The sequence below is a fragment of the Mytilus californianus genome, unplaced genomic scaffold, assembly GCF_021869535.1.
Source record: "Mytilus californianus isolate M0D057914Y unplaced genomic scaffold, xbMytCali1.0.p SCAF_3, whole genome shotgun sequence".
Classification (NCBI taxonomy): domain Eukaryota; kingdom Metazoa; phylum Mollusca; class Bivalvia; order Mytilida; family Mytilidae; genus Mytilus; species Mytilus californianus.
This window is the reverse complement of record NW_026262679.1, coordinates 92829814-93118171: the sequence shown is the minus strand read 5'-3', so window position 1 is coordinate 93118171 and position 288358 is coordinate 92829814. Positions and strand designations below refer to the sequence as shown.

Genomic DNA, 288358 nt, shown 5'->3' with positions numbered 1-288358 from the left:
GGTACTTGTACCCTAGCGATTTCAGATAAAATTGGCGGGAAATTTCCCCAGTATGAAATTTTAAAAATTGTTGAACGGTAAACTGAATTTTCCTCTTTGTCTGTGCGCTTTACAAGAACTTGGTTGTCGCTGCTGCGAATTTTAATATAAGAAGTCGCCTGAACTTGCAGTATAATCTCAACGAAGGTGTAGATGGCTGCATGGGTAGAATAAAACTGTGCATTGTAATGGATATGAAAAGACTCTGGCCCATTGTTGGTTCGTTTTGATTTAGGAACAGCAGTCCACATTGCTGGGGGACATTTGGACTCGCTGGTTACGTAATTTTTTACTAAGTAGTAGGCAAATTTGTTGCAGTTTTCATTTACAGGAGCATCTGACTTTATATAGTCTTCAAAAATGTCCTCACCTTCCTCCGCCGGAAGAAATTACAATAAAAAAACCTGGGTTAACCATTTCCCTATTTCAGTTGACTTATCTTTTTATTCTTAAGCTAAGCTTAATTTTTTGTATTTTTCAAAACCAGGCCTGTCCAAGATGAAAACGACAACCATTGACTGTTGTATTTCGATACATTCTACGAACCTAATTATGCATTGACAATTCAAAATCAACATTTACAGATGTAGAGTTGAATACTAGATTTCTCTCAGTGCAAAGCTGGTTAACTGCTGTCCAGAAATTAGTGTAAGTGATCTCATGTTTTGACGGTAATTGGACATATTCCGTTACAGTTAAGAGAAGAATTCCGAATAAAGAAAAAAACAAAGGATCGGACATATATTTTAACAGTTAAGTTGACATTCCTATTTGTGTAATATTTCTTGTAAAATTGTATAAAAAATCTTAATTAATTTCATTATAGATTTGTGTCTTTTGTTGGCTACAATTTAAAGGTGATTTATGGCCTAACAAAAGCAAAAAGTAAAGGAACGTAGTTTCCGTTTTTGCATCCATGGATCGAATACAATTGGTAACAGAATTTTGGAATGTGCCATCAATAAAGACTTCATCAGTCGAATCACATAAAAATGTGAGATTTGAATCACATGTGAAAACTACGATCCCATCATTAGAATTATTGTACAGAAGGAAGGTTTCATCTGAAATAATATGAAATAGTATCACTTTTTAAATGATATTCATTTTTTTTTATATATATTAAAAACTTTAAATTTTTAAAAGATAATCGTAAACATAAAATGTATTTCATAGATGATTTTTCCTTAAATTGTCTTTGACTTTGATTTTATGTATCTTACTTGTATTCGTTCACTTATACATGCTTTTTTATCGGTCGAGAAAAGGGGATGGTCATTTGCAGAATGTGCATAGATTTTTCTTGGCGAATAATGTTCGACGGACGTGTGGAAATGTCAGAAGCATTCTTCTTTATTTTGTTACGAATTTGCTGTCTTTCTAATTTGCGCTCATCAATATCATGGTTATGTTCATTTGTTCCCGTTAATAACACTTTGCTTCTTGGTCAGTCCTTATTCTACATTTCCACATTTTTTTTGTGCATCTCCAGGAAATGTCTCCACTTTTCAACTTAATATATATACGGAAAGTAAATCCATCTAAAATCAAGGATTTTTTTCCTTTATTTGTCTCTGAGATAATAAAGTCCATCTGGGTGGACAATTGGTGAGTACAGCTCAATCATTAACATGTGTTAATGTCAAATATCTCCTTGGTATGGAGTGAAATTTTGTCCCGTAGATATTGGCACTTGGCAGATAATCAGGTGGCTATAAATTCGACACATAAAAGGCTTTTCGTAAAATCTTCAAAGTTGAAATAACTCACGGCTTTGTAATTTGCCATCCTAATAGAAAGAGATTTGAACAGACATGGGGTGGTGCACTTTACACACGTGCAATGTTGGTAATGGTGTTTTCTTGAACAATGTGCAAGGAGCTTTAAAATTCTGGCCATCGAGTATTTTCTTATTTTTAAAATTAGCTTTATTTTATTTCAGTTCCGTGAAGTAAACTCTTTTCGTTGGGGATCAGGGTAAATAGACGTACTCATTTGGCGGGATCTGGCAAGATGAAAAGGAGACATGACCCTATAATGCTCCGTTAGACTATATGCTTCATCATTTTCCTGTGGTACCACAGATATTTTTTTATAAATGGTTTTCTCTTGTTTACCAGAGCGGCCGGTTAATTACTGGTACCAGTTTTGAATTATTTTATCATCAGAATACCGATGTAGCTCTATTCGGGTTATTGTCTAGCGTCAGTGTGGGGTCATACTCCTTGTTCACTCTTTCCTCAGAGGAACTTTTGTTACTTCTGTTTCCAGAAAACATCTTCTTGCCGATATTACAAATGCCGGCGGTTTGTATCGTCTTGCCAGACTTCGTTTACTGTTTTTTTTCCATGCGGCTGATTTCATTCCATACACTATTTCTTGATATATTCAAATCTCAAAGTTTAATTAAAAATAGGAAAACCAAAATGAAATTAAACTCAACTACTCCAGAACTGTATAAATAAGTCCTGACTCTTATATAAAACAGTATCCGGGACAAGTTTGCAATTCCGCTGAGTGCAAAAGTTGTCACCTTAATTTTTTGATGAGGTTGATAACTTGGTTGGTATTGGTTTCCTGATATTTGTCCTAAAAAACTTTGGCTCTAGCACCACTGTTGAAAAGGTTATGCCCCTTTTTTTACAAATTTCCTCAGAGGACAAGTTGTTTTCCTCAAGGGAAATCAAATTTCTCTAATGGAAAAAGATTTTTCCTCAAGGGAAATGTTTTCTTCCTCAAAGGAAAAAGATTTCCCTTAGAAAATTTGCTGCATAAATTTTTCATCAATCCAATTAGTGCACAATGTAGAAATATATCAACTTTAAGTTTTCTCTTCAGTATTGACCTGTTGATGATCATGAAAACCAAGATGTCTGACCTATAAATACACAAAATAAACAAATAAAATGTTATAAATGGATAGAGAAACAGCAATAAAAAGCTTTATTTTGTCATGTTTATGACATTTTATAAACTTTCATTTCTTACTTGTGAGTTCTCCGTACATTTTGTCTATGGTTTTTATTTTTTCAGTTGTTTTTGTGCATTTTAGTGATCTTTTGAGTTGAGGCAATTGCAACAGATTTTTACGGTTTGTTTTTATGTTGTGCTGTTAAACCACTGTCACAAGTAAGGGTAGGGTTGAGGGCTCACAAACTTGGTTTTTTTTTTTATTATTATAAGTTGTTAATGGTTTTGAACTAGCTGTCAGTAACTATGAGTACTAACAGATCTGTAGTTTGTGTCATTTCTTTTATGGCGGGTGTATAAATTTCCTGCCAAGTCCGGTCTGTGTTTTTTATTTTGCAGGAAATTGGCACCAGCAAACATGTTCAACCGCGTACCCTGACTTTTCAAAATATAATTTATTTAATTCAACAAAATCATAATTTAAAGTTAACATTGCGTTTGTAACACGCAAATCATCACAATGCAAAGAAGGACATACCACACAATGACAAAAAGAAGAAGACCAACAACCAAGCATTAGTTCACAAACCAGTGCACATAAAATGCAGAAAAAGTCAACCAAGTGCAAACTTTGACAGTAGCACATTTAAAAATATGATACTAGTAATATGTTCTTTTTATCAAACTTAAACATAATCAACTTAAGTAGAAATCAGAAGATGTGGTTTGAATGCCTTCAACACGCAGCCTTGGCTCACACCGAACATCAAGCTATAAAGGGCCCCAAAATGAATGAGTTGTGAAAACAATTCAAACAGGAAAACCAACGGTCTAATCCATATAAAAAACAAGAAAAGAGAAACACTTATGAACCACATCAACAAACGACAACCACTCGGAAAAACAAGTTCCTGACTAAGTGTCTACTGACTAAAGAAAATCCTAGGACTGTCTCATGATCTGTCTTACTGTGAAACCTATCCTATTTCATGCCGTAATATAATAAAAGGCAAATGATGTCGTCATTTAGAAAAATATATCGTAGAATACGTACGCAATATGAATACATATTTTTATTAAGCCAATCATGGTGCCCTGCACAGAGCAGTACAATTATTCATAATTAAATAAACAAATAAACAAATTTATAAAACAACAAAACAAGATTTTCATAATTGAATATTAACGTAATGGAGCAGAAACAAATACAAATACAGTAAAATATAATTAAAATCATCTCTACCTGGAAAGGGGAGACAACTCATAGTCCAAAGTAGCACTATGAATGAATGTGTAAATTAGTTATGCACTACGCTAATTTGTTACAATTTCTTTTCTCTTAGATTGTATCAAATTAAGTTTCCAACATGCAACTTAAATTCAATATTATATACTCAATAACCAAATCAATTTATTATCAGTATTTAAAATTTTTGCTTAAAAAATTTTACATAATCAACTCGTAAATTATCGAATCATTATTTAGTTCTGTCTGTATGGACTTAGCATTCAAAGAATAATATATTCAATTCAGCACACAATGATTGATTATTTTAAGATTTCGTTAAATAAATCTGACTCATACATGTATTAAACAAAATAAGAGTAAGGTTATAACATCCTACCCATGATTCTTCGTTTTTCTTAAACATATTCCATGATTCATCAAAAGTTGCTTTAATAATGGTACTATCATTTTCACATTTTTGTAGATTTTGTAGCACATAATACAGAATTGGTAGTCTACCTAACTCTGATATAACTCTGATCTAACACCAATATTACTGCTATACTTATTGCATAACTTGTACACATTTGCTAAATCATATCCAATGATAACGTCACTACAATTTACCCGAGTGTGATAAAATCGTATCTATCTCATCTGTTAAATATTTTGCAGGGTCTTTCATAATATTTTACTTTTAAAACCTCCACGTATATCCGAGCCATATAATATTACTGTATGATTAAATATATGAAGTAATCAGGTAATGAAGTAAAACTTGAATTTTACAGTGTAGATATTAAAATAAATTCTTAAAGAATGTTAATCTTTTGTAATAACGTTAATTTTTGGCACACGAAACTGTGCCTGATACAGCAAAGCATAAGTTTAAATATGTATATTTATGCACACAGTTTACTGAAGCATTATGATATTTAAATTCAGTTTTTTTATACGACCAGATTTATAAAAATTAGAACCTTTGTTTTATCAGTTTTAAAATGTAATCGCCATTTTTTCATTTAAATTATCCAATTTATTTATGTTGTTTTGAAGACCACTTTTACTCTGTGATAGTTTTACTAAATCATCTGCATAAGGGAAAAAAATTAAAAGAGGTGTCAATCAATGATACTGGGGCCATGCAATCAAAGTACTCTAGGATAAGTCCTAAGATATGTCTTCGGACATTATTAAGATAGGTCTTAGGACGAGTCTGAGCCATCTTTAAGGATGTAAAACAATTAAAAGCTATCTAAGGACAATCCTAACTATGAGTGTCCTACGACCATCCTACGACCATCCTAAAGTATTCTTATTAGTGTATTCACAAACTTTATTCACTGCATTTTTTTCCCGTTTACCCTTTACAAATGAGTTATATATGTATGAAAGATAAGTCTGCTACATAAATGAAATGCACGTTCATTGTTTAGAATCCTCTGTAATGATTTTCTCAATTGTTTGATACTGATAACCTTTTTTTTTTTAACTCCCTGTTAATAATTATGAGCAATAAATTGCGTGTATACAAATGAATCATAAATATAAAACAAAAACATAGTTTAAAGACTACACGTAGTGTCTACAACTCCACAGGCAACATGCCACTGTCTGTAAAAAGACAATGGAAAATAGTGTTTGTCTCTTCAAAAGTGAATAGCATGGAATTTCCTTCTGACAAGTCTTCTATTGTGTCTTTATTGGATACTAACAGTGCTTTGTAAGGCATCCTGTATCGCCCCTTCAACAGTCTTGGTCTCGAACATAATAATATAAGTTCCACTTTGTAATGAATTATCTCAAACTGAATACTCAATATATTTGTGTCGTTTTCCAAAAAGTCATAACAGGAAAGATCGCTTAGTTCAGAATCGACACAAAAATCCCATGTTTCTAAAATCATATCATGGACTTTTGTGCTATTAGAAAATACGAATTTTTCAAAATTCATGATGAGAAAAATATTGAAAACGGAACAATGCTCAAAAAAGTGTTTCTCAATTCTGAAGTCTAGACCAAACACCTGTTTTAAGAGCGGATAATTCTTGCAACATGATAATAACATCCGTTCAGTTTTTTGGTCCAAGTTATAGGAGATTGACAACATTTCATTTGCTTGTAAAGCACCTAGCATTTCTAAAGCTATTTCTGTATCATTTTTATAATGTGTAATAGCATACATCATTGTAATTTCTAATCTGCTCAAAGCAAATTCCATGTTGTCAGGTAATAATTCTAAATATGTGTAATTTGATAAGAAATCTGGGATTTCAGTTTCATCTAATCCCGAGACCATAGGAACAATAACCGGCTGTTTATTCTCGTCCTTCATTCGACCAATCACAGCCAGTTCGAGTTCCGAGATACACCATGGACTCTTCAGGAATTCAGGAGTCAACAGAACACATATTGTCACTGAGCTTTCCAGGCAGTTCTTTATATTTCGAAAAATCGTAAATCCTGGTACAAAGAAGTTTTCGTGACGCGCACAGGCGAATCCTTTTGATTCCATTGAGGCCTGTATTTGTCTGATCGTAGAACAATCACTTTCACAGTTTTTGTAAATAAAAAATATGTGGAAACATTTTCCAAATGGTAAATATTGTCCTTGAACACTTGAGAGTGGTCTTTGGGATACTTGATATCGCGATAAACTCATTGTGTACTTCTGAAAATAATGAAAAAATTATAAATAAATACAATAATGAGTCAATTCATAACACCTTGAACTTAAAAGTACAACCAATGCGTCTGTAATAAACGTTTAAACTGATTAATGCCTTATAGTTTCAACAATTTTGTTAGAATTAATAATTTTTTTTAAATATTTTTCATTCAATATTTCAAATGAAGTATGGTGGAATGATCGATTTTCTTTTGTATGCGTTCTGGTCGATGTATTTACTATTCGTTTCAATCATTTCAAATATCTTAATGAACAAGTGAAAAAAAGCGTCTCTATAAAGAATAGCAAAATCCATCTTAGGTTAACCTTGCCATGGGGAGTGTTTAACTTTTTAAAAGTAAGTCGAATATGAGTCTATACAGAAACGCTTGCCGATTTTTTTATTACTATGTGATGTTTACTATATGTACTGTTGACGTTTATCCGTTATCCCTCTTTGCATAAACAAATCCGGTGGTCAAATGCTTATCTAGAGGAAGGATCAGTTTTGATAAAGAAACATCTCTTCCTTCGGCTACTTACTTAGATCACTCGGCCACCGAGCCGAATTCGTTAAAATTGTCGGTCTACATTTTATGCAAAATGTACTAGATCCTTGGAACAAATTTTAAGCCTATTTTTATGTGAAAATTGGAGATACTGTTACTGTTAAGACCTTTGATATATTGAACAAAGGATATAGTATATGCATGAACATAGATGTGGGGTGTTAGTCAATAAAAAACGTTCTTTCTAAATGTATAGACGCACGTTTGTGCTAATTGGTGTAACATTTAGGCTGAAAATATGTTGCATTTGGGCTAATGACAGGTCAACATTTAAGCTAATCTTCCCATGTAAAGATGAATTACATGTAAAATATCTTTCTTTTAATTATAAGTTAACATTTTCTTTGCAATAAATGACCTTCTATTTATAATATGTTCTTGTTTCATGTACACATTCCGTTTGCCAGACATTGTCTGCTCCCTGCTCACCACGAGGTTTGTGAAAGTGGGCTTTTGAGCAAGATAAGAGATAAAACGCTTAATATTGTTTAAACTATGTACAGCGTAAAGGTATAAAACAGCTATGATAAGTTATTAAATCTCAAATATTTGTTCTGGTCCTAAATTTAAAGCTAACAACCATTATAACTGTAATATTGTGATATTGTGATGCTGCTTGATCTTCACTGAAAACTCGTTTCAATTTAATTGTGTAAATCTTCTCAGTTCTTTTCTTTTCAATTTTCAAACTAGCATCGTTTATTACGGAAGCCGGTTAGAGTCAGGGTGTAGTTTTATTTTTAAGTAGTTAAACGACTTTGCCAACTCGTTATAACGACTTAGCTAATTTGTGATAACTACTTAGCTTATCTAACTCGTTAAAACAACTTATCTAACTCGTTATAACGACTTAGCTAACTCGCTAAAACAACTTAGCTAACTGAAATGGCATTCCTATTAAACTATCATGAGAAACCTATTTTAGCATAATAGAGGTTTCCAGGACTGTTAATTACTGTTCGTCGGCATTGCAAAACAAGGTTCTTACACGCAGTTGGTGGTAAATATTTTAAAAAAGAGGCGAAAGATACCAAAGGAACATTCAAACTCATAAGTCGAAAATAAACTGACAACGCCATGACTTAAAATGAAAAAGACCAATAGACAAACAATAGGACACAATACACAACATAGAAAACTAAAGACTGAGCAACACGAACCCCACCAAAAACTTGGGGTGATCCTAGGTGCACCGGAAGGGTAAGCAGATCCTGCTCCACATGTGGCACCCGTTGTATTGCTCATGTTAGTACAGACCCGGTAATAATTCTAATTCGGTAGGTCACATTCGTTAAAAGTGGACGGGATTGTAGAAACGACATTAGGCGGGATCCTTTCGAAAATTTCCCTTCATCTAAAGTCATCACACTTTATGTCTGTCGTTCGTCTGTCCTTTCGCCAACACTTGCCAACATTTTTGTATCGTACATGTATCGTTAGTCAAACTGGCCTAAAACGATTTTATATTTTTTCATGCATAGTGTTTACATCCCTTAAAAATATTTTCTATAGATTTAATTTTGGAACAACTGATCGACTGGAAAATAGCTTTTCCAATGAAAAAAATGGTTGTCAGTTTTAGATATGAATTACGCATTATATTTTTTTGACGTTGCAAAATTATTTGCGGCAGTACTTTATTATGTCTGCAAAGCTGCAGATAGTACTTCGAAACAATAAGCGAGAATCTGAAAATTCATTTAAAAAATTGCAAAAGAAGACATTTTAAATACATCTTTTTAGTTAACATAGTTGAATTATGTTTACTTACTGGAAATTTTTTTCCACACTTGTGTCAGGCAAACAACTGCATAGGTTTATTTATCACCACTAACTAATCACAAGATATATATATAACATATATAAGCTTATCTGCAAAAATTATTACAATTTTATCGATGAGTACATAGAGCAGTTTATTTATGTAAATTGTGCAATCTTGTTGATATTGTTTAAAAATATGACTTTAAATAACTAAACTTTAATACCTAGAGTTATTTATAAATTCAGATGAAAAACCCGTGCTTATAAATGGAGGTCGTTCAAATTTAAAAATCAGATACGTTGACGTATACGTAACTGGAGATATACCAAGAAATAACATATGTTAACAAGTTTTAAGGCTATGTTGCATGTTACAAATCATTATTTCATGGGAACTTTTTAGTTTTTAAACACATTTTGCGTAAGGGGTTCACACCGATATATTGCTGAGATTTGAAAGCTTCTATGGGCCATTCGGATATCTCCGGAAACAAGATTCCAGGAATCATTTTTCAGGTATGACATGTCTTTGATACGGTCCCTCTATGGATAGGCTTCTACGTGACATTTTATATATTTCAACAATCAAAGTTCATTTTTTGGTTGGATAGTAAAGAAATAAAGACTAGGTTACAGTAAAAAAATCAGGTATATGTTAGAACCTATATGCCTTTTGACAAACCATATGTGTTTTAAATAATGCGAATGTTTATTAAATATTTAGTATAATGATAACGCAATTATATAATTCATTCTTTGAGACAGTCCCTGTACGTGTTGTGTGTTTGTGCTGTTGTGCATTGTTAAAATAAACCTAGGAATAGCTTATTACTATATAATGTCCCAGTTTTAACTGATTATTTCTGAACGTTTATCACGTGATATTTTGTATTTCAATCATAGCCTTGGAAAATGTCGGAAAGCATGACGAAAATTAACAAAACGATATTTCTGTTAAATATATTTATCTAAGGTCGGAAACACAGTGGTCGGAAAGCAGAAAGATAATTAAACAAAAGAATTTTTCTGTCAATAGTATTTAATTTTATTAATAGATACTACCAGACCAATAGAATATTCCTTAAAATTATTAAGTTTAAACTGAGGCTAAATGTATCCTAAATATATATACGTGTATTATGTCCCACAGTTTTGAGCAGTGAATACATTTATAGAAATTATATGCAACATATGAGCACCAATAAACAGGGATGTGTATATATAAATGTGTATATATATCTCTGATTTAAGTTAGTATCTACATTTTAAACGGTAGAGATTCATAAAATACCTGCATGGTTTCAATTCACAAGGATTTTTAATCCTTGCATCTCACGTTAATTATTTTATACTGTTTTAGTATGGATTTATAAGTCTCTGCTTATATTTTGTATAGCAATATATTCATACAGTGGAAAGTTACAGTTTAAAAAGAGATTGATTTGATAAATAAAATGTCCATCAGTAAATACTTGACGTTTGTGTTTATTGATATTATATTCTAAATTTTCGGAAAAGTTTCATTAACAGAAATGTATGCTTACAATTAAATGTCATTCCTTTTTTGTTTTTGTTTTTAATAGTTTAACCTTATAGCATCTAAATCTTTGCAATATGGTACGATTTTGAAAATTGTATTCATTGTAATGACTAGCTATTCTACACGTCGTCTTGGTTCATTTACATTATATATTACCCTGTTCACACGACACGCTATCGGTTTGCGTTCACACAAATTCCGGATTAAATGGCAATGAATCCGGAGTCAAAGCACGTGGGGTAGATAGTTTGACATCCGAATTCAACCATTTAATATTAGATTTGAGCCAACGTTAGTATATGTGAAGATGCAAATGCGTATTCTTATCTAGAGCAGAGCGTATGCTTTCTATTTACTATTTCTTGTGCAAAAAATCCACGTGCATGCATAATTATTAATTTCACTCGCGAATGTGAATTTTCGCTTTTCTTCAGGACACGGCAGTAAGAGCTTGACATGCGACTTTCAAGTATGGTCATCATTACTTAAGGTATTCTGACCTCTAGCTGTTTCTCTTTTCTTTTTCTTTTTTAGTGACTGTCCTATTATAAACTTTTACATTTTCGAAATGCTTAGGATTCCCTACCCCAGGAATAGATTACCTTAGATGTATTCGGCAAAACATTTGTTTCGAAATTTTGGGTCCTCAATTCCTTTCAACTTCGTACTTTATTTGGCCTTTTTAACTTTTTTTATTCGAGAGTCACTGATGAGTCTTTTGTAGACTGAACTTGCATCTGGCGTACACCATTTAATCCTGGTATCTTTTTATATATACATATCTTTTTATATAAATTGGTTCTTTTGAGAGTATGTTCAGGTTTTGTTATAATAAAACACCCATGCAACCATGCATCCAATATTGAATGATAGGACCCGACACTATCTTAGTGTTTCGGCAGTTAGTCTTGGGATGGCCATTTTAAGATGCATTATTTCAATATAATCAATTATGCAAATTATTCATGTATATATTGATATATTTATATTTTAATTCTTCTGCAATAGATCTTGATATTATGACAGATCTGCCATTATAGATGATAGTTAGGCAATGTGTATAAAGACAACTGTTCAGCCATTACATTTTATATACAACTAACGTATTTCCGCCCAAGGCGACGTCACTGACAATACGACGTCGACAATGGACAAGTACAATAGTACGGACGTTATGTTCCCGCGACAATCTCAACATACTGGGGCCGCGAAAAGTAAAAAATATCACAATTTTCTAAATAATCTCAATTATCCATTGATCAATCGTTTCACTGATAAATTACTGTCCATCAATAAATAATAATACTTTGAAATTGTCTCTCGCGTTGTGTTTTTCTTTGAAATACTGAGTACATGAAATCATTTAAAACGGAAATTACATTTAGCAATTAAATTCAATTAATGTCACTCATGAAATAAGAATAAAATTCAACTTTGCACTAAAACGCGTAATTGTCTATCAATTACATCACTAATGGTCGTCTTTCACATCATTGGTGTATGTACTTCCGTATGGTCTCACGGGCTTTAAGACTTGCTTTTCGTCTCGGTCTGTTCTCCATATTTTCCTGCTGATCATCTATTGGAACGTTAGAATTGTTTGTCATCGTTTGTGTAACTTCTAATGGATATAGTTTTGCGATCGGTCTAGTTGTTTCCCCATTGTTGGTCCTTATTCGTGCAGATCTTATAAGTCCGTCGTTACCTCTCGCCAGTTCGGTTACGATCCCAATTTTCCAGTTTATACGCGGAGATTCGTTGTGAATTTGCACGATGTCTCCTGTATTTATTAATTGTTCATTTTTTCCGGTAGTCCTATGAAATTCACGTAACGACGTAAGGTATTCGGATTTCCATCTTTTCCAGAAATGTTGAATCAATTGCGTTTGTCTTTGTACACTTTTATTAAGATCGTAATGTCCCATGTAAGTCGGGTCGGTGATGTTATCGATTTCTGGTTGTGGGTACGGTAATGTTGAAATGCGCCTTCCGTATAGTAGATGAGACGGTGTTAAAGCTTCACAGTCTTTGATATCGGACGATGGATAAGTAAGCGGTCTGTCGTTTAAGATAGTTTCTATTTCCGCAACAATTGTTTGTAATGTTTCCATGTTAACTTGCGATCGTCCAAGCACTTTTTTCAAACTTGTCTTCGTAAGAGCAATCAAGCGCTCCCAGAATCCACCATACCATGGTGCACGTTTCGGTATGAATCTCCACTCTACACCGTGTGTTGATAAAGTATCTTTTACTATATCCGATTCACATAATCTTTTTATTTCCTCAGATCCTGCAATGAATGTAGATGCATTGTCAGATACTAGAATTTTAGGCAGAGATTTACGGCTAACAAAGCGTCGAAATGCCTGAATAAATGAATGTTCGCTCATGTTTGGAACTACTTCGAGATGAACTGCTCTAGTCGATGCGCACGTAAATAAGCATATATACGCTTTCTTTAAAGTTCCTTCTTGATCCCTTACGTATAAAGCGCCTGTATAATCGACCCCTGTGACGGTAAATGGCGAGGCTTCCTGTACTCTTATTTTCGGAAGCGGTGGCGGGTCCGGTTTGCTGTAAGATTTTCCCATAACTTTGCGGCAAGTTACACACTTATTCAATAACTTCTTAATAAATTGTCGAAGTGTCGGTACCCAATACGATTGTCGTACAAAAGTCAGCGTAGCATTAAGTCCAGAATGGAGTGAACGTTCGTGTGCGTCTATCACAATCAGTTTGGTAAGTGGATGATTCGCAGGTATAAGGTACGGAAATTTGGTATTCTCTGAAATCGGTGCATTGTGAATTCTTCCATTGCATCTCACAAGACCATCGTCATCTATGAAGAGTCCTAATTGTCTTATTCTTGGAAATTTCATTGTGTTTTTATTTCGTGTGTCCTTTAAACTTTTTATTTCGGCTGAATATGAAGATTCTTGGCAATCTAATATCCATGAACGCACCGCGGTATTTATATCATATGTCGTCAAAATTCCACCTTTTCTCCGATGTTTGGTATATATAGGCAGTTAGATATGAACCGCTGAACGTAAGCAGTTACTCGAATCAATTTCCTGAAAGTCCCATATTTCGAAATGTCTATAACGTTACTAATACCATTGTGATCAGTATGAACTTCATTGTTTAGAAATTCCTCTTCGTCGTTTTCTCCTGTAATTGTCATTACCATTTTACTTGTGGGAGTTATTTCTGGCCATTTTGTGCGATCCGTTAACCAATTTGGTCCTTTTTTCCAAATGACACTATCGATGTATTGATCGGCGTTAATTCCTCGTGTTAAGAGATCGGCTGGATTGCATTCTGTTGGACAATATCTCCATTCATGTTGATTTGTAGATTCCGTTATTTCTCTCACTCGATTCGCAATAAATCGTTTTAACGGTTTCACTGATTTTAACCAGTGCAATACTATGCAGCTATCCGACCAGAAAACCACGTTTTTACATTCGAAAGTCGATTGTACATGTGACGCTAGTCTAGTTCCAATAACTGCGGCCATAAGTTCTAGTTGCGGTAATGTTAGGTTTTTCACTGGCGCTACTCTGCTTTTTGCCATCAGTAACGCAGTTTCGGTTCCGTTGTTCAGATATGCGGTCGCTCCATACGCCTTTGGACTGGCATCGCAAAATACGTGTAGTTCAAGTTGTTCCGAAGTAGAATTACCGGAGAAATAATATCTCGGAAAGACGATTTGTGTCGCTTTCTCTAAGTCGCTTGCTACATTAATCCAAGTAGCCTTAAAGTTTTCCGGAACTTGTTCATCCCAATCCAGTCTACTTTTCCATAGATCCTGTATTAGTGTCTTTGCTCTTATTGTTACCGGGCTGAGTATTCCAAGTGGATCGTATATTTTCGACGAATGTTTCAAAATCTCCCTTTTTGTTTCAATATCTCGTATTGGAATATCACATTTCTGGTACATCAGATCATCGGATTTGCTATTCCATAACATACCAAGTACTTTTGTGTTTTTGTCCATATCTAGTACATTTTCCGTCTTGGCTAGCTTGCTTATATTCTCACTGTTTGACGTCCACGATCGTAGGTTGAATCCGGCGTCTTTCATCATTGTTCTCGCTTCCTTATAATACGTATCAGCCTCATCCTCGTTCTGTAAACTTGTCAGAATGTTGTCCACGTACAAGTCTCTTTCCACCAATGTAGCTGTTTTACTGTTGTAACGTTGTAAATGTTTCAGCATTGTGGCGTTTAGTATAAACGGTGAACAAGTCGCTCCAAAAAGGACGGATTTGAACCTGTAAGTCTGTAAATAACTTGTTGGGTCGGATGGGTTACTTAGCCACAAGAAACGCGTAGCGTCTCGGTCATCCTCGTTTAATCCTACATGTAAAAAGGCTTTCTCAATATCCGTTGTTATGGCGACAGGGTTGGCTCTAAATCTCATCAGAATTTTTGTCAGGTCGTTTAGCTTCGGCGGTGTATCCAAGAGGCAGTCATTCAAGCTTTGCGAATTAGGCGACTGGCGACAACTGCAGTCGTAAACAATTCTGATAGGCGTAGTGCTTGATTCCTTCTGTACTGGATGATGAGGAATGTAGTGTAGTTTTTCTGAAGTTTCTGCTGTTTCATCCACCTTCTCTATGAATCCCCTACGTTCCTGTTCTTGTATGATGTTCCCGTACTTCTTTAACATATCTGGGTTTTGAGTAAGTCTTTTAATGACGTTTTCTGTCCTTCTCTTCGTGACTGCTAAATTTGTAGGCAATTCATCATGATCCTGTTTCCATGGTAACCTAGCGAAATATTTATTTTCTCGGAACTCAATTGATCTGTCCTGATAGGCTTTAATATATGCATCACCGTCTTCGTCTACCTCCTTACTATTTATGCCTATTGATTCTAAATTCCAAAATCTCTCTAGATTGTATTCTTCAACTTTGTGTGATATTAGAACATTAAACATGCTAGTTTTCGACGTGTTAGTTTTCTTACCGTATGTAGGTCCCGAAAGCAAATATCCGATCTTGGATTTCACGGCGGTCGGACCGTTTCCCCGTACAATATGGTCTTCTACAATGTCCCAATAGTGATCTGCGCCTACTAACAACGATATTTCGAATGAATCTTGCTGTGTCATCGTGTGCGCTAACTTTAAACCACGCAAATAACCATTTTGTGTATCAATATTACGTATGTGATTCTGTAGAGGCATGGCTATCATCGGTACTATCAGTACTTTGATTGGCAATACGTGTCCTGCATCGGTTTTCAGATAGATTGTTGTCTTTTCTAGGTGTCTCGCGTTTTTCTCTTCACCTCCAAATGCCGATAAATGTATTATCTCTGTTCCCTCTATCTGTAAGTTGAGTTTATTCGCTAAGTTCTGCGTTAAAAACGATCTTTGCGCTCCTTCGTCAAAAAGAATGTTTGTCTCGGTGAAGAGCTGATTCGACCCTACTTGTGCTACGGCGGTTTTCAAAAGTACATTTGATCGCGATTCTGTCGATTGTGAATACAAAATGGTAGTATCTTGATCCGTTGTATGACTTTCATTTACGAGGTGAACGTTTGTCGAATTTGAAGATGGTGGGTTTTGCGGGTTGCTGCTCTGATTATCTTTCGCGCGGAAATTCGTATGTGCTGAGTTACTACCCCCGTTTCTATGGCTTACCTCATGGACTGGTTTTATGCTGTTTGTTAGACGAACATTACACAAGCTTGTATGGTGTTTCTTATTACAATGTCTACATGTGTGTTTAGATTTACATTCGTTTAGTCTGTGTTTACCAAGGCAATTAAAGCATAACTTATCACGTTTTACTATGTTCATACGGGATTCTGTGTCGGTTATTTTACTGCAATGGGTAGGTGCGTGTATTTCGTGACAGAAAACGCAAGGTCTAGTCTCAATATTCTTGTAAGATTTGGACTTCGGCAATTTCGCTCCGGCAAAGAAAGACGATGTTGTGGGCAAATTGTGTGTTGACTCTATCTCTTGTCCTGCGTCCATTATATCTATCTCGTCTAATATGCTTTTACGGAGGTCCCGTAATACCCAAGTTTTTGTTCTGTGTTCTCGCGCGAGATGTTTTCTGACTTCCCCGGGTAATTTGTTCATAATAATGGGAACAAGTAACGTGCCGTATGTTTCCTGTGTTTGACCCAAAGCTTCTAATCCCCTGACGTAACCTTCCATTTTATCGTAAAAACTTCGTAAGCTTGTTAACTGATTTCTAGGCGAAGGAATTTCTAATAATGCCTGCATGTATGCATTTATGATTTTATCTTGTTGACCGAACCTCTCTTTTAACAAATTTACGGCTTCATCGTAGTTTACATTTGTTAGTGCGAAACCTGCTATTGATCCTAGTGCTTCATGTTCTAGCTGTGCTTTCAAGTAATTAAATTTTTGTACATTTGTAAGTGACAGATTAAGATGTACGGCCGACTCATATGAGTCCCAGAAAGTTTGCCATTCTAAAATGTTGCCTGAGAAGGTTGGAAGCGAAAGTTTTGGTAGGCGGTGACTCTGATTACTAGTTGACGAAAATGTACTTTGTTGCGTGTTAAATGTGTGACTGGCTTGTACAGACGGGTTTTCAAACGACTGTGCGTTGTGTGGGTTGGTTATGTTGTGCGTTGGAACAAACGGTATAGTTTCTGGATTTAACGTGTGAGTTGTAGTATGTGATTCAATATGACGGGACTGCGGGGTTTGGACATTTTGTATGAACTTACGTATGTGTCGAATCTTCGTTTCCATAGTCACTGAATATTCATCTGAATCAATAATCTCATTTTCCACATCTTCCGGTTCTGTTAACTTAAGAATTTGTTCATTTAAGTCCTCAAACAATGTTTGTTTTTTGCACAAGTTTTCCGAGCGTTGCAAAGACTTCTTCTTCATCGAAATTCGTATTCTCCTTTGCTTCATCTAACCTGCGGAATAGTCTTTTTCGAGATCCTGGTCACGGCACCATAAATATAGATGATAGTTAGGCAATGTGTATAAAGACAACTGTTCAGCCATTACATTTTATATACAACTAACGTATTTCCGCCCAAGGCGACGTCACTGACAATACGACGTCGACAATGGACAAGTACAATAGTACGGACGTTATGTTCCCGCGACAATCTCAACAGCCATCATCAGGGGTCCAACTGTCAAATTTATGTTAAAGTCTTTAACTTCGATCTATTAAGCATATCTCCAACACTTTTATTTTTGCTATACGCAACTATTGGTGCAGCATTGAATATTTGTACACATTCTTCGTTAAACTGTAATAAATGCCAGTGAGTCATGATCATTTCTTTATTTAAAGTATATATGGGTTATATAATGTTCCGATAGTTTTAATAACTAAATATAACCCATATATACTTTAAATAGAATAAACGTATAATGAAACACTGGCATTTATTGCAGTTAGACGAAAAAAATCTATAATTTCATCTGATGTTCCATCATATATTATGAATCCATCGTCCCTATATCTGCCATGATAGAATATTTTGTCTTTATGTTAAAATTCAGAAATTATTTGATTCATTATTTCGAACATAAGTATGTCACAGATTTCCGGTGAAGGAACTGTACCAATTGCCGTACCTATTATTTGTTTATAAATTTTTCCATCAAATTCAAATACATTGTTTTCTAAAATTGAGTCTCAACAGATGTATTATTGCGAACCCAATGAAAGTTTTCCACAGTGCCATCTCTATCTTGACCAGGTATTTAAACTTTTGCAAGTTCACCTGTCCTATTGAATGAATACAATGGCTATTTTTCTCTGTGTAGTTTATTCACTGGGACCTTTAAATTTCTTCTAAGAGAAATCTATCACTCATTGATTAATTTACCTGAACAAAAAATTTAACTCTCAATGATAAAAATACATGTACCAATACTAAATAAGGACACACAAAACTATATGTGATGTTGATTTATTCAGTATCTAATAATTTAGTAGGCTTCTATAATGTATTAGGGTAAGTTGTCTGCATTGGCTATTTGCAATATTAGCCATAATAAACTGATTTACTTTATTTGCATTATTTACCAATTTTTACTAAATTGTCTACAGCTTTTCATAATTTTGTTCCAATGTTTTGACATTAAATTTTGCTATGTTCCTATGAAAATTTGTGACTTTCAAATTATTTTTTTTGTGTTGGACCAAAAAAACTATGAAAGTGACAATGCTAATATTTACTCTTATTATCCATTGAGACTGTACTTCAATGTACATTTATTCTAATCAAGCTTAAAGGTTTGTGAAAAAATGTCAAAATAAATAATCCTCTCAGACATAGATTTATAGAAATAAATTATAGCATATTTAAAAGTCAGGAAATGCAAATAAAATCCTGTAAAAACAAGGAATTATTTGAAACTGGAATAATTTTGAATTCTAGAAAATATACAAGAAATGCTTGATGAAAACTAACCTAATTAAGGAGGGTTATCCATGCATGCTTGTCTAAGAGAGATTAGTTAGTTCATACTGAAGTATTAGTGAAAGTAAAATGAACCTCAGCCAAGTGTGCATGGCCAACCCTATTTAGTTGGGTTAGTTTGCATAATGAATTTCAAAGTAATTTTCTAGAATTCAAAATTATTCCAGATTCAAATAATTCCTTGGTTAAATTAAAGTAAATTGTTTTTTAATGAAATTAAAGATATAATTCTTAAAATATTTTCCTTTTCTAAATTGATGTAATGTGTAAGTAATGTATCCAATGCAAAATTTGCACTTTGTATGAATCTTGAATGTTTGATTAAAAAGAACTGCATAATAAATAAACACACCCAACAATAACCAGGGGAGATAATTTTAATAAATATATCCACAGTGTTTATAAATGTTCTGAGATTTTTCAAGAGTTATTCCATCTATAACTGCATCACATATTGCAGCTCGTGTATGGTCAAAAGTGAAATCACTGTTTGATCTTAATATTTGCTTTATTATGTGAAAGCAATATTCACAAGTATTTAGTTGAGGGTGGTAAGGGGGTTGATATTTTAAGGTAATTCCAGCTGGTCTAAGTAGATGAGGTAAGTTAGTGTTTACTATACGTGAATGATGAAAAGCACAATTGTCCATAATAATTGTGTCTCCAGGTACAAAAATGGGTTGTTGTCCATTGGCTAGTTTATCATTATTGATATCAATAGCCTCAGCAAAAAAATTAATAAGTTCCAAACTATTAGATGGTCCATCAATAACATTGAAATAGTCCACACCAAATCTTGAATGCAACAGATTAATTGTATAGTTTGCATTTGAAGCATATCTTTGTAATTCAAATGCTCTAGAACCTTTGACTGAAGTTCCATAATTTCTATTCCAAGATGTTTTTATTACACCACTTTCATCAAAAAAATGTAAGGTACTTGGATTTTTATTGCTTATAAATTCAACAAAGTTATCAAATTGCAACTGGATATCATCTTTTTGAGTTTCAACAGGTAAAGTCTCCAATTTTTTATATGAGTATCCAAGTTCATGTACACAAGAATGTGAAAGATATTTGGCAGATGGAACATTCTGCTGATGGCAAACACCATTTACAACTAGTTTTTTTCTTATGTCAGAATAAGTTAAAGATGGTTTTGTATGCTTAAAAAATTCCACACATGTTAACACTTCTTCTGTCATGATGTCCCTTTTAGGCTGCTTTACTTTATTGTCATTTTCAACACCACAAATGTATTTACTAATAGTTTTTAGACATATACCAGTCTGCTTGGAAATAGCAGAAAAAGTTAATCCAGATTGATGCATTCTTTTAATTTTAGATATTTCAAGTTGTGGTATTTTTTTCCCTTTATATGGCCTCTCTTGTTTTTCTTTAAAATCCATTCTTAAAATTCATGCAACTAGCATGGACTTTAACTGATTATGTATATAGTAGATGAAGATGATGGTATTGTCCACCTGTTCTAGTGTTTGTTCCATTTTACAGGTGAAAATAGGTAAAAAGATTTACCTTCATAAGAATCTATACATACACATACAATGAAAACACCCCCATCTTAAATTTGATTCTTCCAGTTAATTTTTAAAATACCCAGTCTAAACACAAAATTGGCATTAGTTAGTTTGTTCCCATGCAAAGTAAGACCCTTGTTTGGCAATAATGAGTTTCGAAATGACATCTGAAGACTTTTTCTTACAACTTGTCCAGATTATAAGAAGTACACTGACACATTTAATGAATATGGATTTACAGATGTTGAAACTATCTGTACAATGGAGACCAAAGAAGACCTGTTAACCATGTTCCCACATGAAAGTATGCCCCTAGGTCATAGGAGAAAAATTGAAGCTGCAGTAAAAAATTTGAAAACTGCCACCAGTACAAAACCCTGTTATAACTACAGTAATAACAAAGAACCATGCAGAGGAGATGAAGAAAAAGGAAGTCTGTCAAAGATTCAAGAGAAACAGGCCGATAAACTGAAGGAATTAAATGACAAGTTGGGGAAAGCTCTTGCAGCTCAGAAAGAAATTGACAAGTTCATCCCCTTACCTGAGCCTGAAGGACCTTATAAAAACCAGACTTGTTCAATTTGTCATGTTCGCGGTAATAGATCAGATGGAAATAAGGACAGATCCCATTGTACCAAAGAACCATGTACCTCATGGGAGTATTGTGGTAGGAGAGACAAACACAAACCAGAGGTGAGCAGAAAGAAAAAGGAGTCAGAGAAGGAAATCAGAGATTTAAACCGTGATATATCAGAAGTCAAAAGTGAAAAAGAACAGATGGATACATTTGCAGAGAGGTCTCAGTCCTCATTTATGCATCTGATGAAACCTAGATTGAAAGCAATTAATCCAATGAAATATTCATTGTGCACCAACCTACTGATGAGAGATTTGATAACCCTTAAGGAATTCTACAACTGCAAGATGCCACAACATGACCCAAAACATGATAATGTGGAACTCCCTAAAGCTCTTGGAATTATCGGCACACTAAAAAGAAAGTCGTCATTCAACATTTTTGATGATAACAATAATGCCACATATGAACATACTGCTAAAACCAGATGTGCAAGTCCAAAGAAAACAACAACTGCTATAAAACTTCCAGTTACAACTTGTACTATAACCCGTCCAGTTTCATCTGATCAAGCAATGTCTGCACAGTCAAGTTATCAACCAAATTATATGTACCCATTTATGCCATATGGATATCCACAAATGTATTACTACAATCCTTATTATTATAATCAATATCCTCAACAGCCTCAACAGCCTCCAATGCCAACTTCACCACCATCAACCAATCCACCACTACCAAAAGGATCACCACCTATGTAACTATTATTTGTTTTATACAAAGTTTGACTTTTTTTCAACAGAAGTTTGATGGTAAAATTTTTAGATAATTTCTAAGTGGAGATAACTCTATGTCATTTTGTTAAACTTGTGCTTCTTAGCTGGCAACAAAAGAAGACATATTCATTAGTTTGTAAGGATTAAATGTGATACAAGTACACATATTCAAACTAATTGCTGATTTTCACTTGGTGGATTTACTAAAACATTTTTTTCATAAATACCTGTGGAGTATAGTAACTTGAAACCCTACATATTTAGCTTCAGTGATTCTGATGAAAATTTCAGTGGAACATAATTAGGATTTAAGTGATAAAGTAAAAAGTTTGATGTATAGTCTTAGTGACATGTGTTCAAAACTCAATGACACAGGAATAGTTATTATAAAGTTAATAAATTTGTTTGATATATTTGTTTTATATTCATATATAGATATGAGATGTGGTATGAGTGCCAATGAGACAACTCTCCATCCAAGTCAAAATTTATAATAGTAAACCATTATAGGTCGAAGTACGGTCTTCAACACGGAGTCATATTTACTTTGATTAGACTATTAATTAGAGGTAAATAACAATGAAAGCATATGGGACAAAAACACATGAGACAATATCCAATTCAACAAAACTATAAAAAAAATCACATTACTCTGCTTAAATATGTGTAACAAATGGCCAAACTACTTCCATAATTCATAACTTCATAAGAAATGCAAAATTCATTATTATGATGGCAAAACTTCCATAAAGTGTTTGAAGATTTGGAAACACTTAAAAGATTTATAACTTTTAATGCCTACAAACCAATCTTTTATCAATCACTGCATTTACCCCTATTTACTTAATGCAATCCAGCTGAAAGAAACACAAATAGAAAAAAAATTATGTAAATATGTAAACCAACTAATTTTTGCAAGCAATTTTGTGGTGTTGTGTCTTTTATTATAAGAGTGAAAATAAATTGTTGTAAAAATGTTAATTTTTGGTCTTCTCTTATATAAAATCAGCAAGAAAATTAGAAGTCTATTAAAATACATAGCCGAGAAGTCAACATAAAAGGGATAAGTTAACATGAATAACTATCTGTGAAAATAAGTTGGTTTACAGTATTTTATTAAATGTATTCTATAACTAGACAAAAAAAAATCAAATTTCAATAGGAACATTGATAAAACTTTTGTTTGAAATCAACTTTTTTTGATTGAATCAATGTTTATATTAAACTGAATGAAAATATATTATTAATATTGAATAAATACATCATCACACGCAGTTAATGAGTATAAAAAAAGTATTTTTGTCTATATATAAGAAATTTTTTTTATTCAGGTAAATTAATCAATGAGTGATAGATTTCTCTTAGAAGAAATTTAAAGGTCCCAGTGAATAAACTACACAGAGAAAAATAGCTATTGTATTCATTCAATAGGACAGGTGAACTTGCAAAAGTTTAAATACCTGGTCAAGATAGAGATGCCACTGTGGAAAACTTTCATTGGGTTCGCAATAATACATTGACCGGCGGCGCATTGACTTTGAAGTTTGATTTGTCAAAACTGTCAAAGGCTCGTTCAACAGAACTTAATAAAGCTTCTTGAGGAAGATTAGTAAACACCTGTATTATATCATACGAAACCAAAAGGCTATTTGCCATAGGTTTTAATTTCTCAATGATATTAATGAACGATGTAGTATCTTTTATATATGTAGACTGATTTTGAACTATAGGAATAAGAAAATAATCAACATAATGACCAATAAGTTCAGTTACGGATCCACATTGTGATATAATTGGTCTACCAGGTGGAATTATATTTAATTCATTTAATCCATCATGTTATATTTGTTTGAACTTCTCCGTTTCAAGACGGTGAATTTTTGGGGAGAAAATAAATTCTCCCTAAACGTGCATCTCTTAATTTTTGACCATTTGTTAAAAATTTAAATGATATGTTGTCGATTATGCCTTGGTCGTATAATGATTTAACATACTCAATGACCTGGGTTTTCAATTCTGCCATGTTAAATGAATCTAATTGGCAGTAATGTTGAGTATTAAGTTGTCTTGTGACTTCTGTTATGTAGTCTAGCCTGTCTAAAATAACACAATTTGAATTTTTATCTGCCTTTTTTATTACTATTGTTTCATCATTTTTTCAAATTGCGTAGTGCTATTCTTTCGCTTAAAGTAAGATTGTTTTTTACATTTTTTTCTATTGGTAGAAATATAATTCAAGCTTTGTTAAATCGATATAATTTTCCCACGTATGGCACGTAGAAGCAGGTTTATATCCTGTATTCCTACGAAATGGATGAAGGTCAGTTTTTTCTTGACTGAACATATGTCGACATCGTAGTTTTCTAGCAAATTGATTGTAGTCTTTTAATATAGAAATTTTTGCATTTTTGCTTGATGGCGTTGGTATTAATTTCAAGCCTTTCGCCAACAGGATATATTCCTGATTTGATAATTTGCGTTTTGATACATTAACTACATGCTTTTTCGCAGAATTGAAACTCCAGGTCATTGAGTATGTTAAATCGTTATACAACCAAGGCATTATCGACAACATATCATTTAAATGTTTAGCAAATGGTCAAAAATTAAGAGATGCACGTCTAGGGAGAACTTATATTTTTCCAAAAATTCACCGTCTTGAAACGGAGACGTTCAAACAAATACAACATGATGGATTAAATGAATTAAATATACTTCCAACTGGCAGACCAATTATATCACAATGTGGATCCGTAACTGAACTTATCGGTCATTATGTTAATTATTTTCTTATACCTATAGTTCAAAATCAGTCTACATATATAAAAGATATTACATCTTTCATCAATATCATTGAGAAATTAAAACCTATGGCAAATAGCCTTTTGGTTTCGTTTGATATAACACAGATGTTTACTAATCTTCCTCAAGCTGCTTTATAAAGTGCTGTTGAACGAGCCTATGACAGTTTTGACAAATCAAACTTCAAAGTCAATGTTCCTCCGGTCAATGTATTAATACATCTGTTGAGACTCATTTTAGAAAACAATGTATTTGAATTTTATGGAAAAATATATAAACAAATAATAGGTACGGCAATTGGTGCAGTCCCTTAACCGGAAATCTGTGACATACTTATGTTCGAAATAATAAATCAAATAATTTCTGCATTTCAACATAAAGACAAAATATTCTATCATGGCAGATATAGGGACGATGGATTCATAATATATGATGGAACATCAGATGAAATTACAGAATTTTTTCGTCTTGCAAATAAGTATAACCCTTTTTTTAAAGTTCACCTATGAAATCTCAAACGATAAAATGTCGTTCTTCGATGTTGATGTAATTAAAGGTCAAAGATTCACAACACATGGCATTCTTGACCTTGAAATACATTTTAAAGAAACAAATGCTTATCTGTATCTGCATAGAAATAGCTGTCACTCACAGCATGTATTCCGAGGATTTATAAAGGGTGAAGCAATACGACAGATTAGAAACACAAGTGACCATAACAAATTAATAAACATTCTAACTTATTTCAAAGTGAAATTATTACATAAGGGTTATGATAACGTCAAAATAGATGATAGTATCACTGATGCTTTATCAATTGACCGTACTGAATTATTACAACAAAATAATTCGAAAGAAATAGAAATGTTCCGTTAGTTTTAATAACTAAATATAACCCATATATACTTTAAATAGAATAAACGTATAATGAAACACTGGCATTTATTGCAGTTTGACGAAGATTGTGTACAAATATTCAATGTTGTACAAAAAGTTGCGTATAGCAAACATAAAAGTGTAGGAAATATGCTTTGCAGATCAAAGTTAAAGACTTTGACATAACATTGACAGTTGGACCCCTGATGATGGCAGACCTGTCATAATATCTAGATCTATTGACGAAGAATTAAAATATCAATATATCAATATATACATGAATAATTTTCATATTTGATTATATTAAAATAATGCATCTTAAGATGACCATCCCAAGCTTTAACTGCCGAAACACTAATGTAGTGTCGGGTCCTATCAGTAAATATGGGATGCGTGGTTGCAAGGGTGTTTTATAATAACAAAAACTCACTCGTTATAACGACTTAGCTAACTCGTTAAAACAACTTAGCTAACTGAAATGGCATTCCTATTAAACTATCATGAGAAACCTATATTAGCAAAATAGAGGTGTCCAGTACTGTTAATTACTGTTCGTCGGAAATATTTGTTCTGGTCCTAAATTTAAAGCTAACAACCATTATAACTGTAATATTGTGATATTGTGATGCTGCTTGATCTCCACTATAAAATTGTTTCAATTTAATGGTGTAAATCTTCTCAGTTCTTTTCTTTTCAATTTTCAAACTAGCATCGTTTATTACGGAAGCCGGTTATAGTCAGGGTGTAGTTTTATTTTTAAGTAGTTAAACGACTTTGCAAACTCGTTATCACGACTTAGCTAATTTGTGATAACTACTTAGCTTATCTAACTCGTTATAACAACTTATCTAACTCGTTATAACGACTTAGCTAACTCGTTAAAACAACTTAGCTAACTGAAATGGCATTCCTATTAAACTATCATGAGAAACCTATATTAGCAAAAAAGAGGTTTCCAGGACTGTTAATTACTGTTCGTCGGCATTGCAAAACAAGGTTCTTACACGAAATGGGTGGTAAATATTTTAAAAAAGAGGCGAAAGATACCAAAGGAACATTCAAACTCATAAGTCGAAAAAAAACTGACAACGCCATGGCTAAAAATGAAAAAGACCAATAGACAAACAATAGGACACAATACACAACATAGAAAACTAAAGACTGAGCAACACGAACCCCACCAAAAACTTGGGGTGATCCTAGGTGCCCCGGAAGGGTAAGCAGATCCTGCTCCACATGTGGCACCCGTTGTATTGCTCATGTTAGTACAGACCCGGTAATAATTCTAATTCGGTAGGTCACATTCGTTAAAAGTGGACGGGATTGTAGAAACGACATTAGGCGGGATCCTTTCGAAAATTTCCCTTCATCTAAAGTCATCACATTTTATGTCTGTCGTTCGTCTGTCCTTTCGCTAACACTTGCCAACATTTTTATATCGTACATCTATCGTTAGTCAAACTGGCCTAAAATTTTGGAACAACTGATCAACTGGAAAATAGCTTTTCCAATGAAAAAAGTGGTTGTCAGTTTTAGATATGAATTAAGCATTATATTTTTTTGACATTGCAAAATTGTTTCCGGCAGTACTTAATTATGTCTGCAAAGCTGCAGATAGTACTTCGAAACAATAAGCGAGAATCTGAAAATTCATTTAAAAAATTGCAAAAGAAGACATTTTAAAAACATCTTTTTAGTTAGCATAGTTGAATTATGTTTACTTACTGGAAATTTTTTTCCACCTTTGTGTCAGGCAAACAACTGCATAGGTTTATTTATCACCACTAACTTATCACAAGATATATATATATAACATATATAAGCTTATCTGCAAAAAATATTACAATTTTATCGATGAGTACATAGAGCAGTTTATTTATGTAAATTGTGCAATCTTGTTGATATTGTATAAAAATATGACTATAAATTACTAGACTTTAATACCTAGAGTTATTTATAAATTAAGATGAAAAATCCGTGCTTATAAATAGAGGTCGTTCAAATTTAAAAATCAGATACGTTGACGTATACGTAACTGGAGATATACCAAGAAATAACATATGTTAACAAGTTTTAAGGCTATGATGCATGTTACAAATCATTATTTCATGGGAACTTTTTAATTTTTAAATACATTTTGCGTAAGGGGTTCACACCTATATATTGGGGAGATTTGAAAGCTTCTATGAGCCATTCGGATATCTCAGGAAACAAGATTCGAGGAACTTCCGAAAATGTTCGATCATTTTTCAGGTATGACATGTCTTTGATACGGTCCCTCTATGGATAGGCTACCACGTGACATTTTATATATTTCAACAATCAAAGATCATTTTTTGGTTGGATAGTAAAGAAATGAAGACTAGGTTACAGTAAACAAATCAGGTATATGTTAGAACCTATATGCCTTTTGACAAACCATATGTGTTTTAAATAATGCGAATGTTTATTAAATATTAAGTATAATGATATCGCAATTATATAATTCATTCTTTGAGACAGTCCCTGTACGTGTAGTCACAGCGTGCTGTTGTGCATTGTTAAAATAAACCTAGAAATATATTATTACTATATAATGTCCCAGTTTAAACTGATTATGTCTGAAAGTTTATCACGTGATATTTTGTATTTCAATCATAGCCTTGGAAACTGTCGGAAAGCATGACGAAAATTAACAAAACGATATTTCTGTTAAATATGTTTATCTAAGGTCGGAAACACAGTGGTCGGAAAGCAGAAAGTTAATTAAACAAAAGGATTTTTCTGTCAATAGTATTTAATTTTATTAATAGATACTACCAGACCAAGAGAATATTCCTTAAAATTATTAAGTTTAAACTGAGGCTAAATGTATCCTAAATATATACGTGTATAATGTCCCACAGTTTTGAGCAGTGAATACATTTATAAAAATTATATGCAACATATGAGCACCAATGAGCAGGGATGCGTATATATAAGTGTGTATATATGTCTCTTATATAAGTTTGTATCTAAATTTTAAACGGTAGAGATTGAAAAAATACTTACATGGTTTCAATTCACAAGGATTTTTAATCCTTGCATCTCACGTTAATTATTTTATACTGTTTAAGTATGGATTTATAAGTCTCTGCTTATATTTTGTATAGCAATATATTCATACAGTGGAAAGTTACAGTTTAAAAAGAGATTGATTTAATAAATAAAATGTCCATCAGTAAATACTTGACGTTTGTGTTTATTGATATTATATTCTAAATTTTCGGAAAAGTTTCATTAACAGAAATGTATGCTTACAATTAAATGTCATTTCTTTTTTGTTTTGTTTTTAATAGTTTAACCTTATAGCATCTTAATCTTTGCAATATGGTACGATTTTGAAAATTGTATTCATTGTAATTACTAGCTATTCTACACGTCGTCTTGGTTCATTTACATTATATATTACCCTGTTCACACGACACGCTATCGGTTTGCGTTCACACAAATTCCGGATTAAATGGCAATTAATCCGGAGTCAAAGCACTTGGATAGTTTGACATCCGAATTCAACCATTAAATATTAGATTTGAGCCAAGGTTAGTATATGTGAAGATTCAAATGCGTATTCTTATCTAGAGCAGAGCGTATGATTTCTATTTACTATTTCTTGCTAAAAAAAATCCACGTGCATGCATAATTATTAATTTCACTCGCGAATGTGAATTTTTGCTTTTTTTTAAATTCAGGACACGGCAGTAAGAGCTTGACATGTGACTTTCAAGTATGGTCATCATTACTTAAGGTATTCTGACCTCTAGCTGTTTCTCTTTTCTTTTTCTTTTTTAGTGACTGTCCTATTATAAATTTTGACATTTTCGAAATGCTTAGAATTTCCTATCCCAGGAATAGATTACCTTAGATGTATTCGGCAAAACATTTGTTTCGAAATTTTGGGTCCTCAATTCCTTTCAACTTCGTACTTTATTTGGCCTTTTTAACTTTTTTTATTCGAGAGTCACTGATGAGTCTTTTGTAGACTGAACTTGCATCTGGCGTACACCAATTTAATCCTGGTATCTTTTTATATCTACATATCTTTTTATATAAATTGGTTTTTTTAGAGTATGTTCAGGTATTCATAAAACTTCTGAAAATAAGATTTTCTTCAAAACCAAGTTTTCCTGTAGAATATTTGGATTGATTTAAGTAAAACCAGGAAATCCTTAAAAATTTGAGATGTTTTATGAGACCAAAATAATTGTCAGTATATAAGAGGTCCTAATGAAGCTTTTGTGTTACTCTCAAGAAAAATATACGAAACCTTCTTATAAGTTGCATGACAAAGGGTTTCACTTCATATGGAAATTGGACTTTAAAATTTATCTATACGACATCAACCATGAGTACAAACAGCTTCAATAACGAGTATAAGAATAATTGAAGGCATCCAGAAAACAAAATATGAAGATATGATCATAGATAAAATAAATGCATCCAAATTATAAAGTAAACAGTGCTTAGATTTATATTGCGATTGGTTTGTGCAATTTGCATTAGACATCCGGTTTGCGGAAACTGGGATTTGCAATAAGATTATGAAAAAATAATGTACTCTCCCATGTATTAAATAAAACAGTCAAGCCTTAAAATGTAAATTCAAATAGTAGCAGTATATATACATTTTTCTATTCACAACTATTCAACATTGCTTTCAATTGACTTGTGTAAGAATCTAAACACAATTACATTTTTTCAATAAATATGTTTTAAAATCATCATTATCACATTCAAGTATTTCAAATCAAAAGAAAACAAAAATTCAACAATATTTTTTGAGGACCACTCTGCAGTCTCGGGTTCACGTGTTGCTTTTCTTTTTTAAAGAAAGCAGCTTGTTTCTACATTGGCGATAATGGTGTTTTGCGACAATGTGGGTTTTATCACTGAACACGAAGAGAGTACAAAGTTTCCGAATGCAACACATTAAAACTTCATTTAAAGCATACATGGTCATGTGTGTATAATAAGCACAAAATGTCAAATGTATTATTCAGGTTTTATGAACAAATGCATAAAAAATAATGTCAATACATAAATTTTCTTGATAAGCAAAACAAATCCAAATCAGAAATGAAAATAATACTTAAGCGTACATCGATACTTATAATGTACATACATGGAAAAAAAATATTTGATTTAATGGTTTGAGTTTTTCCATTATTTCTTATGACCTTTTTACACAAATGATTGGAACCTTTGAATGGGAACGACCTTCAACTTGAACTGTTACAGTGGAATCCAACAATATAGCATTCATATTCACAAGTGTGCTCATTCTAAAGTTCACGGGATTATAATTCGCATATAGTCAGTCCGTCTGCTTGTATCTGTTCCTCTGCTCACGAATATAGTAAACGCCACTCCCAAATTTATAAATAATATGTTCTTTGTCTATAGAGTGTCTATATGCCAATTTGTTTTTCTTTGTTGAAATAGTTATTTGTTTTTGTGGAGATTAGGATATGTTACGGTGTTGACTGCTGTAACCCAATTTTTAACATTTTTTACCTATTTTGTCTGTTTGTTTTGCTCACACATTGTTGTCAGTATGGTGGCATTCTATGCGAATGTCATACAGGTGGGAGGTTTGGCTAGCTATAAAGCCAGGTTTGTGTCCGCTATTTTATACATTGAGAAATGCCTGTGCCAAGTCGGGAATGTGACAGTTATTTTCCATTCTTTTGGTGTATTTGAGCTTTTGATTTTGCCAATTTATAAAGGACTTTCCTTTTTGAATTTCCTTTGGAGTTCGGTATTTTTTTATGCCAGGATGGAGATTTCAGCTTCCAAATAGTAAATTTTCATTTCTATGTAGCAACATTCCAACGGAGCCTGCAAATGGCATATATATCTCCTTGTTGATACGATATTCCAGTGTGCGCGTTTCCTATCACGATTTCCTTGGAAGAGGAGTGCTGCTAACAAGGACGTAATTTAACTAAGGGTACTAAGATGAAAAGTTAAAATAATCACTGAGAAAGTGTTACGTACGTCACCACAGGTCGGTTGACCGTTGTGGAATATCTAGGTTACATATTACCTTGGATATCGTCTCATTGTCGTAATAACAATCTCGATCGCTTTTCCTCAATTGTTGCATCACAAAAACAGATTTATCATCAAATTTGTACGTTCCATGTACAACATAGAGGATGCTACTCATAAAGCCGGATCTGCTTACCCTTTCGGAACACGTGAGATCATTCCCTGTTTTTGGTGGGGTTCGTGTTGTTAATGCAGGCGCTAGTTTCCCATGTAGTATTTTTCGGGCTTGTTTGTATTTTCGTAATATTTCAGGGTTTGTTTTTTTTGCAATGGCGTTTGTCAGTTTCCTTTCGACTTATGGGTTTTGAATGTCCCTTTGGTATGCTTCGCCTCATTTTTAATCAACTAAGTTAAGTAAGATTTATGTCATTCTTTTCCTTCAAATAATTTCGTATACACCAACATAGAACTGGCTGAAATCATAAATTATTTTGTTTCTGTAAAAATCATGAGAAAATAAAAGGATATATAGAAAATGCACATGGGACAAAATCGTACACAATACATAGAAAAAAGAAAAAAATTATCAATGAACAGGGCTTTTATTCCTGTTCTTCATCTTGACAGTTGATGTAGGGTCTTCAACAGGCCCAATCTGTTTAATTCAAATACAATAAGTCTTTGTCTTTGTAAAAACCAGTTAGTTAATAAGATTATCTTCCAGATTAAATATATGTTTTGGTGTCGCATAAGAGGATTAGTGAAAATACGTAAAACATAAAAAAAAAAAGACTATCTTAAGTAACTGTTCTTTCTTTGTTCCATTGAGTTGTATAGCTCTTTCATCTATATTAGAGAAAAAGAAATTATGGTAGAGTTCCTATTACAAGATTCAATTGAAATAGATTATAAACTAATGTTATTGCAACTGGGGTAAATTACATTAAATAACTGCATGTAATGTATTTGATTAATAATAAAAAATGAGTGTTTACATGTATAATATCCTCCTAATATATGTAGTGTCACTTTAGGACAAAAACTGCTAACAATGTACTACATGTACATGCATTAGGAGTTTGTGTTAAAATAGCGCAAACAAAATACATTTTGTATAAACTCATGCGTTCGTAAATTAAAAAGTAGCCGTTAAATAATCCATATGCCGAAATACAAAAAGACTAATGTTACTGTTTTATTCAACGAATCTGTCATTGAAAATTTACGTGATGTTTTCTTTCAGGTTCTACTTGATAAATGTGCAAAAAGCCCATTTAAGAATAAGTAAATTATTAGCCTGGAAATCTGGTAGCTAGTGACATATTTGTTAATAACCTAAATATTTGATATATATTAACCTTAATTATTTATTACAATTTCATTTACGTTTCGAATGTCCGTTACCTCGTTGCATTCATCAGTGTTCATTTCAAAAGGGTTTGGTACATTTAAAAGTTTTTAAGTATCTCAGATACACAAGAGTATCATATGGAGTTTTAGTTATTGTCACGTTTAATAAATTTTATTTATAAATGTTGTAGATACGCTTGCTTTGGTAGCTTTACACATGGATGATGGCGGAGAAAGAAAAAAGGTAAATATAAATACTTTTCATTTCACAATAGAAATAATTGCTAATTCAATATCATTAAAAAGCATAATAATGATAGTAATTAGGTTATATCTATGGATCCGTTACTGTAAAGGTCAAATTTACACGTGTATAACTATCTACTTGTACAATTAAAATCATGTTATAGGTCATTTTCAAATTCATTTAAAAAAATATTTGTGTGTATCGTAACGCTTTGAGGGATTCCAGTAGGGTGCCCAATGTTTAAAAAGTCTTCTGACTATTTAACTAGTTTAAGTAAACGGAATAACACACGTCTAAAATGTTTGGCAAGTTATAGGAAAATCATTATATTTTATAACTATGATTGTTGTCGTAAGTTCCCGTGGTCACGATTTTGTAAAATTTACAGGGTACTCCCAGATATCGGGTTATACGGGGAATCTTTATCACGAAAAATAAAATTATTGCTCTTTTTGTTGGTGATTTAAATAGTTCTTAGAATATAGTTTATATATTGAATACACCATGTAAAGAAAGCGAGAATTAATTTTAGTAGAAGTAAGATTTGAATTTTACCCGAAATTACCACATTTTCATCGAAAACAAAGTTATTAAGTGTATCATCACGATGTTTTTTAGAATGATTACAGCAATTAGACTAAGTTGATGTGTGTGCCATTTCATGTGTGAAATATAAGTAGTTTTGGAGAAATTTGCAATTAAAAACACAAATTAAGTAAACATTTTTGTATTGATTAAATGCGGATTTTTGTGTTATTAATCGTTTTGCTGCTTACACTATAAGAATAAGAATAAGAAAATTTAAAGAACTTTTACCACATTACATAGTTACAAATACATAAGATTAGACATAAATTGAGAAACATAAAAGAAACAACACCGTTTTACAATAACTGTTATGTAAGACCAGGACAGAACCAGACAATACAAATAACGTCTATAAAAATATACCACTCAAAATAATATACGTGTGGCTAATTTGCATTTATTATCTTTGAACTTCTCCTTATCTCCAGATTTTTAGATAAATACTTTCCAAAACTAAAAGGTCATTAACAAGGACAGTTGTCACTCAGTACATTTCTCATTTTTGCTTGGTGTGTTGTTGATTAATTTGTTTTTCAAAAATGGCTTGTTAACTTTGTAGATAGTTATTTTGTTTGGATGAATATGTTTTGTGTGTTTTTTTTTTCAAAACTTTAAACTTTTTTATTAAATAGATTTTTTGTTATAATTGTAGTATAAGAATAAAATAGGTCAGGGTTTTTTTCACATCCAGGATATGGCACATCAAGTCTATGTTATGGCCTTGCATAATGTTTTCAACCTAAATCACCCTCTCTGTGATGACCACAAATCGTGCTATAAATTATACACCAGTAGGCACAACTGTAGTAATTTAAAAGCTGACAATGCATGTTCACTTTATTCACCAAATTTCAAATTGGAATGTTTGGGGGTTTTCTTCCATGAAAATAATACATTTAAAAAAGATAGGTAGTTTTAAAGTATATAATGATCTACAAAATACAAAAGGCTCCAAAAATACCAATGAATAAAAATCCGGACGGTCTCATTTATGACAATAAAAAAACAAATATAGCACAACGAGAACCACTAAATTGCAGTTACCTGATTTTGTACAGACACATACGGAATGTGGAGGGGTTAGATATATTTTGTGAAAGTTCAACCCTCGCCTTACCTTTGACATTGGTGTAATAACACAACATCAGAACATACTGCAAAAATACAGTTGGAAATTGCTTGATTCATCAAATCGGCATGAAGCAAAAACACAACTTACATAAAGACAAAGACACAAAATACCGATTAAAAGTACTCGCATTAATACATTATACTAGTGTTTAAACGCTAAATTGCGGTGACATATATATTTAGGATTACATTTAATCAAGACTACATAACAATAATGTTCAGAATAAACAAAGAATAATTCGAAAGTAAGGACAGAATTTATATTGATGATATAAGAAACAGAAGGGTCATAACAATCAAAAATGCTTTGTGACTATGCCGATTCAAATCTTAGCTTTACAGCAAGTGAACAATTTAATTGATGTATGTAAGTTTTGAATCTACCATTGCCGTGAAACTTCTTGAAATACGGAAGATACCCGGGGAAAAGCATTCTTCTAGCAAATAAAAACTTGTTGTATCCGAAGCGGTATTATGGGTTTACCTTTACACGTTTAAACCAAAAAATTAGAAAAATAGAATATAAAAAGTGGCAATGATTTTGATATAAAAAGGGTTACTGAACATATATTTTACTTTTGTAGTCAATGTGTTTTCCCTTATGTGTCCAGTCGCAGCCCACTTTCATTTCATATAAAAATAAGGAGATGTGGTATGATTGCAAATTAGACAAAAATGTTTAACGAAAATACCGAACTCCAAGGAAAATTCAAAAAGAGGAAGTCCATACAAATTCAAACGTTATCAATCAACGGAGCGAGTGGATTAAAAACTGTCATATCCATGACTTTGAACAGACATTCTCCGAAGAAAGTGTTAGCTTATACCGGGTTTTATAGCTGGTTAAATCTTCTACTGGTAATGAAGTTGTTTATGTTCCGTTATATTGACAAAATAGAGCGAGTAACCAAAACAGACATAATAGGTTAATGTGACAATAATTGGGATCCAGCAGCCAAATTTTGTAAACATACATCACAGACAATACAACACAACAGTCTAAAAAATTCAAGCAAACATACAAATGAACCTAACAAAGACACCAACAAAGACGCTAACAAACAAGTTGTAGCTGATAGTAAATTTGATGACGTCAACAAGAAAGGCTTCGAAGTTTTCCGCTAAAACATTAAAAACAGGAATATAAGCAGCAAAAGATCATTCATTAAACGCCATCACTTAAAACATGTTTTAAGCGCCCAATTCTTACCGTAATATAGGACGATGGTAAGTTTATATCATACATTTAACGTTCAATTCCGAGATGTAGATCGTTTTATTGCTGGGCCATAAAGACCCCACAGTCAAGCGATCTATCATTTTTAAATTTTGATAAATGAACAGTTTTTTTTCCAAGATAATAAACATAATGGCACACTGAAACGTAGCAAAGTTGAACACAAAATGATTTTAGCAAATATCAATTTAATACCAATACATATTAAATCTTGCGTTATCATTATCAATCACCTTTTGTTGTGCAGATATCTTATGTTCCTTAATTGTCAATGTTAATCAATACAACTCACTATATTTATTACACGCGAAACACCTCAAACATTTTCTTAACTCACTTTATTTGGTCACCTTCTGTTGGAACGAAAAACAAGGAATGTTTTCAATTTTCTGAAAAATGTAATACACATAAAATTTATTTATATAGCTCCTGCCATGAATTAAAACTGTTCTATGTGCACAGATTTATCTTTACTACGCCTCCCTCCATAAATATAAATTGACCGCCACGAATTAGCACAAAAGTGCTGAAAGTGGCGTTAAACACCAATCAATCAATCAATCGATCAATCAATTATCGAGGATGTAATAATAATAAACCAGATGTGCACTTCGACAATTTATATCACTTCAGTGATTGTCGAGTTCAAAAACTTGAAAATCAAAAACATAATACTAACGTATTTATAAAAAAAGCGCTAATAAACCGAATAGGAACAAAGATTAAGCCAAGTGCGGACAAGGAATCAGAGCACGTTCTTTAAGTATTGGTTTATATGTTCAATATTATCAAACCGGTTTTAAAAATCGGTAAACACTTCTGCATCTTCTCTTGTAACACCAGTTTGGAGGGATTATTGGAATCAGTCGTACTTTATTTTTTAGTGTTACTAATATATTTATAAAACCAAATTTGTGATATACACGAAGAAAAAGCTGCTCAACGACAAAAATATGAAAGGCCTCCCAAGATAGAAGACACAGCATGATTTGTCGATCTTTGAAAACGTAATAGTTCTATTATTTGAAACCATTATTACACCGTGCATCTCAAAAGATAAGAATAATGTCAAATGTGTTGCTTTGAGTCATTGATGCTCATTACGCGTTGAATTTTTATGATTTAAAAGATACGTAAAGAAGATCAAGATTATACAGAGATTTTTTTATAGAACGTAATTTTAGCAAATCGATTAATGAACTTAATAAACTTTACACACAAAAAACGTGATAACAAACACTTCCCACGCTCTTTATTTGCCCCTGAAACGTTCCAAAACCAGGATGTTCTTATATGATACTTAAAGTGACTATTAAGTAAATACTAACAAACGTAAATGTTAAATAAAACAAATCATTGATTACACAATGGTCAAAGTCTTATTTGCCATAAGCAGTCATCTCAGTACCAGAGTCTATGACAAACGAGACGATTTTAATTTTGAAATTATAAATTTCCCACACCTTAGCAGCATTATACCAGCTTCACCTGCATATGAGATATACATTTCACAACTAATTCGGTATTCAAGAGCTTGCAGCTGCTACTCAGACTTTATAAAACGTCTCCAGTCCTTTTTTCTGAAAAAGTTCATTGGAAGATACCAAGACCTTGTTGATAAATAATCCGTATCAACTTCACAAATAAATATACATGATGGTCTTGAAGTATAAGTTCTATGTACTGACGCCGTTTATCATCTTAATTACGTGTTATATCGGTCTTTTTATTTGTCCTTGTACACTTTTTACCTTTACTGTTTAGTTCATTTTTGATAATATACTTTTGGCGTAGCTCGGTACTTATACATCCCGCCTTTGTGTTATTGTGTTATGGTCAATTTTGTATTCTTGTCTTTCATTTTTGCTTATGTTCTTTGTCTATAGAGTGTCTATATGCCAATTTGTTTTTCTTTGTTGAAATAGTTATTGTGGTGATTAGGATTATGTTACGGTGTTGACTGCTGTACCCCAATTTTGACATTTTTACTTATTGCGTCTGTTTGTTTTGATCACACATTGTTGTCGGTATGGTGGAATTCTACGAGAATGTCATACAGGTGGGGGGTTTGGCTAGCTATAAAGCCAGGTTTGGTCCACCATTTTCTACATGGGGTAATGCATGTACCAAGTCGGGAATGTGACAGTTGTTTTCCATTCGTTTGGTGTTTTGGGTTTTTGGGCTTTTGATTTTGCCATTTCATAAAGGACTTTCTGTTTTGAATTTCACTTGGAGTTCGGTATTTTTGTTATTTTACTTTTTATGACAGAAGATAGATTTCAGCTTCCACTTAGTAAATTTTCATTTCTATGTAGCAACATTCCAACGGAGCCTGCATATGGCATATATATCTCCTAATTGATACGATATTCCAGTGTATGCGTTTCCTATCACGATTTCCTTGGTAGAGAAGTGCAGCTAAAAATTACGTATATGAACTTGGCGTTCTAAGTTGGAAAGTTAAGGTCATCCCTGTGAAAGTGTTACGTACTTCATCACTAGTCGATTGACCGTTATGGAATATCTAGGTTACAGATGATCTTGGATATGGTCAAATTGTCGTTACAACAATCCCGATCGCTTTTCCTCAATTGCTGCATCGCAAAAAAAGATTTATCATCAAATTTGTTTTGACCATTTACAACATAGCGTATTGGAGAAAGAAAATTAAGGTAGAGTACCTATTACAAGATTCAGTTGAAATACATTATAAATTAATGTTATTGCAACTGGTGTAAATTAAATTAAATAACTGTATGTAACATATTTTATTAATAAAATAAATGAGTGTTTATAATATAATCCTAATATATGTATTGTCACTTTGGGACAAAAACTAAAAACAAAATAGCGCAAATAAAATACGTTTTGTATAAACTGTTGCTTTCGTAAATTAAAAAGTCGTCATTAAATAATCCATATGCCGAAATACAAAAAGACTAATGTTACTGTTTTATTCAACGAATCTGTCATTGAAATTTTACATGGTGTTTTCTTCCAGATAATACTTGATAAATGTGCCAAAAGCCCATTTAAGAATAAGTAAATCATTAGCCTGGAAATCTGGTAGCTAGTGACATATTTGTTTATAACCTAAATATTTGAGATATATTAACTGTAATTATTTGTTACAATTTCATTTAACATTTCGAATGTCCGTTCCATCGTTGCATTCTTCAGTGTTCATTTCAAAAGGGTTTGTTACATTTAAAAAGTTTTTAAGTATCTCAGATACACAAGAGTATCATATGAAGTTTTAGTTATTGTCACGTGTAATAAATTTTATTTATCAATGTTATTGATACGCTTGTTTGGTAGATTTAAACTTGGATAATGGCGGAGAAAGAGAAAAGGTAAATATAAATACTTTTATTTCACAATAGGAATTATTGCTAATTCAATATCATTAAAAAGCATAATAATGATAGTAATTAGGTTATATCTATGGATCCGTTACTGTAAAGGTCAAATTTACACATGTAAATGTAGTAACTATCTACTTATTTAAATCATGTTATATGTCATTTTCAAATTCATTTCAAATAATGTTTGTGTGTATCATAACGCTTTGGGTGATTCCAGTAGGGTGCCCAATGTTTAAAAAGTCTTCTGACTATTTAACGAGTTTAAGTAAACGGAATAACACACGTCTAAAATGTTTGGCAAGTTATAGGAAAATCATTTTATTTTATAACTATGATTGTTGTCGTAAGTTCCCGTGGTCACGATTTTGTAAAATTTACAGGGTACTCCCAGATATCGGGTTATAAGGGGAATCTTTATCACGAAAAATAAAATTATTGCTCTCTTTGTTGGTGATTTAAATAGTTCTTAGAATATAGTTTATATATTGAATACAACATGTAAAGAAATCGAAAATTAATTTTAGTAGAAGTAAGACTAAAATTTTACCCGAAGTTACCACATTTTCACCGAAAACAAAGTTATTAAGTGTATCATCACGATGTTTTTTAGATGATTACAGCAATAAGACACAGTTGATGAGTGTGCCAGTTCATGTGTGAAATATAAATAGTTTTGGAGAAATTAGCAATTAAAAACACAAGTTAAGTAAACATTTTTGTATTGATTAAACGCGGATTCTGGTGTTGTTAATCGTTTTGCTGCTTACACTATAAGAATAAGAATAAGAAAATTTAAAGAACTTTTACCACATTACATACAAATTCATAAGATTAGACATAAATTGAGAAACATAAAAGAAAACAACACCGTTTTACAATAACTGCTATAATAAGGCCAGGAAAGAACCAGATAATACAAATAACATCTATAAAATATACCACTTAAAATAAGTATACGTGTGGCTAATTTGCATTTATTAACTTTGAACTTTTCCTTATCTCCAGATTTTCAGATAAATACTTTCCCAAACTAAAAGGTCATTAACAAGGACAGTTGTCACTCAATACATTTCTCATTTTTGCTTGGTGTGTTGTTGATTAATTTGTTTTTTAAAAATTGTTAACTTTGTAGATTGTTATTTTGTTTGGAGGAATATGTTTTGTGGTTTTTTTTTCTTCAAAACTTTAAACTTTTTTATTGTATAGATTTTTTTGTATAAGAATCAAATAAGTCAGGATTTTTTTTCAGAATATGGCACATCAAGTCGATATTATGGCCTTGCATAATGTTTTCAACCTAAATCACCCTCGCTGTGGTGACAACAAAAATGTACCACAAATCGTACTATAAATTATACACCAGTAGGCACAACTGTAGTTATTTAAAAGCTGACAATGCATGTTCACTTTATTTACCAAGTTTCAAATTGGAATGTTTGGGGTTTTTCTTCCATGAAAATAATACATTTAAAAAAGATAGGTAGTTTTAAAGTATATAATGATCTACAAAATACAAAAGGCTCCAAAAATACCAATTAATAAAAATCCGGACGGTCTTATTTATGACAATAAAAATAAATATAACACAACGACAACTACTGAATTGCAGTTACCTGATTTTGTACAGACACATACGGAATGTGGAGGGGTTAGATATATTTTGTGATCGTTCAACCCTCGCCTTACCTTGGACATTTGTGTAATAACACAACATCAGAACATACTGCAAAAATACAGCTGGAAATTGCTTGACTCATCAAATCGGCATGAAGCACAAACACAACTTACATAAAGACAAAGACACAAAATACCGATTAAAAGTACTCGCAGATAGGGTGCAACCATTTAATAATCGGGGGGAGGAGAATTTTTTTTCCGGATTAACCATTTATTTTCATTTAATGCGACGCATGATTATTTATTTCCGTGAATTTCCTGGCGAATGTTTATTTCAACTTTTGTACATTCATTTGTATCCTCAACCGTTCTGCAATTCATGTTGCAGATTATTCATCTTCTTCTGTCTTGCGCAAAGTCATTTATTTTCTGTTCATACCAGGCCAAGTTATTCGTGTTTACCCACCTCCCCCTTTAGTAAGAATCAAATTAATGTCCCCTTACTGGAAGTTAGCGAAAGGACGTCCTCAATAGTTTGAGAAAAGTATGACCATAAACATCATTACCGTGAAAACTAGGATGTGATATAAGTTTTTTTTAAGAATCTACAGGTACAGCATGCTTCACTAGGTCAATGTTCCATGTAAATGAGATAAGGTCAGAAGAACTCTACCACAAAGTCTTGTACACCTTGTGATCATTCCATGCACATATATTTGACCCACTATTTATAGTATCTGAGAAACAGACTTGACCACGATATCTTAACCTTGTTCACTGATCCACGAAATGAGGTCGAGATCAGGTTCACCATGTCTTGCAAGGATACCATATACTATTAAACAAATATAAGTATCCTAGAACTCTTGATAAGAGAAACAATTTATGCTCAATAAGTCATATAAGTGTGTCATATGGAGACTCAGTGATTAACCTGTTTCTATATAAAAAAAAGGGGGGATGTTGTATAATTGCCAATGAGACAACTCTTCACAAGTGACCAAATGACAGAAAAATAAACAACTATAGGTCACCGTACGACCTTCAACAATGAGCAAAGCCCATACCACATAGTCCGTTATAAAAGGCCCCGAAATGACAAATGTAAAACAATTCAAACGAGAAAACTAACGACCTAATTTATGTACAAAATAATGAACGAAAAACAAATATGTTACACAGCAACAAACGACAACCACTGAATTACAGGTTCCTGACTTGGGACAGGCACATACAGAATGTGGCGGGGTTAAACTAGTTTGAAGGCGGCAACCCTCCCCTAACCTGGGACAGTGGTGTAACAATACAGCGTAAAACAAACTATAAAAATCAGTTGTAAAAGGCTTAACGTATCAGATTCATACAAATAGAAATACATCTAACAAAAACACAGAGTGGACGTGGCCGGGTACATGTACATCCCAACAACAAAAAAAACACTAAGTTCAGATCTGAGAGTACTCGTAGTTACTAACAGCTAGTTGAAAGCCAATAACAACCCAAAAAAAATCATGCATCTAAGACAAAATAGACTCTACTTCATTTTGTTTTCATAACTTTGACAGACACCGTTTCCCTTTTCCACTGTTTGCAGTACTTCTCAATTATATAGAACACATATATTCTCAGACCTGTTGAGTTTGGGTAACGCAATCTTTCAATTAATCATTATTTTGATTAAATCAAACTATTGGTATAGAAATTCACAATTTGTTCTATCAAATTAATAATTTGTTAAATCAAATTGATAATTTGTTATATCAAATTGATAATCTGTTATATCAAATTGTTTATCTGTTATATCAAATGAATACTCTGTTATATCAAATTAATGATTTGTTATATCAAATTGATGATCTGTTTTATCAAATTGATACTCTGTTATATCAAATTAATAATTTGTTATATCAAATTAATAATTTGTTATATCAAATTCATAGTTTGTTATATCAAATTGATAATCTGTTATATCAAATTGATAATATATTATATGAAATAATTTTTTTTTATATCAAATTATTAATTTGTTATATCAAATTGGAAAAAGTAAATAAGCATGGCCCTAAAAGGCTTCCGTACAATTGTATGTGCTTCCATACTCACCAAATGAAAATTGGATATTAATCCAGAAAATCATTACGAACACCTTCTATCAATTTATAATTGGTTTTTCAGTCTGAACAACTATCCGTACTTACTCCATGTATGTTTTGTACATTCAAACCAAACGTTGTATGTACAATACCAATGATAGATGTGTAATTTTTAAGCAGTGACAATTTTTTCTCACTCCTCCTACATGCTTCAGGGGGTGTTCGTGGAATCTGGGTCCTGATTCACGTTCGCCTTAGTACCTGTTCGCCCTAATACCTGTTTGCTCAAGGTCCTTTCGCCCTGATTTTAAATTTTTTTTATTGTTGTCTAGTTGCATTATGATAAAAAAATTTGCCGAATATTTGTATTGCTTCAACCAAATAATCATTTTCCTTTGATTTGCATAGTAGAATACTGGAATACAATGTATTTATCTTTATATATATTAATAGCAATTTTAATAATTCTAGTCAGTCAATTTATGCAGTATAATAATAAATGAACCTATAAATTCTTTTCATATTTTACAATTCGTAATTAGGTGTTTCCACTTTTCTGTGGAAAGACCTATTGTATTTGTTCTGATTATTATTATTATTTTCTTCCGCCAAATTTTGTTCTCACGTAAAATTTTTGTTTCGCAATATGTCGCCGAACAATTTTCTTTGTAGGAGTTATCTCCGTATTCACTATTTTATCAAGTGTGTGCATCTCCTTCGAAACAAAAAAATATATCGACAAAATTCTTTTTCTAAATTGTTCGTTACATCCTCAGGAATTTTCGGCTAATTTGGATCGAAGCGATTCGATGAAATTTTATAGGAGTTATCTACCGTTACCAAATAAATATGTCGGTATGTTTTTTTAACTCATAAATCGTTAACCGTATAACCATGAAATCTTTTTATTTGAGGTCCCTAGGTCCTAACTTAAAAAATCAAGGTCAAAGGTCAAAGTCAAGTTCTCAATTTTGACCTTTCCATGTTTTTGCATTTTCTCCAACACTTTTAAAGATATATATGAAAGAACAAGTGCAAAATGTTTGCTTTATTGTAATGAAGATATGTTACATTTGGTTTGAAACAATCTAATGGCATCTTATAGGAATTAGTGCCCCTGAAATGTCTAATAATAAGGTTAGTTGATTATTACTTCAACTTGGTTCATTAGAAAGCCATATGACCTTTTACAAAAGGTTGGGTGACATATGACCTTGAAAAATGACAACCGAAAGTGACCTTCAGAAAACCGGAAGTATCCATTTTTGCACTTTCTTCATGGAAAAGTACTCGGAATCCATATATTTTGTAATTTTAATACATTATTAACTTATCACTAAAGACTAGAAATGACTTTCGATAAACCGGAAATAGCCAATTATCTCCTGGTTTAAAGGCAAAAGTATATAGAAACTATATTTTTGAAATCAGAGTGAAAGAAACTATCATTTGAGACCGGAAGGGACATTTACTTCACAGGAAGTAGCTAATTGTCTCCCTTATTTCACTCAGAATTATATAGAAACCACTTATTTATCGCATCAGTATGAAGATGTGATGCCAATTTTAACTTTGAGTAAACAAGAATTAGCTTCATTTCAATAAATTTGAAAATTGCTGTTGAAAGACCTTCATATGTTCTCTGAACCATTGGTTTTTAATTATCATTGTTTTTACTTATTCCAAGCTGACTAGTTTATCAAAACAAAATGTTTTTTTTTTTTTTTTATTAATCCATCAAAGACAATTATTACAACAATCAGGGAGAATTATTATTATGAACAATTAATACTCCAAAACAATTTTTAGTAATGGTAGACAACCCAAAAATCATAGATTTACATATAATAACTCTGTCATAGATATCGTTCAAGAATTTTACTATCTTGGGATCTATTTTTCCCGAAATGGCACATTTAGATACTATAAAAAAACTCCTAGCAGAAAAAGCTACAAAGGCAATGTATGAGGTAATAAACTAGAGGCTCTCAAGAGCCTGTGTCGATCACCTGATTCTACTTTGGTTTTGGAATTCATGTAAAAATAGATTAAAATCATAACAGATACCCTAATAATGAGTGAGACCAAATTTGGTTTAATATTGGCCCTGTAATTTAATAAAAAATCCTGGTGGCCATCTTGAACAGTAAATCGGCACACAAAGTAGCAACACTTCATCAGCACCTCATAAGAAACATTTATGCCATGTTTGGTTTCATTCCATTCAATGCACCTCTAGAAGAAGCATTTGTATGTATTTTCCATAGGGCCTTATGTTAAAAGAGGTCCCCCGCTGGCGGCCATCGTGAATGAAGAATCAGCTTCAACGTAACAACACTTAGTCAGCACCTCATAAGGAACATTCATGCCATGTTTGGTTTCAATCCATTAAGTGGTTCTCTAAAAGGAGACATGTGTATGTATTGTCGATTAGGGCCTTTGTTAAACATTGTCCCCAGCTGGCGGCCACCTTAGATGATGGATCGGCTTCAAAGTAACAACACTTGGTCAGCACTTCATAAGGAACATTCATGCCATGTTTAGTTTTATTCCATTTAGTGGTTCTCTAAAAGAAGACATTTGTATGTACTTCCCATAGGGTCCTATGTTAAACTAAGTCTCCCGCTGGCGGTCATCTTGGATTATGAATCGGCTTCAAAGTAACAACATTTAGTCAGCACCTCATAAGGAACATTCATGTCATGTTTGGTTTCATTCCATTTAGTGGTTCTCTAAAAGAAGACATTTGTAAATATTTCCCATAGGGTCCTATGTTAAACTAAGTCCCCCGCTAGCGGCCTTCTTGGATTATGGATCGGCTTCAAAGTAACAACACTTGGTCAGCACTTCATAAGGAACATTCATGCCATGTTTGGTGTCATTCCATTTAGTTGTTCTCTAAAAGAAGACATTTGTATGTATTTCCCATAGGGTCCTATGTTAAACTAAGTCCCACGCTGGCGGCCATCTTGGATGATGGATCGGCTTCAAAGTAACAACACTTGGTCAGCACTTCATAAGGAACATTCATGCCATGTTTGGTTTCATTCCATTCAGTGGTTCTCTAAAAGAAGTTCAAAATGTAAAAAGTACCGTGATGAGAAAAGATCACTTGGCCCTTCGGGCCAGGTGAGCTAAAAAGGGGAGAAAACATGGCTTATCTATTAGTTGCCAATTAGATTTATTTGACAAATTAGTTAAACCGGTCTTATTGTACGGTTGTGAAATTTGGAGGTTTTGGAATAACGACATTCTGGAGAGAGTTCAATTAAAATTATGTAAGCTTCTTCTGAACTTAAAGTCTTCTACCCCAAATTGTGTAATATATGGTGAACTTGGACGATATCCCATCAATTTAGATATTAAAATCCGTATGGTATCATTTTGGGTGAAATTAGTATGTGGTAAACCGACTAAATTATCAGCTACCATTTATAAACTATTATAAGCTGTCAAATGAAAATGATGTAAATTTTAGTTGGTTAAATTATGTTGAATCTATTTTAATGAAACGGGATTATCGTTTGTGTGGTTATCTCAAACATGTATTTGTGACATTTTGGTTAAAGAATACAATTAGAAAATCACTTTAAGATCAGTTTCAACAAACATGGTTTTCAAATGTGCCAACATGTTCGAAGACATTAAATTATCGAATTTTTAAGGATACTTTTGGCTTTGATAACTATTTTGATATTTTAGAATTTCGTGATATTTACACTTTATGCAAATTTAGGATCATTAACCATAAATTACCTATCGAGATAGGGAGATGGACAAATATTCAAAGAGATAGACGAACTTGTAAATTGTGTAATTCAAAAGATCTTAAGACCTTGGAGATGAGTTTCATTATATTATGAAGTGTAAAGAAATGTCAGAAAAAAGAAACATATGTATTGATCAAAAGTATGTCTCTCTCCCAAATATATTGATGTTTAAGAAAGTTATGAATTTAAACAAAAAATCTAAATTGAGAAAACTGTGTACTTTTATTAGATACATAAATTCCTATGTGTGCCCTCCTGGCTAAATACTATCAGTACAATTGTAAATAGTGTACATATTTTGATCTGTTTATTCATGTATTTATATCTATTTATTGATGTCATGTAGTGTCTGTATACCATTGTTTGACAGAATAAAGATATATATAAAACACACCATCAATTTTAGAAATATATCCATGTGTTTTCAAAAGGCATTGTACATTTTGAAATCCAAATATAAAAATGTGCATATAAGTCGCGCACCTGAGTTTTTTGACAAATTCCCCTTTGCTCTTAGAATATTTATACTCTTAATAATCATGATTAATGACGTAAAATATTTACCAACAAATATGATGTCTATTCTGCTGGCTTCTGTCTTATCTCTCCATTAACTTTGGTATTCCGATATATACCAAAATTCCTTTATTAAAAATGAGATATTGTATGATTGCTAACGAGACAACTATCCACCAAAGTTAAAATGAAGTGGATGTAAGCAATTATAGACAACCGTACAACCTTCAACAATGAGAAAAAAAACTCATACCTCATAGTCGGCTATAAAAGGCCCTGACATGAAAAATATGATACAATTTAAAGTCATATGAAACGAGTAACTGGTGAAAAATAATGTTAATCCAATTCTTGAACCAATGCATACATATATCATAAACTTAGTCTTCTGTGCACGATTTTATCATTTTTTACGCAAACCATTCGTATAATCGTCAAAAAAAATATTTCACTTGGTCAGTGTTGTTGTGAGAATATGGCAGCTAATTAATGGTCGTGTTTTGAAGCCGAAGTTTACCGTTTGTCACCTTTGTAAACAATCAACAAAAAAGCATGGATATTTAGGTAAGCGCGTGTATAACATGTACAATAAGACGTTAAATCACAAAAATACTGAACTCCGAGGAAAATTCAAAACGGAAAGTCCCTAATCAAATGGCAAAATCAAAAGCACAAACACATCAAACGAATGGACAACAACTGTCATATTCCTGACATAGATATAGTTTATTTCGATGACGGAGCGATGTTTACGTTTGTTGACTCTGCCAATCTGGTTTTCCCCTTCGCACTTGCGTATTGCGATCACCGGATTTTTACGAGAAAGGTCACGCTGAGGTAACTGCATACGGAAAACAAGTCGGCGAATTAAACCAACAATTAAAAAAAAGTAAATTTCTTTTAAATTTGGACAAATTAAAGAATTTTCTTCAGAAAAAAGTATATGTACATAAGTTTTATAATAAAAACTAGCCATTAAGTTATAAAAAAAACATATGCATCATTATTTTTTTTTTAATTTGAAGTTTCATATGACTTTAATTGATAAAACTAACGGCATAATGTATAACAAAACAATTTACGAAAAACAAATATGACAGACATGAACCAACGAAAACCAGACTCAAAATTGTCAAAACATCACTGTCCCAGGTTATGGGGAGGATTGAGGTCTTCAAATATGTTTAACCCCGCCACATTCTTATGTGCCTGTCCCAAGTCAGGAGTCTGAAGATCATGTAACTTGGGACAGGCACATATAGAATGTGGCGGGGTTAAACATGTTTGAAGGCTGCAATCCTCCCCATAACATAGGACAGTGATGTTTTGACAATTTTTTTCATAATTAAAGACAATCATTGATATATTGCATTGCAGTAATTTTGATATTGACTGGCAAGCTGATGTGTGGAAGTGTGAACAAATGATTCAGTTATCTACTTTAAAAAAAAAAATTTTTAGGTGCTTTATAATTTGGTTCATATATAGATAATGATGTAAATATCATATCATAAAATTGTACATTTAATAGACTTTTTCTTCCTTCAGTATCCCGATGGCTATTAATAACGTGTTAGTTAAAGTATGTTTTGTCAAATAGCAATCCCGTACTACAATTTCCTAAAGGGTGACTGGGGTATAGAAATAGTGTCACCATTTGTCTTTCTCTGACTGAGTGTTTAACCATCGCCAAAGAGGATTGTCCGTTTGACTGTTCGGGAAGTAAAAGTTTGCAGCCAGTCCGGTCAGAATGGGGACGTTAAATCCGATGCTTCGTATAAAGATAGTGCCACGCTCCTTACACGTAAAGAACCCTTGTAACAACTCTTTAAATGGTCTGTAGGTGGCCTTTTGTAAGGCTTAATTTCTGTCCCTATCCAATTTCCAGTTATTTTCCAGTGACAGTCCAATTTGAAATTTCTCCGGCCTTCATTTCGGACGGCCTCTATTAGAGAACTAACTTTTGTATTTATTGCTAATTTGTTCTCTTCCTGAACATGCATGAAATATTTGCCACTGGACGTCAAGCAACCAACAATCAACCATACTACCATGTGGTTGTCGTGATATGACTACAGATCACATAAGCATATCTTTTGTTTCGCTATTTCGTTTCATAAGTCATAGCCAAAATGTGTTTCTTGCAAGTAACAATTGAACTCTTATGAACTTTTTCCTATTTAATCATCTCACTCTTTTTCTTATTTAAACATCGAAACTATATATATATAGTTTAATAACACTTTTTCTGAAGTATTTTGTCTATTTGTTTTGCTTTGTTTTAATTAGTTTACGTAACTAAAAATACTACACTTTAAAATATACATGTTTCTACATTCAACAAGCTCTTGACGTTCATTTTTCAATATACATAGTAACAAAATGATATAACGATAAAATATTTTGAAAAAGTGTTACGAATCACAAATATATCATCTTGATGATTTACGTAGTCTTTTCTGTTCGTTTGGCATCCGTCGTCGTTAACTTTTACAAAAATCTCCTCTGAAACAACTAGGACAAAGGACAAGGTACGATAAGCCCTGTTTTGGCTCCCCTATTTTCTCATTTTTCAAATTTTGTTTTGGAGAGCTACTTATTATGTTGAAATATTCCCTTAGGTTTGAAGTTTGTTTGAATGAACTTCAAAACCATAAATTTTAGCAACTAGGTGAGGTGAGGTTGCTGAAAGGGCATCAAAAACGCCAAAAGTAGGAAAAATTACGATTTTTGGCCTGTGTTTCTTAAAATTAAATAACGTGCGCCTACGTGACCCGGAGAAAATTACGGCGATCTAGACAGCAAAAAACAGTGATAATGACATTACAATAATAAAATTCCTGGGTCACGTTGGCGCAGGCACTTAAAAACTAAAAAATCGTTGTACGGAACACCTCCAAAGTGAATAATAATCACAATATCTGAATAATAACGGAAAGTTTACCCCCCTCACCTCACCCAGTTGCTGAAATTAATGGTTTTGAAGTTCATCAAAACAAACTTCAAACATCTGGGAATATTTTACCATGATAAGTAGCTTTCCAAACAAAAATTTGAAAAATAAGAAAATAGGGAGCCAAAACGGGGGCTTATCGTACCTTGTCCTTTAACCAAACTTGGCCACAATCAACATTATGGTATCCAGTTATAATTATAAATGTGACCAATGACGCTGTACTATTTATACAAAGCAACATGACCGACAGTGCTAAAAATAGACCATAGGGATAAAAAGCAAGTTTCTTCTAATATTTTGAAAACCACTCTGAACAGAGAAAATATGACAGCGCGGAAATGATCAAAACAATGAGATCTGCCTAATGTCTATTACATCAGACTCCGTATAGGAGTTATTTCCCTTATTGATTAAAAGTATTTTTCATTTTTGCCTATTATATTGAAAATTATAATACATAGAGATAAACTTTATATAGCAAACATTATCAGCAAGACAATATCTCCAAATAAATTCAATTATCAGGTTGAAATCGTTAGACGACTTCTCATTGGAGTTGTTGCCCTTTAATAACAATATCGTTTGTAATTTTAGATTTTTTGCCTTATATTTGAAAAACTGTAATAGATAGATACAAACTTAAAAGAATCAAAAATTATCAACCAGACACGATCAACTAATAAGTTTACTGGCCGAAATCGTCAGTTGACTCCCTATTTGAGTGATTGATGACGATTTTTTTCCTCATTTTTTCTTTTGTTCTGCCTCTTATTTTGAAAACTATTATTGACAGACTGCCACTTTAAATAGCAAAAATGATCAACAAACTAGATCTACAAACAAATCAGCAAATCCGAAATTGTCTTCTTATTGGAGTTTGCTCTTTAATGACGATTTTTACCAATACTTTACGTTTTTTGTTTATGATCTTGAAAACTATTAATCATAGATAGACACTTTAAGTAACAAAATGATTTATAATTAAGTAAAATTTTGCCGAATCCGTTAGTAGACTATTTAAAAGAGTGATTGCCCTTAAAAGAACATTTATCTACCCCATTTTGTGTTTTGGGCAAAAAATAGAAGATAGAGAGGAACCGTAAAAAGAAAATATGATCAGCAATGTAGGAGAGTGTCCGTTGTTATAGATGCACATAGACCTAAGTGAGCGACACAAGCTATTTAGATCCTCTAGTTGCTACTTAGTTTTTGTGTTTCAGTTTTATCATCACTGTCTTTAATATGATATCTTATTTATTTCCTTGTTTTTGTTTGTCTCATCCGTGCGTTATTTTTAAATTGAAACTTCTTGTACCAGAAATATCAGTTTGGGTTCTAATTCTATGTGAATATAAAAGCAATAATTGTTTCCCTGCAATTCTGGTCTACCTGGAAAGAAAACGTAATGGTTAAGTACTCTCTGACCTGAAAATTTCTTGAAGTTGGTTTTTCAGTCTCTCGAGTAAAAACCCATGAATATCACACCACTGCAGTGTTAAGACATGGTGTCAATCGTTCGATGAAAAAGATGAAATTGACTGTTATCTTATGCGACTTGCTCACTATGTAAACACACAGTCAATCATATGATTATATCATCTGTCATGAATCAACATACAGCTTCGTCATCATCAGGCATTTTAACATTTTTTTCCCTTCAACCCTCACTGTGTCTAAACTACCCCGGCTTAAAATGTTTGGACTCAATAGTATCTAATATCCGGTACGGTAACGGACCATCAACAGACAGAGAAAATGTATGATTTCTGTTTATTTATTTGTTATTTTTATGATATTGAAGAATAGAAATACACATATAACTATTTTCGATTGTGAGATGTAATATTTTCTACAACCGTTCTAGATTAATGGAGAAATAAGTAAACAAGCACGTCAACATGACGATTTGAGTGAACCTTGCCTCGAATTTGTTTAATTTCTCGTTAAATTGTGCACACTGTATGGAAAAAATGGTACGAAAAGAAAGATGTTAATATGGAGATTGCAAGACTAGTGACTTTGAGCATCTCAATATTGTATTAATTTGCATGGAACGAAAGAAATTGGTCATGTCAAAATTTAATGACTCGGTATTGTCTATGTGTACGACCCGGTTTCGTCTTAAAATTTCACAAAGCAGGACTCAGTTTTGTCATAGAAAATAATGCTTAATTGTATTACATAAATTAAAATCCGTCGTTCAATAGTTTGATGGACCGTTAGAAAACGGTTTTTGCAGAGGACAACTTATCATATCAGCAAACGCTTGAATTCCTGCTTTATCCGAAACATTTTTTTTTAAATTTTGCTTTGTATAATAACGAATACTGTAATGAAGAAATACAAAGAAATGAAAGTTGTAATGCAAAATGAGGTTTAAGCTCTCTGTACGTTTTTTTTAATATGAAAAAATATTCTGAACACTATATGTTTATTATAAAGCAAGAGAATAAGACGAATGTAGATGCATGAATTTTCATGCAGCGCAATGGATCACATTAATCATGCGTTCAAAATCTGTTTACCACTTCTTTTAACTATTATACTTAGTATAAATTAGTAAAATAGTATCACGTCATTCAGAAAAATGCAATACTGATTATTTCATTAATAATTTTATAAATAAGCGGTTCTTTATCTCTCCATTATGATTATCTTACTTTGTTTTACATGTAAGAGACGTTGGTCAAGTTTAAAATTGTCAATATTTAGGACGATTTTATGCTAAATCATTTATAAATCATAAAAATATGGTATAAAAATCTGTTTTTGTCAATAATTGGGGTGCACGCACTCTACGCCCCCTTGATCCGCCATTAATAAATAATATAAAGTATAACTATATCGTATACCATCTTAAAATTTTAAAAGGATCAAGAAAACAGAAACATCCGTCAAATTGGATGTATGTAAACACTGTTACCTAAACTACCCCGGCGAAAAATGTTTGGACTCAATAGTATCTAATGTCCGGTACGGTGACGGACAATAAACAGACAGAGAAATGTAGAAATTCTGTTTATTTATTTGTTGTTTTAATGATATTGAAGAATATACATACACATATAACTATTTTCGATAGTGTGATGTATTCTTTCTACAACCGTTCTAGATTTATGGAGAAATAAGTAAAAATGCACATCAAAATGGTGAATTGAGTGAACCCTGCCTCGAATTTGTTTAATTTCTCTTTAAATTGAGCACATTGTACGGAAAGAAAGGTACGGAAAGAAAGATATTAACACGGAGATTTCAAGACTTTTCACTATGATCGCCTCAATATTTGCATGTCTGTGCATGGAATGAAAGAAGGTGGTCATGTCAAAATTGAAGCACCCGGTTTTGTCAATGTGTACGACCCGGTTTTGTCCTTATATTTCACAAAGCAGACCCGGTTTTGTCATAGAAAATAATGCATAATCGCATGACGAAAATTAAAATATGGCGTTCAACAGCAGTTTGAGGGATCGTTGAAAAACATTTTCTTTCAGAGGATAACTTATAACCTTTTTGAATCCGTAAACACTTGAACTCCTGCTATATTAGAACAAAGTAAATTTCAATTTTGTTTTGTATAAAAAAAAACGGAAAAATTAAAAAGAAATGAAGGTTTTGAAACGGAATTAGATTTTTTTTATATCATCTATGTAAATTTAAGTGTTCAAACTTAATTAGGGTACGGCCTTGAAAATTTAAGGACACATTTGATATGTGATTTTTTGGGACAACAAGATGGTTATCTTAGTGTTCCGATTTACTTAAAGGGAAGACAGTATAATCGTTTGAAAATAAATATTCTGAAACTAAACGTTCATTATAATGCAAGAGAATAAGACAAATGTATGTGCATGCAGAATCGCCAAAGAAAAGGAATTTCCATGCGGCGCAAAGGATCACAATAATAGTGCGTTAAAAATCTGTTTACCCCTTGTTATAATAATACTAAGTATAAATTAGTATAAAAGTCTTAGGCCATCCAGAAATTGCAATAATGATTATTTGATTAGTAATTTATATAAATAAACGATGTTTCATCTCTCTTTTTTTTCTTTTTTTCTTTTTTTTAGCATTAACAAATTCTTTAATGCACTAGTATCAAGTTGTTAACAACTGCCCTATGTAATACAACTATTATATATAGGTTTATCTCTTCATTGTATAATGATTATCGTACATTGACAAATTTTCTACAATTTAAGCAATTTGGTTAAGTTTAAAATTGTCAATATGCAAGGGCGGACCGAGGCCATGATTTTTGAAAGGAACGTATTCATAAACGGATTTTATACCGCCGAGCGTAGCAAGGGGAACTTTTTTTAACGATTTAATGCTAAATAAAAAATCATATTTAAATCCTAAAAAACATGATAAAATAATTATTTCTAGCCACCAAAAAGGGGGGGTCGGCGTACTCCCTCTACTCCCCTGGATCCGCCACTGATATAATGTAACTATATCGTATACCATCATAAAATTTTAAAAAAGACGAAAAAAACAGAGACAGCCGCCAATCCCATATTTACTATAGGGGCTCTGTAATCAAATGAGTTAAGCCTTTTTCAACTCACTGAATTTTATAGTTTGTTCATATGTTGTGCTGTTATACCACTTTGTTTTGTTTTTTTTTTTAGGGGGAGCGTGGGGGGGGGGGGCTTACACGTTCAATCTCGCCATTCTGTATGTACCAGTACCGAAGGAGCCTGTAAATCGGTTGTTGTCTTTTGTTGCTATATATCATACATGTATTTGTTTTTCGTTTTTTATTTTGTACATAAATCTAGGTCGTTAGTTTCCACATTAGTTTTTTTTTACAGTTTTCATTTCGGGGCCTTTTTTAGCTTGCTATGCCGTATGGACGTTTCTCATTGTTGGATGCCATACGGTGTTCTATATTTGTTAACTTATACGTCATTTGGTCTCTGATGGAAAGTTGTCTCATTGTCATTTTTCACGGGCTAAATTGCCTATTAGGTTGTTCTACGAAGACGAAGACGAAGATATTGGACGTTATAATGTTGCAAACCAACTTTTATTTATAAAAAGAAATAATTCTTTCATGCCATGCTCAATGCTCATTTTAACATAGGAAGGCATTATATTTGTTAAAATTTTTAAACCAAGCGTTAGCCAGGTATAAAATATTGACAAATATAATGTCTACCTATGTTAAAATGAGCGTAGAGCATGGCATGATAGAATTATTTTGTTTCTAATGGGGAAGTTTAGAACTTGTGTATTTCGAAGCGGACATAAAATACACGTTCGAAAATCAACCATTTTGATTGAGATATCCAAAACGTTCTAATAGATATAAGAAGATGTGGTATGAGTGCAAATGAGACAACTCTCCATCCAAGTCACAATTTGTAAAATTAAACCATTATAGGTCAAAGTACGGCCTTCAAAACGGAGCTTTTTCTCTCACTGTCCGTCAATGGATGAACGAATGAGTAAATATTTTGTAAACATAGCGTATAGTGTAGTAAAGCATACTATCCTTACTCTTTTGATAAATTTATATGGTAACACAATCATTCCACATCTTCTTATTTTTACATCATTACAGTAGTATAGAAAACAAACAAACATTTTTGAGATGTATTTCTATTTGTATCCATCTGATTACTTAAGCCTTTTTCAACTGATTTTATTAGTTCGTTCTTATGTTGTACTGTTACACCAACTTCCTAGGTTAGGGGAGGGTTGGGATCCCGCTAAGATGTTTAACCCCGCCCCATTCTGTATATATTTACCTGTCCCAAGCCAGGAGCCTGTATTTCAGTGGTTGTCGTTTGTTGCTGTGTTACATATTTGTTTTTCGTTCATTTTTTTGTACATAAATTAGGCCGTTAGTTTCCTCGTTTGAATTGTTTTACACTTGTCATTTGGGGGCCTTTATTGCTGACTATGTTGTATGAGCTTTGTTCATTGTTGAAGGCCGTACGGCGACCTATAGTTGTTAATTTCTGTGTCATTTGATCTCTTGTGACGAGCTGTCTCATTGGCAATCACACCACATCTTCTTTTTTCTATCATAAGGAATTAATGTAAGTACATGATATAAAGTATTTATTTCCATTCAAACTAAGTTCGAAGATAAGATCAATAAGGTATACGTATAGCATTCAAAAATGTCTACTCCCTATTACGAAAAGTTCCCGTTTGAAATATATTTTAACACATGTTTGTATTGCAATAACATCTTTATAACATCTTTTTGACTCAAATATTTAATTTCTTCCGATGGGCAATGTCCAGATCCGTGCTAACGTAGCTTTTCATAAATTTGTGGTTTCAAAACAAAACAAAACCGGGTCCTATACTGAGACAAAACAGGGTCCTTGTGTAATAAACAACATTGACGAAACAGGGTCCTTCCATTTTGACATGACCCATTTATTTCGTTCCATGCGTAGAAATGCAAATATTGAGGTGCTCATAGTGACTAGCCATGCAATCTCTGTGTTAATATCTTTCTTTCCGTACTTTTCTTTCCGTGCAATGTGCACAATTTAAAGAGAAATTAAACAAATTTGTAGCAATGTTCACTCAATTCACCATTTTCGTGTGCCTTTTTTACTTATTTCTCCATTAATCTAGAACGGTTGTAGAAAATATTACATCACACAATCGAAAATAGTTATATGTGTATGTTTATTCTTCAATGTCATTAAATAACAAATAAATAAACAGAAATTCTACCTTTTCTTTATCTGTTGATTGTCCGTCACCGTACCGGACATTAGGTACTATCGAGTCCAAACATTTTTTGCCGGGGTAGTTTAGACACAGTGGTAAATTGGATTATCATGTTTATTTTCAAAATTCACATTGGTATATTGGTCTCGTCGGAATGCGAGACCAAGGGATGCAAATTCTTGGCGACTTGGACTATTCTTATAAAACAGCAAATAAAGTCAGACTTATCAATGTGTTGATTAAAACAGTTGAAACAGCAGTAAAAACTTTCTTGAATAAGCTCATGAAATGACTCATCTGCCCCTCAATAGTCTCATTTTCTGTCATATGAAATAATTTAAAAAGATTATTTTGGTGTTACAAATGTTTAACAATATGATAAGTTTATACATTTTTGGGGAATCGTAATATTATAACCAGGTTAACTTTTAGACCCCTCCCCCCAAAAAAAAAAATGTTTGGCCCTTTTCAACTGATTTTTATGTTGTGCTGTAACAGCACTGTGGGTTGGGGTTGGCGCTAACACGTTTAACCCCGCCATTCTGTACATGTATGTGCCAGTCCAACACCCAGGGGCCAGTATATCAGCGGTTGTCTTTTATTGCTTTATGTCATATCTTCTTTTCGTTTTTTGTTTTGTACATAAATCAGGCCGTTAGTTTTCTCGTTTGAATTGCTTTGCATATGTCATTTCTGTGCCTTAAATAGCTTGCTATGCAGTAGGGGTGTTTCTTATTCTTGAAGGCCATTCAGTGACTTATATTTGCCAAATTTTACGTCATTTGGACTCTGATAGAAAGTTGCTTCATTGGCAATTTTCACGGGGTAAATGGCTACTTAGGTTTTTCTAAATAAGACGTAGATCATGTGACGATAATATGCTGCAAATCAACTTTTATTCACTTTGAAAATATATAATTAGGTCTTTCCACTTTTCTGTGGAAAGACCTATTGTATTTGTTCTGATTATTAGGTCTTTCCACTTTTCTGTGGAAAGACCTATTGGTTTTCTTCTGATTATTAGGTCTTTCCACTTTTCTGTGGAAAGACCTATTGTATTTGTTCTGATTATTATTAGGTCTTTCCACTTTTCGGTGGAAAGACCTATTGTATTTGTTCTGATTATTATTATTATTATTAGGTCTTTCCACTTTTCTGTGGAAAGACCTATTGTATTTGTTCTGATTATTAGGTCTTTCCACTTTTCCGTGGAAAGACCTATTGTATTTGATCTGATTATTAGGTCTTTCCACTTTTCTGTGGAAAGACCTATTGGTTTTCTTCTGATTATTTTTTTTTTTTTTTCTTCCGCCTTATTTTGTTCTTGCGATAAATATTTGTTTCGCAATATGTCGCTTAGATATTTGGTATATGATATCAAACAGTTTATGCGCCTTTGAAAATTACCCTGCGAAACCAAATAATTTTCTTTGTAGGAGTTATCTCCCCGAACACTGTTTTCCTTGTGCAAGCATCTCCTCCGTAACTGTAAAAGAAAGCGACAAATTTATTTTACCAAATTGCTCGTTATATCCTCAGGATGTTTTGTCCAATTTTGACCGAAGCGATACGTAAACTCCATATGAGAGTTATTTCCCCTTCTGTATTTGACATAAGGGATATATAAATGTATAGCATGAATGGTAAGTGATAGAGACCTAAGGTATATTGATTTGAGTTCATTGGTTCATTTAAATGAAATTGAGGCCAAGGTCAAAGGTCAAGGTCATATTCTAAATTTTGACTTTTCCTTGTTATTTGATCTCCTCTGTCACTTTTAAAATTACAAATTAAAGTTCTAGTGCAAAATGTTTGCTTAATTGTGATTAAGATATGATACATTTGGTCTGAAATAATCCAATGATATCTTATATGAGTTATTGTCCCTGAAATGATTCAATTTAAGGTTAATTGATTATTACTCCAACTTGGTACATGATAAAGCCATAAGATCTTTTGCAAAATGTTGGGTGACATATGACCTTGAAAAATGTCAACCGGAAGTGACCTTGCGTGAACCGGAAGTAGTCATTTTTGCACTTATTTCATGTAGAAGTACATAGAAACCATAAATTTTTGAATGGTCATACATTAATCTATCATTTGAGACTGGAAGTGATATTTTATAAACCGGAAGTAGCATATTATCTCCCTTATTACAGGCATAAGTATATATAAACCATATATTTTTGGAATCAGTGTAAATAAAGCTATCATATGAGACTGAATGTGAAATTTTCTAAACCGGAAGTAGCCAATTATCTCCCTTTTTACAGGCAAAAGTATATATAAACCATATATTTTTGGAATCAGTGTAAATAAATCTATCATATGAGACCGGAAGTGACATTTTCTAAACCGGAAGTAGCCAATTATCTCCCTTTTTACAGGCAAAAGTATATATAAACCATATATTTTTGGAATCAGTGTAAATAAAGCTATCATATGAGACCGGAAGTGACATTGTCTAATCCGGAAGTTGACAATCATCTCCCTTATTTCAGGCAAAAGTCTATAGAAACCATATGTTTATTGAATCAGTATGAAGAAACCTATGATTGGACGCCAATAGTAGCTTTGAGTAAACCAGAATTAGCTTCTCATCAATAATTTAGAAAATTGATGTGATAATACCTTCAATTGTTCTTTGAACAATTGGTTTTTAATTTTTTTTTTTTTTCTTCTGCCAAATTTTGTTCTTGCGATAAATTTTTGTTTTGCAATATGTCGCTTAGATGTTTCGTATATGATATCGAACAGTTTATACGCCTTTGAAATTGACCCTGCTTAACCGAATACTTTTCTTTGTAGGAGTTATCTCCCCGAACACTGTTTTCCTTGTGTGTGCATCTCCTCCGTAACCATAAAAGAAAGCGACAAATTAATTTTACCAAATTGCTCGTTATATCCTCAGGATGTTTTGTCCAATTTTGACCGAAGCAATACGTAAACTCCATATGAGAGTTATTTCCCCTTCTGTATTTGACATAAGGGATATATAAAAGTATAGCATGGATGGTAAGTGATAGAGACCTAAGGTATATTGACTTGAGTTTCATTGGTTCATTTAAATGAAATTGAGGCCAAGGTCATATGTCAAGGTCATTTTCTAAATTTTGACTTTTCCTTGTTATTTGATCTCCTCTGTCACTTTTAAAATTACAAATTAAAGAACTAGTGCAAAATGTTTGCTTAATTGTGTTTAAGATATGATACATTTGGTCTGAAACAATCCAATGATATCTTATAGGAGTATTGTCCCTGAAATGATTCAATTTAAGGTTAGTTGATTATTACTCCAACTTGGTACATGATAAAGCCATAGGGTCTTTTGCAAACTGTTGGTTGACATATGACCTTGAAAAAAGTAAACCGGAAGTGACCTTAAGTGAACCGGAAGTAGTATTTTTTGCACTTATTTCATGGAAAAGTACCTAGAAACCATATATTTTTTGAATGATCATAGGTTAACCTATCATTTGAGACCGGAAGTGACATTTTATAAACCGGAAGTAGCATATTATCTTCCTTATTATAGGCATAAGTATATACAAACTATATATTTTTGGAATTAGTGTGAATAAAGCTATCATATAAGACCTGAAGTGACATTTTCTAAACCGGAAGTTGGCAATCATCTCACTTATTTCAGGCAAAAGTATATAGAAACCATTTATTTATTGAATCAGTATGAAGAAATCTATACTTTGACGCTATTTATAACTTTGAGTAAACCAGAAGTAGCTTCCTATCAATTATTTAGAAAATTGATGTGGAAAGACCTTCAATTGTTCTTTGAACAATTGGTTTTTAATTATTAGGTCTTTCCACTTTTCTGTGGAAAGACCTATTGTATTTGTTCTGATTATTATTATTATTATTTTTTTTTTTTTTCTTCCGCCTAATTTTGTTCTTGCGATAAATATTTGTTTCGCAATATGTCGCTTAGATATTTCTCATATTGTATCGTATAGTTTATGCACTTTTAAATTTCACCCTGCTAAGCCGAACAATTATCTTTGTAAAAGTTATCTCCCTATTCACTGTTTATCAAGTGTGTGCATCTCCTTCGTAACAAAAAAGATATCGACAAAATTCTTTTTCTAAATTGTTCGTTACATCCTCAGGAATTTTTGGCTAATTTGGATCGAAGCGATTCGATGAAATTTTATAGGAGTTATCTACCTTTATCAAATAATTTTGTCGTTATGTTTTTGTTACTCATAAACTGTAAGCCGTATAAACCTATAGTCTTTTTATTTAAGGTCCTTGGATCCCAACTTCGAAAATGAGGTCAAGGTCAAAGGTCAAGGTCATGTTCTGAATTTTGTCTTTAGCTTGTTTTTGCATTTTCTCCGATATTTTTAATGTTATATATTAAAGAACAAGTGCAAAATGTTTGTTATATTGTGATGAAGATATGATACATTTGGTCTGACACAATCCAGCGACATCTTATTGGAGTTATTGCCCCTGAAATGTTTTATTTTAAGGAAAATTGATTATTACTTCATATTGGTACATGATAATGCCATAAGATCTTTTGCAAAATGTTTGGTGACATATGACCTTGAAAAATGTCAACCGGAAGTGACCTTAAGTGAACCGGAAGTAGTCATTTTTGCACTTATTTCATGTAGAAGTACATAGAAACCATATATTTTTTGAATGGTCATACATTAATCTATCATTTAAGACCGGAAGTGATATTTTATAAACCGGAAGTAGCATATTATCTCCCTTATTACAGGCATAAGTATATATAAACCATATATTTTTGGAATCAGTGTAAATAAATCTATCATATGAGACCGGGAGTGACATTTGCTAAACCGGAAGTAGCCAATTATCTCCATTTTTACAGGCAAAAGTATATATAAACCATATATTTTTGGAATAAGTGTAAATAAATCTATCATATGAGACCGGAAGTGACATTTTCTAAACCGGAAAATGACAATTATCTCCCTTATTTCAGGCAAAATTCTATAGAAACCATATGTTTATTGAATCAGTATGAAGAAACTTATGATTAGACGCCAATAGTAGCTTTGAGTAAACCAGAATTAGCTTCTCTTCAATTATTTAGAAAATTGATGTGGAAAGACCTTCAATTGTTCTTTGAACAATTGGTTTTTAATTATTATTATTTTTTTTTTTTTCCGCCAACTTTTGAAATTTTTGTTTCGCAATATGTCGCTTAGATATTTCTCATATTGTATCGTACAGTTTATGCGCTTTTAAATTTCACCCTGCTAAGCCAAACAATTATCTTTGTAAGAGTTATCTCCCTATTCACTGTTTATCAAGTGTGTGCATCTCCTTCGTAACAAAAAAAGATATCGGCAAAATTCTTTTTCTAAATTGTTCGTTACATCCTCTGGAATTTTTGGCTAATTTGGATCGAAGCGATTCGATGAAATTTTTTAAAAGTTATCTACCTTCATCAAATAAATTTGTCGTTATCTTTTTGTTTCTCATAAACTGTAAGCCGTATAAACCTATAGTCTTTTTATTTAAGGTCCTTGGATCCCAACTTCGAAAATGAGGTCAAGGTCAAAGGTCAAGGTCATGTTCTGAATTTTGTCTTTTGCTTGTTTTTGCATTTTCTCCGATATTGTTAATGTTATATATGAAAGAACAAGTGCAAAATGTTTGTTATATTGTGATGAAGATATGATACATTTGGTCTGAGACAATCCAGCGACATCTTATTGGAGTTATTGCCCCTGAAATGTTTTATTCTAAGGTAAATGGATTATTACTTCATATTGGTACATGATAAAGCCATAAGATCTTTTGCAAAATGTTGGGTGATATATGACCTTGAAAAATGTCAACCGGAAGTGACCTTGAGTGAACCGGAAGTAGTCATTTTTGCACTTATTTCATGTAGAAGTACATAGAAAATATATATTTTTTGAATGTCATACATTAATCTATCATTTGAGACCGGGAGTGATATTTTATAAACCGGAAGTAGCATATTATCTCATTTTTTACAGGCAAACGTATATATAAACCATATATTTTTGGAATCAGTGTAAATAAAGCTATCATATGAGACCGAAAGTGACATTTTCTAAACCGGAAGTAGCCAATTATCTCCCTTATTTCAGGCAAAAGTCTATAGAAACCATATGTTTATTGAATCAGTATGAAGAAACCTATGATTGGACGCCAATAGTAGCTTTGAGTAAACCAGAATTAGCTTCTCATCAATAATTTAGAAAATTGATGTGATAATACCTTCAATTGTTCTTTGAACAATTGGTTTTTAATTTTTTTTTTTCTTCTGCCAAATTTTGTTCTTGCGATAAATTTTTGTTTTGCAATATGTCGCTTAGATGTTTCGTATATGATATCGAACAGTTTATGCGCCTTTGAAATTGACCCTGCTTAACCGAATACTTTTCTTTGTAGGAGTTATCTCCCCGAACACTGTTTTCCTTGTGTGTGCATCTCCTCCGTAACCGTAAAAGAAAGCGACAAATTTATTTTACCAAATTGCTCGTTATATCCTCAGGATGTTTTGTCCAATTTTGACCGAAGCAATACGTAAACTCCATATGAGAGTTATTTCCCCTTCTGTATTTGACATAAGGGATATATAAAAGTATAGCATGGGTGGTAAGTGATGAAGACCTAAGGTATATTGACTTGAGTTTCATTGGTTCATTTAAATGAAATTGAGGCCAAGGTCATATGTCAAGGTCATTTTCTAAATTTTGACTTTTCCTTGTTATTTGATCTCCTCTGTCACTTTTAAAATTACAAATTAAAGAACTAGTGCAAAATGTTTGCTTAATTGTGTTTAAGATATGATACATTTGGTCTGAAACAATCCAATGATATCTTATAGGAGTTATTGTCCCTGAAATGATTCAATTTAAGGTTAGTTGATTATTACTCCAACTTGGTACATGATAAAGCCATAGGGTCTTTTGCAAACTGTTGGTTGACATATGACCTTGAAAAAAATAAAAACCGGAAGTGACCTTAAGTGAACCGGAAGTAGTATTTTTTGCACTTATTTCATGGAAAAGTACCTAGAAACCATATATTTTTTGAATGATCATAGGTTAACCTATCATATAAGACCTGAAGTGACATTTTCTAAACCGGAAGTTGGCAATCATCTCACTTATTTCAGGCAAAAGTATATAGAAACCATTAATTTATTGAATCAGTATGAAGAAATCTATACTTTGACGCTATTTATAACTTTGAGTAAACCAGAAGTAGCTTCCTATCAATTATTTAGAAAATTGATGTGGAAAGACCTTCAATTGTTCTTTGAACAATTGGTTTTTAATTATTAGGTCTTTCCACTTTTCTGTGGAAAGACCTATTGTATTTGTTCTGATTATTATTATTATTATTATTTTTTTTTTTCTTCAGCCTAATTTTGTTCTTGCGATAAATATTTGTTTCGCAATATGTCGCTTAGATATTTCTCATATTGTATCGTATAGTTTATGCGCTTTTAAATTTCACCCTGCTAAGCCGAACAATTATCTTTGTAAAAGTTATCTCCCTATTCACTGTTTATCAAGTGTGTGCATCTCTTTCGTAACAAAAAAAGATATCGACAAAATTCTTTTTCTAAATTGTTCGTTACATCCTCAGGAATTTTTGGCTAATTTGGATCGAAGCGATTCGATGAAATTTTATAGGAGTTATCTACCTTCATCAAATAAATTTGTCGTTATCTTTTTGTTACTCATAAACTGTAAGCCGTATAAACCTATAGTCTTTTTATTTAAGGTCCTTGGATCCCAACTTCGAAAATGAGGTCAAGGTCAAAGGTCAAGGTCATGTTCTGAATTTTGTCTTTTGCTTGTTTTTGCATTTTCTCCGATATTGTTAATGTTATATATGAAAGAACAAGTGCAAAATGTTTGTTATATTGTGATGAAGATATGATACATTTGGTCTGAGACAATCCAGCGACATCTTTTTGGAGTTATTGCCCCTGAAATGTTTTATTCTAAGGTAAATGGATTATTACTTCATATTGGTACATGATAAAGCCATAAGATCTTTTGCAAAATGTTGGGTGATATATGACCTTGAAAAATGTCAACCGGAAGTGACCTTGAGTGAACCGGAAGTAGTCATTTTTGCACTTATTTCATGTAGAAGTACATAGAAACCATATATTTTTTGAATGTCATACATTAATCTATCATTTGAGACCGGGAGTGATATTTTATAAACCGGAAGTAGCATATTATCTCATTTTTTACAGGCAAACGTATATATAAACCATATATTTTTGGAATCAGTGTAAATAAAGCTATCATATGAGACCGAAAGTGACATTTTCTAAACCGGAAGTAGCCAATTATCTCCCTTTTTACAGGCAAAAGTATATATAAACCATATATTTTTGGAATCAGTGTAAATAAAGCTATCATATGAGACCAGAAGTGACATTTTCTAAACCGGAAGTAGCCAATTATCTCCCTTATTTCAGGCAAAAGTCTATAGAAACCATATGTTTATTGAATCAGTATGAAGAAACCTATGATTGGACGCCAATAGTAGCTTTGAGTAAACCAGAATTAGCTTCTCATCAATTATTTAGAAAATTGATGTGGAAAGACCTTCAATTGTTCTTTGAACAATTGGTTTTTAATTATAATTATTTTTTTTTTTTTTTTTTTTTCTTCCGCCTTATTTTGTTTTTGCAATAAATGTTTGTTTCGCAATATGTCGCTTAGATATTTCTCATATTGTATCGTATAGTTTATGCGCTTTTAAATTTCACCCTCCTAAGCCGAACCATTTTCTTTGTAAGAGTTATCTCCCTATTCACTGTTTATCATCTGTGTGCATCTCCTTCGTAACAAAAAATGATATCGACAAAATTCTTTTTACAAATTGTTCATTACATTCTCAGGAATTTTTGGCTAATTTGGATTGAAGCGATTTGATGAAATTTTATAGGAGTTATCTACCTTTATCAAATAAATTTGTCGTTATGATTTTGTTACTCATAAACTGTAAGCCGTATAAACCTATAGTCTTTTTATTTAAGGTCCTTGGATCCTAACTTCGAAAATGAGGTCAAGGTCAAAGGTCAAGGTCATGTTCTGAATTTTGTCTTTTGCTTGTTTTTGCATTTTCTCCGATATTTTAAATGTTATATATTAAAGAACAAGTGCAAAATGTTTGTTATATTGTGATGAAGATATGATAAATTTGGTCTGAGACAATCCAGCGACATCTTATTGGAGTTATTGCCCCTGAAATGTTTTATTTTAAGGTAAATTGATTATTACTTCATAATGGTACATGATAAAGCCATAAGATCTTTTGCAAAATGTTGGGTGACACATGACCTTGAAAAATGTCAACCGGAAGTGACCTGGAGTGAACCGGAAGTAGTCATTTTTGCACTTATTTCATGTAGAAGTACACAGAAACCATATATTTTTTGAATGGTCATACATTAATCTATCATTTGAGACCGGAAGTGATATTTTATAAACCGGAAGTAGCCAATTATCTCCCTTTTTACAGGCATAAGTATATATAAACCATATATTTTTGGAATCAGTGTAAATAAATCTATCATATGAGACCGGAAGTGACATTTTCTAAACCGGAAGTAGCCAATTATCTCCCTTTTTACAGGCAAAAGTATATATAAACCATATATTTTTGGAATCAGTGTAAATAAAGCTATCATATGAGACCGGAAGTGACATTTTCTAAACCGGAAGTAGCCAATTATCTCCCTTTTTACAGGCAAAAGTATATATAAACCATATATTTTTGGAATCAGTGTAAATAAAGCTATCATATGAGACCGGAAGTGACATTGTCTAAACCGGATATTGACAGTTATCTCCCTTATTTCAGGCAAAAGTCTATAGAAACCATGTTTATTGAATCAGTATGAAGAAACCTATGATTGGACGCCAATAGTAGCTTTGATTAAACCAGAATTATCTTCTCATCAATTATTTAGAAAATTGATGTGGAAAGACCTTCAATTCTTATAGAACAATTCGTTTTTAATTTTTTTTTTTTTTCTTCTGCCTAATTTTGTTCTTGCGATAAATATTTGTTTCGCAATATATCGCTTAGATATTTGGTATATGATATCGAACAGTTTATGCGCCTTTGAAATTTACCCTGCGAAACCAAATAATTTTCTTTGTAGGAGTTATCTCCCCGAACACTGTTTTCCTTGTGCACGCATCTCCTCTGTAACCGTAAAAGAAAGCGACAAATTTATTTTACCAAATTGCTCGTTATATCCTCAGGATGTTTTGTCCAATTTTGACCGAAGCAATACGAAAACTCCATATGAGAGTTATTTCCCCTTCTGTATTTGACATAAGGGATATATAAATGTATAGCCTGAATGGTAAGTGATAGAAACCTAAGGTATATTGATTTGAGTTCCTTGGTTTATTTAAATGAAATTGAGGCCAAGGTCAAAGGTCAAGGTCATATTCAAAATTTTGACTTTTCCTTGTTATTTGATCTCCTCTGTCACTTTTATAATTACAAATTAAAGAACTAGTGCACAATGTTTGCTTAATTGTGATTAAGATATGATACATTTGGTCTGAAATAATCCAATGATATCTTATATGAGTTATTGTCCCTGAAATGATTCAATTTAAGGTTAATTGATTATTACTCCAACTTGATACATGATAAAGCCATAAGATCTTTTGCAAAATGTTGGGTGACATATGACCTTGAAAAATGTCAACCGGAAGTGACCTTGAGTGAACCGGAAGTAGTCATTTTTGCACTTATTTCATGTAGAAGTACATAGAAACCATATATTTTTTGAATGGTCATACATTAATCTATCATTTGAGATCGGAAGAGATATTTTATAAACCGGAAGTAGCATATTATCTCCCTTATTACAGGCATAAGTATATATAAACCATATATTTTTGGAATCAGTGTAAAAAAATCTATCATATGAGACCGGAAGTGACAGTTCTAAACCGGAAGTAACCAATTATCTCCCTTTTTACAGGCAAAAGTATATATAAACCATATATTTTTGGAATCAGTGTAAATAAAGCTATCATATGAGACCGGAAGAGACATTGTCTAAACCGGAAGTTGACAATCATCTCCCTTATTTCAGGCAAAAGTCTATAGAAACCATATGTTTATTGAATCAGTATGAAGAAACCTATGATTGGACGCCAATAGCAGTTTTGAGTAAACCAGAATTAGCTTCTCATCAATTATTTAGAAAATTGATGTGATAAGACCATCAATTGTTCTTTGAGAGTTATTTCCCCTTCTATATTTGACATAAGGGATATATAAATGTATAGCATGAATGGTAAGTGATAGAGACCTAATGTATATTGATTTGAGTTCCTTGGTTCATTTAAATGAAATTGAGGCCAAGGTCATAGGTCAAGGTCATATTCTAAATTTTGACTTTTCCTTGTTATTTGATCTCCTCTGTCACTTTTAAAATAACAAATTAAAGAACTAGTGCAAAATGTTTGCTTAATTGTGATTAAGATATGATACATTTGGTCTGAAATAATCCAATGATATCTTATATGAGTTATTGTCTCTGAAATGATTCAATTTAAGGTTAATTGATTATTACTCCAACTTGGTACATGATAAAGCCATAAGATCTTTTGCAAAATGTTGGGTGACATATGACCTTGAAAAATGTCAACCGGAAGTGACCTTGAGTAAACCGGAAGTAGCCATTTTTGCACTTATTTCATGTAGAAATACATAGAAACCATATATTTTTTGAATGGTCATACATTAATCTATCATTTGAGACTGGAAGTAATATTTTATAAACCGGAAGTAGCATATTATCTCCCTTATTACAGGCATAAGTATATATAAACCATATACTTTTGGAATCAGTGTAAATAAAGCTATCATATGAGACCGAAAGTGACATTTTCTAAACCGGAAGTAGCATATTATCTTCCTTATTACAGGCATAAGTATATACAAACTATATATTTTTGGAATCATTGGAATTAAGCTATCATATGAGACCGGAAGTGACATTTTCTAAACCGGAAGTTGGCAATTATCTCCCTTATTTCAGGCAAAAGTATATAGAAACCATTTAATTATTGAATCAGTATGAAGAAATCTATACTTTGACTCTATTTATAACTTTGAGTAAACCAGAAGTAGCTTCCTATCAATTATTTAGAAAATTGATGTGGTAATACCTTCAATTGTTCTTTGAACAATTGGTTTTTAATTTTTTTTTTTTTTTTCTTCCGCCAAATTTTGTTCTTGCGATAAATTTTTGTTTCACAAGATGTCGCTTAGATGTTTCGTATATGATATCGAACAGTTTATGCGCCTTTGAAATTGACCCTGCTTAACCGAATACTTTTCTTTGTAGGAGTTATCTCCCCAACACTGTTTTCCTTGTGCATGCATCTCCTCCGTAACCGTAAAAGAAAGCGAGAAATTTATTTTACCAAATTGCTCGTTATATTCTCAGGATGTTTTGTCCAATTTTGACCGAAGCGATAGGTAAACTCCATATCAGAGTTATTTCCCCTTCTGTATTTGACATAAGGTCAATTGATTATTACTCCAACTTGGTACATGATAAAGCCATAGGGTCTTTTGCAAACTGTTGGTTGACATATGACCTTGAAAAAAGTAAAACCGGAAGTGACCTGGAGTGAACCGGAAGTAGTATTTTTTGCACTTATTTCATGGAAAAGTACCTAGAAACCATATATTTTTTGAATGATCATAGGTTTACCTATCATTTTAGACCGGAAGTGACATTTAAAAACCGGAAGTAGCATATTATCTTCCTTATTACAGGCATAAGTATATACAAACTATATATTTTTGAAATCAGTGTGAATAAAGCTATCATATGAGACCGGAAGTGACATTTTCTAAACCGGAAATTGGCATTTATCTCCCTTATTTCAGGCAAAAGTATATAGAAACCATTTATTTATTTAATCAGTATGAAGAAATCTATACTTTGACGCTATTAATAACTTTGAGTAAACCAGAAGTAGCTTCCTATCAATTATTTAGAAAATTGATGTGGAAAGACCTTCAATTGTTCTTTAAACAATTGGTTTTTAATTTTTTTTTTTTTTTTTCTTCCGCCTTATTTTGTTCTTGCGATAAATATTTGTTTCGCAATATGTCACTTAGATATTTGGTATATGATATCGAACAGTTTATGCGCCTTTGAAATTTACCCTGCGTAACCAAATAATTTTCTTTGTAGGAGTTATCTCCCCGAACACTGTTTTCCTTGTGCACGCATCTCCTCCGTAACCGTAAAAGAAAGCGACAAATTTAATTTACCAAATTGCTCGTTATATCCTCAGGATGTTTTGTCCAATTTTGACCGAAGCGATACGTAAACTCCATATCAGAGTTATTTCCCCTTCTGTATTTGACATAAGGGATATATAATTGTATAGCATGAATGGTATGTGATAGAGACCTAAGGTATATTGATTTGAGTTCCTTGTTTCATTTAAATGAAATTGAGGCCAAGGTCAAAGGTCAAGGTCATATTCTAAATTTTGACTTTTCCTTGTTATTTGATCTCCTCTGTCACTTTTAAAATTACAAATTAAAGAACTAGTGCAAAATGTTTGCTTAATTGTGATTAAGATATGATACATTTGGTCTGAAATAATCCAATGATATCTTAAAGGAGTTATTGTCCCTGAAATGATTCAATTTAAGGTTAATTGATTATTACTCCAACTTGGTACATGATAAAGCCATAGGGTCTTTTGCAAACTGTTGGTTACATATGACCTTGAAAAAAGTAAACCGGAAGTGACCTTGAGTGAACCGGAAGTAGTATTTTTTGCACTTATTTCATGGAAAAGTACCTAGAAACCATATATTTTTTGAATGATCATAGGTTAACCTATCATTTCAGACCGGAAGTGACGTTTTATAAACCGAAAGTAGCATATTATCTTCCTTATTACAGGCATAAGTATATACAAACTATATATTTTTGGAATCAGTGTGAATAAAGCTATCATATGAGACCGGAAGTGACATTTTCTAAACCGGAAGTTGGCAATTATCTCCCTTATTTCAGGCAAAAGTATATAGAAACCATTTAATTATTGAATCAGTATGAAGAAATCTATACTTTGACGCTATTAATAACTTTGAGTAAACCAGAAGTAGCTTCCTATCAATTATTTAGAAAATTGATGTGGAAAGACCTTCAATTGTTCTTTGAACAATTGGTTTTTAATTTTCAATTTTTTTTTTTCTTCCGCCAAATTTTGTTCTTGCGATAAATTTTTGTTCGCAAGATGTAGCTTAGATGTTTCGTATATGATATCGAACAGTTTATGCGCCTTTGAAATTGACCCTGCTTAACCAAATACTTTCCTTTGTAGGAGTTATCTCCCCGAACACTGTTTTCCTTGTGCGTGCATCTCCTCCGTAACCGTAAAAGAAAGCGACAAATTTATTTTACTAAATTGCTCGTTATATCCTCAGGATGTTTTGTCCAATTTTGACCGAAGCGATACGTAAACTCCACATGAGAGTTATTTCCCCTTCTGTATTTTACATAAGGGATATATAAATGTATAGCATGAATGGTAAGTGATAGAGACCTAAGGTATATTGATTTGAGTTCCTTGGTTCATTTAAATGAAATTGAGGCCAAGGTCAAAGGTCAAGGTCATATTCTAAATTTTGACTTTTCCTTGTTATTTGATCTCCTCTGTCACTTTTAAAATTACAAATTAAAGAACTAGTGCAAAATGTTTGCTTAATTGTGATTAAGATATGATACATTTGGTCTGAAACAATCCAATGATATCTTATAGGAGTTATTGTCCCTGAAATGATTCAATTTAAGGTTAATTGATTATTACTCCAACTTGGTACATGATAAAGCCATAGGGTCTTTTGCAAACTGTTGGTTGACATATGACCTTGAAAAAAAAACCGGAAGTGACCTTGAGTGAACCGGAAGTAGTCATTTTTGCACTTATTTCTTGTTAGAGTACATAGAAACCATATTTTTTGAATGGTCATACATTAATCGATCATTTGAGACCGGAAGTGATATTTTATAAACCGGAAGTAGCATATTATCTCCCTTATTACAGGCATAAGTATATATAAACCATATATTTTTGGAATCAGTGTAAATAAAGCTATCATATGAGACTGAATGTGAAATTTTCTAAACCGGAAGTAGCCAATTATCTCCCTTTTTACAGGCAAAGGTATATATAAACCATATATTTTTAGAATCAGTGTAAATAAAGCTATCATATGAGATCGGAAGTGACATTTTCTAAACCGGAAGTAGCCAATTATCTCCTTTTTTACAAGCAAAAGTATATATAAACCATATATTTTTGGAATCAGTGTAAATAAAGCTATCATATGAGACCAGAAGTGACATTTTCTAAACCGGAAGTTGACAATTATCTCCCTTATTTCAGGCAAAAGTCTAAAGAAACCATATGTTTATTGAATCAGTATGAAGAAAGCTATGATTGGACGCCAATAGTAGCTTTGAGTAAACCAGAATTAGATTTTCATCAATTATTAAGAAAATTGATGTGGAAAGACCTTCAATTGTTCTTTGAACAATTGGTTTTTAGTTATATATAAGATTGATTCATACAAGCAAAAGCATACCAGGGGAATGTTTTTCGTAGAGCTAAAAAAAATCAAGAATTTATTCATTTAAACTTAAAGATCACTTGAATAAATGTATTCTGAAAGGGGTCCTTCTGAAAGGTGGTCAATTTAACATCGTAGGGAGATTTTATTTTGAATACACTATTCATGTATTGATATATATATTATACTTATTTTCAGGAAGGTTAGACCATTTTACCCCTTCAATGAATATGAAAGTATGAAACTACCACACATGTCACCTACCAAGAAAGATGTAGATAAGTTTATGGACTCAGTGAGAAACTTTAATTCTCGTGAAACAGATGTCATAATCTGTTCGGCAATGAAATCAGGTAATACACACATCTATTGTATTTTTAAGGTCACATTCCAATAGACCGTACCAAAAGGTAGCGTGCACTAATAATAGTGTTACAAGAAGATTGGACACTTACCGTAATTTTTCTAATTAAAAAAAATCAGACGAACATAAATCAGTCATTAAATAAAATCAACACCTGAATATTGGATCAGCTCGCTTGACAGTGTGCATATTAAAGACAAATGCAATTTAAAGTTAAAAGGGTACTATCTGCATAGGTCACTGCAGGTACCTAACACAAACACCAATCTTAAACAATAAAAGCACACGCAAAAACATATTATGAAACAAAATTGAAGATTCATGTCATACAAAAATTGTTAAATTTATGAACCACTATAAACATAAGAAAAATTCATATTGTCGGGTGGGATGGCGGAAACAATCGGTCTTGATCTTTAATGAAATGTGCAGATTTTGAGAATTTACTGTAATATATTTGTAAGACTTTTCATCTAAATAAAAAAAAAATGATTTGTGTCTTATTTTCACGATTAAAAACCAATCTAATTAAAACCGATCTCTCATCGCTCCCGTTTTCTGATATATGTCGCGTGGGAGCATCAGAAATCGGGAGCGATGAGAGATCGGGTTTTAATTAGATTGGTTTTTTACCAATACATCATTTTTTGTTCGATGAAATTGTTTTCAATTTCGCCATATAAGGGGAGGAGACTCAGATAATGTACTTTTTAAAAAGGAATGTGAATTGAATTTTCCTACTTTTTGTAGCATGTAATCGATTCTCGTGACATCAGTTTTTATTTTTGATTTTTGAAAGCACATTATAAATATTACACATTTTATCTTTAAAAAATCTATTGTTTAGTTTTCTTTCTATCACACAAAATCAGGGTTTCCATGTATAAACTTGATGAAAATTGATAACTTTGCATATTCTTAAGTTTGAAAATAAGACTCGTATCCCATCCTTTTATTATGTTTTTGAAAAAAAGCGTGAAAACGCCACATTTTTGTAAATTGAAATTAAGACCAAAACCACCATCATCACCTTCTACCTTAATCAAGAGGTAAAGATACAAACAAAGTTTAACTCTCAAGCATTGGATGCATCTAAAAACTAAAAGACTTTTAAAAAGTGTATTTGAGTTTAATTGTTTAGGCACTTTCAGTATAACTACAATTGTGTTTCTTGGTTCTGCAACCGATTGACATTTAAAAATTTTTTTTTTCTTTAACAAAAATCAAGGATACCATTGTAGTACCTAATTATCTGATTTTTTCATAGCTCTCACTTTTCTAATTCTCTTATTACCTTTTTCAGACACATTTTATGTACATTGTTGTGGGAACAATATATTATGTTGTGGGTACAAGATATTATTTTGTGGGTTGAAGATATAATCTTGTGGGAACAAGAAAACCTTCTTGTGGGTAAAAGATATTATCTTGTGGGAACAAAATACTATGTTGTGGGAACAAGTTTAAAAAATATTTCTTGAATGACCTTATTCTGCCACCGTATATAATGATGTAATGATAACTTTTGGATTAAAATATAAAGTTAAGATAGATTATACCGATATCAGGGTCCATCGGACAAATAATTCTTTGGTTTGTAAAGTGCGCAAACCAACTAAACATCTCTTATTCTTAAACCAAAGCTCTACTAAACCAGTTCAGCCTAACCTAAATAATAGATGAACCAACACATTTTACCGAAAAATCTACTTCACTGATAGATCTAATAATGACAAGTAACGTAAATGAGATTTCGTATTGTTGTGTTGGTCCACCGTTGACTGACCAAATTCGGTATCACTGCCCAGTTATTGGCTTTTTGAATTTCTTAAAAACTCCACTTAAGGCTTTTAAACGTAAAATATGGTTATATGACAAAGGCGATTGTGATATATTTAGAAATACTCTAGGTGAAGCGGACTGGGACACGCTAATGGCATCTGACAGCGTAGACGAAGTAACCGAGAACATAACAAATACGATACTTCAAGCAGCTGATATAAGTATCCCCAATAAAATTATTATTACAGTTCGGAAAAAACAGTCCTGTATGGCTAAAAAATGATATTAAAAAAATTATTAGGAAAAAGAGAATTCATAAAAAGGCAAAACAATTTAATAGACAATCTGACTGGAATAAATTTTAAAAAATAAGAAACAAAGTCACTGGACTTGTTAGGAAATCTAAAGAAGATTACAATAATAACCTTATAAACAAAATTATGAATGGTAATCTGTCTAGCACAAACTGGTGGAAAACAGTTAAACAATTTTCTGGTATTAAGCCTAGCGATAATGAAATACCACCCATTGAAAGAAATGGAACTTTATTTTTTGATGATATTGAAAAGGCAAATGAATTTAACTCTTATTTTGCTTCACAATCTAATTTAGACGACGTAGAGGCCGATAACCTAAGTAACCTTAACGATGATGTTAACAACTTAAACGAAATTGATTTAAATGATTCAGCAACAGAAATTGAGGATGCCTTGAATGTTTTAAATCCTTCTAAAACATCTGGATTTGACATGTTAAATCCAAGGTTATTAAAAGAAGCTTCATCGGTTATAAAATATCCTCTTTGCAAATTATTTAATATGTCGTTAAGGAAAGCTGAATTTCCGAGTCAATGGAAAAAAGCTAATGTCATACCTGTCCTTAAAAATAGTTCACCAAACGAAGTTAAAAATTACCGACCTATCTCTCTTCTTAGTGTCTTATCAAAATGCATGGAACGCTGTATTTATAATCATATTTATAATTACTTCAGACAGAATAATATTCTAACGCAAAACCAGTCCGGCTTCACCAGGGGGGACTCTGCTGTAAATCAGTTATTAGATATTTCGAATGATTTTGGAAAAGCTTTGGATAGTGGCAAAGAAATACGTGTTGTGTTCTGTGACATAAGTAAGGCATTTGATAGAGTTTGGCATAAAGGTCTTCTCATTAAATTACAGAGATATGGTATATCTGGAAACTTACTTAAATGGATAGAAAATTATTTGAAAGTAAGGTCTCAAAGAGCAGTTATAAATGGTTCAAATTCTGACTGGTTGCCCACTAATGCTGGTGTTCCACAAGGTTCTATATTAGGTTCTCTTCTGTTTTTGGTATTTATTAATGACATAGTCACTGATATCAAAGCCCAAATTAAGTTTTTTGCTGACGATACAAGTCTATATTTAACTGTTGATAATCCAGTAGGAGCTGCTGAAATTCTCAATAGCGTTTTGAAAAAAATTACGAATGGTCCCAGAAATGGCTTGTAAAATTCAACCCTTGCAAAACCTTATCACCCACCTTTAAACTGAATAACGAATAATTACACGTAGTCGAAAAGCACAAGCATTTAGGAGTACTATTTTCTAATAATGGTTCATGGAATGTACATGTTGATTATATTGTACAGAAATCTTACAAATGACTTAATATTTTAAGGAAAATAATACACACTTTAGACAGAATGACCTTGGAAAAAATATATATATCGTTTATAAGACCTATCATTGAATATGCTGATATTATCTGGGATTCAGGAAATCAAACTTTAATGAATAAACTCGAAAACATCCAGTTGAACGCCGCTCGTATAGTTACAGGGGGGACCAAACTCACAAGTACTTCGATGTTATATAAAGAAACCCAATAGGAGAAACTTTCAGATCAAAGAAGTAACCACAAATTAATACTGCTTCATAAAATTGTCAATAACAAAACCCCAAAACATTTGCAATAGTTATTGCCTAGCTATGTCAGTGGTCGACACGACCACAGTACAAGACAAAGTAATCATCTATTAGAGGTGAAAACCCGTACAAAACTTTATTCAGATTATTATCTTTCGTCTTCCATCAAATTATGGAATCATCTACCATTAAGTGTAAGAAATTGCGAATCTCTCTCAGTATTTAAGAAACATATTTGTAATCAGAACGATCGAGTCCCTTTATACTTTTATGCTAGATGTCGAAAAGGCCAAATTCTTCATGCGCGACTAAGAATGAATAGTAGTTCCTTGTTTCCTAGAAACTTAGTTTCTTCTCCTCACTGTCGCTGTGGTGACTTGGAAATTTAGTTTCTTCTCCTCACTGTCGCTGTGGTGACTTGAAAATTTAGTTTCTTCTCCTCATTGTCGCTGTGGTGACTTGAAATCTTAGTTTCTTCTCCTCACTGTCGCTGTGGTGACTTGAAAACTTAGTTTCTTTTCTCCTCACTGTCGCTGTGGTGACTTGAAAATTTAGTTTCTTCTCCTCACTGTTGCTGTGGTGACTTGAAAACTTAGTTTCTTTTCTCCTCACTGTCGCTGTGGTGACTTGAAAACTTAGTTTCTTTTCTCCTCACTGTCGCTGTGGTGACTTGAAAACTTAGTTTCTTCTCCTCACTGTCGCTTTGGTGACTTGGAAACTTAGTTTCTTTTCTCCTCACTGTCGCTGTGGTGACTTGGAAACTTAGTTTCTTCTCCTCACTGTCGCTGTGGTGACTTGGAAACTTAGTTTCTTTTCTCCTCACTGTCGCTGTGGTGACTTGGAAACTTAGTTTCTTCTCCTCACTGTCGCTGTGGTGACTTGGAAACTTAGTTTCTTCTCCTCACTGTCGCTGTGGTGACTTGGAAACTTAGTTTCTTCTCCTCACTGTCGCTGTGGTGACTTGGAAACTTAGTTTCTTCTCCTCACTGTCGCTGTGGTGACTTGGAAATTTAGTTTCTTCTCCTCACTGTCACTGTGTTGACTTGAAAACTAACTCGCACTTTTTATTATTTTGCCCATTATATTAGGACATAAGACAAGAATTGATAATATCATTTGGAAGCCAACAATTAACAGTACCAATGGACACCGAATTACTATTAAACGGCTCAAATATGATTTCAAATGAAGAAAACATTATTTTATTTCTCATGGTACAAAGGTTCATTATTAAATCTAAAAGGTTTACAAACTAATAATTCACACAATATACCTGTAAGCATTTCATCTTATTAGTTGCATTTTTCTTTTCTTTTTCAGTTCATTATGTTACGTAACTCAACTGACATTATCAATATTTTTATTATGTAACAGAGCATGTATTTTTGAATTATTTGTGTATATTGTATCTAATTTAACAAGGAGACATATTGACATAAGCACTTGTTGCTTGTTTCTGAATCCTTTTGTGAATGTAAATATATATTATACTTGTATAATTCATAATAAAATATTGTTTACACTAAAGTGCGCAAATGATTCTAAAATCAGTATTCTCTGCGTAAAATGAAGTTTGAAAAAAATGTCTCTCATGATTATTATTCATTAATGTGGTACATAACACTACAGGGAAAATATATTGAACGTTTTAATCACGTTCTATTGTTACGGAAATATTAAGCTTTTCAATGATCAAAATTAGTGTCTGTCAATGAAATTTTTTCGAAAAAGTGTGTGGTTCAAGTTTTTTGAAATTTTTATATTTTTGTCAGAAGGTCAAAATAAATATTTTTTCAAAATTTTATCGAAAATTAAATGAGCCAAATTAATTTTAGTCAAGATGTTTGGTACCACTTTGACTGTAAATAACCTCTTTAATTTAAAACAAGCCATGATAAAATTTGAATTAGATAAGAAGACAAAAGGGGAAATCATGAAACTTTTAAATTTGTATCGAAACTGTCACTATTCGATCACGGGTAGTAGCAAAATCAAACTAGATACTATTTGCTAAACCCTTGAAATAAACGAGATTTGTTTTATCCATATGCCATTAGTTTTTTTACGTCTTACTGTTTTAACATTTTTACACATTTTTACAATAATTTCTTCTTTGCGCTTTACTTCCTAACTTTGAAAGTTTTAAAACAATGAGTCTCGCTTCAAACTATTTACCTGTAACAGTTGTTTAAAACCCTCGGATACATGTATATCCCTATCCTTTGTCTTAAAATTAGTTTACAGTATTTAAGCATGCTATTTCTGAGATTTCTGTAGAAAAATATGTTTTTCAGTAATTTCTTGGTTCCTTTTTGTTGTAACTTTAAAGATTCCTGTACGCTATGCTCACTTTGTTTTCGATGTGGTTTATACATAATTTGAATTTAAAAAGACTTAAAGTCTTCTCAGACCTATATGATTTAGTTTTTTTCATAGATGTGATTTTCTTCAAAGCTTTTACTCATTGATTTTTTGGTACATTCTAAGAGATTTCTTGTACCGACAAAGAATCTTGACTCTCTGTGTTTGTGAGTGACTAATATATTACACCAGCATAAAAAACGTTGAAATCTTTAAAACTAACATGATTTAGGAACGAATGACTTTTATTTCATTGATATTTTAGATCTAATTTACCCCCGTATTTTGGTTTGGTTTATGTTGATCAGTCTTTGTTTTCTTTGTGGTGTTTTGTAGACTGACTTTTGTCTTTCGTCGTTTTATTTGCCATGGTTTTTGTTTTTGGATAATTTTTGTTTTTGGTTTTATTTTTTGTACTTTTCATTTCTTATTGTCCCCCATACTTCAGCCTCTTTTTTAAATCAATTTTATGTATGTAAATTTTTTTATGATTTATCAGGTACACACTGGGTGCATGAAATTGTATCCATGCTGCTACATCAGACCACGGAATATAACAGCCATGGTGAACTGAATGATTGCAACTTTGAATGTCAAACTGATTGGGACCGATTGGAGCAATGGAACAGTCCAAGACTCTTCCAAACACATTTACCCTTAAAGTATCTGCCAAGAAAGCACGTGGAAAACGAATACAAGATTATATATCTGAACAGAAACCCAAAAGATAGAGCTGTGTCAAACTTTTACTTCATGCAAAAAAAAGGAGTACCTGTGGGGTCCTGGAAAGAGTTTTTTGACAATTTCGTTCTCATTGGTAACTATTTTTCATTTATTTACTATGAACGTTGTGTTAAATACTTCTATACAACTAAAGGAAAAGACCGATTTCATTGAGCCGCAACTCCTCTGAAATCATACAAAGTCGGAAATATTTGTGATATGACGTATAAATGTAGTGTTTTGTACTTCCTAAATTTGACTTCGAAACAATCTTTTTTCCACAGAAAACGCCAATTTTTGAGAAAATATCGTAATTCGGAGACCGTGATCGATCCGTGTCTTATATGCTTTCGCGCATGCTCAGTAGAGGTACTGCTCGCGAAATTTAAAAACTCTTTGTTTCAACACTTACCCAATTGTACTGCGATTTAGTGGGCATCTTCTAGTATTAACTAATTGTCCTTACATAAGTAACACGACGGGTGACACATGTGGAGGAGAAACTGTTTTCCATTCTGGAGCATCCATATTAATCCTTTAACTTTGTTATTCATTTTTCGTGCAAATGATCCAATCATGATCTTGTAGATTTTTTATCAGAATTGTCGTTTGCAGAACGGTGCTACAAATTGATCAGTCATTTAAAGTGATGAAGATAAAAAGAATTTGTCCATAGTACACGGATGCCCCACTCGCACTATCATTTTCTATGTTCATAGGACCGTAAAATTGGGGGGTCAAAACTCTTATTTGGCATTAAAATTAGTAAGACCATATCATAGGGAACATGTGTATTACGTTTCAAGTTGATTGGACTTCAACTTCACCAAAAACTACCTTGACCAAAAACTTTAACATGAAGCGTGACAGACGGACGGACGGACGGACGAACGAACGAACGCACAGACCAAAAAACATAATGCTCCTAGGTGGGGCATAAAAATATACCAAAGGCTTAAGAAATAGAAGTACGTTGAGATTTGGAGTTAGATCTGTTATCAACAAAAAAATGTTCCCCGTCACCCAATCCCAAATAACGAAAACATATTTAGATATCACAAAGGACAACTACTTACACTGATTCTGACTTCAAACAGGGAAGTAAACATGTGGTGCATAATAGGATTTTCTTGGAAACTCAAACCTCCTCCTTAAAATTTGAATCGTTTAACTTGCAAGTGTTCCAAGAATGAAGATATATAAAAAAAGCCCCTTAAAAATATATAAAAGAACATAATATTGTTGTAATAAATGCTTGAACTTACAAAGACAAGCTCAACATACTTTACCTTCTGATAAGAAACCATGCCTTTCCGAACTTTATTAGCAATCTACTGTTTAAAACATTCCGTACATTAAAATCATAAGCAGTACAGGAAGACACGACTTTTTTAAAAATGCCTAGAACACACTGAACAGAGATTCAAAGCAGTATAACAGAGGACAAAATCACCCTTGCTTCAAACTCAATATTAGCGATATAATTTTCACCCAAAATATAACTGACGCAACAATTGAAGTACACCAGTATAATTATAACCCATATATCATAAGCGGGGAAAATTAGAATGACAATTTGTAAACTTACGTGTAGCTTTTTTTTTTAAAGCAAAAGTAACTGCAAAAGCTGCACATCACTTGTTATTGAAAACCTTCAGGGGGAATTGTACTTCCACAATTTGTCTCTCTCCTTGTGAACACATTTAGTGAAAGCTTAACCAATTTATTAAATCTACAACCATGCTGCCACAGATTTTGTTAATTATATAACTATATTATTATTGATGCGCAATGATTAGAAACACTGTATTGGCAGTATTTGGCCACAGCTTTATTATAAGATTATTAACACATATAACTAGGTAAACAGTTAAGATATATATATGTATAGTAAATAGGTATTTGAATGGACGTAGTCATCTTTCATATTGGCAAACTACGACACGATAACTAGATAACTAACTAGATAAACAATTAAGATATGTATATAGTAAATAGATAATTAATTGAACGAAGTCACCTTTCATAATGGCAAATTACAAAAAGATAACTAGATAACTAACTAGATAACTAATTATTTACAATAGATGAAGCATCCAATTAAATGAATCCTGGGAAACAGAGATTCGTAAATTTTTGTGTGGTGGTCCTGGGATACAGAGACCCACAATATCAACTGTTTTGGATGCTAAATGAAATATGACGCCAAATGACGCATATTTAAAGGAAACGCAGCGAAATGTGCCAAAATGACCAAGACAGTCATAAATGACTGTCGGGTCAACCACCATTAAAAACGGACAGAGCTGCGTAGAAGCTGTGTACCAAATAAAAAAAAAAACAGATATAAAGGACTCATAAATTTAAACCCTAACGATAACTGAATTCTAATGAATATCATGCAATTTCTTAATACTCATTGTGGAAAGTATGTGGTGTGTAGACAAGAAAGGCATCTACCTCGCCTTGAAATGTGATAAGCAAAATGTATTACTAATATGAGTCAAATGTACACCATCTTGGCATTTAAATATGGAATTGGGAGATACATCGGAGTATCGTATGTATTGATTGGAATATCCCCCTTGATAAAACTAGCCAGCCAGCTGATTATCCTCTTTCATAGTCAAGACTAGGAGAGTTACTAGTTGTTTGCGTGAGATTTGAATGATCTTTACCTATTGCATTACCTGGTCGATTTACTACATCAAAAGAAAATCCTCCTGAAGTTGAGAGATCGTTAGATGCTGGTACTGAACCTGGTTGAAGTTGTGTTTCCTCTTGTATTGATGCAGCTTCGAATATTGCAATGGCTTTCCACTTTTTTGGATGACCTTCTTGTATTCATCATAGTGCCAAACAACTATAAGAATATAATTGAACAACCAAAACAGAATATTGCTTTGTACTATAAATAAAGAATTTGTCACTTATCGACCTTCAAAAGTTCATTGACGCCTATAACCAACCAGATTAAACATTCATCTGTCAGGAATGAAATATGTTTGTCTACGTGAAGTGATACCGTTGCACAAATGTCGGTCAGCATCCGATAACAATAAAATATTCTGAGTTACACGAGCGAGGAGGCTGATTAAACAATCTGTACCGATGACTAGGCGGTGGCAGGATGCTGTTAAAAATAGCGCTTTTAAGGTGATATATTCTGTTTTATATTATAAAATCGGTCAAAGTAATTCAACGGACACAGAATACTAGACGATATCTAAATCACATGTATTATATATAATAAAAAAAAATGATGATAATAACATCTATAGTGATAATAAGAAAGCTAACAAATTGTTGCTTGTGCATATATAATGATTCTTACAATTAAGGTAATGGTGATGCATACATGAAAAGATAAAAAATAATTATGTTGAACATGCGTAACTTTCAATTAGCATTAAGTTGTGACCGCCGGAGTGAAATTTGCAGATCGGTGTCAAGCGTTGAAATGAAATGGAATAAAACGTGTATATCTCTATGTAACAGTACATAAAAACTTTTTGATAGCTCAATTTTATACATAATAAACACCGATCGCTACCTCCGGATAGTAAAAGTATTATAACTTGTAAAAATAAGCAAAATAAGCAATACATTGAAATTAATTTGCTATAAAACACTGATATTCTATTAAATATCCCACAATTATTGCAGGAGACTAATTATACCACCTGAGTTCCAATGTTAGAAAAGTGGTACAAAACCTGCACAATGTGGATCCTATATCTTTTTAATCACCAAAATAATTTTCTTTCAATCACCAAGTAATATTCCGTCTGTTTCTTTCAAATGTCGGAATGAAAAAAAGATCGCGTGCGCAGTCATATTGCGCATTGACAAACATACATCTGATAGCCTACATTTAATAGAGAAACAGCTAATAACACAAGTAATCTATGCTTACGCTAATAACCTAATTCATGCTGAATCATAAATACTATTAATTGAAAGGGAAGTAACTGCAAAGTTCTGAAAGTGTACAATCCATAATACGTACCCATTAAGGAAAACATCAGAAGGATGGTTCACGAAGAAGTGAACCTGACGCTGCTCCCATAAACATTCAGACAATCAAATAATTCACGGCCAAACTAATACAAAAATACTTTAAAAAGTTATTTCCTCACATTTGGAAGGTTTCGGTAGAGAAAGAAATTATCACAAATATGCGAAATAAATTATAATTTATATTTCAATAACAAAGCAAAACGAAATGTCAAAAAGTCAAGCGATTAGGATTATCAAGATATTTGTAAATAACATTACAGAAACTCCTGTGTGCACAGTGCAAATATTTGAAGGGAGAGTAAATCTATTTTCGAAAAAAAAGCTCATATCGTTCGATAACAAAATGTAGAAGTATAAATGTGAGACGACATACAAGGAATATGTTCCCCGTAATGGTAAATATACATATGAGACTAGGAAAACTTTTTACAGTCTTCACAATAACAAAAAACAGAAAAACTATGTGAACACAATTGAAAAGAAAAAACTCAATATTGTAAGATGTAATCTCACACTATTAAGGATTCGAACATATAATGTGCTTGATGTATTGTACAGATATTCTACTACTGTTAAAAACTGGTGTTGTCTTTATATAACTTGCTTTCCTCATTTTTTATCGGAATATTTGCCGTCTCGTTTGAAAATTTCAACATTTATTTTTTTATTTCTATATTTTTTTAAGATTCTTTATACGGTGGATGGTTTAGTTTTACCAAAGAGTTTGAGAAAGCAGCATCTCAAAAAAGAGACAATATATTACCTGTCACTTTCGAAAAACTAACAACTGTAAGTCAAAGTAATGAAAAGGTTAGTCATCACAGAATATCACAAAAAGAATTAAAAACTTGTAATTGCGGAGAGTTAGTTGTTGAGATATATCTTCATTAAAAAAAAGTCACCAAAAGTACCAGGCTTATAATTTTTTACGTTTCGTCTACAAAACACTCATCAGTGACGCTCGAAACAAAACGTTGAAAGGATAAATAAAGTACGAAGTTAGAGAGCATTGAGGGCCCAAAAATCAAAAAAAAGTTTGGCATATACAGCAAAGGTAATATATTCCTTTATTTTTTTTCTTTCTGCTAACCAATTATGGGGTTCTCAAAACGAACTCCGTGTACATATATGTAACAAAAACAACATTTTTTTAATCAATTTTGCATTTTTGTTTACCCTTATTTCCATGAAAAAAATATTGAACTTGATTCCGGCGTCATTTTTTGTTAAGTCCTACGATTTGTTCATCAATCTTTGGTATACTCGTATGAGTTCGAAAGTGGATGGCTATATAATACGAAAAAGATTACAGTAATCGCCAAAATGCTGGGCAGTACAACAGACCACATAAATCACCTAAACCGACTCCTTCGAAAAAAAAATAACAGACACACAAACACCAACGAACAACAAAGGTGTCACCAGCCCAGTAGTCAGCACTTTTGTGTTGACATGAATTATCATTGATATGCTCATAATTATAAATTAACTGTTTAAAAAACTTAGAGTATATCGAACTACTAAATTTTACCCCAGGAATATATTACCTCAGCTGTATCTGGCAAAACCTTTCCAAATTTTTAGGCCTTCAATGCTTTTCACTTCGTACTCCATTTGGCCTTCTAATTGTATTCCTTCGAGAACAGAGTAACGATCATCCTATTGTTTTCGTTAATGACTTTTAATATTTTATTTAAATATGTTTCAAAGAAAGTATAAGGTAAACAAACGTCAACCAATAAGCAGATCTACAACTTAATAAAACATCATCTGAAATTTTGTTTTTGAATTTTCAATTAATCCTTTATTGATTTGAAAGAATTTTGTGCATATTTTAATATTTATCCAAAAATACAAAAAGTCATGATCCCAATCGTTTTAATGGTAGACGTAATCATGCCATTCTATATCCACCGTGCCTACATTGTAAAAATAGAAACACATTATAAGAACTGTTACCGTAACACTCTTGTAATAACAGCAAATTTTAATAGCACAAAATCCGTATTTTCATGACAGTACCGAAGTACTGGATACTGAGCTGGTGATACCTTCGGGGAACTTTCAGTCCACCAGCAGAGGCATCGACCTATGGGTAGTAATAACATAAACGGTACCAATGTTCTGAGCCAGATGCGCATTTCGACAATCAATGTCTCTTCATTGATGCTCGAGGCCAAAATATTTGAAAATCCAAACTTATTTAAAAGAGGAAATACTAGAAACCAAAAGGGACAAGAAGGTATAGCCAAAGACGGGCAAGAAATCAAAGCTGTACATGAGCGAGATATATTCCTTAATTTAGAATAATTTCCAAAATTTTGTAACAGCAAATTTAATAGCACACAAACCGTATTTTCATCCGTATTGTAAATGGATTTACAAGTGGGAGGTGTGTTTACGTGCATTGAAGTGTAGGTTACCGATAAATTAGAAACGGTGCATTGTCGTTTTGGAATGGAAAAAAAAACGAAATTACAACTATGATGATTCAAACACTGTATACATAGTCATACATGTATGTATCCAATGTCTATGCTTTCATCTTTTCATGGCTGCTATTCCAACACTTCGGGAACTTACGACGTTTCTTGGTGTTTCAGCTGACGATATATTTATCCATGACATCGCCGATAAATGTTCTCTTGCAAATATGAAGAACAATAAGACTGATGTAGCATCAACAATAAATTCTGGCAAAACAGTAATTTGGCGAAAGGTAATATATGAATAAATAAGGAGATATGGTTACGAAAAAATTGAAACATTGGAAGAGAAAACGCCAACGATTTATTCTAGAATAAAATAAACGAAAAACAAATACTGTAACTAATACAATAAACAAAGAAAATAACTAAAACCATGGTCCTGACATTGATCAGGCACATTAGTAATGTGACGTGGTTTAACTTTTTTGTTAGCGCTCATCCGTTTTCTTATCTGGAACAGTTGTGTTACAAAACAATAGATGACTCTGAGATCCATAAAGATTAGTTAAGAAGAATTTGACTCATCAGATCAGAATGATGCATCAAAAAGACAAACTACTAAAAAAACAAAAAAAAACTGCATTAAAAAAAGTTTCAATCTAAGATTACTCGCAGTAACTGAAAGCTAGTTCAAAGCCAATTTCAATTAAGAAATTAACCATGTTTGTTTTAATTGTTGTATATTTTTTTTTTTTTTTTTTTGCATGTTTGTTTTTCGGAGTAGTCGGTTGATGGATATTGAGGTCGTCTGTATTGTTTAAATATCTATAAGTTGGTGTTTTGTTCGCTATTTTTGACGCTTTGTCAGAAATTTGGAATAAATGTAAAAAAAAAACATCTGCATTAAGAGGACCAATTTATTTTCATTGAAAAGCCTTTACTTGTCTGTATATGTTATCTCCAAAACGAACATGAGTCCCTTTAGTCTCGGAGAACATGATCTATCTATTAGTTGTTTTGGTTATGAACTAGCTCTCAGTAACTGCGACTACTTTTAGATCGGTTATTTATGTGTGCTTTTTTTTTTAGTTGTTTTAATACTTCATGCCAATCTTATTAGTCAAGTTATTTCCAACGGACTTTTACAATTGGTTGATTTGTTGCGCTCAGTTACACCATTGTTCTAGGTTAGATGAACGGTTGAGCGTTCACAAACATATTTAACCCTGCCACATTCTGTATGTGCCTGTCCCAAGTCAGGAGCCTATTATCCAGTGGTTGTCGTTGTTTGCCGCCTGTTTTATCTATTTTTTCGTTTATTGATCTGTCATAGATCAATCAGACCGGTTTTTTTTCAATAGCTCTGATCAATTCTTTGCATGCACAATTTGTCTTTTTTTGTATGTTTCATTATAAAAAGGAAAGTATAACAACTGAAACAGATATACATTATATAGCTACATCTGGGTTTATCAAAAGACCATTATATTTAATTGAAAAATTTCCTTTAATAAGATTCATTGGTAGTGTAGTTTGAAGGATAGATAAATCATAACTGTGAACAAAGGCAGACTGACGGTCGAAGGATTGTAGCTTATTCAAGACTTTGAAGAGATTTTCACTCTACAGAAATAGTAAATACCGTTATTAAGAGTCTTTCATTTCGAGTAATACCTTAACGGTGTGTATCGCAATGTTGAGTATTTCAATATAGTAAAAAAACGATAACATTGTTGACAGCTTTGTTAGCGGGTGCAAATGCAAAATTGTCTAGAATATTAAAAAAATTGTTAAGTCTGTCCAGATTTGTGCATTCTCTGAGGGAAGAATCTAAGGATTTGTTATTAGCTTTCTCTATTCTTCATAATGTTATTCTATGTATTTTGTACGATAATGAGATTTAAAAAGGTGGCGATGAGTGCTACGAAAAGAACTTAAGCAAACCCGCTCTTAGCTTTACATGGTCATATCGTTGTGTCGTTTTATCCTTTACGTTTTTCTTTTTTGCTGATTGCAGCTCTTCGATGGTACATTAATTAATGCAAAACTTATGAAGACCATTCGTGATAAAGAACTTGACATTAAGAACAGTTTTAATAACGCAATGCTTTTTCCAAATATTACATATAGTAAGACATAATCGTCCTCCTTACTGTTGAAATAAACGTTCTGATTCCTCATACTAAAGATTGGATGATTTATATAATTTGAAGACTCATTTCATTTTAGGAATAATTGGAGACTGGAAAAACTTGTTTACAGTGGCACAGAATGAAAAATTTGACCAAATTTATGAGCAGGAAATGAAGGGATGCGATGTCAAATTCACATATAATTCTTAATCTCGTTTTTTATATAGATTAGATTTTCGATTGTGAGATGTAAAATTTTCCACAACCGATTTAGATCAACGAAGTAATAAGTAAAAAGGCACCTTGCCTAGAATTTGTTTAATTTCTCGATTAATTGTCCACATTGTACGGAAAGAAAGGTACGGAATGAAAGATATTAACACGGAGATTGCAAGACTTGTCACTTTAAGCACATCAATATTTATATTAATGTGCATGAAACGAAAGAAATGGGTCATGCCAAAATTGAAGGACCCGGTTTTGTCAATGTGAACGACCCGGTTTCGTCCTATAATTTCACAAAGCAAGACCCGCTTTTGTCATAGAAAATTATTGCATAATCGTATAAAATAAATTAAAATCCGTCGTTCAACAAGAGTTTGATTGCCGGTTGGAAAACAGTTTCTTTCAGAGGACAACTTATTATTTATTTGAATCCGTAAACACTTTAATTCCTGCTTTATTGGAACAAAAAAAGTTTTAATTTTGCTTTGTATAAAAACGAATATTTTTACGGTGAAATACAAAGAAATGAGGGTTGTTTCGCAAATTGAAGTTTAAGCTCTCTATACGTTTTTTAATATGAATTACGTAAATTTAAGTGTTCAAACTTAGATAGTGTATATTTGTATGGCCTTGAAAATTGAAGGACGAACATTTGATATGTGATATTCTTGGACACAGAATGGTTATTTTAATAAATATTCCACTCTATCTAGGAGGTGTAATCTTTCTACGATCGTCTGGAAAAAAAATTCTAAACACAAATGTTCATTATAAAGCAAGAGAATAAGACAAATGTGTATTCATGAATTTTCATGCGGCGCAAAGGATCTAAATAATCTTGCGATAAAAATCTGTTTACCCCTCCTTGTAACTATTATACTATATATATGTCTTAATAAGTAAATGTCTCAGGCCATCCATAAAATGCAATAACGATTATTTTATCAATGATTTTATAAATAAACGGGTTTTTTTTATCTCTCCATTGTGAAATGATTATCGTACATTGACAGTTATTTTACATTTTAGTGACGTTGGTCAAGTTTATGATTGTCAATATGCAAGGGCAGTCCAGGAGCCAAGCGTATCGATGGAAAAAAAATTGGACGATTTTATGCTAAAGAAATCATTTATAAATCGTGAAAAACATGACATAATAATCTATTTTGGCCAAAAAGGGGGCGTCCGCCACTGATATAATATAACTATATTGTAGGGATGGCAACGAGTACTCGAGTACTCGAGTATAATTTTAGTACTCGGATAGTCGTTTGTCTTCTATAAATCTTACCATTTCCCATCACTTTAGTTCGCTTTGAAATATCCTTCGTAATACTAATAATAAACCTTACGCAAACGATTATAGACATTTGTAACGGTGTTTGTACACGGATTAACACTTTCATGAATTAATAACTCACAAGCCGTATACTTACTTGTGTTTGTTAATCTAAACATATTTGTAAACGTGATTGGTATGAGATCTACATTTAATGTAAAAAAATGTTTATTTAAAACTTTATTATTGTTTAATTTATTATATCGTTTAAAATATCGTTTCGTATAAGTAATTTGAAGTCCAATATTTTGTTGACAAATTATGAGACAAGTCGTAATATAAAAAATACTAACTCCACAGGAACAAATGATACAGATTGTCTATCAAGTCGGACTTTATTAACATATTAATGATTGTATTGGCATGTTTCTGATTTGGTTAATGAACACACAAACAATAATTCCTATTATGATAGGTTAATTTTTTAAAAACGGTGGTCCGTTATTCATTGTTCTATTGACACAAAAAGGACTAGCGATACACATAACCAAGGATCAAGTTATATTTTGTAGTCATACAGTTTGAGTTCTGCAACAATACGTATGTCTTTCGTTAAGATGTCAAGTGATGACATCATATTATAATTAGGTTTATGAAAGGTAATAACCAAAATACCACATACAAACAAAAAGCAAAGCTTTTCACTAGGCGTTAAAGATTCACTTTGATACAAAGATACAAATTCGTGGAGACTTCATCTATTTGTATAAAACAGCAAATAAGTCCAGACTAATCATTGGTGTTGCTTAAAGCAGCTGTAACAGCAAATGAGTTTTCACGAATAAGCTCACGTTTTCCAACATCTGAAGTAATTAAAACGATTATTTTGATGTTAGCAATGTTTATCAAAATGATAAGTTTATACATTTCGGGGGAATCGTAATATTATATGCAAGTTGATTTTTAGACCCCCCCCCCCCCTTTCCTCCCCCCCAAAAATCATCGAAATCCAAACTTTCTTACCTTACATTATAAAAATATATAAAAAATACGGCCTTCAACAACAAGAATTGCCTATACTGTATAGTCGGCTATAAAAGGCCCCGACATTAAAAAATATGAAACAATTCAATTGAGAAAACTAACGGCCTAATTATGTATTATAGTAAGAGGTATGATCATAACAAAGATATAACTTTAAGCGCCAATCGTGCATTTACTGTAATCGGACAAATTAGGCCCTTTACAACTGATTTTTGTAGTTTGTTCTTATGTTACATGCTGTTACGCCACCGTGAAAGGTGGGAGATGAGGTGTTGGCGCCGACGCGTTTAAGCCCGCTAGCGCTATTCTTTAAATGTGCCAGAGTCGAATCCAGTAGCATGTAATTCAATGGTTGTTTTTTTGGTGCTTTATATCATATTTGCTTGTCGTTTTTTGTTTCGTACATATATCAGGCCATTAGTTTCTCATTTGATTTTTTTTTTACGTTTGTTATTTAGGGGCCTCTTATACATTTGTAGCTTGCTAAGTGATATGGGTGTTTCTCTTTGTTGAAGGCCATACGGTGACCTATATTTGCTAACTTTTACTTCATTTGGACTCTGATGCGAAGTTGTCTTATTAACAAATTTCTTGGGGTAAATGGACTACTTTTGTTGTCCTAAATAAGACGTAGATATTGTGACAATAATATGCTGCAAACCAACTTTTATTCACCTTGAGAATACATTATTGTAATATACATTCATTTCAAATGTTAACTTGGGATTTGAAGTGTGAAATGTGCCTGCTAAAGTGTGAAAACTCACATTAGTACGAATAACACAGTATATATAGTACCAACAAATTTGGCGGGGTTGCATAGTATAGACTAAAGTCTTTTTCTGATTGTCCGTCAATGAATTAATTAATGAGCGAATGAGTAAATAGTGTAAGCATAGCGTATAGTATAGTAAAGCATATTAAGTAAGTTTTACTTTTATGATAAATTGATATGGTGACATACTCATACCACATCTTCTTATTTTTATATCATTACATGATGAAGCATAGTAAACGAACAAACAGCATAATGTTATAAAAATATAATGTAAGTGCGTGCTATAAATAAGATAAGTGCAGTAAGGTATACGTATTGCATTAAAAATGGGTACTCCCTATTTCGAAAAGTTCCCGTTTAAAATAAACTTTAAAACGACAGGTTTGTTTAACAATAACATATATATTGAATTCCTTTCAACGAACAATATTCAGATCTTTCATAAATTTGTGGTTTCAAAACGAAACAAAATCGGGTCATATACAAAGACAAAACCGGGTCCTTATGTAGAAAACAACATTGACAAAACCGAGTCCTCTTATTTTGACATGACCCATTTCTTTCGTTCCATGCACATCAACACTAACATTGAGATGCTCAAAATGGCTAGTCTTGCAATCTCCGTGTTAATATCTTTCTTTCGGCACCTTTATTTCCGTATAATGTGCACAATTTAACGAGCAATCAAACAAATTCGAGGCTTTTTGCTTATTTCTTCGTTAATTAATCTAGAACGGTTGAGGAAAATCTTACATCTCACAACCGAAAATAGTTATATGTGTACTTATATTCTTCAATATCATGAAAATAACAAATAAATAAACAGAAATCCTACCTTTTCTCTATCTATTGGTTGTTCGTCACCGTACCGGATATTAGATACTATTGAGTCCAAACATTTTTTGCCGGGGTAGTTTAGACACAGTGTTAAATGCGTGTTTAGAAACCTTGAGTGTAGATTCTGGCATTCTTCATACGATATATGGTTGCAACTCAACATTCAACTTTTTTTTATCGATTCGATTGTCTTTTTAATGGTCAACAATTTCCGAATCATGCAGTATAGCAAATATTTAACGAAGAAGTTTGGATATGAATAATGTTACATACGCTGTTTTCTTCTTTCGTCAAGGAAATTGTTCTTCAGTGGTTTATATTTAAAAATAATTCATGGAAGCCATAGATTTGTTGGAAATTTACACATGGCCTGGGCCGTGATATTAGAATTTTAGCGAGGGATAAAATTAACGAATATCACGGCCCAGGCCATGTGTAAATTTCCAACACATCTATGGCTTCCGTGAACTATTTCGATTCTTATATATAGGACAAATACGGTAATTTAAAAACTGAAGCGAGGGTGGGTATGCCGTGTGTGTGGCTGTTCTTTTTTACCAACTGTTAGATAAAGCTAAAAATGTCAATTAAAACTATAGCTTGCGTGAACTAGTTTTTAAGGTTCTGTATATTTTTTTCAATTGCAATTTTGAACACAGCAAAATCGGCAAAACGTTTGCACATAGCTTATGATACACTGGATTTACGTGGGAGGTATATTGTAACAGTCACATCTCTGAGTCTGCGCGAAGTATAGATATACCGAGAATTTTATCACTGTGTTGTTTACAAAGCGAAAGAAGCACGTCATATTATAATTATATTTGATAACTCCAGTCGGTAGAACAGGAGGCTTCTCATTGAAATACATAGAATAAATAAACCAAAAAATTTGAATTAATTACACTGTACATACAAACCAGATTATGTCTAGTAAGACTGCAACTTGGTCCATGACACAATGGCTAATCTACTTCTGAACTCCCTGCGTGTGTGTGCAGCTACATCTGTATCTGATCAAAGGTTTCGGTCTCTTACAGATCTTGGGAAAAATTGTCGCTGCATATTACTTATACTACTTCTGTTGTTCTGATCAATCTCATAGTATAGCCTTCCCATGTTTACTGACATCTTGTGTGTAAAAGGTACCATGTTGGATCTCCACTCGATGATTCTGGATTATGTAGATAAGAACAAGTCTAATTTATTCGCTGGTGCATTCGCCTTTGCTGCAAAATATCCCACTTGAGTTGGTCTAGTAGTCCGATGTCGCAGTCTGGACCGGAAGATCCGGGGTACTGGTTGTGAACTAGTAGCTCTGCGCTGGAGTTGGTTTGGTGGTGGTCCCATACTATCGAAACGTACACGGATTTACGGGTGAAGCCTAGCTATAGTTGGTGTCCCGGTGATGTTGTGTTTATTCACCCCTATACCTCGACTAATGAGGGTTTGAATAGGAATAAGGGAACTTTGAAATGAGGGTACGGAAGCTGGTGGCGGAATACGAGAGAATAGTGGGAGGGAGAAAAGTATGAAAATGCTGGAAAAGTTTCTTTGACCAATTTTCGTCTTGTAGCAGCTGGAAGGGAATTGGGATTTGGGGAAGAGAATTAGGCATCATGGAACCCCTGTCCACATTTCGTTAATAGTTAGGGAGCAACCACTTAACTTCAAGGGGGGAGGGGGGAGGGTTTTTTTTTAGTCTGAAAAATATTTCCGCGCAAATTCGACACTATCAATCAAATTATTTTTTTCAAAATTTAACATTATAAGGTATGGGAGGAATCTGCATTCAGAATATTTTTTTTGTCATCTGCTTGAACAGAATATTTTTTTTCATCAAATTGGGGATCAGAATATTTTTTCAAGAAAAAACCATAAATCCCCCCCCCCTCCTTTGAAGTTAAATTGTCGTTCCCTTACACCAAGGTACTTCACCCCTCTCAACAACTTCCAGCTGAAATGATTTGCAATTGCCGTTACGTTTGTTGGACTTCTTTTCAAAAGATAAGTCGGCATTCCTATGTGAACCAAATAAGATCCTCTTCTTGCTGACATGTTCCGTTACTCAAATTTGATTATTAACTTCATATGCATATGGCAAAACTCCTGAACGAAGAAAGTTACAAAACATAGCTGATCTTCACCTTAGGTATCATCGAATCTGTACAAACTCATTTTTAGAGGTGATCATAATTCCCTCAGTTACTTGTTTCGATCAGTAGCTTTTGAATCTTAATTTGATTGGTTAAATGATTGTTGATTGATTATCTTCCAGAAGCATAACTTTGATGCATATTAAGGTCGAGAACAAATTAACAATTAATACAACAAATATACGTAGATCCTGCCAGGTTGGAAGATCATGATGAAGGGCGAGACATTTTACTGTCAATGGAATATGTGAGGCAGACAGTTTTGTCCACCTGAGAACCCATTTCTTGCAACGGTTCCTTAGTATCACATAGGATGAAACCCAACATACACAATGTATCTGATGTAAAGTTCCAAATCTGACCGGACGTGGCTTTGTATTTTTTCACCAACACATTCAAACGGATGCCTCTATTTGGCACTGGTTTCTGGAAGGTAGAAGTCTACACAAGTCTATTACTAATACACTCAGACACATATTGTGTGCAACAAGAGCAAGTCAAGGTATGATCATATTTCTATTCGCCGCCAGTCAATCCATAGGTGTGTCTTAATTTGATATCGAGTATAAAAATGACAACAGTATAGTTACGTTGAAATTTAATTGTGTAAAGCGCATTTGAAAATAACATCATAATAAATCACTAATACGGATTTGAAATTATGAGCCCTCCTACTCTTTCAATTCAAAACAACAAAAACACTTATAAAATAATCAAAGACTAAAATAGCCGGGTTGCACAGAATATTTCTTAAGCTATGGACATTGTCCTGCTAAATTTTTACGGTGATGTTGTTTACCGAACCCGGAAATGTAAATACGATCCAGCTAAACTGATCGATTTTTTATAATATAAACTTATTTAAAAAAGTTACCAATTTAACACTGTAATTAAATCTTTGAATATGTTTTTTTATTGGTATACATATTTCTTTTGTTATCAATGTATTAAAACTCAACTAAATATCATTGTTGTACACATATGCACATTTACGGACCTACAATCTGTCGATACCTATATTTTAGCTTGCACAGGGTCATTATTTTTATTTTTACTGTCAATGACGTCTTTACACTAAATCCATTGCATGTTGTATATGTACTGATTGATATTTTAGCCTTAGATACATTATTTTTTACGACTTTCAACTAGCTTTCAGTAACTGCGAGTACTATCAGATCTGTACCCTGTGTCGTTTGTGTTTTAGTTCAGTTTTGATTGTTCTTTGCTACGATCTAATGAGTTCATAGATATAGGAAGATGTGGTATGAGTGCCAATGAGACAACTCTCCATCAAAGTTACAATTTATAAAAGTAAACCATTATAGGTCAAGGTACGGCCTTCAACACGGAGCATTAGCTCACACCGAACAGCAAGCTATAAAGGACCCCAAAAAATTACTAGTGTAAAACCATTCAAACGGAAAAACCAACGGTCTAAATTTATATAAAAACGAGAAACGAGAAACACGTAAGAACTACATAAACAGACGACAACTACTGTAATCAGATTCCTGATTTAGGACAGGTGCAAACATTTGCAGCGGGATTAAACGTTTTAATGGTACCAAACCTTCTCCCTTTTCTGAAACAATAGTATAACATCACAACATAGAAAAACACACTATAAAATATCAATTGGAAGGCTTAACTCGGTCCTTTTTAATTAAATTTGATAGTTCATTCTTATGTTGTACACTGTAACACCACCGTCCCACATTTAGGGGGGGGGGGGGGGGGGGGGTGCGCCACCAAACATGTTTAACCCTGCCACATTCTGTTTGAATTTCGGAAATCAGTAATTCGCCGTTTTTTCGGTTTTTGCTCTGTATCATATGTTTACGTATATGTTTTTCGTTTATTGTTTTGCATATAAACCAGGCCGTTAGTTTTCTTGTTTGCATTGTTTAACATTTTTCATTTCAGAGCCTTTAAAAGCTAACTGTATGGTATGGGGTTTGCTCATTGTTATGTCATGAACATATATATTGCGTGTTTCAACGCTCCATTCTTTTTTATTTGGTAGTTCTATAAAATATTTTAGAAGCTTGAGGTTACATGGTTACTAAAGCTTGTAAACAGGAAAAAAAAGGATGAAAATTTGATTGGTTAACTTCCAGTGATGGTTATTATCTTATATGAAATGAAATGTTATGTGAAATTTGTCTGTAGTACTGGACAGGATAAAACTTTACTCATGCCCAGTATGTCTTTATTTAAAACAAAGATAAATTCTGCACAATTTTTGAAAAGTGTCAATTTAACAAAAACTAATAGGGAAAACAATGGTAGTATTACTCCAAAATCATGACCGTCATTGGCATATTTAACTGAAAAAGAGGTATATGAAAACATGATGATTTGGTATTGTTGCCAATAAGACAACTTTCCGCCAAAGAACTTATGACGTAGAAATAAGCAACATTATGACTTCATAAAACCCATACCGCATAGTAAGGTCTCAAACATAGAAAAATGTGAAAACATCGTATACCCATTCTTTGTAGCAGATTCACAACTTCATTACGTGTGTATTCTTCCTAATATGTTGCAGGGATCTTGATTGAACACTGACACTGTACGAGTAGGCGATTCAACTAATTAAAAACCTTCCCATTTCCCCCTCTTTCTCCACCAGAGACCATATGACATATAAGTTAACAACTATAATTCACCGTACGGCCTTCAACAACGAGCAAAACCCAATTTGTCAATTCATTATTTCAAACGACTGCAAAATGTAATCTTTCATTATGATGAATATTATTTACTACTTTACTAAATCACTAACTGCAACGGTGAACAAGGTTAGAGAAATATGATAACTCAACTTCTCGGCTATAAAACCCTAAGCGAGAGAGGAGTTGTTCCTACGGTTATGTTGGATATGAGTATTGTACACCCAGACGCATCCGATCAGAACAGGGAAGTTATTTATCCGACGCGTTGTGTTCGGACAGTGACACGCTCTACGCTTTAGAAGCTTAGAAATAACTCTCCTAGGGGTTCGTTTGTGGAAACAAGAAATTATTTCTGTCCGTCTACCCTTTTTCTCCAATTGGCAATCCAAAATTTTCGACATTCATTCCGGAAGTCCTTTTTGGCAGAAGTACTCAATTGATTATTTGTTGATTTTTTTCTGGTATTGAATTAGCCTCAATGGTTTCACGGGGATGTAGAATAATGGTCATTAACGGACTGCTCCCGTCCATTAAAAATAAACTTATTAAAATGAACCGTTAAAATATTCCTTCATTGCACGAAATCTTTACAAGGTTTGTACTCGGGCTTTCTCAAACACCTCTCTCAAAATCTTTTTCTTCGAAGGAGCTTAATCTTAAGTAACATGGCTCAAAAGGTCTAAAAAAATCCTGTCCAACTCATTTCTCTCTCCTAGCATGGTAACTCTGAAAGAAGTGATCTAATCATACGAAACTAAAGAAAACTAGTAAAATTAGCCAGTAAATTCCTAATAAATACCAAAATACCGAACTCCAAGGACAATTCAAAACGGTAAGACCCTTTTTTGGAACCTATAGGATCAAAATGTCCTCGCTGAGCAATGTTTTCCATGACTATTTTCAGATTTCCATGGCCTCTCACAGAGTTCAGACATTTTGAATGGAATAACCGAAAATGGATTTGCCAGAACGATTTTTTTCTTTCGCTATAACGCATAGCTTAATTTCCAATACCAATGGATAACATATAAATATAACAGTAGTACTATGATCTGCATCTAAATCTTACTTTAAGTGTCATATGTATAAAGTTTAACTTATCTTTAACCAAATCATATTAAATGGCTTTTTACATCATCATTCGATGACCGAATTGGACCTTAAACTTATTTTTTAAATTTTAGTTTAAAGGGGCATAAGGTACGATTGAGAGAAAAAATAAATTACGATTCTTTTTGTTTCAAGTATTAATTAAAGTGAAATTTTGAAATAATAATTTGTTATCAGAAGTAAGTTTGGCTTCAATTTGTCAAATTAAGCTCAAAGCATAGCTTATGTGTTATTGAAATTCAACTTCATGTGAATCCATGTTCATATGACCTTCAATTTAAGGTAGATGGGGTGTCTAAATTATAATCCATAGAATTTTTTAATAATTTGCCAAAATGAAGTTTATATCATGCTTTTTTGGAAAAAATAATAAAAAGAATGGGTCACGGGGCTTATTTTCACGCTACAGGTTGTGCAAAATTGACAGATTTTGTATAGATTATGCATGGAAAACGCAATTTTCTGCCATTAAACGAAAACTGCACCATAGAATTTTGAGATAAAACATGAGAAGATAGCTCTAATATTATACTTTCAGATAAGAAAAAGAAAAAATGGGGTCACCGGGCCCGTTTTCTTGCTACATAATAAAATAGATAAATTCCTAACACATTCTATTGTAAAAGTAACAATATTTGAATTATCTGCCCTTACATTTGAGTTGCCTCCCCTTATGTGGCAAAGTTAGAAAAAATCGAATCAAACAAAAGTATTCTGTTTTCTGTAAAATACAACCATAAATATAATAAAACATGTCATTTCCTATATTAAAATGTAAATTCTTACACATGAATTACCCACTACTCTCAAAATTTGCACATTTTATTAAAGGTCTAGACCGATTATTTTCTGGTATTTCAAAATCCAAGATGGAGGAAGACACCCTATCTACCTTAACCACTTAGCTGGAGATGGGTTACACATGTACTACAATGTAGCTGTGTCTTACTATTAAAAGGAAAAACATATCCACATTGAAAGTCAAACAAGGTTGAAAAATTTCGTTGACCGATTCGATCCACAAAAACATTAGATGGCTACATCAAATGTTAATGAATCATGTCATCAAAAACAAACAAGGTAAATATAAATATTTCTTCATTTTCATTTAATTGGAGCATAAAGTGTGTAAAATATTTCGAAAAGGTATTTTAAAGTGATTGAAAATTGAAAGTACGTAGTAAATTTCTTCGACATATGGTGTTTGATCGCCACTTTGTTGCGCATAGACATATGTTAATGTACATTCTGCAGTTTTTTTATGCTGCAATGATTTATGTCATAACAAAATATGAATAAATGTACATTCGTAAATTGTTTGTTATAAACAAGGCCATCAATTGTATCATATTTTTCATATCATGGCCTTTTATAGCCTACTAAACGGTATGGGTTTTCACATTGTTGAAGGCCGTACGGTTGCCTTTACTGGCTTGAATTCCACTTCATTGAACTTTGGTGGATAGTTGACTCATTGGCAATCATACCACATCTCCTTATTTATACATACATATGTATTTACATGTACCAGATTATGAACATGTCATTGACGGTGGGCGACGGACTGTGTAATATATAATATTTATATTCTAATTCGACCAGCTATAACGGATATAAATTATTTAATAAATGAAACACACATGACTAGGATAGGTGTGTCTAAATGTGTAGCAGCCTTTCGGAAAAGTGTGAATATAGGTGTTTTTGGAAAAGTTTTCATGCATAGCATGCCCTTGATTACTAAAATTCAAATGCAATGTATGTTTAAAAAAATTTGAAAACTTAACTGGATCTTGCAGTGCACTTTTTTTCGTCCCTGCAGAAGATGATAGAATAAACGAACAGTTGAGTTTCACTTGATATGGTCCACTCTGGTACAGGTGCAGGTACACAGTTTAAATCACCAATTATTGTCAGGCATCTATTGTCCATCTAGTGTCCATGTCAATCACTTCAACTATTACCTGATGGGAAGTTCTAAAACCTCTTTCCCAACTTAGTTTATTTTGGTATATCGGTATATCGAGAGAAATGATCGTGAAAGCTCTGGTATCGGATCGGGAATGTAATTAATTGGAATTCTACTTCAAAATCTGTGAAAAATCTGTTGTATTCTCAAAACGCGGAACAAATCCGAAAAAAATTTATGTCTGTCAAAATGATTCAACTTTCTCAATTATACCGTGTAATAAGATAAATAAAATATGCAGTACTTTATGAGAAAACACAAAAGCGGCAACACAAGTCTATGGGATTCATTAAAAAAGAACACGTTTTGTACCTATAATGACAACATTCCAATATATAATGATATATTTGAAACTGAATCTTTGGTGTGATAGATAAGACAGTAAAAAACCGTTCATTTCGTTTTTAAAAACACTGAATTTTGTTGATTTTTCATTAAAATTTATCGTGAAAGATCGGGCAACGCATTATCTTGATCGTGAAAGACAATGCGTGACCAGACGGACGCAGGGTTTTTTTTACCTGTAACACTAAAGGACATTTACGCTTTTAACTTTGTTACACCTGAACAAAATTGGCAAGACTTTTGCGCTTTTTATCTATAATAGTTGTATATATGGCACGCCTGTCCCACTTTTATTAATTAATCTTAGATTATCTCAGATAAACTAGGATTATCTCAGATAATCCCGGTTTATCTCAGATAAACTAAGATTATCTCAGCTTAATTCAAATTCGAGAAAATCCTAGTTTATCTCAGAAAATACAGAAAATTCATTTTCTGGAGAAAATCTCGATTTATCTCAAAATATTAAGAAAATCTAGGTTTTTCTGATCGATTTTCAGATAATCCTAATTTTTCTCCAGATAATTAATTTTCTCAATTTCAGATAATGAATTATCTCATTTCTCGAGAAAATCTAGGTTTATCTCGGATTCTAAATATACAAAAGAACAATGTAACGAGTGTTTTAATTGGACGACACTGAATCCGGCGTTTAACGTTTTACTTTCTCTTTGAAACCATGATGGTAACTAATTCACTTCCTATTATTGGGTGAACGGGGATGTGTCAAAATATGGGTCATAATTTTGCGAGATTTTATATAAAAATTAGCGTCCTTTTCAGAGGAGGGGCGACATTCAGCATACGGCACGCAATTTTTACTGATCGATCGCTGTTATTGTGTCATTTATCACTACTCGTGGTGTGAACATCACCGTTATTGACACCTGGACAAGCGAAATTTGTTGAATCAATTATAAAAACAAGTAATATACAGAAGGGCTGATTATATACAATATACATATACTTTGTACATACGTAATAAACAAATTTGGTAGCTATTTCTTTTACACAAACTGACTGTTTATTACCGACGGCTAATTTCGACATCGATAATCATTGAATTCTCATATTTTAATTCATTCAGTCGGTTTTAATTTTTTAATCGTGACAAAGTTTTGTAAAATATTTAATTTTAACTATTGCGTTATTTCGTCATTTGTCAGTAAACAAAATAAATAGCACTAGAAAGAAGGCAACTAAGTAATCCAATACACAAATGCACGATTCAATTATGGAAAAAACAATTATTTCATCATGGTTATTCATTAGACATAATTTTCATTTTGTTTTCAAAATAATTAAATACATAAGAGTTTATATGCCACGAACCTTAAAGCGCCAGTTATTAATTGTAGGATATGAACAATAAATGTACATTGTCTGAATACAAAATGTGTGTGTACTCGCTAACACGGGTGTCATTCGGTTTATCGAGAGAAATGATCGTGAAAGAATATCTAACGGAGGTCAAGTATTGCGAGACGATCGTGAAAGCTCTGGTACCGGATCGTGAAAGAAATTTAATCGAGAAGACATATGAAAAGTCATTAAATCATCTAATTTAATTAATTACACGGACAAATTTACAACAAGATAAAATTGTCTGTCAAAATGGTCGAACATTATGATCAGTATGTGAGAAAATCCAGTTCTAAAAGTACATAGTTTTTACAAAACAACAAAAGGCATATTGCTCCTCGACATTTCAGTGACATCAAAAATGTAAACAAACATGATTTTTTCACAAATTCCAATAAAATAAACTATTTTTCTTCAAAAAAAGGGCATTCTATTTGAATGCATCAAATGGTTCTCATAGTTATTTTGTATAAACATAATCTGAAACTTGGTAAAAAAAGAAATATTTACACAAAATTGATATTTCGGATCGTGAAAGATCACGTACTGGTTTATGAAGATCGTGAAAAGGATCGTAAAAGATCTAATGCTACGAAGACGTTCATATTATTCTTCAATTATATGATAATAAATATTTGTTATTGGTATTAAAAAAAAAATAGATTGGCATGACTGACCCGGGTCTCTTTTGCTGGTGAATAGGGCTATAATCGTGCAATGCCATTGGATCTAATATCTTATAATACCACACAGACTTGGTAAATTGTATCAATACCAGTCCATTTGTCCGTCCTTCATAAGTATTGTTTTTTTATACATTAAGATGTTTTATTTTGTATTTATAACTTTGAATTCTCATCTTTATGCCCATTATATTTATAAAGCTTGCATACCTGTATGCTATAGGGCCACGGTATTTGGTGTATGGTGTACATGTCTGTCTGCATGTTTCATATATGACGTCAATTGTATTTGATATATTGAATGAAAGTAAGATGTCTGTGTCTGACTGTCGGTCAGGGTTCATATACTTTCGACCTCATGTTCCGAATTAATTGGCCAAACATAACTTTTACATTTGTCAGTTTCTAAGGTACTGTAAGCATCGGAACACCTATATTTGGTGTACGGGATTTTTGTAGATATCTGTATGTCATGGTTCATCTGACCTTGACCTCTTTTTATGAATCATTGACAATTTTAAGAGTATGTGACACTTCTAGTAAAACCCTTAATATTACAGAAGTTCAACAAATATACTATCATAAGTAAAGCAGACGAGACATTTCAGCATTTGCGCTCTGGTATTCTTTATTCTGTAATATATAGTTGTCTCATTGGAAATCAATCCACATCTGCTACGTTGTATACAAAGATACATATAACAAAATGTTGGTTATCGTTCAATCTCAAATTTTTCATGAAAGATGCTGTTTTTGCTATAAGTTTTTGGTTGATGATTAACTTTTTGGTTTGAACGTTGCATACCCATATTATTGGCTAAATAATGGAGGTCTGCCTGATTTGTACTAGTCCGATTCTCAGAGCTGAATTTTTCACACTGATTTAGACACGTTTTAAGTTAAATTTTTTTAACTTTAGAGGTAAAGTGTTGAATTTAAAAAACAAATGATAGCTTTCATGTTCGTTCTTATCAAAAAAGTTACTGGCTTCAACCAGTTGCAGGTATATCAAATGGTAAAAGACATATTGATTTCTGATTATTAAGTCTGGTCACGCATTATCTTTCACGATCAAAATAATGCGTTGCCTGATCTATCACGATCAAGTTTGATGAAAAATCAACAAAATTCAAGGTTTTCATTAACAAATGAATGATTTTAAGGGAAGAGCATACTTTTATTTTACTGTACTTTCGGACACAACAAAGATTAAATTTCAAAAATATCATGATATATTGAAATATGACCATTATAGGTACAAAAAACGTGTTTTTTTAATTAATCCCAAAGACATGCATTGTGCCTTTTGTGTTTTTTCATAAAGTACTGCATATTTTCTTTATCTTATTGCACAGTAATGTTGAGGAAGTTGAATCATTTTGACAGACATATTTTTTTGTTCGGATTTGTTCCGCATTTTGAAATTCAGCGATTTTTTCACACATTCTGAAATAGAATTTACATTTAATTACATTCACGATCCGGTACCATAGATTCCACGATCGTCTCGCAATACTTGACCACCGTAAAATATTCTTTCACTATCATTTCTCTCGATAAACCGAATGACACCCGTGGCTAAGAAACAGGAGAAAACCTCTTCGTTCTGTTTCTAAATCTTGAACCAAAACGTTTTATTCTTACAGGTGAATCTAATTACAGGTGACAAGATTGTCAAAGCTTTACCTGTTATAGTGCTAATATATAACAACTGCCCCCAATAAATGTTCACATAACAGGAAAAAAGTAATAAAAGTTTGTTTAAGACTGTTCAAAACAATATTTTAATTCATGCACGAAAAAGAAATTTTGAAAGATTTATATTCTTATGGTTTCTGTTCAATCTTTTTCTCAAATATTTTATTCTAATAATATCTTTTGACTCGAAAACTAGCATATATTTAAGGAAGGACTTATCTTTTTAGACAACCAGTTGGATTTTTGTCGAGCCTGCGACTTTTGTCGCTGAAAGCTCGACATAGGGGGCCGTTAGCTAACTTCTTAAAAGCTTTATATTTTAGAAGGTGGAAGACTTGGATGCTTCAAACTTTGTATATAGATGCCTCATGTTACGAAGTTTCCGTCTGTCACATGTCCATTGTCCTTTACCTCATTTTCATGGTTCAGTGACTACTTGAAAAAAAAGTTAATATTTTTTTGTAATGACAATGTCTCTCTTATTATGAGTAACATGATAACTATGTTTTGTATTTGCGTACCTTGCAAGGTCCTCATGTCCGTCAGACAGTTTTCACTTGACCTCGACCTCATTTCATGGATCAGTGAAAAAGGTTAAGTTTTGGTGGTCAATTCTATATCTCAGATACTATAAGCAATAGGTCAAGTATATTCGGTATATGGAAGGACTGTAAGGTGTACATGTCCAACTGGTAGGTGTCATGTGACCTTGACCTCATTTTCATGGTTCAGTGGTTATAGATATGTTTTTGTGTTTTGGTCTGTTTTTCTTATACTGTATGCAAGATGTCTACTATATTTGGTGTATGGAATGATTGTAAGGTGTACATGTCTAGATTGCAGGTGTCATCTAACCTTGGCCTCATTTTCATGGTTCAGTTGTCAAAATTAAGTTTCTGAGTTTTGGTCTTTTTTTCTCATACTTTTTCTTTTTTCTCAATTGGCTAAAATATACATGTACATAGGTATAGAGAAGACATTTATGTACAATATTTACAATAAGACAGAACAAACAGAACTATTGCTCAGACAATATATGAAGTACATTTTAGCCAGGAGCACATATACCTGTGTTGATAATCTTTATAAATTTACAAAGTTTAAATCAGTTCTGATTTGTGTTTTGAAGACATAATCTTCTTGTATTTAACAGTATTTGCATTTTTAAAATAATAATGTGACATACAATGTTTCCTGTTTTCTTCAAAGTATTTGCATTCTAATATGTAATGAAATTCATCACCAATGTTATTTTTATTACATAGAAGACACAATCTATTACTTCTAACTATATTATTCCATCTACCCTGTTCAATAGGGAGCTTATGATTTGTGGTCCTAAATCTACAAAAATCAATAGACAGTTTGTTCCCAAGAATTTCAAAATAATCTTCTTTTCCAAAAAAATCTTTAAAAAGTTTATAATTAAGTGCTTTTGGTGAGTTTTCAAGCAAAGAATGCCAGACTTGTACAAACTGATCTTTAAGTCTGACCTTGATGAATGAAACTAACCATTTACAATTCATAAAAGATTGCGTTTCCCACACATTGGGGATACCACATTCATTTAAAATAGTCTTTACTCTGTTTAACCATGAAAAATGCACATTGTCATTAATAGACATGTGATAACACAATTCATATAGGGTATATGATAGTTTTGTCTCTTTACCAGAATTTAATTCCCCCCAAAATGAGATCAATCTAGTTTTTATGTCCAATTCTATAGGATATCTTCCAAGCTCCCCATAAATCATGTAAGAGGGTGTTGATGTTTTCAGACCTAATAATAATTTACAAAATTTTAGTTGTACCTTTTCAATTATCTCATTATTTCCAATACCCCATAATTCACTACCGTACAGTAATATTGATTTCACCATTTTATCAAATAAGTCCAACTGACTACATATAAAAAGATTATGTAGACGACCTAGTCTTAACACTTCGTAAAAAGCCTTAGTAGCCTTTTCTACATTGATTGCTTCGTTTTATTAAAATTACCTGTTCTTGTTAGAATTATGCCCAAATAGTTAAATTCATCAACGATATCCAGTTTTTTTCATTAAAGAAACATTGAAAATTACATGATGGTCGTCTCCTTGAAAAAACCACGACTTTTGTTTTATCAACATTTACTTTTAGCCTCCATACATCTGTGTATTAGTAATCTAGAAAACAATCTAATAGTTTTTGGAGTTCAGTTGCGGATTCGGCCATCAACACAGTATCATCAGCTGAAGAATAATAAAAAGTTTTAAAAATATGTCAAGTTTTTCTTCAAGCTCTGTTGAGACTGATTTTAGGCCCTCTATATTACAGGTTTGGAAAAATGAATCAAGATCATTCAAAAATAGAGAAAAAAGAAAAGGCGATAAATTTTCCCCTTGTCTAACCCCGTTATTACATGGGAAAAAATCAGACACGGAATTGTTATATGAAATACATACATGACATAGTACCTTGATACATATTTACAATAACATTATACATACATCCATTCATATTATTCAAAAGCATTGCGTCTCGCCAAATCGTGTCAAACGCTTTTTCAAAGTCGACGAATGCACAAAATAATGTTTTCTTTTTTAATTTTACTAATACTATATGCAATAAGTCTGTTTTTTTAGAATTTATCAGCAATAGGTCAACTATATTTAGTGTATTGAATGATAGTATTTAAAACATGACATTTTCAAAATTTCGGTGTTAAAAAATATAGTCTTTAAAAACATATAAACTTTATCAAATACAATAATATTTATTTAATAAACATTTACACAAGCGACGACCAAAGACATTGTTCATCGTTTGTTGATGTAAAAAAGGGAGAAATAGAAACCATTTTGTCAAATTTTTTATTAGAAGGTATAAAGTTCAGAGAGTTTTTCATAAATATATTCTTCACGGCCATATATTTGACGGAATGATGATAAACTTTTATTACAATTACATATCGAGGTTATCTAGACAGGTATATTATCTGTTTCATCAAACAGCCCAACGAAACATATACCCAAAAGACAGCTGTGCAATCCTTTTTTTATTGCACCTTTTTTTTTATTGCACCATGTGCACTTTTTGTTCCTCACAGCAAATTAAGATTCACAAAGTAAGAACATTTCTGTAGATTCTTTGTTTTTGTCCAAAATAAAATTTGATAAAGCAAAGCATATATTGACATTTCTGAAATACAGATTTAAAAAAATACTATTTCCTTACAAAACAGTGATTATAAGGTCCTTTGTGCTCTTATAAACTCCTTTGTGGTCCTTTCTGCTACATTGTGTTCAAAGTAGGTCCTTTCTGCTACATTGTGCTCAAAGTAGGTCCTTTGTGGTGTTTACGAGACCAAAAAAAAACATGCTGTCATAGTGTATTGGAATGTCGAAAAATAAGTCTCAGAAAAAAATCACTGTGTGGGATTCTTTCATGAATTTGGTTTATAATTTTTAAATGTATAAATGATTTGGTCCATTTTAGAGGTCAATGCCTAACTCTATCTCTACCTCTATTATCATGGCCGACAGCCGGTTATAGTAATAGTGGTCGTTGTGACAAACCAGACACCTTCTACCTTAATGCTTCAAAACGTTTACTGGTCTAGTGCTAAGGGTAATTTTAGTTACCATGCATACCTCTACTTCTGGTAACCATAACCCACACGGGAAATCAATAGGACATTCATCGAGTACCATCTATGACTATAGGACATTCAACAAGTACCTGCTATAGCTTTGGGACATTCACCAAGGAACTGCTATAAGTATAGGACATTCAACAAGTTCCTAGTATAACAATAGGAATTCAACACGTACCTGTTATATACTACTATATAGAACATTCAACAAGTACCTACTATACCAATAGGATATTCAACAAGTACCTGCTTTAGATATAGGACATTCAACATGTATTTGCCATCACTATAAGACATTCAACAAGTTCCTACTATAACTATTACTACTCTGTATATCTATCACCACTCTGTATATCTATCACTACTCTGTATATCTATCACCACTCTGTATATCTATTTCCACTATATCTATCTCTCGTTTGTACATCTATCAATACTCTGTATATATATTGCAACTCTGTTAATCTACCACCACTCTGTATATCTATCACCACTCTGTATACCTATCACCACTTTGTATATCTATCCTCACTTTGTATATATATATACCACCACTCTTTATATCTGTCCCAAACCTGTATATCTACCAACATATTGTATATCTATCACCACTCTGTATATCTATCACCACTTTGTATATCTATCACCACTCTGTATATCTATCACCACTCTGTATATCTATCACCACTCTGCATATCTATCTTCACTCTGTATATCTATCACCACTTTGTATATCTATCACCACTCTGTATATCTACCACCACTCTGTATATCTATCAACACTCTGTATATCTACTACCACTCTGTATATCTATCACCATTCTGTATGTCTATCACCACTTCGTTTATATATCACCGTTCTGTATATCAATCACCAGTTTGTATATCTATCACCACTCTATATATCTATCACCACTCTGTATATCTACCACCACTCTGCATATCTATCTCCACTCTGTATATATATCACCACTTTGTATATCTATCACCACTATGTATATCTACCATCCCTCTTTATATCTACAACTACTCTGCATATCTACCACCACTCTGCATATCTCTCACCACGTTATATATCTCCACTCTGTATATCTATCACCACTCTGTATATCTATCACTACTCTGTATATCTATCACCCTTCTGTATATCTACCACCACTCTGCATATCTACCACCACTCTTTATATCTATCACAACTTTATATATCTGACTATCACCACTTTGTTTATCTATCACCACTCTGGTTATTTACCACCACTCTGTATATCTACCACCACTCTGTATATCTACCACTACTCTGCATATCTATCACCACTCTGTATATCTATCACTACTCTGTATATATATCACCACTCTGTATATCTTTCAACACTCTGTATATCTGCCACCACTCTGCATATCTATCACCAATTTATATATCTATCACCATTTTGTATATCTATCACCACTCTGTATATCTACCACCACTCTGTATATCTACCCCACACTGTATATCTATCACCACTCTGTATATCTATCACCACTGTGTATATATATCACAACTCTGTATATCTATCCCCATCCTGTATATCTACCACTACCCTGTATATATATCATCACTCTGTATATCTATCACCATTCTGTATATATCCCCACGCTGTATATCTAACACCACTCTGTATATCTATTCCCACTCTGCATATCTACCACCACTCTGCATATCTATCTCTACTCTGTATATCTATCACCACTTTGTATATCTACCACCACTCTGCATATCTATCACAACTTTATATATCTATTACCATTTTGTATATCTATCACCACTCTGTATATCTACCACCACTCTTCATATCTATCACCACTTTATATATATGTATCACCACTTTGTATATTTATCACCACTCTGTATATCTATCACCAATCTGTATATCTATCACCACTCTGTATATCTATCACCACTCTGCATTACACACATATCTATCTCCACTCATTCATCGAGTACCATCTATGACTTTAAGACATTCAACAAGTACCTGCTATAGCTTTGGGACATTCACCAAGGAACTGCTATAACTATAGGACATTCAACAAGTTCCTAGTATAACAATAGGAATTCAACACGTACCTGTTATATACTACTATATAGAACATTCAACGAGTACCTACTATACCAATAGGATATTCAACAAGTACCTGCTTTAGATAAAGGACATTCAACATGTATTTGCCATTACTATAAGACATTCAGCAAGTTCCTACTATAACTATATCTACTCTGTATATCTATCACCACTCAGTATATCTATCACTACTCTGTATATATATCACCACTCTGTATATCTATCACCACTCTGCATATCTATCACCAATCTGTATATATCTTCCATCACTCTGTATATCTACCACCACTCTGTATATCTATTTCCATAATATATCTCTCGCGTTTGTATATCTATCAATACTCTGTATATATATCGCCACTATGTTAATCTACCACCACTCTGTATATCTATCAGCACTTTGTATATCTATCCTCACTTTGTATATCTACCACCACTCTGTATATCTGTCTCCACCCTGTATATCTACCAACATTCTGTATATCTATCACCACTTTGTATATCTATCACCACTTTGTATATCTATCACCACTTTGTATATCTATCACCACTTTGTATATCTATCACCACTCTGTATATCTATTACCACTCTGTATATCTATCACCACTCTGCATATCTATCTTCACTCTGTATATCTATCACCACTTTGTATATTTATCACTACTCTGTATATCTACCACCACTCTGTATATCTATCAACACTCTGTATATCTACTACCACTCTGTATATCTATCACCATTCTGTATATCTATCACCACTTTGTTTATATATCACCATTCTGTATATCTATCACCACTTTGTATATCTATCACCACACTGTATATCTATCACCACTCTGTATATCTACCACCACTTTGTATATCTATCACCACTCTGTATATCTACCATCCCTCTTTATTTCTACCACCACTCTGTATATCTACAACCACTCTGCATATCTCTCACCACGTTATATATCTATCACCACTCTGTATATCTATCACTACTCTGTATATCTATCACCCCTCTGTATATCTTCCACCACTCTGTATATCTACAACCACTCTGCATATCTATCACAACTTTATATATCTATCACAACTTTGTTTATCTATCACCACTCTGTATATCTACCACCACTCTGTATATCTATCACCACTCTATATATCTACCACTACTCTGCATATCTATCACCACTCTGTATATCTATCACTACTCTGTATATATATCTTCACTCTGTATATCTTTCAACACTCTGTATATCTACCACCACTCTGCATATCTATCACCAATTTATATATCTATCACCATTTTGTATATCTATCACCACTCTGTATATCTACCACCACTCTGTATATCTACCCCCACTCTGTATATCTATCACCACTTTGTATATTTATCATAACTCTGTATATCTATCACCACTCTGCATATCTATCTCTACTCTGTATATCTATCACCACTGTGTATATATATCACAACTCTGTATATCTATCCCCATCCTGTATATCTACCACCACCCTGTATATATATCACCACTCTGTATATCTATCACCTTTCTGTATATCTATCACCACTTCGTTTATATATCACCATTCTGTATATCTATCACCACTTTGTATAGATATCACCACTCTGTATATCTATCACCACTCTGTATATCTACCACCTTTCCGCATATCTATCTCCACTATGTATATCTATCACCAGTCTGTATATCTTTCACCACTCTCTATATGTACCACAACTCTTTATATCTACCACCACTCTGCATATCTTTCACCAATTTATATATCTATCACCATTTTGTATATCTATCACCACTCTGTATATCTATTACCACTCTGTATATCTATCACCACTCCGCATATCTATCACCAATCTGTATATATCTTCCATCACTCTGTATATCTACCACCACTCTGTATATCTATTTCCACAATATCTATCTCTCGTTTGTATATCTACCACTACTCTGTATATCTATCACCACTCTGTATATCTATCACCACTTTCTATATCTATCACCACTCTGTATATCTACCATCCCTCTTTATATCTACTACCACTCTGTATATCTATCACCATTCTGTATATCTATCACCACTTCGTTTATATATCACCATTCTGTATATCTATCACCACTTTGTATATCTATCACCACACTGTATATCTATTATCACTCTGTATATCTACCACCACTTTGTATATCTATCACCTCTCTGTATATCTACTATCCCTCTTTATTTCTACCACCACTCTGTATATCTACAACCACTCTGCACATCTCTCACCACGTTATATATGTCCACTCTGTATATTTATCACCACTCTGTATATCTATCACTACTCTGTATATTTATCACCCCTCTGTATATCTTCCACCACTCTGTATATCTACCACCACTCTGCATATCTATCACAACTTTATATATCTATCAGAACTTTGTTTATCTATCACCACTCTGTATATCTACCACCACTCTGTATATCTATCACCACTCTGTATATCTATCACCACTCTATATATCTACCTCTACTCTGCATATCTATCACCACTCTGTATATCTATCACTACTCTCTATATATATCACCACTCTGTATATCTTTCAACACTCTGTATATCTACCAACACTCTGTATATCTACCCCCACTCTGTATATCTATCATCATTTTGTATATCTATCACCACTCTGTATATTTATCACCACTCTGTATATCTATCACCACTCTGCATATCGATTTCCACTCTGTATATCTATCACCACTGTGTATATATATCACAACTCTGTATATATATCCCCATCCTGTATATCTACCACTACCCTGTATATATATCACCACTCTGTATATTTATCACCTTTCTGTATATCTATCACCACTCTGTATATCTACCACCTTTCCGCATATCTATCTCCACTATGTATATCTATCACCAGTCTGTATATCTATCACCACTCTCTATATGTACCACCACTCTTTATATCTACCACCACTCTGCATATCTATCACCAATTTATATATCTATCACCATTTTGTATATCTATCACCACTCTGTATATCTATTACCACTCTGTATATCTATCACCACTCCGCATATCTATCACCAATCTGTATATATCTTCCATCACTCTGTATATCTACCACCACTCTGTATATCTATTTCCACAATATCTATCTCTCGTTTGTATATCTACCACTACTCTGTATATCTATCACCACTCTGTATATCTATCACCACTTTCTATATCTATCACCACTCTGTATATCTACCATCCCTCTTTATATCTACTACCACTCTGTATATCTATCACCATTCTGTATATCTATCACCATATTGTATATCTATCACCACTTCGATTATATATCACCATTCTGTATATCTATCACCACTTTGTATATCTATCACCACACTGTATATCTTTTATCACTCTGTATATCTACCACCACTTTGTATATCTATCACCACTCTGTATATCTACTATCCCTCTTTATTTCTACCACCACTCTGTATATCTACAACCACTCTGCACATCTCTCACCACGTTATATATGTCCACTGTGTATATCTATCACCACTCTGTATATCTATCACTACTCTGTATATTTATCACCCCTCTGTATATCTTCCACCACTCTGTATATCTACCACCACTCTGCATATCTATCACAACTTTATATATCTATCACAACTTTGTTTATCTATCACCACTCTGTATATCTTTCAACACTCTGTATATCTACCACCACTCTGCATATCTATCACCAATTTATATATCTATCACCATTTTGTATATCTATCACCACTCTGTATATCTACCACCACTCTGTATATCTACCCCACACTGTATATCTATCACCACTCTGTATATCTATCACCACTATGCATATCTATCTCCACTCTGTATATCTATCACCACTGTGTATATATATCACAACTCTGTATATCTATCCCCATCCTGTATATCTACCACTACCCTGTATATATATCATCACTCTGTATATCTATCACCATTCTGTATATATATCCCCACGCTGTATATCTAACACCACTCTGTATATCTATTCCCACTCTGCATATCTACCACCACTCTGCATATCTATCTCTACTCTGTATATCTATCACCACTTTGTATATCTACCACCACTCTGCATATCTATCACAACTTTATATATCTATTACCACTTTGTATATCTATCACCACTCTGTATATCTACCACCACTCTTCATATCTATCACCACTTTATATATATGTATCACCACTTTGTATATTTATCACCACTCTGTATATCTATCACCAATCTGTATATCTATCACCACTCTGTATATCTATCACCACTCTGCATTACACACATATCTATCTCCACTCATTCATCGAGTACCATCTATGACTTTAAGACATTCAACAAGTACCTGCTATAGCTTTGGGACATTCACCAAGGAACTGCTATAACTATAGGACATTCAACAAGTTCCTAGTATAACAATAGGAATTCAACACGTACCTGTTATATACTACTATATAGAACATTCAACGAGTACCTACTATACCAATAGGATATTCAACAAGTACCTGCTTTAGATAAAGGACATTCAACATGTATTTGCCATTACTATAAGACATTCAGCAAGTTCCTACTATAACTATATCTACTCTGTATATCTATCACCACTCAGTATATCTATCACTACTCTGTATATATATCACCACTCTGTATATCTATCACCACTCTGCATATCTATCACCAATCTGTATATATCTTCCATCACTCTGTATATCTACCACCACTCTGTATATCTATTTCCATAATATATCTCTCGCGTTTGTATATCTATAAATACTCTGTATATATATCGCCACTATGTTAATCTACCACCACTCTGTATATCTATCAGCACTTTGTATATCTATCCTCACTTTGTATCTCTACCACCACTCTGTATATCTGTCTCCACCCTGTTTATCTACCAACATTCTGTATATCTATCACCACTTTGTATATCTATCACCACTTTGTAAATCTATCACCACTTTGTATATCTATCACCACTTTGTATATCTATCACCACTCTGTATATCTATTACCACTCTGTATATCTATCACCACTCTGCATATCTATCTTCACTCTGTATATCTATCACCACTTTGTATATTTATCACTACTCTGTATATCTACCACCACTCTGTATATCTATCAACACTCTGTATATCTACTACCACTCTGTATATCTATCACCATTCTGTATATCTATCACCACTTTGTTTATATATCACCATTCTGTATATCTATCACCACTTTGTATATCTATCACCACACTGTATATCTATCACCACTCTGTATATCTACCACCACTTTGTATATCTATCACCACTCTGTATATCTACCATCCCTCTTTATTTCTACCACCACTCTGAATATCTACAACCACTCTGCATATCTCTCACCACGTTATATATCTATCACCACTCTGTATATCTATCACTACTCTGTATATCTATCACCCCTCTGTATATCTTCCACCACTCTGTATATCTACAACCACTCTGCATATCTATCACAACTTTATATATCTATCACAACTTTGTTTATCTATCACCACTCTGTATATCTACCACCACTCTGTATATCTATCACCACTCTATATATCTACCACTACTCTGCATATCTATCACCACTCTGTATATCTATCACTACTCTGTATATATATCTTCACTCTGTATATCTTTCAACACTCTGTATATCTACCACCACTCTGCATATCTATCACCAATTTATATATCTATCACCATTTTGTATATCTATCACCACTCTGTATATCTACCACCACTCTGTATATCTACCCCCACTCTGTATATCTATCACCACTTTGTATATTTATCATAACTCTGTATATCTATCACCACTCTGCATATCTATCTCTACTCTGTATATCTATCACCACTGTGTATATATATCACAACTCTGTATATCTATCCCCATCCTGTATATCTACCACCACCCTGTATATATATCACCACTCTGTATATCTATCACCTTTCTGTATATCTATCACCACTTCGTTTATATATCACCATTCTGTATATCTATCACCACTTTGTATAGATATCACCACTCTGTATATCTATCACCACTCTGTATATCTACCACCTTTCCGCATATCTATCTCCACTATGTATATCTATCACCAGTCTGTATATCTATCACCACTCTCTATATGTACCACAACTCTTTATATCTACCACCACTCTGCATATCTATCACCAATTTATATATCTATCACCATTTTGTATATCTATCACCACTCTGTATATCTATTACCACTCTGTATATCTATCACCACTCCGCATATCTATCACCAATCTGTATATATCTTCCATCACTCTGTATATCTACCACCACTCTGTATATCTACTTCCACAATATCTATCTCTCGTTTGTATATCTACCACTACTCTGTATATCTATCACCACTCTGTATATCTATCACCACTTTCTATATCTATCACCACTCTCTATATCTACCATCCCTCTTTATATCTACTACCACTCTGTATATATATCACCATTCTGTATATCTATCACCACTTCGTTTATATATCACCATTCTGTATATCTATCACCACTTTGTATATCTATCACCACACTGTATATCTATTATCACTCTGTATATCTACCACCACTTTGTATATCTATCACCTCTCTGTATATCTACTATCCCTCTTTATTTCTACCACCACTCTGTATATCTACAACCACTCTGCACATCTCTCACCACGTTATATATGTCCACTCTGTATATTTATCACCACTCTGTATATCTATCACTACTCTGTATATTTATCACCCCTCTGTATATCTTCCACCACTCTGTATATCTACACCACTCTGCATATCTATCACAACTTTATATATCTATCAGAACTTTGTTTATCTATCACCACTCTAAATATCTACCACCACTCTGTATATCTATCACCACTCTGTATATCTATAACCACTCTATATATCTACCTCTACTCTGCATATCTATCACCACTCTGTATATCTATCACTACTCTCTATATATATCACCACTCTGTATATCTTTCAACACTCTGTATATCTACCAACACTCTGTATATCTACCCCCACTCTGTATATCTATCACCATTTTGTATATCTATCACCACTCTGTATATTTATCACCACTCTGTATATCTATCACCACTCTGCATATCGATTTCCACTCTGTATATCTATCACCACTGTGTATATATATCACAACTATGTATATATATCCCCATCCTGTATATCTACCACTACCCTGTATATATATCACCACTCTGTATATTTATCACCTTTCTGTATATCTATCACCACTCTGTATATCTACCACCTTTCCGCATATCTATCTCCACTATGTATATCTATCACCAGTCTGTATATCTATCACCACTCTCTATATGTACCACCACTCTTTATATCTACCACCACTCTGCATATCTATCACCAATTTATATATCTATCACCATTTTGTATATCTATCACCACTCTGTATATCTATTACCACTCTGTATATCTATCACCACTCCGCATATCTATCACCAATCTGTATATATCTTCCATCACTCTGTATATCTACCACCACTCTGTATATCTATTTCCACAATATCTATCTCTCGTTTGTATATCTACCACTACTCTGTATATCTATCACCACTCTGTATATCTATCACCACTTTCTATATCTATCACCACTCTGTATATCTACCATCCCTCTTTATATCAAGTACCACTCTGTATATCTATCACCATTCTGTATATCTATCACCATTCTGTATATCTATCACCACTTCGACTATATATCACCATTCTGTATATCTATCACCACTTCGATTATATATCACCATTCTGTATATCTATCACCACTTTGTATATCTATCACCACACTGTATATCTATTATCACGCTGTATATCTACCACCACTTTGTATATCTATCACCACTCTGTATATCTACTATCCCTCTTTATTTCTACCACCACTCTGTATATCTACAACCACTCTGCACATCTCTCACCACGTTATATATGTCCACTGTGTATATCTATCACCACTCTGTATATCTATCACTACTCTGTATATTTATCACCCCTCTGTATATCTTCCACCACTCTGTATATCTACCACCACTCTGCATATCTATCACAACTTTATTTATCTATCACAACTTTGTTTATCTATCACCACTCTGTATATCTTTCAACACTCTGTATATCTACCACCACTCTGCATATCTATCACCAATCTATATATCTATCACCATTTTGTATATCTATCACCACTCTGTATATCTACCACCACTCTGTATATCTACCCCACACTGTATATCTATCACCACTCTGTATATCTATCACCACTATGCATATCTATCTCCACTCTGTATATCTATCACCACTGTGTATATATATCACAACTCTGTATATCTATCCCCATCCTGTATATCTACCACTACCCTGTATATATATCATCACTCTGTATATCTATCACCATTCTGTATATATATCCCCACGCTGTATATCTAACACCACTCTGTATATCTATTCCCACTCTGCATATCTACCACCACTCTGCATATCTATCTCTACTCTGTATATCTATCACCACTTTGTATATCTACCACCACTCTGCATATCTATCACAACTTTATATATCTATTACCATTTTGTATATCTATCACCACTCTGTATATCTACCACCACTCTTCATATCTATCACCACTTTATATATATGTATCACCACTTTGTATATTTATCACCACTCTGTATATCTATCACCAATCTGTATATCTATCACCACTCTGTATATCTATCACCACTCTGCATTACACACATATCTATCTCCACTCATTCATCGAGTACCATCTATGACTTTAAGACATTCAACAAGTACCTGCTATAGCTTTGGGACATTCACCAAGGAACTGCTATAACTATAGGACATTCAACAAGTTCCTAGTATAACAATAGGAATTCAACACGTACCTGTTATATACTACTATATAGAACATTCAACGAGTACCTACTATACCAATAGGATATTCAACAAGTACCTGCTTTAGATAAAGGACATTCAACATGTATTTGCCATTACTATAAGACATTCAGCAAGTTCCTACTATAACTATATCTACTCTGTATATCTATCACCACTCAGTATATCTATCACTACTCTGTATATATATCACCACTCTGTATATCTATCACCACTCTGCATATCTATCACCAATCTGTATATATCTTCCATCACTCTGTATATCTACCACCACTCTGTATATCTATTTCCATAATATATCTCTCGCGTTTGTATATATATCAATACTCTGTATATATATCGCCACTATGTTAATCTACCACCACTCTGTATATCTATCAGCACTTTGTATATCTATCCTCACTTTGTATATCTACCACCACTCTGTATATCTGTCTCCACCCTGTATATCTACCAACATTCTGTATATCTATCACCACTTTGTATATCTATCACCACTTTGTATATCTATCACCACTTTGTATATCTATCACCACTTTGTATATCTATCACCACTCTGTATATCTATTACCACTCTGTATATCTATCACCACTCTGCATATCTATCTTCACTCTGTATATCTATCACCACTTTGTATATTTATCACTACTCTGTATATCTACCACCACTCTGTATATCTATCAACACTCTGTATATCTACTACCATTCTGTATATCTATCACCATTCTGTATATCTATCACCACTTTGTTTATATATCACCATTCTGTATATCTATCACCACTTTGTATATCTATCACCACACTGTATATCTATCACCACTCTGTATATCTACCACCACTTTGTATATCTATCACCACTCTGTATATCTACCATCCCTCTTTATTTCTACCACCACTCTGTATATCTACAACCACTCTGCATATCTCTCACCACGTTATATATCTATCACCACTCTGTATATCTATCACTACTCTGTATATCTATCACCCCTCTGTATATCTTCCACCACTCTGTATATCTACAACCACTCTGCATATCTATCACCACTTTGTATATCTATCACCACACTGTATATTTATTATCACTCTGTATATCTACCACCACTTTGTATATCTATCACCACTCTGTATATCTACTATCCCTCTTTATTTCTACCACCACTCTGTATATCTACAACCACTCTGCACATCTCTCACCACGTTATATATGTCCACTGTGTATATCTATCACCACTCTGTATATCTATCACTACTCTGTATATTTATCACCCCTCTGTATATCTTCCACCACTCTGTATATCTACCACCACTCTGCATATCTATCACAACTTTATATATCTATCACAACTTTGTTTATCTATCACCACTCTGTATATCTACCACCACTCTGTATATCTATCACCACTCTGTATATCTATCACCACTCTATATATCTACCACTACTTTGCATATCTATCACCACTCTGTATATCTATCACTACTCTCTATATATATCACCACTCTGTATATCTTTCAACACTCTGTATATCTACCAACACTGTGTATATCTACCCCCACTCTGTATATCTATCACCATTTTGTATATCTATCACCACTCTGTATATTTATCACCACTCTGTATATCTATCACCACTCTGCATATCGATTTCCACTCTGTATATCTATCACCACTGTGTATATATATCACAACTCTGTATATATATCCCCATCCTGTATATCTACCACTACCCTGTATATATATCACCACTCTGTATATTTATCACCTTTCTGTATATCTATCACCACTTCGTTTATATATCACCATTCTGTATATCTATCACCACTTTGTATAGATATCACCACTCTGTATATCTATCACCACTCTGTATATCTACCACCTTTCTGCATATCTATCTCCACTATGTATATCTATCACCACTCTGTATATCTATCACCACTCTCTATATCTACCACCACTCTTTATATCTACCACCACTCTGCATATCTATCACCAATTTATATATCTATCACCATTTTGTATATCTACCACCACTCTGTATATCTATCACCACTCTGTATATCTATCACCACTCTGTATATCTATCACCACTCAGTATATCTATCACCACTCTGTATATCTACCACCACTCTGTATATCTATTACTACTCTGTATATCTATTACCTCTCTGTATATCTATCACCACTCTGCATATCTATCACCAATCTGTATATATCTTCCATCACTCTGTATATCTACCACCACTCTGTATATCTATTTCCACAATATCTATCTCTCGTTTGTATATCTATCAATACTCTGTATATATTTCGCCACTCTGTTAATCTACCACTACTCTGTATATCTATCACCACTCTGTATATCTATCACCACTTTGTTTATATATCACCATTCTGTATATCTATCACCACTTTGGATATCTATCACCACACTGTATATCTATCACCACTCTGTATATCTACCACCACTTTGTATATCTATCACCACTCTGTATATCTACCATCCCTCTTTATTTCTACCACCACTCTGTATATCTACAACCACTCTGCATATCTCTCACCACGTTATATATTTATCACCACTCTGTATATCTATCACTACTCTGTACATCTATCACCCCTCTGTATATCTTCCACCACTCTGTATATCTACAACCACTCTGCATATCTATCACAATTTTATATATCTATCACAACTTTGTTTATCTATCACCACTCTGTATATCTACCACCACTCTGTATATCTATCACCACTCTATATATCTACCACTACTCTGCATATCTATCACCACTCTGTATATCTATCACTACTCTGTATATATATCTTCACTCTGTATATCTTTCAACACTCTGTATATCTGCCACCACTCTGCATATCTATCACCAATTTATATATCTATCACCATTTTGTATATCTATCACCACTCTGTATATCTACCACCACTCTGTATATCTACTTCCACTCTGTATATCTATCACCACTGTGTATATATATCCCCATCCTGTATATCTACCACCACCTTGTATATATATCACCACTCTGTATATCTATCACCTTTCTGTATATCTATCACCACTTCGTTTATATATCACCATTCTGTATATCTATCACCACTTTGTATAGATATCACCACTCTGTATATCTATCACCACTCTGTATATCTACCACCTTTCTGCATATCTATCTCCACTATGTATATCTATCACCAGTCTGTATACTGTGGATTCATTTTTATTCGTGGTATACCAATTTTCGTGGGTTTCGTGGGTCACAGCGAACCACGAATTTAAGAATTCAACGAAGAATAATCCAGAGAAATGTGTATGGAGTTGGATGTTTATTTCCGGTTACTAGTATGTTATGCTGTTCTAGTATAGTGTTGACTAGCGATAAACATTGTAACATAACACGTGTTTTTATTGAAAGATGATACAAGTATTTTGATTAAATCAATAATAAATATATCGAATATCAATGATAATTTACTTTTTTAAAATTGATTAAAACTCTTCTTGGAAAATAACTGCAAGTTGTTAATTACCGTGTCATAGGTTGGTTATTTGGTGATTAAAAATCAATAGGATTAAATACGGGGATATTGCCCGTAGGTAATATTGTTTATAACAGGAACATTCATTTTCACACCGTTTACTTATATGACTGTTTACTATATCGTGATTAGGGAAATGAGCTTTAAATCATAGAGTTTTGAATGCCTTATGAAATTCCGACAAGAATTTATAAATTGTAAAATAATACTAATAATTGGTTGTCTCTGTCCATTATTGTAATAGAAGTTTTCAATGAACACTTTAACCTAGAATGACCAAGCAAAGATTTTGACAATTCAAAACTTTTTCAATAAATTCTTTCTTTTTTGTTTGTTTTATTATTGATCAAACCTAGGAGGTTATATGATCTCTTAAATCAAAAAGAAATCCACGAATTACGTATCTGAATTTTTTTCTTTCTTTTGTTTTTGTAATCAGCGATCCACGAATTTACGTATACCACGAAACGTCTTTTTTTCTCTATCCACGAAAATTGATACCCACGAAAATAAATGAATCCACAGTATCTATCACCACTCTCTATATGTACCACCACTCTTTATATCTACCACCACTCTGCATATCTATCACCAATTTATATATATATCACCATTTTGTATATCTATCACCACTCTGTATATCTATTACCACTCTGTATATCTATCACCACTCCGCATATCTATCACCAATCTGTATATATCTTCCATCACTCTGTATATCTACCACCACTCTGTATATCTATTTCCACAATATCTATCTCTCGTTTGTATATCTACCACTACTCTGTATATCTATCACCACTCTGTATATCTATCACCACTTTCTATATCTATCACCACTCTGTATATCTACCATCCCTCTTTATATCTTCTACCACACTGTATATCTATCACCATTCTGTATATCTATCACCACTTCGTTTATATATCACCATTCTGTATATCTATCACCACTTTGTATATCTATCACCACACTGTATATCTATTATCACTCTGTATATCTACCACCACTCTGCATATCTATCACCAATTTATATATCTATCACCATTTTGTATATCTATCACCACTCTGTATATTTATCACCACTCTGTATATCTATCACCACTCTGCATATCTATCTCCACTCTGTATATCTATCACCACTGTGTATATATATCACAACTCTGTATATATATCCCCATCCTGTATATCTACCACCACTCTGTATATATATCACCACTCTGTATATTTATCACCTTTCTGTATATCTATCACCACTTCGTTTATATATCACCATTCTGTATATCTATCACCACTTTGTATAGATATTACCACTCTGTATATCTATCACCACTCTGTATATCTACCACCTTTCTGCATATCTATCTCCACTATGTATATCTATCACCACTCTGTATATCTATCACCACTCTGTATATCTACCACCACTCTTTATATCTACCACCACTCTGCATATCTATCACCAATTTATATATCTATCACCATTTTGTATATCTACCACCACTCTGTATATCTACCCCACTCTGTATATCTATCACCACTCTGTATATCTATCACCACTCAGTATGTCTATCACTACTCTGTATATCTATCACCACTCTGTATATCTATTACCACTCTGTATATCTATCACCACTCCGCATATCTATCACCAATCTGTATATATCTTCCATCACTCTGTATATCTACCACCACTCTGTATATCTATTTCCACAATATCTATCTCTCGTTTGTATATCTATCAATACTCTGTATATATTTCGCCACTCTGTTAATCTACCACTACTCTGTATATCAATCACCACTCTGTATATCTATCACCACTCTGTATATCTATCACCACTCTGTATATCTACCATCCCTCTTTATATCTACCACCACTCTGTATATCTTTCACCACTCTGCATATCTATCTCCACTCTGTATATCTATCACCACTGTGTATATATATCACAAATCTGTGTATCTATCCCCATCCTGTATATCTACCACCACCCTGTATATATATATATATCACCACTCTGTATATCTATCACCTTTCTGTATATCTATCACCACTTTGTATAGATATTACCACTCTGTATATCTACCACCTTTCTGCATATCTATCTCCAATATGTATATCTATCACCACTCTGTATATCTATCACCACTCTGTATGTATACCGCCACTCTTTATATCTATCAACACTCTGTATATCTACTACCACTCTGTATATCTATCACCGTTCTGTATATCTATCACCACTTCGTTTATATATCACCATTCTGTACATCTACCACCACTCTGCATATCTATCACCACTCTGTATGATCTATCAAAGTTTACCGACTTTGAACATGTTGAACTAGGTTATGAAATGCTAGTACTATCAGATCGTTCTTTTGTGTCCTATTTATTGGTATACTTTTTTTTGTCTGTATTGTGTTGATCTGGCCACCGTTTCACAAAGCCTTCTTAACATACGATCACCGTATCATTTTACGATCCGTTTACGTGTGATTCTACGTTCCCGTTACGTGTGTTTCACAAAGGCATCGTAAAGGACTACTAAGTTGATCGCAAGTTACGCACTGTGTATCATCGTAATTGTATCGTAAAACGGAACTCTAGCTGTAAACAGGAGGTGTGAATCGTAGTTTATTTACATCGGAATATGGCACGCTCTTCTTTCACAGATCGATGAATCGAGCATGCCGATGAGAGCGGACGTGAAAATGTTTGCAGGGAGAATCCTTCAACATCATTGAAATTGTTTTGCCAAATTGGTTTCATGGATAAATATTGTTATCCTTACATCTTATATTTTATGTTTTGGATTATATTTTTTTGTTGAGGAAAGTTTCTGCAGATATTTTCAGGTTTGTTTGAGACATGTGGTCAGATGGAATCCATAAGAAGTTTCCATGTGGGAAACTATCAGACCAATCTATTTGATGTCTGAGGGTTTTAGCTGTTGTTCCCCTAATGGATCGGTAGTTTCTTTCCGAGATGCTTTATTGTAGGATTTTCGGCTTTCCTCTACCAGGAATACAGCTGGGCATTTAGCGGTATCGGTTTGGAATCCAAGTATGTCCTTTCCGGTTTCTCGTTCGTTGCCTTGACATTTGTGCGGCATCCGGGGTGACCTTATCCTTTATTTTGTATATAATTGTTTCTTTATTTTGATTTTTTTATATTTGTGAGGACGAGCGAATCAGGTGAGTGGGTGTGTTCGTATGTTTTTCATTTGTAGACGAAACACAAGCCTTGTATCTTTGATGGGTTACTTCCTTTGATATTCAATAATACTTTTTTTCTTTGTATCGGAAATTTGAAATAATATATAGGAGAGTGACGAGACGTGTTTATATCTGATCAAAGAATTAAACGAATTTTTTAACAATTATTTGATAATGTCTAAAGTTATTATAGTACTGAAATTTTAGAGGAGATATGATTGATTGATTGCTGTTTTCTGAACGTACAGTGGCAAATATTTCATGCAGATTTATGAGCAAGAGAAGAATTTTCAAACAAGAAATAAGAAGTTGCATGCGTTGTCGTTGAAAAGAATTAAAAGAAAGTCCAATAAAAATAAACAAAACCAGTGTATATAATGTGCGAATCCTGAAATACCATTTTCACTGTATCCGTTATGAATTTCTAATGTAGAATGATAAATAAACAGACGACAAATTCATGATTTTTGAATAGAATAAGAAATAAGATATAATGTGTACTGTTTTTATAAATTCATGATATAGGTATGAGATGCGGATGGGTTTTCATCGCGCCTACAGCCATCCAGGTGTAAAATTGATACACAAATAGATAAATATTAAGAATAGTTCACGAACAGAGCGTGCAAGAGATTTAAAAGCAGCAGTTAAGTTTCATTTGCAGAAAAATGTACCTTTTAACATAATTATTAATGTTGTATAACTTAAAACAGGTTTTGTTATTCAGCTTGTTGATATTGAATTAAATTCCACTAGTATGCTGTTTTCATTATGCGATTCATGTTTACTGTCGAATAATGATACTAGACTTTAATTTTCACTGTAGGGGCGATTCATTTCTATTGTACATGCGATGCATTTTCACGGAAGGAAATTAATTAATTTTCATCATATAACGTCTTAATTCAGCCGACTCTCTAACAAAATTTATGAAGTCAGAAGGATTGATTATATGTGACCCGCCACGACATTTCCAGGCTTATGGAGGTAGAACATCATTGTGAGAAAAACGCTGTTAACTATATGTGACTAGCCACTTCCAGGCTTATGAGGGTACATTGTCTAAACTTTGCTTTTTGTATATTTATCTAGAACATTCTGAAGCAAAAAAAACTCTGTCATGTTATTATGAACTATTTTTTGTAATAACAATGAAACGAGTCATTTCGAATACCGACATGATAATGAGACTGTTCGATGAAGAATTTTTCATTATCGAAGACACTAATTTATAAAATACAAAATTATTGTATTCTATTAGCGCTAAGTAATCTTCAACAGCGTATTTGAATAAAAATTTCAAACGAATTAAATTTACAACATTACAAACAGTTCTTGGCTCTATTTTAGAAAATGTAATTTAAACTTGTTAAAATGAAGTTAGTATAAAATTTGTCAAAGAAAGCTTTTAAAATTCCTTTTTTCAATTTGTCTTTTAACTTAGATTTATGATGCATGTCTCTATACATAGTATGCGACGCGTAGCAGTTTATAAGTAGTTGTTCTCATATATGCATTTGATACAGTGCATTTATTATGGATATATTTTAGACTCCATTTATGAAAATCTATAGATCAGAAAATTTTGATTTTTTGTATCAATTTAAAATGTAGATTCAAATATTTATATGTCGTTGATACAGACAAAAAGATCTTATCATGTCAAAATCATGATACAACAGGAAATTTTCATATGCACGGTCTGAACACAAGAATTTACAGAATAAGCATATTTCTTACTGAATAGAGAAAAATGGCCAAAAGAATTACAGAATACAGAAATGTAAAACCCACCCACCACCCTTCCCCCCCCCCCCCTAATCCAGACCCTCATATATCATTGTGACGGATAGTTTTGTTTGTTCTATTTAACTGTTTTTATTTTCGAAAAGAATATTTGTACAAGGTGTTGTTAATAAATGTAACGGACAATATATACCATGCCCTCTCAGCCGACGTCGTAATTTCATTTTTAATGAAAGAAAGTATTTAAAAGCTTCTCTCCCTGTGCAATATGATTTATTAAACTCATTAGGCTGAGCATTTTTTATGACTACTTGCATAATTGTTTAATCGTATTAAATTCTGTATCAAATTTATATTAATAATAAAAGTTTCAGATCTTTAATATTGAAAACGGGTTAAAATTATTTACTTGCATTAATATTGATATAAAAACATCCAGTGCGTTTTTTTTTTGTGTTTTTTTTGTAGATCTAAGAAAAAAGCAACTCTGTTACACTAAAACAATTGACTAATTAAAATTGTCACATGGTGTCTTCTTATGTCGTGATCTGTAATTTATATATTCGCCATCCGTAATTATTGTCTAAAATGTTTATTTGGCATGCCATACTCGATAGAAGTGCGGACGTGAAAGAAAGCACTCTTCACAAAAACATGAACGGAGATTATATTTCGATGATTTCGTCATTTATAGCCCCCCCCCCCCCCCATTTATAAAATATAATACGCGAATCTGAAGATCTGTATTAAAATTGTATGTTGACACCGATGTCGATCTGTTGGATGTAGAATTTATTTTCAAAAAAGGTGTTTGTTAGGATATACCATTCCACGGAGATTACATGCTTGACAAATTTCTGCAGTTTTCAACTTTATTTAGTTTTCAAGATTGATATGATTTGGAATAAATGACGATTTAACAAAATTATTTATGGTAATTTTATAAACAAAATTATTTATGGTAACTTTATAATCAAATTTAACTCATATCACACTCTATGTTGTGCTAAATATTTATTCTTGCTTGGTCTTCTATCCGTTAACGGGAATTACAGGTTTACGAAGAAAACATTATGACGGCCGGTACGATCACTATCGTTGTGCAATATGTAGATAATAAAGAAATATAAAAATCTCAGATATAGGTATAACAAGCTACGGGTATATAACTCGAAGTCGTTAGTTTTGCTTTGTTACGGTGGGACAAATCAGCGTCATAAAATGGGAGCTTTACCGGAGAACCAGTGAGTAGCGCAAAGTTAACAAAACCTGCGTTTCAGGAGTAAGTGCATGGGACCTATTTGTATCATGTTTTATATCTGGTTCTATTGCCAATGTTATTTAATTGATACTGTGTCTATCCAGTCTGTATCTGGATATAATATCCATTTCATTTTCAAAATGATCAAACGAAGAAAGTGTGGTTCTAATATTGAAGATTCTTCTTCGTCTTCTAACATTTGCGGCATCTTGATCGAGAATAAAGCCATCTTAGATATGGTTTAATTCATATTCGCGGACAAACTACGATCGAGATACGACTGGGTATAGCTGTAGTAAGTTACGCCAGGATTTACGTATTATTTACTCTCATCTTAACTTACGACGGCTTTGTGAAACGGCTGTAAAACCTACGATTTATTTACGATGAACGTACGATGACACGTAGACTTACGAAGGCTTTGTGAAACGGTACCCTGGACCTTTTTCGACAAACGGTGTTGTCCATGTACCATTTTGTAGATCGTACTTCTCGGGCATATGTTTTATAGCGACACGCAACTAGAACTTTGGCTATTTTTCAGTTTAAGTTGTCGTCAGCTAGCAATTTATCTATTCTTTTTTCGGGCTGATTACAGATGTTGTTCAATAGTCCAAGTACTCGGATATGTAGTTGGGCTTCTACTGGTAGTATTCCGTTTAGGATGTTGATAGTAACATCTGCTACATAAGTTGGTAATGAGAGTATAAGCTTATTAGTAGCTTTTTCTGGAAGTTTTCGATTAATTCTGGTGAACTTGTTTTTGGTAGTTTTAGCTCTTATCCATAGAGAAGTACTGGAGATACGTAACACGAATGACCGAATGACACTTGGAATGACCGTATGACACATGAAATTTTAATCTTAGTTTAAACAGTATTTATTAATGAAAAATTTTACAAGAATAAAGTATTAAAATATTACATGAAGTTTTAATCTAAGCACATATATGTGAATTTTAAACATTGATTTATAAATAATAGTACATTAAAAGTGTATGTTATAACTAAAACATGATTTATTTAAGCAGGCAAGTTCATAAAATAATAATATAATTTCGTGGATACATCTGTTCCTGATTGCATATATACGATCGCTCAATGTGTTCAAGTTGGACTACCAAAGTGGGGCCCTCATTTGTAAAATATATTATAACTCACTGACACTCCATGAATTGAAATGTATTTCATTTAACAGTCAACAAAAATTATTTTAAGTAATAATTTTGCGGTACGTTTTAAAACCACTCAGGGCCTCCTGAGTGCACTCAGGACATGTAATAGATATTTTAGTGGGCGTTGAGGGTATGCGTCCGATAAATTATTTATTTTTTTATCTTAATATTTTTGTTTGAATAAAATTAATTGAATATTTCAGAAGTTATTGAAGTGTTTATTAACACGCGCCGTTATTTGGAATATGTCATGCATGACCGATGATCATATTCGATACCAATTATCATGTTGATTAGGTCTATACAAATACTTAATTAGGTCGTCTGACCTTTAGTAATTAGTGACGGTAATCAACACATACTAGTTAACCAAGCAAGAAAGGTTTTCTTAGAACAAAAATAAAGATAAAAGTTGCAAAAAATGTTAAATAAACGTTTCGTTTTGTTTGTAATAATATTAAAGCCATTTGAGAATTTTAAGAAATCCATTCAGTTTATTTAATTTGAAAACGTTAACAAATATAGATCTAATTCATTGCAAAGTGTGGCGTCCTTCAGGGATCAAAACCCCGTTTTAACAGCGTTTGTTTAAAGGTTAATTATGCATTGGCCACGTGTCGTTAAAAAACAAACTGATTAACAATATAATAGAGTTGTAAGGTAATAAATATTTCAGGTATTGGGCATTTGTCATTATCATGATTAGATTATCTAATTGACAACAAACACTTTATACAACTTACCAAGTAAGTACTAAAATGTAACACTTTGCAATAAATGGATGATAAATTCCTGCACCATATTTTACTCTTTTAATAGGGAAAATTAAGGAAAGAAAAACGGCGCGTGATATTTTTTTTTTTTAAAGATTATAACTTTCTAAAAGAAAACTCATTAGAACTTCGAAATGGTGTATTTCAACATTTTAGTTATTTGTCCTAGTTAATTGTGCGGATGCCAGATTTATGTAACATATTTCACTATCTTCATAAAGACAAATACGGATATAACATTCAAAGTCTCTTAAAAAAAAACTCTCAAGACAAACTTCTAAATTCTAGATCCCTCTGATCTTCATTATTATCGATACACTTGTCATACATGTACATCCTGAATAAATCAATTGTTATTTTTATCAAATTTGGAAATTTAAAACTTCTAAAACGTTTCCCGTAAGAGCGTAATCTTTCATTCTTCTCTATCTGTATAGATGCACCATTGTATCTATATATCTTATCCCTTTTGACCATGAAATTTTCCTCCAATGTGTCGTGGCTTTCTATTGTCTACTTTTTTTTCAGTTAATCGATTTCTCAAAATTCTCAGATAATCCCGGATTATCTCAGAATTTTCAGATAATCCCGGATTTTCTCCAGTTAATTATTTATCTAATTTTGTGAGGAATATAATGAATTATCTCAAATATGCATTAAGCTGAGAAAATCCCGGTTTATCTTAAAATTCTGAGATAAATCGGGATTATCTGAAAAAAATCGAGATAATCCCGGTTTATCTGAGCTTAATGTAAGATAGTGAGATAATGCTAGTTTATCTGAGATAATCCTAGTTTATCTGAGATAATCTAGGATTATCTATAAAAGTGGTTCAGGCGTGCCATATGTATACCTGTAATCTTTAAAAAAATTTACCAAAATCATCGAAAGATGTTCACATATTCTTTGAAAGTTCATCCGAATAAACTTTTCAGGTAAACCAGACATATTATAAAGAATATAGTATACGTTTCTGGGGGCGTATTAGATTTGTGCGCATTTGGGTATTCATTTCTGTTTACGTTTGCGCGCAGCCTTTGCTTACATTTGCGAATTTTCGGAGTAAATAGCATTCTGTTTCATTATTTCACCAAATGGCAATTTAATGAATAATTTAATTCAGTTTGTAAAATTGCACCAAGACACACACATGGAGTTTCGTTTGTAAGTAACAAATCGGGGTGAGGGGGGGTTGGTGGCTAATGGATGATTTGTGTACGATGATTTACGTTTGCGCGCAGCCTTTGCTCACTTTTATGAATTTTCGGAGTAAATAGCATACTGTTTCATTATTTCACCAAATGGCAATTTAATGAATAATTTAATTCAGTTTGTAAAATTGCACCAAGACACACACATGGAGTTTCGTTTGTAAGTAACAAATCGGGGTGAGGGGGGTTTGTTGGCTATTGGATGATTTGTGTACGATGGATTTACTTTCCGTATAGACAGAACACTTAAGTCAGGGGATATTTCATAGAGTTTCATCGTAAATAATTGCAAATGTATTTCAGCGGTTTCCCATCCCCCCCCCAAGTCTTTGGGCATCCAGCAGAATCCAAGCGTACTACGTATATTTATGAACATGTTACGACGTGTGAAATTAGTACTTTTAATCTTTAGATTTACTATTTTTGTGCATTTTTATCTGTATATTGTTCCAGGACTAAGCGCGTGTGCGTAATAAAACGGACTTATCCTGCTCGAAAATAATAGTTAAATAAGTATAATCTACCTTATTTACCGGAGTTTACCTCTAAAAGAATGCGAGCAAATGTAATCAAAAGCTGTGCGCAAACGTAATGATTTTTGCGCGCAAATGTAGTGGTAATGCGCGAAAGTGTGATGCACCGGTTTCTCGGTAAACGATAGAAAAAACGAATCTTTTATGAATGGAACAATTAAAATTTGACCGAAATTCTTCGATTAGCTTCTTTATTAGTGGATAAAGATTGTAAACTTTATTCCTCTTGTGATTATTTTTTTGCATGGATAGACCGAGAAACTATACCATCATAGTTTATCTAAGATTGTTTCAATTTGTGAAGACCGAAATTTTTTTTTAAACCACCTGCTGTACCTGTTGAATTTTAGAGTCGTGGTTGTTATAAGGAATTTACTCCCATCAACACTCTTGGAGTGTTGTCGTTTTCATCTGACACAAGCATGATGGGGAAAAGTTGATGCTTTTAGCTGTATATAAATGTATTCATAATGTTTTGTGTTTGGTTTTTTTTTAATATTAAATGATTTTTTATGTTATGTTGAGAAAGTGCAAATCTCCTATTGAAAAAGCGCAAATGACCTTTTTCAAAAAGTGCAAATGTCCTAAACATTTAAGCGAAAATGTCCATTAAAAAAGTGTAAATGTCCTGTCAAAAAGCGCAAACGTCCTGCGCCGGACCAGATTTAATAATCAGAAAACAATAGTTCTTTTACCAATTGATATACCTGCAACTAGTTCAAGCGTGTAATTATTTTAATAAGAATGGACATTAATGCTTTCATTTTTTTCTCCTTCAAAGTTATTAAAATAATTAAAAACGTGTCTAGGTAAGTAGATCTCCAAGATAAAAGGACCTTCAGGAGCGTAAATTTTTGAAAAGTAAAAGTTTATATGTATCTGTAGTGCTAAATGCATCCGCCCTGGAAATATATGCATGATTGTGTACGTTTTGTTTTTGTTTTTTGTTTTTTTGTGTAAGGAATGTTACCTTCAGTTATAAGGAGTATCGTTCATGCGTTCATCGTATAACACTATTGGCTATTTTATTGTTTATTTCGTGGCTGCGCTGACATAAACTAAAAAGGTACCAAGATAACGTTATTTATACTCGATTGTTTGATCAGTCTGTTCACAATAGCTACACGTCATTGTACCAACTTAGTGGGGAAATTACCAATCAACGTACCTCGCGATCGATTGTGCATGATGCCCAGCTTGAACTTTAATTAAGCCGATTAGGTTTTATTCTCAATCTTAAATTTGTATAAGAAATCAAAACTTATGAAGGACGGAAAATATGACTGATATTGCTATAAGGCACCTAGTCGGTGTGGTATTATAAGATAACAGATCCAACGGCATTGAACGATTATAGCCCTATTCACCAACAAAAGAGAACCGGAATGAGTCATGCAAATCCAATATTTGCTATACCAATTAAAATTATAAATTACCATATAATTGAATAATGAGTTGAAAGTTTTCGTAACATCATATCTTTCACGATCCTTTTCACGATCTTCATCAAGCGATACACGATCTTTCATGATCCAAAAAATCATTTTGTTTGTGAATATTTCCATTTTTTGCAAAATTTCTGATTATGCTAACACAAAATAACTGTAAGAACCATTTGAATCATTAAAATGGATTGACATTTTTCAAAGAAAAGTTGTTTAGTCATTCGAATTATGATAAATCTTGTTTGTTTACATATTTAATGTCATTGAAATGTCGAGGATCAATCTATCTTTTATAGATTTGTAAGAACGGTTTACTTTTAAACCTTGATTTTTCTCAGATACTGATCATTATGTTGAACCATTTTGACAGACAGTTTTAATTTTTGGTAAATTTGTCCGTATAATTCATTATATTGGATTAGTAATTGACCTTACATATGTCTTCTCGATGACATTGAATTCACGAACCAATACCAGAGCTTTCACCATCCAATCGTAATACTTGACAACCATTAGGTATTCTTTCACGACCTTTTTTCTCGATATACCGAATGACAGCCGTGTTCTGGAGGAATGAAAAAACGTGCACTGCAAAATCCTGTTAAGCTTTTTAATTTTCTAAAACATAAAATATACTTGATGTCTTAAAATTTTTCCAGATACACAGGATTGTCAGTACTTAGAGAAAATTTTGTGGTGAAAATGCAGTTATTTTAGCCAAAGGGTCCACATAAACCTTAATATATCTATTTCGAACTAATGTAACTTAATTTACTAAACTCAGGCATGCACAAACAACCGGCATACAAAGTATACATACAATCAAAATATATCTACAAAAGAGGAAAACATACATATTAATATGGTTGTATAGTTATATACCCACATTAACAGGTTGGTAAAAATAATTACGAACTGCTACTACATTAACTGATAGACAAACTTCGAATAACTTCAAATTCTTCAATGAACATTTAAGTAATACTTAATCATGTTTTCACGAATCTCATGTGCTGCATATACCCTTAAAAGCCACATTGCGAGTACATGCCATCCAATCATAACTGAAATAAACTCAAAACATGAGCTTATTATAAACACAAGCATGTGTTAACAATCACTTGTCCGTTACTAAATCATGTAGCCAATAATTTTAGTACTAGTAAATATATTTCGTGTACGTGTATTGTTAAAGGAGCATTAGCTACGAGAAAAAAAAAACAAATTAGAATATGAGTTTGTTTGTTTTAATCATTAATAAAAGTGAAATAATGAAATAATAATTTTGTCAAAATAAGCAAGGGACCATCGATAATGAAATCTACATTTGCAAGTGAATAATTCGAACACGTTGAATCCGTATTCATGAGACCATCAATTTAACCCATAAGATTGGTTGGGCATGCATTAGTCGTGTTAAGCCATTAAAAGGAAAAAAATGTCAACATTGAAAGTGAAACAAATGTGAACCATATCGTTGACTGATTCTATCAACAAAATATCATTCTTATACAGGTAAAAACTTCAATTTAACTCTGTAACTTATTTTTTAATCTATAACATGAATTAAAACAGACATAAAAAAAGAAATCCATTTGCACGAGGTCGCTATCTACTTATATTTATGTTTTTATCGGGTTATGTAACCGTCAGCAGTCTTCGGAGGTCATTTCGATAGTTTATTAGATGGCGTCTAGACTAAAATACACACGAAAATCTGATACATTTTTTCGAGTACATGCATTGTAAACTGTTATTTCATACTTATTGTAATTTGGATATACGGATTTGTATGTGATAAATCAAATATTAGAATTTGAGTCAAATCGGTGAGCATGAATTTGACAGATAATGCCCCTTTAAAGATTTTCAGTTCGCTGTTTCGATTCACAATGTTTCGAAGACAATTGAAAATCAATCAAAAACAAAAAATGAACCAAAGGAACCAAAGGTTTATAATTACGAAGTTGAAATCCTTTGTATACTCAATCACAATTTGGTGAACAGAAGTAGAATGCAAAAACATGTTCAAGTTGTCGTTGTCACGAATCCTTCCTCCTTTCCTTGGTTGTTACATCACCGAATGTATCTTATCACCGAGATTGTGTTTGCAACTGTTTACCCTTCTGCTAGCACCTGACGTCACATCCTGATTTTGATGAAATTCGTGTTGCTTTAGTCTTTAGCTTTTGTAAAATGTTTGATATATCGTTGTTCTTAGTCGTTGTGTTGTCATTATACGATTTGTGTTTTTTGAGTGACAATACAACCTTCTTGATTGTCAATGTGGACAAAATTTAGCTCACGGTTAGGCTAAATGATTTTCTCGTCAACTATTCATTTGGCGTATATACAGAGGAACCAGGGTCAGTTTATTATATAAAACGACGAAAATACTTGAAAAAGGGTCCATTGCGTTTGATAGACATTAACATGAAATTTTCTCAAAAAAGCTTTGATTTGTTGATTTCTTTTTTGAAATGATAGGTATAAACTTCTTTACATGTGCTGCTTAACGCACTAATTGATTCCTTGAGTTAACTATGATTCTAGCTGTTAATTTGTTGACTTCTCTGGATGATGATGATGATGATGATGATGATGATGATGATGATGATGATGATGATGATGATGATCAAAATTTAAATATTCGCATTTCCAATTGAGTCAAGTTTTCATACTATTACATGCTCTGAAGATACTGTACTTTAACCACTTTCTTTGCAGAAAGCCTATTGCAGTTTATCCATTTCACCGATATGGAAAAATAACAATACTATCTACACCTGCAATACAGCAAGACGCTGCAAAAGTAATTCAGTCAACAAAAAACTTAAATTCAAGAGAAACAGATGTAATACTGTGTTCATCCATGAAATCAGGTTTGGGAAATTAATAAGTGTTTAAATAAAGATAACAAACATTTATAAATAACTTAATTTATAAGATAATAATAACTAAATTTGTATTCTTTTCAAACGGGATGTATAAAGACACACCCACGTTCATTTTGATCTATAAAGAGGTTAACTCCTAACTATCCTACTGCCTGTCGGTACATTTATTTTTGGCATTGCACAAGTCATGTCTCCTTTGACTGTCCATGACGTTAAATTCTAAATCCCTGGGATGTGTATTAGTTGATTTTAGTCTCTGATGCATGATTTTTTATTATTAATTGTTTTTTGGCTTTTAACTAGCTGTCAGTAACTGCGAGTACTCTCAAATCGTACTTTCTTGTTAATTTGATCTGTTATACTAATTGTTATACTTTTTTGTTATTTAATGTTTACTTATTCAGGGTTATATCTGGTCTATATACCAGCTTTGATAATTGTTTGGTATTACTATAAATTTTCACTTCTTCGTACTATGAACATCAAAATTATTTATTTTGTATAAATATTTTTTCTTTCTCCATTTGAACTGTACACGTATACCTAACAACTAAATTATTTTCATTTACCTGTGTTTAAAGTAATTGCAAATGGCTGATGTTTTTGTTCAAACATATTGTTTTTCTTAAATTGTTTAACATTTCACAGCGATATAACATGTTACTTTAATTATTCTTCACTTAGTTTATTTATTTTGTAATTACATTGTATCATAGATCAAATTTATTTGTTCATTGTATGTTCACTGGTGTTAATATGTCTTTTGATTGAGTTAAGCCATTTCAATTGATATTTTATAGTGTGTCTTTCTATGTTGTGATATTACACTATTGTTTCAGATAAGGGTGAAGGTTTGGTACCATTAAAACGTTTAAACCCGCTGCAATTGTTTTCACCTGTCCTAAGTCAGGAATCTGATGTTCAGTAGTTGTCGTTTGTTGATGTGGTTCATAAGTGTTTCTCGTTTCTCGTTTTTTATATAGATTAGACCGTTGGTTTTCCCGTTTGAATGGTTTTACACTAGTAATTTTTGGGGCCCTTTATAGCTTGCTGTTCGGTGTGAGCCAAGGCTCCGTGTTGAAGACCGTACTTTGACCTGTAATGGTTTACTTTTATAAATTTTGACTTGGATGGAGAGTTGTCTCATTGGCACTCATACCACATCTTCTTATATCTATGTAAGAATAAGTGTTTAAGTAAAGATAACAAACATGTAAAATTCTTTGAATCATTGACATGATTATGATGAGGAGGAGGAGACTGGGATGGATGGATGGATGGATTGCCAATTAGACAACTATCAACCAGAGTTCAAATGAAACGGATGTTAGCAGTTATAGGCAACCGTACTGCCTTTAATGATGAGAAAAACCCATACCGTACAGTCGCCGATAAATAACCCTTACATGGAAAATGTGAAAAAGTTTAAATGAGAAAGACAACGGCCTAATTTATAACATTTTTTTTTTATAAAAAAAACAAATATGACAGACATGATTCAATGACAAACACTGAAATAATTGCCCCTGACTTGGGACAGGCTGATATTAAATGTTGTGGAGTTAATATAAAAATAAGAAGTGGTATGATTGTCAATGATACAACTCTCTAAAGAGACCAAATAACACAGAAGTTAACAACTACTGGTCACCGTACGGCCTTCAACAAGAGCAAAACCCATACCGCATAGTCAGTTATAAAGTGCCCGAAATGACAATTGTAAAATAATTCAAACGAGAAAGACTAACGTCATAATTTATGTACAAAATGAACGAAACAAATATGTTACACAGCAACAAACGACAAACACTGAATGACAGGCTTCTGACTTGGGATAGGCTCATGCAGAATGTGGCGGGGTTAAATTCATTTGAAGGCACCAACCCACCACTAACCTGGAACAGTGGTGTAACAGTGCAACATTAGAACAAACTATAAAGATCAGCTGAAAAAGGCTTAACAAATCATATGGGTACAAATAGAAATACATCTAAAAAAAACATTGACGTGGCAGAGTACTTTTACACCCCTACATCAAAAATACACTAAGTATATATCTGAGAGTACTCGAAGTTACTGACAGTAAGTTTAAAGCCAATAACAACTAATAAAACATCATGCATCTAAGATTAAAATATCGATAAGTACACATCCAACATCCATCTTCAGTGTAAAGACGTCAAAAACAGTCAGAGAAAATCATGACCTTGTACAATGCCAATATACAGGTATCTACATATTGAAGAGTAATAAATGTTCATATGTATATGTATTTAGTTTGATTTTAATTTACTGATAACAAAATCAATATTATACTCGGGCTCTGTAAACAACATCTCCGTAAAAATGAATGCGCTATCCTGTTTGAAATAAGTTTTCTACAGGTACAACTAAACTTCAAAACCAAACCTTTATATCTATGGAAGAATTAAGAAATTTGTGGAAACGAAATCTTTGACTTAATATTTTACCAGTAATACATAGATTATGTTCTTTGGAATCCAAAACATCACATTAGACACGGGCATATCGAACGAGTTGTGATATATTAGCACCGTAAGATGGTGCCAAAGAAACATCACCGTCCAAAAAACGGAAAACTAACAATAAGAAACGAAAAATCGTCCATTTTATCGTAAATTTTAGTGAAGAGTTTCCCGTGTAAAATTGTAATAGCTCAATCTAGGAAAGGACAGTTATTACTGTTTACATTTGATTTATTTAAAGTAAGTTCCTTTGGGTAAATTTCGGCAGTATGTTTATAAAATTCTTGATTATTTAACGAAAAAATATCATAGAGATAACGGTAAGTGTTGTTGAAATTATCAATTAAATGGAATTTAGACGGTTCTTTACTGAGTTTGGGCATACACTGAGTTCGGTATTTTTGTGATTTTACTTCTTTTGTACAGTAAGAAGGAGTGATGAATTCTTAACATAAATTTTTCCTGGTTTCGCTTTAGGTACACACTGGACTCACGAAATTATTTCAATGCTTTTACACCAAACAACTGAGTATAATACGTTTGGTGTATTGGCCAAGTTTAACTTCGAATCCCAAACGGATTGGGAAGGATTAGAAGAAGAGGATAATCCAAGACTTTTTCATACTCATTTACCGCTTAGTTATCTTCCAAAGAAGCATATTGAAAATAGAAACAAGATCATATATTTGAACAGAAATCCCAAAGATAGGGCTGTGTCACTGTATTTCTTTCTTCAAGGAAAGCAAGGAGTTCCTGTTTGGACATGGAGTGAATTTTTCGAAAATTTTATACTCAAGGGTATGTTTATCATTATATATTATCGTTATGCTCATTTCGGATGTATTAGATAGTTTTCACCTATGTTCAAAAAAGGAAAATCTTTCTTTTTTTCAATTTTTATTTATATATTTTTTATTGTTAGACTGTTATCTCAAAACAACGACCGTTTTTACTAATGATAATGCATACAGTCAATAAAGATGAAAGGTTGTTAGGGTTAAATGGCAATGAGACGGCTACCCAAAAACAAATACTATTATATAAACGTAACCATATAACCTCTTTGATGCGCACATGTCAATAATTTAAGTGACAAATGTTGTTCGGCAAAAAAATATGGTAAGAAGACGGAGATTACCAAGACAGGGTCATTTTTCTTTTTATATTTTATCAAGAAGACTAAACTTTCAAAAAGTCCTTGATTCGCATCTAAATCTTTACACGTTATGAGTGAGCATCTTAAAGATAAATGAACTGACTACCATGAATCAATTTTATCTAAACTTAAACTTTCTTGGACGTAAACCATCCATGTCATTTGATATAAGATGGTTTACAGATACTCAGTCTTATGTTCAAGTATAAAATATACATCTGAAAAAATGATAATATTACTAATACAATTGTTTAGTCACATTCAGTATGAGAGAGGTGAACGATAACAAAGGGATAGTCAAACTCAAGAAACGAAAACAAACTGACAATGACATGGCAAAAAATGAAAAAAAGTTAAAACACAAACCACAACAAAGAAAACTAAAATAAAAAAAACACGAATCCCACCAAAAACCGTGGGAGGTCTCAGGTGTTCCACCATCTCTGGTTACAAAAAAAAAAGGATTTATGTTCGATATGGGCAGAGTTTTATGAGACAAAAATATGTTGCAAGATTTCTTTTCGAAAGTGCAGAGAGCCTGAGAATCTCGATACACGAGGAATTAATGTTGTATTCAACTTCCCGATTTCGACCGCAAGTTACTGCGTATGTATACACCCACACAACCAAATGGATGTCTCATTTCAGGATAAGTCAATGCATATCAATACTTCTATACCCAGTTATAATTTTAATAGTTTCAAGTCGTTAAAAACGAAAAACATGTCGGATTCACATAAGCGAAGATGTGAGACATATTAGGTAATTGCAATAACACAAATAAACCAAATGTAATTTGATAGTCGCCGTAGGCTCATCTTGGGATTATAAGTGCACGCACCTGTACGTATGTCAATACAAAAATAAAGAAAATGGTGGTTGCATAGAAAAGTTAACATTGGCAACGCAATGCGAACTAATATGAAATAAAAATATTAGCTAGATTTAGTAATTTTTCTCTTTAATTTATTACCCTACCAACCTGAGAAGTCATTAAAGTTGTAACTTATTATTTACAAATTACGATTATCATGTGTGTACCCCCTTTTTGTTTTTCTTTTTTTCTTTTGTATGTTTAACCTGTAAAGGGTTGGGTGTGGGGTGTGTGTGTTTGTGTATGTGTGTTTAGGGATGGCAATTGTAGTAACATCGCGTACTTAGAACAAATTCAATATATCTTAGCAAACACCATAGACATTGCCACTCAAGAATTGTAAGTTAAAAATGGACAGATCTGAAAACTTTGCATCTTTAGCAAAATCCTGTTTTCAAATACCTCAGTTGTAAGAAAATTATCTAGATTTGAGGAATATCTTCTTGTCTCTCTTGTAACTTAATTTCAAATTTCATGCAATTCCTTATGAAAAACGTTGTATGTTAGTAAATATATTCAACGCTCAGAAATATGTTCTACTGAATAATATATAGAAATAAGAAGATGTGGTATGAGTCCTAATGAGACAACACTCCATTAAAGTCACAATGTGTAAAAATTTTACAATTATAGTTCAAAGTACGGCCTTCTCCACGGACCTTGGCTCACACCGAACATCAAGCTATAAAGGGCATAAAAGACTAGTGTAAAACGATTCAAACAGGAAAACAAACGGTCTTATCTATATAAAAAAACGGAAAAAGAGAAACACTTATGAACCACATCAACAAACGACAACCAATGAACAAGAGGTTCCTGACTTTTTTACAAAGTAGATAAATTTGTTGTTCATAGTACGAGTACAGAAGTGAATATTTGTTTTATTAATATTGGTACAAAATTTTGAAGGAGAAAAAAACACAAGTTCAGTTGTATAGTGTATGATGTGTTCTCTCCATCATAACAATGTTTCTACGTTTTACCGCTTTTCTACTATTGAATCTGCACGTACAACATTTGCAATGAATTATAGACATTTTAAATATACTTCTGTTTTTATGTGTAATTACTCTAAATATCGATTTGATAAAAATAGGTTTCAAGAATAAACTTCTAGACCGATAGTAAATTATCGCGAGAAAGACTTCAAGATTTGCCCAAAAACAGATTCCATTCATATTTTATATATATACACAAACTACTATATTTTTGGAAAAAATGGTCAACCAATGTTTTTTGGTGAAACTCGTAGATACTGCTCCTTTAAATATAACATATTTTATAATTTGTTGTAGATGATTTGTACGGCGGGTGGTTTAACTTTACACAAGAATTTGAGAAAGCAGTAGAGAACAAGACAGCCAATGTTCTATCCGTCACGTATGAGGACTTAAAATTGGTAAGAGTCTTTTGTGTTTTTGTCAGATGATATTTGGTGAAAATCACTCTTATTCAAACCAAATTTTTAAATATAACATCATCAATATCGCTCATTATCTATATTGTTTGCTTAGCTTGATCACGTGTTCTAAACGTCATTTCTATTGGATCCATTAGCTTTAAAGACGATATCATATTACCTAGTTGTTTGTCTGAGTATCATGATATAGGTTGAAGTAAAGGACACCATGGATATCATATGTCCTTATTCGTACCTTGACCTAATCTACACATCGATATTGATATTGAGGATCGAACGACATTATAATACGACAAATGATACGTTCTAATTTTGCTATATGCTTTTTAACTTTGTATCGTTTTGAAGCAATACTCCAGCAACACATGCATTTTGAGTGTTCCCAGTTGATACAATAACCAAAAACTTGCATTTTCTATTACGACTTTCTTAAAGGAGGTTTGCTGTTTACATGAAGGGAAAAGAATCACGGGTTTCGTAGTGTTATAGTCGAAAATATGTCTTGGAATGTTGACCGTTACAGAATACCTGTGACAAAAATGACCATATATGTTTCATATATAAGATTATTCGTTTTTCCTTAAATGAAAGAAGCTCTCGTAAAATAGAGTCAATGGTTAACATTGTTTATATCAGTATTACATATGAGTGTACTTTTTTAAAAGTCAATTCCTGTTCATTTTATAGCTTTCTATGAGTTTTACTCATTATTGGAGCCTTGTGGTGACCAGCAGTTGTTTGAATTCCCCACCTTTTGTCTCGGTTTTCATAATTGTCTCATTGCCAATCTTACAACATATCCTTACTTTAATATGAATTTTTTCTAGATTCCAATCCAAACAATGAAGAAAATTGCAAGTTTCCTCAACGTTAATATTTCTGAAGAGTTAATCAAAGACATATTCGACAAATGCGCTTTTGATAATTTGAAAGATCATAAATTGGACGGATCCAGAGACATAGATCCTGAGGGAAATTCTACATTGTGGCGTAAAGGCAAGTGTATATATTATTTTTGTATTGATGCATACATTAATAGATGGTTTTAAGTATAGATAGGTTTCGATATGATGTCATTTGAGGTTGAGTTGTTTCCCTTAACTACCATGTTGGAGATGTTAATGGTTGATTTTCTAAATCTTATGGAATAAAACCACTACTTCATAGCCCCATTGCTTTCTATGTTAAATTTTGCAATTTCAAGCATTAATGGCTATTTTGTCTGAAGTTCAAATAAAGTGGCAATCATTTCATGTCAAAACTATAACTAATTCTGACTTGAGTCGAAATATTCAACATACCTTTAATTGCATAGTAGAGCGTACTGGTTCCCGGAAGTTTGGTAGTACAAAAACAGGTACTTCTGGTCTGTACAACAGAGCAAATGTGTCCTTCTATTTTAATTTCATATATTATTTTTATTATTCAAAATAAACTTTTAACAAGGGTTCTACAGTGATTCCAAGTCCTTATGCTTTCATTTGATACGAAAAATTACCCAAATATTTTACTTATTGACAAATTTACAGCTATGCGTAGGAACTATTTTGTTTAACATATGTACTACTTTCTTGTACTATGTTCTTTCTGATCGGGCCCGAACTAGTGATTCTATACGTTATTCGAAATGCCAAATTGAAACATGTGGTACAAAAACGTTTGAATAGATCGTTCTGATGAAATTTTAAAACCAAGTATGAAAAGAATTTAAATTGTTCAGAAAACAACTTTTCATGAAGTCTATAGCAGACAGTTTTGATAAGCTGAATTTGGCTCTTTTTTTTGCCGCTATGTTGGAAGTCAACTTGTACACTTTCCTTTAGAATGTTTGCACGTTGCCCTCCGACATGGCAACAAAAAGGAAATAATTCTTGCTCATATTGCACCAATCGAAAACTATATATTTATAGATTAATATTTGCTAGATGAATGGAATGAATAACGGTTTGATGCAAAAAGAAATAATGGACGAGGAAGCTAACTGAATGCTCAGTCTGTAGAAATACCAATCGCTACAATATGAATGGCATCTATAAAAGGGAACTTTTTACATTTATGCTGAAAAGTTTCTCAACAGATTTGTTATTATTATTGTGAATAACTCAGGTCCCTTTATTCTATGTAGGAAAATATCCATTAGTACTGAGTAGATTTTTTAGATTCATACTAACCAATGATAAATTCGATATTCCTATGGATTATCTTTAATGATAATCAACGCAATGGCAAAAAAAGAAAAAAGACCAAAGACAAACAACAGTATACAAGACACAACATAAAAAACCAAAGACTGAGCAACACGAGCCCCACTAAAAACCAGGGGTGAATCAGGTGCTCCGGAAGGGTATAACCGTTGTTCTTGATAAACAAAAATGATAGCAAGGTAAACTAAGTTTGGTGACCATAATGTTACATTTCATTTTTTTTTAATGTTTAAATAAATATTTTTTAAAAGCCACAATAGAAAATTAATAGAAATACAGGCGACTATACTCTATTGGTTTTGCTCATTGTTGAAGCCTGTGGAGCAGGATCTACTTACCCTGAGACAACTTTTCAACAGAGTCCAAATAACGTGGATGTAAGCAATTATATTCAACCATACGGCCTTTAACCATTTAATCATGAGAAATGCCCATACCGTATGGTCGGCTCTAAAAGGTCCTGACATGATAAAATGTGAAACAATTCAAACGAGAAAACTAACGGCAATATTTAAAACAAAATAATATACGAAAAAAATACGACAACCACTGAACTACAGGCTCCTGACTTTGGACAGGCACATACAGAATGTCTATGAAAAAAAATATTTTCTTTAGTCCAATATCGAATTTAATGATATAAATCAATCATAAATTGATCACTTTTACAGTGTTTTGATGGGCTAGGCTCAAAGAAAATTATTAGATGTTACATTGGTTTGTCTGTCAATTTAAAAGTTTTTATAATATAAGAGTTGAAAAGAATTCTTTACTTTAAAAATGATCTTTTCGTTTATCCATATTATTTGAAGACGTTTTAAAGAAACATGAACTTTAAGATAATATATGATTATGTCTGTTGATTTTCTTAGTCTTAACTTAAATGAAATCACAGGACTGTGTTTGATGAATTCCCATCGTTAATTAAAGGGTTTAACGGTCGCAAGGGCAGGTTTCCTGGCGACGCAAAGCAAATAAGGTCTTTCAATGCTAGAGGTAATTAAATGGCAATACAGCTGTAGGTAAACTTTGCACTGTCACTCCAGTAATCCAAATCAACACATGAATGTTTGTCGTTATCGTACCAAGTTTTTTTCCATTTTCATTATGTATTGTTAAATCATTTAAAGATTGAAATTGCCTCATGATCTTCGTTTAAAACTTCTTTTGTAGTAGAAAAAAAGATACGTGGAAAAAAACACAGCAGTACCATAAAAAACATTGTTAATCAAATGAATAAAACTTTTTTGTTTGATTTGGATCGTAATATTTTTTCTGAGATATTATCATATACAATCATCTTTATCTTTAGGAATTATTGGTGACTGGAAAAATTGGTTTACAGTATCACAGAGCGAACAATTTGATCAACTTTATAATAAAGAAATGAAAGAATGCAATGTAAAGTTTATTTATGACGATTAAATATGCAAACTTCATCTTTTTGTATTGTATTTAAGTGTACTGTTTTGACAACTATATTTTCAAAATACGTAGTTGAAATAATTTTGCATGTTTCTTCATTTTCATTTCTCATAAATTGAGAAATGTAGTGTTATTGTGTTTTTGATGTTTAGTATGCGTCTCTGTGTCTCCTCAAGAGGTTGTTAATTTTTTTAAATGACAGCTGTCATATTAACATTTTGGTTATTTTCCATTTACAGCTGTCTGAAAAATTGTTATGCAGTAAAACATGCATTTATATATTTTCTTGAAAGTCGATTGTGTTTATTCTGTTTTCTAAACATACTTACAAACAGTTTTAATCAATTCTAACCTCTCTTAATATATGTCAGACACTGCCAGGAGAACTTTTCTAGAACAATCTTTACTGACACTTTTATAACAGTTCATGAAAAAATATTTTCTGCTCTAGAAACGTTTTGGACAGTTCTACACTATTGCTCAGAATAGATCCTGACAGTTTTATCTCTAGAACAGTTTTAGACAGCTCTATCTATTTGATAGTTAATTGTCTTATTTATATATTTCATCTGCTTTTATTGTTTTATTCTATCTTTTTATTTATTTTTTTTTATTTTATTTTTTTTAACTTCATCATTTTACCTTTTCTATTCAAACAAAATATTCTAAGAAATCATTGTTTCTTTTCATGTTTGTTTAGTATCGTTATTTTTTGCTTGTTTAGTTAATTATACGTTTTCCTTTTTTGTTTTCTATTTTCTTCTTTGATTAGCTAAAATGAACCCTTACTATTAGTTTTTGCACATTTTGTATAGTTATAATAAACCAAATATGTATCAGTACATGTTTATATAAATGTATAATATGTATAGAAAAATAAATAATCAGATAACCTCGGACTTCAATCGCTCATCGGAAAATTGGTCATTGTGTTGTTGAAATATTTTATCTGTATTAAACACCAAAAAACCTCCTATGAATGTATACTTGTTTTTCAAAGAACATATATTATTGAAGGTAATACATACGGAAGTATTAGAAGCATATACATAAACGGACACCAACAAAAATAAAAAAAGAAAAATATATGTAAAAGGCAACTTCAGGTTTTTAAAATTGTGTATATTATATGTCAATTTCTAAAACCTCCGTATTTATACGAGCGGCGAAAAAATTCAACAGAGATTACCAAAAATATCGGCCATCAATACCAAATTCCTTATGGACAAAAATCAATCAACTACAACTTGCTGAATCCTGACTTTGCGCGGGAGTGTTTACATGTGATCAAGTTTTATCATCACTCAATGCTCCCATTCTTACCGAAATCAGTTGAGTTACAAGAGGTTTTAATTTTGATATATAACAGTTATTCGAAAAGAAAATTATTTCAACCATATCTGATACAACCAATTTTAAGATAGCAATAATTAAAATATAGTTTTGGGGGATTCATGTTTTTCTTGTGTTTTTAGTGTTCTACAGGTTTTTTTTTTTTAATGGTATGTGTCTTTAGATCGTTTTTGATTTTTGCCATGTCGTTTTCAGTTCATCTTCGACTTATGCGTTTGAATATTTCTTTTGTGTATTCCGCATCTCTCTAACCAAAACTCAGTATAAAGAGAAAAATCTAATCAAAAATTTAAGAGCTGATAAAACTAAAAAAAAAGAACACAAAGTAAATACAAAGCCGGGCAAGTCATACTCAAGGCATTTAGTTTGCGTGAAAAGAAAATTTTCCAGAAAAAAATGTTCTTGTTCAAGGCCAAATGTTTATTGCATAAAGGAATCCGTGACTAATCTGAATAAAATAGAACAGTTTAGTTACTGTTGACACTGCCCTAGGTAGATATCGCTGCTGTTAGACTGTGAGTACCCAAAGATATTACCCTCTAAGTAGTTAGTGTTACGATCCTGACATGATTTATAATATACTTTTCTTAAATATTGCGTCAATGAATTTTTTTTTAAATTAGAAAGTAAGGTTCCAAATCCCAAAAAAAAACCTAAAGCGAATCAAGCTTTCTGGTCCCACTTTGCCATAAAGCTTCTCACGTTTTCAGGTATTCAGATATCCTTGGATTTCAAATTTTTGGGTTTGAAAACTACTGGTGAAGGTAAATCCAGACCAGCGCTTCGGACACTCCAATTTTTTAAAGTTTTGTTTTCATTTTCTAGTACTTTGTAGATATCGCTACTGGTGGACCGTTGGTCCTCGATGGTATCATCAGCCAGGTATTCAGTGCTTGGTACAACCATGATTTATAAGATTCTTTTCTTCAATATACCGTTGATAAATTTAAAAATTATTTCGAAACTGAAGTCCTAACTCCCTCACTTTACATGAATTATTTTTTTCTGGTTCATTTTTGTTTTGTCATAACTCCTCGTGTATTCAGGTATTTATATGCTTAGGTTTGCGCGTTACTGATGAAGATATATGGTTAACAACGGTTCGGACGCATTAAATGAAAAAAGTGGCAGTTCTTTAAGGCCCTTCCAAGATAATGCCCTGAAACTTTTTTTTTTTTAATATTCTTGGGTTTTCACACATTTGGTCATGAGCAAACCCTGATTTGATAGGAGTGCGTTCGAACCTCGTTGGGTCGACTCGTTTTTGTTGGAAACTTGGATAAGTCGGTGTATTTTATCAGTAACGGTAATATTCCAGTTTGTTAAATGCGTTTCTACTTCGAATAGGTCGAAATTGCTAAATTGCGGTTTATTTATAAATTCGCGGAAAGAAAAATGAGCATAAATTGACCCCGATGTGTCGAAGTTTTAAGCTCAAGCATTTTTTTTTTTCTGCAATAAAATTAATTAATTTTAATGCTACATGTACAATTGATGACGAAAAAAAATGGCAAAAAGAATGTTAGAAACGGAACAAATGACAATAACAATTTATTCATTTTGTGCGACCGAAGCGCCTTTTTTTTATTTACCTTCATCAGAAACGCTCAGAAACCAAACAATTAAAATCTTTAAATGTTCTGTCAACATAAGGTCATTTCCCGAAGGATTTTGTAGTTAAACTAAATGTGATCGAACAAACAAAATCGTTTAAACTTTCAATAGTTTAAACAAACCCAACGTTTCGTCTGATCTTGCCTTAAAAAGTATGTAAAGAGCTACGTTGTATCCATATTAATGAGACAATACGTGATATATTCATGAATAAAGGTATACACTTAACTTCTCTATAACCATGATAACCTCGTTACTTTTGTGTGTGCATGACATATACATAAACATATTTTAAACATATTTACTATATATATTGTATTGACTTCAAGTTACATTTCCATAAATGTTTCGAAGATTAATTTGCTTCTTCACGTTCAACCGTGTCATTTTAAAAGTAACGGATACTATTTCTATACTGTCCTACCATTAAACTGATAATATCAAAACTGATAAGCATATGGAGTTTACGTAACAATCGTGTGCGTACGTGTTTGTTGCTATATCTAATCTTGTATAACATTTATAATGGCGGAGATTGAGAAAAGGTAAATAAACGCTTTTTATTACATATATTTCAACGTTGATAGCAATTAATGATATTTTAAGATTAGATGATGTAAAGGTCAAATTCAACAGTGACTTACAATCTTCTTGCAATTTAAGAATTTTATACTCCTCGCAAACAAATTCAAGTTTGGGATGTATGCAGAAATCATCATGTCCGTCTTTCCATCATTCCAAACTTACATTTGAATCATCCTGTTCTAAATGTGTTCACTAATTGTTCACATGTTGTTAAAAGCTGTCAATTTTTACTCTGATTTTAAGACGCATACAATGCAAAGTTTTATTTAAATTTTGAGAGTTTTAATTCGTTTAATTTGTAGTTATTCGCAGTTTAAATTATATTCAAATAACGAAATAGTGTATATTTAACTTTTAGTTATTATTTTTATTGTTGACCTCAAATATGGCGCAACTTTCGATAAAGTGTGTCCTTCATCTGATCACTTTCGATGGAGCAGGAAAATTTTGATAATTGGTTGTTACCGGGTTGTGCAATGTGTCAGTAAATGATGACATTAGGTTATATCTGGTCTATATACGTTTAACTCTAGTTGATATTTTGTAGCTTCTATTTGAAAATATGTTTGACTCTAGTCAATATAATTTGAAATATATTCACAAACAAGAGAAACATGATATAGAAAACAGTTTACATTAGACTGTTTGGTGTGTATTCTTTTGTTAAAATATCGATTGTTATCACAATCACATCATTAATCAAAATTGTGATATAACATCGATTTTATTGAAACCTCCTCTTTTCATTTTGTTACACTGAAATGTCTGATCGTAAAGGTTTCACAAATTAAGCCACTTTTTGAGTTGCAAACAAGAAATGGGACAACAAATGTTCGTTAATGCAATCAAAAATCTTTTTGAACTAAGACGACAGAAGTTAACCGATGCCCAAATCTCGTATACCGATAAGAAGAAACAAATCATGATAACAAACGGAAATTGAAGGAATCGTATGAACTCCACATAGAGCGCGACCCGTGCGACGACAGGGTAAGCGTATACTGCTATGCATGCATCATCCGACACATGCGATTTCACACTCATTAAAATGTCATAATCGGGAATAGGGCATATGTAATGTAGCTGGTGAGTTGAGACACCTACACATCGTATCGGTCAACCAATTCGTAATGGTGATCGTAAAACGTATGCAGTTATTTATTAATTCATATGAGTAAAAAATGTCGGCCAGTACTGGTGCTCAATTAGTACCCATTGAAATACCGAAGGTCTGCTGTAATATTATTGCACCAAACTCAACAAATTTTCGTCGATCAAAGTTCCCAGTATTTTGATGATTTTTCTTCGGTTTATTTGTTGTGGAAATCAGTGTGGTTTTTCACAAAGTAAGATTGTTCATGACCTTAAACAATGAATGTGTATCTATGTTTCCCATTTTTAAAGGAAAAGCCTTGTTTAATAAGATGATGAAATCGATCTTTCAAATGAGCATGAGAAATGACAGTGTAAAGGTTTTGATAATTCTGCAAATTGTAAAGTTTGTGATTGAAGGTTTCGGAGTAGATCTGAAAAATTTTCAGGACTTCACATCTAAATGCCACTGAATGGTGAAATATATCTCATGACAATACTTCTGAAAGCCATCTTTAACAGCTGATTGCCACCGCTGGTGAAATATATCTCATGACAATATTTCTGAAAGACATCTTTAACAGCTGATTACCACCGCTGGTGAAATATAGCTCATGACAATATTTCTGAAAGCCATCTTTAACAGCTGATTACCACCGCTGGTGAAATATATCTGATGACAATATTTCTGAAAACCATCTTTAACAGCTGATTGCCACCGCTGGGGAAATATATCTCATGACAATATTTCTGAAAACCATCTTTAACAACTGGTTGCCACCGCTGTGGAAATATATCTCATGACAATATTTCTGAAAGCCATCTTTAACAGCTGATTGCCACCGCTGGTGAAATATATCTCATGACAATATTTCTGAAAGCCATCTTTAACTGTGGAAAAAATTGTGTGAAGAACTTTCGAAAGATGTTTAGTTGAAAATCTTGACGACCCAACATCTTTGAAACGGTAGATTGCTTGAAATTGAATGTTTCGAACCTAACCAATTTCATATCCCTGTTCCATTGAAAAATGAACTCGTCATAGATACCAGGATTAAAATTTGCTATGCTAGACGCGTGTTTCGTCTACAAAAGACTCATTAATGACGCTCGAATCAAAAAAGTTAAAAAGGCCAATTAAAGCACGAAGTTGAAGAGCATTGAGGACCCAAAATTCCGAAAGGTTTTACAAAATACAGCAAAGGTAATCTATTCCTGGGGTAGAAAATCCTTAGTATTTAAAAAAATTCAAAGGTTTATAAACAGTTAATTTATATGTAATCAGATGAAGAAAACACTAGATTTAACAAATCCTTCACAAAACTCGCAAAACTTCTGATATAGCAGGTTATATTTTGTTTTATTTGTTTGTAGGAAGGCAACACCAATTTTTCCATTCCTTAAATATAGAAGTATAACACTACCCCCTATGCCACCTATCCTAAAGGATGTAGATCATTATATGGAATCTCTTCGAAATTTCAATTCACGTGAAACAGATGTTATTCTCTGTTCGTCAATGAAATCAGGTAAATGTAATATAAAGAGAAAATCATATTTATATTATATCACATCCGTATCAACCCTAGACACCAATATAATAATTAATGTATAGTACGGAGATATCGTAGACTCCCATGTCTGTGAAAACTTTGGCGTACGATTATAGACCTTGTTACCAGTAACCATTTACATGGATATTTGAAAGATATCTTGTTATAATAACAGGCATTGAGAAATATTTACATATATAATATAAACATAAGGAAATCGAAATGGCTTTCTAATACGTTTTTTTAAATTTTTGTATTAGCTTTATTTGTAAGTGGCTGCAAGCATATTTCTTTGAATCTTTTGAAAGAGTTGGTTTTTTTTTTGTGTGTAATAAAACAGTTACATTTCATGAATAGTTATGAGGGTAATAGTTAGTTAGTTGTCCCAGAGATATTATCTTTTGCCGGAGGTTTAGTCGCGGTCAATTATTTGTAAATGTGGAAACATTTATAACCAGTCCTTTAGTGTATAGTATTGTATTAATATGGCAATAAAATTATAGACCAAACACAAATGTAAACGGGTATTACGGAAAGGTAATTTTTGCAATCGCAAGGTAGAGGTGAAAAAAACTCCATCCGAATAATATTCACAAATATAAGTGCAGCATAACCTTCGTTACCAGTCAAACTAAACGTCATACATTTATGTACAGAGACATTTTGGATTTAGAAAAGTTATTGGTAATTGATATTGGTAATCAAAGTTTTTTTCCTATCTTAATAACTTAATTGACAATATGCAAGAAATGTATTTCAAACAAACACAAACAAAAACAAAGTGTATTAAGTTTTTGATAATGTCACTGATTTAATTCATTTGATTTTAAAAATAGTGATCAGTCCGGTGTCACGTTTTGGTAGAAACAATCATTTCCTACATTTATTAGACTGAACTATCAGATTATGTCGTTGAAGCACAGTTAAACTTTCGACCAAATTATGTGAAATTATGTTGGGACATTACGTGAGATAAAACTGATAATGTCACTATGCAAGTAAACAGTATCACAATATTTTTTACTGCGAACAAAATTTTGGTTAAAATGATGGACACAATGTCGTGAGACGATAATTCCTGTAAACTATCTGATGTAATGGTATTTCATAATCAATATCAAATTTCTTTCAGTGTCTAGATTGATTCATTAGCTTTAAGAAAAAAATAAAGTTATTTCAGAAATATGATTGATAAAACGTAATTTTTGCACTTCCGCTATTAGAACACAGAGTGAGTCTCAAACGAAAAAAAATCAGGTATACAATACCAAATGGTCATTCAAAATTCATTACTCCAAGGAAAACCGACAACACTCTCAAATATATGTCTTTTTTAGGCTGCAATAAATTGAAAGGCCTTACTTCTGGGTTTTGTTTTCATATATAATTTTTTTCGTCATATTTATTTTCCTGTAGGTTGAAAACATATTACAGATCCCGTAAATAAAACTTTCAAGTTGACAGTCTCCACTTTTTTCGATGAGGCTCATATATTATCTTAATATATTAAACCGTATTAAAACTTTCAAATTTAATATACGGATGTTTTTTTCATGGACATTCAAATAAAAAAAAGTCCTATATAAAAGTTATGCATGTCTTTTATATAATTTATCATAGGTTCACACTGGGTACATGAAATAGTGTCCATGCTTTTACATCAGACCACCGAATATAACAAACATGGTGTACTCAATGCTTGTAACTTTGAATGTCAACCTGACTGGGACAAACTGGAACAATTGAACAATCCAAGATTCTTCCACACACATTTGCCCATGGAGTTTCTGCCAAGAAAGCACGTGGAAAACGAATACAAGATTATATATCTGAACAGAAACCCAAAAGATAGAGCTGTATCGCAGTATTTATTTTTACAAGGAAAGGAAGGAGTACCTGTGATGACATGGAATGAGTTTTTTGAAAATTTCGTTGTCATGGGTAATATCTTAATTTATTTACATGTTTTGAAAAACTGTAATACAGTTTTCTTGCAAATTACTCAATAAACATTGTGTAAAAATTAACATAAAACCTTAAGTTATTGACATATTAAAAAAAAAAATTCCAAAGGCTTAAAAAATGTTTGAGCTTTGATATGTACATAATATGGGTCGTTTTCAAAATCCGTCCACATCTTAGATAAAAATTGAGTAACTATTTTACCAATTTAATTCAATTTTAATTAATCTAATTAACTCTGAATTATTTATTTGAACAAAATCTAAAATATGCAGTCTTAATGAAACTGGGAAAATCATTTTGAAAGCAAAATGAGATTACAGAAATTACGGAATTTGTCAACTACATACGGATAGCAATTCGGTTGATATTTTAATGTTTGGTACTTATAAATGATGACCTTTTGCTTAAATATCATAAGATAAATTTACTTCTTCTAATTACTTCGGTTATTACAGTGTTCAACGACCGATTTTGACTTTTGTTTTTTGTCACCTACATATATAATGATATTGTTAAGTACACAACAAAAATGTCTACTACATATCAAAATTAGGTCAATTGTCATGTAGTTGACCGTTATGTAGTGGATGTATTCACACTTTTGGCATTTTTTAATACCACTGATACTTCGACATCACATACACTATGCTTTTTCTATAAAACACAGAAAATTTATTATAATGACATAGATGTGGACGTGATGTTCCATTGTTATCTTTTAAAAAAATCCCGTTACCAAGTGGACAAGTTAAAAAAATACGGGGCTACCTCTACCTACTGAAATGGCAATAATTGTTGATACCATTTACAGAGTTATCTTTTTATGCTTCTATAATTATAATGATATGTAGAGTTACTGCTGAGGAACTTTCTAGTTAAAAAGGGTGTCAGAAGTTATTTTATAGCAAGCAAAAACGTTTTCGTTATGCAGTTGACAAAATATCAAGGACACAATGAAAAATTAAAATAAATCTGAAACCATAGCCAGCTACTATTTAAAGCATTTACAATATCATTCTACATTGTATTTTCTATCTTAAAACAGAAAATTGTAAGATTTATGTAATTATAAAGATGTCTATATTGGTACGATATTTGGGATTTTTGGAGTGGGGACATGTAGTTTCGGGTAATTTTAGAGCTTTGAGCACGATTTCCAAGAAAATCAACGTACCTATTCCTTATTTTTCTTCTGCAAGTAGTAGAACTTACGTTGCACTATGGAGGACACCAACATTCAAATAATGATAAAGCCGTATTTTCCTCACAGGTCAACCGTACAAGAATATAGACAGTTTTTAAAAATGACCCATATATAACACAAACAGAAAGCTTTATATGTTAGAAAGCAAGGAAAAGAGGGTTATTGAAACTATTGATGTCAATTTTAAAGTTGTTTTTTTTCTTTCAAATCTGTGCATTGCTACCTCACTAAAGAGACATTAATTGTCGAAATGAGTATCTGGTACTATAAAATTGGTACTCTTAATGTAATTAATATAAAAATAAGAAGATGTGACATAATTGCCAATGAGACAACTCTCCACAAGAGACAGAACGACAGAGAAGTTAACAATTATAGATCACCGTACAACCTTCAATAATGGGGAAAACCCATACCGCATAGTCAGCTATAAAAGCCCCGAAAGACAAATGTAATAAATTCAAACGAGTAAACTGACAGCCTAATTTATGTACAAAACAAAGAACAAAAACCAAATATGATATACAGCAACAAACGACAACCACTGAACTACAGGCTCCTGACTTGGAACAGGCACATACAGAATGTGGAGGGGTTAAACTAGTTTGATGGCGCTAAAACCTCCCCCTAACCTGGGCCATGACAGTGGTGTAACAGTACAACATAAGAACAAACTATAAAAATCAGGTGAAAAGGGCTTAACTCATCAGATTGAAACAAAGCAGAAAACATCTAACAAAAAACACAAACCGGACGTGGCAATATATTCTTTCATCCTCACTAAAAAAGACACTAAGTAAGTCTTTTTCTTTGTCATTCTCCGTTTCAGAATCTGATCGACTATGAGCAATTTCTTTTTTCGTACCTCAAAACGAAAATAAGGCATTCGTTAGATTTCAATCATTAAGGACGTTGTTAGCCAATCACGACGCCGTTTGATGTATGCTTTCGGATATATTATCCAGAATGAATTATAGGATGTAACGGCGAATGATATTGTTATAATGTAACGGTTTGTTATGCACCTTCTTAGATTTAACTATGTCTTGTCTTACATGTACTTATCGAACTAAAAAGGAAATTATTAAATTTTGGATGTAACACGTCTTCTGACTGGCAGGGAATAGTTTAAGATATGTAAAAATACTAGGTTAAAATACACTACTAGGAGGCAAAACATCGGACAAAGTAAAAGAAGAATCCGGAGTACCACAAGGATCAGTCTTAAGACCCAGTTTCTTTCCTTTTTTACATTAACGACCTACATGAAGGCCTACCCTGAACAACGAGACTGTTTGCGGACGATACTGTTGTTTATTTGACCATTTCCTCAGACAAGCCTGCAATAAACTCCAAGAGGACCTGGACAAACTTGCTTAATGGAGAAAACTTTGGAAAATGGAGTTCCACTCTGAAAAACATCAAAATAAAAAAAAAAGAAATACTAGCCTCAGCCATGCAAAGGTATACTCTGACCCTAATGTATAGAACATAAAGAGCATAAGAAAGATTAGAGATTAGACAATTCCTAAAGTTGTTAGTACGTGTTTTGTTAACAATAAATATACCAGGAAAGCTGAGCTTAATTGCTTTTTTTCATTTCAGATACTATATACGGTGGATGGTTTACCTTTACTAAAGAATTTGAGAAAGCACTATCTGAAAAAAGAGGAAATATATTACCAGTCACTTTCGAAAAACTAAAGATTGTAAGTAAAAAAAAAATTTAAAACTTGTCATTGCATTCAAGTAGTTGTAAAAACCTATTTTTCAATTAAAGTTGCTTTTGTGGAAATTTCGACTAGGTATTGGTAAAAACAATCATTCTATACAGTAAAATTGACGCTAAACACATTTTTGATTTCATTTGTTCATGATCAGTCCATGTCAATGGGTTTGCTTTTATCAAAATATTTCAGGTCGGAAAACAAACTTTAAAAATTGTGTACGCCAGACACGCGTTTCGTCTACAAAAGACTCACCAGTGACGCTCGAATCAAAAAAAGTTAAAAAGGCCAAATAATGTATGAAATTGAAGAGCATTAAGGAAAGTTCCTAAAATTTTGTTAACAGTAAATTTATAATTCTGACTTTATCAATGCTATTTTATGTCAATACAGAAGTGCTGACTACTGGGCTTGTGTATCCTTTTTTGCCTATTTAAAGAAATGAGCTTTATCCTGTCGTTTTTTCACTATTAGCTGCTTAATCTTTGGTAAATCCTTTTGAATGCAGAAGGATAGATATATATACTTAGTTCTTATCATATATAGAGGATTTGGATTACGTAGAAAACAATACATACATTAAAATCGTACCTTATTGATTTGAACTGTTGTCCTTGGATTCAATTTTAAATGTATGTTTGTAATCGAAGTAGAGATACTTAAAGGGAGATGTTTGTAGTTTTACTTTTGGAGCTACAATGTACCGGCAGTACATATGTGTGTTGTCATTGCTTATTTAATCATTATCTTATTTGATTATAAATGTCAGCTTCTTTAATTGTTTATGTCATCCTTATTCTATAGGATAATCGAATATATTTTTTGAAAAATATACCTTAATTTCCGCATCTACCTGCATTTTCTTTCCAAATACGTTCATCTTCAGCTAAATTCAGACGGCAGTAGATTTTCAGTTTAAGTTATGTTTTTCCCCATATATTTAACAAAACTAAAGGTGAGCCTAAAAACTCGTTTTTTTCTTTTGCAATAAGGAGTCAAGTGATCAATTATAAACGCAAACAAACAGTTATATCTTATTTGCATGAGCATCTCTATACTATGATAGAACCCAAACATCATCTGAAACTGTTATAAATATTAAATGATATCCTAATATTCATCTGAAAGAATTTCATACATAGGTTATAGCAGTAAACAAAAAAGTATAACAAAAATACCAAGCTCCATAATAACTGACAAAGTCAAACGTTATCAGCCAATGGAACGAGTGAAAAACAACTGTCGTATTCCTGACTTTTTTTTAATACAGGCATATGCCGAAGAAAATAGAGGGATAACCCTCCCCTTGGTGTGACGGTTGTTTATAGTTCCGTAATATTGACAAAACCGAGTGAGCAACCCAAAACTTATACTGAATCCTGAATCTATAATTGTACATGAAAACATATCTACCATTTGTCTACCATGCCAACACTGTCAACATGGTAAACAAATCATTTCCAGTACTTTTACTGAAGCATTATAGGTAACGACTTTGAAATATTTGTTTTTATAAAAAAAATGTTGTACATGTTTGATTGCAAATGCGACAACTATCCACCATCTACCACAGTTAAAATTGCGCGGTTTTAAGCAATTAAAGCTGAACGTACGACCTTTAAAAATGCTCAAAATCAATACTGTAATCAGGGGCGTAGCTGCCGTTAGGCAATTTATGCACGTGCCTACACATATTTTTTTTCACAAACAACGTTATCTGTAGACTCACGCCAGTGAAGTCGTCCAAACTATTTAATTATCGAATGTCAGGTATGCACTAGTCTATCATCCTTAGTGAATGGAGTATTGGATATAATTGTATGTCATCATATTCCCTCTTATATAGAAACAATAAACTAGAACTTTGGTTCAGATCATTTCACTTCTATTAACAAATACTTGAATGAACCTCAACTGAGACACATGATTTTTTTAATTAGTTGTTGTTGGCTTTCAACTAGCTTTCCACCTGGTCTTCATCCGACCTACAGTAAAACCCTTGCCAAAGTTGGGCGTCCGTTTGGCTGTGCAGCATGTATATATACGCAGTCACGTCTGGTCAGAATGGGGACGTTAAATCCGATGCCTAGTGTAGAGAGAATGCCACGATCTCTGCACGTTAAGAAACTTGCAACAACTCTTTGAGGGGTTCGTAGGTGGTCTACTGAAAGGCAAAATGTCTGTTCCTATCCAATAAACCCTCATTTTCAAATGCATGGCGTTTCCAAATTTCCAAACCTGTTTTTGTCCTGAACATCCATGAACTATTTGCCCCTGGACGTTTAGCAATCAATCAATCAATCAACTAGCTTTCAGTAACTTCGAGTACTCTCAGATCTAAGTGTAATGATCATAAGTATTCAAATTCCTAAGCAGGTAGGGATTTTACAGTACAGGATATAAGGAAATATGAATTTCTTGAATTTTGTTCAATAGTATAAACAGAACAGAACTGCTGAATGTGTGTATGTGTTTGTGTAGCCAGGGGACGGTGAAGGTTTCTTTTAAATATAGGATCGTCAATATGTACTATCAATTGACGTATATATCAATTATCCTCAATCAGAAAAGAATAGATATGAAAATACTGAACAGGTTGTGCTGCTTAATAAAGGGCTACGCTGATCCACGCTGGGCAATGCATATTGTAAATTTTTTTTTTTAATATATTTCCGATTGTACTGCAGGTTAATTCATCAGTCAGATGTAATTGTAAAATTGTGTATATTATAATTTCTTCGAAATTTTTTTCATGTATATTATCATGATAAAATGACCAGTTTTCATGTCTTTTTTGTAAACAAAATTTTGCAGCTAAAATGTTGAAAACCGTTTTCCGTCGGGGGACTTCGCCCCCCTGAACCCCCTACCAGGGCTCATTTGGATACGTAGCTACGCCCCTGATTATAGTCCGCTTCAAAAGGGTTATTGACAAGAAAAATTAAAACAATTAACATTAAACCCAGCGGGTTATTTATTATGTAAATAGATAATTTTGGTAGAATAATATTCATAATTATGATAATTATACCATTGTATACAGACCAAGAAATTTATCGGTCCAATGTTTATGTTTCATGTTTTCTTTTAGGCAACTATTCCAACTCTTCTGGAAATAGCATCGTTTCTTGGTATTTTAGTTGACGATAATTTTATCAAAGACATCGCCGATAAATGTTCTTTTGAAAATTTGAAAAAGAATAAAATTGACGGAACAACAACTATACATCCAGAGGGCAGATCAACACTGTGGCGTAAAGGTAAACACATTGGTCTTCAAGTTTGTCTTTGGAAGTCTGGTTTTTTTTTCGAAGGATTCGAGTGTTGTTTGTTAATTTTGTCTGTTGTACTGTCCATAACTTATGGTGATTCCTGTTATTCTGGTTATGTATTATTGTCTTGCCTGGTTATCCTACAATAAAAACATAAAAAGATAAAATATCTTTTAGGTATTGCAGCTTGTTGCTGCTATAACTGTGGTAAGTGGTCTTAACTTTGACTTTTTTAATTGTACAATTTCATATTTACCCTTTTGTATCCACTAATTAAATTAAAAGTAGAGTGCAAAGTTTAAAAAGAGACAATTTAAGCAATTCATGATTAGTTTATTTTATATGATCATTTCTTAATATTATTTTATCGTTTATTGAAGTTTTTGTTGATGACAGAGCCTAAGTAGTCTCTCAAATTAATACACACAGTTTTAAACATCCTTGGTCATTTTTAGCTTGAAATTAAGTTATAATAATTTAATGCTTTTATCCAAACCTATATAACATTTTCCTTAAAAACTATTGAACTTAAGTTTTGAATCCCCATAACAGAGATACGTAATGCATTAATACATATCTATGTAATTGGGGTGGTGCGATGTGATTGTTAATGAAAGTACTATTCACTAGAGACCAAGGAACATGCCTTTAAGCAATAGATCACAGTTAGGCCTTTAACAATCAGTAAAATCTATACCATATAATAAGCAATAAAAGAAATTTTACCATTTTATATACTAACTAAGCATTCTCTACAAACCTCATCAGTCTTATATATCTATATATATATATTGACACGAATACACACGCGCTCACACATACGCACACACACACACACGCACGCAGTCATATATATTTATATATAATAGAGGTATAATTTAGTCAAATCCTAAGCATGCAGAGAATCACAATTCACTAAGGACGTATGAGCCGCGGTGTACTTGTATTAATGCAATACTCGCACTTGAGAACATGTCAGGGAAAAAAAAGTCTAAAAAAAGGAATAAAAGAAGAATAGTTTGCATTTTATACTTATGAAAATAAATTTTACTTATTCACTTTCAACTTGAACTTTTTAACATAATTATTTCTTTTTGATTCCTTAATTTTTGGTTATTAAATCCAAATAATAATACTTAAAGTAATAATCCGATATTTTTATTAATCAATCAATAAATAGTATGACTTAAAAGAATTTTAAAGAAAAACAAACTCACAGACAACTAAAGGCATTTTGTTTACACCATAACAGGTATTTGAAAACTGGCGTAGGGTAGTCGTCATTAACCCAAATGAGTAATACCATTCTATGACAGACAGTAATCATATATAATTGTTAAAAATATATTTATAATTTGAAAACTTATTCATTTTAGGGATAATTGGAGACTGGGAAAACTGGTTTACAGTGGCACAAAATGAAAAGTTTGACCAAATGTATCAACGGGAAATGAAGGGATATGATGTAAACTTCGTATATATTTCACCAAAAGTTTAAATGCCATTTATGTTAAGATTCCGCTTTTCATTGTGTGGATAATTTTACTCTTTCTATTGATTGCTTGTCCTACCAATGCTTTGAAATTTTGGAATCATGTAAAATAATGATTTTTTTTTAACAAAGAGTATTGGAACCGATTAGCAAAATATGTAACATACGCCATGTTCCGATACCGCAATTTCAATTTGACGTTATTCAAAAAATGACAAAGACATAAAAATTTTTAAATGTTAATTAGTAGCGGCATAAGAATGTAAAACTCAGGTGCGGGATGAAGTTTTTACTTGATTAAGCAGATACATACAAAGGGAACATGATGTGGGCAGAAAGTGTGTTTTTCTTTGTGATAAAAAAAGTGACACATATATTGAAAAATGGTTATCAAAAAACAAATTAAGAAATCCTAATAAATAGCTATTCAGATGTCACTCTCATAGTGAAATTCTTATATTTAATAGTTATGATTTGTTTTTAAATCACTCTAAGATTTGTATTTTATATTATTACTTTATGGTATCGAATCTACGCGAGTTTCATTCAATACCAGTCTAAAAACACTTGACCAAGATAGCTGTCTTACCAGTAATTAAAACATATATTTTTAAACCATATCTACGATTCGAATCCAAATGGCATTTTTATGTTACTTTTAACTTGTTTCATTTATACGCAGTATATATAGCGCTGTTTTTGTTGGGTTTTATATTTTTTTACTGTTGTCATTTTTTGTGCTGCTTATTATATTTAGGGTATTATTTGTGAAACGTATGAATAATACAATGAATATTTTTGACACAAAACAGAGTGATAGTGATAGGGTATTCTTGTACCCGGCCAAGTAAGGACAACTAAAAGAAGTCAAAACACTTTTTTCGATGATTTTTTCGTGTTTAGAAAACATAAAACAGACATTTTTTCTTACAAATTGCACCGATTGTAGGCATGATTTTACTTCTTTTTATGGCTTTTACTAAATCGAGTACATTTTATGTTTAAAATCCTAAAATAAACCTTTATAGTAGAAAAATTGTTCAACATTCTCTATTTTAAAGCACTTTGATGCGAATAACATACCCATGCCTATGTTAAGAAACTCACAAATAATTTTCTAAGAGCTTTGGCAACTAAAGATGTTTAACATAACGTCACTAGTTGGTCGATTAGGACAATATAAACAATTAAATTGGTATGTATTGCCATCCTAGAAGATTTGTTTTTCCTCAGAACTGGATTAAGAATCTGAAAATCAATAGATTTGGTATATGATTTATCTTTGAAAATGCAAGTCTGTGCTTTCTGAGATGCCATAAGGAAGCCCTCCACAGTTAGCTATTAAACTAAAATTTACCCTCATAATTTTTAATCATCCTCTTTTCCGTGGTTTCTAAAAAAAATAAGCTTACTGTTTGTGTTATTTGTGTGCATGTGTGTATGAATCATCGGTATGTAATAGATATGATTTTACAAAAAAACGAAATATAATTATGTTTGGTGTATTAATGGCAACAATATGTATCTTTTTGCCTTTAAGTATCGTAAAAAAGAACATGAAAATTGTCACTTGTCCCCAAGATTCGGATTAAGTAGAATTTAATTCATCCTAATTATACCTTTTCTGAAACCATCTACATGTATCTATCAAGAGAAAAATTTATTTTTTACTTTAATTTCTTTACCTATGACCGGTATGGATATGAAAATAACGACTGTCACACAGGAATTAGCCAATAAAACATACAAAAATAATCTTGATATTCACTCTGAATTGTTCATAAGCTATGTAAAAAATAATTCTATTGCACAATACATATCATATTTGAAAAATGCATCGGGCCAAAATGCGAAACCACACGTCTCCTAACTTTGGAAGGTCAATCTCATTAACGTGTTTCTGTCTTGTATAGGAATTTCACTAGCCAAATGACGTTAAACATGTTAAACAGTCATTCATAGTCATCATCATCCTATTATTCAACGAAGTCAACTATTATTGTTAATGGAACATATAAGAATTAATTGGTCTGCCAATAATTAACATTTTATGATAGCTTCACACTCTGATTTTATACAATAGCTGAAAATCATTCAATTCATACTACTATACCAACTTCACCTGTATATGGGATATACATTTCCCAATTCATTCGGTATTCAAGAGCTTGCAGCTGCTACTCAGACTTTATAAAACGTCACCAGTGTCTGAGCAGAAAGTTGATGAACCGTTATGTCAAAGAACGTCTCGTACTTTTTATAAAAAAAAGTTCATCGGAAGATATCAAGACCTTGTCGATGAATATTACGGATCAACTTCACAAATGATAAATGATGGTCATGAAGTATAGATTTGAGTTACTGACGTTGTTTATCATCTTGATTACGTGATATAGTGTTCTTTTTATTTGTCTATGTATATCTTTAACCTTTACTGTTCATTCCATTTATGGTAATATCCTATGGCGTGGCTCGTTATTTGTACATCCCGCCATTGTGTTATTGTGCTATGTTCATTCTTAGCTCACCTTGGCCATTAACTTTTACAAAAATCTTCTCCTCTGAAACTACTGGGCCACATTTAACCAATCTTGGCCACAATCATCTTTAGGGGAACTAGTTAAAAAAAAATTGATCAATGACCCAGCCTGCCAACCAACATGGCCGACATGGCTAAAAATAGAACATAGGGGTAAAATGCAGTTTTTGGCTTATATCTCTGAAACTAAAGCATTTAGAGCAAACCTGACTAAAGTAAAATGTTCATCAGGTAAAGATCTATCTGCCCTGAAATTTTCAGACGAATCAGATAACCCGTTGTTGGGTTGCTGCCCCTGAATTGGTAATTTTAAGGAAATTTTTTGCAGTTTTTGGTTATTATCTTGAATATTATTATAGATAGAGATAAACTGTAAACAGCAATTATGTTCAGCAAAGTAAGATCTTCAAATAAGTCACATGACCAAAATTGTCAATTGACTCCTGAAGGAGTTATTGCCCTTTATCGTCAATTTTTAACAATTTTTCGTAAATTTTTGTAATCTTTTACAAAAATCTTTTCCCCTGAAACTACTGAGACAAATTTAACCAAACTTGGCCACACTCATCATTAGGATATTTAGTTTCAAATATGTGTCCGATGACCCCGGCTTACCAACCAACATAGCCGAAATGGCTAAAAATAGAATATAGGGATAAAATGCAGTTTTTGGCTTATATCTCTGAAACTAAAGCAATTAGAGCAAATCTGACATGGGTAAATAATGTTCATCAGGTTAAGACCTATCTGGCCTGAAATTTTCAGACAAATCAGATAACCCGTTGTTGGGTTGCTGCCCATGAATTGGTAATTTTAAGGAAATTTTGCAGTTTTTAGCTCACCTTTTCCAAGGAACTTGGCGTCCGTCGTCGCCTGCTGTCGTCGTCGTCTTCGTCCGTCATCGTCGTTCGTCCGGTGTAAACTATTTCAAACATCTTCTCCTCTGAAACTAAGGAACCAATTCCAACCAAACTTAAGCTGAATGATCCTTAGGGTATCTAAAATAAAGTTTGTGTTTTATTTTTTGTTTCGTCAAAAAAAATGGCCGCCATGGCTAAAAATTAAACATAGGGGTGTAATGTAGTTTTGGGCTTATATCTCTGAAACTAAAGCATTTAGAGCAAATCTGATATAGGGTAAAGTGTTCATTAGGTCAAGTTCTATCAGCCCTGAAATTTTCAGATGAATCTAACAACCCATTGTTGGATTGCTGCCACTAAATTGGTAATTTTAAGGAATTATTATTATAGATAGAGATAAACTGTAAACAGCAAAAATGTTCAGCAAAGTAAGACCTACAAATAAATTTTATGACCAAAATTGTCAATTGGCCCCTTAAGGAGTTATTGCCCTTTAAAGATAATTTTTCACAATTTTTTTTTGTTCATCTAGTTTGCTTACTTTAAAAAAATCTTCTCCTTTGAAACTGCTGAATCAATTTCATCCAAACTTGGATTGAATGAGTTTCAGAGTATCTAGTATGAATTTTGTATTTTATTTCCTTGTAAGTCAAGAAACATAGCCACTACGGCTAAAATGGAACATAGGGGTAAAATGCATTTTTTTGATTTTGAAGAAATATGACAGATTTAAAGAACATTTAAATGGCAATTTTAAGCCACTCGTTAATATATATTGAAAAGCAAAATAATCATTGATGAAAGATTTAAGCAAAAAATTACAGGCTCTTGAGAGCCTCTTGTTCGTATTCTTGTCTTTCATTTTTAGCTCACCTGGCCCTTTTTGGGCCAGGTGAGCTTTATCATCACTTGGCGTCCGTCGTCGTCGTCGTCATCCGTCGGCGTCCTTGAACTTTTACAAAAATCTTCTCTGAAAAAAAGGTAAAATAACAAAAAATACCGAACTCCAAGGAAAATTTAAAACGGAAAGTCCCTTATCAAAAGCTCAAACACATCAAACGAATGGAAAACAACTGTCATATTCCTGACTTGATACAGGCATTTCCTTATGTAAAAAATGGTGGACTAAACCTGGTTTTATAGCTAGCTAAACTTCTCACTTGTATTGAAACTGAAACTACTGGGCAAATTGAAACCAAACATCTAGTGTCCGATGAAGAAATATTTTCGACTTTTGGTTCATATATTTACAAATGAATATTCTCCCTGATTAATTTGTGTTATATAAAAAGGGAAATAAGGTTCCCTCATGTTTAATTTTATCATATATAAATAATTAACAGTAAGTCACAAAAAGTTATAAAAATATGCACACATACTAAGTAAGTGTACGATTATAATCTACTAACAGTGATATTGAGGAAAGGACAGCAGAGGAGGTAACTAGATTAATATCTGATACGATGATGAAATCCTGTCTGGTAACCCCTTCCCTGTGAGTTCATTAACATATCTGATATCATTTAAGATATATTCGTCGACATGGTTAACATATTTAAACCAGAATGAGTTAAAACTAATAAAATCAAACGGAATATTTTTGTAATCCGTATAATATTTTTCGATAGAGTATTTTTAATGAAATGAAAGAAATCTGCCAGGTCATCTAGTTCCCATAAAAATTCGCAGTATGTCCTAATGTACCAAAGATAATAACGGTTAAAAAAACTGTAAACAGACATGTGCATAAGTAAGTTATCAAGCACAATTATCAGTATAACTTGCAATCACAAACTGTGTTTGAAAATGTGGCAAAAATAATGTGATCGATCACTATGGGATTAGTTGATTCCTGGATAAATAAAAAACGTCCCATGGATAATCCTGAAATGCTACAGAGAAGAAAATTGGAGACGATTAAAAGTGGAAAAACAATGTCCTGATACTCTATGAAGGTTTCATGAAGTGACATTCCACCGAAAATTTAAATAAGTAGAAATGTGTGCAAAAACTAATTCAAATTTATCTGGCGAAATGATTTATTTTGCTTACCTGGCCTAAAAATCCATAAGAGCTTTGCCATCATTTGGCGTCCATCGTCGTAAACTTTTTGAAAAATCTATTCTCTGAAACTGCTGGGCTAAATGTTACCAAACTTTACCTGAATGTTCCTTGAAGTATCTTTTTTAAATATTAATACCCATCAACAAATATGGGTGATGTTGTTAAAATTATATTTTAGGGATAAAATGCAGTTAATGGCTTATATCTCAAAAAACTATATTTAAACTAGATCCCCTAAGGACCATTTCGTGCGTCCGAAGCACTTTTCTGGATTTACTTTAATCAGGAAAGCTCAACCATTTTATACTCATTTGTGTGTCTGTTATAATAAACTTCCACAGTTTTTTATTGAAGCTTTATTTATGAAACATTGGAACCAAAACTATATAGAATATGTGTAACTGATATTGTTGTACAATAATTATGTACAGTAAATATTTTTTTGTCGAAAATTAAACATTTTAGCAAATTGATATTTCTTTCAGCTAATAACCAATAAGAAACAAAAAAGTTGCCAAAACATGTGTTTTGCTCAATAAAAGAAGTACTATAAATGTATTTACCACTTTTTTCACGTATAAATTATAATAATAATCCTAATATCATTTTTACAATAGTTCACCTTTTTTCTCATTGGATGTTAGTTCATCATCTGTAAAAGAAATTATAAGTCTGTTTGTGTTATTTGTGTGCATGTGTGTATGAATCATCGGTATGTAATAGATATGATTTTACAAAAAAACGAAATATAATTATGTTTGGTGTATTAATGGCAACAATATGTATCTTTTTGCCTTTAAGTATGGTAAAAAAGAACATGAAAATTGTCACTTGTCCCCAAAATTCGGATTAAGTAGAATTTAATTCATCCTAATTATACCTTTTCTGAAACCATCTACATGTATCTATCAAGAGAAAAATTTATTTTTTACTTTAATTTCTTTACCTATGACCGGTATGGATATGAAAATAACGACTGTCACACAGGAATTAGCCAATAAAACATACAAAAATAATCTTGATATTCACTCTGAATTGTTCATAAGCTATGTAAAAAATAATTCTATTGCACAATACATATCATATTTGAAAAATGCATCGGGCCAAAATGCGAAACCACACGTCTCCTAACTTTGGAAGGTCAATCTCATTAACGTGTTTCTGTTTTGTATAGGAATTTCACTAGCCAAATGACGTTAAACATGTTAAACAGTCATTCATAGTCATCATCATCCTATTATTCAACGAAGTCAACTATTATTGTTAATGGAACATATAAGAATTAATTGGTCTGCCAATAATTAACATTTTATGATAGCTTCACACTCTGATTTTATACAATAGCTGAAAATCATTCAATTCATACTACTATACCAACTTCACCTGTATATGGGATATACATTTCCCAATTCATTCGGTATTCAAGAGCTTGCAGCTGCTACTCAGACTTTATAAAACGTCACCAGTGTCTGAGCAGAAAGTTGATGAACCGTTATGTCAAAGAACGTCTCGTACTTTTTATAAAAAAAAGTTCATCGGAAGATGTCAAGACCTTGTTGATGAATATTACGGATCAACTTCACAAATGATAAATGATGGTCATGAAGTATAGATTTAAGTTACTGACGTTGTTTATCATCTTGATTACGTGATATAGTGTTCTTTTTATTTGTCTATGTATATCTTTAACCTTTACTGTTCATTCCATTTATGGTAATATCCTATGGCGTGGCTCGTTATTTGTACATCCCGCCATTGTGTTATTGTGCTATGTTCATTCTTAGCTCACCTGGCCATTAACTTTTACAAAAATCTTCTCCTCTGAAACTACTGGGCCACATTTAACCAATCTTGGCCACAATCATCTTTAGGGTAACTAGTTAAAAAAAAAATGTGCGATGACCCAGCCTGCCAACCAACATGGCCGACATGGCTAAAAATAGAACATAGGGGTAAAATGCAGTTTTTGGCTTATATCTCTGAAACTAAAGCATTTAGAGCAAACCTGACTAAGGTAAAATGTTCATCAGGTAAAGATCTATCTGCCCTGAAATTTTCAGACGAATCAGATAACCCGTTGTTGGGTTGCTGCCCCTGAATTGGTAATTTTAAGGAAATTTTTTGCAGTTTTTGGTTATTATCTTGAATATTATTATAGATAGAGATAAACTGTAAACAGCAATTATGTTCAGCAAAGTAAGATCTTCAAATAAGTCACATGACCAAAATTGTCAATTGACCCCTGAAGGAGTTATTGCCCTTTATCGTCAATTTTTAACAATTTTTCGTAAATTTTTGTAATCTTTTACAAAAATCTTTTCCCCTGAAACTACTGAGACAAATTTAACCAAACTTGGCCACACTCATCATTAGGATATTTAGTTTCAAATATGTGTCCGATGACCCCGGCTTACCAACCAACATAGCCGAAATGGCTAAAAATAGAATATAGGGATAAAATGCAGTTTTTGGCTTATATCTCTGAAACTAAAGCAATTAGAGCAAATCTGACATGGGTTAATAATGTTCATCAGGTTAAGACCTATCTGGCCTTAAATTTTCAGACAAATCAGATAACCCGTTGTTGGGTTGCTGCCCATGAATTGGAAATTTTAAGGAAATTTTGCAGTTTTTAGCTCACCTTTTCCAAGGAACTTGGCGTCCGTCGTCGCCTGCTGTCGTCTGTCGTCGTCGTCTTCGTCCGTCATCGTCGTCCGTCCGGTGTAAACTATTTCAAACATCTTCTCCTCTGAAACTAAGGAACCAATTCCAACCAAACTTAAGCTGAATGATCCTTAGGGTATTTAAAATAAAATTTGTGTTTTATTTTTTGTTTCGTCAAAAAAAATGGCCGCCATGGCTAAAAATTAAACATAGGGGTGTAATGTAGTTTTGGGCTTATATCTCTGAAACTAAAGCATTTAGAGCAAATCTGACATAGGGTAAAGTGTTCCTTAGGTCAAGTTCTATCAGCCCTGAAATTTTCAGATGAATCTAACAACCCATTGTTGGATTGCTGCCACTAAATTGGTAATTTTAAGGAATTATTATTATAGATAGAGATAAACTGTAAACAGCAAAAATGTTCAGCAAAGTAAGACCTACAAATAAATTTTATGACCAAAATTGTCAATTGGCCCCTTAAGGAGTTATTGCCCTTTAAAGATAATTTTTCACAATTTTTTTTTGTTCATCTAGTTTGCTTACTTTAAAAAAATCTTCTCCTTTGAAACTGCTGAATCAATTTCATCCAAACTTGGATTGAATGAGTTTCAGAGTATCTAGTATGAATTTTGTATTTTATTTCCTTGTAAGTCAAGAAACATAGCCACTACGGCTAAAATGGAACATAGGGGTAAAATGCATTTTTTTGCTTTTGAAGAAATATGACAGATTTAAAGAACATTTAAATGGTAATTTTAAGCCACTCGTTAATATATATTGAAAAGCAAAATAATCATTGATGAAAGATTTAAGCAAAAAATTACAGGCTCTTGAGGGCCTCTTGTTCGTATTCTTGTCTTTCATTTTTAGCTCACCTGGCCCTTTTTGGGCCAGGTGAGCTTTATCATCACTTGGCGTCCGTCGTCGTCGTCGTCATCCGTCGGCGTCCTTGAACTTTTACAAAAATCTTCTCTGAAAAAAAGTAAAATAACAAAAAATACCGAACTCCAAGGAAAATTCAAAACGGAAAGTCCCTTATCAAAAGCTCAAACACATCAAACGAATGGAAAACAACTGTCATATTCCTGACTTGATACAGGCATTTCCTTATGTAAAAAATGGTGGACTAAACCAGGTTTTATAGCTAGCTAAACTTCTCACTTGTATTGAAACTGAAACTACTGGGCAAATTGAAACCAAACATCTAGTGTCCGATGACCCAGCTTGTCGACCAACATGGCCGACATGGCTAAAATAGAGCATAGGGGTAAAATGTAATGTTTGGCTATTATCTTAAGAAGCGTTAAAGATAGAGACAATTTGACGTGACAAAAATGTTCAGAATGATGAAATTTACCTAAAGTCTATTGACATCAAAACTGACAGACGACTTCTGATAGGAGTTATTGCCCTTAAACGACGAATTTTACCAATTCTTTGCATTTTTGCCAATTATCTTGATAATTATGATAGATGGAAAGAAACTTTAAATAACAAAAATGATCAGCAAGACAAGATCTACAAATAAGTCAAATGACCGAAATTGTTAGTCGACACCTTAGTAAAGTTATTGCCTTTTAATGACGATTTGTCCCAATTTTGTGCGTTTTTTGCATATTATCTTGCACACTATAATAGATAGACAGAAATTTTTAATGACAAAAATGATCAGCAAGACCAGGTCTACAAATAAGTCAGTAATACCGAAGTCTTGGTCGACTCCTTGTTGAAGTAACTGTCCTTTAGTGACGATTTTTTCCGATCTTTAATTTTTGCTTATTTTGATCATCAAAACAAGTAAGCTTCAGGGCCCTTTAATGTTAATTTTTAGCTTTTTTTTTCTTTTTTCTTTTTTTGCTTTTTTTTGACGTTTTTTGCCTGCTATCTTGAAAACTATAATAGATAAATAGAAACTTTAAAAAAAGAAAATGATCAGCAGGATAAGATCTACAAATACATCAACATAGCTGAAATTATCAGTTAACTCTTAATACTGTTATCCCCCTTTCATGATGATTTTTACAAAAAAAAGTGGCAATTGTGGAAGATGCATGTGAACGACAAAGGCTCTTTAGAGTCTCTAGCTGCTTCTGTGCTTTGTCTATAGAGTGGCTATATACCATTTTGTTTTTCTTTGTTGATATAGTTATTTGTTTTTAAAGTGATTGGAATTATAACACAATGTTGACTGCTGTACTGCAATTTTTGACATTTTTACTTATTATGTCTGTTTGTTTTGCCCTCACATTGTTGTCAATGTAAAGGAATTCTATGCGACTGTCATACAAGTGAGAGGTTTAGTTATATATTAAACCAGGTTTAATTCACCATTTTGTACATAAGGAAATATATGTACCAAGACAAATATATGCCAGCGGTTTTGCATTCGTTTGTTGTATTTGAGGTTTTAGTTTTTCCCTTTAAAACGGGACTTTCCGTTTTGAATTTTCCTTGGAGTTTGATAGTTTTGTTATTTTACTTTTTTTTAAACAGCTTTCTGTATCAAGAAAAAAAGTAGCAATCAATAAACGAATATCAAATAAATAAGTGTAAGAACGTCTTCACGACAGCAATTATTTTTTTAATCCACTGTAATCTGCTGTACAACGGTATAATTACCATGACTCCATATTTTATATTAAATTTGGTGGCAATAGACATCTTCCACCAAAAAACAATCTAAACCCATCGTATCTGAGGTCATACATCTATAATCGTTTTGGCAAAAGCTTAACCAGAAAAATGCAATATTTTTAATTTTTATTCAGTTGGAACGTAAATTATGTAATTATATTTCTCAAGGGTATTTCTGAGTGATTTAGAAATGGAAGGACAGAGTAAATGTCTTCGTCTTTTAGTTTCATATCGCCAAAGAATGTTGTTACAAATAAAATTATATGGAACGCCACTGCTGCCTTATGTGGAACTCTGATATTACTTTATGTTGTTTTATTATTACTTGATGATATTTTGTTTTTACTTAATATGGTTTTGACATTACGTAATGATGTTTTGATACAACTCAATATGGAATAGTCATTACTTAATTATATTTCGATATTACACGATATGGTTTCGTATTGACTTGATATAGTTTTGTCATTACTCAATATGGTTTTGTCATTACTTGATGTGGTTTCACCATTATTTAATGTGGTTGTGTCATTAGTCAATGTGGTTTTAACATTACTTGATGTGAATGTGACTTAACGTTATGTAGTTGTTTCATTACATGATGTGGTTTTGTTATTTCGTAATGATGATTTGCCTTTTCTTTATATGGTTTTAACATTACATAATGATGTTTCAAAATTTAACGATTTTACACTACATGATGTGTTTGTTTCATTATTTGATGTGGTCCTGTCATTCTTTGATGTGGTTATCCCATTACTTGATGAGGTAAAACCACGTGACCAATTCGGAAAAAAATATGTTCTATTTTTAAACAGATTTCAATATATCGTTTGTTTAATGTGCTTTGGATGGGTATCGCTATCCATTGAGTTAAAGTTCAAATTAAAGTTCGAGTGGTTGTTCAGAGTTATTTGGTATGAAAAAGGGGAACGGCAGACAATAATAAGAAAAAAAGTATTAAAAAGTTTACAGTATTTCGGACATAATTGGGATATCCCCAAACCACTTGGTCCTGTTGTTTTTATCCTAAGTTCTCAAACGGAAGCAGTATTTTTGTAATAAATTTGTAAAATATTCCACGGAACCCTGTGTCTCGCCTGATATTGCTGCTGTAAGTGTAAAAGCGTCATGTTGATCGGCTGTACATTTATCGGTAAAAAAAAAAAAAATTTTTAAATATTTTTCTGCAGATGCTTTTTCTTGAAATTGAGGAATAACTCCTATATAAGTTTTAAAACACTTCATGGAGGTTTACAAATTCATCATGTCAAAACAGTTTAATTCGGTTTTATTTAACTAAAACAAAACTGTATGGTTTTCAACAATGAGCAAAACCTATACCCTATAGTAAGCTATAAAAGGTCCCGAAATGAAAAATGTAAAAAACTAGAAACCTAACGATCTATAGATAGATAGATAGATACTTTATTCTCTAAAATCTAAATACAAGTTTACAGAGAAACATACAATATAAATACAGATACAATAGTCGAGGTAAACAAATACAGTATGATATTCTATAAGAACAAAAATATGATGGCATACATGTTTAGTAACATGTATAATGAAAGGTTAAACTCAATAGAAATAAAAAAAAAATGGAGATGGAGACGCCGATGCCACTATCGACGACGAAATATAGCTTTGTTGTGTCTCACTGCCGCTACATTGATGTCGCAGGCTCGACACAAATCAAAAGACTTGAACTTTATTGTTAACAAATGAAACACTTCAAATCAACTCACACTAAAGTTACAGGGAAACGGGGGGAGGGGGCTCGGACTAAGCGACAAAGCATCAATACTATAAAATAAGAATTCTCCGAATTTGTTTAGCGTAAATGATCATTTGAACTTATACGAATATCAATCTTTTATTTGTAATCAATTAAATTCCCTGATCTTCCTCGCACTAATTGAAAAAAAAACTTTTGGAATATCTGTTTCGCATGTGACGACGGACATGTTCCAGTGGTCGTAACCATAATACCGTCATCTTTTCCTTGAATGTAAACTACCAAATAAAACCAAATCACTGGGTTTGTACTTTCTCGAGTAACACGACGGGTGCCTTTCTGGAGCATTCGAGATCACCCCGATGGATTTATATAACCAGTCATACCGATCTATTGAATCAGCCAAATGAAACTGTTTTGTATGCACCGCAACTGAAAGTTGGGGGGCATATTGTTTTACCCCTGTCCGTCCGTCCGTCCCATTATGGGTATATAGTTATTCCGCATAACTCCTCCTACAGTTTGAATCCTAGGAAGTTTTCTCTTTACTGTCTGTTTGTACATATATTGAAGGTGTGCATGTGGTCAGGGTTTTTATTTTTATTATCTTTTGCTCTTTTGGGAGATAATCGAACTTTTTTTTGTCAATTTGGGGTATAAGCGGTTAAATGAGTTGAGTGCGGGGCATCACTTTGTCTAGTTTACATTTTTTTCTCGTGTTGTGCTGTAACACAACTGTAACAGTCCGATGTAAGGTTAGGATTTAGCGCTCACATACATGTTAAACTCCGCCACGTGCACTTTCTTTATGTACCTGCCCCAAGTCAAGAGCATGAAGTTCAATTGTTGTCGTTTTATAAATGTGTGTCTTTTTTTTGTAGATTGTTTATTTATAATTAAATAAGACCGTTTGTTTTTTCGTTTGAATTTTTTCACATGGTGCATGATGGCCTTTTGTAGCTGACTATACGGTGTGTTGAAGGCTGTACGGTTGCCTATATATGATTTCTTACATCCACTGCATTTAAACTCTGGTGGATAGTTGTCTCATTGTCAATTACACCACATCTAACTTTATTTCAACTTCTATGTTGCGTTTTGTATACTGTAACATTGTTTATCTTTTGTACGCATACCCCCGGAGCCCTCTTTTTGGAAGCCCGAGCAAAAGTCCTTGTTCCGCGATAGAAAATTTAATTACGAACTCATATAAGATAGCTCGAATTTCAACTCAGAATCTTAATTAATCTAAATGAGACTTAAATTCGAATCTTACTCAAACTCTACCTCAAAAAGTGACTCAAATTTAAAGTTGTAACTAGAACTCTACCTTTAAATGTGACTCAAACTCGAAGTCCAACTCGAAACTCAATGCTAACTAAAACTTTAATCATGATAATGACTTGAATTCGAAATCGAAGACTAACTCAAAGTTGATCTCAGACAGTAACCCGAACTTTAATTTGAACTGTAATTCGATGGATGGCCACACTCATCCAAGGCACATACAACATGGAAATCTATCTAAAAATAGAACAGGTTTTTCCGAATTGGTCACGTGATTTTACCTCATCAAGTAATGGGATAACTACATCAAAGAATGACAGGACCACATCAAATAATGAAACAAACACATCATGTAGTGTAAAATCGTCAAATTTTGAAACATCATTATGTAATGTTAAAACCATATAAAGAATAGTCAAATCATCATTACAACATAACAAAACCACATCATGTAATGAAACAACTACATAACGTTAAGTCACATTAACATCAAGTAATGTTAAAACCACATTGACTAATGACACAACCACATTAAATAATGGTGAAACCACATCGAGAAATGACAAAACTATATTGAGTAATGACGAAACTATATCAAGTCAATACGAAACCATATCGTGTAATATCGAAATATCATTAAGTAATGATTATTCCATATTGAGTTATATCAAAACATCATAACGTAAAGTCAAAACCATATTAAGTAAAGACAAAATATCATCAAGTAATAATAAAACAACATAAAGTAATATCAGAGTTCCACATAAGACAGCTGTGGCGTTCCATAAAATTATATTCCTCATTTGAGGATGGATTATTTTTTGTCAGAACGAGATATAAGGGAAAATGATTAGCCCGTATGTTTGAAAATTTTGAATATAAATGGGTTGACATGTATCACCAAAAAAAAATATGTTCATATACTGCGTAAAAGAGAGGCGAAGGATACCAAAGGGACATTCAAGCTCATAAGTTGAAAATAAACTGACAACGCCATGGCTAAAAAAGAAAAAGCCAAACAGACAAACACCAGTTCACAAAACAACATTATTAAACTATACAAGAACTTTTATTAACATCTAGTAACGCAAACCTGTTTAAATTTTTTTAAAAAGATGCTAAAAACACACAAGCATTTTAAAAAGCTAGTGCTTGAAGGACGGCTATGTCATAGATACATTATAACCTCAAACATAATTAATTCGTCGACTGTGCGAGCATTTTAAAATGGACATACAAAATTCAGATCAATCGTTTCAGCAGAAACTAACCAGGTGTTCAAATATATTTCTCAATTGTATTTCTTAACGATGGGGAGAAGAAATGTTTTCGACTTTTGGTTCATATATTTACAAATGAATATTCTCCCTGATTAATTTGTGTTATATAAAAAGGGAAATAAGGTTCCCTCATGTTTAATTTTATCATATATAAATAATTAACAGTAAGTCACAAAAAGTTATAAAAATATACACACATACTAAGTAAGTGTACGATTATGATCTACTAACAGTGATATTGAGGAAAGGACAGCAGAGGAGGTAACTAGATTAATATCTGATACGATAATGAAATCCTGTCTGGTAAACCCTTCCCTGTGAGTTCATTAACATATCTGATATCATTTAAGATATATTCGTCGACATGGTTAACATATTTAAACCAGAATGAGTTAAAACTAATAAAATCAAACGGAATATTTTTGTAATCCGTATAATATTTTTCGATAGAGTATTTTAAATGAAATGAAAGAAATCTGCCAGGTCATCTAGTTCCCATAAAAATTCGCAGTATGTCCTAATGTACCAAAGATAATAACGGTTAAAAAAACTGTTAACAGATACGAACATAAGTAAGTTATCAAGCACAATTATCAGTATAACTTGCAATCACAAACTGTGTTTTAAAATGTGGCAAAAATAATGTGATCGATCACTATGGGATTAGTTGATTCCTGGATGAATAAAAAAACGTCCCATGGATAATCCTGAAATGCTACAGAGAAGAAAATTGGAGACGATTAAAAGTGGAAAAACAATGTCCTGATACTCTATGAAGGTTTCATGAAGTGACATTCCACCGAAAATTTAAATAAGTAGAAATGTGTGCAAAAACTAATTCAAATTTATCTGGCGAAATGATTTATTTTGCTTACCTGGCCTAAAAATCCATAAGAGCTTTGCCATCATTTGGCGTCCATCGTCGTAAACTTTTTGAAAAATCTATTCTCTGAAACTGCTGGGCTAAATGTTACCAAACTTTACCTGAATGTTTCTTAAAGTATCTTTTTTAAATATTAATACCCATCAACAAATATGGGTGATGTTGTTAAAATTATATTTTAGGGATAAAATGCAGTTAACGGCTTATATCTCAAAAAACTATATTTAAACTAGATCCCCTAAGGACCATTTCGTGCGTCCGGAGCACTTTTCTGGATTTACTTTAATCAGGAAAGCTCAACCATTTTATACTCATTTGTGTGTCTGTTATAATAAACTTCCACAGTTTTTTATTGAAGCTTTATTTATGAAACATTGGAACCAAAACTATATAGAATATGTGTAACTGATATTGTTGTACAATAATTTTGTACAGTAAATATTTTTTTGTCGAAAATTAAACATTTTAGCAAATTGATATTTCTTTCAGCTAATAACCAATAAGAAACAAAAAAGTTGCCAAAACATGTGTTTTGCTCAATAAAAGAGGTACTATAAATGTATTTACCACTTTTTTCACGTATAAATTATAATAATCCTAATATCATTTTTACAATAGTTCACCTTTTTTCTCATTGGATGTTAGTTCATCATCTGTAAAAGAAATTATAAGTCTCTGAACAACGGTTGTGATTCTTTAAAGATAAAAATGATAAGATAAGTACTGCTGAAAAAGTTCAAATAAATACGTCAAAACAATACCATTGAATAAAACATCACAAATACAAATATCAGTATTGTGCTGATTTGATACATACGGAACCACATTAATCATTAATAATAGAAGGAGCGAAACAATCTGCTCTATTACCCTCTCAGCTATGTGTTATTTATGTACTAACCCATGGCAAAAAATCTTTTACCCATCACGGAGACTCTTGATCATTTGTGCGCTTTACTAAATAGGGATGGTTGTTATGTACAAGAGGTCATAGTTTGTTACTTTGAATTGGAAATTTAACAGACAGTATTAACAGAACATTCTGTATAATAAAGTAAATAATACATAGCTGAGAGGGTGATAGAGCAGATTGTTACCCCTCGAAAAGCCATTGTCAACCTTGGCTTCGCCGCGGTTGACAATGTTTTCTCGGGGTAACAATCTGCTCTATCACCCTCTCAGCTATGTGTTATTTATATAATGTCGACAGGGTTAGCATCTCCTGCTATGCACACGAATTCACAGTCAGGCAAAATGTCACAATCGTGATTAGGATACAATCGGTAAAATTACAGATTCTAGCATCCTAAGACTGCAAAATCATGTCGCTATTGAGTTGAGACACAGATATATCGTTTTGGTCAACCTATTTATGATGATGACCATAAAACTTATGCATTGTCGATTGAAGTCGCTACCTCATAATTCAGTTGTAGAGCATTTTTTTTTCGAAAGAAGCACCTCCCTGCTAATGAGGTCTGTATATTATGAACATGACATGCACGAGCATACGCTTGGACAGAAGGTATTTAACTACTGAAAAATAGAAGGTTAACAATTTGAGAGTTGAAATCATCATGTTTGTCATAGATTCTTCTGTAAAGTCTTCCATCTGTGTGAATATAGAAGAAAACGTCATCAGGCATATATAGCCAAACCAGCACTTACATAAATGTGGGTAATTGCGTGACAGGACATCATCAATATATCTTCTGTGACAATGTTCTTTTTTTTATTCATTATGAATATTTTAGGGAGGTATATACTATTTATATCCATTTTTTTTATTTAAATAAGGAATAAAAAAAATTAAAAAAAACAAGTTAGCAAGATTTGGCCTATTAAGTTTTCCAGTTGGAGCATCTGAAAAAGTAAAAATGCTTTGTGATTTCAATGGAACACTTTGGCATAATGTACGAGATAAGCTAAACATAATTATTTGAAACAACATAATTATTTGAAACAAAATAATTATTTGAAACAACAATGAAGACAAAACTTCACTTTTGCGTAACAAAGGTAACAAGCACATACTATTTAAATCTTAATATAAATCATTTTTCTACAGGATGTATTGACACGGAATCATGTTCTAAATAATGCTAATAGAAGAATGCGAATTTTAACCCAACCATCCACATCGTAAATTATGAAGTACCATATAATCGATTTAATTACATTTCGGTAAAGCGTAAATGCATCAAAACAGCAGAAGGTCATGTCCGATGTCCCTGTGGTGACGTTATTTACATATTTGGCCTTAAAACGCTTTTGTTTTACACAACATTTTACCAAAATTAGATTCTTTAGCATAGATTTTAAATTAATAAGTTATTCGCCAAGGGCTTACAGAAACAGATATTTTACCCACGGATAACAGCTTTGAAACATGTAGCAAAATATATTTTCAGTAAGCTTGTGTGTCATACCTCATCATTAATGGAATATTTCAGGAATTTTTGCAGTTTAGAATAAAAAGATGAAAGTATGAAGATATAGGTGTAATACCACCATTGATTTTCCCCTATTAGTCTTTGTTAAATTTGCACTTTTCAAAAAATTGTGCAGAATTTATCTTTGTTTCAAATAAAGAAATACTTGGCATGAGTAAAGTTTTATCCTGTCCAGTACTATAGAAAAAATTTCACATAACATTTCATTGCATATAAGAAAATAACCATCACTGGAAGTTAACCAATCAAATTTTCCCCCTTTTTTAACCTGTGTACAAGCTTTAGTAACCATGTAACCTCAAGTTTCCAAAATATTCTATAGAAACCCCAAATAAAGAAATAATGGTGCTTTGAAATACCCAAGATATATGTTTATGACTCAGAAATGTTTTACTGCAATGAAATGTAGGATCAATTACCTACAACTGTCAAATTCAAGGGAATATTTTTTTCGACCTATTTTCGTATGCAACCGGATGTGACGTACTATGATTTGGTGGTATTACACCTAAAGAAGACTTTTTTGTTGAATAAACTGAATGTGACTTTTTTCCTTTGTAATACTGGTTATTTCAAGCATTCCTGTCAAGTTTTGTCATAATCAGTTCTATAGTTTGAGAAAAATCTAGTATAATGTAAGACGACATCTACAGCGATTCGAGCAAAATTTCTTCGAAAAATTCAAACCAAGCCGCATCATGATAGAATATAGTGTGGACCAATAAATGATCAAATATTTATCTCATCTGCCTACAAACAGTTGAATATGATACAAAAGATGACTTTAGGATGATAAATACTACTAATGGACCTCTTATTCTTCCTTATAAAGTCTCTTTTGGTCCATTTATACCTCTCATTTCCTCAAAATTTCTACTTTTTAGGCCAATAAATAAAAATTTTGGGGTAACTTTCACTCATTTATGATAGGAATGTTATTATAAATGATTAATTGAAGTATTGAAGCTGCTTGAACTATCCGTATAAAAGTTTACTGTCTCCAAGGAGGTTTCAATAAGTCCTTGCGTAAAACTTAAATTTACGCCGCGTTCCAGAGAGGGACATAAAAAACTTCTCTTTTGGTGAATAATTTGTTGTTACTGCTTTAAAAATAATTGCATTTACTTAAAACTATATATTTATTAAAGTATTTCTTAGGAAAAATTTTCTAGTATAGCAGAATATAAGAAATAAGGAGAAAAAGCTCCCCAAGACTCTAAGTATGGCTTGTTCTGTCAACTAATATTCATGGTAAAGTCCTATTTCAAGGAAATTTTCTCATAAAATGTATTTTGGAGACTCAATCCACTCAGAATATTTCATTATTTGTAATATTTCACTTAAATAGCAAGAAATTTTAACACATGAGAGTACTCACAAGGTCAAAGGTGCATGTACAGCTTCCCATATTAGGTGTAATACCACCATTGATTTTCCCCATTAGTCTTTGTTAAATTTGCACTTTTCAAAAAATTGTGCAGAATTTATCTTTGTTTCAAATAAAGAAATACTTGGCATGAGTAAAGTTTTATCCTGTCCAGTACTATAGAAAAAATTTCACATAACATTTCATTGCATATAAGAAAATAACCATCACTGGAAGTTAACCAATCAAATTTCCCCCCTTTTTTAACCTGTGTACAAGCTTTAGTAACCATGTAACCTCAAGTTTCCAAAATATTCTATAGAAACCCCAAATAAAGAAATAATGGTGCTTTGAAATACCCAAGATATATGTTTATGACTCAGAAATGTTTTACTGCAATGAAATGTAGGATCAATTACCTACAACTGTCAAATACAAGGGAATATTTTTTTCGACCTATTTTCGTATGCAACCGGATGTGACGTACTATGATTTGGTGGTATTACACCTAAAGAAGACTTTTTTGTTGAATAAACTGAATGTGACTTTTTTCCTTTGTAATACTGGTTATTTCAAGCATTCCTGTCAAGTTTTGTCATAATCAGTTCTATAGTTTGAGAAAAATCTAGTATAATGTAAGACGACATCTACAGCGATTCGAGCAAAATTTCTTCGAAAAATTCAAACCAAGCCGCATCATGATAGAATATAGTGTGGACCAATAAATGATCAAATATTTATCTCATCTGCCTACAAACAGTTGAATATGATACAAAAGATGACTTTAGGATGATAAATACTACTAATGGACCTCTTATTCTTCCTTATAAAGTCTCTTTTGGTCCATTTATACCTCTCATTTCCTCAAAATTTCTACTTTTTAGGCCAATAAATAAAAATTTTGGGGTAACTTTCACTCATTTATGATAGGAATGTTATTATAAATGATTAATTGAAGTATTGAAGCTGCTTGAACTATCCGTATAAAAGTTTACTGTCTCCAAGGAGGTTTCAATAAGTCCTTGCGTAAAACTTAAATTTACGCCGCGTTCCAGAGAGGGACATAAAAAACTTCTCTTTTGGTGAATAATTTGTTGTTACTGCTTTAAAAATAATTGCATTTACTTAAAACTATATATTTATTAAAGTATTTCTTAGGAAAAATTTTCTAGTATAGCAGAATATAAGAAATAAGGAGAAAAAGCTCCCCAAGACTCTAAGTATGGCTTGTTCTGTCAACTAATATTCATGGTAAAGTCCTATTTCAAGGAAATTTTCTCATAAAATGTATTTTGGAGACTCAATCCACTCAGAATATTTCATTATTTGTAATATTTCACTTAAATAGCAAGAAATTTTAACACATGAGAGTACTCACAAGGTCAAAGGTGCATGTACAGCTTCCCATATTAGGTGTAATACCACCATTGATTTTCCCCATTAGTCTTTGTTAAATTTGCACTTTTCAAAAAATTGTGCAGAATTTATCTTTGTTTCAAATAAAGAAATACTTGGCATGAGTAAAGTTTTATCCTGTCCAGTACTATAGAAAAAATTTCACATAACATTTCATTGCATATAAGAAAATAACCATCACTGGAAGTTAACCAATCAAATTTCCCCCCTTTTTTAACCTGTGTACAAGCTTTAGTAACCATGTAACCTCAAGTTTCCAAAATATTCTATAGAAACCCCAAATAAAGAAATAATGGTGCTTTGAAATACCCAAGATATATGTTTATGACTCAGAAATGTTTTACTGCAATGAAATGTAGGATCAATTACCTACAACTGTCAAATACAAGGGAATATTTTTTTCGACCTATTTTCGTATGCAACCGGATGTGACGTACTATGATTTGGTGGTATTACACCTAAAGAAGACTTTTTTGTTGAATAAACTGAATGTGACTTTTTTCCTTTGTAATACTGGTTATTTCAAGCATTCCTGTCAAGTTTTGTCATAATCAGTTCAATAGTTTGAGAAAAATCTAGTATAATGTAAGACGACATCTACAGCGATTCGAGCAAAATTTCTTCGAAAAATTCAAACCAAGCCGCATCATGATAGAATATAGTGTGGACCAATAAATGATCAAATATTTATCTCATCTGCCTACAAACAGTTGAATATGATACAAAAGATGACTTTAGGATGATAAATACTACTAATGGACCTCTTATTCTTCCTTATAAAGTCTCTTTTGGTCCATTTATACCTCTCATTTCCTCAAAATTTCTACTTTTTAGGCCAATAAATAAAAATTTTGGGGTAACTTTCACTCATTTATGATAGGAATGTTATTATAAATGATTAATTGAAGTATTGAAGCTGCTTGAACTATCCGTATAAAAGTTTACTGTCTCCAAGGAGGTTTCAATAAGTCCTTGCGTAAAACTTAAATTTACGCCGCGTTCCAGAGAGGGACATAAAAAACTTCTCTTTTGGTGAATAATTTGTTGTTACTGCTTTAAAAATAATTGCATTTACTTAAAACTATATATTTATTAAAGTATTTCTTAGGAAAAATTTTCTAGTATAGCAGAATATAAGAAATAAGGAGAAAAAGCTCCCCAAGACTCTAAGTATGGCTTGTTCTGTCAACTAATATTCATGGTAAAGTCCTATTTCAAGGAAATTTTCTCATAAAATGTATTTTGGAGACTCAATCCACTCAGAATATTTCATTATTTGTAATATTTCACTTAAATAGCAAGAAATTTTAACACATGAGAGTACTCACAAGGTCAAAGGTGCATGTACAGCTTCCCATATTAGGTGTAATACCACCATTGATTTTCCCCATTAGTCTTTGTTAAATTTGCACTTTTCAAAAAATTGTGCAGAATTTATCTTTGTTTCAAATAAAGAAATACTTGGCATGAGTAAAGTTTTATCCTGTCCAGTACTATAGAAAAAATTTCACATAACATTTCATTGCATATAAGAAAATAACCATCACTGGAAGTTAACCAATCAAATTTTCCCCCTTTTTTAACCTGTGTACAAGCTTTAGTAACCATGTAACCTCAAGTTTCCAAAATATTCTATAGAAACCCCAAATAAAGAAATAATGGTGCTTTGAAATACCCAAGATATATGTTTATGACTCAGAAATGTTTTACTGCAATGAAATGTAGGATCAATTACCTACAACTGTCAAATTCAAGGGAATATTTTTTTCGACCTATTTTCGTATGCAACCGGATGTGACGTACTATGATTTGGTGGTATTACACCTAAAGAAGACTTTTTTGTTGAATAAACTGAATGTGACTTTTTTCCTTTGTAATACTGGTTATTTCAAGCATTCCTGTCAAGTTTTGTCATAATCAGTTCTATAGTTTGAGAAAAATCTAGTATAATGTAAGACGACATCTACAGCGATTCGAGCAAAATTTCTTCGAAAAATTCAAACCAAGCCGCATCATGATAGAATATAGTGTGGACCAATAAATGATCAAATATTTATCTCATCTGCCTACAAACAGTTGAATATGATACAAAAGATGACTTTAGGATGATAAATACTACTAATGGACCTCTTATTCTTCCTTATAAAGTCTCTTTTGGTCCATTTATACCTCTCATTTCCTCAAAATTTCTACTTTTTAGGCCAATAAATAAAAATTTTGGGGTAACTTTCACTCATTTATGATAGGAATGTTATTATAAATGATTAATTGAAGTATTGAAGCTGCTTGAACTATCCGTATAAAAGTTTACTGTCTCCAAGGAGGTTTCAATAAGTCCTTGCGTAAAACTTAAATTTACGCCGCGTTCCAGAGAGGGACATAAAAAACTTCTCTTTTGGTGAATAATTTGTTGTTACTGCTTTAAAAATAATTGCATTTACTTAAAACTATATATTTATTAAAGTATTTCTTAGGAAAAATTTTCTAGTATAGCAGAATATAAGAAATAAGGAGAAAAAGCTCCCCAAGACTCTAAGTATGGCTTGTTCTGTCAACTAATATTCATGGTAAAGTCCTATTTCAAGGAAATTTTCTCATAAAATGTATTTTGGAGACTCAATCCACTCAGAATATTTCATTATTTGTAATATTTCACTTAAATAGCAAGAAATTTTAACACATGAGAGTACTCACAAGGTCAAAGGTGCATGTACAGCTTCCCATATTAGGTGTAATACCACCATTGATTTTCCCCATTAGTCTTTGTTAAATTTGCACTTTTCAAAAAATTGTGCAGAATTTATCTTTGTTTCAAATAAAGAAATACTTGGCATGAGTAAAGTTTTATCCTGTCCAGTACTATAGAAAAAATTTCACATAACATTTCATTGCATATAAGAAAATAACCATCACTGGAAGTTAACCAATCAAATTTTCCCCCTTTTTTAACCTGTGTACAAGCTTTAGTAACCATGTAACCTCAAGTTTCCAAAATATTCTATAGAAACCCCAAATAAAGAAATAATGGTGCTTTGAAATACCCAAGATATATGTTTATGACTCAGAAATGTTTTACTGCAATGAAATGTAGGATCAATTACCTACAACTGTCAAATACAAGGGAATATTTTTTTCGACCTATTTTCGTATGCAACCGGATGTGACGTACTATGATTTGGTGGTATTACACCTAAAGAAGACTTTTTTGTTGAATAAACTGAATGTGACTTTTTTCCTTTGTAATACTGGTTATTTCAAGCATTCCTGTCAAGTTTTGTCATAATCAGTTCAATAGTTTGAGAAAAATCTAGTATAATGTAAGACGACATCTACAGCGATTCGAGCAAAATTTCTTCGAAAAATTCAAACCAAGCCGCATCATGATAGAATATAGTGTGGACCAATAAATGATCAAATATTTATCTCATCTGCCTACAAACAGTTGAATATGATACAAAAGATGACTTTAGGATGATAAATACTACTAATGGACCTCTTATTCTTCCTTATAAAGTCTCTTTTGGTCCATTTATACCTCTCATTTCCTCAAAATTTCTACTTTTTAGGCCAATAAATAAAAATTTTGGGGTAACTTTCACTCATTTATGATAGGAATGTTATTATAAATGATTAATTGAAGTATTGAAGCTGCTTGAACTATCCGTATAAAAGTTTACTGTCTCCAAGGAGGTTTCAATAAGTCCTTGCGTAAAACTTAAATTTACGCCGCGTTCCAGAGAGGGACATAAAAAACTTCTCTTTTGGTGAATAATTTGTTGTTACTGCTTTAAAAATAATTGCATTTACTTAAAACTATATATTTATTAAAGTATTTCTTAGGAAAAATTTTCTAGTATAGCAGAATATAAGAAATAAGGAGAAAAAGCTCCCCAAGACTCTAAGTATGGCTTGTTCTGTCAACTAATATTCATGGTAAAGTCCTATTTCAAGGAAATTTTCTCATAAAATGTATTTTGGAGACTCAATCCACTCAGAATATTTCATTATTTGTAATATTTCACTTAAATAGCAAGAAATTTTAACACATGAGAGTACTCACAAGGTCAAAGGTGCATGTACAGCTTCCCATATTAGGTGTAATACCACCATTGATTTTCCCCATTAGTCTTTGTTAAATTTGCACTTTTCAAAAAATTGTGCAGAATTTATCTTTGTTTCAAATAAAGAAATACTTGGCATGAGTAAAGTTTTATCCTGTCCAGTACTATAGAAAAAATTTCACATAACATTTCATTGCATATAAGAAAATAACCATCACTGGAAGTTAACCAATCAAATTTTCCCCCTTTTTTAACCTGTGTACAAGCTTTAGTAACCATGTAACCTCAAGTTTCCAAAATATTCTATAGAAACCCCAAATAAAGAAATAATGGTGCTTTGAAATACCCAAGATATATGTTTATGACTCAGAAATGTTTTACTGCAATGAAATGTAGGATCAATTACCTACAACTGTCAAATACAAGGGAATATTTTTTTCGACCTATTTTCGTATGCAACCGGATGTGACGTACTATGATTTGGTGGTATTACACCTAAAGAAGACTTTTTTGTTGAATAAACTGAATGTGACTTTTTTCCTTTGTAATACTGGTTATTTCAAGCATTCCTGTCAAGTTTTGTCATAATCAGTTCAATAGTTTGAGAAAAATCTAGTATAATGTAAGACGACATCTACAGCGATTCGAGCAAAATTTCTTCGAAAAATTCAAACCAAGCCGCATCATGATAGAATATAGTGTGGACCAATAAATGATCAAATATTTATCTCATCTGCCTACAAACAGTTGAATATGATACAAAAGATGACTTTAGGATGATAAATACTACTAATGGACCTCTTATTCTTCCTTATAAAGTCTCTTTTGGTCCATTTATACCTCTCATTTCCTCAAAATTTCTACTTTTTAGGCCAATAAATAAAAATTTTGGGGTAACTTTCACTCATTTATGATAGGAATGTTATTATAAATGATTAATTGAAGTATTGAAGCTGCTTGAACTATCCGTATAAAAGTTTACTGTCTCCAAGGAGGTTTCAATAAGTCCTTGCGTAAAACTTAAATTTACGCCGCGTTCCAGAGAGGGACATAAAAAACTTCTCTTTTGGTGAATAATTTGTTGTTACTGCTTTAAAAATAATTGCATTTACTTAAAACTATATATTTATTAAAGTATTTCTTAGGAAAAATTTTCTAGTATAGCAGAATATAAGAAATAAGGAGAAAAAGCTCCCCAAGACTCTAAGTATGGCTTGTTCTGTCAACTAATATTCATGGTAAAGTCCTATTTCAAGGAAATTTTCTCATAAAATGTATTTTGGAGACTCAATCCACTCAGAATATTTCATTATTTGTAATATTTCACTTAAATAGCAAGAAATTTTAACACATGAGAGTACTCACAAGGTCAAAGGTGCATGTACAGCTTCCCATATTAGGTGTAATGCCACCATTGATTTTCCCCATTAGTCTTTGTTAAATTTGCACTTTTCAAAAAATTGTGCAGAATTTATCTTTGTTTCAAATAAAGAAATACTTGGCATGAGTAAAGTTTTATCCTGTCCAGTACTATAGAAAAAATTTCACATAACATTTCATTGCATATAAGAAAATAACCATCACTGGAAGTTAACCAATCAAATTTTCCCCCTTTTTTAACCTGTGTACAAGCTTTAGTAACCATGTAACCTCAAGTTTCCAAAATATTCTATAGAAACCCCAAATAAAGAAATAATGGTGCTTTGAAATACCCAAGATATATGTTTATGACTCAGAAATGTTTTACTGCAATGAAATGTAGGATCAATTACCTACAACTGTCAAATACAAGGGAATATTTTTTTCGACCTATTTTCGTATGCAACCGGATGTGACGTACTATGATTTGGTGGTATTACACCTAAAGAAGACTTTTTTGTTGAATAAACTGAATGTGACTTTTTTCCTTTGTAATACTGGTTATTTCAAGCATTCCTGTCAAGTTTTGTCATAATCAGTTCAATAGTTTGAGAAAAATCTAGTATAATGTAAGACGACATCTACAGCGATTCGAGCAAAATTTCTTCGAAAAATTCAAACCAAGCCGCATCATGATAGAATATAGTGTGGACCAATAAATGATCAAATATTTATCTCATCTGCCTACAAACAGTTGAATATGATACAAAAGATGACTTTAGGATGATAAATACTACTAATGGACCTCTTATTCTTCCTTATAAAGTCTCTTTTGGTCCATTTATACCTCTCATTTCCTCAAAATTTCTACTTTTTAGGCCAATAAATAAAAATTTTGGGGTAACTTTCACTCATTTATGATAGGAATGTTATTATAAATGATTAATTGAAGTATTGAAGCTGCTTGAACTATCCGTATAAAAGTTTACTGTCTCCAAGGAGGTTTCAATAAGTCCTTGCGTAAAACTTAAATTTACGCCGCGTTCCAGAGAGGGACATAAAAAACTTCTCTTTTGGTGAATAATTTGTTGTTACTGCTTTAAAAATAATTGCATTTACTTAAAACTATATATTTATTAAAGTATTTCTTAGGAAAAATTTTCTAGTATAGCAGAATATAAGAAATAAGGAGAAAAAGCTCCCCAAGACTCTAAGTATGGCTTGTTCTGTCAACTAATATTCATGGTAAAGTCCTATTTCAAGGAAATTTTCTCATAAAATGTATTTTGGAGACTCAATCCACTCAGAATATTTCATTATTTGTAATATTTCACTTAAATAGCAAGAAATTTTAACACATGAGAGTACTCACAAGGTCAAAGGTGCATGTACAGCTTCCCATATTAGGTGTAATACCACCATTGATTTTCCTCTATTAGTCTTTGTTAAATTTGCACTTTTCAAAAATTGTGCAGAATTTATCTTTGTTTCAAATAAAGAAATACTTGGCATGAGTAAAGTTTTATCCTGTCCAGTACTATAGAAAAAATTTCACATAACATTTCATTGCATATAAGAAAATAACCATCACTGGAAGTTAACCAATCAAATTTTCCCCCTTTTTTAACCTGTGTACAAGCTTTAGTAACCATGTAACCTCAAGTTTCCAAAATATTCTATAGAAACCCCAAATAAAGAAATAATGGTGCTTTGAAATACCCAAGATATATGTTTATGACTCAGAAATGTTTTACTGCAATGAAATGTAGGATCAATTACCTACAACTGTCAAATTCAAGGGAATATTTTTTTCGACCTATTTTCGTATGCAACCGGATGTGACGTACCATGATTTGGTGGTATTACACCTAAAGAAGACTTTTTTGTTGAATAAACTGAATGTGACTTTTTTCCTTTGTAATACTGGTTATTTCAAGCATTCCTGTCAAGTTTTGTCATAATCAGTTCAATAGTTTGAGAAAAATCTAGTATAATGTAAGACGACATCTACAGCGATTCGAGCAAAATTTCTTCGAAAAATTCAAACCAAGCCGCATCATGATAGAATATAGTGTGGACCAATAAATGATCAAATATTTATCTCATCTGCCTACAAACAGTTGAATATGATACAAAAGATGACTTTAGGATGATAAATACTACTAATGGACCTCTTATTCTTCCTTATAAAGTCTCTTTTGGTCCATTTATACCCTCATTTCCTCAAAATTTCTACTTTTTAGGCCAATAAATAAAAATTTTGGGGTAACTTTCACTCATTTATGATAGGAATGTTATTATAAATGATTAATTGAAGTATTGAAGCTGCTTGAACTATCCGTATAAAAGTTTACTGTCTCCAAGGAGGTTTCAATAAGTCCTTGCGTAAAACTTAAATTTACGCCGCGTTCCAGAGAGGGACATAAAAAACTTCTCTTTTGGTGAATAATTTGTTGTTACTGCTTTAAAAATAATTGCATTTACTTAAAACTATATATTTATTAAAGTATTTCTTAGGAAAAATTTTCTAGTATAGCAGAATATAAGAAATAAGGAGAAAAAGCTCCCCAAGACTCTAAGTATGGCTTGTTCTGTCAACTAATATTCATGGTAAAGTCCTATTTCAAGGAAATTTTCTCATAAAATGTATTTTGGAGACTCAATCCACTCAGAATATTTCATTATTTGTAATATTTCACTTAAATAGCAAGAAATTTTAACACATGAGAGTACTCACAAGGTCAAAGGTGCATGTACAGCTTCCCATATTAGGTGTAATACCACCATTGATTTTCCCCTATTAGTCTTTGTTAAATTTGCACTTTTCAAAAAATTGTGCAGAATTTATCTTTGTTTCAAATAAAGAAATACTTGGCATGAGTAAAGTTTTATCCTGTCCAGTACTATAGAAAAAATTTCACATAACATTTCATTGCATATAAGAAAATAACCATCACTGGAAGTTAACCAATCAAATTTTCCCCCTTTTTTAACCTGTGTACAAGCTTTAGTAACCATGTAACCTCAAGTTTCCAAAATATTCTATAGAAACCCCAAATAAAGAAATAATGGTGCTTTGAAATACCCAAGATATATGTTTATGACTCAGAAATGTTTTACTGCAATGAAATGTAGGATCAATTACCTACAACTGTCAAATTCAAGGGAATATTTTTTTCGACCTATTTTCGTATGCAACCGGATGTGACGTACTATGATTTGGTGGTATTACACCTAAAAGGAAAGACAAAATTGAAAAGAATATGAATACTTATATTTGATAGCCTAATGTCTATTGACCTTTGGGTGATGTTATTTGAAAAAGCATAATAACTGAAAAATTGTCTTATGATACCTTCTCCCTTGAGGTTCTTATAAAAAATATTCATCATATCACGGAGTAAAAACAAACACATATAAGTCAAAAATTGAATGGTATAATGAAAGGGAATAAGCTTTTTTGAAATAGAAAAGGAGCTGAAAATTTGTAAATGATCTTAGCTTAAGTCAGTTGCTTCGTCATATCGTGTTACCGAATTTGACCTTCTGTGTAACCTTATTTAATATGCAATATTTCTTGTCGTGATTGGCGGATAAACTGTAAACGCTTTAAACCCCGTAACTTCTACTGTTCATGTCTTCTTCCAACTGTCAATGACAGATTATAATATAAATTGCATAAATCTGAATCATTATTTTCATTTGAATACTTTTGATTGCTGGTTCTATCATTATATTATTATGGTAATTTTTATAATTATCATAATGATCATTTTTTGTGGAATTCAACATGACATTTATTCGTGTTTATAACTCCATTTATATCTATTAGATCACTTAGGACTAGCCTAATTCATACAGCAATATATAATATACATCATCGAAGAACGACTTTATACTTTTACGTATTTGTTGCTAAAGAACTGAATTCAAATATTTAACAAAAGAACCATAGCAAAAGACAACTAATGTGTAATGGAATTCAATATACTAGGAATAATTACATTTGAACTTCTTATGACAGGTATGCATTCATAATGGGTATAAATTATTAGGTTCTCAAACATTGTAAAAGAGATGCAAAAGATACTAGAGGGACAATCAAACGCATTAGTCAAAACGACCTGATAATGCCATGGCAAAAAACGAAGAGCAACGAAAAGACAAACAACAGTATTCAACACACAACATAGAAAACTAAAAACTGGGAAACAGGAACCCAACCAAAACTCAGGGGTGATCTTATGTGCTCCGAAGGGGTAGTCAGATCCTGCTCCACATGTGACATCCGTCATGTTGCTCTTGTAAGTTAAAATCCGGCGATAAGTCTAATTTGGCAGGTCCTATTCGAGAAAAAAGAGGACGTGATTGTGGTAACGACAATTGGAACATATCTGTCTCATCTGTGAAAAAGATATTCCAGAAAGGCCAACCAACTCGTAAAGGCGTCCATAAAATTTTCGAATAGATGATTTCAACTTCACCACTTGGAATTCTTGGTCTGAGAGCTTTTTTGTAAGCAGCAACTCACTATCAAGGAAATTATAATAGGACATGCAATCTATGGAATATCGTATCAACTGGGAGATGTATACTCCACATAAGGGTGCTGGAATGCTGAAATCATCTCTTTTGTCGTAAAACTGTGTTCTCTACCGACCCTCATTATTAATTTCTATATGTAAGTCAAGATATAAGGCAGACTTGACAGTATCTGATGTATCCTTTATTTCAAGTTCGATGGAATAGATGCTTTCAGCATAGATACCAAACTTTAAATTAGTTAGTGAGAGGACAGTGTCTATATAGCGGAACGTGATGTTAAATGATAATTCTAGCTTCTTTTTACTATTCCTTAGAAGCTCCTGTATGAAGTCTGCCTTATATGAATAAAGGAACAAGTAGGCTACAAGAGGAGCACAGTTGGTTCTCATTGGAATGTCGATTGTTTGTTGATACACGTTCTCTAAACGTAACAAATATGTTGTCAATCAAGAAAACAAGCATCACTAAGTCAGGGATTTCGTCACCATAAATTACTTAAAAAACTTTTACTAAATTCTTTCATACATACAAAGAGTTGATTAGTAAATTTGGCTGTACCTGTAGAAAACTTATTAAAAACGGTATTTCACATCCTAAATTTTACGGTAATATTGTACTAAAAGCGCGGAAACACACATCCACGTTCATTTTCTATATAGAGATTACTTTATCTATATATAACATTATACATATTTATTAAAAGGTTAAATCTTAACTATCCTACTGCCTGTCGATACTTTTATTTTGGCATTGCACAAGTCATGTCTGCTTTGACTGTCCATGACGTTAAAACAATAAATCCCTGGGATGTGTTTTAGTTGATTTTAGTCTCTGATTTTTTATTATTTATTATTTTTGTCTTTTAACTAGCTTTCAGTAACTGCGAGTACTCTCAAATCGTACTTTCGTGTTAACTTGACCTGTTGATACAATTTGTAATGCATTTTTGTCATTTAATGTTTACTTATTTTGTGTTATATCTCGTCTCACTATTTTTAATATATACCACCTTTGATAAGTATTATGTTTGACGATAAATTTTCACTTCTGTTCTGGTACTATGAACAACAAATTTATTTATTTTGTAAAAAATATTTCCGTATTCCATGTACTCCTTACAACAAAATTATTTTTATTTAACTGTGTACGTTATTTTATTTAACAGCATTTGGTCCAAGGTTATAGTTGTCTTTCTGATATAGTTTTGCATCTCACCCCCCTTTTTTATTAGTTTTGCATTTACATTGTGCCATAGATCAAATTTATTCGTTCAGTGTATGTTTACTTGTCTTTGTTAATATGTCTTTTGATTGAGTTAAGCCATTTAAATTGATATTTCATAGTGTGTCTTTCTATGTTGTGATGTTACACTATTGTTTCAGGTTAGGGTGAAGGTTAACACCAGTTAAAACGTTTAAACCCGCTGCATTTGTTTGCACCTGTCATGAGTCAGGAACCTGTTGTTCAGTGGTTGTCGTTTGTTGATGTGGTTCATAAGTGTTTCTCGTTTCTCGTTTTTTATATAGATTATCTATCCCAAATTCATGCATTTAATTTTGATGTTATATTTGTTATTCTCGTCGGATTTTGTCAAATGTCTTTACGTCTTTTCTGTTATATTCGTGTGTTATGGTAAAGATAAGTAATCACCCCTTTATTTATTATATTTTAGTTTGGTTCAACGAAATTTATACGATATATATATGGTTTACAGTTTGATTCAGAAGAAACATCGACATAGCTAGATCATACAATTAATTATCTAATTACTACCACAATTTGATATAAATAAGTATTGTAATTTTCATTGTTATTAATGAATGTAATGTCAGTATTACAAATCTAATCTTGAATCAATCCTAATCCTATCTTATTTTTGTGAAATATTTTTACAAATTCAAATGTGACGTCACTTTGTGTGTTTTTTTAGAATTTCAAATGTGACGTCACTTTGTGCGTTGAGGCTTTGGCTAACTCGGCTGTGTATTTTTATGTGTTGGATTAAGTTCTTTTATGTAATGTATCCGTTTTTATTCTGTAGTTAGTCCCCACTTCGGTTTTATCATGTATATCTATTATATAGTCATTTTATAAAATTTACTGTTTGCAAAATTATAAATTATTCTAAATAATAAGGATGTTCTTGTCCCAGGCAGAAAACCCTGGCCGTGTTAGGCGCAACTTTTTGGAAGTTTTGGTCCTCGGTGCTCTTCAGCTTTGTACTTGTTTTGGCTTACAAACTTTTTTCATCTAAGTGTCACTGGTTGGTCTTGTGTGGACGAGACGCACGTCTGGTGTATTGAATTTCAAGCCTATTACCTTTGTTAGCTATTATTCATGTGTTTCTTTGTCCTATATGTTCTCCCATTTATTTGTATTGTGGTCCTGTCATGTGATGTTGTCGTTTTGGTGTTGTGTTTGACGTTGCCATAAAAGCGGGGGGTTTGGCATGCCACAAAACCAGGTTCAACCCACCATTTTTTTCTTAAAATGTCCTGTACCAAGTCAGGAAAATGGCCATTGTTATATTATAGTTCGTTTCTGTGCGTGTTACATTTTAATGTTGTGTTTTTGTTGTGTCGTTGTTCTCCTCTTATATTTGATGCGTTTCGCTCAGTTTTAGTTTGTAACCCGGATTTGTTTTTATCTCTATCGATTTATGAGTTTCGAACAGCGGTATACTACTGTTGCCTTTATTTAGACCATTGGTTTTCCTGTTTGAATGGTTTTACACTAGTCATTTTTGTGACCCTTTATATCTTGCTGTTCGGTGTGAGCCAAGGCTCCGTGTTGAAGGCCGTACTTTGACCTATAATGGTTTACTTTTACACATTGTGACTTGGATGGAGCGTTGTCTCATTGGCACTCATACCACATCTTCTTATATCTATTATCAACTTGTCAGTTTTTTATTGAATCAGAGTATTTTTTTAAGAAATACGAACTATCCCTTCCTTAAGAAAAGATACTTGTATCTACGTTGGCCATTCTTTTTTATAAAACATAGCAAGGTAAAAATATTTAATTAATGTTTTAAGCTATCAGAGGTGCACCAACAAGTTTCCATATTCCTATTACCAATGTATCATCTACTGCTGGAGACACAGCATCGTTGCGTTGTTCTGTTATTTCATTAGACATAAAAACCGTAAGTATGACATATGTTTTAAATTGTTTTAACAGGTTTTCAGAGTATGTGTAAGTGTATCTTTGTTTTCAGGATGAATTTGGTAATTAATTATGAACTTATACTTTAACCTAGAAAAAGACAAAGAATACTCCCTCAACCAAAACATAAAAACTTAAGATTGATGACCACATATCTAACGAAAAAACGGGAATGAACTCAGATGGAATCTAAGGATAAATAGAAGCATATGTTTATAAAATATTAATATACGTTGATCATTCGTTTTCAAATATTTGTAAAGACGAAAGAAAAAAAGAACCGAATTGCAACAATGTCAAACTAAATATATCAATTCTGCTATAAATACTAATAGAAAGTTTATTATCACAACTTTTGACTGAATAGTAAATCTCGATTAATTTTTCAAGTTTGAGTTTTTTTATCAATTTTCAATCAATTATGTATTCAAAAGCTCTATAGTTATGCTGTTCAAATTTCAGACAGCTACACTGCAATCCGCAAACTTGAGGCGAGGAGCCAAATGTGAAAGTCACAATTTAAACTTTTTTGCACATAGTCTAATTAAAAGAATGCTTACAACGTTCAAAATTGACGAAGTTGTGAATCTGATAATATATTTGATTACATATGACCAGAAACTAACATTTTCCTCGCAACAACAATTAAGTAAAAATGGGAGTGACACTTTTTTAACCTCCCAAATTTTTATCATATTTTTTTAGTGTTTTTCTTTAATCTTTTCGACATCATCTAAAACAGGAATGCTGTTAATTTCAGATCATTTTGAGCATTTTCTACAAAGATATGAGCCCTCAAAGTTTGACACCTATTAATCTCAAAAATGTTGTTGCAAAACTTTTTTTGAGTAGTATAATTATAAGCTTGCCGTTTATTTTTGCTGTTTTCTTTGTTTTCTTCAGCTAATTGTCATTGATTAGACCTCGGTTGTCAATTCAATTCATTTACACATTACTCAGTCTTTGGTTTCTATGTTGTGTTTTGTGTACTGTGGTTTGTCTGTTTGTCTTTTTTTCTTTTTTAGCCATGGCGTTGTCAGCTTATTTTCGACTTATGAGTTTAGTTGTCCCTTTGGTATCCTTTGCCTTTTTTCACCATTTGTCTTTTTGAAACGATTAAATGTATGACAAAACAACATTGAACACTATTTCAATACTTTTTTGGTATTTTATGTTGTTGTTTTTGATGACCGTTTATGCTTACCCCATCTCTCGAGTAATTTATGTAAACTAATTACTCATTACGTGATGAGAAAGAGCAAGTACCAATCATTTCGTTTAGACAAACGAACGTCATCATATGGCAGAATTTTTCAGTACTTTGCTAATTTGTATAGTGGCCATATTGACTTATATTGTCAACTTCAATTTTTTTCGGCCATTATGGTTTAAGCAATTGAAGTGTAATCATAGTATACGTGTTATATGATCTAAATTCGTGAAAATGCAGATACAATATACAAATACATAAACAAGACGAGATTGTTCATTATTTATTCACATTTAAGGAAACACTTTGAAACCTTTCCTAGTAAATAACCTTTATCGCATCTATTTTCTTGACTTTTTTTTGAAAAATCGTTTAAATACCTGATGATTTATTGTTTCCGATTACGTAAGCATACAAATAAAAACAACGGTTAAGTACATTCTTATACCTTCGATTTTAAGGTTACATGGAGACGAATAATCAATACCTACATGTATCCGTTAACTGTTGGCCGGAATGTGTATTCAACAGATTCACGATTAACTGTTAAAGCAAAACACGGATGGACTTTAGTTATTAAAGATGTCACCCAAGATGATGAAGGAGAATACGAGTGTCAAGCTAGTTCTAAAGGGAGTAACTTAAAAGGACGTGTTTTACTTAAGGTGAAAGGTAATAGAAAAAAATTGTTATATACTAATAAAGTGAATATGCGAAAATAAGAAAAATAAAATACGGAAATGTGTACACACCATACGACGGAGCAGAGGGAAAACTACTGTTGAGAAATGGAAAGTTGACAGTTGTCAAGTTGAAATCATCAGATTAACCATATATTCTAGTTTGAAGTCGTCCGTCTGTGCCAATATCGAGGAAAAGATCAAGATATGAAGCAGACCTTACACTTTCGGCAGTATTCTTAATATCAAGTTCACTGGGTAATATAAGCACTAATTGAAATTATTATTAGCTGAAAAGACATTATCAATGCATGATGCTTTTTCTTTTTGTCTTGGAGAATGCTCTGTATGAATTCTGCTTCATATGAGTACAATAAACAAATACTTCAGTATTGGTGCACAATTCATAACAATAGGCATACCGATTGTCTGTTGAAATATGAATCCAACAAACTCAACAAATATGTTATCGATCAAAAAGTCAGCATTTTGATCATCTTAGGTTTGACTGCTTTAAGAATCAGTTAAGTTTTTACAAAGCGAGGTTTTTCATGGCCCAAACAAAGGAATTTGTATCTACGTTTCCCATTTTGAAAGAAAGCTCTGTTTAATGAGACAACGTAGTCACTCTTTCAAATCAACATAGGGATAGTAGTGTAAAGCGTAGAAAAATTAAAGGTTTTGATATTACTGCAAATTTGAATCGATTGTAATTGAATGTTTTATAGTGGATCTTTCAAATTTTTAAGAATCAACATCCGATCGACACCACTGGTTGAATATACATCATCATAATATTTCTGAAGGCTATCTTTTGTTGTAGTAAGAATGGAGGTAGGTTTCGATAGATGTTTTGTCGAGTATCTTAACGACAACATATCGTTCTTCAAAACGATTTTTGTGAAGTTTAAGTTCCCAGGATAAAGACGGGAGGTAATCATCGTCCCTTTTTATTTTAATACTGATATATAAGGACGGATTTGTGTGATTTTCTAAATTCTCCTCTTTCATGAATGATGTAGAAGTATATGTGGGAATCCCAGTTTTGCTGGTCATTCTTTTTTTTTATTGAGACGATGCCAATGTCTCCAGTTATAGCATGACTAGCGGGACTATATTTGAATGGGGACGATGCACAAATGCAATTTGGATGTTTGTATTTAACACCCCCTTTTAAAATAACAGGCCGACTATATAGGTGTCGGTTTTAGGTTTAAATATACAATTTTTAGTTTAATAATACTTTAATACGATAAAATCGTTACCTTGAAATAGTAGAATTTTATAATGGCGTCATAAATAAAATACCTAACAGCATTACCAATATCAGGGTCGTTTCCGTTTGTCAATGTTGTACTCTTCCAGCAAAAATTATGCGAAAACGTCGTATTTTGTTGGTAAACCTGTTGTCATGTTGATTTGTCTACTGTTATGAGAACATAATCCTCATTTTCCCAATTACATAAGAATATGTTTTTTTTATTCGACAATATATTTGTTGATTTTGGAGAATTGATATTTCAACAGACAGTCGGTATTCCAATTGTACTAATTGTGCACCCCTTCTAATCGACTTGTTTTTGTACTCGTATGAAGCAGAATTCATCAGAACCTTCTTAAAGACAAAACGAAAAAGCACCTTGCACCTTGCAAAATTCTTTAATTTTACTTTCAGATATATTGTCCTATCAATGAATAACCCATATTTCAGTCAGTACTTGCATCTCATATATCCCAGTGAATTTGAAATTAAGGATACTACTGATACTAGAAGGACTGCTTCATACCTTGATCTTTTCCTCAATATTGATACAGATGGACGACTTCACACTTAAATCTATGACAAACGGGATGATTTCAACTTCCCAATTATCAATTTCCCATTTCTCAGCAGTAACATACCCTCTGCTCCGTCGTGTTTACATATCTCAATTGATACGTTATGCTCGTGCATGTTCACACTATACGGACTTTATATACAGGAGTGTGCTCCTTACACAGAAACTGCTCCAACCGAGTTATGAGGAGGAAAGATTAAAAATAACACTCCGTTAATTTTATGGACACCATCACAAATTGGTTGATCTATACGATCTGTCTGTGTCTAAACTAACTAATGACATTTTTACCACGTCTTAGATTGTGGTTTAACCTCTATGTCATCTGTCTTCTAAGTACCGAACGTGACCTATTCCCGAATATGACTGTTTTGCCGAGTGTGAATTTGCATTCATGTATTTATTTATGTTGTTTCTGTTGTGGTTTCGGTCAGATATTGTGTTATGTCCTATCGTTTCTGGTTTGAATTCTGTATTTTCGGTACATTTCACATATGTCTTATTTGTCAGTATAGTCGAGTTAATTTCCATGGATAAAGTATTGTGTTAGTCCAAATACGTATGACGTCGTCACAGCATTTATTTAAAATAGCCTTTCAATACCGTCATAGTCATGATAATTGTTTGGACTAGTATTGTGAAAATAATTGTATGAAGATTATATATTCGTTACAAAAATACGTCACTGTTTGTAATGTCCTGTGCTGTCGTTAATGGAAGATGTTCGTTGTTATTCTGCGGTTTACATGTTGTAACGACTATTATATTATTTATTTGTGCCTTTCTCTATGCTGAGTGTTCTTGCGTTTGCTTGTGCTGTATTTCTGTCACGTAGTGTTGTCATTTTAGCGACATTTTTTAAAATTGCCATATAAGCGGGGGGTTTGGCTAGCCATAAAACCAGGTTTAACCCACCATATTTTTGTTAAAATGTCCTGTACCAAGTCAGGAATATGGCAATTGTTATCAAATAGTTCGTTTCTATGTATATTGTTTTTGTTGCACTTCAGTGTTTCTGTTGTTCCGCTGTTTTCCTCTTATAGTTGATGTGTTTCCATCGGTTTTAGTTTGTAACCCTGATTTGTTTTCTCTTAATCGATTTATGACTTTTGAACAGCTGTATACTACTGTTGCCTTTATTTAGTCTTTCTTTCTACTAGCACCTTCTCTGAAAAAAAAGTATTTTTTGTTAAAGAAAATCATCGTTTCGCAAAGAAGCCATCTGATGTTGCAGTCAAAAAGGGGAAATCTGGTCGATTGGATCCTACTGTTTTAGGTAAGTATCTGTTTCTCAAAAATGTAAAGTAAAGATCATACGATATTTATTGATATTTTATTCATTATAAGTGTATTTGCTCGACAATTGAAATAAACCTTAGGTTATAACTTCTATAGATAAAAAATTAAAACAACACGTTATTAATGGCATGCGTCCGACGCGCTTTTCTGGATTTACCTTCATCAGGAACGATAAATGTCGAATATTTAAAAGACAATGATGGATAAGAATCGAAACAGTTGTAGAACTATATGACCAAAAAGTACCTTAAAAATAGCCAATTTCATCTAAGGTCAACCCTGCCTGAAGGAGTTGAAACCTTAGATAATATTTTCCTTATGTTCTGTCTGTTCTATATTAGTATATGTTGCTTTGATGCTAACAAATATTTAAAGTAGTTCCATGAATAAAACAAGTGTTCTGCACACTGAAATATTACATATTACTATCTTACTTATTGGCATTTACTATAATTTTATAATCAATATGGTAAAAAATGTATCCAGTGTGTTTATTTGCATATGATAAATAAAGGGATTCAGATTGTATACTTTCTGAAGTGTGATTGTTTTAGTTAATTTAGACGATTATGAGTGAGTATAGTTGTCCTCTGAGAAAAAGCAGGATTATTTGTCTTTTCCGTGTTTAAAATTTTAAGTAACATGAAAAAAATATCAGCTTCAAAGGGTGCCACACAAGGAGCAAGATCTGTTTGCCCTTCCGAAGCACTTGAGATGTCCCCAGTTTTGCTGGGATTCTTTATGCTCAGTGTTGTATAGACTGTTGTTAGATTTTTGCCATGGTTTTGTCAGTTTGTTTTTCAACTTATGAGTTTGAATATCCATTTGGTTTCTCGGGGGATCTTTTATATATTTTTTTATATTATTTTTTATTTATCTTTGTAATTTTTTCGGGGTGTTGATTTTGTTTAATTTTTTTCATGTTTTTTTAATATGATGTTTTTATGAGGAAACCATAATTATACAATATTGTGAAAACTATGAATAATTAAATACATAGGTAATACAAGAATGAACAAGGTCTCTTTGTATACTTATTTGAAGTACCAATTTGAATTGTAGGTGCAGAATCAAGACAGAAAGTTGTCATATCGGACTCTTGTAGATGTTTTATAGACATACTATGCATAATGGCATTGGTCGTGCATCATATTTTAAACAATCTATGATTTACATAATTCTTTTAACAACAAGTGTGCTTTCAGAATTTTCCTTGACTGTTATCATTTTTATCAGTGAACAAAATATATCAATAGATTTTCAAGTTTATTTGATAATTACAATCAAAGAAAAGTAATTTCGTCGATCTTACTTTACTGTTTCGAATAAATTTATCATTCAAAGCGCCTTCACGCAGACGTTTGGTCAATGCAGCATAGAATTTTCAACATAGTAATACTTTTTTTTCTATTTAGAGGTAACTTCCTAATTAACCTTTTGTTCATTAAGAAGTTTAAAATGGTTTCACTGTTTGCTCGTTTATAGTGCATATTATCTATAAAGGAGCTTAGAACATAATTATATTTTAGTTTTACTATTGCAATTGTGGATTATGTAAATGTTGATTTTAAAGACTTCTAAAATTTGTAAAACTTTACTTAATTTGATTTTAGACTTTTGACAATAAGCTCAAGTCATTTCTTTTATGATGATATGTTGTAGACTATTTGTCTATTTTCAGTGAATGATAAACAGTAAATTTTGTTATTATTTGTTTTCTTCGTTACAGATTGTTCAAATCTGTCGTGCTGACCGTATCAAAAAACAAAACTAGAAAAAGATTGAACTTCAAATGTTACAGTTTAGAACATTGAAAAAAAAAGATATTGGAGAACAAAAAGAAATTGATCAATAGAAAAACAAATTATGTTTAGTGTACATGCTAAAGAAACAAAACTTCAAAACTTGTATATATACAATGGAAGAATGGTTTATTTCTTAGTACGAAACCAGTATTTTGTCGCTTAAATACATTTAGTTCTCCCTTATAAACCAAAAGGTGATGACATCTTTTTTTTACGAGCTAACACTTAGTTGCTGTAATTATTAAGTTATTTCAGTAGTAAAGCCAGAAAAAGATGATGAAACATTAAAGTCCTTTTTTTGGATGAATGTTTTATAAATATTTTTTTAATAAGATGCCCCGAATATTTAGAGAAATTAACGGATATTATAACGTTATGAAGTCATAATATAATATTCTTTAATTATGAAAGATTTTCCTTGTATATTTGCTTTAAGCAAACATTCAAGCACTTTGAAGAAGTAGCAAATATTTAAACAAAATGTATTATCCTTTTTCTACCATTTTTCCTAAATTTAAAGTTGTTGGACATTTTTCTAATGTTCGCTTTTTTTGCCACTCCTTGTGACCATGATATGTTATTGAATATCACGTGATTATTGCTTATATTTAATCTTGTATTATGCTACCTACATTTTCAGCATATGTTGTGCCAAATAAGGGCATTCATAATTCAACTCCACTACCGGACTTTTTCTATAGCACTTATAGTTCAAATTGTTATTGTTCAATATAAAATTGAGAATGGAAATGGGGAATGTGTCAAAGAGACAACAACCCGACCATAGAGCAGACAACAGCCGAAGGCCACCAATGGGTCTTTAATGCAGCGAGAAACTCCCGCACCCGGAGAGTTTCTCGCTGTATTGTGACATGGCTAAACTGGGAAAAGATAAACAAACAAACAACAGCACATAAAAAGATATTTATAACATACTATATCAAAAACTTATGGACTCTTGTATTCTTGTACATTCGATAATAAATCACATGTATAGTTTCATATGCATTACAAAATGATTAACATAAAGAGATCAACAAAACTTTTGGGGAAAAATTGCAGCTCAGGAGAGTTTGATAATGTTTTTATTGTCATATAAAATCATTTGAACAAGATAAAAGGTCCATAAGCGAAACAGTAACTAAGATGTGAACAAGTACAGGTCAGCGAACGGCTATAAAAAATGCAACTCTTTATAAATACATTAAAGTTATATAGTATACTCAAGCATTCAATCATCATAGCAATCCAACGTTGACTTCCATAGCCTGAATAGAACACACTTTGGTACATCCTTAGCTGATTAGATTGTATAAGATCTGATTTTGCAACTCTCTGAGACAAAGTTTTCAAGGGAATAGTTAAAAAAAAGAATACAGTGACATAAAATAATAAGAAGTGAACATTTTAAAATGTTTAAAAGAGAAACGAAAGATACAAAAGGGACGAAAAATAAACTGACAACGCCATGGCTAAAATGGAAAAAGATAAACAGACAAACAACAGCACATTAAAACACAACATAGAAACCGAAAGACTGAACAACACGAACCCCACCAAAAACCGGGGTAGATCTCAGGTGCTCCGAAAGGGTAAGCAGATCCTGCTCCACATGTGGCACCCGTCGTGTTGCTCATATTAGTACACACCCGGAGATAAGTCTAATTCGATAGGTTACATTCGAGGAAAGGGGTACGGGATTGTAGTTAAGACAATTGGAACATATCCGTTGTCATCTGTGAAAAGGATATTCCATAACGCTCAACCAACTTTAAGTGACCATAAGAGTATTTTTTGACCATATGCGGATACTCATAAGCGGTCATCTCAGTACCAGAATCTATGACAAACGAGACGATTTTTATTTTGAAAGTATCAATTTCTCCCGCCTTAGTAGCAATAAACCAACTTCACCTGCATATGGGATATACATTTCCCAACTCATTCGGTATTCAAGAATGAGTTGGGAAATGTATATTCAAGAGCTTGCAGCAGCTACTCAGACTTTAAAAAACGTCACCAGTGTCTGAGCAGAAAGTTGATGAACCAGGGTTATGCCAAAGATCGTCTCGTCCTTTTTTCTAAAAAAAGTTCATCGGAAGATACCAAGACCTTGATGATAAATATTCCGTATCAACTTCACAAATAATACATGATGGTGTTGGAGTATAGATTCTAGGTCCTGACATTTTTATCATCTTAATTACGTGTTATAGTGTCCTTTTATTTGTCTTTGTAAATTATTAACCTTTACTGTTTAGTCCTTTTTTGGTAAAATCCTTTTGGCGTGTATCGGTACTTATACATCCTGTCATTGTGTTATTGTGCTATGGTCATTTTTAGCATCCTGTACTTCATTTTTGCTTATGTGCTTTGTCTATATGCCATTTTGATTTTCTCTGTTGACATATTTGTTTGTTTTATAGTCATTAAGATTATAAAACAATGTTGAATGCTGTACCCCTATTTTTGACAATTTAACCTATTATGTCTGTTTATTTTGCTCACACATTGTTGTAAATACAATGGAATTTTATGCGACTGTCATACAAGTGAGAGGTTTAGCTAGCTTTACAACCAGGTTTAATCCACCATTTTCTCAATAAGGAAATGACTGTACCAAGTCATGAATATGACAGTTATTTTCCATTCGTTTGGTGTGTTTGAGCTTTTGATTTTGCCATTTTATAAGGGACTTTCCGTTTTGAATTTTCCTTGGAGTTCGGTATATTTGTTATTTTACTTTTTATCTTGCCTTCGCTAGAGTTTATTTAAATCGCATTTATCCTGTCGACTTTTTGGTCCGTAAATGAAACCATAGGTGTTTGGGGCATGGACCTTTTTTTTCTTAGTGTTTAAATTGTTATTTCAGAAACAAAACTTCTTCTCATTTCTCCTTATTTTTAATTTACCAATGTCAATGAAAGATAGTATGAATAAGAGCAAGAACACATTAAATAACTAAAAACAATTAGAAATACTTAGAGCATGTAGCATATATGGTCGGACCATATGAGAATGTATGCATATGGTCATGACCATACGCATATGGTCCAAATATTCCTATGTTTAGGAACATATCCATATTAGAACGAGAGACTACTATTTTAAATGAAAAAGCCAAAAAAAATGAAGAAAAATGATTAATCCGTGTGTGTATATATAAAATGCAGAATTTATCTGTAATCAATACTTAACGAAAACATATTACTACAAATTCATTTTACACATTGATAGGTTTTCTACCTACATGAGTGTACTTATAAAATAATAAGTCCAAGAATAAATTGATGAAAAAAAACCAACGAGTGACAAGGCCTCAGCTGGCCCCTAAATAAAATTGTGTATTGATTCAGTGAAAATGGACGTCACACTAAACTCCAAACCATATAAATGAACTAAAATTAAAAAATATACAAGACTAACAAAGGCCGGAGGCTCCTGACTTGGGACAGGCTCAAAAATGCGGCGGGGTTAAACATGTTTTGTGAGATCTCAACCCTCCCCCTATACCTCTAGCCAATGTACAAAAAAAAAACACATAGCAATACGCACAGTAAAACTCAGTTCAAAAGAAGTCCAAGTCCGATGTCAGAATAGGTAACAAAAGAAACTAAGCAAAATGACGAAAACCAAGAAAAATTGAAAACGGAAAGCACCTTATATTATCAAACCGCAAAATCAAAAGAATGGAAAACAATTGTCATATTCCTGAATTGGTACAGGCATTTCCTTATGTAGAAAATGGTGGAGTAAACCGGGCTTTATAGTTAGCTAAACCTCTCACTTGTATGACAGTTGCAAAGCATTTCCATTATATTCGTTTTATCATCGAACACCATTCTCGGTGTAAGTATACGTAGCACTAAAGTTAACAAAAAATGTTACGTTGATAGATAGACAACTTAATGTGATGAATTGTTAAAGAGAGGCGAAAGATACCAAAGGGACATTCGTACTCAAAGGTCGAAAATAAACTGACAACGCCACGGCAAAAATAGAAAAGACTAAAAGATAAAAAAAAAAAAACAACACACAAAACACAACATAGAAAACTATAGACTGAGCATCACAAATCCCATCAAAAACCGGTGGGTGATCTCAGGTTCTTTGGTAGGGTAATCAGATCCTGCTCAACGTATAGAACCCGTCGTGTTGCTCATGTAAGTACAAACCCGGTGTCTAAATCGGTAGGTCACATTCGGGAAAAGAAGGACGGGATTGTGATTACGACGATTTGAACATATCCGTTCAAATCCGAACAACGAACTCATAATGGCGTCCGTCAAAATAGAAGATTTCAACTTCCCGACTTGGAACTCTTGATTTATTAGCTTCCTTGTGAGCAGCAACCCTCTATTTGAGGAAATTATGATAGGAAACGCAAGCCCTGGAATATCGTATCAACTGGGAGATATATACTCCATATGCAGGCACTGCTGGAATGTTGCTACATAGAAATTGTGAAGCTGAAATCATCTCTTTTGTCGTAAATTAATGTACTTAGCCGACCCTCTATGTCAATTTCTAGAAGTTAGTCAAGATATGAGGCAAACTGTATCTGTTGTATCGTTTATTTCAAGTTCGATAATGGGATAGATGCGTTCAACATAGTCAACAAATTCCCGAATGTGACCTACCGATTTAGACTTATTACCAGATTTGTACTGATATGAGCAACACGGCGGTTTCCATACGTTGAATAGGATCTGCTTACCCTACCGAAGAACTTGAGATCACCCCCGGTTTTTGATAGGATTTGTGTTGCTTAGTCTTGTGTTTTGTGTGTTGTTGTTTATCTTTTAGTCTTTGTCTTTTTTTTTTGCCGTGGCGTTGTCAGTTTAATTTCGACCTTTGAGTTTGAATGTCCCTTTGGTATCTTTCGCCTCTTTTTAAAAGTTCATCACATTAAGTCATCCATTTATCAACGTAAAATGTCATGTTCACTTTTGTGCTACATGTACTTACATCGTGAAAATGGTGTTCAATGATAAATCAAATATAATGGAATTCTATGCGATTGTCATACAAGGTTTAGCTAGTATAAAGCCCATTTTACTCCACCATTTTCTACATAAGGAAATGCCTGTACCAAGTCAAGAATATGACAGTTGTTTTCCATTCGTTTGAGCTTTTGATTTTGTCATTTGATAAGGGACTTGCCGTTTTGAATCTTTCTTGGAAGTTCGGTATTTTTGGGGTTTTTTTTTTTACTTTTTTCGAGTATTTGACAAAAAACAGAGTTATCTAGATATAAAAACGGTAATCAAAGATAAGAAAACATCATGGTCAATGAAAAGTAAGAACAGACATACAACATTGAAGATGATAGAACATTGTGCAATTCAAATTTGAAAAACGAGACAGTGTACTTTGATAAGGTACGTGTCTCCTACTATGCCACCATTCGCCATTCGAATCGAAACACATACAAAATATTGCTTATTGGAACTGGACACAAGCGGTAAATTTACAGATCAGATGGCTAATCTGGCATGTTTAGATTTTAGATCACGAAATCTTGTCGCTTGTGAGTCAATACACAACGTATAGGACAACCAATTCGTGGTGGTGACCGGAAAACTTGTGAAGTATAGAATTCAGTCGTTCTTGTTCATAACCTCGCAGGCGTATTTTTGCATTCTCGGCACACCTATGTTAATGAAATCCGTTTAAAGTTAACATGGCTCTCGTAACTTTTCAATTGAGATATGTAAAAGCCATACAATGGGGCAGATGGTATGCCAATACTGAGAAATTGGAAGTTGACAAAGGAGATATTGAAATTGTTAATTTTACGTAGGTCGTCAATTTCAATGGCAAGATCGAGATACGAATTGCACATTCTAGATTCGGGAGTATCTCCAATGTTAGGATCGAGCGAATGTATGAGTTTCAGCATTTTTATGAAATTAGGGAACGACCATTTAACTTCAAAGGAGGAGGGGGTATGGTTTTTTCCTAAAAATATATTCTGATCCCCAATTTGATGAAAAAAAATAGTGTGGTCAAGCAGATAAAAAAAAAATATTCTGAATCCAGATTTTCCCCATACCTTATAGTGTTTTGAAAATTTTGAAAAAAATAGTTTGATTGATAGCGTCGAAAAACTAAAAACAAATGTTGGCGTTTGCGCGAAAATAAATTTCTGACACAGACAAAGAACCATAACCCCCCCCCCCCCCTCCCCCCTCGAAGTTAAATGGTTGCTCCCTTATGATTACTACTATGATCTTTGTCATTATCATTATAATTTGTCAGTGAATTTTAAATGACATTTAAAATGATATTTTATTACAAATAAACGAGGCTCAGCAATGATATATCCTGCTTGTTAAATCAATTACACAATTGTTCTATTTTAAACATCGCATTTACAGACATTATTTCAACGGTTAAAGTTGTTGTAAAAAAATTTTAGCCGAAGAGTTATCTATCATATATGTTATATTCCATTTTTTTATTTCTGCGCAATTTATGTTACGAGTAAAGAGAGATTGAAAATAAAAGCGACCACAACTTTTAAAAATTGTGCAGTATGGAAGGGTTTATCATGCTTTACCTTTCAGTGACAGGTATGAAATTACTATTATATCAATATTTTGATTCTTATCTTTGTTAAAGGTTCGTCATATTCAACTATTTCTTTTTTAAGATTTACAATCAGTTATTTCAAATATAGCAAAATGCAGCCTATTGTTTATTGTCGTTTATTTCATATACGGATTATTATCTAAAACGTTAGAGTTTAAAATGGAGTGTTGAGGATTTCTTTTGACTCTTAGATATATACTTCATATTTGTGCATATATATATTGAAGCATACCGAACATAAAAAAAAAACATTTATAAATTTCGTGCATCCGAAAAGCTTTTCTAAATTTTCTTCATCAGAATCGCTCAAACCTAAGCATTTGAAACATCTCTTTTTATGCATGTCTAGTTCTCTGAGAAATGAACCAATTAACAAAAAGGTAAAAAGTAAAGTTAAAAGTATAAAAAATATATGGATAGATTACAATATGTTGCCGAAAAGTATAAAAAAAAACATATGGGTAAACGAAAAATACAAGTAAATGTGTAGAAGAAACATTTAAAGATGTATGGGTAAATGAAATTTTAAGATATCGCATATTCTTATACAATCAACATTTGGAAGAAATCATCATTGTTTCATCTGCTTCAATTGTTTTCACCATCATCTCTTTTTGTCAGATTTTTTGTACTTTATGGTGGAAGCTTCAGTCCCCTTTTGCATATAATAACAACATATTTGTAACGTTTGGAGGACTTGTTTTTCAACAAACAATCGGCATTCCAATGGGAACCAACAGTGCTCCTCTTCTTGTCGACTTGTTCCTTTATTCATATGAGGCTGACTTCATACAGGAGTTTCTTAAGAGGAAGTTGGCACTCTCCTTTAACTTCCCTTTCCGCTTTAGCTGATGTTCTCTCACTACATAACTCAAAGTTTGGTGACTATGTTGAACGCATCTATCCAATTGAACTTGAGATGAAGGATACAACAGATACAGTTAAGTCAGCTTCATTATTTTACTTACATCTAGAAATTGACAATGAGGGTCGGTTGAAAACAAAACTTTACGACAAAAGAGTTGATTTCAGCTTCCAAATTGTGAACTTTCCATTTCTAAGTAGCAACATTCCAGTAGCGCCCGCATATGGAGTATATATATCCTACTTGATACGATATTCCAGGACTTGCATATCCTTTCATGATTCCTTGATAGAGGGTTAATGCTCACAAGGAAGCTATTAAACCAAGGGTTTCAAGTGTTACGAACGCCATCATCACTTGGTTGCAATTGACCATTATGGAATATCTGTTTCATTTTTTTGCATTATTATCATTATTATAATATAATTATTTGCATTATATTTGATAAAAGTTAATTCCATAGACCTTCAGTTTTACCGAAATTCAAAAATTATCTCAAAGGCAAAGGACACCAATTATCATGTCTTTAATTTAATGAAAAAAACGTCTAGGATTGTTATTTTCGTGAAGGATTCGTGTCTGACAATTTAGTATTAGAAATAATCAAAGGTGATTCTGTTCTATGTTTTTAGAAAAGCACATTGGACGCACGGAATTAAAGTGTTATATTGATTTCAAGCTTTTAATTTTATTTCACTTCCTACTGACAGTTAGCTTATAAAAATTCACAAAATTACATGTCGTTACCTGAACACTGATCAAAGATATAAAGCTGACAATTTAGACTGCCAGAAGCACGTGTCGTCTTCACACACTCATCAGTGATGCGAAAATCAAACTGTTAGGTTTGAGCGTTCCTTATGAAGATAAATCTAAAATGAGCTTCGGACGCTCGAAATTTAAACATAGTTTTTTTTCATTTTTTTTTTTCATTTCAAGGCACAATCAATTAAGAAGGTAAAGAGCATTGAAACCAAACATACAAAAACGTTGTTTCAAATCTGGCCTGGCAATCAATTCCTGGTAATAGAAAACCTAAGAGTTCTCAAATGACTAACATTTTGAACAGTGGATGTACTTAAAATGACTACGTGTCCATGTTTACATTGGTGTACTGACTATACTAAGATGGTGAAACCATCATGCCAATCCTCACCTGGTTGTGGTACGATACGTAAGAAATACCAGGCTTATATTTTAGTATTCCAGACACGAGTCATCAGTTGCGCTTGAATCATAAATGTTAAAGGGCAAACTTTTTACAAATTTAAAACATTTTTAATAAGTTTTTGATTTTCAAATATTGTTTGCCTCAAACATCTCTGCAGACATTTGTTGTCGAATCTGATGTAGTAAAACTGGTACAGTTAATGTTATTGAAGAGCATAATAAAGTATACATTTAAATAAAAAGTTTAGAGATGTTAGAGGCATGTTACAGTTCATACTTACATATAAAAGAGAGGCGGAACATACCAAAGGAATAGTCTAACTTAAAAAGTCGAAAACTGACAATGCTATGGCAAAAACGAAAAACGACCAAAGACAAACAACAAACAACAGTCTACAAACCACGACATAGAAATCTAAAGAATGAGCAACACGAACCCCAGCTAAAACAGGGTGATCTCAGGTACTCCGGAAGGGTGAGTAGATCCTGCTCCACATGTGACACCCGTCGTTTTACTGTCATAAGTTATTTTGATAAGTTATATCATGTTATTAGACATCCCGCAATAACGGATTGGTAACTGACTCTTAACTAACCCTAAGATATCACCAACTTCGGAAATCATCGGTCATGTAAAATTGTTTACCCGAAAACTGACCGAATAAGAAATTTTGAATTTAAACAACGTTTTCCGGGACAAGGGATAGACAAAACTGTTGCTGGTAGAAACAACAAAGACATTTAAAAATTCAAAAGCACAAATACAATACCGAAAACTAAAGCAAGGCAGCACGAATCCCTTTTAAACAAATCTAAGGGGCTCTCTGGTGATCCGGAAGAGTTTGCAGATCCTGTTCCACATGTGGCACTCGTCGTGTTGCTCAGTATAGTACAAGACCGATGAAAGTCGTATCAAGTAGATCAAATTCAAGGAAAAGAGGACGCGTTTGCATCAATTGGAACATATCTGTCGTCATCTATGAAACAGATAATCGATAACGGTCAACCTCCTCATGATGGTGTTCGTAAGAAGTGTGAGGAAAGTTCACAATGGGGGAGTTGAAATCATCTCTTTTTTCGTAAACTTTTGTTGTTTTTTAATGCAATTTCTAGATGTACATCAATACATGAGATATAAACGTTGCTTTCTATTACTATAAACTTGATCAATTTATTTCAACTTTTACAGTTTCAGCGATACGTGTCCCTATTCCTGTTATTGAACCTTCAACAAATGAGGCATATGTTTCTGAGGGAGACACAGCCACATTGGTTTGTTCTGTTAAGTGGCTGGGCACAAAAACTGTAAGATGTGGTATTGTAAACGTTTCAAAACTATTAACTCATCAAAACGTTAATTATTAGATTTTGGCGTGGTAAAAGGCCGAACAATCTCTTAAATATCAAATATTTTTTTTACAAATTAATGTTATACTTGTCACTTTTCATATAAGATAAAATTTGCACAAATGCTAAAATTGTGAAGATTTCAGTAATTTTGCACGACTAATGATGTAAGTTAGTACATGTGCATTGTATTGTCAAAAACAGCCCATATTTATATAACAAAAGTATTCTACTTTCCAATGAATAGCTAAAAGTATACATTTTCAACAAATTTGTAAAATGCTATATTTTGGGGCCAAAAAGGGGTCTTACCGAGCCTACTCCTTTAAAATATATACACATGTTGTTTTGTTTTCTTGGGGGTTCCTCATCTTGCCATGTTTCCGATGATAAACTTTTTGATATCTCTAGATTTATGTATGAGTGTTATGTTTTGTTCATATGGTAACCCGGACTTTCTTTTTATATCGTTCTAAAACTTCAAGCATTATCCTTGTTTGGCTCTAAACCTTGTTAAACATTTTATTTGTATTTACTTAATTCGCATGTAAAGTTGACTATTTCATGGTTTGCCTATTCCAATTATTTTAGTTTTTTCCTATTGCCACTATAAAATCTTCGTAACTACAATGTACTTTGCTAATTCATAGTTTACTGACGGACGGCATATTGCTAATTCATAGTTTACTGACGGACGGCATATAAAAAGTATATCTTTTATTTAGATAAAGATACTGGTGTGATCGTATAAATTGTTTTTGTAAAATGAAATAATTTAAATATTTGGTGCGTCCGAAACGCATTTCTGGACTTACCTTTACCGGAAACGTTCAAACAAAATGACATCCTGCAAACTTTTATGTTTAAAAGAATAAATCGCAAAATTAATCAATTTGAAATAGTGGTTGACCTTTCATATTGTAAATATGAATATTTTTATAGAAATATGTGATAATTAATTGTTTACAAACGATGAACATGTATAATACGTATTGAAATTAAATAATATGTTATGATAAGCTAAATGACGTTAAATTGATTCCACGTGGCGTGATACTGCTTTCGTCTCACTAGATGAGTTCACTCGATTTTTTGTGTTTAGGGTTTACTTTCAGATTCAAAAGGTATTTACGCTAACGTTTACTTTTGAAGATTTGTAAAAATCAGAATTAGATACTGGACTTTTTTTTTTATATCTGCTCTCCATGAAAAAAGGGAAGTTACCTGTTTCATTTTCACAATAAACACAGCATTCAGTTCTATAAAGAAGATAACTAGTATCTAGTTTGAAACAATGCATATTTATCATTGATTTGCTCTGCTACGTGGATCAAGTTTCATAGATGAACCACTCTTTATAGTTGCATATATATTTGTCAGTTTAACGAAATTTGTTTTATTTGAAAGTCAGATACAAAGGTATAAGTATATTTTGCTTGAACACATTCCAACTTTTGAAAGCAAGTTAGCATTATATTCTTCAATAAACAAGACATGTATTTATGTAAATGAACCGTTTGCAGAATATAGACTAGACTACAAACATGCATCTTATAACGACGACATTGTGAAAAGTACATCAATAGATAAAAACAGTGATGTCATTTGTATGTCTACATGATTGCTGTCATTGCTATTAAGACAGGCGGAATATTTCAAAGGGATATTCAAACTCATAAGTCGAAAACGAACTGACATGGCAAACAAAAAACGAAAAATTAAGAAAAGACAAACAACAGTCTACAAAATACAATAAAGAAAAATAACAACTGAGCAACAGGAACCACATTAAGCTGTATAAGTTATTTTTGCTAGAACACATTACAATTTTTGCATTTGCAAAAAATACACTAGACCACAAATATACTTATAAAGTCTATCAAAATTACCCAAATTATTTTTGCAAAGAATTCCACTCAAACCAGTGCTAGGGGCCGTCTTAAACTTGCAGTGAGGTAAGAATTTTTGCTCCGTGTTGAAGGGCTCGCTGTGACTTTGAGATGAAGAACAGCAATAAAAGCGCTGTTCCTTTGCTTTTAGTGTGTTTTTATTTTGCTGTGCATGTACTGATTTTGTGTCATGGCTGGATACCCCATATCCTTTGTTTTTCTATTGCTATGAAGATCACTCCATAAAAAATACACATAGATCATTCAATTAACTTCTGTGTCTTTTGTTGTCTAAGGGTTGCTGTCTCATTACTATTGACCCCCAAATCTTCTTTACTTATATGACATCAAAAATAAGTTTTAAGCACATATATCAATATGCAGGTTATCTGGAGACGTATTTCTGATGTCCATCCATTAACCATTGGACAATATGTGTTCACTTCTGATTCACGTATATCAATTCAACATGCAACAGGAACAAACGATTGGAATTTGATTATTACGGATGTCAAACCAGGTGATGCAGGAGAATACGAATGTCAAGTTAGTGCTAAGAATACAGTTAGAAGAATGGTTTTACTTAACGTGAATGCCGTTAATGGTAATTACAATGAATTGATATAGTGTTATGAGTTTCACAAGCCCATAACATAATAGTGATGATTTTAGATATTATCAATCAGTTGTAAAATTTGTCTTTAATATTTTCCAATAGTCCTACAGCTTTATGCATATATTTATTTAGAATCAATAAATGTTCTCCTTTAGATTTCGATAGTTCCTTAAATGACAATCCGAAATGAAACTGATAGTATACCAAAACTCAGAGTATATATTCATTTTGGAAAGGTGAACGAAAATGTTTCGTATGAAAAGAAAACTGTATAAGAAGGTGCAAACATTGCAAAAACAATAATATTGATTTACTGACTGATTAAATAATACTATGTATATTTTTTATTATAAATAATTTACGTATATAGTTTTGCTTCGGAAATTCTCATTTTTAAGAAAGAAATTGTCTTTCTGTAGTTGAGATTAGTATTAATTTATTTAACCAAAACAATCAGAGCAATTCATGTTTAACCACCATGTTTAAAATAGTTTGTATATGATTAAAGTTATAATCAATTATTTGTTTAAAAAAACACCCGCAACTCACAAGATAAATGATCCGTGCCTTTTTCCACTCATGCGGGGACAGCAAAATTTAACGTTTTGAACAAGATAGGCCGGCCAATATCTAATCATTTTGGCCGTTTTAGTAAATATAAAGTATTGCACACAATGCACAGGTACACATGGTTTTCACAGGACGGACAATATCTAAACAGGAAATGAAGAACCCTCGCGCAATGCATCAATATTTCATGCAATTTTTAAAACTTGCACTCGGGTCTTCCTGTTTCAGTTTGAGCTTATGTCAGATCATGTTGTGTAACAAAGATTGTACAACTGTTCACTATAAACAACTAGCACATTGGAAGTAAAATTGCTTTGTTACCTGAAATGTTATATACACTTTTCTAGTAAGATTAGTTGTAAAGTTGAGGACGGTGATTCATGTATGACCAGAGTAGTGACTGTTATGTTAATTTGGTCCAAAGTTATCTATAATTATGTTCTCATTCGTTCCTCAACCGAACATAAAGTATTTAATCCTTAAACCACAACACTTAGACTATGATAGTACATAAAAAAAACATATCATTATGGCATCAGCTCGCCAGTTGTGCAGCTAAATTTATTAAATCTATTTAACAAACATATAAAGAGTTAGATGTGGTGTATACCGAAGGGAAAACAACACCGTCTACATTATGTGGAAGGAAAACTAATTCCAAAGGATTGACGTATTTTTACAGAAAACATTCGTTTTATCAAGAAACCATCTGACGTCTGGGTGGAAAAAGGAAAATTTGCTAGATTTGAATGTTCTGCTACTGGTCGATCAAGTCCGATCATTTCATGGTCAAAAGATGGTGTAGATGATTTTCCTGCTGCACAAGAAAGGCGAATGTATACGATAGTTGATAGTGATGACTTTTTTATTCTTGGTGTAACTATAAATGATGCGGGGGTATACACATGTACAGCAACAACTGTAGATGGATCTATCAGCACTGACGTTAATCTCATTGTTTTAAGCAAGTATCCCTTATACTGAATTTTAGTATCAAGTTCATACGAAATATTAGCTTTAAATAATATCAATTAGAAGAGATATTGGACGTTCGTCCGTGTGATAGCATCCCCACGCCACAAAATTGAACAAGCAAAAGACATGTAAGAGTTCCGCATTCAGTCCTCAACAAATAATCACGTGTAAAGCTCTATAAAAAGGAGGGAGTTTAATTGGCCTTGCCAAAAACGATTTCCATTACTAAAAGAAGAAAACAACTTAATTATTGATAAATAATAGAAGACAATTATTGACAACGTTCCTAATCTATGATTGAATGTTGACCTTTCATTCAAAAGCACATATGTTTATACTTTCATTTTGCTTTTGCCTGCATACGAATGTTTACTTGATAATTTGTAAATATCTTTCAAGCTACTGACATGGTACAAGCACTTTGAAACAAAAGTCACGAGTTAACGTGACAAAATTTTTAAATAGGAAAAAATATCGCAAAAAAGAGACTGTAATTACAGATTTGATTTAATTCAAAATTATTAATATTTTTGGGAAGAAATTGCTCCAACAATAATCAAAGTCATTAGATTCATCACTGAAATATTTCATAAGGTTTCATTCAGATCCAAAGTTGCAAAACAGGAAGCGCGTGTTCTTTATTATTACATAACAGTTAAAATAATTCATCTGTAACAGTTATGAAAATTGTCGGAAAATTACCATAAAAACTTTTAAAAAATCAGTATTGTCCATTCTCTGATTCTTTTTTACAGCTATATTGATAATAAATTTTACTATTATTGTTGTTCTATTATGTTGTAGATGTTGAAGATGCAAGTTCATCATAGAAAGCAGAACCGGGCCTAACTAGAATTGTTTCATTAACAGACGCCAGACACATACTTTTGCATTTCCAGCTCTATTCATATTAGAAATGCAACCTTACCACCGTAGTTTTGGCAATAAGTCTGTTTTTAGTAAATAAAATCATTTATCCTATCCAGACATTGTCAGTTTTATCTTAAAAAAATAAACTGGTGAGTGATGTTAGAATTATACTTAAAAGAAAAGTAGAATCAGTTTTTTCCTCTTCAATTAGTATTTTATCGATTACCATTTTTTAGTGGGATTGGAAAATGAAAAAAAAATAATGAATTTGGTGGGCCTGGAGCACTTTCCTGGACATTACCTTCATCAGGGACGCTCTATAAACCCCAAAAATTGAAAGCCAAGGGTATATAAGTACCTCGACACGTGTAGCGCTATATATGACCATAAGGGAACTTAAAGAATATCCAAACCCATCCATGGTAATGGGAATCGTGTTGCTTATCTTTAGTTTTCACCAAGTTCATTTGTTGTCTTATCTTTTCGCTTGTATGTATTTGGACATGATGTTGTCTTTCTGTTACCAGCATCTCGCTTACAAACACTCCATGGTATTTTTTTTTAAATGCTTTCCATGTTCAAATTGTTTTTACATGTACGAAGAATTTTCAATACTGCTATAATGATATTAACGGTACCAATTTTACTGCACCAGATGGGCATTTCGACAATTAATGTGTCTTCAGTGATGTTTTTGGGTCAGACATAAGCCATGAATCTAAAATGCACTGGATGTCGTTGGGGTTTTCTTTCAAAGTTGTTTACATTTTGTAACACCAGTGCCTTTTAAAGTTTACTATACGGTATGGGTGTTTGCGCATTGTGAAAGGTCGTGGATTGACCTGTAAGTGTTCACGTGTATAGAGAGTTGTCTCACTGGCAACCATAATCTTATTCATTTATACTGATATGTTAATAACTCTTTTATAACGAATACAGTGTCAATGTTAACAGGAGGAGGCGAAGGGACCGGTCCTTACGTGTTGTGGAGAATGTGTGGTTGCAGTACTTTTTTACAAATTTTCTCTGCCGTCCTGCTAACTTAGTTTTTCGGTGTGCCCCTCCCGATTTTTTAAAATCCTAGATCCGCCACTTAATTGTCTCGCTCCCATTTTCACAATTTTACATACAAAGTATCAATTGTAAGTTAGGCAGCAGAATTATTCAACTAGCCATTCGTAAATTTTGGTATAGACTCTTCTGCAACTGATCTTCTTTAACGAGATGAATTGAGTTAATTCCCTTACGCTATATAACGATTGCAACACACGGCGTCGATCCGCAGTATTATCGTATATATAAAAACATCGTACTTCATTTTTTTTCATGTTCTTTTAATTTCATCTTAAATATGTTTGCTGAACTGTGGGGTAGATCAGAACACATCCAACGCGTTGTATTAGCGACGTTGCAAATAATAAGGAGGCATTTATCATGCATTTTGATTGGTTACCTTGACAGGGTATGTGAACTCTGTGAGCTCATATAACCTGTGAACAAAAGCAAAGATAGAATGGTAATTAATGTTGAGATCAGGACACTCCAGTATAATATAATTGTTATTCGGGTATTGGATTATATACCATGTCAGTAATCTATATGCACTTCGCCTGGCGGCTAAGGAGATATAAAACACTGACAGGGAATATGAGCCCAGATCCCCTCTGAATATCTAAAATAACGTATTATACACATTTTTGCAGTAAATTTGAAGGTTGCACCAGTAATTCAACTGAATGGATTGGTAATCTAAACCGGATAAAGGCGTATTTACCTAGATATAATGAAATACACTCAGTAGCTTCTTATTTTTTTTATTCCTCGATCCTGTTTAAATATCAAACTTTTAACTCTATTTCATTTGCAAAATATCTAGTCTTAGGTCAAAGGTGTTTCATATATCCCAAATTTCCCTATTATTTCATATAAAGCACAGTTTTTAAAGACATGGTCAAAAACTAACCCTGCCCCACCCCTAAATCCGCCTCTGCTTAAAACCGTTTCTAATATATGTTTGCCAAGTTGTGAGGATATATATTTTTCCTTCTAGTTAATTTCCTAACAGTTTTTACTTGGAGAAATTTTAAAACTTCCTTCAGAGAACCATTTACATATATTATCTAGTCTTGTATTTTTTTTGAAAAAAAACTTAATGCATGAAACTGATTTCCATATAGCACCGTCATTTGTAAATTGTGAAATTTAACAAAATAAATCATTGACCATAATATTAAATAAATTGGACTAATACATCTCCTTTGGAGGGTACCATTCTCAGTTTGCTCAACTCTACACAATAAACCCAATGGTCTATGAAGCTATTTACTAACTCGTTTTTGGTCTACTACCCAACAAAAGTGAGCAGGCATACTCTTTACTGACAGCTACCCGTTATTCCACCAAAAGAGCATTCGTTAACATTACCTAGAGAAGCTACTTTCCCCACTATACTCTATAAATGTTTCCCAGATACTATATTAAAACAATAGGATAGACTAACTATATTTGGTGAATAGTATGATTGTAAAGTGTACATGTCTGTCTGGCAGGGTTCATCTGACATTTACCTCATTTACATTTTACTTTTTGTGCTTAACTTAAAGATTTTATATTTTTGTATAATACTATTAATGTGTCAGCAATTTAAAACATTTTCCTGTGCATTATTTCAGGATTGTGTAGTGTATTTGTCCATCAGTGCTAATATTGTTGATCATTTTATACCATTGACACTCCTTTGTGTATTAGTATTCTTTGATGAATTTTGTTTTTCAATTTTGACTTTTTTTCAGCTATCAATTAATCCGTCATCTTATTCAAAAGTTAAATTAAGCTGAATTTACTGTAACTCCATTTACAGTTAAATTTCATTAATTCTTATTACCAAAAAATCACTTTTCTCCAACAACAAACTATTTGCCTGTAAACAAAAATATCAAATGTTGGAGATTTAAAGATCTTTAAACAGTGATTTCACAAAAATGTAAATCATAAATATATTTCATAATTATTGCAAGAAACTGCAGACATTTCTGTATTTACAGGAAAAAAAAATTGATTTAGACAAGAAATATCTTCGGTAGATTTTTTATCAAAAATGTTTATAATAATGTACTGTACAGTGTCTATGAAGGAATGAGTGATGAGGACACATAAACCTTTACCTCGGTAATACATGATGACAAGGTACAACCTGGGTACGACTATGTTTATTATAACTTGATAATACATGTATAACGTTGATTTTTATTTCAAAACTTCTTTCACAATATAAAAAATACATCAGAAAAACATTTCAGAATAGTTTCGCTTACATTCAGCAAAGGTCAATATTATAATTTGAATGTTCGAACATCGTCATGTTAACTGTGACGAATATTAATGTCTTTGGAACAGCTGCTGCATGACGTGGGTGTTTACTGTTGAGTGATTGACGTGCTATTCAACAAACATACAGTACATATATATAAACTAAATGTTATATGCGCATGATGTTCACAAATAGGACTTGTTGCGTTCTCTTGTACTGGAATAGAATCATTTTAACCACCGGGATTCATATAACATAAATTGGTCACAAATAGAACACGAACTTTCATTACAAATATAGGGATTTGATATAAAGTATGATTTGACTTTCAGGAATTTAATAAAAGTGGTATTTCTATAAAGGAAGACTTTTGTGGTTTTATTAATACATTACATTGCATGTATGTTTCGTTAGCATCCGTAATTTTGATTGGATGGCAGCAATCGCGAAGCACTCCAATATCATATTTTGTTTCCGTATGATATTACATTATATGTATGTTTCATTTAAATCCGTTATTTTGATTGGCTGACCACAGTCGTGAGGCTCTCCAATATCATATTTTATTTCCGTATAAAATACAACAGCTTGCACGTGTTATCCGTAACAATGTTAAAACTAAAACAATGCATAGAAAAACGAAAAAAAGCTTGATATAACTCTTAATTTCATGGTTGTAGCATAAAAATGTAAATATACGAATTGAATGCTTCTCAATAATCCTTCAATTCCTAAATAAAATACAAAAACTATGGCTGCACGTGATATTCGTGACAATGTTAAATTAGTGCATTGTAAAACAAAACAAAAGCTTTATATAACTATTAATTTTCATGGTGGTAGTATAAAATGTAATTATAAGAATTTAATTCTTCTTTTTAGGGTTGTAAAAGCGTTGATCGATTTTTAACATGAAGCGCTTCCGCGTCATACACAATGTGTTTCGGTCAACCCCTTTACATCCAATAAAATCATAAAAAGAAGTATTCAATTCTTTAATAAAGGAAACAAGTATAAGACCTATCTTTTATGTTTAATAAACTTATAGAATTATCGATAAATGTTATAGATATACGGTTGTTTTGATATCATTGTGACTAGTTTTCTGGGAGGCTGGGAGTTTGAAATACTACTACAAACTACTTATGTTTCAATTCTCTACACTTTATTTTTGGTGAAATTGCACCGTATCGTGTTTTCTGCACTGTTCATTAAGTTACTGTGTGAAATCACTCTCAAAGTAAAGTGACCGATATTAGAATATGTATGTAAGAAGGCATGTTTTTTATACTAGCAGATTTAGTAGTGTGAGAACTTTCTTTCAATAATTTCGATCATTCTTTAATACAGTGAGTTATTTTGCATTGTTTTACTTGTATTTTTACCTGTGTTTTGGACATCTTTAGAGCTTATTTCCTAATGCTTGTATAGTAAGACTTTGGTTGGCTTGCTTGCTTTGTGTGGATGAATGTTTTCTCAAGCATTGTAATTAAGATTGACATCTGCATACAATATAAATAGGCGGAGTTAAACCTGTATATATTATATTTAGATTCCTAACCTCCAGGATATCATCCATACAATGTATACAAGCAAAGCAAGCAAGCCAACCAAAATTCAATCTACAAGCATTAGGAAATAAGCTCTAATACTGATATTATATTCTATAAACGATCTTTATTTGCATTATCTCAAAGTGCCTGTTTCAAGTCAGGAACATTGTTAGGGGTTGTCTTTCGTTATATTTAAATTCCGAGCAATTAAATAGAGCTTAATACATGATAAAGAAATGTATTTATTATTGAAGACGTCGACCTCTAGATAGCATTTCACGTAATATTGTAATTGTAATTGTAGCTCACGTAAATCAACCTCTACGTTTCTTTAGATGTGTCTTTTCTGTTGTTTTTGTGTGTCCTTACTGACGTATACCAATTAACACCTCCTTATTCATATATATATATATTGTTACGCCCCAGTGATTTGAAAGCTGATAATTTTACTGTGGTTTAACTTGTGTAAACAAGATAGATGTGTTTATATTATCACTGTGGTCTCCGTTCCACACTTGGTACATGCAGATGTCCGTTGTTGTGTTCTGTTTCGGCGTATTTTACAGAAGAAATAGCTTACCTGAACCTTACATTATATACTGACTTCTTTAAATCTATATATCGACTTAATTTATGTGTGTAGTTGTTCATTTTGTATTTGTTTATAATTAGTTTCAGTATAACGCGCCAAATGTAACGTTACGTGTTCCTGTTCTTGTTTATGAATAACTTGTGTATTACGTCACACGTAACGACGATTTTGTTTAAAATACGGAACGCATGTTCCTACTGGGAGCTTCTCTCCAAGAACCTCCATGCAGTTAGCAGTATCTCTCAAATTATAATTTGCTGCACCAAGTAAAAGTGCTTGGTGATATTATTTAATAGACTTGATAATTAACCAAGTCTTCATATAAAAATGCTGACGTACTGTTTGCTCGGGTAAATCGCTAACCATGCACTAAGTATGCAGAGTTTTATAACGCAGTGCCCCAAGTAGATTTTCCTGCACCAAGTACGCAGAGTATTAGAATGCAGAGTCCCAAGTAGATTTTCTTGTACCAAGTACGCAGAGTATTAGAGTGCAGTGTCCCAAGTAGATTTTCTTGTACCAAGTATCCAGAGTTTTAGAATGCAGTGTCCCAAGTAGATTTTCCTGCACCAAGTATGCAGAATATTAGAATGCCGTGTCCCAAGTAGATTTTCTTGCATCGAGCGCTAGAAGAACTATTTTATTAGCTTGGTGCAAGTAATGCACCTTGCTGTATTACTTATTGTATATATTATTAACGTATTTGGTTTTATGAACCACTGTATTTGTTGTATTGCTTAAACAGAAATAATAGTATTAATACAATTTATGAACTCCAATATGATGTTTATTATTACTTCCTTCACCAGAGGCCCACATAAGTAACGACGGGTATATCCTGACAAGAAAACCCCAGATCGTTACAATATATATATAAATCTTTCAAACGTAAACGTCTTTTCTACAATAGAGACAAGAAACAGCTTGAAGAAGCCGGATTAACAGATTCAGATACTGAGGACAATGAAAAAGTCACGCCCGTCCCAAAATTTAGGAAGAAAAGTTCATGGAAACCACCAAAAAGTAAAAACGAAAACTTGGAGTCATTTATTAACTACGAGAGGTCTGATATAAAATCCAGCATAACACATAAGAGAAATTATAATTTATCCAAGTCAGAAAGCATCGTTTGAAAGCGTTAAAAGAACAAGAGGGTATTGTAATAAAACCTACAGACAAAGGGGGCGCTGTGGTTGTCATGAATAAAACAGATTACATAGCAAATTAAGTGGAATCGTCAACTGTCAAACTCCAATTTTACAAGCAATTAACCACAGATCCAACACAAACTACCATTCGAAAGATCAACACCACCCTTCAAGAGATGTACGACCAAAAGCATATCGATAATGACACCTTTGAATATCGTCGACCTCTTGTGAACGAAGCAAAGGCTGGAAGATTCTATATGTTGCCTAAAATACACAAAACTGGCAATCCAGGTCGACCTACTGTTTCAGCGAATAGTCACCCAACTGAAAAATTATCCGTAGACCATCACTTAAGACCGCATGTTAAAGAACTACCCTCTTACATTCAAGATACGACTGATTATTTAAAGAAAATAGAAAGCCTTAATCCTCTACCAAACAATACCATACTAGCATCCATGGACGTGTCTTCTTTATATACCAACATTCCACAAGACGAAGGAATAGCGGCGTGTGAAGAGGTATGGAACACTCTTAGTGACAAAAATCCTCCAACTGAGTGCCTTGTTACACTTCTGAAACGCCTCTTGGATAGTGCTCCATACCAGCCATTATCATGGTTTCGATTTATTGACGATATTGATTTTAAATGGACAGATTCACAAGACCATCTGATTTAATTTCTAGAACACTGTAACTCTTTCCATCATTTAATTAAATTTAAACACGAAACATCAATGGAGAAAATGAACTTCCTTGATACTATGAGTTACATCCAGAACGGAACCATTATAACGGATCTCCATACGAAAAAAACGGACAGACATCAGTTTCTCTCTCCTAAAAAGTTGCCATCCTAAACTCTGCTCCCGTGGTATCCCATTCAGCAAGGCATTGCAAATCAAGAGAATATGCTCAACCGAAAATAAGCAAAATGCAAGACTTGGACAACTACGTAAACATCTTGTTGTTCGAGGATACAATAACAACAGCATTGATACAGTCTTCGAAAAAGCAAACAGAACTTCTGGAGTAAGCAAAGGAGTCAACAGAACTCCTCTTGTACTGACTTACCATCCTGATTTTAAAAATGTGTCATCCATTGTTCAAAAGCATTGGAACATTCTAGAAAATGACTCCAATTTAAAAAAAAGTATTTTTCTCACCACCAGTCATGGCCTTCAGCGGACCTAAAAACATCCGTGACAAATTAGTGACAGCTGTATAAACAAAGCAACCAACTCCACCTCCCGGTTGCTACAAACAATGTGGGAGAAGGAATTGCTTATGTTGTAAAGCTGCCAATACAAGCAGTTCTTTCATCGGCTCCTTTACAAAACAAAGTTATACCATCTACTCAAATTCCAACTGTAAAACGGAGAACTCAATTTATATATTAACATGTAAGACCTGTTGCATTCAGTATGTGGGAGAAACAATGGACAAATTTAATATTCGGCTAAAAAACCATCGTTCATGGTACAAAACCAACAAAAACTGTCCTCTCACAAGACATCTTCGCTCAAAGAAACATCCTTTTGATAATGTTACTTTCCAAATAATAGAGGTAAACACTGAGTGGGACACCACGGCGAGAAGGAGAAGAGAAGACTTTTGGATCCACCAGCTCCACACTTTAGAACCTGATGGGCTTAATGAAAAAGACGAGAAAAGATACAGGAAAGATAAAGAATAATTTAGTGAACAGCAAGTCCTTTTAATCCTGTAATATTGGCCAATGGACGTTGAAAACCAATTTTGTAAATAAATATATAATCTTGAACTTCATCCAAATTTTGAATTCTTTACAAAGCAGCGAAATTCATGTACAGCGAGCTGCAAAAGTTTCTTATCTACATCCGATTTCACCTGGATAGACGCACGCTTGATGAAGCTATTTTGTCTAGCGAAATATTGCGTTTATTTTTTATCGCATTGTAAATATTTTTACAGCCGATTTCATTGAGTGTGTAGGCAATGGTAATATCTTTGGTTAGCTTGCTTGCTAGCTGAACCGTGAAGTCATTATTAGGTTCGGTAAACTACCCTCCTTTAAGAGTAGACTAGTCCGACGGATAACCAATCTATCTGTCTGTTGGACTAGGCTACTTCGAAAGGAGGGTAGTATACCTGACCTAATAATGACTTCACGGTTCAGCTAACAAGCAAGCTAACCAAAGATATTACCTTTGCCTACACACTCAATGAAATCGGCTGTAATATTCTAATATTTACATACTCAATAGTGTGTTAAAATTACCTTGTTAGGCAATTTATATATATAATTCGTCTAAATAACAGCCCAACAATGTTAGATCTGTTTGTTCTTCCCTGGCCGGAATTCGAACTCGTGCTACTTGAGATATCGTGGCACCAAATCGCCTTGCTGAATTATCTATCGTAGAGGATCTTACAAATTAATGTAGGATGCAGTCACAGAAATAATTATATTATAAGTACGTCTGAACCAGTGACAACTCTACGACAAATTTTATCCATCGGATCACCAGTGATGGTGATGCAAGGCTGAAAAAAACATTCTGTATACATAATTCGTCTAAATAACAGCCCAACAATGTTAGATCTGTAAATTTGCGGAAGCACATTTTTTTTTCTTCCCTCGCCTGGATTCGAACTCGTGCTATTGGGATATTGAGACAACACCGCCTGCACTGTGTCCAGCGCTCTAGACCACTCGGCCACCTAGATTGAACTAAAAATTCAGCTTTCGGTGGCCTAGTGTTACCTTTCCTCGTCTGTAGAATCCAGAGTTGTAACACAGTACATGATATATTAGGCATAAAGATGGAATTGATTGCAGATTAGCTAAGTTATCTGTACTAAAGGATCGTATGATGCAGTCACAGAAATAATTATGTTCTTTCCTCGCCGGGATTCGAACTCATGCTATTGGGATATCGAGATAACACCGCCTGCACTGTGTCAAGCGCTCTAGACCATTCGGCCACCTAGACTAAACATATATATATATATATATTTTAAACCGAAGGAAACATTTGGATTCATTTGCACTACTTGACTGTGATGCAAGTCTTATGCACGAGAATGACGTTATTGTTAAACCAATAACAGTAGCATTGTTTGTTTTAAACGCCATAGGACATGTGATTGACATGTTATGTTAATATGCAGGTGAAGTGCAACTGAGTCTTTTAAGTGCATAATCGTGTAACAGCTTTTTAATTATTGATAATCTTCAACACGTTTAACTGAAGAAGGTCAGCAAGTCGAATTAGTTTTTTTCTTTAATGCAAATGTTTAATGTCATATAAACTACATGCAATAAGTTTGTGACAAGTACAAGTATAAAATAAGAATACTCTTTGGTCCTTTAAATAAGGATACCAATTTAACACACCATAATAAGATTTTTTTAATATTGTTGTAGAAGGTACATACTTGATTTTGTTTTTGATAAATTAAAAACATAACTAACTATTGTTGCTTGTCGGCCTGTTTATGACGTCTTACACTAAATCCTTTTGATGTGAATTTATTGATACTTTAGTATGAGAGAAATACAATGTTTTGCTCATTAGTTGTAATTGGCTTTGAACTAGCCTTCAGTAACAGCGAGAACTCTAAGATCGGTAGTTTGTGTCTTTATGTTAATTGTTTTTTGTGCTTCGTATCAATTGGATGAGTCAAGCAATTTCCATGTCGTGTTGTTATACCGCTGTCTCTGGTTAGAACAGGACTGTGTGCTCATAAGCCCGCCGCATTCTTTATGTGACTGACCCAAGTCAGGAGCCTGTAATCCAGTGGTCGTCGTTGGTTGCTTTCGGTCATATTTGTTTTTTGTTTGTTGTTTTGTCTTAAATCAGACTCGATTTTTCTCTTAAATCAGGCTTGATTTTCTCGTTTGAATTGTTTCACATTTTGTCATGTCGGGGCTTTAGTTGACTATTCTGTATGGGTTTGCTAATTGTTGAAGAACGTATGGTAACTAAAGCTGCTTACATTTACATCATTTGGAGTCTGGTGGATAGTTGTCTCATTTACAATAATACCACATCACCTTTCTTTTTCTTCTTCTTTTGCGCCATTTCAATTGTCTGTCCAATTTTATACAAATTAATTTTATGAAACAATATTTTGTCCAGTAAATAAAAAGGGATAAGAGATATCTAAAAGAAAAAAAAACAACCGATCACTTCAACCACCAACACATGACTCCTCCGAACAAATGCAGACACATAAACAATAAAGAACAACACAGATTCCAGACTCATTTGGTCCGTTCTCAAAATGTGATGTATTAAACCAACCCACACGCCCCTCTCTTTGTTTATCTAGACCATATGATGTAAAATAAAAACACAAAATCAAAATCTGCGTAGTGTGTCTTACCCATACTCCCCTATGACAATACTGATACCCAAATCTCATGTCTGAAAATAATCACGTGTCGAATCCTTGGTATACCATACTAGTATGGGAATCCCTTACAGCATAGTCAGCTAGAATGAAGTCATAATATACATGTGTGGACAAAGTGAAACATGCGGTAAACGTTAATTAATACGTAGTGAAAAAACTCATCAAAGATGTCAGACTTATAAGTTTGTACACCAGAAGAGCGTTTCGTCTACAAAAGACTCATCAATGACGCTCGAATCAAAACAGTTTAATGACTTAATGAAGTACAAAGTTAAAAAGCATTGAGCACCATTATTCCGAAAGGTTTTGCTAAATACAGCTACGGTACTAGTAATCTATTCCTGGGGTAGAATTTTTTTAGTATTTCGAACAATTCAAAGTCTTGTGAACAGTTCTTTTAAAAGTATGATCATATCAAGGATAATTCATGTCAATACACAAATACTGACTACTGGGCTGGTGGTACACTCGGGGTGAAATCTCCACCAGCAGTGGCATCGACCCAGTGTTTGTAAATAAAAAAAATCATCAAATATACCAGGCTTATAATTGTGTACGCCAGATGTACGTTTCGTCTACAAAAGACTCATCAGTGATGCTCGAATAAAAAAATTAAAAGGCCAAATAAAGAACGAATTAAATTGAAGAGCATTGAGGACCGTTGATTCCGAATGGTTTTGCTAAGTACAGCTAAGGTAATCTGTTCCTGGGGTAGACAAATCCTTAGTATTTCGAACAATTCAAAGTTTATTAAACAGGTAGTTTATTATAATTCATGTCAACACACAAGTGCTGACTACTTAGCTGGTGATACCCTCGGGTAGGAATCCCCTACCAGCAGTGACATCGACCCAGTGGTTAAAACTCATTAAAGATACCAGGCTTATGATATAATAATCTAGCCAACAATGTATAAGAACCGAAACAATTCAAGTGCGTTATGACCAAAAATGGACCTTAAAATAATAGATAAATCTATCTCAACATTGCCTGGGGATTTGGAACCTTACTTTCTTCATACTTTATCAATTCATAAACGGACAATTTAGGAAAGTTATGTTATAAATCTCGTCGGTCGTACACAATGTTAATCCTGGTATCTATGTCGAGTTAATCAGTACCGAAGTACTGACTAATGAGCTGATGACACCCTCGGGGACCGATACTAGTAGTCCACCAGCAGCGGTATCGACCCAGTGCTATAAAAAATAACACTACTAGTATATAAATGTTATGCGTCCGAAATAACTTTTTTGGATTCACCTTCATCGGAAACGCTCATAGTCGAATATTTTGAAAGCCAATGATGTATAAAAACCGAAACGGCTTCGTGACAAAAAAAAAGAACCTTAAAATAATTACCAAATTCATCTACGGTCAACTTGGTTGGGGAAGATGGAACCTTAGTTTCTTAATAATTTATCAATTATATACAAATAAGTGCATATATCAAATGTATACAAGCTGTGAAGAGATTCAACAGCAATTGCTAATCCTTTGTTACTTTTCAACAAATGGATCAATCCAGATATGATATTTACAATGCGCAACGTAACTTTGAAGGACGAACAGCAAATAGCAAAATAAAAAACCCGAAACGCAAACAAGCTAAGGTAACAATTATATGACAAATACTAGTATATAGAATCGTGGTATTGTTTTTTTAAGACTTCACTTTTTGTTTGTTTGTATTATGTTTTGGATTATTTTCAAACATTTTGGCCACTAGCACCACTGAAGAGAGATTAATAGTCGAAATGCGCATCTGATGCAGTCAAATTAATGTTGTTCACTTGGATCCTCAACTCTATTCTGAATTTCAATGATACTTCACAGATTTCTCTGCATAATTTTATTGTGTTCATCAAATTCTGTTTTCTGATCTAAATGATTTTTGTAGTGTCCCATGGACAAGACATGTATTTTGCATTACCTCTAGAATCGAATAGCAATTCGCATTTTGTAACCAACTATAACTATTTCTCAAGTGATACATTACAGAATCTTTAGTGAATAATAGAATTGTGCACAAAGTTTATATTTTTCTCAAGGATTTTGGGTATTCACACAGCAAAAATATAAAAATGAAAAGCAAGAGGCCGAAGCACAGACGAGACAGGTGTACAGACAAAGAAGAGACGATCACAGCGAATATTTAAAAAACTTTTGACTATATGTTAACTCCCATCAAAACCGTTAATGATACCAATGCTTCGGAAGTGCGAGACTAGAAAAATAAAATGAAATGTGTTGAAAAGGAGGCACTATGGAATTTCATCTATTGATTTAGCAGGTTAAGAATCAGTGTGTAGTTCTAATACAAAGCAGTGTTTCCCCTGCAAACACAGTTTCAGTCAAATAGTTTCCTTGATGCTAGTTTATTCAAGGGTTCCAGCCTTAAGTTTTGGACTGTCCACATACGAAGTGTTCTTTTCAGGTTTGACGATTTCTGACTTTTACACCTAAAAGGAGAATGTTAACTTTTTCCTAATCTTCCTTTTTTTCTATTTTTGAGTCATGACTGGAATCCACGGTTAATATTTGGTTGCTTAACATTGAGTAGCAAATATTATAATACAGAATCAGATCAATTGCCAGGATCGAATCTACGATTGTCTTTAGTAATTGTGTAACGTTCACTGACAAATATTTCTTACCGATTCAATTCAACTTCTATAATCTGTAAGTTAATTAGTTCAGAACATAGCTCAATGCAGTTTACAGATAATTTCAAATCAGAAAAATATCGCAAGACCATCAGCAATAATCCATAGCAATACATATTATTTTTTGTATGATGGGTATTTTCCTTATGCAAGAGGTTGTCTTTTTCCAGGTGTCAGATGTGACATTTTTGTTCATCACTAAAGACCATACATAAAGTGATGGTACAGTGATGTTCTTGTGTATAATTTGGAAGTATGATGAAAATGTTACAATAACAGGGCAACATTCAACATGGAAATTAAGCAATGTCAATGGACTACAACTCAGGGGAAGGGCCAGATTATCTCCATGGAATTGATATGTATCAACGCTTATACAAATGCATACCAATAAATTATTGACTTACCATTAGTAGTTTTGCTTACACTGAACTAGTTACAACCTTGAACATGTAAACTTTGCAAAAGTTTTAAAGTCAATGGATGGCAATTATCTTCATGGAAATGAGACATGTGCCGATGCTAATACAACTGCATACACAATATCATTGACTTGGTGGTTCACCTAAAAGTGACCTTATCACTAACTTAACAATAGTTGACATCTCTGACACTGACAATTTCAGCATGCCTTTGTCTCTCTTAGGGTTTTGTAAACTGTTTGGTTTTAGTCTTTTTTCGTTTCGTTACCATGGTATTATTTTTATTTCTGGGATTTATGATTTTTGATTGTCTCATTGGTATCTATCTTCTGCCTCTTTTTTTCCCACTACTTCATCAATTGGGACACACAAATAGTAATAAGCATTCTATGAGTATTGCCTGGCAATACATAGTCCCCTTTCGGTTTAAAATTCATTGTACTGGAACCAAATGCTAACTTGATCGGTAATTTGTCATGGTGTAAACTATATAACAAGTATCAAGTCAAGCATGACGAAAAAAAATGTGGAAAATTGATTATTTGAGTGAATTTTCTAAGTCTAAGGACCATAATTCTGCACAAAATCATCAGACCAGAACAAAATTCGAACTTGATCTGTAACTTGTCATGATAAAACTTTATACCAATTATCAAATCAATATCTTCAAGCATGAAGAAAAAAAGTGAGGAAAACTGATTATTTGGGTGAATTTTTTTTAAGTCCAAGGACCATAACTCTGCACAAAATCGTCAGACTGGAACAAAATTCAAACTTGATCTGTAACTTGTCATGATAAAACAATGCAACAAATATCAAATCAATATCTTCAAGCACGAAGAAAAAGAGTGTGGAAAACTGATTTGCCAGACTGACGGAGTGTAAACCTAAAGTCCCCTTCGACTTCGTCAGTAGGGGACTAATAAAAGAGATATTCCTTTGAAATTGTTGTTATATCTAATTGTTGTCTCATGCACCTTTCTTTTTCAATCTTACTTCACGAAAAAAAATATCATCAAATTCCAATAAAATGCTTCGCTGAGCGCAGCCTGATACGACCGCAGAGGTCGAACCCTGAACAGTTGGGGCAAATTTGGACACAATATTCAAGCACATAAAAAAACACCAAAAATTATTTTAGTTGAAATCAAACAAAGTTTAATTTTGGACCCTTCAAACCTTAATATGGACTTATGTGAAAACAGGGCCCAAAATAAAAAATCTAAATGCACAATAAGATTCAGCATATCACAGAGCCTCAATAATTCAGTTTTTGATGAAATCAAACCAACTGAAGTTTAATTTTGGACCCGTTGGATCTCAATGTAGACCAATTTTAAAATGGGGCCCAATATCCAAAATAGTAATACAAGGTTAGAACCCCCCAAAATTAAAGACTTTAAATGAATCCCATTGAAATTGGTTAAAAGATTTGTATTTATTTTCAATTGAAGATATCTTGCTATTGCACAATACTGTGCTATTGAGCAATCCTGTGATATTGCGCAATACTGTGCTATTGCCCAATAAATTGCTTCGCCGAGCGCAGCTGGATACGACCACAGAGGTCCAACCCTGAACAGTTGGGGCAAAAATGGACGCAATATTCGCGCTTGACGCAGGACTGAATTTGGATTGTAATTAAATATTTGACACATAAAAGGTTTCTGACACAGAATAACTGTAGTCAAAGAACTTAGAATTAGTTATATGATTTGAATTTATATTCAATTTTTTGCTTTTATGCAATACACTCTGCTGTTGCGAATTGACCCCCCCCCCCCTCCCCCACAAAAAATAAATAAAAAATTTATCCCCCTTTTTTTTTTGCTTTTGTGTAATACACTATGCTATTGCATATTAAGCCTCCCCCTCCCACACACTTTTTTTTTTGCCAAAAAAATAATATTTGAAGAATTTTTCTTTTCAATTTCTGAAATCTGAAATGAGAAAAAATTGACCCCCACAATTTCTTTTTAACCCCCCCCCCCCCCTTTTTTTCCCCCAAAAAAATTCTTTCCCTCAAGATATGGTCATAATCTCAATTTAAATTTCCATTGGAGTTTGCAACCATAATTACCCATTTAAATTTACCATAGTGCTAACTTAATCTATTTTATAATAGAATTTAAAATATGGTGTAAAATCTTTCATATGGATTTTTTTGTAAAAAAAAAAGATGCAACATTTGCAGATATTTTTACTGGTCTTCCTTTATAAATATGCATTTCTTTAAACATAATTTAAAAGCAGTGTAAGGGAGGTAATCAAAACTCTGTATTTGGATTACCTCCCTTACACTGCTTTTAAATTGTCTTAATTGTTCATTAACCATTATTTGAATTACCTCCCTTACACTGCTTTAAATTATGTTTTGTACTAAAGTATTTGTCCATTAACCAGGACACCCTTGTTTTTCCCCGTTTTTTGCCCCTAATTCCTAAACAGTTTGAGTCATAACCCTCCCAAAGCAAATCCTAACCATCCCTTTGTGGTATACAAACTTGTGGTTTGGAAATTGAAAGTAAACGTTGACAAAACCAAAGCTTTAGTGTTTGGTTTTGGACGTTTGCCAAAAAATCTCAGATTTTCTTACAATGACACTAACATTGAGATAGTAAAGCAGTTTAACTATTTGGGAATTATTTTTACTAAAACAGGGAATTTTAATATGACGAAAAAACATTTATCCGATACGGCCTTAAAAGCCATGTACGAAGTCCTGAAAATGGGAAGGATGTATCAGCTTTCCATAAAATGTCAGCTAGATCTTTTTGACAAAATTGTCAAGCCCATTCTGTTGTATGGGTGCGAAGTATGGGGTTTTAGTAATAATGAGGTATTAGAAAAGATACATTTAAAATTCTGTAAATTACTTTTAAATCTGAAATCCTCAACACCAAATTATGTGGTTTACGGGGAACTAGGTCGCCATCCGGTTGACATAGATATAAAAGTTCAAGCAGTATTATTTTGGGCAAATTTGATTTCCGGCAAACAAGCAAAGTTTTCCTTTATATTGTATCAACTTTCTCGCCATATGAATGCTCATTATAACATGCAGAATAAATGGATTCTATTTGTCAAAAAAATATTTCAAGATCGTGGTTTCTCATATATATGGGAAACACAAAATTTTATAGATAAAGATTGGTTAAAAACTGTTATAAAGCAAAGATTATTAGACCAGTTTCTTCAGAATTGGAATTCCCTTATTCAAAATTCATCAAAAGCTATAAACTACAAAATTTTTAAGAAAAACTGGGAATTTGAGGAATATTTTAATATTTTGGACTTTAAAGATGCCGTTGTTCTTTGTCGATTTCGAACAACTAATAACAAATTGCTGATTGAAACAGGAAAAATATATTGAGAGAAAACTGTGTTTGCCATCAATGTAACAATCGACAAATTGGTGACGAATATCACTATATATTTGAATGTACTTTTTTCGCCCAAAAACGTACAGAGTATTTATCCTCCTATTTTGTACAACGACATAATACATTTAAATTCTCGGAACTTATGTCGAGTACACGAAAACCAGTCCTGAAGAAATTTTGTTTATTTATAAAAAATGTTAATACTTTTGTTTGTCCTCCTGGCTAGTGACTTCTGTAACCTCTCTCCTTGTTTTGTATATATTGTAAATAGTTATTGTTGTTATCTCTGTACTGATGTAATGCATTGGCTTTATGAGAATAAAAGAAAAAAAGGTATAATTTCAGAGAGATCCATACACTGTTCCACAAGTTATTGTCTGGAAACTAGAAAAATGCTTATTTTTGGCCTCTAATTCCTTAACTGTTGGTACCATAACCCCCAAAATCAATCCCAACCTTCCTTTTGTTGTATTGAACCTTGTGGTAATATTTCATAGAGATCCATTCACTTAAAGTTATTGTGCAAAAACCAATGTGTCATCGGATGACGACAACGAAGACGCCAACATCATACCAATATACAACCTCAAAAATTGTTTGCGGTCGTATAATAATGTGCTATTGTGCAATACTGTGCAATTGAAGATTTCTTGCTATTGTGCATTACTGTGCAATTGAAGATTTCTTGCTATTGTGCAATAGAAGATTTCTTGCTATTGCGCAATACTGTGCAATTGAAGATTTCTTGCTATTGCGCAATACTGTGCAATGCAATTGAAGATTTCTTGCTATTGCGCAATACTATGCAAGTGAAGATTTCTTGTTATTGCGGAATACTGTTAATCTGTTATATATAATAATTTACACACCCTGTTTGGTGTGTATCTCCTGCCACATCAGTATTTGCTGCTTTTATATATAAATCAATGTAAAAATGGAAAATTTTTAGAAAAAAAAAAAAAAGTATGAAATAAATATCCACCCCCCCCCCCCCCCCCCCCCCCCCCCAAAATTTGAAATTTTGAAAAATCTCGAAGAAAAAAATATGAAACCCCAAATTAAATTTGAAAAAAAAATCCCCTCCAAACTTTTTGAACCCCCTCCTTGGAGTAATTACCCCCAAACTCAATCCCAGCCTTCCCTTTGAGGTATGGAACCTTGTATTACAAATTCAGAGAGATCCATACACTTAAACACAAGTTATTGTCTGGAAACTAGAAAAATGCTTGTTCTTGGCCCCTTTTTTGCCCCTAATTCCTGAACTTTTGGGGCAACTACCCCAAACTCAATCCAAGCCTTCCCTTTGTGATATGGAACCTTGTGGTACAATTTCAGAGAGATCCATACACTTACACACAAGTTATTGTCCTGAAACTACAAAAATGCTTGTTTTTGGCCCCTAATTCCAAAACTATTGGTACCATAACCCCCAAAATCAATCCCAACCTTCCTTTTGTGGTATTGAACCTTCTGGTAAAATTTCATAAGAGATCCATTCATTTAAACTAAAGTTATTGACCGGAAACTAAATGTGTCTTCGGACAAAGACGCTGACATGATACCATTATACGAACACAAAAGTTTGTTTTGCGGTTGTATAAAAATTATGACCGCTAAATGTTTATTTTTGTTTCACTTAAATACATGGGTTGCTGTCTCATTGAAATTTACCCCATGTCTCCTTTTAGTGATATTAAAAATAAAAGTGAACTGTCGATATATTTATTATACTTTATTTAATACTCAGAACATTTTAATGTGACAATAAGTATGCTGCTATAGCCAGCACTGAGCAATCTAACACACCATCCATTAATTCTGATCTACAATTAGACAGGACAATGTAATCCCTAGTCCTTCATAGAAACTGGTTCCCTAACTCCAATACAGAGCAATCCATTCTGTGTTGTTTTGTTTCAGGAGGATTCAATTTTCAAAATTACTCATGTACATCTGATTCAAATTTTTGGGATATTTGTTTAAAGTTTTTAAACAGAACTAGAGATAAATTATTTGATTTCTCATTCCATTATACATTATATTTATGTTAAAATGTTAAGACCCCCTCATCTGTTTCTATAGAATTCTTTTTAATTACCTTATAATTTGTTCTCAAGTGTAAATACAATGGAAAAACATTTTTGAATAATGACATTAATAAAATAATCTCAAAGAAATCATCTGGAGTATGGGACACAAAAGATTACATTACCCTATCTACAAGAAAATAGAAAAGTTTAACAATACAACTCTGCCATTTCATAAAACATCTGTTAAAATCTTGTAAATGTATTTCAATTCATCAAAAACTAACAAACAAATTTGCAATGACTTATATTTGTTTTGCTTGATTATCAGGTGTAATTTCTGTGTATCTTACAACTGTCTCCGTATGAGAACATTTTACTACATCAAATCAAATCGACTGTTCAATTCAAACCTAAAATTGACTATAATTCTGCCTCCAAATAATATTCATCTCTCTTGGTGTTTGGCAAGTCTGTTGATAACAAATTTTTGACATATTAAATACATTAAATAAAACAAAAAACAAAATATCTTTTGGGAGTGTTGAACCCCTTATTGTACTTCTCATTTCCTTTTTGTTCAATAACATAGAATAATGCCTTTTAATTCAAGAACAGTAACTGTTTGGCATTTGTATTTTGAAAAAAAAAATCTGAAACAACTTATACATAGTTTTTTCTTTAAATTATTTTGAAAAACAATTCTTAAAAAATGTACTTGCATGAAAACACCTGAAGTAAGTAATATTTCCTACTATTATTTCAAATATAGAATCAAGGACTTCTCAAGGTCATAATGCTTTTATGAGAGATAAAATTTCAATTTCAATTAAACATCAGAAAGGCATAGCCAAACAAAAGTGCAGTACATTCTCTAGCAAAACAAATCCAAGGCAACATTTTGTCATGGTTGTTTTTTAATTCACATATTGTTATCTACCAACTTTAGGGAAATAAAAACCTACTCCAGTTTGCATGGCATAATTTTCATCCCATGGACGGTTTTAAATTATTAGATTGCTGATAAATGAACATAATCAAACAAATGAAAACAACATAATAATATTATTACTAAATGAAAATCTCAAGATATAATAATCCTGACAAGTTGTCAATGTCAACTTTAAATTAAGGTAGTTTCAATTATTCAAGTAAAGGCTTGTTTTTTCTTCATTTATGATATGAAAAATTTGAATCATATGACTTGTTTTAATTTCAAAGATTCAGAACCCAAAGCATTCATGTAATTTTGTGCATTTATGTCCTGGTCTTTTACGTGATTGTGTGATTTTTCATTAATGTCCTGGTCTTTTAAGTGATATTGTGATTTTGCTTTAATGTCTTGGTCTTTTAGGTGATCATTTGATCACTTAAAAACCAAGAAAAAAACATGATAAATGCAAAATTTGTAACATACAACATGGGCGAACTTCAACTTGCCTTGGTCAAATTTCAGAGACACCATTCTCTTGATATATTAAAGTAAAATGTCTGTACTTGAACAAGAATCTGACATGTTTTACTATACTGATGTCTAATATACAAGATATTAGCTTATTTTACCAAAGTTTCATAATTACGCTAATAACTATAATAAATGGGTGAGACGATCATCAATGGTATAGATATAGAACATGAGTAGTGTGAATTAAAAAAGGTTTCTCCTATTTTAGTTTACTCAGCATGGAAGCAGCATGTTGACCATGGCTGACCATACCATAGACTTCTTTTGGTCGTCTATACTTTCTATTTTTCAGTAAATTTACTTCTCTAACACCATATTAAACAACTCAATATTAATTTAGTTAAACATGCAAAATATCTATTAAATGAGGCCACGATATGGTTCCCTAAGAACCAGTAGGCAGAAGATAGTTGGAACTCTTTTTAATTTTAACAGACAAGTCAGAGAAGGTGAAAAGAAAACCTTAAGAAGACAAAACAAGCCTTTGCAGTGTCATGTGACAATTGAGCTGAATTGACATTGATTTCAACATGTACACATTCAAGTTCTGATGTACAGAGTATAAATTAGATTAGCATTCATGACTTAATTTACTTAGAACATACATGTACAGATACATTCAAGATTGATACAGAATTAAAAAAAAATCAATTGCACAATTTTTATAAATTCACTTGGCATCAAACGTAATTTATGTCGATGATAAAAAAAAAAAGGGCCTTTCTAGAAACAGTTTTGGTATCAAACAAACACCATTATTTACATTTTATTGGATATTTTCATGGTTTGATAAGTAGATTCCCAAACCAAATTTAAATTAAAGACTTGACTAAATCCAGTTCTCACTTGCACGTAAATAATAAAAATAAAAAATTTAGACTATTGATTTTCTAAAAACATGAAAATTGTTCCAACCAAATTAAATGACAACAGTTTTCGGATTCTTTTCCCTAATCCCGGAGAAATTAAAATAAAAAAACTTTTACTCATACTTCAACATTATTAATTTTTTTATTTTCACCCTTGATTATTTTTTTCTAGAAAAGCCCTGTAAGAAATAACTTACTATTCTACATACATAACATCAGAGTTTACAAATGTGAAATTTAAGCACTCTTGACTTATCATGTGTGTAAATTTCGTTGACTGTTATATTAAATATAACTTATTATTAGTCTTCTCATTTAAAATAAAAGTTGAACATTAATTTTTTTTGTATGATTTCCAATTCATCTTTATAACTTTCTTGTAATGTTAAAAGTTCATACTGACACATTTTCAAAAACTCTGACGCTATGGTTGCACAATCACTGATGATTAAAAATACAAGTTCCGAATATTACAGAAATTCTAAATAACTACAATATATACCACTGACTGACTAGGGAAAAAATGACATAAATAAATATGTGATGATATACTTAAATGAAACATACATTGCATTACATTTTTCAAAGTTCAAATGTTTTCCTTTTTTTTTAAATCTGACAAACTAAAACATTTTCATTCAACATCCTTATACGTGGAAAAAAAAAAGAGGACACGTTCTTCAATCAATCCAACTATCAGTGCATAAGAACCAATAGATACACCAAAGCAAACTATACAAACTTACATTCTAAATTTTATCATTTTCCCTTATTTTTGGCAACTTTTGCAACTTGACCTTTTTTAACTGTTTCATTGCAAAAATATACAGTCCCAACAGAGAAAAGTTATATATTTTCTGCAAACATTACTGTCATCAGCTTTTGTTCCTCTTGACAAGGAATTTGAAAATGGAGACAACAGATTTAAATAATTTTGTGGAAATTTATTAACAACTTCATTATTTTGCAAGTTATGCTGAGAGAAAATACTTCTCAGAGACAAAGATGTAAAATTCATCTTTGGTCCACCTTCGTTGTATAATATAAATTCTTAAAAAAAATTGAAAGGAACAATCAGCAAAACAAATAAAATTTAAAAAAATTAAAATAGACACCAAAAAAAAAAAAAAAAAAAAAAAAAAAAAAAAATATCAAAAAACTTTCTTTGTTTGTAGTATAATGACAGCGACACCCTAGAAAAATAATCAAAACACTTCTATGTTTTGTAGCATACTGACAGTGGCATTCTCAAAAAGATGTTAGATCAACATGGTAAATTGAACAAAACTCATGAGGTAGAACAAAGTAAATAAAAAACTCTGCAACAAGACTGAACAATTCATTTGCAAACATTCATTGCCAGTGACTACAATTATAAATACCTGTAGTCAATGACTGATTCACTACAATTATAAATACCTGTAGTCAATGAACAATTCAATTTAAGAATTTCCATTCAAAGCTGTGTAAAATATGTTTTTCTGTGAACAGAGGATAACCTCCCTTGTCCAGTGAGCACCATTTCTAAAATTTCTCAAAAGCCCAAATAACAAAACATTATCCTTCATCAATCAGCAAAAATTAACATAGTTTAAATGATCGTATGATAAATATATGTGGAGATATTTTAACAAAATGCATAAACTGTGTTCAAACAGAATTGGCTATAAATTTAATAAATAACGTTAACGTGTTGGTAGTCTGAGGTATTAAAAGACCCGCTCATAGGTGACAATACAATGTGATATAAATAAAAATTGAATTAATTCTACACAATGCCAACATACTGATTTATCTTTTAATTATTCCTGAGGTTATTAGGTGATCAAATCAGCATTTTGGATTTTTGTATGTGTTAAATTTCCACTAAGTTTGCAGTTGCTACTTATAATGTGAAATTTTCACTCCAAAATTCAACAACATTTACCTTTGACATAAAAATATTATACAGCTAAAATTCCAAGATGCTGGTTTTGTGCTTAATTTGTGTAGAAGGAAGTACATGTATAAAAGCTGAACCTTTCATAAAATCAAGAACTTTTGTGAAAATAATATCAAAACATTAAAAAATAAAAGATACATGTACCATCCTTTTGAATCAATGTTCAATTGAGGTCTGCAGCTTTTATGATAGGCCTGTTATATTGATAAAACTATGAATGGAATAGTTCAAGATACCTAAAGAATCTCTTCAGGCCTGCTGACTTTCCTGAAAAATTTCGGACTATTTCTTGAATATTAGATCCCTAAGCATTTAATAAAACAGCTCATAAAAGACCTTTGTACTATAATATATGAATGAACAAATACAATGAAGAGTTTGTGTTATGTATTTTAGAAGGGGACAACTCTCCAAGAAATTATTATGCTCTTGTATAATCATTAGTTTCTTGTTTTCTATTGGTTAAAAGTATCAATCTATAAAATCCCTTTTTCTTTAAAAAAAAAAAAAAAAAAAAAAAACGACAAAAAAATATACTGAGGTCAATGGCTCCTATAAAAGAATGGGTCAACAGAAAACTATTGATATTCTAATTAACAGGTCTTTATGAAAAAAAATAAAAAATCCAGGTATTCTACAGACTTGTCAAAAAGATTTGTTTTCATTAGTAATTTCCTAAAAATGTATTTACATTTAAAAGGGGTAATTTTCATACCAATACTCAAAAGTTCAAGTGATAAAAGAAATTTGACCAATGAAGTGCAAGTGACAAAATTCAAAATTGTTGTTTTCTTTCAAAATATAAAGTTTAATGGTGTCTTATTCAATACATCTTAAAACAATGTTTCTATTTAGTCCACTTGTATGTGATATAGATCAGCTAAAGTCTATACTTCCACGTAATACATTTTCAACAAGATTTGTCAGTTAAAAAAAAGTAAATTTCAAGCATATAATTATAAAATTTGCCATTTCCACTTGCTAATACAGAGGTCACAGAAAAATTAGCTTTATGCAAATCAAACTCTGACAGTAAAATAAACTTTACAAATATTATAAAATGGACACTAAAATATCATACGCAGTAAATTAAAGGGTATTGGTAAGTTAATTGGAGATAATGCTATAAAATGAGAAATAATATATGACCATTTGCACCATTCATAACTCTCATAAATTTGTGTCAGTATGATACAACATAAAATGAGACTACATAACAACTATCATCATTTGTACAAATCTGTCAGTCTCTTTCCTTCTCTCAAGCCTGTCAGCAATGCCCCATGGGTAGTTGAGTAGTGAGTTGGATGGGTTGCCTCCCCTGCAAAGCACACTTGAGGCTGAAAAAAATAAAAATACCTAATAGTACCTAAGAAAAAGTTGGTCTTATACAATTTTTCAGTGTAGGACTTTTTTGGTTCTGATGAACATTATGTATTATTTATTTAGCTTCCATCATTTTTGGTATTCAGCAATCAGCATACCCAATGAAAGTTATTCGAGAAATATATATCATACATGTGCATTGCTTATCTGTAATGTACAATATTTTAAGAATACTAGCAAACATGCAATGAATGAAAAAGGCAAACAAAACACCCAATTTTGGATGTGTAAAAAAATGCATTCATAGTAATCTCATTTATAATGAATTCAAATAAATTGACTAAAAAGTGTTTTTGTTTTAGACTGTATTCCATAACATTTTAACATAAACAATTGTAAAAGTAATTAATTCAATTGAGGACTATGCTCATTCATGTTTTGTTGTATATTTCTATAACCATTTGGCAATGTTTGGAATAGAAATGGTTTAGGGCTTTTCAACCTTGATTTGATTGTTATTATTTGTGCATGAGGGAAATACATAATTAACAATCAATAACTTGATAAGAATGTGAAATAACAGATGAAATCAATTAGGTCAGGTTGTTTATCCAAAATATTTTCATTTTTTATTGTTAGTGACATGATGACTCTCGCTTTTTTGTTAAGTTGAGGTCATACACTGCCATCTGGTGATTTTTATTGTGTTTTTTTTTAAATTCTTAGCTTCATATGATATAAATAGATTTACCTGTTGGCAACACAAGACAAAAAGATTTAGAGAAAATTTGTCAATTCTTCTCCAAAACTTCAACATTATGTGTTGTTGTTCACTAGTGAAATAGAAGCACAGGTATCCCAAAATAGTCTGTATTTTTTAAAGCTTAGAAACATGGCTTTAAGATACTGAAAACCAACTCATTAATGGGGCAAATTATTTATGTGACTTTTGCAAGTAGAATTTTTTTTTATGCCAATATAAATCTTCATGAATATGTAAAATGTTGTTCTTTTCTTATATGAATACATCAACAAACTTTGAAAATAAATCAAGTCAGTTTAAAGGGTTAAACACAGAAAAGTTACCACAAAAATGAGTAAGTTTAAAGCATCAATTTTCCAGAAAACTACAGAACAAATATATTTTAGAAAACATGTATTTAAATAGTCCTTTTTTACAACATGTCTGATACAAGCTACATTTTAAGTACTTGTTGCATAAAAACAAGCATGGGTACTCCTGAATTTTTTGGACTATTTGGATGTATCTTCTTCATGCCAAAAAATTAGAAATTTGTAGGACATCATTTATTATTTCAAACTGACCTTCTTTGAACCTAAACTTTATATATGTACAGTATAACAATCTCCTGACCTAAAGCTAAATGTCTCAAAATGTAAAGAACATTCTCATAAAAATATATTACAAAACTTATTCTATTTAAGCAGAACACAGAGTAAAGATAATCTAAACATAATCAAAAGAAAGTTTAAAGTATATGCATATACATCATGTACTTTTCTTTTTAATCAATATCCTCCACCTAAACAAAAACTTAAACAGACTTAAATAATATAACCTGGTCAATGCTAATAAAAAATCTATAATGGATCATTCTTTGAAAGTAGGTCAAGAAAAGAATTACAGGTAACTAAAGTAAACACTAGTTTGTCAATATAAAGGATTGTTTATGATATGTTGACATGGAGTCAGGTAGTGCTCAGATAATTTTCCTTCTTTTTTCTGATTTTGATAATAAAAAAAATCTAAAAACCCTTTTGACTGTGTGTATGTGTGTGTGTTATACACAGGAAGATATAGATATATATATATCTTTATTCCACACATAATTTCATTCCTATCCCAGAATTTGTTACCAATTTCAGTTATGTTATCCTTCAATAATATATCACTATTTTTGTCTAGTTCTCATGTGCATTCTATACTCTTTATCCCTAAAAATTATTTGGCATAACATAAGATCATCAAATAACATTTTTTTTTATATATGTCCATCAAGTATAATATCTCATCTAGAACCGTTTTTTCTGCCCAGTTTGAATGGGGAAGTTATATCTGATATCCTGTGTTGAAAGAAAGTCACACTCTCTGTGTGTTTAAACTTTCTTACAACATCTCATTGGTGGGTGAGCAGGTTGCCTGTTGCAAGACCACATTTCCTCCCCTATCAAACTTTCTCTTTTTAATTGGCAGCCCAGGCCAAATTTCCCAATCTCCATCCCAGTCGACCCACTTTGAAATCATCCTGAATATGTAATATTGGCAACTGGACATTAATCAAGTAGTTGGCCCTGTTTTCTCATGTCAAGAAATTCACTTTTTTTATCCATTCAAGTTTTTTAATAATCCCTCACCTTATCAGATTCTGATCCCATTAAGGGTTCTGATAGAGCATCTACGTCTACAGCCTGAGCTCCTACTTTCAGGAAACTATATGATCCTCTAGTGTAAGGGTTATTTCCCCATCTGGTCCTGAAAAAGACAAGCTAGAATATAATCTCATGGAAAAAATACATCTGTTCTACTGCCATGGTAGAGATCTGAGCTCCTTGGGCAGTCATAATGATATGACTGTATATTGTATACTTGTATGTAATCAAATGACCATACCCATACCCATATACATACATAGTTGTAAACTCTACAATTTCTCTGTTTAAAAAAATAATGAAATCTCTCTCTGGAGTCAAGTGTCCGAGTAGAGATTTGAAATCTCCCTTTTCAGATATAAAATCTGATCAACCAAAACAAAAGTAATTTTCTACAGATTATGAAAAGAACAGCACTAGTTATAACAAAAATTTGAGATCTTAGAAGTACAAAAAAATATGTAAAACAGGGACCAACTCTTTCAATTAAACACATTCAAGGTCCAAGACAGACTCATTAATGAGAAATTATTTGAAAATACTTCAGAAAAAAAAATCAGCTTTTTAATTTATTACCCTCATTTCACTAACCTACTTTTTTCTATTTTTGTAAAGACACTAACTGCCATGTCAAAACCCATTATGCAGCTAAAATCAATATATAGACCTGATTAATAAGTCATTTACTATGGTATATAATACATTTAGTCTATTACTATTCCATGTAAATTAATTGGTCAGACACTATCCCATAAATCATTTTTCTAAAGAGACAATAAATCAGTCATATAAATACAATGCAAAATAGAAAAAAAAATAGCACTGCTCACAAATTATTTACCCTGCATTTGACAACTATCTCTTTTCATATGACCCCTTCAATATTTTCTGGAGTTTAATGAGGAAAGGGATTTTTGTCTGTTCAAGTATATTATATTCTGATATATTCTTAATGCAGTTTGCATGATAAAGAAGCAGCAAATGGCAATTTTAAGGTCTTTGGTTTATGAATAAAATCAAACCTAGAACCCTTCACCAAACCAACTTCAGATAAGCAACCTTACATAAGACCATTGAGGCATTTTGACTTGAAATGATTGTTTCACAGTCCAAGTAATGAGAGAGATCTTCTTATAAGCTAAAAGAAAATAAATTGTGTGAAATTATCACTCAACAATGTTTCAAGACTCGTAACAATCCCTCATAAATTCATAACACTTGTTTCTTGACGTATTTCCTTTTCTGCTTAATTTCTTGTATTTGTTTAGTTTGTGCGACTTTTTTAATAATGTGTTTAATTCTCAGAATGGAAAATTCATCTTATACCTCTACCAAATTTTTTTTTATTCAAATCAGGTCTAATCTTCCTTGCATCATTCATTTAAATAAATTAATAAGAAACTTGGAAATTTCATCCAATTTTTTATCAACTATGAAGATCCATCACAACAACAGACAAAAACGTCATAAGATATCTATTACAATTTGAATAGCTCAGCTACAAGACACACATTTGCATCAATTTTCTACTAATGAACTTAAAGAAGAAGAAGTAGACATGTTTTACAGTATATTCAATTACCTGACCAGGTATCAATATAACAATTAATAGATCATTTAATAGAATTTCAAACATATGGTAACATTTGGACCACTGCCAATATTAGTCAACTTTTAACTTTCATTTATACTTACTGGCCTTTAGTGAAAAAGATAATAACACAAATATAGTTTATTTACAAACATTCATGTGACATCTAGGGATACAATGGTTGAGAAACAAGGCTTTTATTTGACAAAAATATTGTCTTATATCTAGAACAGCTCTGAGTGACCTTTGCTCCTTTACAGTCAAAACATCACATGGTATAAACACTTCTCATATATCCTATTAGTGGGGGGGAAAATAATATGCATACATACATCAGAAAAACCAATGTAGTGAAGAACTGATTGGAAAAAACAATTGCACAATTTGATATTGTGCAATTACCATGATAAAGCAATTCTTAGATACCAGATAAAATCAAGCATTCTGTGAGTATTGCATGGCAATACATAGTCCCCTATCGGTTAAAAATTCATTGTATTGGAACAAAATTCTAATTTGATCTATAACTTGTCATGGTGTAAATTATATAACAAATATTAAGTCAATATCTCCAAGCATGACGAAAAAAAGTGTTGAAAACTGATTATCTAAGTGAATTTTCTAAGTCCAAGGACCATTACTCTGCACAAAATCATCAGACCAGAACAAAATTCCAACTTGATCTGTAACTTGTCATGATAAAACAATATAATAATTTTCAAATCAATATCTTCAAGCATGACGAAAAAAAGTGCGAAAAACTGATTATTTGAGTGAATTTTCTAAGTCCATCAAATCAATATCTTCAAGCATGACGAAAAAAAGTGTGAAAAACTGATTATTTGAGTGAATTTTCTAAGTCCAAGGACCTTAACTCTGCACACAATCATCTGACCAGAACAAAATTCCAACTTGAACTGTAACTTGTCATGATAAAACTATATACCAATTATCAAATCATTATCTTCAAGAATGACAAAAAAAAGTGCAGAAAACTGATTATTTTAGTGAATTTTCTATGTCAAAGAACCATAACTCTGCACAAAATCATCAGACCGGAACAAAATTCGAACTTGATCTGTAACTTGTCATGATAAAACAATACACCAAATATCAAATCGATATATTCAAGCATGAAGAAAAAAAGTGTGGAAAACTGATTTCCCGGACTAACGGATGAACAGACAGACAGACAGACAGAGTGAAAACCTAAAGTCCCCTTCTAGGGTACTAATAAAAGATTGCATCTCAAGAAGTATAGTATCTCTACAAACGTGGTAATCCCTTTCTTTCTTATCAACATAAAGTAAAAGAGTACTTATTAAGGCAAGGAAACATGAACTGCTCTAAAGTTGACACAAGGTCCTGCATTTTTTTTCACAACCAATAAAAATTGATAGAAAGATATGCTGAAATGTATATTTTTTTTTTGTAAGATTGTTCTTTAAAAAAATTTGTTGATTCATAAGGTGTTGTGCAGCATAAATATACTTTTTTCTGCTTTATATAAGATGATCAAAACATGTTGGTGGACGATATAGAGGGGCATCATATCCCTTTTCTTTACAAATGAAACATAATTTTTCCTATCAAGGTCCCAACAAGGGGATCAAATAACAAGGATTTAAGTGACAAAGTTCAATTAATGATTACTGCATAATCAGAACAACACATTGTCAAGTTATTGCAACAGAATCTACAAAAAAAAATCTCAGGTTTTTTTCAGCAAACAAAAAAACATTATAAATACAGAACAAGGACTTCTGTTTTTTAACATCTACAGTACAAAAAGTACTCTTCATATTAAACATCAAAAGTACTTTGTTTATTCATAAGCCAAATTTCTAAGGATTGTGCAATGCAAAAACATTTCCCTGAATATTGAACCACAAAGTCAGGAACCTTGGTGCTTGTCTGTTTTTTTTTAAATACTGCGCTTTTTGTTCTGCAAAAGTTTTTAGTCTTAATGGCAACTCTTTGGTAGCCTTAACTTGTCTGGACTCCAGACAATAAAAGTTTGACATTGTGGTATAGACTTGTATATTTTTGTTATTTCTGGTTTTATTGTGTATTTCTATGGAAAGTTTAACCTCATGACATATACCATACAGCTATGACATTAATAAAAAATATCCTTTTAAAATAATATAGACTTGAATAAACTATAAAAAAGATAATAAACAACAGTTCAATGACTTTGAATTTATATGTATAGTGAAAAAACTTTACCATGAAGTTAATTATAGTGAAATAAATTTGTTTAATGTCTGGGGCCAGGCGGATCTGAAAACTTTGTTTACACTTGAGGCAAAATTTTGTTTTGAATGACATATGGTTAAATTTGCCTAATAGTGCATAACAACTGTCTAACTATCTACTGAAATAAATACTGGAATTTAACCTGTGTAATACCTTTTAACTCAGCTTTGTTGAACAGATTATTTTCTTCCAAGTGCAAAAACCTGGATTAAAATAGTTAATCTTATAACATTTACTTTATTTCAAATGCCAGACATACCAAAAGTACAAAATCTAAACAGTCTCCATCTAGGAAGGTGTATAATTTTTTTAAGAAATCTCAATTTTCTAATGAAAGTTAGTATTTTTCAAGCGTTACCTATATAAATCAAACATGGCTTTTGTAAAAAATGTTCTCTATTCAGGAAGGCTAAGGACAAGTATATAATTAGAATAGAACTGAGGCTGGAATTGAATATTTAATTTGATACATGAAATTCTAATAACTGAAAATCCTTTAATGTGCACAAGAATTTTCATTAAAATATTCAGAGTATTGTACAGGATTTCAGTGAATTTCCTGTACAGCACACAGAGTTTTGATTGGGTAACAGGGAAAAACAGAAAAAATACAAATAAATTAAGTTCATATAAAAAAAAAATTTCAAAGAAAGAGTATATGAAAGCAGACAGTCTACAATATTTTAGTGGTTACATTCAACCGATTAGTTCATCAATTTTCCTTCAAGGCAAACATGACAGTCTATATGTTAATGTTAGCTAAACTGGAACATGTTGTGATTTCAACAACTACTGTTGTTTTTTAAGTGTTTGCAGATGAAAGTTAATAAACCATTCTTTCATTCCGATGATTCAGAAAAGTACAACCATGTACCCATTTAGCAAGCAAAATAAATAAGAATATTAGAGAATCCTTAACAAGTTTGGATCTAAACTTTACAAGTACAAATTAACCAATACCCTTAAATGCCAAACCAATTAATTTTGACTTATATTTGCACCTCTATCATATAAGCTGTGAAAGTAAGGTCCTGAGAGGTATGAATTCAGTACTAGTTAATATTGTACTATTACCATGAACTGTGATGTTTTATTATAGAACTAGATGTAATGTAACACGGCAAACTGTAACTCAAACTGTTATTTACCATTATATACTTATATACAAAAGTCTGCTCAAAATCTACAGGCAGATTGAAAAAAGGCTAGATAACTGTTTAATTTCATAGCCACAAAAAGATAGGCATTGGTACCACTATATTTTAAATATTAATTATAAATCAACTGTTTACAAAACTTTGAATTTTTGAAATACTAAGGCTTTTCTACCCCAGGAATAGATTACCTTAGCTGTATCTGTCAAAACTTTTAGGAATTTTTGGTCCTCAATGCTCTTCAACTTCATACTTTATTTGGCCTTTTTAACTATTTTTGATTCGAGCGTCACTGATGAGACTTTTGTAGACGAAACACACGTCTGGCGCAAATACAAAATTTCAATTCTGGTATCTATGATGAGTTTATTTACAACCACTGGGTCGATGCCACTGCTGGTGGAGTTTTTATTCCCCGAGGGTATCACCAGCCAAGTAGTCAGCACTTGTCTGTTGACATGAATTATCATTAATATGGTCATAATTATAAATTAACTGTTTACAAAACTTTGAATTTTTGAAATACTAAGGCTTTTCTACCTCAGGAATAGATTACCTTAGCTGTATTTGTCAAAACTTTTAGGAATTTTTGGTCCTCAATGCTCTTCAACTTCATACTTTATTTGGCCTTTTTAACTTTTTTTTATTCGAGCGTCACTGATGAGTCTTTTGTAGACGAAACACGCGTCTGGCCCAAATACAAAATTTCAATCCTGGTATTTATGATGAGTTTATTTATTCCCAGCCATTCAGAACACAATACTTAAGAAGCAACTTCATAAGTGACCATGTGACCATTAGACTGTAACTTATAGTTCATAAATGAACAAATCTGCTAGAGTTGTCTTTCTTCTTAAAAAAGTGCTGTAATATAGTCTGAGACTGGATTCTGATATTCAGACAATGTAAAAATAGCTTTTATAAACTAAGATAGCAAAAATTCTCTTTAAATGTTTGCAAACATACACTTTCAGATGGATTCCTGCAACTGGACTTATCCGACTTGATAAATTCTCATCAATCATTTTCAGCTGAGCATCAGAAATATCTTCTGGTCCCTTTACAAACTGAATACATTGTAGCTTCAAGTACTGCTACTGTAACATGTAATTGTGTTATATATGCTTGACTCATATTGGTGAAATATGCAGTTTATAAATAAATAAAATATGTGCATTAAATTGTAACAAGGACATTATTTCTAGTTTACTATATCTCTGTTTGTCACTGAAGATGACAATTTTATGATAATTAAGTTTAAATTAGATTAAAATGTACTTATCAAACAAAGAATTTCAAAATACAACTTTGGATACATGATGAAATGTTGTCTGTCCACAATTTTTTCATATTAACCATACATGTAAATGACTCATACTAATTAAGCCTTATGAATAAACAAAAAAATTGCGGAAACCCTAAATGCAAACAAATCTAGCTTAGTAAATTTAACAATTATCACATGCAGCAAAAAAATGTCATTAAAGATAGATCATAATGCCTACAAGAAAACCACAATATTATAATAACCATAAAAACAAATTAATAACGAAAGAGGACACACAGAAATGTCTCATGTAAATGATTATGACTGAATGATATGTTGAAACAGGAACATATAATAGACTACAGGTATTGAATCTAACAAGTAAGTAACAGAATTAATAAGCAAAATCTGATTCACTGAACCATGAAAATGAGGTCAAGGTCAGGTTAAACCTGTTGGACAGACATTTACACATACATTGTAACAATGATTCTAAAGATCAAATATAGTTGACCAATTACTGACATTTACTGAGAGACAAACACTGTCTTAGAACCTAATAATTTCACTGAAACCTGAAATTGAGGTCACAACTATACCACATACTGGTACAAAATATTGTTGTCCTATCATGTGTACTTACTGAGGAACAGATCTCATCCTCAAACTACATGTGACCTCTTCAAAACCCACTGTGACATTAGAGTGTGAGGTCAGACCGTCAGGGTCATTTGACATAAAACAGACAGACATATATTCCAAATATCTGTTATCAGTGACTTATAAACAGAATTACTAAGGAACCTCATCCTGAAAACAACCCAACCACTGGGCTAATGACTTAATCCTGAAAAATTTACCAGCCCACTGGAGTATGAAAATTTAGTCAAGGTCAGGTAACAAGGTCTCATCATAAACTACCTCTGTACAATTTTTTGGTATTCTAAGGTAAAAGAGGATAAGATCAAGTCAAAGAGAAGATGATATATAACGAGATTATTTGCAAATTGGTAATGCAGGTGTTGCTGCAAAAGGAAAAGTAATATGAATGTCTAGCCTACCACGACTATCATTGCATGCAAAACAAAATTAACATTGTCACTAAACATGCTAGATAAGCATATTTAATTATATGTCTCACCACACAACATTTGACCCTGGGACGGAAAAAACTAAGAAACATCTCATGATTATGTAATGCGTTGCTGGATGAAAAGGCTTTTTTTAAATGAAAAGTCTTCTATCAGATTTGAAAAAAAAAATGATTTTACCATGATCATGATGATGGGGTATGCTTTTTAAAGAAAGGTTTAATAAAAAAAAATCATATCTAGTTGTGAAAGATTGAGGAAAAGGAAGAATTTGATTGTTTAGTGATTTTAATAATATTCAATAATATATGTACATGCACCAGCTCACTTCATTTTTAAGTATCATATTAAATTTAAAAATATTAAATTCCATTTGGCAACATATTGCACTATGCTAATATTTATATATTTAAATGAAGGATTTTTATCCCTAATCGATACCAATGCTTTAGTGGAAAATTCAAATTCTAGGAAAAGCTCTCACAAATTATCTTTAAACTAATAAACAATCCATGTACTCTAGAGCTTTATTGTGGAGAAAAAGGGAAGGGAGACAGTTGTTTATACAGGGTTTTCCTGTTTATTCAGTCAAGTCTCTTCCTGATCAAAACATGACCATCAAAAGCATGTCTTCCTTTAGTTTAAACATACTACATATTTTAAAATAAACAAATACAAAATAAATGAACCAAAATGAACTGATTTCCTAAACAGGTATATTTTTATGTCTTTTTCAAACAATCCACAATTTCCTTGTTTTCTTGTAATTCTCAGCCTGTTGCATTACATTTAAGCCATGCCTGATTCTCATTACTCATAATTACAGAACTCAAGAGTGTTTCCAAGGACTGCTTTTAACCAAGCAACAATGATAAAAACTGAATCATAAATTTATGAAATGCTCTGCTTTAAACATACTAGACAAAAGAATATTTAAATTCGTGAGAGACGCAAACAAACCCCACACCTTGACAGATGCCACAAAATGTGGCGCAATCTTTGTTATAGTAATGAAGGTTTTCACTGTTACTAATCCAGTGTAGGTGGAGAAATCAATGATCACATAACATCCTGTCAACAGATGAATATTTCCTTTTAAACGTAATTTTTATGTCATAATTAAATTGAGATTCTAAATTTTTTAATGAAAGAACAAGCAGGAGGAAGTTTACCCAAGGACAAATAAATATAAACTTGATTTAATACTCAGAAATGTACTTAACCCACCCTTTACATGTACGCAAAATGTTTGTCTAGTAACTGGGACTGTTTACTCATGACAAACATTTAAATCTTGAACATATTTCACAACACATCATCAATAAGTCAGATAACTAGGTCATAACTTCATCATCCAATATGTTATGAAATAATGGAAGGAAATTTTAATTTCAAACAAGAATTTCTAACTTCCACATCACATGTTGTGTCAGATACAATTTTGATATTATTGATTGGTTTCGAATAAGAAAAACATAATCTTTATTCTTAGATGGAGGTCAAGCGTTTGAATGTTTGAATAAATATAGCCGTATATATTTCACAATGAGTGAATGGTGTATGTCTAATCATTGTTATTGTATAGTTTCAAAAGAGAAATCAATTTCAAAATACATAGATTTCTTTTCATATAATTTCTGTGAATATTTGTTGACATTGGCAAATATAATTATGTACAGTCAGCCTGAAACATATTTGTTTATCTCCAAGGACAAGAAGAGGAATATGCCAGCTACATGTATATATACAAGAATCCACTGTCAAAGCAAACACATGTAATTTATTAGGAAGTTTGTTTTCTTTTGATCACATTTTTTCAAGCATATGATTAATGAAGTCAGATTCTCCCCCTTTTCCAGAGGATAACTTGGCTAACCACTATATTATGGTTTGGTTTTCAGAAACCTTGCTTTGTCTTAGAATTCTGACTAAAACATATTATCAGCATCAATTTTGCACATGGAAATCCAAATTTCTGGAAATGTTTATATGTGGAACTGACACCATTAAACCATCAGCTATGAATATAACACTTAATTAGTTTGTCACTATTTTCAACCAAATTCAATATTCAAAGGTGATTGATGAAAGTTATATAGAGGAATGAAAGAATAATGAATTATACAGTAACTAAGTGAAAATCGTCAAAACTTGTGTGAGTTGCCTAACATTAACAGGACTGAGGCCCTCAAACAATTTGAACAATTGTAAGATTAGCTCAACATATGCATGCTAAATCTTGTAACAGGTTTGACTGTTAATATATTGAGACATATATTGTACATGTTGTAAGACACAGTTAGTAAACTGTTATATATAAATTCTTTCACCATATATAGTTACAAATTGACCCAAAACTCATTAACTCACACCTCTGAAATAGAAGTCTTGACCTTAATATGTCAGTTAAAAGAAATGGACTACATACATCATATAACCTAATAGGGTACATGTGTCAGACCTTAACATTCTAACATCCGTCTTCTTGTTAAACATACCTAAGCAAAACATTTTTAGACCATAGGTGTAGAAATTGGGAACAATGTCATACCTAAGTGATCATATGCTGATCATCTTTTACTAACTTCAAAACTAGAGGTAGCAAAAAGCCTATACAGCATTTATTATGAGTTATAATGACAAGTGGCTACTGACAGACATCACTGTGTATCATCACCACCCAATATAGGTAACCTTGGCCTGGTTCTCTGTTCATTGTCTAAGAAATACAACATTACTGTACACGTACCAGTGTATAGCTACCTGGGTACCAATATTTTGGTATATGTACAGTAATGTAGTTTTTCTTAGACAATGAACAGAGAACCAGGCCAAGGTTACCTATATCCGGTGGTGATGATACACAGTGGACATACATATGAATAAAAGGTGAAGTGGGGGATATATGTCAATAGGACAGCAACCTGATGACTTCTAGATTACATAAATCAATAGGCTCTATACCCTAAGAGTAGTATACAAACTGTAGTCTTATCTTTCCTAACAAATATCCATTTTAGGTTAGTTGGGAAATAATCCTTTCTGTCATTACCATCAGTTACTAATATTATGACTACTACTTCCGCTCGACTCCCTAATGACTCGGCCAATAACATTCTCAGACTAAAACAAACTCAGCCTATAACAAAATCGACCTCACAAACTCAGCCTAGCACAGAATCGGTCTATAAAAAACTCAGAATATTAGACAACTTCAGATAAGATTATGAAAATTATATTGCTTAGTTTATTTGAAAAGAAAAATTTTAATTAAATCAATTTTTAAACAATTCACAAAATTACAAATGTAAAACTTCATATGTAAAAAAAATTGTTGTTTAAGGTATACTGTACATACTTTGTATAAAAATTCTAAGATTTATGTAATTGGTTTACTTACATATTTCATATAAAATGTCAGATTCAGAGGAATTTGTTTACTTTTATTTATATATCTAGGTATACTAATATAGATCCTGTTTGGATATTCACTTCACATATAAAGCATTGTAGTAAGATCTAAGAAACCTATTTGTTGTTTTATGCCAAACCTATTTTTTGATATTATATATAATAAAAACTCCAAAAACGGGGAAGAAGACTGTTCCAATCATTCCTATTGTCAAATGGATTACAAAAACCTCATGACTTTAAATCCAGTAAAACTTTCAGAAAACAAGAAGATACCATTGGTGTAATCAAAAACCATGTCAAAGAAAAACCAACACTTTTGCCAAAAGGAAAAAGCCTAAAAACAGTCCACAAAACACAGACAACTAATGATTGTGATAATACCACCAAAGACTGAGGCTCATCCAAATAAGTATCTGCTCAACTAGTGACAACAACCACCACCTGTGTTCAAAATGTCTTCTTTTTTTAATAACCCGACTTCTAGAGCTTAATTGTAGAATTTGTAAGCCTTATAAAACAAGACTTGAAATGCTGGGAGAAAAGATCAGCAAATTCACACAGTATCTGGCAAAAAAGGAAAAATTTCCAGCTGCAGATATCAGACTCTTATTTTCACACATTGCCTGTGACGAACATTTAACATGTACAAATATACATTTCATTTGACACCAGACAGTATTTACTTATTTCAGGTGTGTTTCCCCCCCTTAATACCTTCATCTCATCAATTACATGTATGTAAATGGATCATCTATGTCTAAATTAAGCAACAAATCATATATTCCAATATTCATTATCTGAAAGTACTACAATATTAATTAATGTACATAAGCGATATTAGCCAATATGTAGGAAGTTTACTGACGGTGAATAATGGCTTAGGTCAATAATTGGTCATATCCTTAGGCTTAGACCTGAAATAACTCAGTAACAAAGATGAAATAAATAAATATACTTAGTATATATATAACCCATATCAAAGTACAGAGCTCTTTGTTTCATCTCCCATTTAGAATATGACTTGTTTGATGAATTATAAACATACGACAGAAATATTTAACACCAATATTTGTGATTTAAATAATGATATAACATTCAGAAATATTAGTTCACAAGTATTTTCATCATGTAAGTCAACATTACACAAATCTGTATAACTTTCTTCCTCAAAATCAAAGTCATTCAATCTACAGTTCTCTGTCTGATTTAAGATCTGCAGAAAATCTCCGGCAAGTTAAAATAACGGATTCACTAGTATCGCATGGTGTATTATTCTCTGAAGCATATATTGTCAGTTGTTAGGAGGAGGCTTAGAGTTTGACACATAGAACCCGTTCACACTTGGACATTTAGATAGATTTAAACTAGTAAGATCGGTTCACTTTAGATCGATTTATAATGTGAACGCTAACTGGTTTTATTTAGATAGATTCAAATTTAGATCAATTCAAAAAAAGCTTGTGTGAACGGGGTCTTAGTCTGAACTAGAACACTTTTCTGGTACTAAAGACCCTATGCTGATCTCTAGTAATCTCTTTTGTTTCATTTTGTTGTTGGGTTGTTGTCTATTGGAATCTTTTCAAAACTTGAGTTTTTCTATTGCAAGTGAATCAGCAAAACTGACTTCTGTACTTGGTGTCTTTTTGTTGTTAGGGATGAGGGATGGATAAATACCCTGCCACGTCCAGTCTGTGTTTTTGTTTGATGTTTTCCTGCTTTGTATTGATCTGATGAGTTAAAGCTTTTTTCAACTGATTTTTATAGTTTGTTCTTATGTTGTGCTGTTTCACCACTGTCAAATGAAAGACTCTCATCTTGGCCCACATTTATTTGAACTTGCAAACTGTCACCAGAACAAACACTTATATATATATAAATATTCAATAAAAAATCATTATCATCTATTTAGGAGAACTTATCCTTGCATCTATGGTTAAATATATTATTATATCCACCATAATTTTATTACCAGTACATGTATTTGCAAAGTGTACCATAAACTAGAGGCTCTCAAGAGCCTGTGTTGCTCACCTGTATCGACTGTGTTATTGGAAATCATGTAAAATTAGGTTAAAATCATAATAAACAGTATTAGATACCCTAATAATGATTGAGGCCAAGTTTGGTTTAATTTGGCCCATTAGTTAAATTAAATAATTTAAAAGCAGGTCATCCTATTTTAGTCTTACAATAGTTACTGAAGACCCCTTATCATTATTTAAATTAGTTTTCAAGTTGAGACCATTTGAAATTGTTTTTTGATTTTCCCTTAGACTTCTATAGTGAACCCCCAAATTTTATTTTTAGCCATGGCGGCCATGTCAGTTGGATGGCAGGGTCATCGGATACATTTTGCAATCAAGATACCCTATTGAAAATTGTGGCAAAGTTTAATTCTATTTGGCCCAGTAGATTAAGTGAAGAAGATTTTTGTAAAAGATTTAAATAAAATGCTCCGCAGGGCGCAGCTTGATACGACCGCAGAGGTCGAACCCTGAACAGTTGGGGCAAGTATGGACACAACATTCAAGCTTGATACAGCTTTGCATTTGGATTGTGATTAAATATTTGACACAGCATAGGTTTCTGACACAGAATGAATGTGGTCTAAGAACTTAAAAATTTTAAATTGGACATTCACCTATTATGGTCCAATATCCAAAATCTAAATACATGGTTAGATTCAGCATATCAAAGAACCCCAAGAATTCAATTTTTGATGAAATCAAACAAAGTTTAATATTGGACCCTTTTGACCTCAATGTGGACAAAGTTGATAACGGGGCCCAAAAATCAAAAATCTAAATACATGGTTAGATTCAGCATATCAAAGAACCCCATATATTCAATTTTTGTTGAAATCAAACAAAGTTTAATTTTGGACCCCGATTTGGACCAACTTGAAAACTGGGCCCATTATCAAAAATCTAAATACATGTTTAGATTCGGCATATCAAAGAACCCCTGGAATTCAATTTTTGTTAAAATCAAACTAAGTTTAATTTTGGACCCTTTGGACCTTAATGTAGACCCAATTTGAAAACGGAACCAAAAATTAAGAATCTAAATACACGGTTAGATTCGGCATATCAAAGAACCCCAATAATTTAATTTTTGATGAAATCAAACAAAGTTTAATTTTGGACCCTTTGGACCTCAATGTGGACCAATTTAAAAACGGCGCCCAAAATCCAAAAACTTAATACACGGTTAGATTCAGCATATTAAAGAACCCCAAGAATTCAAGAATAAAACCCCATTGAAATTGGTCAAGAAATAAGCAATTTATACGAAGTATCTTCTTTTGCACAATACTGTGCAATTGAATATTTCCTGCTATTGCGCAATACTGTACAATTAACAATTTCTTGCTATTGCGCAATATTGTGCTATTGGATATTTCTTGCTATTGCGCAATACTGTGCAATTGAAGATTTCTTGCTATTGCGCAATACTGTGCAATTGAAGATTTCTTGCTATTGTGCAATACTGTGCAATTGAAAATTTCTTGCTATTGCACAATACTTATTATATAAAAATTTACACATCCTGTTTGGTGTGTATCTCCTACCATATCATTATTATTTGCTTTTAAATATAAATCAGAAATAACCAACTTAAAATGGAAAATTTTAAAAGAAAAAAAAAAGGAAAAAAAGAAAAAAAAGGAAAAAAAAAAATCCCCCCCCCCCAAATCTTTTGAACTCTCTTATGATTCATCACCCCCAAACTCAATCCCAGCCTTCCCTTTGTGGTATGGTACCTTGCAGTACAATTTCAGAGAGATCCATACACTTGAACACAAGTTATTGTCTGGAAACTAAAAAAAATGTGTTTTTTGGCCCCTTTTTGGCCCCAAATTCCTAAACATTTAGGGCAATTACCCCCAAACTCAATTCCAGCTTTCCCTTTGTGATATGGAACCTTGTAGTACAATTTCAGAAAGATCCATACACTTACACACAAGTTATTATCATGAAACTAGAAAAATGCTTGTTTTTTGCCCCTTTTTTGGCCCCTAATTCCTAATATTTTGAGGCAATTACCCCCAAAATCAATCCCAGCATTCCCTGTGTGATATGGAACCTTGTGGTACAATTTCAGAGAGATCCATACACTTTAACACAAGTTATTGTCTGGAAACTAGAAAAATGCTTATTTTTGGCCCCTTTTTGGCCCCTTATTCCTAAACGTTTTGGGCAATTACCCCCAAACTCAATTCCAGCTTTCCCTTTGTGATATGGAACCTTGTAGTACAAATTCAGAAAGATCCATACACTTACACACAAGTTATTATCATGAAACTAGAAAAATGCTTGTTTTTTGCCCCTTTTTTGGCCCCTAATTCCTAAAATCTTGAGGCAATTACCCCCAAAATCAATCCCAGCATTCCTTTTGTGATATGGAACCTTGTGGTACAATGTCAGAGAGATCCATACACTAACACACAAGTTATGTCTGGAAGTTACAAAAATGCTTATTTTTGGCCCCTTTTGGCCCCTAATTCCTTTACTGTTGGTACCATAACCCCCAAAATCAATCCCAACCTTCCTTTTGTGGTATTGAACCTTATGGTAAAATTTCATAGAGATCCATTCACTTAAACTAAAGTTAGAGTGCGAAAACCAATGTGTCTTCGGACGACGCCGGACGACGACGACGACGACGACGACGACGACGACGACGACGACGACGACGACGACGACATACCAATATACGACCACAAAAATTTTTTTGCGGTCGTATAAAAATTTACGAAAAATTGACTATAAAGGACAATAACTTCTTTAGGGGTCAATTGACAATTTTGGTCATATTGACTTATTTGTAGATCGTACTTTGCTGAACATTATTGCTGTTTACAGTTTATCTCTATCTATAATAATATTTAAGATAATAACCAAAAACTGCAAAATTTCCTTAAAATTACCAATTCAGGGGCAGCAACCAAACAACAGGTTGTCTGATTCGTCTGAAAATTTCAGGGCAGATAGATCTAAACCTGATAAACATTTTTACCTCATTTGCTTTTAGTTTCAGAGATATAAGCCAAAAACTGCATTTTACCCCTATGTTCTATTTTTAGCCATGTCGGCCATGTTGTTTGGCAGGCAGGGTCATCAGACACATTTTTTAAACTAGATACCCTCATGATGATTGTGGCCAAGTTTGGTTAAATTTGGCCCCGTAGTTTCAGAGGAGATGATGAGTAAAGCTCACTTGGCCTTTTAGGCCAGGTGAGCTAAAAATGGTCTATAGGTGGCCTTTGTGATGAAATTATCCCACATAACAAAACTTGCCATACTTTTAAAAGAAAGACTCTCATCTTGGCCCACATTTATTTGAACTTACAAACTGTCAACAGAATAAATTCTTATATTCAATCAAAAAATCATTATCATCTATTTAGGACAACTTATTCTTTCATCTATGGTTAAATATATTATTATATCCACCATAATTTTATTACTAGTACATGTATATGCAACGTGTACCATAAAAAAATTACAATTTTGTGAACCATTTACTTCAAATGCATGGAACAAGGAAAAATCAATATAGAATTCCATGTTGCCAGTAAATATTTCATATCTTGATAATAGCTTTCATTCTGGATAATCTCTCTCATGTCCAGAGAGATTTTAGATTTACATTAACTCTCCCTGTGCAAGGATTGAATAACCTCTGGTGAAAGTCATAATGTTAAACAAATACATCACATCTGCTAAGACTAATGGATACGTACTCTTTGTTCCAAGGTCAGTCTAATTCCATGAATGGAATTTAAATGCTTATAACTTTAGTTAAGACTTGGAAACCTTACTATTTGGCAACACAGCAGGGTGTATTCATAATTTATGCTTTTTTTTTGACAACTACTGTACAAGTAGCTTCAAAACGATTGTGTAAATTTTTTAGTTATAACAGTAGACCATAAGGGCAAAACTGATCTTGCTTAAAGTTGAGAGTTCTTGGAAGACCTTCCAATGGATTACGACTACCCAGATGAAAAACAGTAATAATAGCACTATTCCTGCGTTGCAAAAATTACAGTTATTTCCGAGTATATTTGGAAATAGACAAATTTTTAGTTCCTTTAAATTTACTTTATCCAGAGGTTGATTGGCATTAATAACATTGTGAACATAGACTCTTACTGTGATGTAATAATATTAGCATAGTGACATTAAGAATGTTTGGGTAAATGCAGGAATGTGAAAGTCATCTATGTTCTATATGTATATCCACTAAATATCCTTTTCCCCTGTCTACCTATTCAACCAATACATTTCCTTAAAATAAAATCCATTTAATTTACATGTTAACAATGGTTATGATGAAATTGTTAGATATTATGGAATATGGTTTTGCACTTATATTGAAGTTCCTGGAAACTTTGGAATATTGTTTTATTAAATACATGTATGGTTTATTTCAATTTTTTGACACTTACCATGTTTATCAGGGTTGTAAAAGATTAGATATATGTGCATGGAAGAAAGTTAAATAACAAAACAAATAAAAATTTAATAAATAAATGGAGAATATGTCCATGGAACACAGATGATGCCCCTGCTTGCATATAACATTATAAAGAAACATAACTAAAGAACTGTAAAAGTGACGCCACCCAAATTCAAACTTGATCTGTGTTTTATTGTAATAAGCATTGTGTATAAGTTTCATAACATTTGGTTCAGGCAAACTAAAGTTAGAGAGCAAAAACAAAAAATTCAGCAATTTTTCCAGGACTATAGTATAGAACAGTGGGGGCATAAAAAATAGCGCTTTAGCTTAAATGATGAATTTTGGCCTATCTGTACGTAACGTAATGAAGAACAGTATTTCAGGAATGGTCAGTACCTGCCACATGAACTCCTCCCCTTTGGAAAGAAGGTCAGTTTCTAAAAATATAACAAGCTGATAAACATCTGCAATCTGAGGATTTTCAGTGTCAGATATATCATTTTCATATTGATTCTTCCTAAGATAATAGCAAATAAGTTGTCAATTATCATGAATGGACTCATTTTCAACAGCTTGTTCAGTACATGTAAACAGTGATTGGAAAGTATAGATTTGTTATTTGCTTTTTTCACTTAAATTCAATTTCTTTCAAAACCATGAATGCAGTCAAGAAGAATCCAATATAAAACTAAAAATTCTATTCATACAGTAAAATTCACGTAAAACAATTATTGGTCACCTAAATGTTTTTGCCAATTAGTAGTTCATACAACAACACACTTTTTACAGTTAAATGTTGAATGTGTTTATGGTTTCATTTTTACAAAAAAGATGCAGAATAATCTGAATATAAAATTTGAAGAAATGTGGTATGAGACAACTATCCATCAGAGACTGAAGATGTGGGGATAAACAACTATTATTTATAGAATAACAAATCCAAGAATTCAAATATAGAAAAATATTCAACATGTGACCAAACAACAAATTAATTCAAGAATGTTAATAGCGCATGAGTTAATATCATGAGTTGGAATATTTTTCAATAATTTAATTTTGGATGTAACGCGTCTTCTGATTGGCTGACGTTGTTTTGTTTATCAGCTCATAGACATAATTTTGTCATGTGACCGTGACGTCGTCAACGTTTTTTCATGATTTACTCCGGTTTAAAATGGAATAAAGAATTAAATTATAAGAAATGACTGTAATATTTTTTCTGTCTATTCGAAATATCATAAAAAATGTGGTGCACACTTTAAAATAACCCGCTATGCGGGTTATTAAGTGTGCACAACATTTTTGATGTTATTTCTTCATAGACAGAAAAAACATTACAGTCATTCCTTAAATATTTGAATTCTTCGATGAGTTTTATTCTTTTTATTACATTGACCATTGACTTTTTAATGGAAATAAAGTTAATAATCAAAACTTTGTATGTATGGATGTATGGTTATAGGTACAAGACAAAGACTGCATTTCCAGAAAGCAGAAGCTGTTCTTACTATTGAGAATAATATTCTTCAAGAATCATCAATCGAAAAAAAATTTGGTGTTAGAATTGATTTTTATTTGTTATGGACAGGCTAATATATGTTAATTACTTATGTTTCTTTTAATATGGCCTAGACTCTTTTTATGCATAACTCTCTAAGATTAAGAAATTTCTAAATGTTGATTTATTAAAATTATTGTATAATGTTAATATTCTCCCATTGATAGATTATTGTTGCATTGTTTAGAGTGTTGATACTAAAATGAGCTAGTAAGAACAATTGCCGACAAGGGCAGCAAAACTAATTTTAAATTCTGATAAATAAAAGGCACCAGCATGACAAAATGTGCAATAATTCTGCTTAAATGATCTTGATGGATTTTATGTTGAGTCTTTAACATGTTTAAGATGAGGTTTTACTACAAGTATCACATAAACTGATCAATGATCTAAGTTAATCAGGTCAAGGTCAGATGAACCCAGCCAGACCAACATGCACATCCTAAAATAATTCCATATACCAAATATAATTGACTTTATGCTTATAGTATAGATCTGAGAAACAGACCCACAACACAAAAACTTAACATTGACAAATGAAACAAGAAAATAAGGCCAAGGTTAATAGATACCTACCAGACAAACATGTAACCTTACAATCACTACATACACCAAATATTGATGACCTATTGCTTATAGTATCTGAAATACATACCACAACACAAAAACTTAACATCGACCAATGAACTATGTTAAATGAGGTCAAGGTCAGATAAAACCTGCCAGTCTGATATGTAGATCTTACAGTCATTCCATAAACCACTTATACTATAGTTGACCTGCTGCTTAAAGTATCTGAGAAACGGACCTAATCACATAACTTTAACCTTGATCACTGATCAATGAATGGAGGTTGAGGTCAGGTGAACCCTGTCTGACAGACATGAAGACCTAGCAAGGATTACATAGACCAAATATTATCCCATTACTCATAATAAGTGAGAAATTCACAGGACAAAAAAAAAAATGCATAAACTATACAGTTTTTAGTAGCAGTCACTAAACCATGAAAATGAGGTCAAAGAGAATGGTCATATCCAAGAAACTTCTTACTGAAGGATTCTATATACAAGGTATGGAGCCTCCATGTCATCTGCATTCTGAAATAAAATGCTTTATACCAGTAGTTTACACTGATAGCCTGACAAAAATGAAAACCAACAACCAGATTAAAACAAATATTGCAAACAGTAACCAACGACAATCACAGAATCCTGACTATTGTTGTACTGGTATTTATTTATTCATTTTTGATGTTTATTTGTTTATTAAATAATCATTTTGTCTTTTCAGTTGTTTCAATTTTCTACTTATGTAAACACTAATTTATGAAAACAATTTAGATTTGTGTTAGTTGTAATATATATCAAACAGCCAAACAAAAACTAGACTATGGTGATCTAGTCAGGTGGAGGTATAATAAATACTGTGTTTACATCACCAGAAAATGAGAAATCTTAACAAAATTATAACCAAATAAAAAAAATAAACCTGTGACAAATAGTAGTGAAACAATACATTGAAGGATCGATGAACTGCAATATTTTTGTTTGGTTCGATTTTCGATTCATTTTATACGTATTTCAGTTCAGTTCCCGTCCAATAAACTCCAAGTGTTATCGGTCAATCAAACTCGTGTTACAAATTGTTTCTATGAAAATGGCTAGCATGGCTGGGTTGTTTACAGTTGAATGTTGGTTTAAATAAATATTTGAAATTTTATGTATTTTAGCAACACTAAAGGAACAGCAGGTTTACTAAACACACAAAAAAAAACAGAACAAAGGTAGTTTGCTATTAGACTACATTAGTACATGTACTAATACAAGGTTGGGTATTGAGTATGTATGGTATTGTCACCCTTGTATCACGATACCTATTATATCATTAGGTTGGTGTATTGTTACAGCCCTAGTGACGAATCTGTTTCTATTTGTTCCAAGTCAACTCAAATCTAACTAGAAATGAATCTACAATATTTTTTAAATTTGGTTTTATTTGAGATATAGTGGCAAATCACAAGTGACCAATAAACTTATGCCCATGCACTGTATCGTAACATTTTATCCTATTTATCAAACTACAATTCCAGCATCTCCTACCATCAAATGTACACTACTTGGCATATTTCAGTTATTTTGAATAGGACAGGTAATTTTCACTACTTCTAAAGTAAACAAAGATAAACTTTACCACTAATATTTATGCACAATATACCTACATTCCCTGAAGCAGTACATGTAAATACATAATCGATTATATTGGCAAATATTATACATTTCTTCTCAAGATATCATGTTGATTCAAGATTTTCTAAATTCAGACTGATTAATTGGTTTAAACTCTGAAAGTTGCAAAAAACCTGTAACTAATTAGAAATTGTCAGATATGTATTCCATTTAAATGACAGTTTTGTGCTATGGCATAATTACTACCATATATCCCATGGCCATTTACATACATTAGTTTATAAATGAACTGAAAGCCCATAGAAGGTTATAAACAAAAAGCAGTCATTTTCGAATCTCATAGGACATTTGGCCATGACCATTAAAGTACAGACTGGTCAAGTAAATAAAAGCTTGACCATATGACCCGCTATATATGTTTGTATATGAAATCAAACAGGATATAGGAACAAACGGGTAAATTGAACTTGGAACTGAATGTGTCCATTGTCAAAAGATATCTACACCAAGATGGGTGTAGGATAAAGTCATTGTCAACAAAATGTGTTATCTGTAGATTTTTAAAAAGTTTTTAATAATTTAAGGATCAGGACCCCTTTTTGCAACCCTGTTACTATAATCAATTTAAAAAAAAAAGTAAGGTCAGTAAAGTAATTGAGCTAACACCCGTCATCCATCCAAGCAGAACTTCTTCAAGATGGCAAACATTGAATTTGCACAATTGATATGCTTCCTTTAAGATCTATGACATTTTCCAATTTAATTTTCAAATCAAAAGCTAAGCTTTTGGCACTCTACGGTTTTTAACCCCTGAATACCAGCAGCAATCAAAGGGTTATTAATGACTTTAAGTAAATTCTATCCTTAGGTCAATATCAATTGCCCTTGCAGGATCATACAATTTACATAATTATAGTTGTGTGAGGATTCCTCCAGGATCTATTTTCATTGGACTAAAGCAAGCAACAAAATAAACCAATCATCATGATTGTTCTTGTTTTCCCCATGCTTTATTTTTTTGTACTGTATTTCATGAGGGACTCCAGGAAGATTAGTTGTAAGACTAGCCTAAAATGTGCTACACTTTTTTAATATAGAATCATATTATCATTATTAAATTTGTGCAATTTTGCAATTCCCACAAAAAAATATCCATGCAGCCACATGTGTGCATTTTGTGTGTGAAGGTTTGGTACCATTAAAACGTTTAAACCCGCTGCAATTGTTTGCACCTGTCCTAAGTCAGGAATCTGATGTTCAGTAGTTGTCGTTTGTTGATGTGGTTCATAAATGTTTCTCGTTTCTCGTTTTTTATATATAGATTAGATCGTTGGTTTCCCGTTTGAATGGTTTTACACTAGTAATTTTTGGGGCCCTTTATAGCTTGCTGTTCGGTGTGAGCCAAGGCTCCGTGTTGAAGACCGTACTTTGACCTATAATGGTTTACTTTTATAAATTTTGACTTGGATGGAGAGTTGTCTCATTGGCACTCATACCACATCTTCTTATATTTACTGTCTGCATTTCGATTTCATGATGTTATCACTACATTTTGTGAATAAACTCATTGCGGTTCCTAGTGTCAAATAAAAGCTTAAGTCTGATGCATGAACATATGAACAACTCTTAACACTAGTGGCAAATAACTTTTAACACTAGTAGCAAATAACTTAAGCTTAATGTCTCATAAATATATCATATTTAAGCTATTTTTAGAAAATAAAACAAATTTACCAGACTATATTATGAAACTGGTGACATTTAAAAAGGTTTAATTTTTTTACGGTAGTTGGTCACAACAAACTTCAGGAAAATTCTTAACATGAAACTTTTTGATAGCTTACAAAAACTTTTGTGCGCCTGAAGGTATAGGTCACTATCATGAATAAATAATTTCAAAATATTGCCGCCAGGAAATCTGTCTAGATGTTATATATCTAAAAGGCAAATTATAAACATGTTAAATTTTATTTAAATAATTTCAAGGTCTTCAAAAATGTAAATTAAATAACAAATTATTTTTAAATGATGATTATATACCGGTATGCTTGACAATAAAATCAGATATTAAATGTCTAACACACATGCTGGAACTGTACGGTAGATGCATAGAACAATGCACGAGCATTTATACAATGCACCTTATTTTCTTCAAATTAAAAGCACTTTTATTAATGTCCTGATTGTCACGCTTTCATTACCTATAAATTTCAATCAGCTTGTTCATATGGATTTCACATTTGAAAACATCAAAACTGGGCTTCTATACACAAAAAAAAAAAACTCAGTTGATTACAAAAGATTTAAAATGTATCTTAATTCCAACCCATTGAAAAAAAATGATTTATTCCAGCACATGTAGGCCAAAAAAAAACAACCAGGAACTATGTGTAAATATAAATACAACATAATACCTACAGCTGACTTATACTGTATGTGCTGATCATGCTGATAGTCACTTAACCTATTATTGAATTACAAAAAAAAAAGGTACACTGCAAATAACGGTGACTACAGTATATATGATATATGACCTTGAAGATCTATAGTAAAATATGTGTTTGTAGCCTTCGGAAGATATCAAACCTTCAACTGAATGTAGTGTATTATTTGGCATGTATAGTGTATTAGTGTATTATTTGGCATGTATGGCTTAAAAGAGTCAAACTCAAATTCAATACTATACAGTACATTTCAAATAAATTACAAGTTTTGTTAATTCTGTGCAACTATTTCACATGAAAGAGTATAAATCCAGGTATTTATTCCTTGCAGGGCTGAATTATGACAATGAACTATTTGAGTATTTTCATATAAAAATGTAATGCTTAAAGCTGTATACATTTATACAATTTCACCAGTATACCAAAACAATGTATATACAAAGAAAAATTTATAAACAGTCATAATTACAAATAAATGAAGATCATAACAATTTCAATGACTTCCCTACTGAACGAAAAATGTCCAAGAACTTATCCATTTAAGTAACAGTTTATGCAGAATCATGATGTTGTCCAGGATTCTATATTCCAGTAATATTAAGTGTTGAATACAATTTATACATATAGGCAGTGTCCCCTTATATGTGCTATTTAAAATATAAAGTAATAATTCCTTATAGAATATTTGAACATTGGAAACATATCCCTTATCTGAGGATATGTAACGAAGTCATTTGTGGAGCTGTATCACATTGGCAAACATGTGACAAACACTGATGAGGTTTCTGAGAGGCACATGAACATTTAGTAGGTTAAAGCTATATTTTAAATGATCTCAATCCTCCATATTTTTTAATGCTCGCCAGTTGAATAACAAAAAGCACACAAAAGAATTATGTACAATGAAATCAGACTGTTTCTGCAAAAAGAATGAAGCATTTGACCATATATTGACAGGAACAGAAATGTCTTACAAAAGGTTATCAGATCTTCCTGTCCCTAGTTCTGATATGACTAAACTTCAAACTCTCCTATAAACAGCAACATGAAAGATTCAAATAATAAAAGGAGAAATTGTCTGAGGACACAAATGCCCCTGCTCAAGCTTTGCAATTTTCCATGTTAAAAAGGGGCATAATTCTAGAAGGGTAAATGACTCACTGCCCAAATTCGATCTCTGTCTGCAAGTTTTGGTTCTTAGCATTGTGTATGAGTTTCATAAAATTTGCATGAGGCAAACTTAAGTTAGAGTGCGGAAACAAAAAATGGGACGGACAGAAGGACAGAAAGACGAACGGTCAAGGGTAACACTTAATGCCCCTGTTGCCTAGGGTGGAGGCATAAAAATATGCAAGAATTCTATATGCATGTGCATTAATAATGGCACCTTAATTATTGTGTGTGTGTGTGTGCATAGCAGTCTTAACAAGTACTATCCATAATATACAAATATATGTTCTTCAAGCTGCAATCCACAAATCGTCTAGAATACCTTCTTCAGTTCTTAAGATGAGGACATTAAAAGCCACTTAAATGTAACATAAGTTGTCACAAACTACAAGACATTACAAGTAGTTCTGTCTTTTATCTAGATTGTATTCATACAAAGATATATGCTTCCAGCGAAGTGAAATGTATGAAATATTTAAGTTTAAAAATAAAGGAACAGAAATAGATCTATGTGAAGTTTACCTAAATGACACTGCAATAAGACATCTAATTCAAAAGGTCAATATACTATATTCAACAATAGACAAGTGGCTAATGTTAGTCCAGATGGGTCAGATCTTACATGCTCCAGGTCCCGACATTTAATGTAAATCCATATAAATTGCTCCAGGTCCAGACATTTAGATATAAACAAAGATAACCACCAAGGAGTTCTCTGACTTGGAACAGACAAATTAATGTATGGTAAGGTCTAACTGGTTTGGGAATACCATTACTACAAGGGTGTTGAACGACCTTGACTACCCAATGGCCATGAGGGTATCGCATTGTTGGACCTTGTTTTAGCCTTTTTCAGTATTTAATATAATTTTTTTTATTTATGTATTTTGAAAACATTCAACCTCCCTCTTTTTCTAATATTCTTCAGGGGACAGACACTCTGTACAAGGAGTTACGAAAATACAGAGGAGAATGTGCAAAAAAATATCAATTAAGTAAAAATACTTGACTTTAATTTATAATATTAATACAATTTAAAAAGCCAACAAAAGCACTGAGCTTTACAAACAAACTGCACCAAAGAATGCTTGCATTACTGAAAACTCAAGGTAAGTATCTGGTGATATAGTATGTTAAAAATCAAACAAACTAGAGTTTGAGTTAATTTGGCGGTACTTGTAATGAATTTGACAGCTTATAATGTCTCTTTTTAAAATATGATTGCTTGTTGATCTTTCAAAGCTGAATGATTCTTATAAGGCCATAAAAAAATATATGTCTGTTTACGGTCACCAGACCGACCCTATTTTTGAGCGCCGATCCTAAGTTATTTTATTTCCGTCTTAAAGTGAAAAATAAACTGAACTCGTGTCAAAAGCGAAGTTAGTGTTGCAAATAATATAAATCAATTGCCTGATACATCCCAATGTTCACAATCGTGAATATGACAATATGTTTTAAGGAAATTCACAACTCGTGTGAAGAAATAAACACTTTGCCGCCATTTTTTTCCAACCAATTACCAAGGGAAATAATCCAATCATTAAAAATACTGGTAAACTTGGCCCATGATCAACTCGGACCACGACAAGACAAAACCGCATGACTCAAAATCATGTCACAAAAAATAAAATGAAAAAATAGAATAAAATGGAAATACCGACCTACCTACCCTATTTTTTGAAAGTATGTAACCTTAAACAGACATATATTTTTTTTTGGCCTAATGTTTTTTATTATTACTCCTCAGTGTGTACAAAAAATGTATATATTCTTTATACAATTACAGATGAACAAATTGACTATTTTTTAGGAATAGTATGAAAAATACTATTAACCTGAGTTAACAGGTAAAAAAAACTATTTACAGTACTGGAAGCAAACAGTTTCCAGTAAAAAGACTATTAACTGGTTAATAGTTTCAAAAACTATTGACTGGGTATGAACTTTTTACTATAGTATTTTTTCAATTTAATATAATAATACAAAACTATTCAATACATATGAAGTATGAGATAATTAATTTGAACTTATATTTCTTCTATTAGGAATTATAGGTTTTGTGACTAACATTTATTTTTATTTTGAAATGAAATAGTTTTGGTTCATATTTTAGTCTTACTTTTCTTGCTTAGTTTGCTTATTGTTTATTGTTGTTTTGTTTTTAGATTTTCCTTATTGAAGTAAGATATAAATTGTTTTAAACTGAGTGCTTTAAGTCATTGAACGAAACAAGTGCATTACGATGACTTTGACAAACTGACAGAATTTTAATAATGTGCGGTTTCACATGCACTCTATCAAGTATACTTAATATCTTATTCATATTTTAATACTTCTTTCAAGTCAAGGTATTTACATGTATTTATTAATTCTCTAAGGCAAACAAGTCCACAGTTTATATTTTAATTAAACTTTGAATATGTACATGTATGTGGAAAACATTTAAATACATACATAATGCTTTGGGTATACATTCTCTCATCAACTTTTGAAGAAAAGATGAATCATACAACTTCTAAACCTGATCAAATTAAAATATACCCATGAATCACAAATCTATTATCCAATAATCATCAATTTCTAGTGATTCACTTGTTAAAACTGTGTCATCTAATCTTTTTTGCAATTGAAAATGAAAAAAAATCTTTACACAGATATTTCAACAATCAATACTAAGATCTGACTAAAATATGTGAATATTGAGAAACAGATTCAGCTATGTGAATTTCATTCAAGCTGGTCTAGATCTGCTGATTTTTAAGGCTTGTACAGGAAATACCTATTGTAATTGTTAAATATCTCATTACAACATCAAAAGTCTGAGTATTTTACCTGTTTACATGTTTAACATTTGTATCAGGTATACAATGCTACAAAAATGATTGAAGGGGGTGTGAGAAAAGAGTGGTATAAAAAAAAGACAGGTAGAAAAACCCAACACACCTGAATTATCTGAACGATTACCCATGATTAAAAGTATATACATGTTCCAAGTCACGTACAACCCTAGATGACAGATAAAGGGAGGACTTGTAGAAGTACAAGTTATTTAAAATTGATATCAAAATATACAAGTTGATACCTGAGATATATAAACTGAAGTACCCAGGGGAAAATTTTCCATTTAGGGGCCATGCATATGCCTGCCTCAATATGAAAGATTGATATAAGTATAGATGATGTCAAAATGCAAAAAAATCAACTAATGACCATCCACATATAGTCACTCTCTGGTTGAAGGAGGGTTTGTCATGCCAGATGAATGACATATGCATGTCAATCAGTACTTTAATCAATAATTTGAAGAAACATATAATATGCATGATCCAGTAAAAACATGGGTCACAAAAATATCTGATCATGTAAATGTAAATGTATGTAAAGTGTAAGTAAACATGAATAATTGTTTAAAATGTCTTCTTACCTGATGACTTTTCTTGGCTGTGGAATGTCTTTTTTATTAAGGAATTTTTTCAGAGCCTCCACAATGTCTTGTCCTATCTGCTCCTCCGTCAATGACTCCATATACAGTGCTTCTTTACCACTTAACCATCCTGAAAAAATAGATCAGTTCCTGAAACATGTGAAAATAAACAGGTAGATTTATTGAGATTCCTTAGCTTGCACACCTTCTTTAAACAAACTTTTTTTGTAAAATGTCTCACTCTGAAGTGTGTCAGAATATTTGTCTTTGAACAGGGTTATAATGCACGGCCCAAACCTATCCCCTTTATGGAGCTACAAATATGATTTCTGCATTACTAAGGCTTATACAAGCCTCATTCCCAACATTGTCTTGTTAAGCTCCCCCTCCCCTTTTTCTAAATCCTGTATCCACATCTTGGTTAGGTCTTAAATTATTATGTTAAGCCCTCTTTTTTGAAATGCAAGTGGTGTAGTGTACACAAAGAGATTCCACCAAAAATAGCTATAGCTGGTGAGCATTGATTCACTGTAAATCAGGGTGATATTTGGTGATAACAATCTGATTTAAGAACTTTTTAAGTGAATCACCATCATTCAGTGTGAAAATTCACCACCAAGAGTGATTTTGGCTAAACATCTACAAATGAAGAGAAAACAGGATAGTTTGGTGCAAAAATAAAATTGAATTGACAGAAATATCAGAGATTGTAATCCATATTGATATATGCAAAACTTGCCTCCACAAAAGTTTTTGTCACTTGTGTTTTTATGTATTTTCTTTTGATATAAATCCACATTTTTTTCAATAAATTTAAATTATTATTTAGATTATGGAGTGGTTTCTGGTTGCTATTGGGTACCACTAGAAGCAGAATTGTCACAGTTTTACTATATTTATGTTGTGCTTATATAATACTGCTAAAATGGTGTGTTTAAACACATGTACATTTTGTACATGTATACTTTACCTTAAATAACCTTGCATTTAAATCTTAGTGAACCTACATGTACATGTTTTGTTATTGTATACATGTATTATATACCACTACCAGTGATTTACTGGTAATAATTAAAAGGAGATTAAGCATGCTGCAAGAGAAATCTATAACCACAAAATCAAACCTAAGCTTGGAAGCATTTTCCTGGATGTTCTAGATCTAGTTCTGAATATTTATTAAAACTGTGGTTCTTTTTGACAAAATTTAACATGACTGCTCAGGTAAATATGACCGCTTCCTGACCCTTGCTCAATATCTCCTTATATATATACATGTACATTGTTATGATTGTAGTTATACATAAACATGCATAACTTGTAAAAAATTCAAAAATTCAAAAAGCACAAAATATACTTTTTTAGCATGAATATAGATATATTTGAACATGTACCAGTAATGTACATTTACAGTTTACAATGATGTCTGAGGAAGTTGATAACTTACAAAATGTACATGCATAAGATCAAACAGATACATGCATGTACAGGTGAACAACTGCTGCATGTAAAACATAATTAAAACCATTAAATATACTTTGTTCTTCATTTCAAGTAGATAAATGCATCTATTAAATACAAACATACAGTAGGTGCATGTGTACTTTCAAATCTGTATCCTATCAATAATGACAGTACTGTACAACACATGTACAAGTTTGAACATTTATTATATGAGTCAGGCCAGTTTTTGAAAATAATTTCGTCTTATGGGACATTTAGACTGTCACTGTATGTAATTTGTCAGTCCAAAGTACATTTTCATTAGTCAAATCTTATAATTCTATTGAAACAAGAGTGCAAACGCTGAAATGTCTCACCTGCTGAACTTATCATGATTGAACCTTTAATGGAATCTTTCATATGAAGGTTTTACCTTAAGTATCACATAAAATAAACATTGTCAATGATCCATGTAGATGAGGTCAAGGTCAGATGAACCCTACATGTACCAGACAGACATGTAAATATTACAATCATTCCATACACCAAATATAGTCAGCCTCTTGCTTATCATGCTTATAGCATCTGAGAAACTGACCTAATTACAACAAGAGTGCACACGCTGAAATGTCTCGCCTTCTTTACTAATCATTGATATTATGTTGATAGTCCTAAATATAAAGCTTTATTACAACTGTCACATAAACTTAACATTAACCAAGTAAACTAAACATTGACCAATGACCATGAAAATGAGGTCAAGGTCAGATGAACCATGCTAGGCAGGCATGTACAGCTAACAATTCTTCCATACAACAAATATAGTTGACCTATTGCTTATAGTTTAAGAAAAACAGACGAAAACACAAAAACTTAACACTGAGCAATGAACCTTGAAAATGAGGTCAAGGTCAAATAAAACCTGCGTAACTGACATATAGATCATAAAATATTTCCATACACCAAATATAGTTGAACTATTGCATATAGTATTAGAAAAAAAGACCAAAACTCAAAAACTTAACTTTGACCACTGAACCATGAAAATGAGGTCAAGGTAAGATGACACCTGCCAGCTAGACATGTACACCTTACAATCATTCCATACACCAAATATAGCTGACCTATTGCATGCAGTATTAGAAAGAAAGACCAAAACTCAAAAACTTAACTTTGACCACTGAACCATGAAAATGAGGTCAAGGTCAGATGACACCTGCCAGCTAGACATGTACACCTTACAATCATTCCATACACCAAATATAGTAGACCTATTGCATACAGTATAAGAAAAACAGACCAAAACACAAAAACTTAACTATAACCACTGAACCATGAAAATGAGGTCAAGGTCAGATGACACCTGCCAGTTGGACATGTACACCTTACAGTCCTTCCATACACCGAATATACTAGACCTATTGCTTATAGTATCTGAGATATGGACTTGACCACGAAAACTTAACCTTGTTCACTGATCCATGAAATGAGGTCGAGGTCAAGTGAAAACTGTCTGACGGGCATGAGGACCTTGCAAGGTACGCACATACCAAATATAGTTATCCTATTACTTATAATAAGAGAGAATTTAACATTACAAAAAATCTGAACTTTTTTTTCAAGTAGTTACTGAACCATGAAAATGAGGTCAAGGACATTGGACATGTGACTGACGGAAACTTCGTAACATGAGGCATCCATATACAAAGTATGAAGCATCCAGGTCTTCCATCTTCTAAAATATAAAGCTTTTAAGAAGTTAGCTAACGCCGCCGCCGCCGCCGTAGCCGCCGCCGGATCGCTATCCCTATGTCGAGCTTTCTGCGACAAAAGTCGCAGGCTCGACAAAAACTGAACATTGAAGAATGAACCCCAATAGTGCACACGCTGAAATGTCTCGCCTTCTTTACTAATCATTGATATTATGTTGATAGTCCTAAATATAAAGCTTTACTACAACTATTACATACACTTGACATGATCCAAGAAAATGAGGTCATGATCATATAAACCAAACAAGAAATACATGTACACCTTACAATCATTCAATACACTAAATATTGTTGACCTATTGTTTATAGTTTCTAAGATACAGACTTAACCAAGAAAACTAAACATTGACCAATGAACCATGAAAATGAGGTCAAGGTAAGATGAACCATGCCAGGCAGACATGTACAGCTTACAATCCTTCCATACAACAAATATAGTTGACCTATTGCTTATAGTTTTAGAAAAACAGACCAAAACACAAAAACTTAACACTGAGCAATGAACCGTGAAAATGAGGTCAAGGTCAAATAAAACCTGCAAGACTGACATGTACATCATAATATATTTCCATACATGTACACCAAATATAGATGACCTATTGCATATAGTATTAGAAAAAAAGACCAAAACTCAAAAACTTAACTTGGACCACTGAACCATGAAAATGAGGTCAAGGTCAGAAGACACATGCCAGCTAGACATGTACACCTTACAATTATTCCATACACCAAATATAGTGGACCTATTGCATACAGTATAAGAAAAACAGACCAAAACACAAAATCTTAACTATAACCACTGAATCATGAAAATGAGGTCAAGGTCAGATGACACCTGCCAGTTGGACATGTACACCTTACAGTCCTTCCATACACCAAATATGCTAGCCCTATTGCTTCTAGTATCTGAGATATGGACTTGACCACCAAAACTTAACCTTGTTCACTGATCCATGAAACAAGGTCGAGGTCAAGTGAAAACTGTCTGACGGGCATGAGGACATTGCAAGGTAAGCACATACCAAATATAGTTATCCTATTACTCATAATAAGAGAGAAATTAACATTACAAAAAATCTTAACTTTTTTTTCAAGTAGTCACGTGCACAGATCTATGAAAATGAGGTCAAGGACAATGGACATGCGACAGCTGGAAACTTCATAACATAAGGCATCAATATACAAAGTATGACGCATCCACATCTTCCATCTTCTAAAATATAAAGCTTTTAAGAAGTTAGCTAACACCGCCGCCACCAGATCACTATCCCTATGTCGAGCTTTCTGTTTTGTCGCAGGCTCGACAATAAAAATGAGGTCAAGGTCATATGAACCCTGTGAGACACCATGTTATGTATACCATGTAATCATTCCAAACACCAAATATAGTTGATCTATTGTTTATATTATAGAATCTAAGAAACAGACATACATGTAATCATGAAAACTTAATATTGACCAATGACAAAAAAATGAGGTCACAGTCAAAAGAACCCTGCCAGACAGACTTGATCACATTACATTCATTCCATAGACCAAATATAAATGACCTATTGCTTATAGTATCGGATAAACTGACAAAACCATGAAACCTTAAAATTGACCCATGAGATATGAAAATGAGGTCAAGGTCAAATGAAACATGCAAGACAGACATGTACAATGTACTCCCTGTAAGCATCCATACAACAAATATAGTGACCCTAATAGGCCTATTGCTTATATTATAGTACTTGAGAAACAGACTCAAACACAACAAAACTTTAACCTTTGAATGAACCGTGAAAATGAGGTCACAGTCATATGAACTTGCTCGACAGACATGTTCACCTTACAATTGCTCCATACACCAAATAGTGGCCCTATTGCTTATAGTATCCAAGAAATAGACCAAACTGGAAAAACTTAACATTGAGCACTGAATCATAAAAATGAGGTCAAGGTCAGACGAGACCTGCCAGTCGGACATGTTCACCTAACAATCATTCCATACACTAAATATATCAGACATTCCCAAGGTCACCAGATATTGGGCAAAGGCCAGTTAAAGACCGAATGACCAGTAAAACAGACAAGAGATATGTATACAGCACAGCAATCCCTGTGTGCCATATCTACTTTGGCTAATTTGCCATGAAAAAATTTTGATTTTGTGTCCAACACACATGACATCATGATGACCGTTCATGAAACATCCATACATTTTTTGTACAAATGTTCTTTTGACACAAAAGTTGTAAAATAATTAAACATTCTGCCATTTATTTGTGAAAATTTCAAATCAATATCAAACACATTAGAAATGACCAAAGAATAATTTTGAAAAAGAAATAAAATTATAAAGTATGCTCATTACATTCATTGACATTTGTAATAGAATTTATGTGGCCATGCTTATAGCCACAAGCAGTGATTATTTTAAGTAATACCAAAATATTCTCCAGTGTCTCAGGATGAAATTAATTAACAAAACATAGTGGGAAAATAATTGACTTATATTGGGGAAAGAAAAATCATTTACATGCATATCATGCATATGGGTAAGACAGAAAACAACTCTCTCTTCACAAAATTATCAACATCACCCAAGGTCAGTATTGTGCAGAAAGTTTATTGACCGATGCAATTGAAAGAAGGCAAATGCTACACTGAGCCTTCATTATAATCGATACAGAAGACATGAAATAACCCATTGACTGAAAACTGACCGGGCAATGAACTCTTTACCTTTTGTAATTCTACAGACTGGGGATGCCCTTAAAATTAAAAGATCATTTAAAATTGTATGCACACACAATTGAACAGTAAAAATACAAATTTATGATTCTAAAACAATCTATTTACAACATTTCAACAATACCAATTTCGCAAAATATGGTAGGTAAATTAATTTACTGTCAGAGTTAGAGTATATATATATAAGTTATTGATGCAACACTGCACAGCTTTCATGTCACACAAGGACAAATCACAGGTTACTGTCCTCCGAAACAAATATGTTTTCTTTTCACATGAACATGTATTACTTTACATTTTCATTTCTTACCATCCCTTCACCTTAAAAGTTAATCGTTTTCACTGCATGTTGTCTGAGAGGATTAACATGATCAACATTTCTGTTGAGTCACTGCTTCACATATTTTCTGCAATCAACCTTTCCTTCTTTTTTTCTCTTTTATATAATTTGAAAGCCAGCTTTGAAATTTTCAGAAACCTGGCCGAGATGAGCTTGTCCTTTGTAATAATTGACGGATGTACATGAATGAATGTATTAAAGTACCAGTTGAACCTGGATAGTAATAAATCATAAAATTCTGAACCCAATACAAGGGTGAAGAACAGTATTAGCATGCAAGACCTACAATGTACACTTACATGTACATGTAACAGAGATCATTTACTCATCGCATTCCTAACTGAAGATCTTTTATTCTGGAAACATTTTTTTATAAAATTGGATCAGATATATTTTTAAAAGTTAAATAAATGGGGAATGTGTCAATGGGGCACAGATGATGCCCTCCTTGCATATAATGTTATAAAGGGATATACATGTACATATATGTAACTCAAGAACTGTAAAAGTGACGAATCCCAAATTTGTACTTGATCTGAGTTTTGTGGTAATAAGCATTGTGTATAGTTTCATAACATTTGGTTGAGGCAAACTAAAGTAAGAGAATGGAAACAAAAAATTCAGCAATTTTTCCATTTGTAAAGGGGCATAACTCTAGAACAGCAAAAGTGACACCACCAAAATTCGAACTTGATCTGTGTTATGTGGTAATTAGCATTGTGTATAAGTTTCATAACATTTGTTTGAGGCAAACTAAAGTAAGAGAATGGAAACGAAAAATTCAGCAATTTTTCCATTTGTAGAGGGGCATAACTCTAGAACAGCAAAAGTGATGCCACCAAAATTCAAATTTGATCTGTGTTTTGTGGTTATAAGCATTGTGTATAAGTTTCAAAGTTTGGTTGAGGCAAACTAAAGTTAGAGAACAGAAACCAATTTTGGGACGTACATATACGTACGTACATCTGTACGTACGGACAGACAAGGGTAAAACTTAATGCCCCCTCCGCTACGGCGGGGGCATAAAAATACACGATAGTTATTATTTTTGTATTTTTCAAAAGTTTTCTTAACTGGTTTCAAAAGTCTGACTTTAACAAATGCTTGTTCAAATAAACTGCTTCGCTGAGCGCAGCTGGATACACCCGCAGAGGTCCAACCCTGAACAGTTGGGGCAAAAATGGACACAATATTCAAGCTTGATACAGGTCTGAATTTGGATTGTATTAAATATTTTATGACATATTATAGGTTTCTGAATAAATGTAGTCAAAGAACTTGAAATTGGTTATATGAATTGAATTTATATTCAATTAAAGATTTCTTGCTGTTGTGCAATACACTGTGCTGTTGCGCAATACTTAGTAAATCTGTTGTCAGACTATAAACAAATAAAGTTCAATTTAATCTCAATGTCATATTAGAAATTTATGAAAATGTAAAGTGAGCTTACATCAATAGATATAAACAATTCACCAAAGTTTCATGAGAATTGCTGACAGCATTTTTGAGAAGTTGTCCGAAAAGTGAAAAATCCCCCCTTTTTTAATGAATAAAACCCCATAACTCAGAAATGTAAAATGTAAAATTTATAAAATTCTAAACAGAGTACATCAATAGATATAAACAATTCACCAAAGCATTTTTGATTTTTTGTCCGAAAACTCAAAAATCCCCCTTTTTTATGAATAAAACCCTGTAACTAATCCCCCTTTTTTTTATGAATAAAACCCTGTAACTCAAAAACGTAAAATCTAAAATATATAAAAATTGAAAGGGAGCTCATGTTAATAGATATAAACAATTCACCACAATTTCTTGCAAGTTGGCGAAAGCATTCTTGAGTTATTGTCCGAAAACTGGAAAACCCCCTTTTTTTAATGAATAAAACCCCATAACTCGGAAACATAAAATCTAAAATTTATAATAACCAAAGGGAGCTCACGTCAATAGATATAAACAATTCACCAAAGTTTTATGCAAATTGGTTAAAGCATTTTTGAGTTAATGTCCGACATGTTGATGACGGACGGACAGACAGACGGACGGACGGACAGACGGACAAGGGTATACCATAATACGTCCCGTAAACGGGCGTATAAAAATGACAAAAAATTAGGGCTGGTTGGGTTGGTGGAAACACAAGTATTATTAGTATGCCTAAATGTACTGTATATGTATATACATACAATGTACATGTACAAATACATTTGTAGCACCTGGTAACTATTGATTTTGTTCTGTTACAAATGTACCATGCATGGTAACAACTAAATAATAATCATGATAATAACAGTACTTAATAATAAATATAAATATCCGAAAAAGAAATATTTACACAAAAATCTCTCCACAAAGAAAAATTATTCAAAACACTTCAGGAAAAAACAAAACACCCTTTTCCTCAGATACATGTACATGTACATGTACATGAACAGTAAAAGTAAATAAATAATAAATGGCTAAATCAAACTGACTTTGGCCTCCTAATTTTACATTGTCCAACATTCACGTACATACATGCAAGACTCTCTAGTAGTACAAAAAATGTTCTGCAAGTTTTTTTTAAACCAAGATTGGATATCCTGCATTTATCATGCTTTACCATAAAATATATCAAATTGCTGCAAGACCCCTCTCCTAAATTATTAAAATCATTCTTTTGTATTAACCTTAATATCTTGGTGTAAATTAGATACAGCCAATCGGGTTAAGGTCCTCGTAGGTGTATCTTATAATCATTGATAATACTTAAAGTATATATATTATTACATGATATTTGTACTGATGAAGCAATACTAGAGTGGTCATGATGGTCTTTTAAATTACTAACTGCACAGCAACAGAATTTAAACTTTAAAAATTCATTATTCATACGTTGATTCAATCTAGGTGAAAAAAAAAGACAGTCTAGATAGCAACAATGCCACTTTAACTATCATACTCACCAACTAAAACATTGTCATGTACCACTTCAAAGGAGTATATTTTACGATACCATGTGTGTCGCAGATCATTCATTTCAATGAGATCATTGTCCCACACAAGTTCTACTCGAAACAATTCGGGCTCTGTCACTGGTTCATCAAACTGAACAATAACTTTGTCTACAATGCCAAATCCTACTGCATCAATTGCATCTAATTTCATTTTAGGCAATGGTGGGCTAAACATCCTATCACAAGCAGCTTTTAAAACACCTAGTGAAACTGTACATATTACGTGATTTGCATAGAATTTTTCACCGTTTTCACATTCAACACAACATTCATAAACATTTTTTTCTGGCTCTGGAAATTGTCTATTCCATCGTATACATTTGACTGGATGATTGAGTAAAATATTTTCCTTTGGAATACTACTTTTTAGGATTTCTAAAACTGCAGTAAAACCTGGTGGGATTGTATAATGAACACCTGGTAGTTCTTCATAACTTCCAAACTCACTCAAAGAAACCTCTGACAATGTATCACAGCCAGATATACAACACTCTAGCCTTTTTCGCTGATCAAACAACAATTCTCTAACATGACGGTCACCATTTGTATACCGTTCCAAAGTGTCTTCATATTCACGTTCCAGAAATGCTCCAACACTATCATTTTCTTCCATTGTGGGCATACCACTTTGATAAAAATCCTCTGCTTGCATAATAAGTTGCCCATAGTTCAAATTTACTTGATTGACTATTTTTTCAGTTACTTCATCTCCGTTTTCCATTTTAAAGGATGTTTTATTACGAAGACCTTTATTACCATGTCTCAATTCTAGCAAATTATTGTCATCAGCAATTTTAAAAATTGGGTTTCTTTCTATGCCGTGTATCCAATTGGCCCCCATTTCCGCTTTATGGCCTTCGGCATCTGAAAAACATCATAGTTAAAAACAGTTATATTACTTGATTTAGAATTTCATTTTCTTCGAAAAACATTACTAATTTTAATGGAGTTCTTGGCTTTAACATGTACATGATATTTACTTTGGTTTTTAAAATTTATAACTTCAATTTTTAATGTGCCATTTTCAGAAAGAATGTATATATGTACAAATGTAGTCATAACAATCATTTAACCAGATGCAAGGTTTATATGTCAGGTTTATATGTGGTTACAGAAAGTGTAATAAGGAAGACTAAATGGGTGTTTACAATAATACATGTAAGTTAATAAACTGATTTTAACAAGAATGGTTACATTCAAAAGTTTGAGTGTGCAAAAATGATATGTATAAAAGGAACAAAAAGTCAATCCTATATAAAGCAGTGACATATGTACCAAAGAGAATACAAGTATACTCTGGTCAATGGTTTTACATTCTACATGTATGCAGGGTTCTTACTAAGGCAAGTCCATGAGTCCTGGACTCGTGAAAATCTGTCTGGACTCATCATTTTCAAAACTGGTGAGTCCAAAGTGCATTAAGGTTGTAAAATGTTGTATAAATTGAGCACTCACATCATCATTTTATAGCAAAAGTTAAAAATAATCTAAATTTGATGTCATTTCCATGCTCTACTTTGTGATAGAGACTGAAATAATAAATTATACATGTATGGCAATACAATTTCTTCTTCTCACTGTTGGACTCATCATGGCCAAAGACTCGCCTTCAAAAATCCTTAGTGAGAACCTTGTGTATGTACATGTTCCAATTCATGGCCATGGAAATGTTTTGCACCATCAATATATGTAACATAACATTATATAAATATGACTATGACTTCGTTACTTGAAGTTACTTCTTTTTTAACAAATATCTGATTGTTACATTTATAAATGTACATGTACATTGATATTTTTACTTGTACATGTAATATAATATAAACTTCTTCAAACATGTCAAAAAGATGGATATTTAAAAGCTTCAGGACTATTTGGATTTTTGCACACTGTTGAAGGCTGTAGGGTGATCTATGGTTGCTTAAATCCACGTCATACAGACCCTATTGATTTGTTGTCGCATTGGTAAACATACATGTACCAAATCCTTTTAATTGTATATAAGCTTTCTATAGAAAAATAAAGGGAAAAGACTGAGAAATAGAAAGGAAGCATGTTACATATTTTACTAATAACAAAGAACATATATTGCATTTTCCTACCAGACTTTTTTGTCATGGTGGGGCCTTTTATAGCTGACTATAGAGTACAGATGGGTTTACTAATTGTTGTCGAAGGCTGTACATGTATGTTGACCTATAATTGGTAATATCCGCTTCATTTGGACTCTATTGGATAGTGGTCTCATTGGCAATCAAACCACATGTCATTGTTTCATATTAACATTGAGTTGGTTTCAATTTTTCATGATACATGTACATACATGTATACAACGTAGGTACAAATTACAATTTGCGCCTTTTATTAAAAGGCCCCAAATTGTACCTATTATAAAAAAATTATAGCTGATGACTATACAGTATGAGTTTACTAATTGTTGTCCAAGGCTGTATGTTGACCTATAATTCCTAATATCCGCTTCATTCAGACTCTGTTGGATAGTTGTCTCATTGGCAATCATACCACATGTCCTTATTTCATATAAACATTGATTTGGTTACAATTTTTTATGATGGGAACAATTTTCCATTGTACTTATAGATACTGCATTGTGCAAAGTAGTGACATCTCATCATGATGTCTTGTGGTATAATACTGACATGTGCATGGTACAATTGTACCATGCGCTTGTCTGTTTCTGGTTCAATAGGTACAAAAACTATGACAAGACACAGGCTGCCATTTAGAACTGCACCACTTCAGTACACATGGCTTAAAAAAATGCCACATGAAAATAATGTGGCAAAAATCTTTAATCCTACCTATACAGTATGGTGAAGTTTCAAAGAGCATTTCAAACCATCAAATACATGTAATATAAAATTTTAAGGACATTAGTCTCCACTCAGCCTCAGGTCCATCAGCCTATATAGTGGCTTGTAAAATTATTATCCAGACAGTAAATTTTGGCAGCAAGAGTTTATCATGAAAACTGTTTTTGGAGTAACAGTGAACGTAATAATATTGTAACACATATTTTTGTCATATTTGACATTGTATTAATCTACATTTTCTTATTGTACCTTTTAGCATGCCATTTAATAAAATTGCATATAAAAATATTTTATAAAATAGTTCAACTTGACCTAACATTGTGGGAAGAGAGTACTAACATTTAAAATGGTCTAATATTATTCTTATTTAATATTATTTTTAGGTATACTATCCACAACAAGGCCCAGTGTTCTCAACTCTTTATCTGTTTGATATACATGTAAATATACCAACAATGGCAACATCATACAGAGGATGAAGATAATTTAAAATACTGCAAAATTCTGATAAAATCCGGAAAGAGGTCCAAGTATACATTTTGAACATGTGAAATGAAAAAATAATGTGTCTACCAAACATTTTCTTGAAAACAAATGATTTCCTTGTGTAGCAGTATTTCCCTGTAGTAAAACTGGTTCTATTTATAGGTAGAAATTTGATTGGTTTGTTGCCAGACGTACATATGTCCTATTTTGACCTTCACACAATCATTCACAAAAATCTAAAAATGTGTCATCGAGTTCAGGCAATGTAATTTCGTAAAATACAAAGACGTGCACAATCGCCTAATGATACCGACAAATGAACATACTAATATATTATTGTAATATATTTTTACTATGATATTGGGTTACTTTCTTTTTGCTAAGGTGACAATTTTTCCAAACGAGAACGTACAGAACTATCACGAAATGAATCCATGGCATACATTTTACACTCGGATAACTTACCGAGATTGACGGTATAAATTCTACCGCCTGTTCTATTTGACGCTTCAAGTATAACGTAATCTTTGAATCCATTTTTAGCGAGATGGTCTCCTAAGGCTATCCCGGAGATCCCTCCACCGATGATCACAACTTTGGGCTTTGTTTCACCCATATCCTTCAAAAGTCAACAGCTGACATACGTCACGTACTTGTTATAAAAAATCACAATAGTTGAATTAAAAATGTTGTTTCATCCACATATAAAACAATAAAATTATACAGTTTTATAAACACTTCCAATGATTTGTCTCTCACTGTGTTAGTCCTTGTTTTCATAACATGATTTTGATTATGAATGCATCGTCGCAATCGGAGCGGTTTATCCACACATATTTCAATGACGTCAGAGATTTTACCGTATGCAGGTGAAAGTTCAAAGTTGACAGTACTTTTGTCCGTAGAGTTTTTTGCTGTGTTTTTTAAACAGTCCTATAATTTACGAAACATTGGTAAGGAAGTTACAAATATGAGATTACTTGGCTATAGGTAATTAAAAAAAAAGTGTTTTAATAACAAAATGATTTTCATCAAAATACAACGATGCCGTCTGCTCTCACTGTCTTACAAAAGGATTGGTATAAAGTAAAATCACAAAAATACTGAACTCCGAGGAAAATTTAAAAAGGAAAGTCCCTAATCAAATGGCAAAATCAAAAGCTCAAACACATCAAACGAATGGATAACAACTGTCATATTCCTGACTTGGTACAGGCATTTTCTTACTGTAGAAAATGGTGGATTGAACCTGGTTTTATACTAGCTAAACCTCTCACTTGTATGACAGTCGCATCAACTTCCATTATATTGACAACGATGCGTGAACAAAACAA

The 288358-nt window shown here is 32.4% G+C and overlaps 6 protein-coding genes across 8 annotated transcripts; 5 read left to right on the top strand and 1 right to left on the bottom strand.

The window, feature by feature from the left end:
- Nucleotides 1-72973: 72973 nt before the first annotated feature.
- LOC127733685 (sulfotransferase 1B1-like) lies at nucleotides 72974-90427 on the top strand. Its single transcript, XM_052242999.1, has 4 exons — nucleotides 72974-73314; nucleotides 79878-80195; nucleotides 84807-84931; nucleotides 88764-90427. The coding sequence occupies exons 1-4, from the start codon at nucleotides 73200-73202 to the stop codon at nucleotides 88890-88892; spliced, it is 687 nt and encodes a 228-aa protein (XP_052098959.1). The 5' UTR covers nucleotides 72974-73199; the 3' UTR covers nucleotides 88893-90427.
- A 9109-nt stretch (nucleotides 90428-99536) lies between these two features.
- Nucleotides 99537-146999, top strand: LOC127735462 (sulfotransferase 1B1-like). The gene is made up of 6 exons (XM_052245625.1): nucleotides 99537-99872; nucleotides 137251-137405; nucleotides 140384-140704; nucleotides 143232-143335; nucleotides 144184-144352; nucleotides 146873-146999. The coding sequence occupies exons 1-6, from the start codon at nucleotides 99826-99828 to the stop codon at nucleotides 146983-146985; spliced, it is 909 nt and encodes a 302-aa protein (XP_052101585.1). The 5' UTR covers nucleotides 99537-99825; the 3' UTR covers nucleotides 146986-146999.
- A 3299-nt stretch (nucleotides 147000-150298) lies between these two features.
- Nucleotides 150299-164597, top strand: LOC127735463 (sulfotransferase 1B1-like). The gene is made up of 6 exons (XM_052245627.1): nucleotides 150299-150497; nucleotides 153004-153158; nucleotides 154803-155123; nucleotides 157957-158060; nucleotides 161170-161338; nucleotides 162727-164597. Exons 1-6 carry the CDS (start codon nucleotides 150478-150480, stop codon nucleotides 162846-162848), a joined length of 891 nt encoding a protein of 296 aa, XP_052101587.1. The 5' UTR covers nucleotides 150299-150477; the 3' UTR covers nucleotides 162849-164597.
- A 28673-nt stretch (nucleotides 164598-193270) lies between these two features.
- LOC127735465 (basement membrane-specific heparan sulfate proteoglycan core protein-like) lies at nucleotides 193271-203893 on the top strand. The gene is made up of 5 exons (XM_052245631.1): nucleotides 193271-193470; nucleotides 197030-197139; nucleotides 198831-199041; nucleotides 202083-202163; nucleotides 203249-203893. The coding sequence occupies exons 1-5, from the start codon at nucleotides 193422-193424 to the stop codon at nucleotides 203353-203355; spliced, it is 558 nt and encodes a 185-aa protein (XP_052101591.1). The 5' UTR covers nucleotides 193271-193421; the 3' UTR covers nucleotides 203356-203893.
- Nucleotides 203894-210376: 6483 nt separating this feature from the next.
- On the top strand, nucleotides 210377-219000 carry LOC127735464 (leucine-rich repeats and immunoglobulin-like domains protein 1). 3 transcript variants are annotated; one of them, XM_052245629.1, is made up of 5 exons: nucleotides 210390-210566; nucleotides 213810-213859; nucleotides 216241-216460; nucleotides 217725-218006; nucleotides 218822-219000. In XM_052245629.1, the coding sequence occupies exons 1-5, from the start codon at nucleotides 210530-210532 to the stop codon at nucleotides 218845-218847; spliced, it is 615 nt and encodes a 204-aa protein (XP_052101589.1). In that variant the 5' UTR covers nucleotides 210390-210529; the 3' UTR covers nucleotides 218848-219000. The 3 variants fall into 3 exon arrangements, with proteins under 3 accessions (XP_052101590.1, XP_052101589.1, XP_052101588.1); XM_052245628.1 differs by having other exon boundaries at nucleotides 210392-210566; nucleotides 213810-213925; XM_052245630.1 differs by lacking the exon at nucleotides 217725-218006 and having other exon boundaries at nucleotides 210377-210566; nucleotides 213810-213925.
- A 19082-nt stretch (nucleotides 219001-238082) lies between these two features.
- LOC127735449 (spermine oxidase-like) lies at nucleotides 238083-287860 on the bottom strand. The gene is made up of 5 exons (XM_052245616.1): nucleotides 287490-287860; nucleotides 283654-284568; nucleotides 274418-274547; nucleotides 246371-246488; nucleotides 238083-244008 (listed from the first exon to the last, which is right to left on the bottom strand). The coding sequence occupies exons 1-5, from the start codon at nucleotides 287638-287640 to the stop codon at nucleotides 243895-243897; spliced, it is 1428 nt and encodes a 475-aa protein (XP_052101576.1). The 5' UTR covers nucleotides 287641-287860; the 3' UTR covers nucleotides 238083-243894.
- Between the last annotated feature and the right edge of the window lie 498 nt (nucleotides 287861-288358).

Coding starts and splice junctions, on each gene's coding strand:
- LOC127735464 (XM_052245628.1), top strand. CDS start 210,530: ATGGAAGGGTTTATCATGCTTTACCTTTCAGTGACAG. Junction 210,567..213,809: donor GCTTTACCTTTCAGTGACAG/GTATGAAATTAC, acceptor CAACTTTTACAG/TTTCAGCGATACGTGTCCCT. Junction 216,461..217,724: donor TAACGTGAATGCCGTTAATG/GTAATTACAATG, acceptor GTATTTTTACAG/AAAACATTCGTTTTATCAAG.
- LOC127735463 (XM_052245627.1), top strand. CDS start 150,478: ATGGCGGAGATTGAGAAAAG. Junction 153,159..154,802: donor CTGTTCGTCAATGAAATCAG/GTAAATGTAATA, acceptor AATTTATCATAG/GTTCACACTGGGTACATGAA. Junction 158,061..161,169: donor CTTTCGAAAAACTAAAGATT/GTAAGTAAAAAA, acceptor GTTTTCTTTTAG/GCAACTATTCCAACTCTTCT.
- LOC127735449 (XM_052245616.1), bottom strand. CDS start 287,640: ATGGGTGAAACAAAGCCCAAAGTTGTGATCATCGGTGGAGGGATCTCC. Junction 246,489..274,417: donor CAGCCAAGAAAAGTCATCAG/GTAAGAAGACAT, acceptor TGTCTTTTTCAG/GACCAGATGGGGAAATAACC. Junction 244,009..246,370: donor TGGGATCAGAATCTGATAAG/GTGAGGGATTAT, acceptor TATTTTTTTCAG/CCTCAAGTGTGCTTTGCAGG.
- LOC127735465 (XM_052245631.1), top strand. CDS start 193,422: ATGGAATTCAATATACTAGGAATAATTACATTTGAACTTCTTATGACA. Junction 193,471..197,029: donor ATTTGAACTTCTTATGACAG/GTATGCATTCAT, acceptor TAATGTTTTAAG/CTATCAGAGGTGCACCAACA. Junction 199,042..202,082: donor TGTTTTACTTAAGGTGAAAG/GTAATAGAAAAA, acceptor TTTTTGTTAAAG/AAAATCATCGTTTCGCAAAG.
- LOC127733685 (XM_052242999.1), top strand. CDS start 73,200: ATGAAACTACCACACATGTCACCTACCAAGAAAGATGTAGATAAGTTT. Junction 73,315..79,877: donor CTGTTCGGCAATGAAATCAG/GTAATACACACA, acceptor ATGATTTATCAG/GTACACACTGGGTGCATGAA. Junction 84,932..88,763: donor TAAGTCAAAGTAATGAAAAG/GTTAGTCATCAC, acceptor TATAATTTGAAG/ACTCATTTCATTTTAGGAAT.
- LOC127735462 (XM_052245625.1), top strand. CDS start 99,826: ATGGCTACATCAAATGTTAATGAATCATGTCATCAAAAACAAACAAG. Junction 143,336..144,183: donor CGTATGAGGACTTAAAATTG/GTAAGAGTCTTT, acceptor AATTTTTTCTAG/ATTCCAATCCAAACAATGAA. Junction 144,353..146,872: donor TTCTACATTGTGGCGTAAAG/GCAAGTGTATAT, acceptor CTTTATCTTTAG/GAATTATTGGTGACTGGAAA.